The sequence below is a fragment of the Gorilla gorilla genome, chromosome 20 (genome assembly GCF_029281585.2).
Source record: "Gorilla gorilla gorilla isolate KB3781 chromosome 20, NHGRI_mGorGor1-v2.1_pri, whole genome shotgun sequence".
In the NCBI taxonomy this organism is placed as follows: domain Eukaryota; kingdom Metazoa; phylum Chordata; class Mammalia; order Primates; family Hominidae; genus Gorilla; species Gorilla gorilla.
The window spans coordinates 51,937,905-52,181,697 of NC_073244.2; the positions used below are offsets into that span (position 1 = coordinate 51,937,905).

A 243,793-nucleotide genomic window follows, 5' to 3' on the forward strand; every position below is an offset into this window, starting at 1 on the left:
GCCTTTGTTGTCATATGGCATTCTGTGTGTGTGTGTGTGTGTGTGTGTGTGTGTGTGTGTGTGTGTGTGTGTGTGTGTGTGTCCTCACATGGCTATCTTCTTTTTATTTATTTATTTATAGAGATGGGGTCTCACTGTGTTGCCCAGGCCGATCTTGAACTCCTGGGCTCAAGTGATTCTCCCACCTTGGCCTCCCAGAGTGCTGGGATTATAGGTTTGAGCCACGGCGCCCAACCAGGCTGTCTTCTTATAAGGACAACAGTGATACGGCATTAGCAGCCCACCCTACTCTAGTATGACCTCATCTTAACTAATTACATCTGCAACGACCTTGTTTTAAATACAGTCACATTCTGAGGTACTGGGAGTAGGAATTCAACATATCCTTTTGGAAGAACACAATTCAACCCATAACAGCTGCTAGAAAAATGTAGAATATTGTTATGGCTTTGGAGTGAGCAAAGATTCTTCAACCTAGAAAGCACATATGGTGAAAATGTGACGGGTTTGACTACATGAATTTTAAAGATTTCTTCCAAACAAGGACATCAGAACATCATTGAAAAAGTTAACACAGCTGGGCGAGGTGGCTTATGCCTGTAATCCTAGCACTTTGGGAGGCCAAGGAGGGCGGATTACTTGAGGTCAGAAATGGCTCATGCCTTTAATTTCAGCACCAGCCTGGTCAACATGGCGAAACTCAGTCTATACTGAAAATACAAAAATTAGCTGGGTGGGCGTGGTAGCTTATGCTTGTAATCCCAGCTACTAGGGAGGCTGAGGCAGGAGAATCACTTGAACCCAGGAGGCGGAGGTTGCAGTGAGCCAAGATTGTGCCACTGCACTCCAGCCTGGGCGACAGAGCGAGACTCCATCTTAAAAAAAGATTAAAAAATAAAAAGTTAACTTGATATTAGTCAAGGGATACAAAATATCAGTTATGCAAGATGAATAAGTTCTAGAGATCTAATGTACAATGACATGACTATCGTTAATAAGATTTTATTGTATACTTGAAATTTGTTATAAGGGTAGGTCGTAAGTGTTCTCACCACAAAAAAAAAAAAAAAAAAAAAAGCTCCCCAACTCATTGAATAGGGCTAGCATTCCACCAATGTCAAAACTAGGCAAGAATAACACCAGAAAATTCCATTTATGAAAACAAATGCAGGCCAGGCACGGTGGCTCATGCCTGTAATCCCAGCACCTTGGGAGGCCAAGGCAGGTGGATTCCTTGAGGCCAGGAGTTGGAGACCACTCCGGCCAACATGGCAAAACCCCATGTCTACTAAAAATGTAACAATTAGCTGGGCACAGTGGCATGCGCCTATAGTCTCAGCTCTGGAGGCTGAGGTGGAAGAATCGCTTGAACCCAGGAGGTGGGTGAGCTGAGATATCACCACTGCACTATAGCCTGGATGACACAGCAAGGCTGTCTCAAAAAAAAAAAAAAGAAAAGAAAAGAAATGCAAAACAACCCTAAATAAAGTATTATTAAATCGAATCCAGCAATGGTGAAAGCAAGAAAGAGGAGATAATCAACATTAATGGATTAAAGGCAGAAAAACCATCTGATCGCATAAATAAATGCATAAAAAGCATTTGATAAAATGTAACACCTGCATTTAAAAAGAAAGAAAGAAAGAAAGAAAAATCTCTAGCAAGTTAGGAATAGAACCTGATAAAGGACTTCTACTAGAAATCTACTGAAAGCATCATACTTAATGATGAAACCTTAGGATCATTCCCTTAAATGTCTAGGACAAGACAAGAATTGTCCATTAATACCACTGCCATTCAACATTGTATTGGAACTCCTAGCCAAAGAGGAGAGGATTAAGAAAAAAAGCATAGACATCAGATTTTTTAAAGCTGTAATTTTTTTCTTTTCTCTGGACAACAGGATCATCTAGCTAGAAAATCGAAGAGAATTATCTGTCAAGCTATTCTAGAACAAGCAAGAGTGAGTTCAACAAGGCAGCCAAATCCAAGATAATTTTTCTTTTTTTTTTTGAGATGGAGTCTCACTCTGTCACCAGGCTGGAGTGCAGTGGCGCAATCTCGGCTCACTGCAACCTCTGCCACCCGGTTCAAGCGATTCCCCTGCCTCAGCCTCCCGAGCAGCTGGGATTACAGGTGACTGCCACCGTGCCCTGATTAAATTTGTATTTTTAGTAGAGACAGGGTTTCACCATGTTGGCCAGGCTGGTCTTGAACTCCTGACCTTGTGATCCACCTGCCTTGGCCTCCCAAAGTGCTGGGATTACAGGCGTGAGCCACCGCACCGGGCCCAGAGACAACCTGTTCTGCAGCCCATTTGCTTCTTCCAGAGTCTCCCTCTGTCGTCCAGGCTAGAGTACACTGGCTCGATCTCGGCTCACTGCAACCTCCGCCTCCCAGTTTCAAGCGATTCTCTTGCCTCAGCCTCCTGAGTAGCTGAGATTACAGGCACCTGCCACCACGCCTAGCTAATTTTTGTATTTTTAGTAGAGACGAGGTTTCACCATGTTGTCCAGGCTGGTCTCAAACTCCTGACCTCAGGTGATTTGCCTGCCTCAGCCTCCCAAAGTGCTGCGATTACAGGTGTGTGAGCCACCGCCCCCACCCTCTATTTGCTTCTTTGAGATGAATCACCCCATAAATGATTGGTAAATGGAGTAATGATGTCAGCATAACACAAGCATGTTGGTTAACATGCAATTTTCTCCAGGAAGTTAACATTTTGAAGCAATCAGGGCCAAGCTTTCTCACAGTTAAAGGGGAAGCCTTAGTACTAAAAGAAGATCTTCAGAGGAAAAAGCTGCAAATCTACAGAAGTGTCTTCCTTTGGATCCACGGTGGCTGGTTTAGTGACTTCAGAGACTACCACATTTGTCACAGTGTTATGCCTATGGCAAAGCCATGAATGCAGATGAAGAAATTGCAAATATATTTCTCCCATATTAAAATAACAGATTAATGAAAAAGATCACACCTTGGATCACATTTCGAGTTTTGATGAAAACGATCCCCATCAATAGTTAATATCTCCAACCAGCATCCCCAAAGAGGAAGCATAAGCCCCACCTTCAAGGCTGCAAAGTGCTGCTGAAAGCAAATGCTCATGGAAATTTACCTAATCTAGTGTTTCTATTAGCATCATTATTGGTTTTGTAGCACTCTGAATATAAAGTTGTATACAAGAGGCTGGGCACCGTGCCTCACACCTGTAATTCCAGCACTTTGAGAGGCTGAGGCGGGCGGATCACGAGGTCAGGAGATCGAGACTATCCTGGCCAACATGGTGAAACCCTGTCTCTACTAAAAATACAAAAATTAGCTGGGCACAGTGGTGCCCACCTGTAATTCCAACTACTCGGGAGGCTGAAGCAGCAGAATCACTTGAACCAGGGAGTCGGAGGTTGTGGTGTGCCAAGATCGTGCCACTGCACTCCAGCCTGGCAACAGAGTGAGACTCCATCTCAAAAAAAAAAAAAAAAAAGTTGTATACAGGTTTTTATTTTTACTTTTTTTTTTTTTTTGAGTCAGGGTCTTGCTCTGTCTCTCAGGCTGGAGTGCAGTCAGTGCCACAATCACAGCTCACAGTAGCCTCGACCTCCTGGGCTCAGGTAATACCCCTATACCTCAGTCTCCCGAGTAGCTGGGAACACAGGTGCACACCACCACACCCGGCTAATTTTTTATTTTTTTGTAGAGACGGAGTCTCCCTATGTTGCCCAGGCTAGTCTGAAACTCCTGGACTCCAGTAATTCTCCCTCCTCGGCCTCTGAAAGTGCTGGGATTACAGGCATGAGCCACCATGCCCAGCTAGTTGCATGTATTTTGAGCAATCTGTCTCTAACTCTATTTTTTCCATGAAGTGTTGTTAATTTTAGTGCACCGTTTTGAAGAACTGAAGGTTTTTTAAGAATGCATATAGCAGGTTATAGCAGAAACACTTATACTCAGAATGAACCTGGGGCTCTCTCTTCCAACAAGCATTTTTGATATGTTCCGAGTGTCCCTGCTAGGTAGCCAGGAGACCAGGTAACCCACTTCCCTCTGACAGTGGAGCAATTCCCCAAGGAGCCCGAGGGGCAGTTCTCTGGAGTTTGGGCACTAGAGTCCCTCTTATTTCCTCTTCTTCTCTCCTCCCTCTAGACCCCATACCACTCAGGAGAGGCCAAGTAAAAAGACCCAGAATTTTGCCTCTTACAAGCTTAGAGATCTTGAGGAAGTCACTGAACCTCTGCGGGACCTACTTTCCTCATTCTTTAAATAGAAAGGCAGTGGGTTTTTTGTTTGTTTTTTGTTGTCGTTGTTGTTGTTTTTGTTAATCGTGGCGATGGTTATTTATTTATTTTTTTTTTTTTTGAGACGGAGTCTTGCCCTGTCGTCCAGGCTGGAGTGCTGTGGCGTGATCTTGGCTCACTGCAACCTCCACCTCCCAGGTTCAAGCGATTCTCCTGCCTCAGCCTCCCGAGTAGCTGGGATGGATTACAGGCGCACACCACCACGCCCGGCTAATTTTTTTTTTTTTTTTTTTAAATAGTAGAGACGGGGTTTCACCATGCTGGCCAGGCTGGTCACGAACTCCTGGCCTCGTGATCCGCCCGCCTTGGCCTCCCATAGCGCTGAGATTACAGGCGTGAGCCACCGCGCCCGGCCTGGTTGTTAATTTTTAAAACTGCCTTTCATTTTTGCTTTGCCTTTTATAGCTCTGTAGCCTTGCACAAATGACTTCACTTCTCTATGAGTCATCTGTAAAATGGGGCTCTTTGTGAAGACTTAACGATACCACGTGTACAAAGCACTGAACAGAACATGCACATTAAGCTCCCCGAAATTGAAACTCCTATAAAATAGGAATCGGGGATTCTCAAGAGCAGGAGTTCTGACTTCAGCAGAGGAACCCAGAGCTGGTGGGGAAAGCAGACGTGGCTGTGACATCCCCAGGGACACTAAACACATCCTCCCAGCCCCATCTTCCCCGCAGAGTCCCGCCACCGGCCCGACCCCTAACTTGCTCCAACCACCCGCCGACGCCCGCAGCCCGCTGTTTGGGGGCCGCCCCCTGCAGCGCCAGGTCCCCGCGCGGACTACAGTTCCCAGCGTACATCTCGGTCGGGGGGTCCGAGGGGCCGTCCTGCCTCAGGGACAGGGTCCAGGCTGCGTTCGCGGCTCCGGGCAGTCACAGTCATGCACGCAGCTCCTATTTTTCGCGTTGCTAATCGCGTCCGTTGCAGTCCACCCCATCCTGGGCCGCGGCCCCCGCGGGGTCTGTGAGGAGCGCTTCCCCCCGCCCCGGGCGCCCGCTACGCCGCGTCCGAAGGAGGGGCCGAGGCCGGGCTCATCTCCCCGGGAGGACTCCTTCGGCTTCGTGGGGTGTCATGTCCACTGCGGCCCGAGGCTGGCCGCGGGGCTCTGCTGGAGGGCGCTGAGAGCCGGGCCCCGAGGCCGCACGGCCGGAGACTACAACTCCCAGGCGGCACCGCGGCGGCGGCGCCCACACGTCACTCGGGCCCCGCCGGCGGCCCGGGGAAGCAGCACGGGCGGGGGGCAGGGGCTGGGGCCGACCGGGAGGCCGGTGCCAAGGATGGGGGCCGCCCGGCTGCCCCGCGCGTGAGGAGGCCGAGGGGCGCGCCACCCCGGCCCGGGGCGGCCGCCCCAGGGGCCCCGCCACCCCCGCCCGGCCCGGCAGTCGTGGCCCGGGATGCGGAGCCGGGGGCCGCCGGTGGAGCTGCGCGGGGTGAGCGGCGCGGGGAACGGGGACTGCCTGCCGCCCTCGCCCTCGTCCCCCACCGGCGGACCCCGGCGGGCATTCGAGAGCCGCGCGGCCAGGCCCTCTTAGCCCTCTGCCGTTTGGGGGGCACGGGTGAACCTGCCGCCCCACTCCCACCCCGCCCCGCCCCGCCCGTACAGCCAAATCGGAAGGGACGAGCCTGCCCTTTGAAAGGGTTTTTTTTCTTGCTCCTGCGGAGGGCGCCCCAGCCATGGCCCTCAGGAGCTCCCTAGACCCCGCAGGGACTGCCCTCCATCCCGGCCGCCGGGGCCCGCCCTCTGCATCCCGCGGGCAGCCTGTGTGAAGCGGCCTCCCGCAGCCCCCGGCCCCTCCCCCATGGAGGAGGAGGAGGGGGCGGTGGCCAAGGAGTGGGGCACGACCCCCGCGGGGCCCGTCTGGACCGCGGTGTTCGACTACGAGGCGGCGGGCGACGAGGAGCTGACCCTGCGGAGGGGCGATCGCGTCCAGGTGCTTTCCCAAGACTGTGCGGTGTCCGGCGACGAGGGCTGGTGGACCGGGCAGCTCCCCAGCGGCCGCGTGGGCGTCTTCCCCAGCAACTACGTGGCCCCCGGCGCCCCCGCTGCACCCGCGGGCCTCCAGCTGCCCCAGGAGATCCCCTTCCACGAGCTGCAGCTAGAGGAGATCATCGGTGTGGGGGGCTTTGGCAAGGTCTATCGGGCCCTGTGGCGTGGCGAGGAGGTGGCAGTCAAGGCCGCCCGGCTGGACCCTGAGAAGGACCCGGCAGTGACAGCGGAGCAGGTGTGCCAGGAAGCCCGGCTCTTTGGAGCCCTGCAGCACCCCAACATAATTGCCCTTAGGGGCGCCTGCCTCAACCCCCCACACCTCTGCCTAGTGATGGAGTATGCCCGGGGTGGCGCACTGAGCAGGGTGCTGGCAGGTCGCCGGGTGCCACCTCACGTGCTGGTCAACTGGGCTGTGCAGGTGGCCCGGGGCATGAACTACCTACACAATGATGCCCCTGTGCCCATCATCCACCGGGACCTCAAGTCCATCAACAGTAAGTGGTGTCCTCTCCCCAAAATTCCTTCCACAGAACCTCTCAAGGCCAGGCCTAGGTGGCGGGAAACAGGGTGAGGGACACCAGATGACACTGTGCCTGGAGTGAGAAGGGGCAGCAGTATGATATCTTCAGGGTGAAGGTGAGGTAGGCCTTGCCTGCCTTAAGGGAGAAAAAGGAGGCTCAGAAAGGTTGAAGGACTTACCTGCCTCCCAGGCTGCAGAGTCACAATCGCTCAATAAACATGTATCCATGAACACCTGCGTTCCCTGCATGAACAGGACAGATGCAGTGCCTGCCTTCAAGGTGCTCGCCATCCAGCCATGCTGCCAGAGTCCACCAGGCAGAGACAAAAAGAGCCTACCCCGTCTGGAGTCAGTGTCTCTCAACCCCAGTACTATTGGCACTTGAGGCCGGATCATTGTTGTAGGGGCTGTCCTGTAAATTGTGAGTTGCTTAGCGGCATCTTTAGCCTCTTCCCGCTAGATGTCATTAGCATTCCCTGCCCCCTATCCCCAGCTATGACAACCAAAAGTGTCTCCAGGCATTGCAAATGTCCCCTGGGGGGCAGAATCACCCCCAGTTGAGAACCATTTCCTGGAGTCTTCATAGGCCGAGCTGGCCAAGGCAAACTGGAAAAGATGAGGGAGGAATTAAATGGATGCGGCTTATATAAAAGCTTCCAGGCTGCCTGATAGGTTCTCCAAAGTTGATTGGTTGGTTGAATAAATAATGGAGCCAGGTAGAAGGGAACATTCTGCAAGACTCATTTCTAGATGGAAGAGCTTCATGTGGTGTCAACAAGTATTAACTGAGCACCTATTAAGCAGGAGCCCAACTGGGACTAAGACAGCCATGGTTTCTGCCCTGACAGTACTGACAGGCTAGCAATTTCATTCATTCATTCCACAGATATTTCCAGAGTGCTGTGTGCCAGACCCTGTCCTAGGGATACAGCAAGAAAAAAAAATCTTACATTCCTGGCTCTCCCATTCGTGCTGTGCCCCATCTCACTCCCTTTCATTTCTTCATTCATTTGTTCATTCTTCCATTTGGTATTTACCAGGCCAGATCATGTGCTAAGCAAAGGCATCAGCAGTGGAGAAGGCCAGCATGTCCCCGGCCCTCACGTCACTCACAGTTAAGCCCCAAAATGTGAAGGTGCCCCCTTTGCTCTCAACACCCACATCTCATCTACTCCTGATTTCTGTCACTTCTACATCTTGAAATTTATTTTAATCCATCCCACTATTTTTAGGAATATATTGCTATTCCCCACCCATAGCAATTGTAAGCCCCTAGAATAGAGGGACTGCATCTTCCTTGCCTCCCAAGCCTGACATTTGTATATCAACAGAGAGCTTGGCTGGGCGCGGTGGCTCACGCCTGTAATCCCAGCACTTTGGGAGGCCGAGGTGGGTGCATCACCCAAGGTCAGGAGTTCGAGACCAGCCTGACCAATATGGTGAAACCCCTTCTCTACTAAAAATACAAAAATTAGCTGGGCATGGTGGCATGCACCTGTAATCCCAGCTACTCAGGCTGAGGCAGAAGAATCGCTTGAAACCAGGAGGTGGAGGTTGCAGTGAGCCGAGATTGCACCACTGCACTCCAGCCTGGGTGACAGAGCAAGACTCCATCGCAAAAAAAAAAAGCTAACATGTGACCACGATGTGCCAGGGCTGGTGCTATGTCTGGGGAACTGATGCTTATGCCCCAGCACCTCTGAAATGTTGGGTAAATGGAGGCAGGGCCACCCAGCATGCTCCTGTTGAAGGCTGAGACTCCTCAGCCCTTCCTCACCCCTGCTGATTGACAGCACGCCCCACACCCCCAGGTTTTTTGTAGCCAATGCTATCTGGCCAAAGGGTCAGTGGGCCTCTTATGGCCAGGGCTTCCTCCCGGGGTGATGGGTCTGCTCTGTGCCAGAAACAGAGGACACAGTGCCTCCACAGCACTGCTTCCCCACTCATCCTACCCTAAGGAGCGCCTCATCTGCCATCATTCATTCATTGGTTCATTCCACCAGTAATTCTTAAGTGCCTACTCTGTACTAGGCACTGTCCTCAGCTCTGGGATTACAGAAGTGAACAAGGCAAGATTTCTCCCTCCCCCAGCTATGGAATTTATATTCCGGTGAACAGGAATAAATGATGGATAGATGGATACCAAAATTTCAGAGAGTATCAGGGGCTCTCAGTGGACTAAGGCAAAGGCTGGAGCAGAGGGTTCTCTTTATTTAGATCGGGTGGTCGGGGAAGGCAACATTTGAGCAGAGACCTGAACAAAGGGGACCCAGCCTTACAAAGATCTGGGGAAGGGGAACAGTGGGGCACATGTCCTGAGGTGGGAGTGAGTGTGTCTCATTGGAGAACAGCAAGACCAGAACAGCAGGCATTGAGGCAGAGATGGGAGGAAGTAGGATCAGAAAGGCTGGCAGGAGCCAGATCACATAGGACCTTGGGGGCCATGGTGAGGACTTGGGGTATTTTATTTGATGTAGTGGAAGCCATTAGAGGATTTGAAGCAGGGAGTGACATGATTACATAAAGATTTTGAAGGGGGACTGACTTAGGCCCAGCCTGGGAAATACAGAAATAAAGCATAAAACCATGAGATGTTCCCTCTGTCACAGGGTTTCGATACAAACAGGAGAGGTGGGGACCTAAGAAGGGAAAACTTCTGCAGAGGTGGAGTTACAGACTAGGAATTTACAGTGGGGGCTTCCAGGAGGAGGTAACACTGAAGCCCGCCCGGCCTTTTTTTTTTTTTTTTTGAGACAGAGTCATCTCATTCTATGACCCAGGCTGGAGTGCAGTAGTGTGATCACAGCTCACTGAACCTTCCGCCTCCCGGGTTCAAGTGATTCTTCCACCTCAACTTTCCAAGTAGCCAGGGCTACAGGCGTGCGCCACCACGCCTGGCTAATTTTTGTATTTCTAGTAGAGACGGTGGTCTCGCCATGTTGGCCAGGCTGGTCTTGAACTCCTGACCTCAGGTGATCCGCCTGCCTTAGCCTCCCAAAGTGCTAGGATTACAGGCATGAGCCACCGCGTCCAATCTGAAGCTGGGCTTTAAAGGATGGGCAGGATTATCAATTGTGTGACCCTGGGTGATTTGCCAATCTCTGCCACCTTCAGTTCCTTCATCTGCCAAATGGGCATGATAGTAGAACTACCTTACTATTATTATTATGACTGGGAAGTAGCCAGGAATGGCAAAAGAGAAAAGTGGAGAAATTCGGAACAATTATGGCAATATCACACACTAATAATAACAGCTAACACTTTTAAAGGCCCTATTGCTTCAGGCAATAAATTTTTACTGTAACGCTAGAAGGTAAATTCTGTTATGAGCCCCATTTCACAGAGGAGAAGTCTCGGTGTGAAGATTAAAGTAAACTGTACAAGGTTATGCAGCCAGGAAGAAGCAGGGCTGAGATTCAAACCCAGGCAGTACACTGTGTACTTAGGGGCCTCTGTGTGATAGAAGGTAGTAAAATATCCCAGCAGTTAAGAGATTGAGCTCTGATGACAAAACTAATTCAAGCCTTTGTCCTGCCATTTTCTAACCATGTGACCTCTTGGCCAAGTGACTTCTGAGCCTCTGTTAGCTAGTCAAGAAAAATGGGTTGTGGCTGGGTGCAGTGGTTTACTCTTGTAGTCCCAGCACTTTGGGAGTCCAAGGCTGGAGGACTGTTTAAGCCCAGAAGTTTGAGGCTACAGCAAGCCATAATCACACCACTGCACTCCAGTCTGAGTGACAGAAAAAGACCCTGTCTCGTTATTTATTTATTTTTTTCATTGAGATGGAGTCTCGCTCTGTCATCCAGGTTGGAGTGCAGTGGCACGATCTCGGCTCACTGCAACCTCTGCCTCCTGGGTTCAAGTGATCCTCTCGCCAAAGCCTCTCAAGTAGCTGGGACTACAGGCACCCGCCACCACACCCAGCTAATTTTTGTATTTTTAGTAGAGACAGGGTTTCACTATGTTGGCCAGGCTGGTCTCGGACTCCTGACCTCAAGTGATCCACCTGCCTTGGCCTCCCAAAGTGCTGGGATTACAGGCGTGAGCCACTGCTCCTGGCCAACCCTGTCTCTTTAAAAAAAAAAAAAGGGCTGGGGGGCGTCATTCATGAGTCAATTCATATAGAGAGCTTAGCACAGTACAAACACTAGCCATGATCCTCATGGCTGTTAGTGACAACCCAGGTAGAAAGTAAGCTAGAACCATCCAGTATGTTTAGGGAATACTTCAGTCAGATTTTGTCACAATCATGCTGTGTAATAAGCTACCCCCAAAACTCGGCATCTTAAAACAACCATTGTGTATTACTGCTCCTGCATTTGCGGACCAGCTAGAGGGTAAACTGATGGAGGCTGGGCTCAGCTGGAGAGGCTTTGCTCCAAGTAGCTCTCATCTTCTTGGACAAGCAGGCTAGCTGAGGCATGTTGTCATGGTGATGACACAAGTGCAAGAGGGCCAGCAGACATGCGAGGCCTGGGCTTGGAATTGGCACCCTGTCATTCTTAGCCAAAGCAAGTCATACGGCTGAGCCAGAGTCAGGGTGCACTCTGCCTTTGGTTTTGTTTTTGTTTTTTCGGAGACAGAGTCTTGCTCTGTCACCCAGGCTGGAGTCCAATGGCGCAATCTCAGCTCACTGCAGCCTCCACCTCCCAGGTTCAAGTGATTCTCATGCCTCAGCCTTCCAAGTAGCTGGGATTACAGGTGAGCACCATGATGCCTGGCTAATTTTTGTATTTTTAGTAGAGATGGGGTTTCACCATGTTGGCCAGGCTGGTCTCGAACTCCTGACCTCAAGTGATCCGCCCGCCTTAGCCTCCCAAAGTGCTGGGATTACAGGTGTGAGCCACCATGCCTGGCTATACTCTGCCTCTTTAGCAGAAAGAATGGCAAAGTCTCATGGCAGAGTGTGGACACAGGAAGGGGTAGAATTGGGACCCTGACTGCAGTGTGCCACGGAGGTGATAGACACGAGGGGGAAGCCATGTTCCTCCCTTCTGCCCCAGGTTTGCAGTTCCTGCTTCCAGGGTAGCTGGGAACTCAAGGCCTGGAGGACCAAGGCCTTGGCTGTTGTTTCTTTTTTTTGAGACAAGGTCTCACTCTGTTGCCCAGGCTGGAGTGCAATGGCAAGACCATGGCCCACTGCAGCCTCAACCTCCCAGGCTCAAGTGATCCTCCCAACTTAGCCTCCCAAGTAGCTGGGACTGTAGGCACGCACCACCACACCCAGGTATTTTTTAAAATTTTTTGTAGAGATGAGGTCTTGCCATGTTGCACAGGCTGGTCTCGAACTCCTGGGCTCAAGTGACCTGCTTCAGCCTTGGCTGTTGGTTCTTGACCATTCGTGGAGCTCCCCAAAGCCCAGGACAGAATCAGGAGGGCAGAGGACACAGGAGGAGCTCCCTACTCCCTCGTGGGAGCCTGGGACAGGGATTAGACCTGGGTGGAGGGGCTCATGGATGTTCCAGGCCAGGAAAGGACCTGCCACAGAGTGGGGAAGCCTGAAGCAGTGAGAGGAGAGACATGTTTCTAGCTGAGGCAGCGGGCCAGAACACTTGGGTCTGCAGCACGGCAGGTCTGGGGTGACCCACCTTTCTTCCCACCCCACAGTCCTGATCCTGGAGGCCATCGAGAACCACAACCTCGCAGACACGGTGCTCAAGATCACGGACTTTGGCCTTGCCCGCGAGTGGCACAAGACCACCAAGATGAGCGCTGCGGGGACCTACGCCTGGATGGCGCCGGAGGTTATCCGTCTCTCCCTCTTCTCCAAAAGCAGTGATGTCTGGAGGTGCTGAAAGGCGCGGCCGGGATGGCCTCTGCGGAGTGAGGGAGGGAGGAAGGGGTGAGGGCAGAGTGGGAGGGAGGGTCTCCTGCTGAAGCCAGGATCTCAGTCTGACAAAGGGACCTGCTGGCAAGGTCAGGCCACCAGACAAGTGCCAGTTACCTGTTCAGCTAGCACAAATGGCAACTAGGGGGCACACTGGATTAGAATAAAAAACTCATAAGATCTAGAGACAAGGCCAGGCGCGGTGGCTCACACCTGTAATCCCAGCACTTTGGGAGGCCAAGGTGGGTGGATCACTTGAGGTCAGGAGTTCGAGACCAGTCTGACCAACATGGTGAAACCCCATCTCTACTAAAAATACTAAAATTACCTGGGCGTGGTGGCAGTTGCCTGTTGTCCCAGCTACTCGGGAGACTGAGGCAGGAGAATCACTTGAGGCCGGGAGGCAGAGATTGCAGTGAGCTGGGATTGGCCACTGCACTCCAGCCTGGGTGACAGAGCGAGACTGTCTCCAAAAAAAGAAAAAATTTAAAAAAGCATAGAGACAGCATGTGGATGCTAGCACTGAAAGCCCCCTCAGACACTAGTCCATGCACCGTCCCATCTGTCAGATGGGAAAATGATGAATTCACTCATTCATTCCTTCATCTAACTGCACCGGGTTCTAGGGATATAGCAGAGAAGAAAAATAGATGCAATCCCTGCCCTCAGGAATAGTAAGTCAGTCAACATACAAGAAGCTCTTTTTTATAAAGCCGTTTTTTAAGAAAATTGTAATTTTTAAAGACAAGTACACCAGAAAAAAGTGTTAGTACAAAGTGCGAGGAGGCTGAGAGGAAGGGCTGGAAGACTACTTTTGGGAACGCTTCTCTGAGCAATCTGAGAAATGATACTTCATCTGAGTTCCAAGTGGCAAAAAGGAACCAGTCATGAAAAGTTTGGAGGAAGAAGGAGGTGCTGAGGTGAGCATGGTGTGTCTCAGAAACAGCAAAGAGGCCCATGTGGCTGCCACTGTGCAGGCAAGGAAGAGAGAGCTGGAAGGCCCTGTGGGTGAGGGAGTGGCCTTCAGGTTTTATTCTAATGAAGTAGGAAGCCATGAGGAGCCATGTCTGAATAGAGTGGTAGCTCACACCTATAATCCCAGTACTTTGGGAGGCCAAGGTGGGAGGATCACTTGAGGCCAGGAATTTGAGACCAGCCTGGTCAATGTAGTGAGACCCCATCTATATGAAAAAGAAATTTTTAAATTAATTTTTATAAAAGGAAGTAAATAAAAACTCCTTTGGAGGCCAGGTGCGGTGGCTCACGCCTGTAATCCCAGCACTTTGGGAGGCCCAGCTGGGTGAATCCCTTGACACCAGGAGTTTGAGACCAGCCTGGCCAACATGGTGAAATCCCACCTCTACTAAAAATACAAAAATTCGGCCAGGCGCGGTGGCTCACGCCTGTAATCCTGGCACTTTGGGAGGCCGAGGTGAGTGGTTCACTTGAGGCCAGGAGTTCAGGACTAGCCTGGCCAACATGGTGAAACCCCATCTCTACTAAAAATACAAAAATTAGCCAGGCATGGTGGTGGGTGCCTGTAGTCCCAGCTACTCGGGAGGCTGAGGCAGGGGAATTGCTTGACTGCAGGAGGCGGAGGTTGAGATGGCGCCATTGCACTCCAGCGTGGGTGACAGAGCAAGACTCCATCTGAAAAAAAATACTTAAAAGCTCCTTTGACTGTTAGGTAGAGATAGCCAATGATGGGTCTGTTGCTGTCACCAGTGAGAGTTGATGGTGGCCATGGAGACTTTCAACCCAGGACCTTCTGCTTGGTTGGAGCCAAACCTGGGTCTCCCCATTTACTGTTCCCGTCAATTCCCAGCTGAGGCTCCGGATTGTCCAAGCAGCAAATTAATGGGTATGGGACCGAGACAGATCAGACAGGAAGTCTCCAGCTCAGCCTAGAGCAGAGCAGCTCTTTGGGAGAATTTCCAGCTGGCTGTACATCAGGCGTTCATTTGTGCTACCTTTTGTTTTGTTTTGTTTTGTTTTTGGGACAGAGTCTCACTCTGCCGCCCAGGCTGGAGTGCAATGGCACAATCTCGGCTCACTGCAACCTCCTCCTCCCAGATTCAAGCGATTCTAGTGCCTCAGCCTCCCGAGTAGCTGAGATTATAGGCATGCACTGGCTAATTTTTATATTTTTAGTGGAGACAGGGTTTCACCATGTTGGCTAGGCTGGTCTTGAACGCCTGACCTCAGGTGATCCGCCCCCCTCAGCCTCCCAGAGTGCTGGGATTACAGGCATGAGTCACTGCGCCCGGCCGGACAGGCTAATTCTTTCTGATGTGGTCCTGTCCTGTACTTACCAGGATGCAGGATATCCACACCTCCCTGCCACAAACTTCAGTAACATTCCCAGTCATTATTACAATCACAATACCCCCATAGGTTTCCAAGGACATGGGAGAGAGGGGTGGATCATGCTACCCTCCAGTTATAAACCACTGTTTTTCCCCCACCTTGTGTGGTCTCCATTCTCAAGTTTACTTCATGATCCAAAATGACTGCTTGAGCTCCAGCGTTTTTTTTTTTTTTTTTTGAGATGGAGTCTTGCTCTGTCGCCCAGGCCGGAGTACAGTGGCGCAATCTTGGCTCACTGAAACCTCTGCCTCCTGGGTTCAAGCAATTATCCTGCCTCAGCCTCCCAAGTAGCTGGGACTACAGGCACATGCCACCAGGCCCAGCTAATTTTTGTATTTATTTATTTTTATTTTTTTAAATTTTTCAGTAGAGACGGGGTTTCACCATATTGGCCAGGACAGCCTTGATCTCTTGACCTCATGATCTGCCCACCTGGGCCTCCTAAAGTGCTGGGATTACAGGCGTCAGCCACCGCACCCAGCCTTTTTTTTTTATTTTAACAGGGTCTTGCTCTGTCACCCAGGCTGGAGTGCAGTGATGCCATCACAAATCATTGCAGCCTCAACCTCCTGGGCTCAAGTGATCCTCCCACCTCAGCCTCTCTAGTAGCTGGGACTACAGGCATGCCACCACACCAGGCTAATTTTTTGTAGAGACGAGGTCTCACTTTGTTTCCTACACTGGTCTCGATATCTTGGACTCAAGAGGTCCTCTTGTCTTGGCCTCCCAAAGTGCTGAGATTACAGGCGTGAGCCACTGTGCCTAGCTCCACACTCCAGCTTTTTTTTTTTCTTTTTTTTAATTTTAAGTTCTGGGATACATGTGCAGAACGTGCAGGGTTTGTTACATAGGTATATGTGTGCCATGGTAGTTTGCTGCACCCATCAACCCATCATCTAGGTTTCAAGCCCCGCGTGTGTTAGGTATTTGCCTAATGCTCTCCCTCCCCTTGCCCCCCACCACCCAGGCTCCAGGTTTTATGTCTACATTCCAACCACAAGAAGGGGAAAAGAGGAAAGGGGCACCCCTTCTTTTTATTTTTTGAGACATAGTCTCACTCTGTCGTCCAGGCTGGAGTTCAGTGGCACGATCTCAGCTCACTGCAAGCTCCGCCTCCTGGGTTCACGCCATTCTCCTGCCTCAGCCTCCCGAGTAGCTGGGACTACAGGCGCCCACCACCACGCCCGACTAATTTTTTGTATTTTTAGTAGAGACGGGGTTTCACCGTGTTAGCCAGGATGGTCTCAATCTCCTGACCTCGTGATCCGCCTGCGTCGGCCTCCCAAAGTGCTGGGATTACAGGCGTGAGCCACCGCGCCCGGCCTCATTTTCTTACCCATGTTGTGTTTTTGTTCCTGCGCTCCTGTGCCTGTCTGCTGTGCTGAGCTGCAGATGTGTCCTGCCGCGGCTTCGCAGGACAGGGATAAGTTGAGACAGGAAGCAAGAAGCCTTGCCTGTCAGGCTGCCCTTGGCATGACTAGAGTGTATGTGGGGATTTTCACCTCTTATTTTGGGGTCCATTCTGTTCCTTCTTTGAACAATAGTCTTTACAGGATAGGGTGTTTGGGGACAGATTTCATCTTATTTAAGATATAAATAATATAAAATTAACCCACTATAAATTTATTTTTCATTTAAAAAATTTTTCAAAAGACAGGCTCTCACTCTCCCACACAGGCTAGAGTGCGGTGGTATAGTCATAGCTCACTGCAGCCTTGAACTCTTGGGCTGAAGCCATCATCCCACCTCACACTCTTTCCCAGCCGGGCACCCCTTCTTTTTGAGGATACTTCCTGGAAGCTAGTTGCCTACTACACCCCCTCCTACATCCCATGTACCAGAACTGTGGTCATGTGGCATGCTTAGCTGCAAAGGAGAATGGAAAATTCATGCAGGCAGCATGTGGCCAGCTCAATTCACCAGCACTGTCACTGAAGAATGGGAGGCTGTCAGCTGCATGGGGGCAGTGATTGTGTCTATCTCTTCCCAATGTCTAAAATGGTGCTTGGCACACAGTAGGCACTTAATAAGTGTACGTTGAATGGGCCGGGCGCAGTGGCTCATGCCTATAATCCCAGCACTTTGGGAGGCTGAGGCAGGCAGAACCTGAGGTCAGGAGTTGGAGACCAGCCTGGCCAACATGGTGAAACCCCATCTCTACTAAAAATACACAAATTAGCTGGGATGGTGGTGCACACCTGTAATCCCAGCTACTTGGGAGGCTGAGGCACAAGAATCACTTGAACCCAAGAGGCGGAGGTTGCAGGGAGCCGAGATCATGCCACTGCACTCTAGCCTGGGTGACAGAGACTTTGTCTCAAAAAAAAAAAAGGATATGTTGAATGAATGCATGAGTGGATAGTGGGGGAGACCAGGGATCTACTCCAGGATAAACACCACACAGAATGGCCATCAGGATCTGGGGGGATGTAGAGTTTGCAGAGGAAGATAGCCTTGCAGGGACCACAGCACAGTGACGCACGCTCTGGTACCATGGAGCCACTGAGAGCACTGTCGTGGGTAGCAGGCAGACCTGAGTCCAAGTGTGGCTCCACCACTCACTAGCTGTGTGACCTTGGGCAAGCCCCTTACCTCTCTGAGCCTGTACCTGCTCATCAGCTAAAGCAGGGGTCATACCAAATCCTTCTGCCTTACAGGGCTGTTGTGAGGATTACCGAGTGCCTAGCACAGTGCCTGGCCTGCAGTAAGTGCTTTATAAATGTTAAATAATGTTACCTGGTTTTTAGAGGTAAGTGCTGAGTGTTTTGGGGAAACATAGAGGAGGGGCCTCTAACCGAGCTTTGAAGGCCGTGGAATCAAGGAAGGCTTCCTGACAGAGGGGGCAACCTGTGTTGAGACTTGAGGGACAAATAGTTACACAAGGGAAGAGTGTTCCCCACAAAGGGAACAGCATGTGTGAAGGCCAGAGGTTAGAAAGCACAGGGCCTGCTCAGTATTCAGTGTGGCTGCAAGATGAAGTTGGGGTTAGAATGGGCTGAGAGTGTTTGGAAGTGAGGCTGCAGGGGTCATCAAAGGCCAGGGCCAAGAAGGATGGATTTAGGCGGGGTGCAGTGGCTCATGCCTGTAATCCCAGCACTTTGGGAAGCCGAGGCAGGAGGATCACTTGAGCCCAGGAGTTTGAGACCAGCCTGGGCAACATAGTGAGACCTCCATCTCTACAAAAATAAAAATAAGAAAGATGGATTTGGCCAGTAGGAACACGGGACCTGAAGATTTTCAGGCAGGGGAGAGGGAAGAGAAGCCGAGCAAAGGAGAGACATCAGAGAGCCAAACCCACCCCATCTATTGGAGAACAAGGCCATGGAGGTCAAAGCAAGTTCTTGTGACCTCATTGGCCGGGGGTGGGTGTTGGGGTGAGGGCAGCCCTGCATGGGACCAAGGGCAGGGCTGGGTATAGGTGAGGATTGGGGTGGGCTGCGACATCACCCCTCCCTCTCCCCTGCCTGCAGCTTCGGGGTGCTGCTGTGGGAGCTGCTGACGGGGGAGGTCCCCTACCGTGAGATCGACGCCTTGGCCGTGGCGTATGGCGTGGCTATGAATAAGCTGACGCTGCCCATTCCCTCCACGTGCCCCGAGCCCTTTGCCCGCCTCCTGGAGGGTGAGCCGGGGCCCCGTGACGAGGGTAGGCTCAGCTTGGAGTGGCAGGGACCTGTGGGCCCAGACCTTCCCCCTTCACACCTATCCATACCAGTGGGCCCGGGAGTGAGGAAGAAGGGGCTGGAACCCACTGGACTCTAAACAGCCTCCCCATGATTGGCTCCATCCCCCACATCCCAACCCTTGTTTGGGCCAGGCCCAGAGCTCTCAGGACAACCTGTTAGGATTCCTTGGCCCTGGGATTCCACCTTGATCCTGATTCCACCACCAGCCCCTCCTCGGGGTGCAGGTCCTGGGGTTTCTCTCCCAGCATTTCACTGAGTGGAATTGGCCAGGAGCTTGGCTTTGAATCCCTTCCCCTCAGCTCCATAGCAGCTGTTTGTCTGCCATCCCCAGAAATTCTGCCTTCCTCTGAGCAGGCTGAGTCCCCAGAGCATGACCACTGACACCTCCACGCCCCACCACTGTCCTTCCTCCTCCCACCCCAGAATGCTGGGACCCAGACCCCCACGGGCGGCCAGATTTCGGTAGCATCTTGAAGCGGCTTGAAGTCATCGAACAGTCAGCCCTGTTCCAGATGCCACTGGAGTCCTTCCACTCGCTGCAGGAAGACTGGAAGCTGGAGATTCAGCACATGTTTGATGACCTTCGGACCAAGGAGAAGGTGAAGGCAGGGGGCAAGGTGGGAAAGATGGAGCAAGACCCCTGAGTTCTGATGCCTTGGGCTGCTCAGAGACTCCTCCCCTGAACCCCAGCCTTTGGGTCCATGCAGGGTCAAGGGAGCCTTTTTTGTGTATTAAGAAAAGACAGCCTCCTGTTGGTGGATTAATAAGAAAAAGGCACCCTGTACTGAAGTACTTACAGGTGACACTGCATGATGTCTGGGGTTGGCTTTAAAATACTACAGCAGAAACGAAGAGAGGGCAAGAGGAGAGAAGGACGGGGATACAAGATTCGCAAAGCATAGGTAATTGTTGAAATTGGATGATGGGTACAGGGGGGTGCGCTGTTCTCTGCTTTTGTGGATGTTTGAAGTTTTCTAAATTGAAGAGTTAAGAAAGAAAAAGAAAGAAAAGGCACCCCTTTCTTTGAGCTAACATTTCCCTGCCCTGGCACCCAGCTTGGCTAGCAAAGCATGAGTCGGGTGGTGAAACCAGTGTACCCCACAGCAAGGTACCCTTGTGTGAGGCACCAACCAGACGCAGCAGCCCTGGGTCCCTCCCCAGGAAGCAGAGCAGCTAAGCCCCTCCCCCCAGCCACCGCCTCTCCTTCCCAGGAGCTTCGGAGCCGTGAGGAGGAGCTGCTGCGGGCGGCACAGGAGCAGCGCTTCCAGGAGGAGCAGCTGCGGCGGCGGGAGCAGGAGCTGGCAGAACGCGAGATGGACATCGTGGAACGGGAGCTGCACCTGCTCATGTGCCAGCTGAGCCAGGAGAAGCCCCGGGTCCGCAAGCGCAAGGGCAACTTCAAGCGCAGCCGCCTACTCAAGCTGCGGGAAGGCGGCAGCCACATCAGCCTGCCCTCTGGTACCCACCCGTGTCCCCAGAGCGCCCCCTAGAGGCTGCTGGGAGCAGCCCCGACCTAGGATTTATCTCTTCCTTTTCTTTTTCAACTTGTTTTTATTGCTAAATATATCGCACATAGTCAGTGATCAGCCCAGTGCAGTGGTGAGCACTTGTAGTCCCAGCCTACTCAGGAGGCCAAGGTGGGAGGATCACTTGAGGCCAGAAGTTTGAGACCAGCCTGGGCAACATAGACCCCATATTTACCAAAAAAAAAAAAAATTTTTTTTTTAATTAGCTGGGCACGTTGGCATGCACTTATAGTCCAAGCTACTGGGGAGGCTGAGGTGGGAGGATCACTTGAGTCCAGGAGTTCGAGGCCGCAGTGAGCTGTAATTGCACCACTGCACTCCAGTCTGGGCAGCAGAGCAAGACCCTATCTCTAAAGGGAAGAAAAAGAAAAAAAGAAAATGACCAAAAACCTGTACAGCCAAATGAGTTACTCTAGTCACCCCCATGAAAGCAGAGAGAACCTCACAGCCATCCCAAGTGCTTCCCACCTGCCCCTCCAGACAACCTCACACCATCCCCTGAGAGGAACATCTGTCTTGACACTTAGGACAGTCACTTCTGAACTTTCTTTTTCATGTTATCTCTCTTTAAAAATATCTTTTAATCTGGCCAGGTGCAGTGGCTCACGCCTGTAATCCCAGCACTTTGGGAGGCCAAAGTGGGTGGATCACTTGAGGCCAGGAGTTCTAGAGCAGCCTGGCTCTAGAACATGGTGAAATCCCACCTCTACTAAAAATACAAAATTAGCTGGGTGTGGTGGTGCACACGCCTGTAATCCCAGTTACTTGGGAGGCTGAGGCACAAGCATCGCTTGAACCCAGAAAGCAGAGGTTGCAGTGAGCCGAGATTGCGCCACTGCACTCCAGCCTGGGTGACAGAGTGAGACTCTGTCACAAAATATATAATTAAGATATACATATATATGCTGATATTTGACCATTTTTTTACCTACAAAAACAGAAGTTTCACATGGATCAACCTAATAGTTGGATCTCAAGACTTAATCAGATTCAGATTCAGGTTTGATTTTTTTTTTCCCCACACTGCTTCCCAGGTAATGCATTCAGGAGGGAGGCACGTAGTGTCTACTTGTCTCTTTCTGTGATGTTACAAGCCAGAAAGCAGTGCCTTAAGCAGCAGTGGCCAGTGGAAATATAATACAAGCCACGTGTATAATTTTAAATTTTCTAGTAAGCCACACATAAAAGCAAAAAGAAATAAGAGATGTCAATTTTAATATTTTTTATTAGGCCAGGTGCGGTTGCTCACGTCTGTAATCCCAGCACTTTGGGGGGCCAAGGCGGGCAGATCACCTGAGGTCAGGAGTTTGAGACCAGCCTGACCAACATGGAGAAACCCCATCTCTACTAAAACTACAAAATTAGCCGGGTGTGGTGGTGCATGCCTGTAATCCCAGCTACTCAGGAGGCTGAGGCAGGAGAATCGCTTGAACCTGGGAGGCCGAGGTTGCAGTGAGCCAAGATCGCGCCATTGCACTCCAGCCTGGGCGACGAGCAAAACTCCATCTCAAAAAATGTTTTTTTTAATTTAGCCCAATATATCCATGCAATCAATATGAAATAATTGTGAGATATTTTACCTTCTTTTTTCACACTAAATCTTTGAAATCCAGATGTATTTTATATTTATGGCACATCTAAATTTGGACAGTAAATTTTCATTTAAAAAATTTTTTTTTCTGAGGTGGGGTCTTGCTATATTGCCCAGGGTGGTCTTGAACTCCTGCGCTCAGGCAGCGCTCCCACTTTGGCCTCCCGAAGTGCTGGGATTACAGGTGTGAGCTACTGTACCTGACCCATCAAAAATATTGGATCTGTATTTAGATTTCATAAAAGTTAGAGTTGAAAAAGTACATATACATACCCAAGTTGTTCCAAACATGCTTAAGTGTTTCTAATAACCAAATGGAGTACCTGTTTTTTTGTTTTTTTGTTTTTTTTTTTTTTGAGATGGAGCCTCACTCTGTCACCCAGGCTGGAGTGCAGTGGCGTGATCTCGGCTCACTGCAAGCTCTGCCTCCCAGGTTCATGCCATTCTCCTTCCTCAGCCTCCTGAATAGCTGGGACTACAGGCACCCGCCACCACGCCTGGCTCATTTTTTTTTTTTTTTTTTTTTTTTTTTGTATTTTTAGTAGAGACAGGGTTTCACCGTGTTAGCCAGGATGGTCTCAATCTCCTGACCTCGTGATCCGCCCGCCTCGGCCTCCCAAAGTGCTGGGATTACAGACATGAGCCACCGCGCCCAGCCCCCATACCTGTTTTTAAAATTTAAACTTAAATTACGGTAATTACAATAAAAAAGAGTTGGCTGGGCATGGTGGCTCACACCTGTAATCCCAGCACTTTGGGAGGCGGATGCTGGAGGATTGCTCGAGGCCAAGAGTTCAAGACCAGCCTGGTCACCACAGTGAGAACTCATCCTTTATATATATATATACAGTTTAAAAATTAGATAAATAAAGGTTAAACTCCAATTCCCCCATTGCACAAGCCACATTTCAAGGTGCTCAGTTGCTACCCGTAGCTACTGGCGGCCATATTGGACACTGAGGCCTAGGTCCTTGATCCACAAGAGCTCTTGTGCTTGTGCTTATTAAACCACAGTTCCATTGCTGAGCCTCACCTCGACTTGCTGATTCAGGGAGGGCCCAAGAATTTGCATTGCCAAGAAATTTTCAGCTGATGGTGATGCTGCTGTTCTGGGGCCCACACTCTGAGAACCACTGCATTAAGGAATGAAAAATGGCGGTGTTCCCATTCCAGAATTCCTTCTCTACTTCTACAGAAGAAAATTCCCTTTGGTAATCCCGGGAACCATTTGCTTAGGAAAGCTCTTTCTTTCTGCAGGCTTTGAGCATAAGATCACAGTCCAGGCCTCTCCAACTCTGGATAAGCGGAAAGGATCCGATGGGGCCAGCCCCCCTGCAAGCCCCAGCATCATACCCCGGCTGAGGGCCATTCGCCGTGAGTATCTCCCAAGGCCCTGACCAGTCAGTGAACAAACATTTTTGAGCATGATGTTTATACCTGGCACCAAGCCAGAGTAACAGCAAGAAAGAAGACAGACAAGGCCCTTTTCCTCATTCTTATCACAGGAAACAGATAGTAAACAAATAAGTCAGTAAGCAGGATAATTTCTTTTTTTTTTTTTCTTTTTTTTTGGAGGCAGACAGAGTCTCGCTCTATCTCCCAGGCTGGAGTGCAGTGGTGCGATCTTAGCTCACTGCAACCTCCGCCTTCTGGGTTCCAGCGATTCTCCTGCCTCAGCCTCCCGAGTAGCTGTGGTTACAGTCACACATGACCACGCCTGCCTAATTTTTTGTATTTTTAATAGAGATGGGGGTTTCACCACGTTGGCCAGGCTGGTATCGAACTCCTGACCTCAAGTGATCCACCCACCTCAGCCTCACAAAGTGCTGGGATTACAGGCATGAGCCACCGCGCCCGGGTGCAGGATAATTTCTAGTAGTGATAAGTTCTTTAAAGGAGCTCAGGGAAGGGAATAAAAGAGGAGACGTATTAATCAGAGTTCTTCAGAGAAACAGAATCAACAGCATATGTTTAGATATATAGAAAGAGATGTATTGGCTGGGCACGATGACTCATACCTGTAATCCCAGCACTTTGGGAGGATGAAGTGGGAGGATTGCTGGAGCCTAGGAGTTCGACACCAGCCTGGGCAACAACGCGAGACCCCATCTCTACTTAAAAGCAAAAACAAAGGCCAGGCGCGGTGGCTCACGCCTGTAATCCCAGCACTTTGGGAGGCCGAGGCAGGCGGATCACGAGGTCAGGAGATCGAGACCATCCTGGCTAATACGGTGAAACCCCGTCTCTACTAGAAATACAAAAAATCAGCCAGGTGCTGTGGCGGGCACCTGTAGTCCCAGCTACTCGGGAGGCTGAGGCAGGAGAATGGCATGAGCCCGGGAGGCGGAGCATGCAGTGAGCCGAGATAGCGTCACTGCACTCCGGCCTGGGCGAAAGAGCGAGACTCCGTCTCAAAAAAAACAAAAACAAAAGAAATAGATGTATTATGAGGGATTGGCACATACGATTATGGAGGCTGGGAAGTCCTGCAATCTGCCTTCTGCAAGCCAGAGGCGTGGGAAAGCCGGTGATGTAGTTCCAAATCAAGTCCAAAGACCTGGCCCAGCACGGCGGCTCACGCCTGTAATCCCAACACTTTGGGAGACTGAGGCAGGTGGATCACCTGAGGTCAAGAGTTCAAGACCAGCCTGGCCAACATGGTGAAACCCAGTCTCTACTAAAAATGCAAAAATTAGCTAGGCGTGGTGGCGCATGCCTGTAATCCCAGCTACTCGGGAGACTGAGGCAGGAGAATCACTTGAACCTGAGAGGCGGAGGTTGCAGTGAGCCGAGATCGTGCCACCACACTCCAGCCTGGGCGACAGAGTGAGACTCAGTCTCAAAAAAAAAAAAAAATTGTCCAAAGACCTGAGAACCTGAGCACCAATGTCCAGTGTCTCAGGGCAGGAGAAGATGGATATCCACGCTCATGCAGAGAGCAAACTCACCCTTCCTCTGCCTTCCTAGACAAAAAGAGCTAACTCTCTTTTTGTTCTATCTGGGCCCTCAGTGGATTGGATGGTGCCCACCCACATTGGCGAGGACGATCTCTCTTTACTCGGTCCACTGATTGAAATGCTAATCATCCAGCAACACCCTCACAGAAATCATGTTTAACCAGCTACCTAGGCGTCTTTTGGCCCAGTCAAGTTGACGCATAAAATTACCCATCACAGAAGGGTTGCGATTTTCCATCTGGAAGCCCTATGGGAGGAGGTGAGGTTTGAGCAGGGACCTTCCTGCTAAGGAGTGAGACAGGCTGAGACCTCAGGGAAGCATGCCCCTGGCGGAGGGAGCAGCAAAGGCAAAAGCTGGAGGTGGGAACAGCATGGGCTGCTTGTTAGCCCGCTTGGCTGGAGCAGAGTGAATGGGAGGAGGACATAGGTTTTGTGATCCGGGAGTTCTCAGGGGTCAGATCAGGCAGGGCCCTGAGAGCAGGATAAGAGTCTGGATTTTCCTTTCTTTTTTTTTTTTTTTTTTTTTTAATTTTCATTTGACACCTTTGGTGTGGATTTTTTTGTTTTTAATTTTTGTTTTTAGTTCTGGGGTACGTGTGCAGGATGTGCAGGTTTGTTACATAGGTAGACATGTACCATGGTGATTTGCTGCACCTATCAACCCATCACCTAGGTAGTAAGCCCATGCATTAGCTATTTTTCCTAACATTCTCCCTCCCCCCACCCTACCCCCCAACAGGTCCCAGTGTCCGTTGTTCCCCTCCCTGTGTCCATGTGATCTATTTGCTCAGCTCTCACTTATAAGTGAGAACATGCAGTGTTTGGCTTTCTGTTCCTGCATTAGTTTGCTGAGGATAATGGCTTCCAGCTCCATCCATGTCCCTGCAAAGGACATGATCTTGTTCCTTTTTATGGCTGCATAGTATTCCATGGTGAGACAGATGCTCGCTCTGTCTCCCAGGCTGGAGTGCAATGGTGCGATCTCAACTCACTGCAACCTCTGCCTCCCAGGTTCAAGCGATTCTCCTGCCTCAGCCTCCCAAGTAGCTGGGACTACAGGCCTGCACCACCATGCCTGGCTAATTTTTGTATTTTTAGTAGAGATGGGGTTTTCACCATGTTGGCCAGGCTGGTCTCCAACTCCTGACCTCAAGTGATTCTTCTGCCTGGGCCTCCCAAAGTGCTGGGATTCCAGGCAAGAGCCACCGCACCTGGCCTGGTATGGATTTTCTTCTAACTGCCCTGGGGCAGTCCCCAGAGCCATGCGAGCAAGGCACTGAGGGAATCAAATTGACCTTTTTCCCTCTGGCTGCTGTAAGAAATAAAGGTGGAGAAAGCAGTGAGATGATGGAGGCCAGGCCAGGGTGGGGGACTTGGAAGGGACAGATGTCCACAGTCGGGGCTATATGGCAGAGACACGGTCATCGGAGTTTCCTGGTGGGTTGAAGGGTGAAAGGCTAGCTCCCAAGTTCCAACCCCTCATTCACTCCAGCACTGTCCCCACCCACAGACCCCCTGCCCTCTGTCTGGGCACCTGCTTTGTACCAGGCCCAGGAGGTCAGTCCTGCAGGGGACACAGAGACAAATACCCATACCATGGCAGCAAACACTGGCACCAGATAGGTCCAGAGCATTGCAGGTACAGAGATGAAGGCAGCTGACCCCCAGGGAACTAACTACCCAGAGCTGGAGACCAGAAGCGCAGGCAGCCCGCCAGAATGAATGGTGAAGGGTTAAGCTGTGAAGAGGAGGGGAGGCTGGAGGAGTTGGCAGGGAACCGCTCATGGCCTTCAGTGCTAGGTGGAGGAGCTGGAACCTTATCCTGACAGCAGTAGGGGGCTATGGGGGGATTTATAGCAGGGAGGGTCATGACTGGAGTTCAAAAGAGCCCTTGGACTCCCAGGCGGAGGGTGGGCCTGAGCTGGGGGCACTGGAGGCTGGGAGCCCAGTGGGGACAGACCCTCCACCCAGTAACCACGTGGCTTCTCTGGACCCAGTGACTCCCGTGGACTGTGGTGGCAGCAGCAGTGGCAGCAGCAGTGGAGGAAGTGGGACATGGAGCCGTGGTGGGCCCCCAAAGAAGGAAGAACTGGTCGGGGGCAAGAAGAAGGGACGAACGTGGGGGCCCAGCTCCACCCTGCAGAAGGAGCGGGTGGGAGGAGAGGAGAGGTGAGGTGTGGTGTGGTCATGCCCACCCTGTGCCCAAGCCCCAGCTCCCAGGCTCCAGGCCACAGGACTGAGGTCTCCATCTCTCCCTGGACCCCGCAGGCTGAAGGGGCTGGGGGAAGGAAGCAAACAGTGGTCATCAAGTGCCCCCAACCTGGGCAAGTCCCCCAAACACACACCCATCGCCCCTGGCTTCGCCAGCCTCAATGAGATGGGTAAGAGCCTGGGTTCTTGTAAGGGGGTGGGGGTTCCCTGGCCAAAGGGGTGAGCCTCCTGGGGCTGAGCTAAGAGACCAGGTTTCACTGGGCCAGTGAGTGGAAGGCCTTCCTGGGAAGGGAGATGGTGGCCCCTGGGGCGTGGGGGGTCATTTCCAGGGGCAGGGACCACCCTTCTCTGAGGCTTCTCCCGGAGACAGATTCAAGAACAATGCTCGTGGGTCTTGGTCTTGCTGTTGGAGGGGTCATCGGGGGCTGTCCCTTGGCACAAGTCCCCGTGGGGCCCTGGCCAGCCCTGCAGCGGAGTGATGGCCCTCTCCGGTTGCAGAGGAGTTCGCGGAGGCAGAGGATGGAGGCAGCAGCGTGCCCCCTTCCCCCTACTCGACCCCGTCCTACCTCTCAGTGCCACTGCCTGCCGAGCCCTCCCCGGGGGCGCGGGCGCCGTGGGAGCCGACGCCGTCCGCGCCCCCCGCTCGGTGGGGACACGGCGCCCGGCGGCGCTGCGACCTGGCGCTGCTAGGCTGCGCCACGCTGCTGGGGGCTGTGGGCCTGGGCGCCGACGTGGCCGAGGCGCGCGCGGCCGACGGCGAGGAGCAGCGGCGCTGGCTCGACGGCCTCTTTTTTCCCCGCGCCGGCCGCTTCCCGCGGGGCCTCAGCCCGCCCGCGCGTCCCCACGGCCGCCGCGACGACGTGGGCCCCGGCCTGGGCCTGGCGCCCTCGGCCACCCTCGTGTCGCTGTCGTCCGTGTCCGACTGCAACTCCACGCGTTCACTGCTGCGCTCTGACAGTGACGAGGCCGCACCGGCCGCGCCCTCCCCACCACCCTCCCCGCCCGCGCCCACGCCCACGCCCACGCCCTCGCCCAGCACCAACCCCCTGGTGGACCTGGAGCTGGAGAGCTTCAAGAAGGACCCCCGCCAGTCGCTCACGCCCACCCATGTCACGGCTGCATGCGCTGTGAGCCGCGGGCACCGGCGGACGCCATCGGACGGGGCGCTGGGGCAGCGGGGGCCGCCCGAGCCCGCGGGCCATGGCCCTGGTGAGTGAGGCGCCCTGCACCCAGGTCACAGAAAACCCCTTCTTTCCTCCTCTGCCAGGGTCGCAAGTCCAGCCCAGCCACGACCCCTCAGGCAGCCACCTCCTGCTTCTTGTGGAGGAGGGAGGGTCTGTGTCCCTTCACCGCTCACTCCTGGAGGCATCGGGGGTCTCCAGGGGACTGAGACACAGGCGGCAAACTGATGCCTATAAGGCCAGGCAGGTGCCTATAGCGGTGGTGACCAGCATGACCATCGCCAATTCTTACACAGCCTAGACACTGTTCTTCTCCATCTGTTAACTGGGTGGGAGATGCGGCCATAGCAGTGTTATTAAGTACCCACGTCAGGCACTGTGCTGCTTGTTTTAAGTTATGGTTATTCTATTTGCTCCTCACCTACGTAGTGAGACACCATTTTTATCCCCCTTCAGAGCTAAGCCATGCCTGAGGTCTGTGCCTGAGCTTAGCCCAATGCAGGAGAGTCGGGAAGACCAGGGCTTTGGCCCCAGGGGCTGCTGCTAAGCAGCAGCTCCAGAAGGTTGAGGAACATGCCAGGGTCCACCCAGAGGAGCAAGCAGCTGGGAGTGGTCCCAGTCTAGGTCAAGGTCCCAGCACTGCCACACTACAGATGGAAACTGGATGCAGCAAGATCCACGGATTTCTCGAGAGAAACCAGAACTTGTGCTTTTCATGTAAAAGCTCTGGGCTTTTTAATGCCACCCTCTGCCCCACCCCACTCACCTCCTCTGAACCTCTCTTACCAGGCCCTCGTGACCTTCTGGACTTCCCCCGCCTGCCCGACCCCCAGGCCCTGTTCCCAGCCCGTCGCCGGCCCCCTGAGTTCCCAGGCCGCCCCACCACCCTGACCTTTGCCCCGAGACCTCGGCCGGCTGCCAGTCGCCCCCGCTTGGACCCCTGGAAACTGGTCTCCTTCGGCCGGACACTCACCATCTCGCCTCCCAGCAGGCCAGACACTCCGGAGAGCCCTGGGCCCCCCAGCATGCAGCCCACACTGCTGGACATGGACATGGAGGGGCAGAACCAAGACAGCACAGTGCCCCTGTGCGGGGCCCACGGCTCCCACTAAGGCCTGCCCACCACTGCCCCGCCTGGGCAGCCATGAATGTAGCGCCCCAGGCCCCGCCCCAGCCCGCCATGCCACAAGGCAGGGGAGGCCCTGGGCAGGATGTTCACTCTATTTATTGGGGAAGGGGGGGGGGGAGACACTTAACTTATTCCTTTGTACCCCAGGGGGTGGAGCCCTGTGCCCGCCCTGCACTGGGGGGAGGGTGGGCAGGGATACTCAGGGACAGGGCATCATGGGGGATTTGGCACAAAATGGAGCATTAAAGGTAACCCCTGCCCCCTACCGCACTTGATTGTGTTCCTTTTTCCTTTTTTTTTTTTTTTTTGGAGACAGAGTCTTGCTGTGTTGCCCAGGCTGGAGTGCAGTGGCACCATCTCAGCTCACTGCAACCTCCGCCTCCTGGGTTCAAGTGATTCTTCTGCCTCAGCCTCATGAGTAGCTGGGACTACAGGCTCCCGCCACCACTCCCAGATAATTTTTGGTAGAGACAGGGTTTCACCATGTCGACCAGGCTGCTCTCAAACTCCTGACCTCAAGTGATCCACCCATCTCGGCCTCCCAAAATGCTGGGATTACAGGTGTGAGCCACTGTGCCCAGCCTAGACTGTTTCTTTACCTGGCCCAGACTGTTTCTTTCCCTGGCCCAGGCCCTAATGCTGGGTCATCCCAGTGGAACATTCCCCCCCCACCCCACACACCCTCCCTGGGCTTCTCTGGGTTTCTAAGGTCCAAGGGATGAGGCCCTCCCTGGTCCCCCCAAGAACACCACACAAAGAAGTTATGATCACCAGTAGCAAGTGTTTTACCAAGGAACACATGAGTCAGGGGGAAGTTACATGGTGAGGTGGGAGGGCTAGGGATAGAGAGGTCCCCCTGGATTGTCCTCAGCCAATTACATCCCGAGTCTGGGACCCAGCCCCACTGTCTTCCCGCTGGAGGCTGCAACGGTTCATCTTCAGCTGAGTCAGCTGGATGTAGCGGAGCACATTGGTGTCTGCAGGGGAGGTGGGCAGGGCATCATCTGGGTGTCCCGGGGCAGCAGGTGACTTCCACACCTCCCTGGCTCACACCCCATTCTCCGAAGTATCCAGCAGCTCGCTCACACAGCCAGTAGAGCCAGAGCCCTTCCCCAAAGCCCCAGTCACAGTCGGCAAAGCGGAGCCATCGCACACCTCTATGCGCCTGTATTTGCGGCACCCTCTGCCAGGAATGCCTCTTCGCAGAGGCTCCCGTCACACTTCTCATCCTCCAGTGACATCTGCAAGAAGTCTGTTCTCTCCGAGCCACTTAACAGGAAAACTAATCTACTCGTCTCGGCTCCTACAACCCTGCACCTGTTGTAATCCCTCTCCCTTCTTCATTGGCTCTTAATACAAAACTGAGTGTTGTGTCTGCCCTCCTGCACTCACGTGTGTAAGTGCACACATGCAAGCACACACACACCCCAATTTCCTGGCATCGCCCACCCGAGTGGATGAGTGGATGGTGCAGGAAGTGAATGAATAGGTGTGTGTGAATGGGTGAGTGGAGGAATGAGTGTGTGCGGTAGGCAGGGGTGGGACGGGGTAATGGAGATGACAGTGGGTGGATAGGGAAGTGACTGAGCAGGTGAATAGGAGATATCAGATGTGGCAATGACGGTAGATGAGAAATGGCCGGGGAGATGTCAGAGGAGCGATAGGTGGACGGATGTTTGAATGGCGGGTGAAGGGCGGGGTGGATGAATGGATGAGTGGGCGTGTAGGGAGTAGGTGGGTGGCGCAGCCCTACCTAGAAGCAGCTCCGCGGGAGGAGGGCTCTGCTGTTCTGCCCTGATCTTCCTGCCTGTTCCCTCCGCTGCAGCCCCTTTCCCCGCCCTGGGCCCAGCCCTCACCTCTGCCCCGCCCCGCCACTCACCTGTGGGTTCCCGGCTGCGGGCCTCCTGCAGGTAGCGCAGCGCGCGTGCGTAGTCGCCCAGGTGGTAGAAGGCAATGCCGGCACGGTAGGTGGCCTTGAAGTTGCCCTGCTGCTTCTCCAGTACCTTGAGACAGTACTCGCGCACGCGCTCGTAGTTTACCAGCTCCGACTGCAGCAGGCAAGCTGCGAGGGCGCCGCGGCCGGCACTCTCAGAGCCTGCTGGCACCCCCAGAACCCACCTGACTGCGAGGAGCCGAGGCTCCAGGCTGCAGGGAACCCGGCCTAAGGGATTGCTCCGGCAACCGGGGGCGCCAATCCGCTAGCCTATCGAAACAGGCGCAACTGCGCCGCCGCTAGGGGGCGCCAAAACACGGACAGGCGCCACTGGGCGATCCACCCAGAGCTGTCGGTGGGCAAGAGCACTAACGCCCCGCGCGGGGGCGAGGGCCGGGACCTCGAGAGCCTGGCTCAGGGCAGACTTCTTCACCTTGGGTCCACGTGCGGCCAGGGGGTGGAAAGAATGACTCAGGGGAAGCGGGGCCCTGAAGACCCGGCCCAAAGACCATTTCCTGCATCCCAGCTCCCTCCAGCCACAGACCCCTGTCATCCCCTACCCCTAATCCCTTTCCTTGATCAAGCTCTGAAGGCTCCCCCAGAAGCCCACAGCCCTGGACCCTTCAGCCCCAGGGCCCCTGCCCCCTAAGTCGCCAAGCTGTCCCGATTGCCCCCTCCCCTCGTGCCCCATCCCCCCACCCCCCGACGGCGTACCCGTGAGGGAGTCGTAACACTCCACCTCCGTGCTCTCCACCAGGCGCCGCTGCTCCTCGCTGAGGCGCGCCGGCCCGGGGCTGCTGGTGGGCCCGGGGGCGGGGGCGGGCAGGCCGCTAGGGCGGGCCCCCTGCGCCGCCTTCAGCTGCAGCAGCGCTCGGTGGTACTTGCCGATGGCCTCCCGGAACTTCTTCTCTCGATAGCAGCGCTGGCCCTCTGCCTTGAACGCCACGGCGGCACGCAGGCTGCTGTCGAGCGCCGCGCCCAGGCTCCCCGACGGCTCTGGGGTAGGACCGGGACGAGCCGAGCCATGGCGGGAGCCCGAGCCTGGGCCCGAGCCCGGTGGGGAGAGGGCGGGAGGCGGGCGCGGCGGAGGCTCCGGGGCAGCGCTGAGCATCAGCACCGGGGACAGCGCGCCGCGCTGCATTGTGGGAAACTCCTGCCGCCGCCGCTGCAGCTACCGCATCGCCCCCCGCGGGGCTGGTCCCCACCCTTTCTCCGCCCCCTCACCTCCGGCAGCCTTCTCCGGCTGCCCCCTATGGGTCTAGGGAAACCCCTCGAGACTTCCCCCATGCTCACTCTCAAATTAACCAAGTCCTAGTTCTCCAGCCCGCCCCCCGAATTGTTCCCATTCCCCTTACCCTCCCCAACCTCCTGCCTGCTCTCCTCCCCCGTGCCCAAAGCTCCCGAAGATTTCTAGAAGGAAAGGACGAGCCTGGGGGAAAGAGCAGGAAGACATCAGCCTCACGGAAAGCTGGCTCTCAGCCCACTGGCCATTTGGCATATCGAATGAGAACACAGGATTTGGACCCAAGCTTCCCAAATTCAAATCCCTTACTTTCTCACTAGTGGTATGACTTAGACAGCTCGCTTAAACTACCTGGAACTCTGTATCCTCATCAGTAACATGGGACAATAATATCACCTTTAGGGCCAGTCGAGGTGGCTCACGCCTGTAATCCCAGCACTTTGGGAGGTCGAGGCGGATGGATCGAGGCGGATGGTCAGAAGTTTGAGACCAGCCTGGCCAATATGGCAAAACTCCGTCTCTACTAATATACAATATATACAAAATTTTTGTATATATACACAAAAATTAGCCTGGTGTGGTGGCGTGCACCTGTAGTCCCAGCTACTCGGGAGACTGAGGCAGGAGAATCGCTTGAACCTGGGAGGCAGAGGTTGCAGTGAGCCGAGATTGTGCCACTGCACTCCAGCCTGGGTGACAGAGGGAGATGCCGTCTCAAAAAAGGAAAGGAAAGGAAAGGAAAGGAAAGGAAAGGGGAAAGGGGAAAGGGGAAAGAGGAAAGAGAAAAAAGGAAAGGAAAGGAATTAAAAATAATACCACCTTTGGGATTCATCTGTTAATTTATGAAACAAATATTCACTGACGTCCTTTCTGTGCCCAGCTCTGTGCTGGATGATGCTGGGACATAGCAGACACTGCGTGAGCTTCAGACCCTACTCTCACTGGGCCCCAGTTCAGTGGGAAGACAGACCAGTGACCAGACAGTGACAGCCCTGAGCAGGCTAGCCTGGGAAGCACAGGCAGAGGGATCGGGGCCGAGGTGGAAGAGGCACAGGAAGAGGGGTCGGGGCTGGGATGTGGGAGGTACCTGCCCTGGGCTGAGATGGTGATAAAGTCTTCCTGGAGGAGGGAATAACTCTATAAACAAGAGAGATCTCCTTGCCCTCATCTAGCTCGGCTGTCTATGGGGGAAAACCAGTGAGAGGGCAAACAAGTCCCCAGGAAAGGAAGCATGCAGGAGGCTTTCAAGAAAAAAATCGAGGATGAATGAGTCAATTGCCCTTCAGTCCTCCTTTGCCGCCTCCTTAGCTGTGGGACCTGGGCCAAGTTCCTCGATCCTCCTCCTTCGACTTCGTCTGTGCGACATGAGGATAAAAGGCAAGTTAACCTCAGAGCGGTTGCAGAGACTGAATTATCTTATGCAGGTAAGGCACTTAGCACAGGGCTTCATACATTAATGGGCAATTAACAACTGGTGTTTCTTATCGTCCATTAGACTCTGAGTCATGTGATCATCAGTGCCTGGCTCTGAGTCAGCATCCATATATAGTTGTTGAATGAATGAGTGTGTGAGTGAATGGCATTATGCATTACTACTCCTTCCCCCTCCTCTGAGACTCTAGCTTGGGTCTCAGCCCCAGGCCTCCCCACTCTCCCCAACTCCACCCCCAAGGCACATCCTCCAGCTGGAGGTCCCATGGCAGGTCACATGTGACAGACAGAAACCAGAACTCAGCACCTTCCATCTCAACCAGAGCATCTGCCTCTATCTCTTATTGTACTTTGCTGTAAAACGCTTTTGCTGAATGAGTTTCTCACTTATCCCTGGGGTCCAGCCTCGAACACCTCAGGGGTGCAAACATTTTCCTCTCTGCATCTCCAAACCCAGGCTCAGTTAGGAGTGTAAAACTCATGAGTTTGAGTTCTTGAGCAGTGCACACACCTTTCCCTACCTCCGGTGTGTCTGTTTTGTAATGAAAAACGCAGAGATCTGGCTGGGCGCAGTGGCTCACACCTGTAATCCCAGGACTTTGGAAGGCCGGGGCAAGTGGATCACCTGAATTCAGGAGTTCAAGACCAGCCTGGGCAACATGGCAAAACCTTGTCTCTACCAAAAATACAAAAAATTAGCCAGGGCTGGTGGCGTGCACCTCTTGGAAGGCTGAGGCAGGAGGATTGCTTGAACCCAAGAGGTGGAAGCTGCAGTGAGCTGAGATCACACCACTGCACTCCAACCTGAATGATGACAGAGTGAGACCCTGTCTCAAAAAAAAAAAAAAAAAATGGAGATCCATTGATTCATAACCATGTTTTCTGACCAAGTAAATGCCTAGGTACCCAGGCACAGCAGCACAGGACAACTGTACCTAAAATCACAGTCCTGCTGGGATGCAATGCTAACCCTTTTACAACACCTCCTAGGTGTCAGACATTGTCATAAAGCTTTCCCTTTTATTTATTTTTTATTATTTATTTTGAGATGGAGTCTTGCACTGTCGCCGGGGCTGGAGTGCAATGATGTGACCTCGGCTCACGGCAACATCCACCTTCCGGGTTCAAGCGATTCTCTTGCATCAGCCTCCTGAGTAGCTCGGATTACAGAAGCCCACCACCACACCCAGCTAATTTGTTGCATTTTTAGTAGAGACGGGGTTTCACTATGTTGACCAGGCTGGTCTCAAACTCCTGACCTCGTGATCTGCCCGCCTCGGTCTCCCAAAGTGCTGGGATTATAGACTTGAGCCTCCGCACCTGGCTGCTTTACGTATATTTTAACTCACATCCTCACCACAGTGTCAGGAGGTTGGTACCATAATTATCCCCACTGACACCTGGGCACTTCCCAGGTTAAGTATATCAGACCCCATTGATCAAACTCTTACTATCCAGGACTTACTACTACAAACTGATGACCTTCGCAGAGCATCTTCCAGGCTTGGGAGAACCTATCTTCATAGCCCAGTATATGTGTAATGTTGGGCTTGTACAACCATTAAGAAATATTGAATTAGACCGGGTACGGTGGCTCAAGCCTGTAATCCCAGCACTTTGGGAGGCCGAGGCGGGAGGATCACCTGAGGTTAGGAGTTCGAGACCAGCCTGGCCAACATGGTGAAACATGTCTCTACTAAAAATACAAAAATTAGCCGGGCATGGTGGCAGGAGCCTGTAAACCCAGCTATTTGGGAAGCTGAGGCAAGAGAATCATTTGAACCCGGGAGGCGGAGTTTGCAGCGAGCCGAGACCGCGCCATTGCACTCCAGCAGCCTGGGCAACAAGAACGAAACTCCATCTAAAACAACAACAACAACAAAAAAAAAAAAAAAAAAAAAAAACAGAAAGACTGAATTAGTTGACATCTAAACGCAGATATGGAATTGCAGAATCTCAGGTTTACTTGAATAAGATCTGAAAATCCGGCAACATCGAGGTAGCATTTCTTCTGACCGGGATGGGCATTCTCAATTCCCCCACAGTCCCCATCTCTTGTGATTTTTTGCCAGTCCTTAAGGGATCCCAGTTTTATCCCGCTGAATGACTCTTGGGGAAGCCCGCCATTGCCCCCTGGTGGAGGAGTTCAGAATTTGCATTTTATCTCCCAGCAACCATTAAAAGAAGTGGTGAGCACATCCAATCAGAGGGATGCGAGGCCTAGAAAGCGACCAATTAAAAGCGAGAGGGGACTGGAATTCGACCAATGAGGGCAGAGAGCGCTCAGAATAAAATAAATTCTTTTATTGAGATGAGAGACGGACACACACTGGGAGGGTTTTGTTTTTTGTTGTTGATTTTTTTGTGACTGAGTCTCAGTACTCAGGGAGGCTCAGACTGGAGGCGGCGGAGCAGGCAGGCGGCGGCAAGGCTGGTCCCCTGGCGCTGGGGCCGCGCATACTTGAGGAAGACTGCGGCGCGACCCGGCGCGGGACCTCGGAGTGCAGCGCGGGCCATGCACGGCTCGAGGGTGCCCAGTTCCTCGGGGCTGCAGCAGGGAGATGGAGAAACTGAGGCAGGGCAAGGGGTCGGAGATGACCCATCCTTGGAACTGGAGACTGGAGGCTGAGAAGAAGCGTCAATGTGGGTCCCCAAGGACGGGTCGGGGGCTCTCTTGAGATCGGGCACGCTTCCTGTCTTCAACTGGAGTGACTAGGCGAGCACCGGGGAGAGGTGGACACCCGATTCTTCCTACAGGGCACGGCTAGTGCGGAGTCAGAAGACGCGAGGAAGCAAGGAGGGGAGCTGAGGATGGGCAGCCATCCTCTCTATCCTGGGCGCACAGGCTGAGGGAAACCATGGTTCGCCCTGCCACCTGGTAGCATGGTTAGCGGCCCTATTAGCTAAAGGAACACCCCATCCACCACCAGATACAGAGATGGAGGACTCGAGGCCTGGGAGATCCTTCGTTCTCAGCCCTGGAAGGCAATAGGAGCATCTTCTGGGCCTGGGAGACTATCTTCCACCCTGGGGCAAGGTTAAGAGCCCCCAGATCTGGACTAATGGGGTCCTCCCACCCCATTCTCTCCCACACCCAGAAAAATCAAGTCTAGGTGCCACTTCCTCCTCAATAATTGTCTCTCATTCTCTGAGACCGTAAAAATGACCAGGAAGGTAAGTCCCTGAAGCTGCGGTGACCCCATACAGGCCCTCCGCCAAGACTACACCTGTAAAGTTCTGGCTGGAGCCTGGAGCCCGCCCCGTCGAGCAAGCGGTGCGCCAGGCTCAGAGCCGCAGCCGCACGACGACCCGGCTCCCATCCCGCCGCCTCGGCCTCCAGCAAAGACAGCTCCAGGAAGTAGGTGGCAAGTAGCATCACCTGCAAGTGAGGCGGGGCGACTGTCAGGCCACGCCCCACCTCGCGCCGGCCACGCCCCCACCCCGCGTATTCACAAGGGCTCACCTGGGGGCTGCTCCCTGCCAGCGCGGCCAGCAGCCCGAGGCACAGCAGCGGGCCCGGGTGGTGCAGCCGGAAATCCAGGCGGCTCAGGATGCGGCGCTCGGCGCGCAGCAGCTCCGCCCGTGAGAAGGAGTCCGCGCTCAGGAAGCAGAGGAAGGCGGGCTGCAGATGGGGGATGCGGGGGGAGGTGAAGGAGTCTTGGATCCGGGTTCTTTACTCCCTGCCCTGGAAAGGCCCCAAGTTCCGGACCTCAGTTTCCTGGTGTGTAAAATGGGGCCATTGACTTGTGTCTGGAAGTCGTAGAGAGCACGGGCTTGAGGGTCCTGGGTTCAAGACCTAGGTTCGAGTTCAAACCCCATCATCTGCTCACTGTGTGACATAGGACATTCACTTAAGCTCTCTGCCTCAGCTACCCCCCGCCCCCCATAAAACAGATACTACTCCCTGCTTCACCAGGCAGTTCTGATAAGGCACTGAATTCATGCATGTTGACGGTAACTATTCAAGATGGACCAGTTTATATTATTTTTATTTACTTTTCTAAATTAGAGACGAGGTTACCTTGGCTCCGCAAAGTGATTTGTTTTGTTTTGTTTTGTTGTTGTTGTTTGTTTTTTTGGAGTGCAGTGGCACAATCTCACATCACTGCAACCTCCGCCTCCTGGGTTCAAGCAATTATCCTACTTCAGCCTCCTGAGTAGCTGGGCCTACAGGCGTGCATCACCACACCGGGCTAATTTTTATATTTTTAGTAGAGACAGGGTTTCACCATGTTGGTCAGGCTGGTCTCAAACTCCTGATCTCAAGTGATCTGCCGGTTTCAGCCTTCCAAGGTGCTGAGATTACAGGCGTGAGCCACCACCCCCAGCCTTAAGACAGACTATTCTAGACTGAGTCCAAGTTCCAACTGCTTGATTTGGGGCAAATGTCTTCCTCTCTCTGAGCCTCGGTCTCCTCTTCTGTTTAAGGGACACATTGACAGCCCCTCCCTCATACATGTTGGGAATCCCAGACTCAGCACGGTGCTTGGCACACAGTAGTCACTGAATCAGTTACTCCCCAAAGGACTCCATCCATCCTCCCAAACCCCACCCCGGAAGTACCTCGGGAAGCACGCACTCTTCCATTTTGCACGCCACAAACAGGCAAGCCACGCCCAGCAGCTGCAGGCGATGTAGGCGCACGCGGCCAGCGCTCAGGTAGGAATCAAGCAGGTGAACCGCCAGATAAAGTGTGTCACCAGCCAGACCCAGGTACTCCTGAGGAGGGGCAAGGGTGACCACGGGGGTCCCAGGCGGCGACGCAAACTCAGCCCCCCACACCCTTCCAGATACCTACGTGCACCTGGACCAGCCAGTCTACCACCAGGGCGCGCATCTCCGGGGTCACAGCGCGGGGCAGGGCTCTCAGGGGCAGCACGCGGCACACCTGGGGTTGGGGCAGGGACGCTTCACTCTCCACACCTGTGCCTCTGCCTTTCTCCTGAGCTCCAGCCCTGGGTGCAGCAGCCTCCTCCAGTCAGTTGGACATCTTAGGCGTGCCGCACCCAAACTGGCCTCCAAATGAGCTCCTCTTACGTGTCCTCACCTAGAACTCTGGGCTTCGTTCCAGATGCCTCCATACCCACCTCTCCAGTCTGTAGCCCCCAGAGCCACGTGGACTCCTGGGCGTCTCCCCCTAGGTTCCCAGACTTCACTTTTTTTTTTTTTTTTTTTTTTTTTTTTGAGACAAAGTCACTCTGTTGCCCAGGCTGGAGTGCAATGGCGCAATCTTGGCTCACTGCAACATCCGCCTCCTGGGTTCAAGCAATTCTCCCGCCTCAGCCTCCCGAGTAGCTGGGATTACAGGCATGTGGCACCATGCCCGGCTATTTTTTATATTTTTGTAGAGACGGGGTTTCACCATGTTGACCAGACTGGTCTCGAACTCCTGACCTCAGGTGATCCACCCACCTCAGCCTCCCAAATTGCTGGGATTACAGGTATGAGCCACTGCACCCGGCCTCAGACTTCAACTCTTGACCACCCATCCTCAACCCCTCTGCCTCAGAGCACCCAGAAGCGTCTTCCCAAAGAAAGATCTGACCAAGGAACTCCCCAGCTTAAAACCCTTACATGGCTCCCAGTACCCTTGGAGAAAACTCTGATTTCTTTCAGGCTCTGCTCCAACATCACCTCTTCCCTCTCTCTCCCCACAACCCACGCGTCAGCCACAGCTGCCTTCTTTTTGGCTTCTAGACTATACCCAGCCCATTCCTACCCCAGGCCCTTTGCACTTCCTGTTTCCTCTACAGAGAGGGTCCTCCCCCAGCCCCTTGCTCGACCTTTCCGTCATTCAACTAACATCTCCATGACTTTGTCCATACTCCTACCACCCGATCACTATCTCTTTGTCTCAGCATTTTCACTGTGAAGATGTCTCCCTGTGTGCTTTGTCTATTTGGCCGCTAGGCTGCCAGTCCCACGAGGGCAGGGACTTCTGCCCACAACACAGGTGTCTCTCAGGTCCTAACAGAGATCCTGGCCCAGGAGAGTCGCAGGCAAGACGTTCAACAAACTCCTCCCTTCAGTCTTCCTTCCGCAGCAACCCTCTCATAGGGATATCTGAAGGCTGGCGAGGCCAATGTTTTGGTTTGCGTGGCCTTTCCCTAGTTGTTCTATGTGTTTGCTCATCTCCCCAGAACGAGGCCAGCATTGCAGCATCTCCAGCATCTAAAACATTTGCTACTAAACCATTAAATATTTGTTAAACAAATACATGTGGAGGACAAGTACAGGGGACCATAAACACCCCAGGAGGGGCTGCAAAGAGCCCGGGGACGGTGGGAAAGGGCATTCCCAGCGGTAGAAACGGCGCTGTGTGAAAACAAAACAAAAGCCTGGACGTTGCAGGGAAGGAACGCCGGCTGCCAGTGATAGGGAGGAGAGGCTGGAGCGGTGGGAGTTCAGAGTGGTGTTGAGTGGGTGCCGGGCGGTGGGCCGGCGTCGCCCTCACCAGGGCAGGCGGCGGGTAGGCTCACCATGACTTCGGCGAAGATGTCCCCGGCGTACTCGCGTTCTCCCTGCAGCCCCAGCGCGCTCAGCGCCTCCTCCAGCCCCGGCGGCCTCGCCAGGCGTCTTGGGGAGACACTGGGGCCCGCGAGGAAGCCGTCGGGGACTGCGGCGCTTGAAGGCTCTGCGTCGAGGGAGGCAGCGGGACTCTGCAAAGGAGAGGGCCTGGGGGCCCAGCGCTTAACGATAGGCCCGAGCCGGGAGCCGGACCCCTGGTCCCTGCCTCTCACCAGCATCCTCCAGGAGGGTGTTGCGGGCGAGGCCAAGCACCGATCCTTGCAGCTAGGGGAAGAGATGCGCGGCGGGCGCTTTAAAGGCCCCTGGGCGCGTGCGCACTGAGCCCGCCTCGCCTGGGCAGGTGCACAAAGGTGAGTGCCTCGCAGGCTGGCTCTGTCCTCTCGAAGCCCTCTAAGGTCGGACAGCTGGAGACAGATCCTCATCCTGCTGCCCGGAAGCAGCCCCTCTGGGCCTCGCTTTCCTGACCATAAAGTCGGGATGATTTCAAAATGTAGAATCAGGGTTTGCACCGTCAGAGGATGGATGTACAAACATAGATCGGAGGTTAGAATGACCCTTGTGGTGTCGGTGTCGCAATGGAATTGGAGATAAAATTGTGTGAACACATGGTTGTTTACATAGAAGTTAAGCGTTGTGTGGCCGGGTGTGGTGGCTCACTCGTGTAATCCCAGCACTTTGGGAGGCCGAGGCGGGCGGATCACGAGGTCAGGAGATGGAGACCGTCCTGGCTAACACGGTGAAACCCCATCTCCACTAAAAATACAAAAAGTTAGCCGGGCGTGGTGCCGGCAGCCTCTAGTCCCAGCTGCTCAGGAGGCTGAGGCAGGAGAATGGCATGAACCCTGGAGGCGGAACTTGCAGTGAGCCGAGATTGAGCCACTGTACTCCAGCTTGGGCGACAGAGGGAGACTCCATCTCCAAAAAAAAAAAATTTTTTTTAAAAAGTGGTGTGTATGCAAACATGTATTTCCTAGCTTAATCCACTGGGAGAGCTTAAGAGCAGCGACACCCCAATAGTGAGAAGCACCCCTAACATCCAAACCCTGGCCGCCGCATCCCATTCTCCACTAAAAGGAACCAGGGCTACTTGGAGAAATGGCTGATCCCAGGGTCATACAAGAGAAGGTACAAGATCTGGAATATTTTTGTGTGGCAGAAAGTGTCCCAATGGCAGGGCAAGTCACATAGATGCAGAAGTCACTAGCTAAATCTAGAAAATGTGAGCATCAAGATGATAGTCATAGATCACAAACCACTGAATAAAATTAAAATACAAGTTTATTCTGATATAACTCAGGCAGTGGGAAAGAAAAGCTCTTCTAATCTTTAGAACGTGAACTAATAAATGTGTTTTGTTTTCAGAGAGGGTCTCGCTCTGTCACCCAGGCTGGAGTGCAGTGGTGTGAACATGGCTCACTGCAGCCTCCACCTCCTAGGCTCAAGTGATCCTCCCATCTCAGCCTCCCAAGTAGCTAGGACTACAGGTGTGCGCCATCATGCTTGGCTAATTTTTAAATTTTTCTGTAGAGACTGGGGTATCACTTTGTTGCCTAGGCTGGTTTTGAACTCCTGGGCTCCAGCAATCCGCCCACCTTGGCTTCCCAAAGTGCTAGGATTACAGGTGTGAGCCACCATGACTGGCCGAACTAATAATGTAGAAGGATGGAAAATCCTATTTGGCAACCACCACAGCATCGTTTCATGCAAGAAATATCAATAGATGTTCAAACTAGTGGGTGAACATCTGATAGGAATTGGGATATCTATAAAATGTCTCTACACAAGATGCTTATAAACTATGTAAACCAAAAGGTATCTGAGATGGGTGTCAATCAATTTAGAAAGCTTATTTTGCCAAAGTTAAGGGTGTGCGTGTGACACAGCCTCAGGAGGTATTCGGGGCACAGCTTGGTTTCATACGTTTTATGGAGACATGAGACGTCATCAATATGTGTAAGCTGTACATTGGTTCGGTCCGGAAAGGCAAGACAACTCGAAGCAGGGGAGGGGGCTTCCAGGTCATAGACAGGAGACAAATGGCTGCATTCTTTTGAGTTTGATTAGCCTTTTACTGAATGCACAATTTACAGGAAGAGCCATCCATGCCTAGTCTGGGTCAAACAATAGGGCAGAGGAAGCCATCAGATATGCATTGGTCTCATGTGAGCACAGGGATGACTTTGAACTCTGCCTGTCTTCTGTCCACAAGGAATCTCCTTGCGGGCAAATGGAGAGACGTAAGTAGCTTAAAAAAAAAAAAAAACAAAAAACATATATATATATATATATATCTTTTAGGCCAGGCGCAGTGGCTCACGCCTGTAATCCCAGCACTTTGGGAAGGTGAGGCAGGCAGATCACTTGAGGTAAGTTTGAGACCAGCCTGGCCAACATAGTGAAACCCTGTCTCTACTAAAAATACAAAAATTAGCTGGGTGTGGTGGTGGGTGCCTGTAATCTCAGCTACTGGTGAGGCTGAGACAGGAGAATCACTTGAACCCTGGAGGCAGAGGTTGCAGAGAGCCAATATCGCACCATGGCACTCCAGCCTGGGCGATAGAGCGAGACTCCGTCTTAAAAAAAAGAGAGAGAAAAAAAAAAGTGAGGCAACCAACCCTGGTTGAGGGAAAATAACTGCAAAATAACTGCCCTGTGAGTTTCACACCTGCCAACTGAATGCAACATGTGAGCCTGGTCATTAGCTAGGAATTTTTAACATACAAGGACATTAAGCGTGACCATTAGCGAACACTATAAAATCTGTAGAGAAGAGCAGTTTCAATGTTAGCTTCCTGACCTTGATAACTGGAGCGCAGTTATGTAGCAGAATGTTCTTTACGACAGGTATACAATGTGGAGCGGGAGGTGGAGGGGTGAATGTAACATTCCGATCCCATTTTTGTCCGTTTTAAGTAAAATGCTATGACGAACCTGGCGAAGGGTATATTTTGTAATTCTTCTACATAACTTTTATTTTTGAATAGATTGACAGTTCCCACCTACCCCACACCCAATTTCCCCAATGAACATCTCATATTAGTGTGCCCCATTTGTCACAATCCGTTAGACCAATATTCATCTATTAAGTCCATGCTTTATTCAAGCCTTCCTTTTTCCCTACGTTCTTTTTCTATTTCAGGAGACATTTAGTCACCACGACTCTTTTGGTTGATCTTGGATGTGTCACTTTCTCAGACTTTTCTGATTAACCACCTTGGCAGACAAATCCCTCAACTGAGATCTGTCTGATGTCTGCTTCCTCTCAGTGAGGTGGTGTGTGTCTGCAGGAGGAGGATCAGAGGGAAAGTGCCATTCTGTCACATTAAAGGGACACTGTGAAGGTGATTCATCGGCAATGTTGGCCTCGATTGGCTGGATGATGTAGTGTTTGCCAGGGACCTTCACTGAAAAGTTACTTTTCCCCCTCTCCACACTGCACTCTTTGGAGGAGTCACTGCAGCCCACGCCTAAGAAGTGGGGGTTCCACAGCCCTCCTTGAAGGCTGTCTACAGAAATTACTTATGATTTCGTGTAGATTTGCATATTCTCCCCATTTTGCCACTTAGCAATAGACTTATTTCACATTTTAGGTGAAAACCCAATATTATGCTATTTATTTTGTTGTTCAAATTCTTTTCAGCTTTGGCCACTGGAAGCTTTCTGTTGGCTCCTGTGTCCCTGTGACTTAAGCATACCAGTGTATGCTTTCAGGAACTGCAAGATGCCCCAGGCTCATCTTGTACATTTCCTGCCCCAGGCCTGGAATAATCTTAGTACAGCACTATTTTTGAAAGTTTTCTGCAAGTCTGCAATTATTTGAAAATTTAAAGTATGTGAATGGCTAAACTTTTTTGGAAAGGTACTGGACATTAAAATCCTGGGATGTAGACAAACAAAAGCACCAGCACAGTACAGATGGATAGCTAGTTTATTACAGGACTGCTGGTAGCACCAAACGAAACCAAGTCAAGTCCCGTTAACGGGGCAGCTGAAGCGGTTGAGGGGTCTACCCCATGGAACCCCAGGAAGCAGCGGGAAAGGCTGAGTTCCCACATGCAGCAGCTAAAAGGGAATCGCACTGCTACCCCCGACTCAACACAGCCATCAATGCACGAGGGCAGCCCCCAGAGGCTTCACATTAACTGGAAAAGATTACACAAAAAGAGCAGGAAACTACCAATTTATGATGCCGTGTCCATTTGCACAGAGGTAATCAGCACCAAAATGAGTACTCAAGGCCCTGCGACCTCGGGTGAATTTCCTTTCTTATACTCCTGCTTTGCTGTCTTTTTTAATGGCATGTATCATGTTTTTTTTTTTAGAGACACAGTCTCACTGTCCCAGGCTGCAGTGCAGTGCCGCAATCATAGCTCACTGCAGCCTCAAACTCCTGGGCTCGTGATCTTCCCACCTCACCTCAGCCTTCCAAGTTAGCTGGGATTGCAGGCATGCACCACCATGCCCAGCTAATTTTTGTATTTTTTGTAGAGATGAAGGTCTCCCTATGATGCCCAGGCTGGTCTCGAACCCCTGGCCTCAAGAGACCCGCCCGCCTTGGCCTCCCAAATTGCTGGTATTACAGGCATGAGCCACTGTGCCCAGTCACTGTTCTTTATATACAAAAAAGAACGTGTGAAATTTCTTAAATGTACATTGCAAAAGACGATTATTCTACTCAAAATTTATTTGGTAAGATTTTATTAAGACTCTAAGTTCAAACACCCTTCTTGGGAAAAGCTCTACAGGATAACCACACATGCTCAACTACGGGGCCAGCTGCTGCAGCTATGGGACCCCATCCTGTGGAAGAGGAGAGAGGCACTAAAAAGATGAGGTAGCCAGGCCTGTGCCCACACTACGAGACCTGCGTCACCATGGTGTGAGGAGCAGCAACGTGGGTCAATTCGGGGCTGGGACGAGATGGAAGAGTAAAAGGCCTTTCTTCATAGGCCTGCCTATTTTATGACCACCAGGGTAGACTTTTGTAATTAAATTAAGGTCCACATGACTTTAGAAAGACAAACTAAAAAACCCCAACCAAACGAGTCTTAGCTGTAGCTAACTCTGATTTCTGTAAATTGGATCTGACTTTTTCTGCTTACATTCACTTAAAATCTCAAAGACTCAATGGGTGTGAAGTGCTAACACCTTGCAGCAAAATCTCAAATTCATCTGTGCCAGGCCCTCTGCACAGCAGGGCTCAGCAGGGCAGGCCAGGGCTCTAGTCCCTGGTCCCTTGCTGGGGGAGGTGTTCCATCCGGCCAGTGCCTGGCCGTGCAGCCACGTGACTCAAGCACGGGAAGTGCAGGGGCCCAGACACATCCAGGCTAAAGGGCAGTGCCTAGGGGAGGGCTGACCCCAAGCTGAACGGGGTTCTAACCAAACGCTCAGGAGCTCCCAGGTGACAGCAACCACGCCACCATGAACACACCACTGGGTCTGTACTGGAATATGGGGGCCTCAAGGCTTCCAGGTGGCAGCATAAACAGGGAGGTGGGGCAGGATAGGAATGCCCCCCTCTAAGGCTCGGCAGCCGGGTGGAATGAATCACTCCCTCTCATTCGGTGACAGCACAGGCACCCTCCTCATTCTGGGCTACCCAGATCTTCCAGCCCTGTCCCTCCACCCCACCTCTCTTAGCCTAAGCAGCACTGAGGGCAGGGAGTGGTCTCTGTCCACCCCACCCCCACATGCGGGGAGCCTTCCCATACCCCTCAGCCCCACAGCACCAGCTCCACCCACCCTCTCCAGCCTGAGCTCCTGCACACACCCCAGCTGCCCTCACCCTGAGCTCATTCTCACCTCCACGCCCCAGCTCAGTGCCCTCCTTGCTGAAGGGAGCAGCTAGTACAGGAGGAGCTGGGGCCCAGGGGTCTGACTCCATCACCAAGGCAAAGCCCAGAGTGGTTGGGCCGGCGTGAGTGCAGGCTGGGCCCTGGTCTGAAATGAGTGTCTTTATTGCTTGTACCGTACAAATATGAAGACAAGGAGAAAGGCCAGTAGGGACGGAGAACTGTCAGATAACGACATTGCACACAGAGGAAAAAGACCCTCACCCACCCGAACCAACCCCACCCCTCCCCACCCTGCCATGAACTGTGTAGTACAGGAGATGGGGTAGGGAGAGCAAACCCACAAAAGCTAAACTCCAAACACCCAGAGGTGTTGCTACAGGGAGCGGAGGCGTGGGCAGGGCAGCTCATGGATCACGGTGGGGCTCCTCCCACTAGGTCAGCACCCCTCCCCCACAGGATGAAATGCTCGGGCCAGGGATGGGGCCCAAGCCCACACACCATGCACACTGGAGGACACGCTGCCCTCACACACACACACATGCACACACACCCACGTGTGCCTGCGTCCCGCCGACACACGCAGTCCGAGGCACGCACAGGAGTCCCACAGCACTGACATGGACGTGCACTCATGTTCAATCTTAAGGCTGCAGAACGTGGGGCCCTGGGGAGAAGGAGGGGTGAGGGGGGCCTAGGAGCCTCCCTTCTCAGAGGCCCCCCACCCCAATAGGTACCAGAGATGCCCACCCCCACCCCTCCCTGACCAAGTCCATGGGGCCCAATACTGTCCGGTGTAAGATTGTAACAGCCGAGGCTGGTGCCCCTCCACCCCCGCAGAGGAGAGGGTGAGCCCAGCCCATAGCCCCCCAGTGGGGCCAGGCCAGGCCCAGGGTCCAGCAGGAGGTAAGGCCAGCTGGAAGGAAGCCCTAGTAAGGCACGGGGCTGGGAGGCAGGCAGGTTTGCCTCCAAATGTTCCTCCTGCCTCATCCATAGGGTGAGGACAGTTTGGTGGGGAGGAGGCCGGACCAGGAGGCGGCACCCAGCCCGGCCACTCCTGGTTCCCCATGGTACAGATCCTAGGATCTGACTCCATTCACCAGGGAGCAGCCCTAACCCCCAGCCCTGCAGCTCCCAAGGGCCCCTGCCTGCCCCTGGACATTATTGCTTTTCTGCCCCCACAGGGGGACAGCGGGTGGGGGATTGGACCGCCCCATGCCTGGCCACTCCAAGCCTAGGCCACGGGGCCTGGAAGGCAGCACCACTGTCTGCCGGGTGTCGCGTCCCACCAGAAGGCAGCCTTCGTCCAGAAGCAGCAGCGCGGAGGCAGACACCAGCACGACACCCAGGCCAGAAACTCAGGCAGGCCCCGGGCACCATGCTTCACCCCTCACTGGGGCTTGTGTGGATTAAAACCTGAATCTCCAACCGCCCAACAGCCCAGGCCTGGGCGGGAGGTGGAGTCTTCCAAATGCAAGTCTGGGCACAAAGGTGAGGCTGGAGGCAGGGGCTGCAGGGGCTGCTGGGGTGCATCTGGGAGGGGCCTGAAGAAGAACTGGAAAGGGGGTGAGGAGGTGGGGGTGGGGACACAAACCAAAAAGGCAAAGTAAAAAGTTAGGGGGAAAAAACCACCCAGCGGTGATGGCAGCGAGCGTGCGTCCTCTGCGTGGGCAGACTGCTCACTCGCGGATGCTGGCCGAGTAGGAGAACTGGGGGAAGTGGGTCCGCTGGTCCAGCTCCAGTAAGCCCAGGCTGTCATCTGTGGGCGGCAGAGGTGGATGGGGAGGACCAGTCAGGAGAGGGCCTGGGACACCTGCCCAGACTCCCTGGGGAAACGGCCCCAGCTGGTGGGGGCTGCCCACAGGACAGGACAGGAAAGGCCCATCCCTCCGCAATGGAGGCCCTCAGCCACGGACCCACTCCCCAAACCTGAGCCCCGGGCGGCCTCCTCTGGGAGTTTCCTGCGCCCTTGCCCATGTGCCCCACAGCTGGCAGGGCCTTCTGAGCCTCCCACCTTCTCTCTGCCCCACACACCACCATGCCAGAGTCCAGCCCAGAGCCCTGTCCTGGCCTGCCTCTCGCACCCTCCCATCCATTCTCCACAGGCAGCCAGGGGGGCTTTCTAAAGGCCTGCTTTAACCCTGTCCCTCTCTGTATGAAACCCTTCCATGGCTGGCTCCCCCCATGCAAGCAGTCCCCACCCCTCCCAGTGGCCCCCAGACCCTTGCACTCCAGCCCCATGCCCCCTCTTCTCACCACCATCTCCCTGGCTGCTGCCTGTCCTTAGCTATGCCATGCTTCTCCCATTGCTGGCATCCCACACGTCATTCCTCCGGCCAGCTGACATGTTTGCTTCCTCCTCTAGAAAGCCCTCCCTAACTGCAGGCCAGGTCAGATATTTCCTCTGGGATTCCCCAGTCCCTGGCCTCCCACGCCCTAGCCCTGACCACTCCAGGCCGCCCACCCTACCTGGGCTGGGAGCTTTCCAGGGCAGGGCCCAGGGCTGGCTCAATCAGCGCTGTGTCCCAGCATAGCCCAGCCCTGGGCTGAGTTCAGAGTAAGAACCCAAACAGCTGTAAAGCAGTGAACCCAGCCAGGCTCAGGGACCGGGCTGCCTCGTGCCCTGAGCCCCCCGACTGAGCTCCAGAACGTGCTGCAGTCAATGGCTCCTGGTGGCCTCACCAGATCCAAAGAGGACCAACAGCAAAAGGGCCTGAGAGCAGACCTTGGGGAAATCTCCCAGACATGAAGCGGGGGCCTTCGAGGGCCCTCCTGAGAAGTGAGTTAAGAGCAGACCCCATCCCTCCACCACTGGGGCAGGCATACCAGCGCGGGGGCCCCAGGCACTCACAGCGGTCAGGGGGTGTGATTGTGATGGACTGGGCGGTAAATTCATCATCGAAGTACCTTGTGTCGACCTCAGATGTGACCTGAGGTTTGAAGGGTGGCAGGAGCTACGGAGGAGAGGAGCTCAGGCTCAGGGACCCTGAGGCCAGGAGGCCTCAACCAAGGTCACCACGAGTGGGCCAGGTCCCTGAGGGTCCTGCTGGGGCAAGCAGTGGGGCTCACCTTCTTCTGGACCACGTCCTGCCAGTTGATGCTGAGGAAGAACCTGTGCTCCATGACCTCCTTGGCATCGCTGGGCCCCCCACCAAGCCTGTGCAGAGACGGCCGTCAGCACCTGCCTCCCGGAGCAGCTGGGTTCGGGCAGACGGGCTTTCGGCGCAGGCAGGCCCTGTATGGCCCTTAATGATTCTGTCTTGACCACAAACCACTTCACAGAGGAGGAAACCGAGGCTCAGGGAGGGAGCTCACGTGCCCAGGGTCAGAGCCAGGGAGTCAGCAACCCAGACCCACGTGTCCTCACTGCCTGGCCTTACCCTGAGTCCAGAAAGGGAGTTAGTAGGGCAGGCTCCGTTCCTATCCTGGCTCTGCCACATATGGTTTGGTAGCCCCAGCCAGGCCCAGGGGATGCCCTGTTCCTCAGTGTCCCCATAAAATAAGGCAGTGTCAAGGATGGGCCTGCCCTGGGGGGAGCACTCCCTAAGTGCCACTGTGGACATTTTCAGGGGCTGTGTGGGGACGACACACTGCGACCCTACAAGCGAGCACCCTTGTGGACGCTGCCCCCTCCAGGCCGCAGGGACAGTGGCAGCAGCTGGCGCTGGGCTGGGCGGAGCCGACGCCAGCCCTCACCTCTGCTTGGGGTCCTTCTTAAGCAGCCCAGCAAGCAGGGACTTGGCCTCAGGGCTGAGCGTGCGCGGGAAGCGGATCTCTTCCATGAGGATGAGCTCGAAGAGGCGCTCGTGGTCCTGGTTGTAGAAGGGCAGGCGGCCGCACATCATCTCGTACATGACCACACCCAGCCCCCACCAGTCCACGGCCCGGCCATAGTCATTGTCCTCCAGCACCTGAGGATGGAGGAGAAATGAGGGCTGGGCCCGTGGCCCTGAGGCTGGCATCACAGTCCTGCCCTCAGGGCATCTGGGCTGGAAACACACAGGTCTGGGGGATCCCCCTACCCTTGGCCTCACACGTTCCTACCCCCGCCAACCCCAGACACCTCAGGCGCCAGGTACTCCGGGGTCCCACAGAAGGTTTTCATGGTGGCCCCGTCACTGATGCCCTCTTTGCAGAGGCCAAAGTCAGTGATCTTGATGTGGCCATCTTTGTCCAGCATGAGGTTTTCCAGCTGTTGGAAAAGTCAACGGATCTCAGGCGCATGCTCCCAAGGCTTCCTGCCACCTCAGCCTTTCCTTCCAGGGAAAGATGCCCGGGGCTCCTGGACATCAACCTTCCCATGCCAGGCTGGGCCCAGCACACACAGCCTCACCCTCTGAGGCTCAGAGAGAGGCCAGATCCAACCCTCCCCACCCCCTGGCCCACCCCCAGGGTACCTGGGAACAGCTGGGCAGGGAGAGCCGAGAGCCAGGCCCTGTCCACCCACCGTCCCCATTGTGAACTGTGGTTCTTAAGTTCGAACGTGGGGGCACTAGCTTTCTTCTATTCTTTTTTTCTAGACTTTTTGTCCTTTAATTATGAAATATGCAGCCAGGCAAAGTGGCTCACACCTGTAATCCCAGCAATTTGGGGGACTTAGGTGGCAGGATTGCTTGAACCCACGAGTTTGAGACCAGCCTGGGCAACACAGCGAGACCCCATCTCCATATTTCTTAATATGAAAAAAAAAATTAGCCAGGCATGGTGGCACACACCTATAGTCCCAGCTACTTGCGAGGCTGAGGTGGCATCTCCCCGTGGAAGGCCCTGTGTGCCCCTCCCGGTTACTGACCATCCCCCACAAGAATTAACCTCTACTTCCCATCTGTACCACTGCACACAGACACACCTGTGAACTGTGGACTCACCTCCTCTGTGCGGCTTTCCCTCGACATTAGCCTATGAGACGCGTCCACACTGTCGTGTGTAGCTGTAGCTCATTCCTAACTGCTGTGTGGCGCCCCACTGTGAGAACACTCCACAGTGGATCTGACTGTTCCTCTCACAGTGGATACTTGGGTTGTTCCAGTTGGGGCTAGAGTGAGTCCTGCTGCTGAGTGAGGGGGACACTTTCTAAGGTGAGTGTGTGTCCCCACTTCTCCTGTGCACACAGCTAGGGCAGATGGCTGGTGCTCAGCTTTGGTGGACACTGCCAAACTATCTTCTAAACTTGGCCGGGCGCGGGGGCTCATGCCTGTAATCCAAGCACTTTGGGAGGCTGAGGTGGGTGGATCACGAGGTCAGGAGTTTGAGACCAGCCTGGCCAATATGATGAAACCCCGTCTCTACTAAAAATACAAAAATTAGCTGGGCATGGTGGCGGGCACCTGTAATCCCAACTACTCGGGAGGCTGAGGCAGGACAATCGCTTGAACCCGGGAGGCAGAGGTTGCAGCGAGCTGAGATCATACCACTGCAATCAACAGAGTAAGACTCCTCAAAAATAAATAAATAAATAAATAAATAAATAAAAATACAGTAGGTATTGTGCCAGTTCACACTCACTAGCGGCCTAGGAGTGCTCATGGGAGGCTTGGAAAGGTCCCTACTTGGGGCAACTTGCTACAGAACCACCACCCTGGACCTTGGTGGGGAGCCTGGCGAACGAGGGCAGAAGCTCAGCCCAACCTCCCCAGTGTGAGTCCCATGTGGTATGCATGCCACGGGTCAGCCTGGTGCACACCCTGCCACTAACCTTGATGTCGCGGTATACCACGTCCCGCGAGTGCAAGTACTCAAGAGCCGAGACAATCTCTGCACCATAAAACCGGGCCCGCTCCTCTGTGAAGACACGCTCCCGGGACAGGTGGAAGAACAGCTGCAGGAGGAAGGGGTGGGGAGAGGAGGTCAGGCCCCAGCCCACCCACCTGCCTTCACCTTCCCAACCCCCTGCCCCAGCGCAGTGATGTGGTGACACCTGTATCATGAACCAGCAAGTGACAGCTAGAGGGACCAATCAAGGCAGAGCGCAGAAGCTCACAAGTGACACAGAGCTGGGGGGGAAGGGCGAGGGTCCGCCAGGAGGCACCCATGAGAGGGTATGGGAGAGACATCCGAGACAGGAGGGAGGATGGCATGGAGGCAAAAAGAAGCACACGTCATGACCAAGTAACAACAGGCCATGGGCAAGCCCAGACCGGACAGATGAGCAAACCACGCATCCCAATGCAGGTGTGCCAACCACTGCACAGAGAAGGCGCGAGGCAAGGAGTGGGTGACAAAAGTGAGGCGACTCTGTAAGGGGAAGCTGAGCGACTGCAGGAATCCACTTCGGGAGGACACGGGAACGGAGGGCTGCTAGGTTTTAACCCTTGGGGGCTTTCTCTGGGGCCTTTAAGACTATCCTTCCCAGTGCTATCGCCCCACAGCCCTCTCCACACCTCTCTGGACTGGTTTGGACCTGACCCACCCACTCACTAGCTGTGTAAACTTGGGCAAGCCACTTAACCTCTCTGAGCCTCAGTGACTGCCCCCCCAAAATGGAGACGAAGCCGCCCGCCTCAAGGGAGAGGGGCACAAGATGACATTGAAATTTCCCTCCACCCTTCCATCTCACCCACAGCTCCTCTCCATCCCGCCCCACCCTAAAGAAGGAGGCCCCAGAGGGCAAAGTCAAGGCAGCCGCGGCTCACCTCACCCCCGTTGGCATACTCCATCACGAAGCACAGGCGGTCGTGGGTCTGGAAGGCGTACTTCAGCGCCTGGGGGATGAAGGCAGCAGGGTGGGAGGTGGGAGGGAGGAGGGCTCTGCTGAGCCATGCCAGGGCGGGGCCCTGGCCCTGCTTATTCTGCACACACACACCCTGCCCTGGCTGGGGCCCCCAGGAGTCAGCCAGATGGGGTTCACATACCGGCTGCACCTTTTGGGGCATTAAGTGAAGGCATGGCTCTGCGGTAGGAAAGGGTTACATGCTGAACCATCTTGTCCTCTGCCTCCATCAGGCACAGCCAGGGGAGAACTAGAGCTGTTCTGAGCAACCAGGGCTCTTGTTTTTACAGTAAAATGTGTTCAACTTACACACACAAGTGATGTCTGCTGTGGCTGGGAGTGGCAAAGGCTTGGGAGCCAACTTCAATGACAGGATGGACAGGCTGTCAGTCAACAAACAGTAGTTCTCCACTGCACTAAGGAGATCTACAGAGAGTTCCTCAGAGACTCCCACCAGGGGGTCCTTCAGCTCATGACAACTCAACTATTCTGTTTTCTGCACTGAGGTACCTCATAAGATTTTATTTGAAAAAGTACTGTGGCTTAATAGGATACCTGGACAGCAACTGAGATAAAGAAATGATACATAAGCCATCCTCAATCTAGTCCATTTAACTGGTGGCCACTGGCCTTGATGGAGACTGCAGCCCAAACTGGCATCTACTCAGTCCAGGCTGACAGACAACACAATGCTAACACATCTGCTTCTATGAGCATATCTGAAAACAAAAACAAAAAAAATAATGTTTCCACTTCAACCAGCTGGGCTAAGTGCTCCTAACTCATAGAGACAGCAGCCATCAAATAATGTGATATCTTCAGTTAGTTCAAATGCTTACATGAAGCCACCATCTATGAAGAAGCTGTCACCCTCCCACTCCCCGAGCCTGCTCACCCCCACCACATGTCTTGGTTCGGATGACTTGGCAGGGCGCAGCAACACCTTGTCCTGCCCGCCTGGCCTACCCCAAGACTGTGCTTTGTAGCAGAAGATTAGGGCTCTCTCTCTGAGCTCTGTCCAAAGGCTGGCCTCACACTGTCTGGGAAGGGGAGGGCAACTCACAGTGAGGAACGGGTGCCTGGTGTTCTGGAGGACCCGGCTCTCGGTGACTGTGTGAGCGACTTCATCCTGCAGACAGACTGCGGGTGAGGGGCTGGTGGGCAACACCACGCCTGCCCACCCCGCCCCGACGAAGGGGAGCAAGGCCTTGTGAAATGCAATTCCATTCCCAGCCATAAATGCAGAAAATCACAGGGGTGAAAAGTGAAAGCCTGCAAACCCTCAGCAAATAGCAGACCCAGACGAGGATCATCAGTGGCTCTCAAAGCCACAGGTGAAAAGTCAGCAAGAATGTCACAATGTAAGGACCAGGCTGCTAGGGGCAAGATACCTGTGACGTCCCTCCAAGGGAGACAAACAGACATCACGAGAGCCCTGAGGTGCCACCACAGGCTGTGGGAAGTCCCACCTAGAAAGCGTTCTTGCCCAAAGAAGGAACCGGACCTAACAAAGCTCTAGACAGCAGAACAGTGCTTCTTGGTGTGGTCCCCACACAGCACCTCAGCACTGCCTGGGAACTGGCAGCAATGCAAGTTCCTGGGACCTACCCCCAGGCCCACTGAGTCAGAAACTTGGGGTGGGCCCAGCACTGTCTCACAAGCCCTTTGGGTGACTCTAATTCAGGTTCTAATTTGGTACCTGACTGTACAGCAGAACCACCAGGAGTGGTTCCAAAAATCTGGAGCCACCTGCAGCAACCTGAACACAGGCTCTCCCTGGGGCAAGTTTATCCCCAGGGGACACCTGAGAATGTCTGAAGTCTTTTTTTTTTTTTTTTTCCTTTTTCTTTTTAGCTGGAGGTCTGGCTCTGTCACCCAGGCTGGGTGCAGTGGTGTGAACATGGGTCACTACAGCCTCAACCTCTGAGGCTCAATTGATCCTCCCACTTCAGCCTCCTGAGCAGCTGGGACTACAGGTGCACGCCACTATGCCCAGCTAATTTATTTTTATTTTTATAGAGACGGTCTTGCTTTGTTGCCCAGGCTGGTCTCGAACTCCTGGGCTCAAGCGATCCTCCCACCTCAGCCTTCTAAAGTGCTGGAATTACAGGCGTGAGCTGCGGTGCCCAACCCAAAAGTCATTTTTGATCGTCACAACTTGGGGAGCTACTATTGGCTTTAGTGGGTAGAAGCCAGGGGTGCTGCTAAAACCCTACAATGCACAGGGCTGCCCCTACAGCACAGAATGATCTGTCCCAAAATGTTAACAGTGCTGAGGCTGAGGAAGGCTGCCTTAGGCCCAATCGTCACATCAGGAATGAACAGCTAATTTGGTTGGCTCTGATGGCAGCACCACATGATTATATTCTTTACAGTCTTCATCTGTCAGGACACGTGTTCAAGCATGGATGAGTGAAGTGATGTGTTGTCTAGGACAGGCCTTAAAGTATTCCAGAACAAGAGGGACAGGCAGAGCTAAGGAAACAAGGCTGGCTAAACGCTGATAACTGGTTAAACTGGACAATGGCTACATGGGGGTCCGTAATATTTATTTTCTTTTTAAATTTTTGAATGTCTTTGGAATCTTCCACTACAAAAAATTCAAATAAGGGAAAAAGTAGAATTCCATTCCTGGCCCAGCCTCCACCTGGGATACCCTGAGCAAAGCCCGGGCCTCCCCAACAGCGACGTCCTCCCCAACAGGCCCCAGCCTCCCTTGAGAGTACCTGCTGGGTGGGGCCCCGAGGCTCTCTCTCTCCACAGGCACCCCCAGCCCCTACCAGAGGGTGGAGGTGGGGACTCAGCAGCAAGGCCTGCTGCTCCTCTCTGGGCCTCAGGCTCCCCCTTTTCTGACTAGGGGGAATTTGTGGGGGAAATAAGCCCTCAGCAGCAGAAAGCGCGGGTAAGCGTCTAGGCCTCAGGGTCAGGCTCCAGACCGCAGCCCCCACAGAGGCCCGCGAGCGCAATTCCCGGGGCACGCACCTTGGCAATGATGACTTCCTTCCGCAGGATCTTCATGGCGTAGTAGCGGCCAGTGGCCTTCTCCCGCACCAGGATGACTTTGCCAAAGGTTCCCTTGCCAAGGAGTTTGAGATAGTCGAAGTCATTCATGGTCTGCCAGGGACAGGGAGAGTGGGGGCAGTCAGCGCCTGGCTCATGGCCCGTGGGAGGAAATTTTAACAAAAGAAAGAGGAAAACCAAAAGACACTGTTGCCAAACGGCTTAGGCTGGAGCAGGAAGGGAGGCTCTGGGCAGCAACTGTGTGTTCTGAAGCGGCCTTCAGACCAGGCTCTGCAGGCACAGGGCCTTGGGAGGGCTGGGCTCTGACGTGGGGGTAGCCAGGTCTTCACCAACTCCCAGGACGAACCTGCAGTGGGTCCACCCAAGGTTGCTCCCTCCCCTACGGGCATGGAGCACACCCTAGGGCACCTGCCACCTGAAATCACCCCACCCTGCAGGGCAGCCTTGTCTCTCAGCTGAGCCCCCTGAACTGTGTTATGGAAACCAAGGAGAGCAGGCCAGCACTGGGGGTGGGGGCACCGCAGGCTGGCAGCCCCACCCCTACTCCCAGCACTTACCACTTTAGCCCGTGCCTTGCTGACCGCCACTTCCATCTCCTCAGCCGTGGAGGAGTCACTGGGGGAGCCACACTTGTAGTCCATGGGGTCCTCGCCTGGGGCCCGCTGCTTGAGGCTGTTGGCGACCATCTGGATGGCCCGCATCCACTCCTCCCTGTGCAGGGACACACGTGAGTCCCAGGAGCCAGGAGTCCTGGGCCTCAGAGTCGAACAGCTGAGTGCCACCTCCCAGCCACCCCCAGCAACAGGCAAGCAAATGACCACATAAGCATGGGAATTTGGGCAAGATCTGTCAGAACCAGAGAGAGCTGAAGGGACCTGAGTGAAATTCCACGCCAGGCATGGCGGCTCATGCCTATAATCCCAGCACTTTGGGAGGCTGAGGCGGATGGATCACAAGGTCAGGAGTTCGAGACCAGCCTGGCCAACATGGTGAAACCCCGTCTCTACTAAAAATATAAAAATTAGTCAGGGGTGGCATTCGCCTATAATCCCAGCTACTCAGGAGGCTGAGGCAGGAGAATTGCTTGAACCCGGGAGGCGGAGGGTGCAGTGAGCAGAGATCGCACCACTGCACTCCAGCCTGGTGACAGAGCGAGACTCTGTCTCAAAAAAAAAAAAAAAAGTGGAATACCAAGAGCAATCACCAATTTCCCTAAAGTGACCTGGCCTGAGGGCCATTTGAAGCCAGGCAGCGGGGAAATGATCAAAAAGGAGTGACCCTCTCTTTTCACAGCCCCTTGAAAATGAGCCACCACCCTAAGCCTTGAATGAGGGAGAGACAGTGCTCCTGTGAATTCTTCGGAACAAATGACAAGCTCAAGTTTATAAAGTTACCAATGTTTTGTAAAGTTAAACCAAGAGTAAGAAGCAGCATTCATTAGCCAAAGGAGCTGAAGACATTGCAAGGCAAGAGCTGGCCCGCAGGACTCCCTGGAGGGGACAGTCCACTGGGAGCAGGGAGTCTGCATGGCAGGGACAGAGGTCCTGGCAGCCCAGGGATGTAGAGGAGAGAAGCTGGTGGACAAGAAGTAGGTCCCAGCAGAAGGGAGCCTGGTTTAAGAACAGTTAACTAGAGGCTAAGCACTGTGGCTCACACCTGTAATCCCAGCATTTTGGGAGGCCGAGGTGCACCAAGTGCTTGAGCCGAAGCGTTCAAGACCAGCCTAGGCAACAAAGCAAGACCCATCTCTTAAAAAGTTTTTAAAAAACAAAAATAAAAAATAAAAACAGGCCAGGTGCGACGGCTCACGCCTGTAATCCCAGCACTTTGGGAGGCCGAGGTGGAGGATCACTTGAGGTCAGGAGTTCGAGACCAGCCTGGCCAACATAGTAAAACCCAGTCTCTACTAAAAATACAAAAAATTAGCCGGGCATGGTGACGGGCGCCTGTAATCCCAGCTACTCGGGAGGCTGAGGCAAGAGGATCATTTGAACCCGGGAGGCGGAGGTTGCAGTGAGCTGAGATCGCGCCACTGCACTCTAGCCTGGACTACAGTGCGAGACTCCATCCCAAAATAACAATAAAATAATAATAATAATAATAAAATAAAGAACAATAAACTAGTTCTCTCACTCATGGTTTAGAACTTGCTGAGAAAGAACTGTCTTTGGGCTGGGCTCAGTGGCTCACACCTGCAATCCCGGCACTTTGGGAGACTGAGACGGGACGATGGCTTGCATCCGGAAGTTTGAGACCAGCCTAGGCAACATGGATACCCATTTTGTAGAGACCAAAGATAAAAAATTAGCCAGGTGTGGGGGCACATGCCTGTGGTCTCAGCTACTCAGGGGGCTAAGATGGGAGAACTGCTTGAGCCCAGGAGGTGGAGGCTGCAGTAAGCCATGATCATACCACTGCAATCAGCAAAAAAAAAAAAGAAAATAATTTTCTTTGGATACTTACAAACTGTTCTGCCTAATAAGTGAAAATGACCAGAGACCAAAATGAAAAATATATTAGGCTGAATTACACCAAATTGTCCACATCCCCCATTTTTGACCACACTGCAATTAGGTGTTTCAACCCAACGCATTTTGAACCCCGTGTATTTTGCTTGTATCTAGAAAATACCCATATGACCAACAAGAAAAATAAAATGTTCACTAAGAATGAGAAAATTCAGAGAGTGTAATCACGCAACCTCTCAAATCCCAGTGATTTAAATAAGCCACAGGGAGTGCAGCCAGCCCTTCACAGCATCTTCCAGGATGGCCCCCGCCCCAGGGCAAGTGACACTGCTCCTGTGTTCCTGAGGCACTGGGGCCCCTACCCAAGGTCAGGCAGGGAACAAGTGTGGCTGGGACTGGGCTTCAAAATCCAAGCCGGGACACCCTGCTGGGCTGTATTCCTCCCCAGTCTCGTTTCCTGGTGTACCACGCGAAACTACTTCTATTTCCATCCATCCCACAGCGCACCCTCTTCCACATTTTGACACTGCTGGAATGCAGATTAATCTCACAGTTGGGGTCTGTCTTGATTTAACTGGGCACGCCTTTTTCTTGGCACTATATGAAACAGGGTGCCTCCCCAATGACAGCGCCTTCGATTTGATGAAATATCACAGCAGTGTTCAATACACAGGCTGTCGTGAGGTAGAATGCCTGTGAGGCATCTGTGCAATGAGACATTCTGCAGCTGGGGGAAAGATTGAGGCAGGTCTGTATGCTGACTTGGGATGATCTGAGACTTCTTAAGAGAAAAAGGAAGGTGCAGGGCTGGGCAAGGTAGCTCACTCATATAATCCCTGCAATTTGGGAGGCAGAGGCTGGAGGACTGCTTGAGCCCAGGAATTCCAGACCAGCCTGGACAACATAAGAAGACCACGCCTTTATACAAAATTTCAAAATTAAGGAAGGTGAAGAACAGTATACAGTTCTGTGCTCCTAAGTTAGAAAATAATGAACTTCTGCAGAAACATGCTCACATAGGCAAAAACATCTCCAGAAGAGAAGTCATGATCCTGGAGCCCTGCCTGCCTCCAAGGGAGGGGAACTGGGAGTCGAAGGAAAGGAACAGCCTCTAATAACAAATGGGAAGCACTTGCTATCATCAACTATCCCTACTCCCACCCATTATGAAGGAGGAACTGGGGCACAGATTAAAAAAACAGATTCCAGAAAAACAGCAGTTGCTCCAGGCTCGGTAGCTGGAATCACAAAAGGCACGCTGCCCTCCCCACCCACTCAGAGACTGGAGTCCCCATAACCCATCTATGTCCACCCCACGGAGGCAGAGATTTCCACCTGCTTTGAACACAGTTCTGCCCCCAGAACTCATGGTGGATACTCAGTAGATACTTGGGTAATGAAAGAGTGAGGCAGCCAAAGTCCAAGTGGCCCCAGGGCCAGGGCGCAGCAGGGCCCAGTGCAGACCCGGGCAGAGCACGCACTGAGCCCTGGTGCACACCCGGGCAGAGCGGTGTTGGCTTCTGCACTCCCTGGCCCAACATCTCAAGCCAGTATTTCTCAACTTGCTTTAACCCATGCCCCCTTAGGAACAAATTACAGCCTAATTCCCAAACCCTACACTAATATTCCTGTTTTTCAAAAAAAAAAAAAAAAGCGGGGGGCGGGGACGGGGCAGGAGCCCATTCCACAACAGGCTTTTTTCTTTTTTGTTTCTTTTTGTTTTTGGAGACAGAGTCTCGCTTTGTTGCCAGGCTGGAGTGCAGTGGCTCCCAGGTTTAAGCGATTCTCCTGCCTCAGCCTCCAGAGTAGCTGGAACTACAGGCACCTGCCACCATGCCCAGCTAATTTTTGTATTTTTAGTAGAGACAGGGTTTCAACATGTTGGCCAGGATGGTCTCAATCTCTTGACCTCATGATCTGCCTGCCTCGGTCTCCCCAAGTGCTGGGATTACAGGTGTGAGCTGCTATGCCCAGCCTTCCACGACATGCTTTATCAGACATAGTTGTCCTCTCACAAATTTTAAATTTTTTTAATGCTGACTCTGAGTAAATGATGGCGGATTGGGGAAAAAAAAATCACAGATCTCCTAAGAGATACAGTGAAGATATTAAAAAGGAAAATATGTCTCTCATATATAAAGATCTTGAGAGACTGTCACGTGAAGATGGCAGATTGCAGACTAAGATGTACAGCGTGGTATCATCTTTGTTTTCAAAGACAGGGGTGGAGAGAGCACAGATGGTCCCTCTGTGGAGAGAACCCAAATACATGAAGGATGGCACTGCCACACCACCAGCCTGGAAGCAGCTCTGGGAGGCTACTCCGGATGGGAATCAGGAGCACAGGCCCTGGACCCACCCCAGCTGGGGCTCCAAGAGTGGCTCTGCCACCTGGACGAGCTCAGCCCTCCCAGCTCTCCCCTCCACCAGGGCCTGGGGCTAAGAGGTTGGTGGGCTGTGGGCGCAGAGCACCGCGCACAGGGCTGGGTGGAAGGGAGGGTGCCGAAGACACTCGCAGGGGCGGGCCTACCCCACCTACCCTGGCTCCCACTGCCCACCCTACAGAAAGCTCCAGAAACCACAGCGATGCAAGAGGTTATCTGGGAGTAACTGGGGCTCGCCTGCTGCCTGACTAGCTTCCGATCCAATTCTAACTGGACCAAAGTTGCAAGGTTGCAGCACTCGGAATTCCAGACGAAAAGCAAGGGCCACTGTCCAGGATCCTTCTCAAGGGTTTGCAACATGGCGTCTGGGGCAAAGGGGAGCTCCCCATGAAGCTGGGCCTCAAGTATCTTCTAGCCCCCAGAGGAGAGCCCCTGGGTAAACCACGACTGTAAAAATAACAGCACTGAGTGGCTAGCTCCAGACACCACCTCGCTTGATTCTCAAGAGCACTGCAATTCTCAAGAGCCAGCATTTCTGCTGTGGGGACTGAGGCACATGGAGGTGGAGTCACCTGTGAAGGTCACACAGCAGGGATGTGGCAGAGCTGGCACTCACCTGTGCACAGCCTACTCCTCCTTAGCACCACCCGCCTGTCCCTGAGCCTCAGTGAAGCGCTGAAAGCTACACGAGACTCAGGATGGTAAAGCAGGGACCCTCTCTAGGGAAGGCTCATGGGACGCCCAGCCAGGGAGCCCATGGGCAAAGCGAAGGAAGAACTCTCCTCGGAAGCCATGATCTGCACCCGCCTTTCAGAGAGAGGCCCCCACCCCTGCCACTCAACAGCAGTCCCACGAACACCTTCCACTTGCAGAGGCTGGTACCACCGTGCGTTATGGTGGAGGACTCCTGTCGCCCTCCCAGCAACCCTGTGTAGCAGGTACTGCCATTCACTTCATGCTAAAATGACAAGACCGAAGCACAGAGAGGCTCATCTGCCCACCGACAGAGGCCAGGGACACAAGAAGTGCCCAGGCACTTCTACCTCCAAGAGCACTTCCCCCATCGGTATTTTCTGGAACCTTCTCATCCTCATTTGGGCTCAGGGCCAGGGGAGGGACATGGGGGAGCCACGTTCGCCATACCAACACTGGGAAGGGCACAGTACAGGGCAAGCACAGGCTCTGGGCCAGGAGCTGTGGGGTCATTGCCACCCAATGCGCTGCCTGCCTTCCGTACCAGCTGGGGACCTCACAGTGGGTGAGAGGACAGGCTCTGGGGGATGGCCTGGACGTGGATCCCAGCTCTGCCCCTTCCTGCAGGCAACACTGGGCAGGTTGTATGCCCGTCCTGTGCCTCGGTGGGTGAGGCACTAGAGGGTCCTATCAGGGTGAAATGAGACACTAGACATAAAGTGCTGAGAGCGGTGCCCAGCACAGTGAGGTCTCAGAAGGCTGTCATGAGAGTTCACCCAGCCGGCCTGCAAATGTGGAACATTTCTGTGCACCAGGCTTGTTCAGGGCACTGCGGATGCAGCAGGGGACAAGCCCATCAGGGCTCCTGACCTCAAGGGGAGGACAAGTGTGTAGAAGCTCCAAGGCGGGGGCCAAACAGGGAGACTCCTTCTCAGAGGGCAGCCAGGGGAGGCCTGAGGAGATGACGTTTAAACCAGGACCTGAACAATGGCCATCCCCAGTGCCTAGAACAGGCCCTTGGCACACAGCTATGAAATAAATGAAATGGAGGGAAGGAGGCAGGGGATTGGGAGGGAAAGGAACCCAGGCAGAGGGAACGGCGTGGCAAAGACCCCAGGGCAGGAGCAAGCTGGGGTGTCTGTGGAAGGCACACAGGTGCCAGAATGGCTGGAGCCAACAGAGAGGAGTGGAAGAGATGAGGACAGAGAGGAGTGCAGGAGATGAGGACAGGGAGGAGTGGAGGAGATGAGGACAGGGAGGAGTGGAGGAGATGAGGACAGGGAGGAGTGGAGGAGATGAGGACAGGGAGGAGTGGAGGAGATGAGGACAGGGAGGAGTGGAGGAGATGAGGACAGGCAGGAGAGCATGCCCAGACCGCTCCGGCCTCTACGTGCCACCATGTTAGAGATCTGGGTCTTATCCTCAGCACCACAGGAAGTCGCTGAAGGGTTTTAGTCAGGGGGGAGCAGGCTCCAAATTTCTGTTTTAAGTCAGTAGCTGCTGTGTGGGCTATGGACTGGGGGCAGTGAGAGGATACCCCGGCATCCTCCAGGAAAGAGATGCTGGTGGCAGAGGAGACAGAGGTAAGAAAGGTACCAGTGCTGCGTGTGCCAAAGCTGCCATGGGCAGGTCCTGCGCCAGTGCCTTCACGTTTACTTCCTCCTCTGCACCTCATGACAGCCAGGGAACTGAGCCCCACTGAGGGAGAGACATGGCAGCTGGCCTGAATCCAGGGCCTGGACCCCAGCCCTGGGCCATCCTGCGGGGCACCCCAGAGAGAAGCTCGGCGAAGCAGAGGTGGCAGGGCTGTCCTTCATGCACAAGCCCGTCCTCACTTCAGGAGTGACGGCTGACTGTAGGGACTCTCCCCTAACCATCACCTCCCCGACCTAGAGGGGCATTTACAGCTGGAGGTCATCTGGGGCCCTCCCTGTGCACAGATAGTCTGCCTTGTGAGGAGAAAATAAATTAATATATGAAAAGTCCTCGGAACAGGATCTAGCTCAGAGAATTTATTTTTTATTTATCCAACAAACATTTACTGAACACCCATTTGTGTGCCAGATACATACATAAATATAAATGTCCCACTTGGTGGACAGGTGCTATGAAGAAAAGCACAGCTGGGGAAGGGCAAGACAGCGAAGGGAGGCAGGGCAGGACGCACTGGGGCGGCAACACTGGGGCAGAGACCTCGTGGAGTCGGGGAGAGCTGTGATGGCATCTCAGGGAAGAAGGCCTTAGACAAACGCGACAGCAAGCGCTGAGGCCCTCGGGCAAGAGATGTGCTAGGCATGTTTAAGGAACAGCAAGGAGACACGTGGCTAAGTGAGGGTGCTTGTGGTAGGAAATGCTTCTGGAGAGGTCGCTGGATCATACAGGACTCTGCAGGACACAGCACGGACCTTGGAGTTTACTCTGAGTGGGAGTGAAAGCCATTCAGAGTTCTAAGCAGAGAAAATACATGATAAGATTTACATCAAGGCCAGGCACGGTGGCTCACGCTTGTAATCCCAGCATTTTGGGAGGCCGAGGCGGGCAGATCACCTGAGGTCAGGAGTTCGAGACCAGCCTGACCAACATGAGAGAAACCCCATCTCTACTAAAAATACAAAATGAGCTAGGCATGGTGGCGCGTGCCTGTAATCCCAGCTACTCAGGAGGCTGAGGCGTGAGAATCACTTGAACCCAGGAGGAAGATGTTGCAGTGAGCCAAGATTGCGCCACTGTACTCCAGCCTGGGCCACAAGAGTGAAACTCTGTCTAAAAAAAAAGAAAGAAAGATTTACGTCAAAAAGATCACACATGGCCAGGCACAGTGGCTCATGGCTGTAATCTTAGCACTCTGGGAGGTTAAGATGGGCAGATCACTTGAGCCCAGGAGTTCAAGACCAGCCTGGGCAACATGGTGAAACCCCATCTCTACAAAAAATACAAAAATTAGCCTGGTGTGGTGGCAGGCGCCTGTAGTTCTAGCTACTACGGAGGCTGGGGTGGGAGGATCACCTAAATCCGGGAGATTGAAGCTGCAGTAAGTCGTGATTCTGCCACTGCACTGCAGCCTGGGCAACAGAGACCCCATCAAAACAACAACAAAAAGATCATACTCACCTGATGCACTATTAAGTATTCTTGCCTGCCAAGACGAGGGGTCTGCAAACTTTTTCCATCAAGGACCAGAAAGCTGGGTGTGGTGGTTTGTGCCTATAATCCCAGCACTTTGGGAGGTCGAGGAGGGAGGACTGCTTGAGACCAGGAGTTCCAGACCGGCCTGGACAACATAGCAAGACTCTGTCTCCACAAAAAAATTTAAAAATTCGCCAGGCATGGTGGTGCACACCTTTAGTCCCAGCTACTCGGGATCCTGAGGCATAAGGATGGATTAAGCTCAGGAGTTTGAGACTGCAGTGAGCTATGATTGCACCGCTGCACTCCAGCCTGGGCAAGAGAGCAAGAACTTGTCTCTAAAAAAAAAGTTTTAAATTTAAAAAATTTTAATTAAAATTTTAAAAGGGCCAATTATTAAATTTTTTAGGCTTTGCAAGACAGTCTTTGTCACAACTACTTAACCCAGCCACAGTAAGCCAAAAGCAGCCAGACTATTCATGAACAAATGGACATGGTCATGTTCCAATAAAACTTTATTTACAAAAATGGAAGGCAGGGCCATAGTTTGCCAACCCTGCTCCAGGCCTAATTCTAGTTTACAAGAAATACAAACATGGGGAACAAAAGTAAACAACACCAAAAGGCAATAATATGACACACCCAGAAGGTGTGACATTCTACAAAACTAGCCTGGCTTGTCAAAAAAATAAATAAATAAATAAATAATCAATGTCTTGGGGAGGAAAAAAAAGACAAAGGGCTGAACTAGATTAAATAAAACAAGTCAAAGACACATGTACCTTGAATGAATACTGGTTTTAAAACAATGTTCTAAAGGTTGCATATCCTTCAAAAGGTAACTAAAGAAATTCAAGTACGGCATGGATAAGGAGAAGTTACTAGTAAACAAAGATTATAATCATCTCAGGTGTGACAGCATCATGATTCTGTAGGAGAAAGTCCTTATTCCTAGGAGATGCCTGCTGAAACACTAAGAATGTCACTAAGTATGAACACAAGTTCAAGTTCCGCATAAAACACAACCAGATGAAGCAGACACGGTGAATGCGGGACTGCAGAGTCTAGGAGTGGGGCGCGTGGACGTCCATTCATTATACTATTCTTTCAACTTTTCTCCATGTGAAACACGTCTGCAGTGAAGTGGGGGACAGGGAGGAGGGTCTCTCCAGCTGGAGAGGCAACCAGGAGCCCAGTGAGGAGGCGCTGCAGCACCTAGCCAACAAGCAGTCACCGACTGGCACCCACCTGCCCTGCAACCCCTGCCTCCCTCCCCAGGCTTAAGAGAGGCCAGCTGACATCAGCCTGTGTGGGCCAGGGCTGTGAGGACAGCATCAGTCAGCCAGGAGCAGAGTGGAGGGGGCCTCCCTCTTGCTGGGTTTCTGGTTCACCCCCTCCACCCACCCATAGTTAAGGTCAGAAATCTGGGACCTGGTCTCTTAGTCGTTCCAGCAGTTTTCTCTTTGGCAACAGCAGCAGGTACCAAGAAGAAAAGGCAGGTGGGGCTCTCCAGCCTACAGAATCTTGGTAAAGGAAAGGGCATGTTGTCTTGTGAAAATGGAAACGAGACCATCTCTCCTGCCTACTAGAACACCTTGTCAGCTCCACCTTGTCAGTACCTGATGTGCCAGGTACTGCTGCATCAGCCGCTCCTATTTATCATTCCCCTGCATCGTGTAACTACCCTGGGACAAGCCCCAATTTACTAAGCACCTGCCAAGCCCTGTGGGGATCTCCACCTGGAGTCCAAGGCCTTGGCTGAGCTCTCCAGCTTCGAGCGCCTCCACTTCCTCTCTTCCAACACTCCTGGCCCCTTGGTTCTCTGGTGACACAGAACCCCCTGTAGTCCCTGGAATGCATGAGCTATTTCACCTCCAGGCCTTTGCATATGCTGTCCCTTCTGAACTTTCTCCTTGCTATCTCCGTGGCCAACTCCTATCCAGTCTTCAAAACCCAGCTCAACACCCAGGACCTATACACCCACTGGTCTTGATCTGTTTTTACTGGCCATTCATGTTTTGGTCCATAGTTTTCAACTGAGTAGCACCTCAGCTGGCTTGAGATGGTAATTTTGTTCCCCTCAGTGGGGCAAGTATATTTTTTACCTTGGGAGGATGTGCAACAATAATTATAGTACAGATTATAGTAACAAGTCTCATGATATTGTGGGTTCCTGAGCTGTACTGTCCAAGAAGGTAGCCACTAGCCATATGTGGCTCTTTAGATCAATTAAAATAAACTAGAAAAAATCCATTCCTTGGTGGCTGTATTTCAAATGCTCAATCGGCACAAGCAGTCAGCACAGGCAATCGGCACAGGCAATTGGCACAGGTGCCTACTGGACAGTGCAGATAAAGGGCATTTCCACAATGGCCGGAAGTTTTCTTGGACGGCATGATTTTAGGGCTCTCTAGAGGGTCGGCTGAAACCTTACCCCATAGATAAGCTAGAAGACTGTTTCTCAAAGTGAGGCCCAAAAGGACAAAGTGGGAAAAAGAAACATTTCCCACTGATTACAAAGGGCAAAGCTCCTTAATCTATAAAGAGCTAATACATAAATAAGAAAAAGACCAACTACCCAACAGAAAAATAGACAGACAATATAGACAGTTCAGAATAGGAATTCACACGGCCCTTGAGGGTCAAACTCATCCACAGAGAAAGAAAGGAAAGTTAAACACCCCGAGGTGCTGAATTTTTCCACTGCTCAGACCGGTACAAATCCAAATGTTTGAAAACACAAGGCCATGGGGGCACTCTCAGACATCGCCTAATGGAAACATCGCAAAACCACAAACTTATTTTCCCTGTGCCTCGGCAATCCTGCACCTAAGCACTCGTCACACAGGTCTACCTGTGCACACATCAAACGAGACAGACACGGCTATTTCACTGCAGCATTCCTTATAATGAGCCAAAGGCTGGAAACAACCCCAGTCATCACAATAAAGAACGGCTAAATAAACACACTTGGGACACGCATGTCCAACTGTCCAAAAAAAAAAAAAAAAAAAAAAGAAAGCAAAACATGAAACAAAGCAGCTGCATCTCTCCATATATCAAGGCAAATTCCCCAAGGTACACTAAGGGAAAAAGCAAGTCCAGAAGCATGTACAATGCTACCTTTTGTATTTAAAAAAAAAAAAAAAGGCAGCCAGGCACAAAGGTCTCCCTCTGCTCTTCGAGGGCACCTAAGAACAGTGATTAACTGGGGGGCAGGGAGGTGGACGGAAAGGGCAGGGTAGGGGAAGCTCCCACTAGACACCTCCTTATACTGTTTCAATTTTGAAATAGATGAGTCTTTATCATCTCTTCTGATTACTAAATTGATCTTTTTAAAATGACTCTCTGGACCACCTGCCTCAAAATCAATAGAGATGCTCATTAAGAATGTAGGTCCTGCCGGGCAGGGTGGCTCACGCCTGTAATCCCAGCACTTTGGAGGCCGAGGGAGATCACCTAAGGCCAAAAGTTCCAGACCAGTGTGGCCAACATGGCGAAACCCTGTCTCTACTAAAAATACAAAAATTAGCCAGATGTGGTGGCACGTGCCTGTAATCCCAGCTACTTGGGAGGCTGAGGCAGGAGAATCACTTGAACCTGGGAGGCGGAGGTTGCAGTAAACTGAGATGGCGCCACTACACTCCAGCCTGGGCAACAGAGCAAGACTCTGTCTCAAAAAAAAAAAAAAAAAAAAAAGGGTCAGGTGTGGTGGCTTGCACCTGTAATCCCAGCACTTTGGGAGGCCGAGGCAGGCGGATCACCTGAGGTCAGGAGTTTGAGACCAGCCTGGCTAATATGGAGAAGCCCCTTTTCTACTAAAAATACAAAAACTAAGCCGGGCATGGTGGCACACGCCTGTAATCCCAGCTACTCGGGAGGCTGAGGCAGGAAAATCGCTTGAACCCAGGAGATGGAGGTTGCAGTGAGCCAAGATCATGCCACTGCATTCCAACTTGGGCAACAAGAGCGAAACTCCATTTCAGAAAAAAAAAAAAAAGAATGTAGCTCCCTGACCCTGGGCAGATCTCCAGGTAGTCACAGGTCTTGAGGCGAGGCCCAGCGGTCTAGACATTTCACGAGCTCTGCCTGTGATTCCGATGCACCCGCAAGTCAAAGGGCAGAGTAGGGTCTTCAGACTAAGAACCCCAGCTCTTCTCAGCCCCAGCTGGGGAGACCCCCAACCAGAAGCGCAGATAGGAAACCCCTATGTAGGGTCCCAGGGAAAATCTCTCCAGCTGTACCTTTTCTCCTCACACCAGGCTTGCTCCCTCTCAAGGGCAGCCACACAGAGGCCCAGACTGACCTCTCGTCTGGAGAATCCACGTGGAAGGTCCTCTCGATGACTGTGGTCCACTGCAGGCAACGTATGACAAAGGTGTTGGGTCGCGGCCTCTCGGTCTTCATCAGCTGGCATTCTGCAGGTAGAGGGAACAGACAGCAGGGGGCTGAGGGGATAGCCCTGCTAGCCTGCAGCCCAAAGTGCCCGAGCCACCTCCCACAGGCCTAGCCCCATGCTAGATGGTGCTGGGGACACTCTAGGGACTGAGACAGCCCTGGTCCTGTTCTCACAGGGCTCAGGGTCTAGTGTGTGTGTGTGTGTGTGTGTGTGTGGAAGGAGAGAAGCCCACCAGAGAGTGATGGCTCCATGGGGACAAGCCTAGAGGTGTGCAGAAGCTCAGAGGTAGCATCCAACCCAGCCTGGGGGGTGGGGGGGCTTCCCAGAGGAAGCAGCTTCTCTGAACTAAGCCCTGAAGGAAAAGGGAACTTAGAGGGTACACAGAGAACAGACGCTCAGAGGTGAGAGGAGGTTCAACATCCTCAGGGGGTGGCCAATTCTGCTCCAAGGGTGAGGAGGAGTAAGTGAGAGACAGCCCTGGAGAGGTGGGCTGGGGCCAGCCAGGCAGGGCTTTGGAGGCCATGGGAAAGAATCTGGACTTTGTCCTCAGGGCAGCAGGGAGCCACAGAAGGCTTTAGATAGGGAAGAGACACAAACAGACTGAGACTGATCCCTCTGGCTGCCATGTAGAGGGTGAGGCTGGAGGTTGGAAGGCCAGGGAGGTGGGGAGCCAGCTAGGGAGGATGGGGCCACACCAGAGTGGAGCCCTGCAGACAGGCCATGGGGAGAGGGCACTGAGGACCAGGCCCAGGCCTCTCGGCCTGCTGTCCCTGAGACGGAGACAGGAATAGAGCTGGGAGAGGCCTGAAGGTCAGGTTGGGATGTGGCACATATGAGGGACCTTGAAGACACTTGGGGAGATGTGTCCAAGGAGCAGCCTGGGACAGGCTGGGAGTTCTAGTGAGACACTGAGGTTGGGAACAGATGTGTCAGGGTCACCAGCACACGTGGAGAGCAATCAGGAAAAGGCTTCATGCAGAGCAGCGTGGGACGGGGACTGGGTTCCAGAGCATGGCAGGAGAGGATAGTGGTCTGAGCTAAGGCACTGGCGGTGGAGATGGGGGTGCCTCTGTAATGTTCTTAGCAGGCAGAACAACAGGACATGGTGACCCATCAGGTCAGCAAGGAAGGAAGGCGGCGGAAAGGGGCAGCGATGTGGACAGCACCATATTCTCCAAGGCTCAGTCAAGAGCTTGGGGCTTGTGAAACTTCACTGCCAGGGTCTGGCTGGAAGACATCCCTTTGGGTATCACAGAGGGACAGAGGACGCGAGGCCAGCCCTGTGACCAGCTGAGTGGGAAGCTGTGACCCCTCTATGTCCGAGGGACAGAGGATGGAGGCTGTTACCAAAGCACAGGATGGGAGGCACCTGCCACCAGCTGGGGACTCCAAGGCCTGGCTGACAGAAGCTGGAACCACAAGGAGGCAATGCATGGGGCTGGGTGTGGGCAAATGCCCTGGCTTCTCCCTCCCTCCCACTCTGCATCTCCCCGCAGGACAGCCCCGCCTGGCCAGCTAACAAGGAGGGAGAGCAGGGGAAGGGTGAAAACAGATCCAAGGGCAAGCAGGCCCAGGACAGGCCCATGGCTCAATGACCAAGTCCCACAAGCCCCTAAGACCTGCCAGCCATCCTGTGAGCACCAGAACACTGACCCACTCATCCCAAGACACACCTGCTACGGAGAAGTTGTTTAAGGGGGGTAGAGTCTGATCAGGGGCCTCGGGCCTCTCCTTGTACCCAATGAAGGAGCCGTCGCTCTTCAGCAGGAAGTATCGTGGCCTCCAGGTCTTGATGTATTCACCTGAAATGAGGCAGGAAGGGAGGGAGAGAGGTTAGGACAAGGTTGAGTGATGTCCCAGGTAGGCGGCAGGAGGCCCAGTGTGATGGTGACTCACAAGGGGTACCAAGCGGCGGGGAGGTGCGGGGGACACACGAGAATGCCTCTCCCGGAGGAGCCCTCCAGGTGGCCCCTGCTGACGCAGACTGGGGCACTGGGCTGAGCCCGGGTGATCCACAGGTCATGCCTGGCAGGAAGGTGCCAGCAGCAGTGCCCTGGGGCACCAGTTGCCTCAGCGTGTGGCCAGGAGCAAGCTGTCTGTGCCAGCTCCTGGCCTAGTCCCAGGGGAGGCCCAGGCTTCCAAACACACATGCCCTGTGGCCCTGTAAGGCCAAATCCCATGGGCTGGGATTCACCAATACAGCTGTGCAGGTAGCTCCAATGCCAAAACACTTCTGTGCCAGGCAGGGTGGCACTGCTGCCACACCCTCCCAACGCCCCTTGACTCTTTCCAACTGTTCTTCACCATGAATATCCAAGCACCCTACACGTGCACAGACACACACACACACACACACACACACACACGAACCCACTCCTCAGAGACCTGCTAAGGATTAAAAGGAGATGGTGAAACACATCCACACAAAAACTTACACACAAATGTCCTCAACAGCACTATTCATAACAGCCATCAAGTGGAAACAACCCGAATGGCCATCAACAACAAATGGATAAACAAAATGTAGCAGATTCATACAACGGAAAACTATTCAGTCATAAAAAGAAACGAAGTACTGAGACATGCTGCCATGTGGAGGAACCGTAACTTATGCTAAGTGAAAGAAGCCAGTCACAAAGGACCACGTATCATTATGACTCCATTTATATAGAAGGCCCAGAACAGGCAAATCTACAGAGATGAAAAGTAGGGCCCGGCACGGTGGCGCACACCTGTAATCCCAGCACTTTGGGAGGCCGAGGCGAGCAGATCACCTGAGGTCAGGAGTTGGAGACCAGCCTGACCAACATGGAGAAACCCCATCTCTGCTAAAAATACAAAATTAGCCAGGCATGGTGGTGCATGCCTATAATCCCACTACTTGGGAGGCTGAGGCAGGAGACTCCTTGAACCTGGGAGGCAGAGGTTGCCGTGAGCCGAGATCACACCATTGCACTCCAGCCTGGGCAACAAGAGCGAAACTCCGTCTCAAAAAAAAAAAAAAAAAAAAAAAAAAAAAAAACCTGAGTATGGTGATGGATGCACAACTCTGAATATACTAAAACCAACTGAACTGTATGCTTTAAATGGATGAATCATGTAGTACATCAATTTCATCTCAACATGGCTATTATCTTTTTTTTTTCTTTTATTATACTTTAAGTTTTAGGGTACATGTGCACATTGTGCAGGTTAGTTACATATGTATACATGTGCCATTCTGGTGTGCTGCACCCACTAACTCGTCATCTAGCATTAGGTGTATCTCCCAATGCTATCCCTCCCCGCTCCCCCCACCCCACAACAGTCCCCAGAGTGTGATATTCCCCTTCCTGTGTCCATGTGATCTCATTGTTCAATTCCCACCTATGAGTGAGAATATGCGGTGTTTGGTTTTTTGTTCTTGCGATAGTTTACTGAGAATGATGGTTTCCAGTTTCATCCATGTCCCTACAAAGGACATGAACTCATCATTTTTTATGGCTGCATAGTATTCCATGGTGTATATGTGCCACATTTTCTTAATCCAGTCTATCATTGTTGGACATTTGGGTTGGTTCCAAGTCTTTGCTATTGTGAATAATGCCGCAATAAACATACGTGTGCATGTGTCTTTATAGCAGCATGATTTATAGTCCTTTGGGTATATACCCAGTAATGGGATGGCTGGGTCAAATGGTATTTCTAGTTCTAGATCCCTGAGGAATCGCCACACTGACTTCCACAATGGTTGAACTAGTTTACAGTCCCACCAACAGTGTAAAAGTGTTCCTATTTCTCCACATCCTCTCCAGCACCTGTTGTTTCCTGACTTTTTAATGATTGCCATTCTAACTGGTGTGAGATGATATCTCATAGTGGTTTTGATTTGCATTTCTCTGATGGCCAGTGATGATGAGCATTTTTTCATGTGTTTTTTGGCTGCATAAATGTCTTCTTTTGTGAAGTGTCTGTTCATGTCCTTCGCCCACTTTTTGATGGGGTTGTTTGTTTTTTTCTTGTAAATTTGTTTGAGTTCATTGTAGATTCTGGATATTAGCCCTTTGTCAGATGAGTAGGTTGCGAAAATTTTCTCCCATGTTGTAGGTTGCCTGTTCACTCTGATGGTAGTTTCTTTTGCTGTGCAGAAGCTCTTTAGTTTAATTAGATCCCATTTGTCAATTTTGTCTTTTGTTGCCATTGCTTTTGGTGTTTTGGACATCAACATGGCTATTAAACACCAGCACAGTGGCTCCCACCTGTAAAATCCTAGCACTTTGGGAGGCTGAGGCGGGCTTAAGTCTGGAGTTTGAGACCAGCCTGGGCAACACAGTGAGATCCGGTCTCCACAAAAAATGTTTTTTAATTAGCCAGGAGTGGTTGCGTGTGCCTGAAGTCCCAGCTACTCAGGAGGCCGAAATGGGAGAATCACCTGAGCTTAAGAAATTGAAGCTATGATGGTGCCACTGCAATCCAGCCCAGTGACAGAGCAAGACCCTAGCTCTTAAAAAAAAAAAAAAAAAAAAAAAAAAAAGCATTTACAAAAGCCTCCAAAAAAATACTTAACCAAGGGGGTGAAGGGCTTGTATACTACAAAACATTGTTTAAAGAAATTAGAGATCTACATAAATGCAAAGATATCCTGTGTTCATGGATTAGAAGACAATATTGTTAAGATGGCAATACTACCCAAAGCAATATACAGATTCAATGCAATCCCTATCAAAATTCCAAAAGGCTTTTTCTTTTTTCAGAAATAGAAAAGCCAATCCTCACATTCACATGGAATTTCAAAGGGCCCCAAAGAGCCAAAATAATATTGAAAAAGAAGAATAAAGTTAAATACTTTCCAATTTCAAACTTTACTATACAAAGCTATAGTAATCAAAACAGTACAGTTTATACAGGACAGACATACAGACCAATGGAAGAGAATTCAGAGCCAAAAAATAAACCCAAATATCTACATTCAACTGATTTTCAACACAGGTGCCAATATCATTCAATGGGGAAAGAACAGTTTCTTCAACAAAGAGACCATATTTTTTCAAAACGAAAGAAAAGAAACCTACAAGAAAAAATATCCTTATAATTTTTTTTGTTAATTTAAATACTGTTCCTTGCAGAGCAGGGAACAGTGACCCATAGGCAATGTGCCCAGAGTAGCCTATCCTCACAATCTTATCCCTATTTTGCAGATGAAGAAACTGAGGCAACTGGATATCCACATTCAAAAGAATGGATATCACATTCTTTTGTGATATCCTACTTCACACTATAAACCATATACAAAAATAAACTCAAAATGAATTGACCTGAATATAAGAGCTAAAACTACAAAAAAAGTCTAAGAATACATGAGTAAATCTCATTACTTTGAATTTGGCAATGAATTCTTAGATGACACCAAATGCACAAGCAACAAAAAGAAAAACTTCAAGGGAACTCATCAAAATTAAAAACCTTTGTGCATGAAAGGACACTGTCAAGAAAGTAAAAAGATAACCTACAGAATGGGTGGAAATACTTGGAAATCTAATAAGGGTCTATTAACCAGAACACATAAAGAACTCTTACAATGCAACAACAAAAAGACAAACTGCCTGATTTTAAAATGAGCAAAGGACTCAAAGAGATATTCCTCCAAAGATACACGAATGGTCAACAGAAAGATGAAAAGATGTTCAGCATCATTAGTCATCTGGCAAACATAAATCAAAATCACGATGAAGGCCAGGCGCGGTAGCTCACACCTGTAATCCCGGCACTTTGGGAAGTCGAGGCAGGCGGATCACTTGAGGTCAGGAGTTCAAAACCAGCCTGGCCAACATGATCAAACCCCATCTCTACTAAAAATACAAAAATTAGCCAGGCGTGGTGGCACATGCCTATAGTCCCAGTGCTTGGGAGGCTGAGGCCTGAGAATCATGTGAACCCAGGAGGTGGAGGTTACAGTGAGCTGAGATCGTGCCACTGCACTCCAGCCTGGGAGACAGAGCAAGACTCTGTCTCAAAAAAACAAAACAAAACAAAACAAAACAAAAACAAAAAAACCCCCACACACAATGAGGTACAACTTTACATGCCCAAGGATGGCTGTAATGAAAAAAAAACAAGTGTTGGCAAGCATATAAACTGACACCCTCATGCACTGCTGGTGGGAATGTAAAATGGTGCAGCTGCTTCTTCAGAAAGTTAAATATAGAATATATCACCCCGAGGCCGGGCACGGTGGCTCACGCCTGTAATCCCAGCACTTTGGGAGGCCGAGGTGGGCGGATCACAAGGTCAAGAGATAAAGACCATCCTGGCCAATATGGTGAAACCCCATCTCTACTAAAAATAGAAAAATTAGCCAGGTGTGGTGGCGCACACCTGTAGTCCCAGCTACTCAGGAGGCTGAGGCAGGAGAATCACTTGAACCCAGGAGGCGGAGGCTGCAGTGAGCCGAGATCACGCCACTGCACTCCAGCCTGGTGACAGAGTGAGACTCCATCTCAGAAAAAAAAAAAAAAAAAAAAAAAAAAGAATATATCACCCCAATGTCCATCAACAAATTAACAGATAACAAAATGTGATACATCTACAACATAGAGATTATTCATCCATAAGAAGGAATCACATATTGATATACGCTACTACATAGAGGAACCTCAAAAACATTAAGCTTAGCCAAGTGTGGTGGCACCTGCCTGTAGTCCCAGCTACTCTGGAGGCTGAGGCAGGAGGATCACTTGAGACCAGGAGGTTGAGGCTGCAGTGAGCCATGAGCCAAGGTCCCACCACTGCACTGCAGCCTGGGCGATAGCCCAAGACCCTGATTCAAAACAAAAAACCATCTTGCTAAGTTAAAGAAGCCAGTCACAAAAGGCCACATGATTCCATTTACATGAAATGTCCAGAGTAGGTAAATTCATAGAGACAGAAAGTAAACTGGTGGTTAGCAGACACCAGGAGACAGGGGGTGCTATGAATTGAATTGTCCCCCAAAGTTCGTGTGTTGGAAACTTGATCCCCAATGCAGCCTCATGGGAGGTATTTGGGTCAAGGGAGCACCACCCTCATGAATGGATTAATGACATTATCACAGAGTGGGTTCTTTATAAAAGGACGAGTTCGGCCGGGCGCAATGGCTCACGCCTGTAATCCCAGCACTTTGGGAGGCCAAGGCAGGTGGATCACCTGAGGTCAGGAGTTCAAGACCAGCCTGGCAGACATGGTGAAACCCCGTCTCTACCAATAATACAAAAATTAGCCAAGCATGGTGGCACACGCCTGTAATCCCAGCTACTCAGGAGGCTGAAGCAGGAGAATTCCTTGAACCAAGGAGGCAGAGGTTGCAGTGAGCCGAGATCGTGCCACTGCACTCCAGCCTGGGCGACAGAGCAAGACTCCATCTCAAAAAAAAAAAAAACAAGACAAGTTCAGCCCTGTCTTGTTCTCTCTCACCCTTCCCCTTTCACCACGGGACATGCGACAAGAAGATGCCAACCCTGAATCTCGGACTTCCCTACCTCCAGAACAGTAAGAAATAAGTTTCTGTTCATTATAAATTACCCAGTCTCGGGTAATGTGTTATAGCAGCACAGAATGAACTAAGACATAGGATACAAAAACTGCTTAATGGGTACAAAGTTTTATTTTGGGGTAATGAAAAGGTTTTGAAACTAGATAGAGGTAGTGGTTACACAACATTGTGATATACTAAAGGTCAATGAATCATACACTTCAAAATGGTTAATCTCACGTTATGTAAATTTCATCCCCGTTTTTTTTTTTTAAAGGATAAAAACTAAAAAAAACCTCATCTGCGTTACTGGAGGTTAGGAGAGTGGTAACTGCTTGGGAGGAGCACAAGAGCTTCCGGGGACCGTCTTATTCTATTTCTTGAACTGTACACTGGGATTGGGGCGAGTTTATTATCCAGGCATTTATCTGTGGCCTTTCATACTTTGATAACAAGCTAAGAAAAGAAACCTAAAAGCTGAACGCAGTGGCTCACAACTGTAATCCCAGCACTTTGGGAGGCCAAGACAGGAGACTCACTTGAGGCTAGGAGTTCAAGACCCACCTGGGCAATATAGCAAGACCATATATCTATGAAAAAAAAAAAAGGACAAAAAAACAGGTAGAAAGAAAAATATCCTCACAATTGTATTCCTATTTTGCGAATGGGGAAACTGAGTCACAGAGCGGTCCTATTACTTTGCCCAAGCTTCCCAGCCGTTACCTGGGAGAGCCAGAATTGGAAAGCACAGCCCACATCTTGACTACTATACCGTCTGCCTCTCAACCGGCAGATGGAGCCCAGCATGGGGCGTGGCAGAGGGCAGGTGCTCTGCTAATGGTGGTGTGCTGCCGCTGTGTCAGAAGTGGGACCAGCACATGGCATGAGTGACTCTGATTAGATGTACTATTACTACACCCTTGGCCTTAAGCACAGCTTGCTGGGTGAGAGGCAGCACGTGGGCCAGGCCTTGAGAGCACTAGTTCAGGAGTCAGAGGGCCTGAGTCCAACCTCAGCTCTACCCACTCCTTGCTGAAACCTCAAGCAAGTCACTCTTCCTACTGAACCTCAGCTTTCCAGTCTGTAAGGTGGCATGTGCTCCACAGGGCATCTATAAAAATTCAACAAAATCAGGCTTGCCTAGAGCAGAGACAGGTGTTTGGCACACAGTAAGTGCTCAGTAAACCAGCACTGCCATTATTTTAACCACCAAGGGGGTCGGTGGGGTGGTACAGGTCCCAAAACAGCCGTAGTCAGCAGGGCCCACCTCACCTTGCCCACCTCTGCCAGCTGCTACTCAGAAAGATGGGCACTGGGAAGGCCCAAGAGTGCAGGTGTGCACAAGCGTGTGTGTAGGGTGCAAACCTGAGACAGGTGTGTCAGAGCTAGGCCATCCCAGATGACAGAGGCAGGCCTGTGGCTGGGTCATCTGGCCCCTTGTAACATGAATGCGGACACTGAAGGCCCAAGAGGGGCCAAGACTCATTTAATGCCATCAGTAATCCTAGACCAGAGAGAAACTCTTGCCCCTCCAACAGTTCCACACCCATCCCAAGGCTCTCACAGTCCAGCCTAATGAGCCATGGCCTCTGCACGTGCAGGCCACGGGACAGGAGCCCATGACCCTGTGTACCCCAGCACACCACCCACACACCACGCCAACCATTCATTCAACAACCATTTACTGAGTGCCTACTGTATGCCCACCACTTTTAGACGTGCTGGGGATACCACTGTGAAGAAGCCTCATGAAAATGCCTACCCTTGTAGAGCTGACAACATCAGAGATCTGGCTTGTTAACCCACTTTATAGATGTGAAACCAAGGCTCAGTGAGGTGACATGGCTTGCTCACAGTTGCACTAAGAGGAAGCAGCAGAACCAGGGTTAGAACCTTGATAGCTGCCAAGACTCAGGAAGCTCCATCAACAAACCCAGACTCCAGGCTCAGGCTGGGGGACTGGGCCAAGGGACCTTAAAAGCCATCTCTGTCCAGAAAGAGCAGCAGGACACGAATCTCCTCTGCTCAGTCAGGTGGGGAGGCTGCTCCCAGGGAGGGGCATCCATCCCTCATCGCTGCTCCCTGTCTGCGTCTGCAGGCTGGTACAGTGCAGGATGCGTGGCTCTTCCCGATGCCCGCAGCGCTAGCTTCCTGCCCCCTCTTTGAACAAGCCCACTTACCCCCTCAGGACTCACTGGCTGTCGCCTCTGGCATAACTGTGAGGCTCAATCCCCGATTTCCTTCAGGCCTTTATTCAGATGCCCCCTTCTCAGCAAAGCCCCCTCTGGCCGCCCTGCCTGCCTCATGCCCTCCCATCCTCACGTTGCTTGTTTTTTCTCCATGGCTCGCGCCACCGTGAGACATGCATGTCTGCCTGGGAGCTGTCTGCCTCCCTATCAGCGCCCAAGATACTAACACGAGGATGGGATGTTTGCCTGTCGGGCTCACTGCTGGACCCCAGAACCCAGAACAGCGCCTGGCCCACAGGCGCTGCTCAGCACGTGTTTGCTGAATGAATGCAAGTGCACACAGGGCAGCCAACCGCCACACCTGGGGACCTTCTTTCCAGGGGGAGGCCCACAGAAGCTGGCCTGGGACAAAGCCATCTCTCAGCAGGTGGCGCTTCTCCCCATCTGCCTCTCAGTCTTGCTTGGCAGCCACTTGGGGACAAACAGCCCTGGGGTCAAAAAGGGTCTCTTCCCTGTCCTAATAACTTCACTAAAAGGGGACCTCAGCTTCCCACTAGTACAAATGGATCAGGCCACGCATCGGCTCACGACATCACAGGGCTGCTCTCGTCTGGAGTGCCAAAGCCAAGGTCCTTTTCCATGGCCTGCAGTCGCGACACGGCTGGACCCCGCGTTGCTCCTCTGCTTGCCTCCCCCAGCTCGCCCTAGCTTACACTGCTCCAGCCACGCTGTTACCAGAAAACACCAGGCACATCCCCACCTGGGAGCCTCTGTCCTTGCTGTCCCTCTCCCCGGGACACCCTTGCCCAGCCAGCGCCTCACCTCCTCCAGGCTCCAGGCCTCTGACCACTGCCGTCTCCTCAGGGCAGCCTCTTGATGCCCCCCCGCCCCCAGCCCATTGTCCCTCACTCACAGTTCCCACTTTTCACCCCAGCACTTGCCACCCCGACATTCCATGTCTACTTATTTACTGCCTGCCCCACCCCCACTGGAATGTAAGCTCCATCAGGGGACCACTGTGTCTCGGAGCCCGGGGCTATCCGGCACAGCACACAGTCAATGAATACTTGCTAACTGAATGAATGCTGAATACTGCCTCACTGTGTTAGTTCAGTGACGTGACTTCCCCTCTCTGGGCCTCAGTTTCTTCATCTATAAAATGGGGCTATGAATGAGATCACTCATGCACAGTCAGATCCCTGCTCTCCTGCCCAGATGACCACTGAAGGAGTCCACGAAATGGGGGCATAAGCAGCTGTGGGCCTGGGGCTGCGGAATGCTGGCTCCTCAGGCTGGTAAGACCCTCCGCCTCTGCCTCTCAGGGCACAGCTTCCAGGAGGAGCCAGCGTGGGAGAAAGAATCTGGCGGGCAAAAGCGGCCTCTTACCACGCTTGTGGAGCCAGCCTTCTTTGATGACAGACACCTCGTTCATGGTGGCAGCGTGGTACGCTGTCACCTAGCTCGGGACAGCTCAGGGCAGCAGGACATGCAGGAGGCACCGTGGACAGGGCACAGTCTGCAAGACAAGAGAGGAGCTGGTCAGGGCGGGAGGGGATTCCACACCAGCCCCTTCCCTGAGGACGCCGGGCTCTGAGGCCCTCTGGCTGTTCTGCCCACTCAGCAAAGGGTAAGGCCAGCAAGGGTGGCGTGGAGCCCGCTCTCAAGGACCCATTCTGAGCAGAGATGTGGCAATGTCCCCAGCGACCCCAATGTGGGGGAAGCAGAGCTCCCCGGCCTAAGCGCAGGCCAGACCCCAAACTCAGGACACCCATGCTGGGGGGAGGTGGCCCCTCCACCCACAGTCACTCCTGACTGAGCAAGCATCAAGGTAGCCGTGCCCTGCCCGCCCCGTGTCACTCCCATGGCCCAACACTGAGGTAACCCAGTATGAATGAGGCAGCCCAGGGTACCTGAGGGAGTGCACAGAGCCACCAGCATCTGCCTGTCCCTCCACCATCTTACACACACACACTCTTTTCTCTCTCTCCCCCCTCTTCTTTCCAAACCAGGAAGCCACCAACCTGCCACCTTCAACAAACTAAGCACACTCCCGTCCCCCCATGCCATCCCATGCCATTCCCTGAGCCTCAGTGGCCTCCCTCCCCCCATCAGATGACAGAGAAAAGACAGGTCTCAGACAATCCGGGATCTTGAACAAGAAAGCAACCTACTGCGTATGCACGGCCTGGGGCCTAGAAGCCAGTCCTGGGGGCTTGACCAAGGCCCTGATCCCTACCCCAAGACCTTCACTTCTGTCCTCAGGGACCAGCAACCAACAGACTGAGGGACGCCAAGGCCACTGCTTCGTCTCAGGTTCCCAGAACGGAGGGGAGGAGGGCGCGAGGCAGCGCCAGCTGGGCCCCTACCTGGAGCCTGGGGCCTGGCCAGGGTCCACAGAGACCAAGGCGCCTTTGCCTTTCCCAGCCTGGGGTTATTTGCGGACAGCAGGTCGGGAGCTACGGTGGCCCCCAGAGAAGTGGCAGCTGGCTCTAGGGACACCATGGGCATCAGCTTTCTCTCGTGCCCCAGGGGAGCTGGTGGGCCGGACACGCTACTGCCTGGCATGTGACAGTGGCAGGCTGCCCAGGTCCCGGCAGAAGGAAGGGAGGTAAGTGGGAGGAAGCGGGAGGAAAGACAAGATGGACAATGACAGGGAAGTAAACAGGAGGGTGAGAAATCACATTCTGGGCTCCAAGCTGCAAAGGCAATGATGCGAGGCTGGGAGCAGCAATAAGGGGCTCCCCTTGCCAGCAACATGCCCGGCACCCCACAACCCAAACACACAGGACTGCCAGACTCTCAATCCTCAACATCCCCACATCTCAGCCGGGCACAGTGGCTCATGTCTGTAATCCCAACACTTTGGGAGGTCAAGGCAGGAGAATCCCTTGAGCCTAGGAGTTTGAGACCTGCCTGGGCAACGTAGTGAGAACTTGTCTCACTACCCAATTTTTTTCTACAAAAAAATTAAAAATTAAAAAATTAGCCAGGCATGGTGCTGTGCACCTGTAATGTCAGCTATTCGAGACAGGAGGATCACTCGAGCCTGGGAGGTCGAGGCTGCAGTGAGCCTTGATTGCACCACTGCACTCCAGCTTAGGTGACAGAATGAGACCCTGTCTCAAAAAATATATAAATATGTATGTATTTCTGTATCTCCCACTGTTCTGTGTGTCAACCTCTAACGTGACCATCTCTCCCCATCCTGCCCGCGGCCTGGCTCTAGTCAGGTCTGCCCCATCTGCCCCCACCTCTTCCCCGAGTTCCTACGCTCCACTCTTGCTCCCTCCCACTCACCCCACATTCAGCAGCTAGAGGGATCCCCAACGCTGAACCTGTCTTTCTCCTGCTCAGAACCTTTGTGGCTCCCTGGTGTTCCCAGCAAAAAAGCCAAACTCCTCAGCTGAGGATCCAAGGCCCTTCAGGACCTGGCCTCTGCTGCCCTGCGTTCCAGGTGCATGAGCTGAGACGTGCACCCAGAAAGCCCTCGGGAAAGGCTAAGGACCATGACGTTGACTATTGCACCTCTCCAGCCTCTCCGCCCTACCTGACTCTCCACGTTACGCTTCTGTCACTCAAGCCCTTCCCTCTGGCCTCCATCAGGGACAGCACCTCCTTCTGGGCGTTCTTCTCTCTCTTCCTTGAGGTCTCAGCTAAACCAGTGCCTCCTCCAGGAAGCCTTCCCCACCTCAGAGGCTGCACTGTGTGCTCTTTGTGCACCCTTGGAGCAACCCTCCCAACACCTATTAACGCTAATGCAGTAGACCAGCAAAGCGTCTTATCTAATGAGCACATGAAGAAAGAGGCCAAGTGTCCCCAACTGACCCCCACCCCAGGACCACACACAGCCAGGGACACACTACCAGACTCTCTTCATGACACCAATCTTTTTTGGGGTGCATCCTAGACCCCGGATGGTACCAGCAACAGAATGTCACTAAGACACAGCCCTGCCTTCATGAGGCTCACAGTCTGGTGTGAGGGGCAGAAAAATACACGGATATACAAATAATCAGGTGGTGGGGAGGCTGGAGAGTGGAAGAACAGGATGTTAGCTTGGTGTGGGGGACTTGCGAGCAGACACCCGAGTTAACTGAGGGAGTGAGCTGTGTAGACACATGAGGAAATGTATTTCAGCAGGGGAACAGAAAATGCAAGGACCTGAGGCAGAAAGGGGCCTGGTGAGGAGAAAACAAGAGAGAGGTGGACAGGGGAGAACACCAAGGGCCTTCTGGGCTATGGCTGGGACTGAGAGAAGCCCGTCCCCTACACGGACCTACACCATGCCTTCCCTGATGCAAGCTCAGTTCAAAATACTTCCCAAATGGCTGGGAGGGAGAACTCGGAGTCCAAAGGAAGGGCTGATGTGCAGGGAATAGAACAGGGGCTCCATGTCTCATCTCCCCTCTCGCTGGCCCACAGCGGCCCAGGGACATCACCTCTCAGGGCCCTTGTAATGCAGCAGCACTAAAGCACCCACTGTGGGCCCAGGGCTCGGCCTACTGCCTGGCGCCCAGTGAACAGCCAAACACACGGCTGCCATTATTCCAGAGAGAAGCAAAGGCAGCCAGGTATGGCCAAGAGTGGTCTGGGTTCCAGAGTCCAAGAGCCACCGCCAGCTGGGTGGCCTTGGGCAGGGTGCCAGCGCTCCCATGGAGTCTCTCCTGAATGCTCCCAACACCCCACCAGACAGTCAGTGACCATGCCCAGGTGAGGACAGAAGCTGAGAGAAGGGAAGCTGTTTACCTTGGGTCTCCCAGCCGAGAAGCAGCGGAGGCCCTGGCCGCTGCTGGGATCAACAGAGCTGCTTTTTACAATCTCATCTCAGCAACTAAGGAGTCAGCACAGCTGGAGGGAGAGCAGGGGGAGGAGTTGGAAGATCCCCTGCGTCCCGCCTGGATCCTGCCCTGTCCTCCCACTGAGGGTGGCGCCTCAGCTGAGGTGTCCGTGACGCAGTCCTGTGGTGATGAAATACCAGCCACTGCAGCCAAGAAGATGGCTGGCTTAGGCTGGGCACGGTGGCTCACGCCTGTAATCCCAGCACTTTGGGAGGCTGAGGTGGGCGGATCACCTGAGGTCGGGAGTTCGAGACCAGCCTGACCAATATGGAGAAACCTTGTCTCTACTGAAAACAGAAAATTAGCTGGGTGTGGTGGCACATGCTACTTGGGAGGCTGAGGCAGGAGAACCGCTTGAACCCGGGAGGTGGAGGTTGTGGAGAGCCAAGATCACGCCATTGCACTCCAGCCTGGGCAACAAGAGCGAAACTACATCTCAAAAAAAAAAGATGGCCTGCTCACTCGGGGGGCTGCCAACGGAGGACACTCAGGCAGGGGGACAGAGACTCGCCTATGGAACCCCCACAGCACGCCCTGCGGAGGGGAGTCCCTGCACGGCCCCACCACACTCATTACTTCCTAAGGTTCCTGGGCATGAGTCTTCTGAGTGCCTGGGCCAGAGCTGCAGCTGTTGACTCAAGACAAGGTAAAAAGAGCAAGAGCACCTCACAGGAGAGGACACCCACACAACCAAGAAACATACATAATCTCATTAGTTACAGGCAAATGCAAATCATAACCACCTACCTGGGATGGCTCGAATACTAAAAACTGACAAGGCCAACTGCTGGCACGAATGTAGAGGAACCAGAACCCTTACTCATTATTGGTGGGAGGTGCAAAATGGTTCAACTACTGTGGAAAACTGTTAAGCAGTCAAAATTAAAGCTCAATATATGCCTATCCCATGACCTAGCAATTCCTCTCAAGGAAATTAGTGTATGTACAAAAGACTTGTACTACAATGTTGACAGCAGCAATATTCACAGTAACCCCAAACTGGTAACAGACCAGGAGTCTACCCACAAGAGAATGAATAAACAAACACATAGATCCACAGTAGAACACTACTCAGCAACGAAAAGGTCTAAACTGCTGCTGAATACAGCAGGGAAGGAGTGAGAGAATGTTATAGAGTGAAAGAAGTCAGCACTCTGCCCACGCCCCTCCTGCAGCCTGGAGCCCCGTGACCACCTGAGTCAGCTCCCACCCCTTCTCCGCTCGAACCCTCCTATGCAACATAAAAGCCAAAATCCCCAAAGCAGCCACAGGACCCTACGCGGCCTGCAACATCCCCCTTTGCTTCTCTGAGGGCACTTCACTTCAGCAGTGCCTGGCTCCCTCAGCTGCCAGGATACACAGGGACGCCCCACCTCAGGGTCTTGCAGGCACTGCACCCTCAGGTGGAAACTCAGGCCCCTCTCCACTCTCTTCAGCCTCTGCTCACGTCCCTTTCTTGAGAAGCCTTCCTAACCTCCCTAGGCAAAGCATGCCCACCCTACCTCCCCTTACCCTTACCCTTCATTTTCCCCTAAGCACCCATCACCACCGATGTTACTGTATGTGTTTGCTTACGCTGACAGCCCACCACCCACACTGGAATGTCAGCACGACAAAGGCAGGACTCTTGGCTGCCTTGGCCACAGCTGGATCCCCAGAGCTTTGTAGGGTGTTGGGCACAGAGTGGAGTGGGTACTTAATAAGTATCTGTGGAATGAACATGTACAGAGTGAAGCCCTGTGCCCAGAACAGGCTCAAAATAAGCTCAATTCCTTTCCTTGCCACTTACTAAGTCCTTTTTCTCTCGCCCCCTCTCACTGACCTGGTTTTGATGCCAGACAGCACAGATGGGCTAGGGAGGCAGGTGGGGAAGCAGAGATCTGCGTCTCTTGGAGCTGGAGCTGGTGGGTGGGGCTCCTTCCTGGTGTTGCGGAGGCTCATTGGGGAGGTGGCAGCGACCCCCTCAGGAGCCTCTGTCGCCTGCACTCAGATCTGTGCCTTTCCACAGCGCCCAGAGGAAGACTTGCTCAGGAAATAAATTCAAAGACAACAGGAAGCTGGACGTGGTGGCTCACGCGTGTAATCCCAGCACTTTGGAAGGCTGAGGCAAGAGGATCTCTTAAGACCAGTTCAAGACCAGCCTTGGTAACACAGCAAGACCTTATCTCTACAAAAAATATAAAAATTAGCCAGGTGTGGTGGCGCACACCTGTAGTCCCAGCTACTTGGGAGGCTGAGCCAGGAGGATTGCTTGAGCCCAGGAGGTTGAGGCTGCAGTGAGCTATGACTACACCACCACACTCCAGCCTGGGAGACAGAGCAAAACTGTATCTCAAAAAACAGACAAACAAACAAACAAACAAACAAAAAAAGCTGGCCGGGCACGGTGGCTCACACCTGTAATCTCAGCACTTTGGGAAGCCAGGGCAAGAGGATCCTCTGAGCCCAGGAGTTTGAGACCAGCCTGAGCAACATGGTGAAACCCTGTGTCTGCCAAAAAAAAAAAAAAAAAAAAAAAAATACATACATATATACATACATATATATATATAGTAGTCAGGTGTGGTGGTGTGCACCTGTAGTTTCAGGTACCTGGGAGGCTGAGGTGGGAGGATGACCTGAGCCTGGGAGGTAGAGGTTGCAGTGGGCTGAGATTGTGCCACTGCACTCCAGCCTGGGTGACAAAGCCAGACCCTGTCTCAAAAAAGAAAAAAAATATACCAAAAAAGCCAAAGACAACAGGAACTAGTGGTGTAACAGGCAGCATCTGCTCATGGGAACTCAGGAGAAAGGCACCTGGGGCAAGACGGGAGGGAACCAACTCCCTCATCTGCCACAAGCTATTCACCACTCTATAAACTGGTCCCAGCGTCTTGTGAGAACATTCTGGTAAAACTCATAAAGTGGAAAATGTACATGTGCTTGGAGGAATTTCTCCTGCAGAAAATGCTAGTGCCAGGGCACAGAGGTTCTAGGGTGGGAATTCTCAGCCTCAACACTAGTGACATTTGGGGATAGAGAATCCCTGATGTGGGGACTCTTCTGCACCCTGAAGAGGTTTGGCAGCATCCTGGGTCTCTACTCACTAAAGCCAACAGAACACCCTCCCCTGGTTACGACAATCAAACATGTCTTCAGTCATCACCAAATGTCTCCTGGGGTACAAAACCACCACCAGCTGACAACCGCTGTCCTAAGTATGTACTGCTGAAATAGGGAAACCTGGCAACAATCTAAAAGCTCACAACAGGGGTCTGGTGCTATATATTGGTTAATATCATGACTCTACTAAAAAGAGCAAGGCTCACATAGCCCATACCACGTGCCAGGCCCATAAGAGTGCTTCGCACATACCAATATAACCCTCACAGCAACGCTTTGAGGCAGACACTCCTACTGTTTCTATGACAATGAGGAAACTGAGGCACAGAAGTGAAATGACTTGCCCTATGACTTCACCTCAGGAAGTACAGGCGGCCCGGCTCCCCCACAACACCATGCCACACAGCCTTGAGAGTTAGGCAGATCTGGACTGGGGTCCTTGCTTGCCCACTTTCTAGACTCCCAAGCCTCCGTTTCCTCCTGTCCTTGCAAGGACAGACAGCAGCGCTTTCATCACAGGCTAATGCAGGGAAGGGCTCAGCACAGCACCCAACGCGTGGAGATGGTCTGGCCACACAACACAACAAGCCATCCTGAGCACAGAAACACAGAAACCAGCCCTGCTGTGCTGACACTGAGACCATCAGCATTCGCTAACGAAGGCTCGCGGCATGACAGAATGCAGGCGGGATGCCTTTTCTGAAACACACACACACAAGCCCTATCACCTCAATTCTACAATATGCATATTGTTTCACATGCTGATGTCATTGAGATTGGCATGTACCTTGCAATCCATGGATAAAACTCACCTATCGCATTCTTTTCAGAAAAGCAGTTATATGATCAATAATGGACCTTATAGGGCATACCATCTTAGACTTCAGGGCACGGGGAGGTATGTGTTTAAATGTCACACACACAGAAAAAAGAAATCCGAAGGAAATACGCCACACTAACAGAGGCAGGAGAGCGGGTGCGGGAGGCAAGGCAGCCTCAGGAACCAAATGCCAGCTTTTCAGCCCTGGCTGTGTCACCTGCTGTGAGACCCTGGGCAAGTCACCAAGTCATGTTCCCTTTCTTCACCCCTGTTTCCTCATCTGTATATTAGAGATAATAACTGCACATACCTACCTCTAAGGCTATTGGAGGGTTCAGTGAGTTAATCCACATGAAGTCCTCCCAAAAGAGCCTGTAAGAGCAACTGCTCAACACGTATCAAATATTATCATCACTGGCCAGGCGCGGTGGCTCATGACTGTAATCCCAGCACTTTGGGAGGCCGAGGCGGGCAAATCACAAGGTCAGGAGGTCAAGACCAGCCTGGCCAATATGGTGAAACTCTGTCTCTACTAAAAATTCAAAAATTAGCCCGGCTGGTGGCAGGCACCTGTAATTCCAGCTACTCAGGAGGCTGAGGCAGGAGAATTGCTTGGACCCGGGAGGCAGAGGTTGGAGTAAGCAGAGATTGTGCCACTGCACTCCAGCCTGAGGGACAGAGCAAGACTCCGTCTCAAAAAAAAAAAAAAAAAAATTATTATTTCCTCTGATGGGTGGAGACATGGGAAACTTCACTTTCTATACTGTATGTTTCTAAACAGGTGAATTTTTACCTATTCTACCTCCTTGGTGAGAAGGTGGCACTGAAGAAACTTTTTTTTTTTCCTGAAAAGGTCTGGGTACTTCAAAAAAAAAAAAAAGAGAGACTTTTTGTTTCTTTTTTCTTTTAAATACGCTCCCTACACTCGCCCCATCTGTCTGCTTGGAGCAGGTGGGGCTGGAGGCAGGTTGAAGCCGTGGGCAGGCTGCAAAAGAAACGGGGACAAGAATAAGCACAGAGCAGATTCCTTCTCCTCCCTGCCACCCCACACACACACCTTCCCCCTCACGCCACCCAGGGCCTTACAGCACCCACAGAAATCATGTCAAATATTCTAGTCTGCTTGGCCACGGGCTCCATACACTCTGAGGGCTCCATGCTGCAACCAGCGGGATCCTCCACGCAGTTCTGACCCTGTCCCTCCCCTGCTCAGGACCTCTCCCTAGTGCCCATGGATCACATCCAAGGCCCCTATGGAGGCTGCCAGGGGCCATCTGCCTTGGCCCCGCCTGCTCTCCAGCCTCACTGGTCTGCTCGCTCCAACACACAATCTCCCCTTCTCCTGGCCCCATGAAGACTCCCTGCTCTCACACCCCAAGACCTTTGCACATGCTGTACCCCTTGCCTGGCACTCTGTTCACCCATCTTCTTCACGGAGGCCTTCCCTGACCACCCCCCTCCCACGAGCAGCGGACTCTCAGAGCTCAGCCTTCCCTTCCCCTCACAGCACTTGCCTCTGTCACCTGCATGACTATGTGGGTAATGTCGCCTCTCCCACTGGACTGTGGGTTCCACAAGGCAGGGATACAGTCTGTCCTAGCCCCCACTGTGTCCCCAGCTCCACTCAGCACAGGGATGGGCCCATAGCTTTCATTAATTCGGGGGGAGTGGTGAACAGAACCACAGCATTTGTGCCAAGTGAAGGTAAAACAAAAAATCCTGCATTCATTCATTCCACAAATATCACAACAACTCTGCATCATCACTGCTTGGGTCACCAGCGATTCAGCAGTGACCAAAACAGAACTCCCTGCCATTGGGGAGTTGGGGGAATGAGGGAACAGGCAGCAAAATAAAAAATAAATACATAAGCAAATTAGACAGGATAGCCAAAGCTGACAAATGCCATGGAGAAAAGGAGCACACGGAAGATTCAGTGCAGGGAAAGGGAGCAGGGGTTTCCGACTATACACAGGATGGTGACAGAAGGGCGCACTGAGGCAGCGCGGTCTGAGCAAAACCGGAAGCAGGTGAGAGAGCCAGGGGGAGACCTGGGGAGGAACGCTGCAGGCAGGGGAGGAGCAGGGCTGAGGCGCGTTCGAGGCGCCTACAGGAGTGGGTGAAGGGGAGGGCCGGGATATGTAGCTAGAGGAAGCTGGGGACCGCTGGGCAGGGCCTTGGGGGCCACTGTCAGCATTGTGGCTCTTATTTGGAGTGAGAGGGGAACTATCCGCCTGAGGCGAGCTGGGGAGTGGGGGAGGGGCAGCAGGTGGAACCCCTTGCACCCAGGGCAGGGCAGGAGTCCTTAGGGAGGCAGCCCTTCCTCTCCAGGAGCTGTCCCCAGAATAAGCCCTGGGCACTGGCCTGATGGGCTCACCACCTGCCTCACTTGAGAACCATGAGGACCTGCATGCAGCAGATGTGAAAACCGAGGATGGGAGAGATTCGGTGAATACCCACAGTGAGAGACAGCAGGGACACAGCCAAGGAGCCCGGACCCCTGTCCTCCGAGCCCTGAGCTGCCTCCACCTCCTTCTGCCTTTGCTCCCAAGAGACAGGGCCACCTCCCATCTTGTGTCGCCTCCTCCCACACACCGGCCAGCCCTTCCTTACCGCCCCTGATGTGCACGCATGCACGGGAGCCCTCCAGTTGGACTACATGGGGAATCCCTGACCCACGTCGCTCTGCATCGCCACCACCTCCCTGGGAGCTCCAGGGCAGGGCCCAGTGGCAAAAGGAGAAACCGGTGGGTCTGCATCAAGGCTAATACTCAGTGAGCACTCACAAAGCACCAGGCATGGATTAATGTTCATCTTCACAGCCAGCCTGTGTTACTATCCCCGTTCCTCACATGGGAAAACTGAGGCCCAGGGAGAGAGTCACATGCACACAGTCACAGCGAGTAGGTGCAGGAGAGGGACCGCAACCAGAGCAGAACTAGCCCACAGACCTTTCCATAACGACAGAAATGTGGTTACTAAATGTTTGAATGATAACTAGTGCAACTAAAGAACTGACTTTTTACTTTTCTTTAATTGTAATTAATTAAAACTTAAAAAGCCATATGTGAGGCCGGGCACGATGACTCACGCCCGTAATCCCAGCACTTTGGGAGGCCGGGGGCGGGGGGCGCGGGGGGCGATCACGAGGTCAGGAGTTCAAGACCAGCCTGGCCAAGATGGTGAAACCCTGTCTCTACTAAAAATACAAAAATTAGCCAGGCATGGTGGTAGCCGCCTGTAATCCCAGCTACTCGGGAGGCTGAGGCAGAGAATCGCTTGAACCCGGGAGGCGGCGGTTGTAGTGAGACAAGATCACACCACTGCACTCCAGCCTGGGTGACAGAGCAAGACTCCGTCTCAAAAAAAAAAAAAAAAGTCCATACGTGGCTAGTAGCTACCATTCTGGAGTGCAACTCTATAGAATTCCTGCTAATTAAGCACCGGGAGCCTAAAGGCAGGAGGCAGGGATGTGACTTTCACAGGCCAGATCATCCCAGCGCGGCTGGAAGCTCCCATGCTATACCCCATCTCTCCCGCATCCCAGCGCAGCTTACCTGGGGAATTGGAGCAGGACTCAGGCCCAAACTCACACCTCTAGTCAACTCAAATCCTGACTCTACCACTTCCAGGCTACACAGGTCACTTCTCTGAAACTCAGCTTCCGCATCTGTAAAATGGAATCTTTTTTTTTTTTTTTTTTTGAGACAGTCTCACTCTGTCGCCAGGCTGGAGTGCAGTAGTGCGATCTTGGCTCACTGCAACCTCTGCTTCCCAGGTTCAAGCAATTCTCCTGTCTCAACCTCCCGAGTAGCTAGGATTATAGGCACCCACCACCACACCTGGCTAATTTTTGTATTTTTAGTACAGACAGGGTTTCACCATCTTGGCCAGGCTGGTACTGAACTCCTGACCTTGTGATCCACCCCCCTCGGCCTCCCAAAGTGCTGGGATTACAGGTGTGAACCACCGTGCCCAGCCTGTAGAATGGAATCTTAACACCAATCTGCCCAAGCACATGTTTATGTTATCTCAAAAGATAATTTTTGCAGGCCAGGTGCAGTGATTCACGCCTGTAATCCCAGCACTTTGGGAGGCTGAGGGATGTGGATCACTTGAGCCCAAAAGTTCAAGATCAGCCTGAGCAAAATAGGGAGACTCCCATCTCTACTGAAAATTGTTTTAAAAAAATTAGCCAGGTATGATGGTGCATGCCTGTAATCCCAGCTACTCAGAAGGCTGAGGTGGGAGGATCACTTGAGCCAGTGAGGTCAAGGCTGCAATCAGCCATGATGGTGCCACTGCATTCCAGCCTGGGTGACAGAGCCAGACCCTGTCTCAAAAAAATAATGAAAAATTTAAAAAGATGATTTTTCTGATAACCATGGGTTGTCCTGGGGACCCAATGAGATGGCTTCACACACAGCTGGGGACAGGGCCAGTGCTTGAAAAATAGGTGGCAATTACATAAAGGACTCTGACATCAGGGGCTGTCCTGAGCCTGTCAGAGCCATGCAGTGGCAGCTAATGTTACTGCTGTCACTACTTGGTTCTAAAGGAATCATCCCAATAATTTCCAACATGCCCCTACTAACTTTTTGAAAATATCATCTAAATGAAAACACACAGCTAAAAAGAGTCAACGCCCTGCAGACACCTCCTCCCACCCCCCAAGGCCTTCGGACACCAGTTTGAGAAGCTGGGCTCTAGGGGACCCTGTCTCCAAAGCAGAATATGGTCTGCTTTCTCCATCCCTGGCTGCCACCTGAATCCAGCCAGCTCTCTCCCACACAGGTCCCTCCCCACCCACCTGTGTCCCTTCTCTTTGGGGATAAAGCCCTGGATCCCCATCATAGCCCAGGCCCTGAGCCCTGCCACCCTGCTCTCTCCCCCTCACCCACTCCCCCGGCTCCAGCCACATGGGCCTGCTGTTCCACCAGCACATCCAGATATCGCCTTCCTTGCGGCCTTTACCTGGCTGCATCCCATCCAGCCCAGTTCCTCGGGCTCTCACATCACAGGGGCTCCTCAGCAGCCTTCCCAAGCCCCTCTCCCACCCAGTCCAGCTAGATCTCTGTTCCCTCCTTCAGCCACACCAAGCACTCACAGGCCAACGCAACCTCTCTGCCACCTCCAATCACATCCAGAACTACACGTGGCACATAGAAGTGATTCAATCAATATTTGGAGACAGATGGAACACACAAATGACCAAGAACAGCCAAAGGCTGGCTCCTGAGGCTGTTCAGCAATCAGACCCCTAGGGCAGTGGGGAGGGGGTGCCTCCCATCCTCATCTCTTCCCCCTGGGCTCTGGGAAAAGGAGGGGCCAAGGTCATGGTATTGGGGGTGGAGAGAAGCAGCCACACCCCACATCCCAAGCAGGCATGGAATGGAGTCATTTCTGGATTACTGAGGCCTACTTTGTGCCAGCTCTGTCTAGGAGAAGAGAAAGCAGAAAAGAAATCATGATGACAATAGTGACAACTCCAGTCATAGCAGGCAGGGCAAGAAGACGAGGCAGTCTTCAAAAGGCAGCTTCGCCAACAGAGCAGGGTTCAACCACCATGCCTATTACTGACTTCCAGCAAATCCAATAACCTCTCTGTGCCCGTTTCCTCCCCTGTACAACAGGGACGATCGGGACAGCGAGCTGCCAGGCTGTGGTGAGGATGAGTGAGAGCGGACACCTTAAGCTCTGCAGCAGTGTCCAGCACTGAGAGGCGAACTACTCACGAGAATGACCCCAATATTCTATGTGGCTTCCTGGGCCTCAGTTTCCTATCTACAAGATGGGAGTGCTAACACTGCCCACCTCCCAGGCTGCTGTGCAGGTTTGTAGAGCTAATATGCAGCATCTGGTTGGGCAGGAGTACAGTGGTGGGAGTGATTCACATTCCTGTCTGGAGCCCTCCCATCAGCTAACAGGCCCTACCACTCTCTCCCAAGGACCAACAACGAGCCTGTGCCCACTGCCCTGCAGAGCCCCTTCTGTGCTCTCAGGTGCCCTCAGTCCTGTCTGGCAATCACCAGGAGTAGCATCAGCCCAAATTCATCCCGCGCCTCCTCAGGAGGCCTGTGCTTTCCAACGCAGCAGCTCCGTGCATCCTCCCCACCGCCCCACTCAGCAGGAAGGTTCCCGTTTACAGCTGAGCAAAATGCACCTTAGGGAGAAGAAATAAGGCCCCAGAGCTCCACAGCCACCGAGAGGGGTGCCAAGAGCAGGGTTCTCACCCACGTCAGCTACCCCCGGGACCAGGTCACTCAGCAGCCCCAGCTGGGTAAGTGTACACCAATAACCCACCAGACCATGAAGAACTTGAAGCCAGGCTGGAGAAGAGAACCGGGGAGCGGCAACTGCCCCAGCCCATTCAGAAAGGGCCCACAAAGTGGCAAACCGAGGAAGACTTGGGTTTCTGGCCTCACCCTTAGAAACAACATCTGCGAACGAGCTTCTCCAGCAGGACGGCTGGGCTGAACAAACTCCTGCTGGGACCTCTGACATGCAGTCTCCTCTTGGCCGACCCGGCTTGCTGTCCCTTGCTCGGCACAGTCAGAGCACCTGGGCCCTGCTGTGGGTGCCGAGTTGGCAGTAGGTCCTGCCCCAAGGGGGCCAGGCTGAGCTCCCACCCAGCACCCCTCCCACACTCACTCCCTCCCTCCTGGTCCTGCTCCCAGGCTGTCTCCCCCAGCTGGGCCTCTCGCTGCTTGGCTGGCTGTCCAGAAGAGCCTGCCATGGAACCACCCCACCGTGCGGCCCGGAGGCCTGTGGTTGAGGGCCTTCTGCTGAGAGCTCTGGGAAGCTAAAGAGAGGCCCAGGGAGGGGTGACCCTGGGTCCTCCAGGGGCTTGGAGCTCAAGTCTGAAAGACACTCCTTTCCATCCCAACCCATCCCGGGGGCCTTCTGGAGACCCTAGAGGTTTGTTCTGAGGGGTTCTACTCCTTCTAGGAAGATACCCTGGAACACACCTCAAAAAAAAAAAAAAAAAAAGCCAGAGTGCCGGCTCCCGCACTAAGCCTTAGGGGTGAGCCCATGGGTGGGATCAGAAGTCACACTCACCAGGGGCTACTGAGCTGTGGTGGGGGAATCTCTGGAAGCCCAGATTCATAGCCTGTCCCCAACATTTCCTGGTTGGGGGACTCAGCACAAGCTACAGAGGCTCTCCAGGCTTCAGTTCTCACCACTGTAAAGCGGGAATCAGAGAAGATTCCTCCTGGGTCTAATGGGTCTTCACCCAGATCCTCCCATGGCTCCCTCACAGCACTCCAGTCCCTACCCACACGTCACCTCCTCAGGGAGGTCCTCCCTGATCACCCAGCTATAGTGGAGAAACATGCCCACACTCTCAACCTGGCCCTCATTTATTTTGCCTTCGTAATATCAACCACACCTGAGACCAACCAGAGACCTGGGTGCTGGGCGCCAGTCACAAGCCCTGGTCTTTCCAATTCCAGAGGAGCACCGGGAATGGCGCAGGCCTGCAGGCCCACGGCAGTGTGGACGCAGGGTCAGCGGGTGCTGTCTGTATCAGGTGAGACTGCTGCCCTGCGTTGCTATTCAGTATTAGTCCGGCTGGTTGGGTTGGGGAGGAATGGGCAGAGAAATCAGCCCAATGAGCCTCCCCTCCTCTTTCCCTAAAAGTAACAGCCACGGGCTCTGGGGAACACGGTGTGAAAACCACAGGAGGGAGGCAACCCTCAGGCCTTTGCTGGCTGTAAGGCAGTGATGCTACTGGAGGGGAAGTGGGAGGCCTGTGAAACGCCCTGCTCTGCTCAGTCAAATCTACCCACGCCCCCAGGCAGGAGCCTGTGACCGGCTCCTGTGTCACCTGCTAACACCCTAAATCTGACCAGGCTGTTTCTGCTGAAATTCCAAACTCCTTCACAGACAGTCCACAAGGCTCCCAGGGAAAGGGCCCTGCCTGCCCCGCAGCCCCCGGACTCATCTCCTCCCTGCTCCCTCGCTCTGCCAAGCCACACAGGCCTCCGTCAGGCTTGTCCCTGCACCTCACCAAGCTCTGTCCTCCCTTCAGACCTTTGCACTGTGGTTCCCTCCACCTGGAGGGCTGTTCCTTCTCCTCCCATCCCACATGACTGCCTCACCTTGCCAAACTGGGATCAGCTCAGAGGCCCTCCCCACAGCCGCATGCATCTAAAGAAGTGCCCAGTCTGTCACCTGATTTGAATTCGCTGCCTAGCTCCTCCCCCTCTAACCGGCTCCTTGCTTATTCACCTGTTTCGGGTTGGTCTTGCTTAGCCCCACAAGGATAGGGACTTTGGCAAGTACACTGCTGTATTCCCAGTACTGATGCAATGCTGGCACATACGAGGTGTTCAGTAAATGGTGGCGGATGAGTGAAACCTTTTCCTCGGCTCCACAATACCCTTAGGATCCATCCTCACCTCTCACCCAGGCCCACAGGCCAGTGCAGCACAGCCCCTGCCAACCCCTGCAGGCACTTCTGCTGCTCCCCCTGCCCAGGCCCAGCCTTCCTGCCACTCCCAGAGCTGTGAGCTGTGGTGGGCTGGGAACCAGGGGCAGTGGCATGCACCTACAGTCCCAGCTACTCAGGAGACTGAGGCAGGAGGATCACTTGAGCCCAGGAGTTCAAGACTAGCCTGAGCAGCATAGCGAGACTCCCGTTTCCACAAAAAATTTAAAAATTAACTAGGCATGGTGGCATGCACCTGTAGTCCCAGCTACTCAAGAGGATGAGGTGGAAGGATCACTAAAGCCTAGGAGGTCAAGCCTGCAGTGAGCTGTGATCACACCACTGCACTCCAGCCTGGGTGACAGAGGGAGGCCCTGTCTCAAAAGAAAAAAAAAACAAGCACAGAGCCTGACCTCTGAAAAGACTCCAATGTGTCTACCTTGGAGGCGCTCAGGGCTGCAAAGCCACTGCGTGGAAGAGGAGTGGGCCCGGGAGCTGCCCTTGTCAGTTCTGACTTGATTGCATGTCTCCCCCGACCTCTGTTTCTGCATCTGTAAAACTGAGATGCAAATTTCAGCCCTGATCTCCTCCTAGTGCTCTCTGACACGGTTCTGTGAACTGGCAAAGGCCTTCAAAGTCCCGGCAGAAACACTAAGAATTACAATTGCTAAGACAGACCAACAGCTCACCATGTGTTGGGCACTGTTCTTAGCGAGGAGACGTTTCCGGTAGGCTTATTGTATGCCAGAACAGTTATGAATGCTTCCCACAAATTAATCCACTCAGCCTTCACAATAATCCTATCAGGTGGGAATTATCATCATCCCCATGGCACCGATGATGAAATGAGCTCAGAAGGGTTGGGGAGCCTGCTCAAGGTCACACAGCCATGGAGTGGCAGGGCTGGATTTGAACCCTGTGCTCTCACTCGCTTCCATACACCTCTTTACAGAGGCTGGAAACCAGAACATTGAAGTTCTGGATCCTAGCTGGGCCAGGCTGGGGAGCTGGATCCCGGAACGCTCGAGGGGACCAAAAGTAGGGGGTGGGGGAGGCTGGATGCCTCCGTTCCATAACATAATCATGACTGCCAACCAAGACTTACACAGTACCGGGCACCACTCTAGGAGCTTCTCGTGGATTAATTCATTTAATCCTCACAACAGCCCAAGGTGGACGTCCTTCTGAGACCACTGTATGGGAGTGAACAGTGTGGTCCAAGGTCGCAGAGCTAGAACCGACTTCACCATCCTGCTGCTAGCTAACGCAGGTCCCTGGTAGCTGTGTCACCCCCTGCATGGCTCTCTTGCTGTCTTCTTCTCCCAGCATACACCTGCCCAGGGTTAAAGGATGCCTTGGCTCCACTCTGAGGAGGGACCAAGAAATGCTGGACTGGCTGTAGGCAGAGATGCTCAGGGCAGCCTGAGGCTCAGGGGTAAGAGGAAGGAAAGACATAGGACAGTCACCTCTATAGGTGAAGGACAGAGGACAGAGGTGACTCTATCCTATGTCTTTCCTTCCTTTCACCCAGCCTGGAACCTGGTGAGCAAGGAATGCATGGTACTAGGGGCTCAGTGACCTGGGTTCAAATCCTACCCTGGCACCCATAGGGTCTGATAAGACCTGGGGGAAGGCAATTCTTCCTCTGAACTTCAATTTCGGACTCTGCAAAAAAGGACACAAATACCATATAAAGCCCGAAGCACAGGGCTGGGCAGAGTATATGCTCACAGACAAAAGCCACTCCTCCAGTTTCTCCTTGACAAGAGGATCTGAGGCCAAGGTGGGCCAAGGGCTCACATCACACCTCTACCACTTCAGCTATGAGACCTCTGGGAAATCTTTGCACTTCACAGTAAGTGAAATGATTCCTCATCTGTAAAATGGTATCACAATTCTAACTAGCTCATAGCTCTCCATAAAATAGGCCTAACCACAGGTATGTTTTGAGACTTAAGTGAGATCACATGTACAAAAGCCCTGTCACACGCCTGGCATGGGGTGAATGCTATAAACACTGGGCATCCACTAGCTCTGGAAATGATCTGCCTCTCTGAGATGCTGTTTTCTCATCTAAAAGGGAGAGCATAACAACAGCGCCTACCGCTCTAGAATTCAAGTATTCAGCAAGTTTATCTATATGAAGCATTCCAAACAGTGTGTGGCCCACAGAATGCACTCAGTTACTATCAGCCATCAATTTCATGATTACTGTTTTCACTGCCACTGTTAGCCCCATCAGGCAAACCCTCTAAAAGCTGGCAGGAGAGGACCAGAGGAACAAACCCCTAGTAGAGAAAGATTCTACAGAGCCGCCGCTGCCTCACAGACTGTGGGACCTTTCTCTCCAGGAACCACGAGGCACGGAAGCCAGTCAGCTTGGAAGTCACTGCTGCGGACTAGGGGCAACCATCTGCCCCCTCTGACCACATCACCAGCCCAGGTCTGCTGGGTCAATCAGGGACTGCAGCCAGTCCTCCGGGAACTCCAGACCTAGAGCAAAGGCTACAGGGCAAGCCAAGGTCATGATCTGGCCTAGGGAGCAGGGACACTGGCCACAGACCTCTGGGGCTGGCTGCTCCCAGCACCAGCCCACAGACCACAATAAGACACCAGATCCATGGGGGATCTGACTGTCCCAAGCCCTTCAGAGCAGCCTTCCTCCCTGGGCCAGGCTGGGCCAGGGGCACCCCCACTCCAAGTCCCCTTGGCCTATGCAAAGAGGAACAGCTGGGAAAACAGCTCCCGGCCTCACTGCAAGGCCAACTGTTACTGCCTTGGTGGGGAGTGTAAACATGATGTGTGACAGAGCTGGTAACTGGGAGACACAAACAGCTTCGTGGCCAGCGACAGAGGAGCATGTAGTGGTCTGCGTTGGTTCCTGGACCCTTCACATCCACTGCCAACCAAGTTCAGCCCACGAGTGAACTCCTGCTGCTTCTCTGGGAAGGTAGGAGTGGATGAAGTTGAAAAGCAGCCCATTGGAGGCTCTAGTTACTCCAGCCCAGGCGTCTTGCTGAGCCCCAAGAGGTCTCCAAATGAGAGGAAGAGGTCCTCACAATCCCAAGATCAAGATGCCCCCAGAAAGCTTCCCTGGGGGGAAGAGGTGTTCCCCCAAACACTCCTTCCTCCCAAGTTTTAACAAGCGGGTGCAGGGGCACGGCTCCTCAAATCCAAGCCCAATCCCTCTTCCTCTTCAGAATGTTAAGGCTCAGACAACTTCAGTGACTTCTAACACAGCTTTCCTCCCTCCCCTATGGAAGGAAAGAACTGTTACTGCCTGGTAAATAATCTGAGAGGGTAATGGAATCCAGAGCAGCACCTCCATGGTCCAAAGCACCCCAGTAACCATGACGTTCCCTCCAGAGTCGTTAAGAAGTTCAATAAAGGCTGAGATCAGTGTAAACCCCCAACGCCACACACGTCAAATACAGGAAACAGAAACCCCTCCTCACCAATCGGCATCACAGTCCTCCCAAAATACGCCCCTAAAACCCACTAGGGCCTGTCCCGCCCCGTCCCAGTCCCTTAAAGATCACAAACATCACAGTCCTTCTCTGATTTGGGCTCCCCTATGTTCTAAGCAGGGCTCCCCCAACGCCGTGGTGATATAACCCAGCCAAACTTGGGGAAGCATCCTCCCCAGAAGCCCCCATCCCTGTAAATACAGCACAGCAACGGCTTCCACAGCGCCAAAAAGGTACAGCCCTCTACACTTGATGCGGCGCGCCCCCTCGATAGCTTAGCCCGCGCACGCCAAGCTCGATCTGCCCGCCGCGCCCGAAGGGTCCAGCCCCCGGCCCGCGCACGCTGGGGCCTGCGCTCCCCGTCCCGCAAACTTGCAGCGCTCCCCCCACCGCCTCAGTGGTATGGCCCGCCGCCACCGCCCCGGCCCCCCGAGGCTGGTCCCACCGCCCCCGCTCGGCCACCCCCACTCAGCTCCTGAAGGAGGGGCTCGAGGGCCGTGGTCCCCCCGCCGGGCACGGGTGGTACAGCCCATCGCGGCACCGCGGGGGGCCCGGACGCGACCATCGCGGGGGGGGCGTTCGGGGACACGCGCTGGCGCACTCACCTGTCACCGGCAGCCGCCCAGCCTCTCCGGCGGGGCTCTACCCCCGCCCATCGCCACGCTGCGCTGGTTCCCTTTCCTTGTGTTTCCCGGGAGCGGCAACGGCGCCGGCAGCGGCGGCGGCGGCGGCGACGCCTCCTCCGAGGCAGGCCCAACGGCTCGCGCGGCGCGGTCCCCCCCCGCCCCCTCCCCCCAGCCCCCGCTTACCGCCCCCTCCCACCCTCTGGACGGAAATACCGCCCTCTCGCGCCACAAACAGGAAGTGACGTACAAAGAGCCAGAGACGAACTCTGAGAGAGCGAGAGCGCAAAAGCAGGGCAGAGAAGGAGGCGGGCTCACAGCAGGGCGCCTGCGCACATTAGACAACTTTGAGCGTGTGTGGGTTAGAGATGGGCCTCGCTAGGGCGTGGGGCGGAAAGGCGAGATGGGGCTACGCAGGCGCACTAGGACTCCGACGTCTGCTTTCCCTAGGGCCTAGCCGCAGCGATTATTTCCCGGCAGCCCCTAGTCCGTATTTACATACGCTTTGATCTTGTTTTACTCAGTTCTGGGTTCTGACGCTCTTAAAGGACCCCGGAGCGGGAGTGAGTTAGGAGGGGTTTCCTTTTCAGTGTGCTCATGGTTGAGCTCAGGCTCTGAAGCCACACAACCCCAGACTTGAATTTCCTCCTTTCTGGTGACTGTGGGCAGAAGGCTTGACCGTTTTCTGTGCCTCAGTATCCACATCTGCTAAATGGAAACAATCATCGCTGTGTCGCTGCCTTTTGAACCATTTTAATGTAAACAAAACGGTTTTTACCAATTAATTCATTACTGCAAGATATTAATGCCACCTGCTCTCGTACATATTCCAGTGAATCTGGGATATAACATTTTATAATGCAACTTGGGCCCATAAAGGCCTTAAAATCACCCTGCGGCCGGGCGCGGTGGCTCACTCCTGTAATCCTAGCACTTGGAGAGGCCAAGGCAGACGGATCATGAGGTCAGGAGTTCGAGACAGCCTGGCCAACATAGTGAAACCCCGTCTCTACTCAAAATACAAAAAAAAAAAAAAAAAAAGCCGGGCATGTCGGTGTGTGCCTGTAATTCCAACTACTTGGGAGGCTTGAGGCAGGAGAATCGCGTGAACCCGGGAGGCAGAGGTTTCAGTGAGCCGAGATCATGCCATTGCACTCCGGCCCGGGCGACAGTGCAAGACTCCGTCTCAAAAAAAAAAAAAAAGAAAGAAAAAAGAAAAAAAATGACCCTGCAAGAAAAGAACTTTGCACAGATCCTAATCCATATATTAGCTAGTATACTGGACAGCTGTGAGACATCTGGCTCCCAGCCCCTCCTCTCTCATAGGGATTGTGCTTCCTCCTGAATTTGGGTTCCAGTATGCCATATAACTTGGCAATTGTATGCACTGGTAAGTGAGAAAAATGCCTGACTGAGAGTTGAATCCTGGGTCCACCTCAGTCTGTGAGAGTGTTTCAGGCAAATCCTGCTGAAGGTTCGGCTTTCGTTTTCTGAGAGGTAAACCTAATGCTGGAACTAGCCCTTTCTTAATTGGTTTCTAGCTTGGAACTTGCTGCTCGGTATTCCTAATTCCCGGTCTTCCCCATCAGTCGGTGTTAATAACTCCGACCAATGCCTCCCCCTTCACAGCCCTAACCATTTTCATCTGTTACTGTCTGGTGACAGGTCTGTTTCCCCCACTGCACAGGAAACCCAGTAAAGGAAGAGACCAAGACTGTCTCAGAGATAAGTGTGTATCCAACATTGCCCAGAGTGGGCTCTTGCAGAATGTTTGTTTCAAGCATTAGCCCTTCTGCCCTAATCTAGACTCAAGGTTACTGTGACCAACCCTCTTCACTCCTGTCCACACTGAACAGCTCACAGGCCATTCCCCTACGTCTAAGTCTCCCCTGGGCCAACTTGAATCCTAGCCCCTCCTAGGGCACTTAATTATGACACACGGAGATCTCACTGAAACCACCCATGTGCTTGTGTATAAACTCCTTGCAGCACTGGTAGTCAAGGGCAGTGGCTTTCTCTCCCTTTTTCTTTTTTCTTTTTTTTTTTTTTTTTGAGACTCACTGCATCGCCAGGCTGGAGTGCAGTGGCGAGATCTTGGCTCACTGCAACCTCTGCCCTCCGCCTCCCAGGTTCAAGCGATTCTCCTGCCTCGGCCTCCTGAGTAGCTGGGATTACAGGCACGCGCCAACACGCCCAGCTAATTTTTTTGTATTTTTAGTAGAGACGGGGTTTCACCATGTTGGCCAGGATAGTCTCCATCTCTTGACCTCGTGATCCACCTGCCTTGGCCTCCCAAAGTGCCGGGATAACAGGTGTGAGCCACTGCGCCCGGCTCTTTCTGGTTTTGGTTTTTTATTGTTTTTTTGAGACAGGGTTTCACCCCCTCTGTCACCGAGGTTGAAATGCAGTGGCACGATCTCAGTTCACTGCAACCGACACCTCCCATGCTCAAGCGATCCTCCCACTTCGGCCTCCCAAGTACTGGGACCACAGATGTGCACCACTATGCCCAGCTAATTTTTTTGTATTTTTGGTAGAGACGGAGTTTCGCCATGTTGCCCAGACTGGTCTCAGACTCCTGAGCTGAGGCGATCCACCCACCTTAGCCTCCCAAAGAACTGGGATTAGAGATGTGAGCCACCGCGCTTGGCCTAATATTTTTTTTTTTTTTTTCTTTTAACACAGTCTCACTCTGTCTCCCAGGCTGGAGTGCAGTGGTGCCATCCGCCATCTCGGCTCACTGAAACCTCCGCCTCCTAGGTTCAAGTGATTCTCCTGCCTCAGCCTCCTGAGTAGAGGGATTACAGGCGTGCACCACCACAGCTGGCTAATTTTTGTATTTTTATTTATTTATTTATTTTTGAGTCTGAGTTTCGTTCTTGTTGCCCAGGCTGGAGTATAGCATGATCTCGGCTCACCACAACCTCTGCCTCCTGGGTTCAAGCGATTCTCCTGCCTCAGCCTCCCAAGTAGCTGGTATTACAGGCATGCACCACCACGCCTGGCTAATTTTGTATTTTTAGTAGAGATGGTGTTTCTCCATGTTGGTCAGGCTGGTCTCGAACTCGTGACCTCAGGTGATCTGCCCACCTTGGCCTCTCAAAGTGCTGGGATTACAGACATGAGCCACCACGCCCAGCCCTTAATATTCTGTTTATTTCAATTCTGCAACCCTGCTGAACTGATTTTCTGGTTGTGCCTTGTAGTTTGTAAAACATTAGTCTAGGAGGTAAACAACACTTTTTAGCATTGGAGATGAGTAGGCCCAGGTTCTAATCGTATCTTTTCTGTGTCCTTGTCAAAGTCACTTCACTTCTCTGAGCTTGCCTTTCTTTATTCTATTAAGACAGTAATAATATAATTTATTTAGCAATTGTTACAGGCCAAGTTCTGTGTAAACACACTCCCACTGATGCTATCCTGTTGCTATCTACACAGTAACCGTGGAGGTTAAATGTAACAGCACATTAAGGGCCTTGCTTGAGTTCCCAGGACAAGTTAAGGACAAAGACAGTATTTGAACCCAGACAGTTTGATACCAGAGCCTGTGCTCTTAACTCATCTCATGCTAGAAAATGGAAAAGTATTGGCCCTACTTTTGTGCCCTATGTTACTTCTGCAAATGGCTTAGTTATCTTTGGGGGGCCTCAAAGGCCATCCTGGGCAACATAGCGAGACTCTTTCTCTATTTTCAGCATCAAGGGTGAAACTTGAGGGCCACTTTGAATCTTGTGGCAGGGCAACACAGCGAGACCCTTTCCATTTCAGCATCAAGGGTGATCGATCGAGGCGACTGGGCATGGTGGCTCACACCTGTAATCCCAGCACTTTGGGAGGCAGAGGCAGGTGGATCACCTGAGGTCAGGAGTTCAAGACCAGCCTGGCCAACATGGTGAGACCCCATTTCTACTAAAAATACACAAATTTAGCCGGGCGTGGTGGCAGGCGCCTGTAATCCCAGCCACTTGGGAGACTGAGGCAGGAGAATTCCTTGAACCTGGGAGGTGGAGGTTGCAGTGAGCGGAGGTGGCACCATTGCACTCCAGCCTTGTCAACAAGAGCAAAACTCTATCTCAAAAAAAAAAGAAAAAGAAAAAAGTGTGAACCAGAAGAAAATTCCCTACAACCTCACCCCATTTTCTTCCATCTTAATCTAGTCTATAAACTCTCTCCCCATAACTATAAGTATGGACTGCACATGCACTTTGCTGGGTAGAGGGGGCCGGTAACTTATTAAAAGCTGTTCAAAGGTCTCTTGATTCAGAAAAAAGAAAACGATGAGGGATCTTGCCCCAAGGGTTGGAGAGGACATCTCCTCAAAGCCCCCTTCTGTGCCCAGGGAGTAGAAATCAGGCCCAGGAGTCCATTCCAAGGCTTCTCACAGAGGAGTCTCCTTATCGATGGCAACTGGACAAGCTGTGGGGACTAGTCACAAAATAATTTTTTTTTTTTGAGATGGAGTCTCTCTCTGTCACCAGGCTGGAGTGCAGTGGTGCGATCTCGGCTCACTGCAACCTCCACCTCCTGGGTTCAAGTGATTCTTCTGCCTCAGCCTCCCGAGTAGCTGGGATTACAGGCACCCACAACCATGCCCGGCTGATTTTTGTATTTTTAGTAGAGACAAGGTTTCACCATGTTAGCCAGGATGGTCTCAATCTTCTGACCTCGTGATCCGCCCACCTCAGCCTCCCAAAGTGCTGGGATTACAGGCGTGAGCCACCGTACCCGGCCCCATTTTTATTTTTTATTTAAAATATTAGGCTGGACACAGTGGCTCACACCTGTAATCCCAGTACTTTGGGAGGCCGAGGCAGGAGGATCACTTGAGGCCAGGAGTTAGAGACCAGCCTGGCCAACATGGCGAAACCCCGTCTCTACTAAAAATACAAAAATTAGCCCGGGAGGTGGCAGGCACCTGTAATCCCAGCTACTGGGAGGCTGAGGCATGAGAATCACTTGAACCCAGGAGGCAGAGGTTGCAGTGAGCCGAGACTGTGCCACTGCACTCCAGCCTGGGTGACAGAGCGAGACTCTAGCTCAAAAAATAAATAAACAAATAAATAAATAAATAAATAAATAAATAAGTAAAATATTTAAAAGAGTTTCCCACATTATAAAGAAATGCCAAAATCATGTATTTGATTCCCGAGCCAGAATCTACAAAGCCCACTCCCCACTGCCTCCCCCAGATACTACTGTGTTGGGAAGATCCTTTCAGAGTAATGTTATTAATATATTTGGCAGAAGTACATATAAGCATCAGGGATTCCGCAAATGTTGGTTCCAATTTCCTTTTTTAAAATTTGTTTCTTTTTCAAAAATTGTAATGGAAGACACAGTGCACATTCAATTTTCTAATATATCGGAGATTCTCGAAATGTTTAAGTCCAGGTGCAGCGTCTCAAGCCTGTAATCCCAGCACTTTGGGAGGCCGAGACAAGGAGATCGCTCGAACTTAAAACTTCAAGACCAGCCTGGATAACATGACAAAACCCCTTCTCTACCAAAAAATACAAAAAAAAAAAAAAAAAAATTAGTCGGGTGCAGTCGCACACACCCATGGTCCCAACTACTCAAACAAAACAACAAATATTTAAGTGGTCATGCTAGGCTAGTATACTTTGTGTAGACCTTGGGATGAAGCTTTCTCTGCTCTTTTTTCTTTCTTTTCTTTTTCTTTTTCTTTTTTTTTTTTTTTTTTTTTTGAGATGGAGTCTCACTCCCGTCGCGCAGGCTGGACTGCAGTGGTGCGATCTCGGCTCACTGCAACCTCCACCTCCAGGGTTCAAGTGATTCTCCTTCCTCAGCCTCCCAAGTGGCTGTGATTACAGGCGCCCACCACCACCCCCAAGCTAATTTTTGTATTTTTAGTAGAGGTGGGGTTTTGCCATGTTGTCCAGGCTGGTTTTGAACTCCTGGTCTCAGGTGATCCACCTGCTTCGGCCTCCCAAAGTACTAGAATTACAGACATGAGCCACCAAGCCCAGCCTCTTTTTTATTTATTATTTTATTACTATTTTGAGACAGAGTCTCACTCTGTCTTCCAGGCTGGAATGCGGTGGTGTGAACACACTCACTGCAGCCTTGACCTCCTGGGCTCAAGCAATCCTCCCACCTCAGACTCCAGAGTAGTTGGGACCACAAGCGCACACCACTACGCCCAGCTAATTTTTTTTTTTTTTTTTGAGATGGAGTTTCGCTTTTGTTGCCCAGGCTGGAGTGCAATGGTATGATCTCGGCTCACTGCATCCTCCACCTCCACCACCTGAGTTCAAGCGATTCTCTTGCCTCAGCCTCCTGAGTAGCTGGGATTACAGGCATGTGCCACCATGCCCGGCTAATTTTGTATTTTTAGTGGAGATGGGGTTTCTCCATGTTGGTCAGGCTGGTCTCGAACTCCTGAACTCAGGTGATCCACCCGCCTCGGCTTCCCAAAGTCCTGGGATTACAGGTGTGGGCCACTGCACCCGGCCTGCCCAGCTAATTTTTAAATTTTTTAGAGATTGGGGGGGGGGGGTCTCACCATGTTGCCCAAGCTGGTCTCGAACTCCTGGCCTCAAGCAGTCCTCCTGCCTCAGCCTCCCAAAGTGCTGGAATTACAGGCATGAGCCACCACACCCAGCCTTTTCTCCTCTCAATAAGATCAAACACCTTTATCAATCTGCTTCCAACACATAGATGGCTTCCAATCCCATGTGGAATATAAACCAAAGGCCTCACCGTGGCCTTCATGGCTGTATATGATCTGTCCCTGCCTGTTTCTCTAACTTCATCACAAACTACTCTTGTCCCTGGCCCATGTTCCAGACACACATACCTCCTCTCTGCCCCTCCAAAAAGACAAGCCTCAGGGCATTTGGGAACTTGCTGTCTCCTCTGGCTGGACTCTTCATGTCCTTGATCCTGATCTTGGCATGACTGGCTCCTTCTTTCTTTTCTTTCACAACTCTGTTCAAATCTCACCTCCGGGTGCAGTGGCTCATGCCCATAATCCCAGCACTTCGGGAGGCCGAGGCAGCTGGGTCACCTGAGGTCAGGAGTTCCAGACCAGCCCGGCCAACATGGTGAAATCCTGTCTCTACAAAAAAAAATACGAAAATTAGCTAGGCATAATGGTGGCTGCCTGTAATCCCAGCTACTTGGGAGGCTGAAGTGGGAGAATCGCTTCAACCCGGGAGGCAGAGGTTGCACTGAGCTGAAATGGTGCCACTGCATTCTAGCCTGGGCAACAGAGCAAGACTCCGTCTCAAAAAAGAAAGAAACAAACAAAAAACCCAAATCTCACCTCCTTAGTGCTTTCCTTGGCCACTCCGAGTCTAAAAGGGCCATGCTGTCACTATGTTTGTAAGCATATTTGAATCCTCTACCTAGGACTTAACACTAAAATATTTTTGTTGTTTATTTTGTGCCCTCCCCCAAGCCAGAATATACATTTGCTCATGAGGACAAGGACTATTGAGTACCGCTGTATTCCCAGCCCATGGAAGAATGCCTGTGAAAGAGTTCAGGAAACACCACCCCAATATATGCCCATTTGATACGCTGATTACTTCAAACAGAGGGAACTCAGGGGAACAGTAAGTGCAGGGACTTTCTATGACCTTCCCTTACCTGTCTGCACACGGATCCTCCAAAAGGAACTCCATTGTCATGAATCCCCTCCCCAGGAATCTTCTCAATCAGAGAAGATGAGCTCAGATCACAGGAGAGGAGACTGGAGGTTGACGTGATGCCCAGACTGTCACCTATTCTTCCGGGAAAACTTTTCTTAACTAATAGACAATCTGAATAACAACTTTTATTCACCATACACCTCCTCCCTGCACCCTCCCATAACTTATGTCACCACCACCTCCCAGAAGCCCCAAGCCCCTCTTCTTTTCTGCAGGTCAGGATGCTATATGATAAGCTTCAATCCTCTGACACTTCTTTGAATCTCATATTTTGTGGGACTCTCACGTCTAAGTATGTAATTTTTTTTTTTTCTCGAGATGGAGTCTCACTCTGTTGCCCAGGCTGGAGTGCAGTGGTGCGATCTCGGCTCACTGCAACCTCTGCCTCCCAGGTTCAAGCAATTCTCCTGCCTCAGCCTTCCAAGTAGCTGGGATTACAGGCGCCCACCATGCCACCACGCCTGGCCAATTTTTATATTTTTAGTAGAGATGGGGTTTCACTATTTTGCCCAGGCTAGTCTCGAACTCCTGACCTCAAGTGGTCTGCCTGCCTCAGCCTCCCAAAGTGCTGGGATTACAGGCATGAGCCACCGTGCCCAGCAATTTTTTGCTACTTTTTGTTTGTTTTTGTTTTGTTTCTGAGACAAAGTCTTGCTCTGTTGCCCAGGCTGAAATGCAATGATGCGATCTTGGCTCACTGCAACCTCCGCTTCCCGGGTTCAAGCGATTCTCCTGCCTCAGCCTCCTGAGTAGCTGGGATTACAGGCAAGTGCCACCACGCCAGGCTAATTTTTCTATTTTTAGTAGAGACGGGGTTTCACCATGTTGGTGAGGCTGGTCTCAAGCTCCTGACCTCATGATACGCCTGCCTCGGCCTCCCAAAGTGCTGGGATTACAGGTGTGAGTCACCATGTTCGGCCTTTTGCTACTGTTAATCTGCCTTATATTGGTTTAATGTGTAAGCCAGCCAAAGAACTTAGAAGCATAGCAGGAGAGGCCGGGTGCAGCGGCTCATGCCTATAATCCTAGCATTTTGGGAGGCCGAGGAGGGCAGATCACGAGGTCAGGAGTTAGTAGACCAGCCTGATTAACATGGTAAAACCCCGTCTCTATTAAAAATACAAAAATTAGCAAAGCATGGTGGCGCATGCCTGTAATTCCAGCTACTTAAGAGGCTGAGGCAGGAGAATCGCTTGAACCTGTGAGGCAGAGGTTGTGGTGTACTGAGATGTCGCCACTGCATTCCAGCCTGGGCGACAGAGCAATAATCCGTCTCCAAAAAAAACGGGTAGCGGGAAGCCATTTTTCACTCCCTTCCAGTTTCTGGTGCCCAACGTGGGGCATCTTTCACTTTTTACTCTAGGACTGCTTCAGCAGCAGGCTCCTGACATGCCTGACCAAACACTGGCCACAGATAAGATTTCCTACCACATTAGCCCCCCAGATCTCTGCCTGTAGAGTCCAGCGGAAGCAAGATAGGTAAGGGTCTCTTTGTCTTTTTCCCTTTTCTAAGTTTGGATTAGCAGGAGAAAATGTGTGCGAACTAGTTCTTGTATAATAACTCTGGTTTTTTTGTTTGGTTATTTTTTTTTTTTTTTTTTGGTGGTGAGGGGAGGTATTATTGTTTTCTGATTCCTCCCCTCCCAGAGATGGTCATTATTTTCCCATGTCTGTGTCTTTTGTGTTGTGTCATACAGAAGAGAATCATAGGGCAAGAACACAGGCCTCAAAGACTGGTGAGTTCACAGTTCTCTGCAAACCAATGTCTGTTCAGACTAATTTTGCTGTGGGTCCCCAAGACAAAAACCAGATGAGGTACTCCTTGGGTCTTGTTTTATGTCCTCAGAGCTTGGCTTTTCCATCAGTGAGAACACTCTGGCCTCTGCCAGCTGAGGGTGCAAGTGTCAGCTTGTGTCAGCCAGCCAGTCAAATAGGCTGGAAGCCCACGATGCAGTGACAAGCGGCATTCTCTTTGTCCACTCGTGCCAGCTCTCAGGAGAGTTTGGTCCCAATAACTGTCCCAGTCCGTAAGGGCTTTGTTGTCTCAACCTTCAATTGGACAGTGCTAGGAAAGTCCAATCCCAGTAGTGCTTGCCCGGTGTCACAGATTAGCAGGTCAGTGAGTGTCATGAGACACCATTTACACAAACACTATCCTTAATGCCTGTGGCAACAAAGGTCTTTGCTTTCTTTTTTTCTTTTTTGAGACGGAGTCTCGCCCTGTCGCCCAGGCTGGAGTGCAGTGGCTTAATCTCGCCTCACTGCAACCTCCGCCTCCTGGGTTCAAATGATTCTCCTGCCTCAGCCTCCCAAGTAGCTGGGATTACAGGTGCCTGCTACCACGCCCAGCTAATTTTTGTATTTTTAGTAGAGACAGGGTTCTACCATGTTGGCCAGGCTGGTCTTGAACTCCTGACCTCGTGATCCGCCTGCCTCAGCCTCCCAAAGTGCTGGGATGACAGGCATGAGTCACCGTGCCCGGCCTAAACAGCTGTCTTATTGGTACCTATGGAAAGATCAAGAAGAAAAGAGGACAGAAAGGGATATAACAGCTAGTCTTAGAGACTCCTCTAACAAGATTAAAAAGCAGAAATCAGATTACTTTTTTTGTTTGTTTGAGACTGAGTCTCACTCTGTCGCCCAGGCTGGAGTGCAATAACGTGATCTCAGCTCACTGCAACCTCCGCCTCCCAGGTTCAAGCGATTCTCCCTGCCTCAGCCTCCTGAGTAGCTGACATTACAGGCGCCCGCCACCATACCTGGATAATTTTTGTATTTTTAGTAGAGATGAGGTTTCACCATGTTGGTCAGGCTGGTCTCAAACTCCTGACCTCAGGTGATCCGCCCGCTTCAGCCTCCCAAAGTGCTGGGATTACATGCATGAGCCACCGTGCCTGGCCTAGATTATTTATTTACGTATTTATTTATTGAGACAGGGTCTCGCTCTGTCACCCAGGCTGGAGCGCAGCGTCGCAATCACCACTCACTGCAGCCTCTGCCTCCTGGACTCAAGTGATCCTCCCACCTCAACCTCCCGAGTAGGTGGAACTACAGGCATGTGCCACCACTCCTGGCTAATATTTTTAGTTTTGTAGAGACAGGGTCTTGCCATGTTGCCCAGGCTGCTCTTAAACTCCTGGTCTCAAGTGATCCTCCTGCCCTGGCCTCCCAAAGTGCTTGGATTACAGGCATGAACCAACATGCCTGGCCCACTCATGTAAATTAAATACAGTCACGTGTCACTTAATGATGAGAATATGTTCTGAGAAATTCCTTCATTAGGCAATTTTGTCATTGTGTGAACATCAGAGAGTGTATTTACGCAAAGCTAGATCATATAGCCTACTATATACCTAGGCTATAAGTTATAGTCTATTGCTATAAACTTGTACTGCATGTTATTGTACTGAATACTGAAGGCAATTGTAACACAATGCTGTTTGTTTGTTTTTATTTTTTTGAGACCAAGTTTTGCTCTGTCGCCCAGGCTGGAGTGAGTGGCACCATCTTGGCTCACTGCAACCTCTGCCTCCTGGATTCAATCAATTCTCCTGCCTCAGCCTCCCGAGTAGCTGGGATTACAGGTGCCCACCACCATGCCTGGCTAATTTTTTGTATTTTTAGTAGAGATGGGGTTTCGCCACATTGACCAGGCTGGTCTCGAACTCCTGACCTCAAGCAATCTGCCTGCCTCGGCCTCCCAAAATGCTAGGATCACAGGCATGAGCCATTGTGCCTGGCCAAGTGTTCGTATATCTAAACATAGAAAAGGTACAATAAAAGATAAAAGTGGGCCAGGCGCAGTGGCTCACACCTGTAATCCCAGCACTTCGGGAGGCTGAGACAGGTGAATCACCTGAGGTCAGGAGTTCAAGACCAGCCTGGCCAACATGGTGAAACCCCATCTCTACTAAAAATACAAAAATTAGCTGGGCGTGGTGGCGGGCATCTGTAATCCCAGCTACTTGGGAGGCTAAGGCAAGAGAATTGCTTGAACCCAGGAGGCAGAGGTTGCAGTGAGCTGAGATCGCACCATTGTACATGGGCAACAGAGTGAGACACTGTCTCAAAAAAAAAAAAAGATAAAAGTGGTGCACTTGTAGAGGGCATCTCCATTATAACCTTATGGGACCACCATTATCTATGTGGTGCATTGCCCATTAAACATCATTATGCAGGAGATGACTGTATGCCTAAAACTGCTAGAAATATAGGAAGTAATCCAAATGCTTTTCAAGTTCACATGACTTGGGTACATCTTTGGTAAATAAAACTAGTTTAATATTGTTGGTTTAATGAAAAACAGCTCTATCTTCTGACTTACAAAAAAAAATTAAACAAAAACAAAACCCAGAAAACCTTATACATGTATTTCACTTATGGTCCTTGCGTAGATGATGGCTGCCTGACATGCATTTGATGTAAAAATGGTGAATAGTGGGGACAGGCACAGTGGCTCATGCCTGTAATCCCAGCACTTTGGGAGGCCACTTTGGGAGGGCAGATTACTTGAAGTCAGGAGTACAGGACCAGCCTGGCCAACATAGAGAAACCCAGTCTCTACTAAAAATACAAAAAAATTAGCCAGGCGCGGTGGCTCACGCCTGTAATCCCAACAACTTGGGAGGCCGAGGTGAGTGGATCACAAGGTCAGGAGTTCAAGATCAGCCTGGCCAAGATGGTAAAAACCTGTCTTTACTAAAAATACAAAAATTAGCTGGGCGTGGTGGCGAGCATCTGTAATCCCAGCTACTCTGGAGGCTGAGGCAGAGAATTGCTTGAACCCAGGAGGCGGAGGTTGTAGTGAGGCGAGATTGCACCACTGCACTCCAGCCTGGGCAACAGAGCGAGACTCCGTCTCAGAAAAAAAAACAAACAAAAAAAAAATTAGCTGGGCGTGGTGGCGGGCACCTGTACTCCCAGCTACTCAGAAGGCTGAGGCAGGAGAATCGCTTGAACCTGAGAGGCGGAGGTTGCAGTGAGCTGAGATCGTGCCACTGCATTCCAGGCCGAGCGACAGAGGTGACTCTGTCTCAAAAAAAAAAAAAAAAAAAAATAGCTGGGTTTGGTGGTGCACACCTGTAATCCCAGCTACTCGGGAGGCTGAGGCAGGAGAAAGAATGGCTTGAACCCAGAGGCAGAGGCTGCAGTGAGCTGAGATAGAGTCACTACACTCCAGCTTGGGTGACAGAGTGAGACTCTGTCTCAAAAAAAAAAAAAAGAATGGTGACTAGGGAAATGACTTGGGAGAGCTGACTTTGTCTAATGTTTCATGAAACTTCCATGACTAATCTAAGCATAATTGTTAAGAACATGTGAAATAAATAAATGTAAGTAGGATCAAAGTTTATAAATGAACTTTTCAACAACAATCGTGCTTTACACTTTAACCCGGGAGGCAGAGGTTGCAGTGAGCTGAGATCATGCCATTGCTCTCCAGCCTGGGCTATAAGAGTGAAACATTATTTCAAAAAAAAAAAGAAAAAGAAAAAAGAAAAAATAATTGTGGTTTATAAATAGCTCTTTAAAATGGTTTCCCAACCTCACTGATAACTACACCCTTGGATGGCAGATATTCATTAAATATCCAGGTCATTTCCAAATAAAACAAAATACTAAAGCATTCATTGCTCAACACAGGCACAAGTTTATTTACCTTTGGCTTCTTAAAATTTATAGAAAGAAATAATATATTTGGGTCCATAGGTAAACATGTCCTGTTTCATACTGAAAAACTATTCTGCGAGAAAACACGTTTCTAGAAATTATGTGTCTTCACAAAATGTTAGCTCATGACAGTTCAAAATCGCTTAATTCCTAGGTTTCGCTGTAGAGTTGCTAAGACTTAAAATTCTAATATATAATTATGTAACTACTATAAGTGACTCTGTATGCAAAGTGTACAAGGAAAGTAAGATGTTAGTGAGGTATGAAGATGTGGGGGGGTTTTGTTGAGGAAAAATAACTTAGTCTAGTTTATAAGTTGTTGCAGAATAAAGGAAGGAAGAAAAGATACAGGTAAAACTGAATGCATATAAAAGTCGGAAAGAGAGAATCTTTTGTGGTCAAACTGACCAAAATTGAGTGAATTTATTATGTCTTAAAAATGAGCCTTAATATCAAGGGTACATTGATGCAAAACTAGAATTTGGCATTATCTTTTAAAATGCAAGATTTTCTTGTAGTATTGATAAAAAAGAGTGAAAGATTTTCTTTTTCACCTTTTAAGTAATCTGCCTTAAAAAAATTATGTCTTATCAAAATAATTTTCTCTTTCATATTACCTTTTATCAGGCCTTCAATTACTTTCCAAGAAAATAAAATCCTCTCTATTAAGAGAGCTAATATATATATTTTTACAACTATATAACTTTATTTGCCTTCAAAGCCTTTTAATAATTACCCTGGTGATTATGAAATGAATATTAATAAATATTAAATGCTCATTAAATGCTTAAATCATAAAATATTAAATGATTATAAAATGAACAGTTGATTAAATAGGATCCCAGATCACTATATAATTCAATAATCACTCTGGTAACCAGACTATTAGTGACCTAAATTAATAGTTACCTGAGATCCTATTAATCAAATTTTTCCTTTTTTCTTTTCTTAATTTCAAAAAATATGGAAGGCCTCCTGAATTTGTGAGTTATCCTTGCACAGGGGCCATGCTAATCTTCTCTGCATCATTCCAACTTTAGTATATGTGCTGCCAAAGCAAGCACTCATCAAGTGTTTTAAATCTTTTTTTACATTTTTGACAAACTTCCTAAAATCAAATTCTAAATTCAGTCTTTTGACCTTGAATTAACTTTGGAATTTGCCAGTTGAGCCCCTGGGAAAGCTCAAAAGATGTGTTTCTCACCTTGAAAAAGAGAGACATTAGCCAGGCACGGTGGCTCACGTCTGTAATCCCAGTACTTTGGGAGGCCGAGGCAGGTGGATCACCTGAAGTCAGGAGTTTAAGACCAGCCTGGCCGACATGGCGAAACCCTGTCTCTACTAAAAATATAAAAAAAAGTAGCCAGGCATGGTGACGGGCACCTATAATCCCAGCTACTCGGGAGGCTGAGGCAGGAGAATTGCTTGAACCCGGGGGGCGGAGGTTGCAGAGAGCCGAGATCGCACCATTGCACTCCAGCCTGGGTAACAGAGCGAAACTCCATCTGAAAAAAGAGAGACATTAGACTAATTAGGCTTATTTGAAATGTTAAATTAAATGGGAAACATTGTCAAATAATAAATGATGCTAAACGTTAAGTTATATTTATGAACCCAGGGTAGGAGGTGATGAGGGTGATAAAAAACATTTTTTTAAATAAGTTATATGGCCGGGTGCAATGGCTCGTGCTTGTAATCCCAGCACTTTGGGAGGCCAGGGCAGGTGGATCACGAGGTCAGGAGTTCGAGACCAGCCTAGCCAACACAATGAAACCCCGTCTCTACTAAAAATACAAAAATTAGCTGGGTGTGGTGGCAGGCACCTGTAATCCCAGCTACTTGGGAGGGTGAGGCAGGAGAATTGCTTGAACCCAGGAGGAGGAGGTTGCAGTGAGCCAAGATCGCACCACTGCATTCCAGCCTGGGCGACACAGCTAGACACCATCTCAAAAAAAAAAAAAAGTTATATTTCTGGATATGTTACTGATATGAATGTTCTAAAAATTATGAGATTCCTAGAAATCTAATGTTATAAGTCATAATTTTGTTACTATGTTAACATGATATATGCCACAGAAATAACCAGGTTTCCTTGTCAATTGCTGGTTATAATGAACTCTCATCAGATTTTTTAACCATGGCCATTCTGTCTTGCTCATCAATAGTGTTTTGGTTCTTCTCTAAAAGCATTTGCAATCAGCTATTGCCCCAAATTGCTTCTTCAAGATTCATGGAAATGACTCTGACAAGTAGTCTGGAATAGAAGGTCCTAATAAACTTATGATTATAACATTGGACTGGGTAAGAATTTCCAAAACTCTAGTGGAAAAACTGGACTCAGAAAACTGCTGACTCGGCTAGGTGTGGTGGCTCATGCCTGTAATACTAGCACTTTGAGAGGCCCAGGCAGGCGGTTCATTTAAGGCCAGAAGCTCGAGACCAGCCTGGCCAACATAGAGAATCCCGGTCTCTACTAAAAATACAAACAAAACAAAAAAATTAGTTGAGTGTGGTGGTGCACACCTGTAATCCCAGCTACTCCAGAGGCTGAGGCACGAGAATCGCTTGAGCCCGGGAGGTGGAGGTTACACTGAACCGAGGCACTCCAGCCTGGGTAACAGAGCGAGACTCTGTCTCAGAAAAAAAAAAAAGAAAAAGAAACCCTGCTAACAACATCAGGAAGAATAAGAATTACATGGGACTAAGCTGACGGATTGTAATTTTTTTTTAATACCTACAGTATTATAGTGTCATAGGCATAGTTTGATGGCAAGTCCCTGGCTTCATAACCTTGAGAGGCTTTTATTTATTTATTTATTTATTTATTTATTTATTCATTCTTGAGACAGAGTCTCAAGTGGCGCGATCTCGGCTCACTGCAACCTCCGCCTCCCAGGTTCAAGAGATTCTCCCTGCCTCAGCCTCCCGAGTAGCTGGGATTACAGGAACCCACCATCATGCCCAGCTAATTTTTGTATTTTTGGTAGAGACGAGGTTTCGCCATGTTGGTCAGGCTGGTCTCGAACTCCTGACCTCGTGATCCACCTGCCTCGGCCTCCCAAAGTGCTGGGATTGCAGGTGCGAGCCACCGCGCTTGGCCTGAGAGGCTTTGCCTGGCCAACACAGAGAAACCCATCTTTACTAAAAATACAAAAATTTTCTGGGCATGGTGGCGCACGCCTGCAGTCCCAGCTACTTGGGAGGCTGAGGCAGGAGAATCACTCGAACCTGGGAGGTGGAGGTTGCAGTGAGCCAAGATCACTCCACTGCACTCCAGCCTGGGTGACAGAGCGAGACTCTGTCTAGGAAAAAAATTTTTAAAAAAAAGGTCCAATCTGGGCCAGGCACAGTGGCTCATGCCTGTAATCCCAGCACTTTGGAAGGCCGAGGCAGGTGGATCACTTGAGGTCAGGAGTTCGAAAACAGCCTGGTCAACATGGAGAAACCCCATCTCTACTAAAAATACAAAACATTAGCCAGGCATGGTCGTGGGCCCCTGTAATCCCAGCTACTCAGGAGGCTGAGGCAGGAGAATCACTTGAACCCGGGAGGCAGAGGTTGCAGTGAGCCAAGAACGTGCCACTGCACTCCAGCCTAGGCGACAGAGCAAGACTCCATCTCCAAAAAGCAAAAAAAAGAGTCTTTACAATCAATCATTATTCTTACTGCTCTTACATAAATAATCAGGCCAAGTTTAATAAGAGACCAACCTTATTTTGCAACAAATTGATATTTTTTTCCTTGAAACAGGGTCTTGCTCTATTACCCAGGCTGGAGTACAGTGGTAGGATCACGGCTCACTGCAGCCTCCACCTCCCAGGCTCAGATGATCCTTCTGAGGTCAGCCTCCTGAGTAGTCGGGACTACAGGCATGCACGAACATGTCTAATTTTTTTGTATTTCGTGTGCCCCACGTCTGATTTTTTTGTATTTTTTATAGAGATGGGGTTTTGCCATGTTGCCCAGGCTGGTCTCTTAGACTAAAGCAATCTGCTCCTGCCTCGACTCCCAAAGTGCTGGGATTACAGGCATGAGCCACCACTCCTGGCAACAAATTGATCTCATTGTGATTGTGTCTGGCAGAAATGGGGGTGACTGTACAAAGAAAAATTATGTTTCAGAAGAAAACTATAGTGTATCCATTATTAGATTCTAGTTCATTGTTGTGGAGGGTTTGTTATTTACCTGGAAACTTGAGTGGATCCTGAATTCTTCCAGTTTCCTCAAATGTCTGGCTATGACTCTCCAAACTAACATTTCCAGTTTTTCTCCCTTCTGACTTAGAGTTACTGAAAGTAAGACTTCCTTTCCTGAAGCCCTGCAAGCTAAAACTAGAAGACTTGATAGAGACTTCAGATAAATCACCACAAACACTTAGGTATACACCACCTTCATGCCTACCGATATACAAACTAATCAGAAAGTTCACTGCGATCACACCTATAATCCCAGCATTTTGGGAGACCGGGGTGGGAAGAACACCTGAGGTCAGGAGTTCAAGACCAGCCTGGGCAACATGGCGAAACCCCATACAAAAATTAGCCGGGCGGGGTGGCGGGTGCCTGTAATCCCAGCTACTTGGGAGGCTGAGGCAGGAGAATCGCTTGAACCTGGGAGGCGGAGGCTGCAGTGAGCCAAGATTGTGCCATTGCACTCCAGCCTGGGCAACAAGAGCAAAACTCCATCTAAAAAAAAAAACAGGCCAGGCGCAGTAGCTCACACCTGTAATCCCAGCACTTTGGGAGGCCAAGGTGGAGGGATCACGAGGTCAGAAGATCGAGACCATCCTGGCTAACACGGTGAAACTCCGTCTCTACTAAAAATACAAAAAATTAGCTGGGCGTGGTGGTGGGCACCTGTAGTCCCAGCTACTTGGGAGGCTGAGGCAGGAGAATGGCGTGAACCCAGGAGGCAGAGCTTGCAGTGAGCGGAGATCATACCACTGACTCCAGCCTGGGCAACAGAGCGAGACTCTGTCTCAAAAAAAAAAAGGCCGGCACAGTGGCTCATGCCTGTAATCCCAGCACTTTGGGAAGCCGAGGCAGGTGGATCACAAGGTCATCGAGACCATCCTGGCTAACACGGTAAAACCCCGTCTCTACTAAAAATACAAAAAATTAGCCGGGCGTGGTGGCATGCACCTGTAGTCCCAGCTACTCAGGAGGTTGAGGCAGGAGAATCGCTTGAACCTGGCAGACAGAGGTTGCAATGAGCCGAGATCGCATCACTGCACTTCAGCCTGGGCGACAGAACGAGACTTTGTCTGGAAAAAAAAAAAAAAAGTTCACTGGAACCCCTAATGCAAATTGCAACCAGGAAAATCTGTGTCAAATTATCACTGCCTGCCCCTACTCCAACTGAAAATGCTTTGATCCAGCATCTAGAAATCATGTCAATTGGCGGCCCTCCAGGCTCAGAAACTAGTTTACAGATTGCTGCAAACATTAACCTTATTCTTTTGTTTCCTCTTATTAAATACCTGTTTGCTTGTGCCATACAGAGGCCTGACCGTGATGGCAGCCCACCTGCCACACCACCTCCTGGAATGAGACGGAACTGATTAATTGGACTGACCTAGTCCCAGGTCTCATACTATTCAAACACTAATCTGATTTTTCTGTCATCCACCACCAAATCAACTTTTAGCATGTGGAACTTGTAGAGAAGTTTCAGATAGGAGAAATGAAGAAGTTCGAGAAATGCTATCCCAAAATATGCCCCTTTGATAGACTGATTACTTCAAATGGAGGGAACCTGGGGAACAGCAAGGGCAGGGAGGACTTTCTTTGACCTTCCCTTATCTACCTAAACACGGATCCTCCAAAAGGAACTCCAGTGTCATGAATCCCCTCCCCAGGAATCTTCTCAATCAGGAAAGATGAGCTCAGATCACAGGAGATGAGACTGGAGGTTGGCACCACGCCCAGATCTATTCTTCTGGGACAACTTTTCTTAACTAAGAAACTTATAATCTGCATAACAAGACAACTTTTATTCACCATACACTTCCTCCCTGCACCCTCCCATAATTTAGGTCACCACCACCTCCTAGAAGCCGCAAGCCCCTGTTTTTTCTGTAGCTCAGGATGCTATATAAGCTTCAATCATCTGGCCCTTCTTTGAATCTCATATATGGTGGGGCTCCTGTGCATACTTACTTAATTAAAATGAGTTTTTTTCTACTGTTAATCTGCCTTATGTCAATTTAATATGTAGCCCAGTCAAAGAACCTAGAAGGGTAGAGGGAAGCCATGTTTTGCTCCCCTACACCAGGCACACAGTTGGGACTTGGGGATCAAAAAATATTTGTTTACCAAATGCAGTTTTGATTAGGAAGGTTAAAGCTCTGTACTAGGCTGATTTTTATTCCAGGTATGAACTTGTCTGTTTACCGAGTTGGCCAGGCATGGTGGCTCATGCCTGTCATCCCAGCACTTTGGAAAGCTGAGGTGGGCGGATCACTTGAGGCCAGGAGTTCCAGACCAGCCTGCTACTAAAAATACAAAAAATTAGGCCAGGCGCAGTGGCTCACACCTGTAATCCCAGCACTTTGGGAGGCAAAGGAGAGCAGATCACCTGAGATCAGGAGTTCGACACCAGCCTGGCCAACACAGCGAAATCCCATTTCTACCAAAAATACAAAAATTAGCCAGGCGTTGTGGTGGGCACCTGTAATCCCAGCTAATCAGGAGGCTGAGGGAGGAGAATCGCTTGAACCTGGGAGGCAGAGGTTTCAGTGAGCCAAGATCGTGCCACTGTACTCCAGCCTGGGCGACACAGTCAGACTCTGTCTCAAAAAAAAAAAAAAAGGTAGATTTGAAATAGAAAAATTCTTACAACACAGCCTCCCACATTACTAAGAAAAACTGAAATAATATAAACACCACCTGATCTTTTTTTAGGTCATCAAGAAGAGAAAAATTTCACAGCTGCCCAGTGGATTCATAAACTCTATTCACACTTGCCACAAGATGGCGCCACATGAGCTGGTCATCCCTGCAGAAACCCAGCTATGTCTTGCAGGCATCAAGTCTTCCTAGAGCAATTTGCGGGACCATTATATTTGAACATTCACTGTCTAAAAGGAAGCTCTTACACGACACCTAAATGCAACATGTTAAGTCACCAGGGTGTCTCGGAAAAGATAAATAAATAAATGTAACGTGTGATCCTGAATTGGATTCCAAGCCAGGAGAAAAAACAGCAATAAGGAACGTTATTGGGACAATTGATGAAATTGGAACATGAATTTTGCATTAGATAAAAGTATCATCTCCATGTTAAATTTCTTGTTTTGATAGTTGTACTGTGCTTATGAAAGAGAATGTTCGGCCAGACATGGTGACCCACACCTGGAATCCCAGCACTTTGGGAGGCTGAGGCAGGTGGATCACCTGAGGTCAGGAGTTCAAAGACCAGCCAGCCCAACATGGTGAAACCCCATCTCTACTAAAGAATACAAAAATTAGCCGGACGTGGTGGTGGGCGCCTGTAATCCCAGCTACTGGGGAAGCTGAGGCAGGAGAATTGCTTGAACCCAGATGAAGGAGGTTGCAGTGAGCCAAGATCGCGCCATTGCACTCCAGCCTGGGCGACAAGAGCAAAACTCTGTCTCAAAAAAAAAAAAAAAAAGGAAAGAGAATGTTCTTGATCTTAGGAACTACACACAAGTGTCCTGAGGTAAAGAAAGACACATGATGTTCTCCAACCTAATTCTCAAAGGGCTCATAACACAATAGATATAGATGATGCATGTATCCTTATGGAGGGGAGAAGAGGGAACAGTAAGACAAATGGAACAAATTGTAAACAATTGGCAAATCTGGGTAAAGAGTATACAGAAATCCTTTGTACTCTTGTTACTTTTTTTTTTCTGAGACCAAGTCTCACTCTGCTGCCCAGGCTGGAGCGCAGTGGCGAGATCTCGGCTTACTGCAACCTCCGCCTCCCGGGTTCAAGCGATTCTCCTGCCTCAGCCTCCTGAGTAGCTGGGACTACAGGCACCCACCATCACGCCCAGCTGATTTTTGTATTTTTTTGTTTGTTTGTTTTGTTTTTTTTTCACGGAAATCTTTAATTTCAAGATGATTCCAATCTCTCTCTGTTGTTTTACAGAAATGTTATCAGACAGTATATTACTATTTTCACTTAGCAATATGTAGACATCATGTTTCCATGCTTATAATCTCCCTTAAAATGATTTTTTTGTTGTTGTTGTTTTGTTTTGTTTTATTGATCATTCTTGGGTGCTTCTCACAGAGGGGGATTTGGCAGGGTCATAGGACAATAGTGGAGGGAAGGTCAGCAGATAAACAAGTGAACAAAGGTCTCTGGTTTTCCTAGGCAGAGTGTTTGTGTCCCTGGGTACTTGAGATTAGGGAGTGGTGATGACTCTTAACGAGCATGCTGCCTTCAAGCATCTGTTTAACAAAGCACATCTTGCACCGCCCTTAATCCATTTAACCCTGAGTGGACACAACACATGTTTCAGAGAGCACAGGGTTAGGGGTAAGGTCATAGATCAACAGGATCCCAAGGCAGAAGAATTTTTCTTAGTACAGAACAAAATGAAAAGTCTCCCATGTCTACTTCTTTCCACACAGACAGGGCAACCATCCGATTTCTCAATCTTTTCCCCACCTTTCCCCCCTTTCTATTCCACAAAACCGCCATTGTCATCATGGCCCGTTCTCAATGAGCTGTTGGGTACACCTCCCAGACGGGGTGGTGGCCGGGCAGAGGGGCTCCTCACTTCCCAGTAGGGGCGGCCAGGCAGAGGCGCCCCTCACCTCCCAGATGGGGCGGCTGGCCGGGCGGGGGGCTGACCCCCCCACCTCCCTCCCGGACGGGGCGGCTGGCCGGGCAGAGGGGCTCCTCACTTCCCAGTAGGGGCGGCCGGGCAGAGGTGCCCCTCACCTCCCGGATGGGGCGGCTGGCCTGGCGGGGGCTGACCCCCACCTCCCTCCCGGACGGGGTGGCTGCCGGGCGGAGACGCTCCTCACTTCCCAGACGGGGTGGCTGCTGGGCGGAGGGGCTCCTCACTTCTCAGACGGGGCGGCTGCCGGGCGGAGGGGCTCCTCACTTCTCAGACGGGGCGGCTGGGCAGAGACGCTCCTCACCTCCCAGACGGGGTCGCGGCCGGGCAGAGGCGCTCCTCACATCCCAGACGGGGCGGCGGGGCAAAGGCGCTCCCCACATCTCAGACGATGGGTGGCCGGGCAGAGACGCTCCTCACTTCCTAGATGGGATGGCGGCCAGGAAGAGGCGCTCCTCACTTCCTAGATGGGATGGCGGCCGGGCAGAGACGCTCCTCACTTTCCAGACTGGGCAGCCAGGCAGAGGGGCTCCTCACGTCCCAGACAATAGGCGGCCAGGTAGAGACGCTCCTCACTTCCCAGATGGGGTGACGGCCGGGCAGAGGCTGCACTCTCGGCACTTTGGGAGGCCAAGGCAGGCGGCTGGGAGGTGGGGGTTGTAGCGAGCCGAGATCATGCCACTGCACCCCAGCCTGGGCACCACTGAGCACTGAGTGAACCAGACGCTGTCTGCAATCCCGGCACCTCCGGAGGCCGAGGCTGGCAGATCACTCGCGGTTAGGAGCTGGAGACCAGCCCAGCCAACACAGCGAAACCTCGGATTTTTGTATTTTTAATAGAGACGGGATTTCACCATGTTGGTCAGGCTGGTCTTGAACTCCTGACCTCAGGTGATCTGCCAGCCTCGGCCTCCCAAAGTGCTGGGATTACAGGTGTGAGCCACTGCATCAGGCTTCTTGTTACTTTTCTAAAAGTTTACAATTATACTAAAATAAAGCATTACCAAAAAAGTTATTTTATAGCCTGTAAGAATGTCATTAAATTTTTTTTTTTTTTTTTTTTGAGACAGAGTCTTGCTGTCGCCCAGGCTGGAGTGCAGTGGTGCGATCTCGGCTCACTGCAGGCTCCGCCCCCCGGGGTTCACGCCATTCTCCTGCCTCAGCCTCCTGAGTAGCTGGGACTACAGGCGCCCGCCACCTAGCCCGGCTAATTTTTTGTATTTTTATTAGAGACGGGGTTTCACCATGTTAGCCAGGATGGTCTTGATCTCCTGACCTCGTGATCCGCCCGCCTGGGCCTCCCAAAGTGTTGGGATTACAGGCGTGAGCCACCGCACCCGGCCCTTTTTTTTTTTTTTTTTTTTTTTTTTGAGACGAAGTCATGCTCTGTCACAGGCTACAGCACAGTGGTGCAATCCTGGCTCACTGCAACCTCTGCCTCCCCGGTTCAAGTGATTCTTGTGCCTCAGCCTCCTGAGTAGCTGGGATTACAGGCGCATGCCACCATGCCCAGCTAACTTTTGTATTTAAGTAGACTCCGTGTTTCGCCATGTTGGCCAGACTGGTCTCGAACTCTTGTTTTGAAGTGATCCACCCACCTCTGCCTCCCAAAGTGCTGGGATTACAAGCATGAGCCACCGTACCCGAGCAGGTGTGTTTGTTTGTTTGGAGACAGGGTCTCGTTCTGTCACCCAGACTGGAATGCAGTGGCATGAGCTCGGCTCACTGCAACCTCTGCCTCCTGGGCTCAAGGGATCCTCTTGCCTTAACCTCCCTAGTAGCCGCCATACCTGGCTAATTTTTGTATTTTTTGTAGAGACAGGGTTTTGCCATGTTGCCCAGGCTGGTATTGAACTCCTGAGCTCAAGCAATCCACCTGCCTCTGCCTCCCACAGTACTGGGATTACAGGAAATTTCAGAGATAAAATTAGGTATCAACACTGTATGCCAGGTACTGTTTTAAGCCTTTCACACTAATTGACTCATTTAATCCCCAAAACCATTCCATGGGATAGGTGCTATTATTACTCTCATCTTGGTTTTTTTGTTTTTGTGGCTTTTTTTTTTTGAGACAGTGTCTTGCTCTATCACCCAGGCTGGAGTGCAGTGATGCAATTTTGGCTCACTGCAACTCCACCTCCCGGGTTCAAGCAATTCTCCTGCCTCAGCCTCCCAAGTAGCTGGGATTACAGTCACCCGCCACCACGCCCGGCTAATTATTACTCTCATCTTAGTGAAGAGGAAACTGAAGAGAGGTTGAGTAACTTGTGGATCACACAGCTGTAGGATCAAGCTCTTCATAATAACACACAATCAAGAAGGTTTAAGGATGGCCAGAATATGCTCTGCTGATAATTTAGGATCAAGTACTCTGTAAAATGTCTGGAGGGAGGAAAGGCAACTTTATTTATTTATTTATTTAGAAACGAAGTCTCACTCTGTCGCCAGGCTGGAGTGCAGTGGCACAATCTCAGCTCACAGCAACCTCTGCCTCCCAGGTTCAAGCAATTCTCCTGCCTCAGCCTCCAGAGTAGCTGAGATTACAGGCGCGTGTCACCACGCCCGGCTAATTTTTTGTATTTTTAGTAGAGATGGGGTTTCACCATGTTAGCCAGGATGGTCTCGCTCTCCTGACCTCGTGATCTGCCCGCCTCAGCCTCCCAAAGCGCTGGGATTACAGGTGTGAGCCACCACGCCCAGCCAGAAAGTCAACTTTTTTTTTTTTTTGAGACAGAGTCTTGCTCTGTCACCCAGGCTGGAGTGCAGTGGCGCAATCTTGGCTCACTGCAACCTCCACCTCCCAGGTTCAAGCAATTCTCCTGCCTCAGCCTCCCAAGTAGCTGGGATTACAGGTGCCCGCCACCACGCCAGGCTAATTTCTGTATTTTTAGTGGAGACAGGGTTTCACCATATTGGCCAGGCTGGTCTCAAACTCCTGACCTTGCGATCCGCCCGCCTCGGCCTCCCAAAGTGTTGGGATTAGAGGCGTGAGCCACGGCGCCCAGCCCCGGAAAGGCAACATTAAAGGACAACTTTGCTGTGATGAATTTAGGTGTTTTTGTTTTTGTTTTGAGATGGAGTCTCGCTCTGTCACCCAGGCTGAAGTGTAGTGGCGCGATCTCAGCTCACTGCAATCTCTGCCTCCCAGGTTCAAGTGATTCTCCTGCCTCGGCCTCCCTAATAGCTGGGATTACGGGCGTGCACCACCACACCCGGCTAATTTTTGTATTTTTAGTAGAGACGGGGTCTCGCCATGTTGGCCAGGCTGGTCTTGAACTCCTGACCTCAGGTGATCCACCTGCCTCAGCCTCCCAAAGTGCTAGGATTATAGGCATAAGCCACCACATCTGGCCGAATTTAAGTGCTCTGAGTCCCCTGCCTCAACCTGACACTGAAACTGATGCAAAACTCAGTCCTGAATTATGCGGTTTATCCAAAATAAAAAAGAGACATAAAGTGGCTGCTGATTATGTAGCTGAACCTACCAGCCATTATCACTGGAGGAGAAATCAGAATGTTCTTTCAACAAACCTGATTATTCTCAATACCCACTTTTATTTATTTGTTATTTGTTTGAAACAAGCAAATAAATAAAACAGGGTCTCACTCTGTCTCCCAGGCTGAAGTTCAGTAGCACGATCAGGGTTCACTGCAGCTTCAAACTCCTGGGCTCAGTCAATCCTCCCACCTCAACTTCCCGAGTAGCTGGGACTACAGGTGTGCACTACCATGCCTGGCTAATTTCTTGTATCTTTTGTAGAGAAGGGTTTCACCATGTTGCCCTGGCTGGTTTCAAACTCCTGGGCTCAAGGGATCCGCCCACCTCAGCTTCCCAGAGGGCTGGGATTACAGGCATGAGCCACTGTGGCTGGCCTCAATATCCGCTTTTAAATACACAAATGTTATAAACTCAAACTTATAAAACATAGAGACATTCCCTATAACCCTGCAATTTCACTCCTAGGTATTTACCCTATGGATATGTTCACAGATGAGCAAAATATGGTATATACAAGAGGGACCATTTGTGATAGAAAAGGTCTTGGAAAACACCTAAGTGTCCATAATTATAGGACTGGTTAAATACATCATGATATAGCCACATAGGAATAGAACAGATTTTTTTTTTTTTTTTTTTTGAGACAGAATCTCACTCTGTCACCCAGGTTGGAGTGCAGTGGCACGACCTTGGCTCACTGCAACCTCCGCCTCCCAGGTTCAAGCAATTCTCATGCCTCAGCCTCCCAAATAGCTGGGATTACAGGCGTATGCCACTACACCTGACAAATTTTTGTGTTTTTAGTACAGACAAGTTTTCGCCATGTTGGCCAGGCTGGTCTCAAACTCCTCACCTCAAGTGATCCGCCCGCCTCAGCCTCCCAAAGTGTTGGGATTACAGGCGTGAGCCACCACGCCCAGAATAGAACATTTTATAAGAATACACAACAAAAGCACAGTGGCTCAAGCCTGTAATCCCAGCACTTTGGGAGGCCAAAGCAGGCAGATCACTTGGGCCCAAGAGTTTGAGACTAGCCTGGGCAACATGGCCAGACCCTGTCTCTACAAAAAATTAAAAAATTGGCCGGGCATGTGCCTGTAGTCCCAGCTACTTGGGAGGTTGAAGCAAGAAGATCACCTGAGCCCAGGAGGTCAAGGCTGCAGTAAACTGTGATCATGCCACTGCACTCCAGCCTAGGCAGCACAGTGAGACCATGTTTCAAATAAACAAATAAATAAAAGTGGATATTGAAAATGATCAGGTTTGTTTGAAGAAAATTCTGATTTCTCCTCCAGTGATAATGGCTAGTAGGTTCAGCTACATAATCAGCAGCCACTTTATTTCTCTTTTTTTTTTTTTTTTTTTTTTTTGAGACAGAGTCTCACTCTGTCACCCAGGCTGGTGTACAGTGGCTCGGTCTCAGCTCACTACAACCTCCAACTCCCAGGTTCAAGCGATTCTCCTGCCTCAGCCTGAGTAGCTGGGATTACAGGCATGCGCCACCACGCCTGGCTAATTTTTGTATTTTTAGTAGAGACGGGGTTTCTCCATGTTGGTCAGGCTGGTTTTGAACTTCTGACCTCAGGTGATCTGCCGGCCTCAGCCTCCCAAAGTGCTGGGATTACAGGCGTGAGCCACCGTGCCTCGCCTATTTCTCTCTTTTATTTTGGCTAAACCTTGCATAATTCAGGACTGATTTTTGCATCATTTGAGTGTCAAATTGAGGCAGGGGCTCAGAGCACTTAAACCTAAATTCATCATAGGAAAGTTGTCCCTTGAAGTTGCCTTTCCTCCCCGCGAACATTTTACAGAGTACTTGCTCCTGGGTGGCAGAGCGACCTTATCTCAAAAAAAAAAAAAAAAAAAAAAGAATATGCAACAAAAGATGCAGTTACTTTAAAAGGAGCTTTTTCCAATAAGGACACTAAATAAAATATGCTTAACTTCATTAGCTATCAGGAAATGCAAATCAACACCACAATAAGATGCCATTTAACACCCACTAGGACAACTATAATCAAAAAGTCAGATACTAGTAAGTGTTGGTGAGGATGTGGAGAAAATGGGACCCTCATATACTGCTGGTGGAAATGTAAGATCATACAGCTGATGGAAAACAGTCTGGCAGTTCTTCAGATGGTTAAAAATAGAATTATCATATGACCCAACAATTCTACTCCTAGGGTATACACCCAAGAGAATTGAAAACATATGTCTACACAGAATACTTGTACCTGAATATTGATAGCAGCATTATTCACAATAGCCCAAAAGTATAAACAACCCAAATGTCCATCAACTCATAGATAAACAAATGTAATACATCCATACAATGGAATATTATTTAGCCGATAAAGGAATGAAACTCTGATACATGCCTGGTGACAGAGTGAGACTCCATCTCAAAAAAAAAAAGGAATACAGGCCAGGCACGGTGGCTCACGTGTATAATCCCAGCGCTTTCAGAGGCTGAGGCAGGAGGATCACTTGAGCACAGGAGTTCAAGACCAGCCTGGGCTGGAGTGCAGTGGCATGATCTCAGGTTCAAGTGATTCTCGTGCCTCAGCCTCCCAAGTACCTGGGATCACAGGCGTGTGCCACCACACCCCGCTAATTTTTGTATTTTTAGTAGAGATGGAGTTTCACCATGTTGGCCAGGGTGGTCTCGAACTCCTGACCTGAGGTGATCCGCCCACCTCGGCCTTCCAAAAGTGCTGGGATTAAACATGTGAGCCACTGCACCCAGCCGAATTGTTCACTTTAAATGAGTGAATTGTCTGATACATGAATTTATATCTCAGTAGAGCTGTTTTTCTAAAAGCTCTTTATGTACTAATATAAAACAATCTCCAAGGTATATTAAGTGAAAAAAGCAAAGTGTAAAACTATTAGATATGTAACCATCTGAGTAAGAAAATATAATTATGTTTGTAAATATACAGATATTTCTGGGGGAACTCATAAAACTCCAGTAACACTGACTGCCTCTGGAGAGGGGAACTGGATGACTGACGGACCCAGAGTAGAAGCAGAATTGTTATTTTTAAAATAAGAGATGCCCAAAAATACATAAAAATTAACACAATGAATACCATGTGCCTACCGCCCAGCTTTAAAAACCATTACACCAGGCGCAGTGGCTCACACCTATAATCCCAGCACTTTGGAAGGCCGAGGTGAGCGGATTGCTTGAGTCCAGGACTTCAAGACCAGCCTGGGCAACATAGCAAGCCCCCTTCTCTACAAAAAAACCTGCAAAAATTGGGCCGGGCACAGTGGCTCACGACTGTAATCCCAGCACTTTGGGAGGCCGAGGCGGGCGGATCACCTGAGGTTGGGAGTTTGAGACCAGCCTGACCAACACGGAGAAACCCCGTCTCTACTAAAAATACAAAAAAACTAGCCGCGCATGGTGGCGCATGCCTGTAATCTCAGCTACTTGGGAGGCTGAGGCAGGAGAATCGCTTGAACCCGGGAGGCAGAGGTTGTGGTGAGCCAAAATCGCGCCATTGCACTCTAGCCTGGGCAACAAGAGCAAAACTCGGTCTCAAAAAAAAAAAAAAAAAAATTAGCCAAACATGGTGGCACGCACCTGTAGTCCCAGATACTCAGGAGGCTGAGGTGGGAGGATCACTTGACCCTGAGAGGCAGAGAGTGCAGTGAGTTGAGATAGCACCACTGCAGTCTAGCCTGGGTGACAGAGCAAGACCCTGTCTCAAAAAATAATAATAATAAATAAAAATAAAAAATAAACACAAGGAGCCCCACTGTCTTACCCCACACCTTGCGCTTTCACAGGCTCACACTGCCTTCAGGTGGCGGAGTCCCTCACATGATGCAGTGAAGGGAGATGTGGAGTCTTGCTGGGTCGCCCAGGCTGGAGTGCAGTGGCACAATCTCGGCTCACTGCAATATCTGCCTCCTGGGTTCAAGCAACTCTCCTGCCTCAGCCTCCTGAGCAGCTGGGACTACAGGCCTATACCATCACGCCTGGCTACATTTTTGTATTTTTAGTAGAGACAGGGTTTCACCATGTTGGCCAGGCTGGTCTGGAACTCCTGACCTCAAGTGATCCACCCGCTTTGGCCTCCCAAAGTGCAGGGATTACAGGCGTGAGCCACCATGCCCGGCCCAATTTGCTTTTTTCACTCAGTGTTTTAGTTTATTCATATTGATATGTGCAACATTAGTTCATTTTCATTGATGTACACTATCCCACATCCAATATGTAAAACATAATGCATCCAACATTGGTGTCTTATTTTCCAACATGACCACAATGCGAGTTCTCATCCCACATGCTCTTCTTACAAGGAGATGTTGACTTCCTCTTACTGAGAAGTGGGATCTACCATGCCTCCTCCTGAATCTGATGGGCCAGTGACTGTGGCAGAAGTGAAGCCCTGTGGCTTCCAATGCTAGGTTAGAAAAGGCCATACAGGGCTGGGCGTGGTGGCTCACGCCTGTAATCCCAGCACTTTGGGAGGCCGAGGCGGTTGGATCACGAGGTCAGGAGATCGAGACTATCCTGGCCAATATGGTAAAACCCCATCTCTACTAAAAATACAAAAAATTAGCCGGGCATGGTGGCGGGCGCCTGTAGTCCCAGCTACTTGGGAGGCTGAGGCAGGAGAATGGCGTGAACCCGGGAGGCAGAGCTTGCAGTGAGCCGAGATCGCGCCACTGCACTCCAGCCTGGGCGACAGAGCGAGACTCCATCTCAAAAAAAAAAAAAAAGAAAAGGCCATACAGTTTCCTCTGGCTCTCAAGAAGCTCCTTCTTGAAACCCAGCTGCCATGCTGTAAGGAAGCACAGGCCACAGGAAGAAGTCATGTGTAGGCATTCTGGCTGGCAGCCCAAGCTGGGCCCCAGATAAGTGCCAGTACTGGTTAACCACCAGGTATCTGAGGAAGTTTTAAGATGACACCAACCTCAGCCAACATCTTACTAAAATCACATGAGCACCCCCAAGTGATAACAGCCTAATTAAGTCCAGTCAACCCCTGGGACTATAAGAGATAATAAAATGATTGTTAATTTAAGCCACTAAGTTTTGGGGTGATTAGTGATGCATTAGGTAACTGGAACAACTATGCCACAATCTGTCCATTCTCCAGTTGCTGGATATTTGTTTCCACATTTATGCTGTTACAAACAGCACTGCTGTGAACATTCTCATACATGTCTTTTGCATGTACGTGGAAGTTTCTCCAGGGTATGTATTTGCTAGGAGAGTAACTGCTGGGTTGGAAAGTGTGTCACCTTCAACTTTACCACAACCTACCAAACTATTTTCCAAGATGGTTGGTACCAGCTTACATTCCATCAGCAAAGTATATCCTCCCATTACTCCAAATCTTCCCTAACACTTGAGACTTAAGGTTTCTGCCAGTCTACTGGGTGCACAATGGTCTTATTTCATATCCTTTTAAGGACTGGAATTTTGTACTGTTCCTATGAATTAATCCAAAATAAGTGCTTAAACCTACAGTAATAAGTTGCTTTTTTTAATTTTTTATTTTTTCTTTTTATTTTTTCGAGACAGGGGCTCACTCTGTTGCCCAGGCTAGAGTGCAGTGTCGTGATCACAGCTCACTGCAGCTTCTACCTGTTGCGCTCAAGTGATCCTCCTGCCTCAGCCACCCAAGCAGCTGGACTACAGCCATGCGCCACCACGCCGAGCTAATTTTTAAATTTTTTGTAGAGATGGAGTTTCGCCATGTTGCCCAGTCTGGTCTGGAACTCCTGGGCTGAAGAGATCTGCCTGCCTTGGCCTCCCCAAGTGTTGGGATTACAGGCATGAGCCACCATGCCCAGCCCGCTTTTCCTTTTTAAGAATGATTTACACATTGGGGTTCCATATAAGGCTTCATTTTCTAAAATGGAGTTGTCACTGGGTATGATGGCTCATGCCTGTAATTCCTACAATTATAGACAAGAGGCAGGAGGATCATCTGAGTCCAGGAGTTCAAGGCTGCAGTAAGCTACGATTGTGCCTCTGCAGTCTGGCCTGGGTGACAGAGCAAGATCCTGTCTCCATAATCCCAGCTACTCTGGAGGCAGAGGCTGCAGTGAGATTACACCACTGCACTCTGGCCTGGGCAACAGAGGGAGACTCTGTCTCAAAAAAAAAAAAAAAAAAAGGTATAGAAAAAAAGAAGGGAGGCTCCAGTAGTAGCCAAGCACATCTCATGCCTAGATCTTGGTTTCCACCACTGTTCTGCAATTAAAAGGACCAGGCTCCTTGGAAAAATGGTTGGCTCCAGGACTGGGGCAGGAAATATACAAGATGAGCCTGCAGCATCTCTAGAGCCTGAAAGTAAGGACACAGTAAAAACAAAAACAAGGCTGGGTGCGGTGGTTCACGCCTATAATCCCAGCACTTTGGGAAGCTGAGGCAGGCGGATCAACTGAGGTCAGAAGTTCAAGACCAGCCTGAACAATATGATGAAACCCCATCTCTATTAAAAATACAAAAATTAGCCAGGCATCGTGGCATGTGCCTGTAATCCCAGCTACTCAGGAGGCTAAGGCAGGAGAATCGCTTGAACCCAGGAGGCGGAGGTTGTGGTGAGCTGAGATTGCAGCATTGCACTCCAGCCTGGGGAACAAGAACGAAACTCCGTCTCAAAAACAAAAACAATGGGGGTATAACAAGTCAAAGGGATTCTGGAACCAACTGAAAGAGCTCCCCATGGCCAAAGTCAGACTAATGTGAGTGACAAAATAAAGAAAGTAACGTTGGATGATAACCTCAAATACAAAGTAAATATCCCTGAGTCCAAACTCATAAAAATAAATGACTAAGTTACTAAATGAGGAGAAGAGACACATTTCCTTTGCAGAAGAATTCCAAATAATTTATGTAAATCCCTTGCCCCCAAGGAGATGGAGCATAAACCCCCCAACTCCTTACATGCGGGCTGTGCAGTGAATTCCTTCCAAAGAGGACAAGGTGTAAAGGGAGAAAGAAGAGTAGCTTTACAAAGTGGAGAAACTTGACAAACAGGTGATCAGGATGAACAAAAACAGTGGTGAATCATGTGGTCAGTGTGTACCTTTGATATGTGATGAAATGACACTTCCCCTTTGAGGTCTTCCTCCAAAAAACATGTAACTCCAGTGTAATCATGAGAAAAATATCAGACAAATCCCAGCTGAGGGGCATCCCATAATATGTCTGACCAGAACTCTTCAAAACTATCAAAGTAGGCATCAAAACCAAAGAAAGTCTGAGCAACTGCCCTAGCCAAGAGGAACCTAAGGAGACATGACAACTCCTTACTTGTCGATATAAATGTCTGGAGCCAGAATGTTATCAAATTTGATAACATAATGTCACATGAGATCCTGGAACAGTAAAATACATTAGGCAAAACTAAGGCAATCTGAATAAACTATAGACTTTAATTGTGACAAACGTACCACCCCAATGTCAGATGTCATTAATATTAGGAGTAACTGAGCGTAGGGTATACGGCAGCTCTCTGCACTATCTTCTCAATTTTTTCTGCGACTCTAAAACTATTCTAAGGCCAGGTGTGGTGGCTCATGCCTGTAATCCCAACATTTTGGGAGGCTGAGGTGAGTACATCGCTTGAGCTCACGAATTTGAGACCAGCTAGGGCAATATAGTGAGACCTCATCTCTACAAGAAAAAAAACAACTGGCCGGGCATGGTGGCTCACGCCTGTAATCCCAGCACTTTGGGAGGCCGAAGTGAGCAAATCACCTGAGGTCAGGAATTCGAGACCAGCCTGGTTAACACGGTGAAACCCCATATCTACTAAAAATAAAAAAATTAGCCAGGCGTGGTGGCACATGCCTGTAATCCCAGCTACTCAGGAGGCTGAGGCAGGAGAATTGCTTGAACCCGGTAGACGGAGGCTACAGTGAGCCGAGATCGCCCCACTGCACTCCAGCCTGGGCAAGAGAGTGACACTCCATCTCAAAAAAAAAAAAAATTTAAATTAAAAAATTAGCTGAGCATGGTGGCAGGTGCCTGTAGCCCCAGGTACTCAGGAGGCTGAGGCAAGAGGATCACTTGAGCCTGGTAGGTGGAGGCTACAGTGAGCTGGGATCATACCAATGCACTCCAGTCTGGGTGACAGAGCAAGCCCCTATCTATAAATGAATAAATAAAGCTGTTCTAAAAATAAAGTCTATTACAAAAAAAGAGAGAGAGAGAGAGATTTAGCCCTGATTTTGCAAAGGGAAATGTCTCCTCTGCTCCAGGACCCCGACAGGCCTTCAAAGTTGGGTCTATAGTTGCAGCACTTGCCAAACTAACTCAGGTCAGATGCCCAAAGGAGGGGTGGAGGTGGCTGCAGCTCAACTCTTGGCTCATCTCAGCAGCAGGGGGCTTGGGCACTGGGGAAAGGGGGGCTGAGGCTGGCCCAGGCCTTGGCCACTTGCCACAGATATTGCTAGTTTGTATCTGGCTTTAGTATCCACTGATGTGGGCTACCAGAGGAAGGGATGTGTCCAGAGGTGGCCTTGTCTCAGGGTGACCATCCACACAGAATCACTCTGCTGGGCTGCTGTAGGTCTGGTTCTGCAATTCAGCATGAGCCCTGGGCTCGCTGCACCACCATTTCCTCATCCGTTTATGGGATGAGAATAGGAAGACCCTGCCTTTTATGATGTTGCCCTCAGGATTCGACAAGTCCAACAACTTAGCCAAGTGTTGATTTAGTACTTCCTGGCACACAGGTGGTAGTCAACGTTAGCTCTCAGCATCCCCTGACCCAACTCCTCCAGTGGTCTCCAACTGGAAGAGTCCAACTGCTCTTCATTCCTTTATGAAATGGGGTGGTCACTGTGTAAATAAATCACCTGAAGGATGCCAATCATCTTGGAGGAGAGGCTAGTTCAGATCTGCAACGGACTCATCACCAGTATTTGCACTTAAATAATGTAATGTAATAATGTGTTCTTTGAAGTCACCCCTGAATTGATCCCATGTGTAAGGAAAATTGTTCATTCTAGGACTACTTGTAATAGCACGAGGTAGGAAACAACCTGAATTTCCTTCAAAAAGGAACTGGTTAAATAAATTAGACTACTAAGACACGTGTATGCTTGTACATGGATCCTATATGCTCCTCTGCTGTGTGTGTGTGTGTGTGTGTGTGTGTGTGTGTGTGTGTGTACATCTCACTGGAAAGATTACACAAGAAATTGGTTAACATTTGTAGTCTCTGAGGAAGGGACTAGGGGGCTAGGAGACATGGGAAGATACTTTTCACTGTAGAGACTTTTGTATCTTTTGCATTTTGAACCATGTGAATGTATTCTTAATTTTTTTTTTTTTTTTTTCGAGACAGAGTCTTGTTCTGTTGCCCAAGTGGAGTGCAGTGGTGCGATCACAGCTCACTACAGCCTCAACCTCCTGGGCTCAAGGGATCCTCCCACCTCAGCCTTACAAGTAGCTGGGAATACAGGCATGAGCCACCAAACGTGGCTGTGAATGTATTATTTATGCTCAAAAATGCCTAACAGACAGGGCATGGTGGCTCATGCCTGTAATCCCAACACTTTGGAAAGCTGAGATGCGAGGATCGCTTGAGACTAGGAGTTTGAGACCAGCCTGGGCAACATAGAAAGACCCTGTCTCTAAAAAACTAAAAGTAAAAAGTGCTTAATAGAATCAGTGAAAAAAAAAAATCTACCCCTGTGGGTCACAGCTGTTGGGGCGGGCTCGGGAGAACTGCCAAGTCAAATGTATAACGGGTGGGCCACTGTGACTCTGGAGCAGCTGGGAGGTGGAGGCGGCATCGGCTCAGGTCACAAGGATGTGGCTCTCAAGGCGAGCAGCATCCTAGCTGCAAATGCTTCCTAGGACAAGCCAATAAGGTTGGTGCGGACATCTACACAAGGATGACTCTAGAGAGTCCAAATCCACTGTTTTTTTTGTTTTTATTTGAGACAGTCTCACTCTGTCGCCCAGGCTGGAGTGTAGTGGTATGATCTCTGCTCACTGCAACCTCCGCCTCCTGGGTTCAAGTGATTCTCGTGTCTCAGCCTCCCAAGTAGCTGTGATTACAGGCGTGTACCAACACACCAGCCAATTTTTGTATTTTTAGTAGAGATGGGGTTTTGCCATGTTGGCCAGGCTGGTCCCGAACTCCTGACTTCCAAGTGATCCACCTGCCTCAGCCTCCCAAAGTGCTGGGATTACAGGCGTGAGCCACCATGCCAGGTCCAAAATCACTGTCTTAAGACCTCCGCCTTGACCCTTCTCCAAAAGGGCTATGTTTCAAATCTGCAATCAAGGCAGCCCAGGTGGCTGGGTGCAGTGGCTCATGTCTGTAATCCCAGCACTTTGGGAGGCCGGTGAGAGAGCATCACTTGAGCCCAAGAGTTCGAGCCCAGCATAGGGTACATAGTGAGACCTCGTCTCCATAAAATATAAAATAAAATAAAAATTTTTAAAAGGCACCACAGGGTAGGGATTAAGGGGCAAGGATCCTGAAGTCTGCTCCCTGGGGTCAAACTCAGTCCTGCCACCCGCCAGCTGGGTGAGGCCTTCAGCAGTTAACTCCCCTCTCTGTGCCTCTGTAAAGCGCAACAATAAGAGAATCTCCCTGGCACAGCTAAACCCTGTGTGGTAAATTACCTATATATGTTTTTATATCACTGCAGTTCCTATTACACATTGAGAAATTACCATGGCTCTTAAATTTAGCAACTGGAACTCTTCCAGTTCACCCCAGCAGTTGTTAAAATTACTTATGAAGTGGAATCAGAGGTAATTATTAGGAAACAAAGAAGGCTGAAGCTCAGCAGCGAAAGTGCGCATGTGTGAGCTCTTCCTGGTGGCAAAGACCTGAAGGGGCGGCCCCTGGAATCTGAGGGCCAGCATTTGCTGTCCTTTGAGGTCAGGCCTCAGCCAGTCTCAGGAGGGTCTAGCCTGGGCCTCCACAGAGAAAGGCATCTATTACTGCTCTCTACAGCTGTCCCTCATCCTGAAGTCCGGCCCTTCACACCCCATCCCCAGTGCCTGGGACACTGCATGACACACAGTCGGCCCCCAATATGACATAACTGAAAAACTGAAAATAATGGATTTAGGAAGATGAAAGAAGTTCTGGAGATGGATGATGATGAAGGGTACACAACAGTGTGAAAGTACTTAATGCCACTGAATGGTACAGTTTAAAATAGTTAAAATGGGCCAGGCGCGGTGGCTCACACCTGTAATCCCAGCACTTTGGGAGGCTGAGGCGGGCGGATCACCTAAGGTCAGAAGTTCGAGACCAGCCTGGCCAACGTGGTGAAACCCCATCTACTAAAAATATGAAAATTAGCTGCGAGTGGTGGCAGGTGCCTGTAATCCCAGCTACCAGGGAGGCTGAGGCAGGAGAATAGCTGGAACCCAGGAGGTGGAGGTTTCAGTGAGCCAAGATCATGACATTGTCCTCCAGCCTGGGCAACAAGAGCAAAACTCTAACTCAAAAAAAAAATAAACAATAAAAATAAAATAAAATGGTTAAAATTGTAAATTTCACATGAGGTATATTTTCCCACAATGAAAATAAATAAATAAACGGATGAGATCTAGTCTCATCTTTACCTGCTCTCTCATTAATTCTCCTCCAACCCCCTGACCTCTCCTAGGCTGTCTCTTTTTGTCAGTTCCTGTTCTCTAAACAGGGAAAGGGCCTCAGATTCCCTCCTGGGTTCCCTCCAATCTCTATGCTCCCTTTCTAGCTGGTATTACCAGGCCCTTGGCTTTTTTTTTTTTTTTTTTTTTTTTGAGATGGAGTCTCGCTCTTGTTGCCTAGGCTGGAGTGCAGTGGCACGATCTCAGCTCACTGCAACCTCCACCTCCCGGGTTCAAGCGATCCTCCTGCCTCAGCCTCCTAAGTAGCTGGGATTACAGGCACCTGTCACCACACCCGGCTAATTTTTGTATTTTTAGTAGAGACGGGGTTTCACCATCTTGGCCAGGCTGGTCTCGAACTCCTGACCTTGTGATCCACCCGCCTTGGCCTCCCAAACTGCTGGGATTACAAGCGTAAGCCACCACGCCCAGCCAAGGCCCTTGGCTTTGATTCCAGCTGTACCCTGCGCACTGTCAGCAGCCATGAACCCCCAGCCCAGGTGTCCGCCTGAGCCCCAGCGGGGACCCGAACAGGCGCAATGCAGTCAGAACACAGCTCCCTCGTCCTTGACCTTCCTCCCGTCTCCCCTTCTCTGTTAACAGCCGTTCCCCCAGATGCTCCGGTCTAACATCTAGGCAGGCCCTATGATTCTCATCTTCTCTGGCCCCAACTTCCAACCCATCAGCACATCCCACAGCTCTTCCTCCAAAGCACACCCTAAGCAGCCCAAGCGGCCCTCTTCCCTGCTCCCCACTGCCATGCCCTCGCAGCCATCCTGGCTTCCCGCCTGGACTGCTGCAGTGGCATCCACCCCAGCCCTCCCAGCCATTCCTTCTCCTCACAGAAGCCAGAGCGACGATCCTAAATGAAACTCAGCTCAGCACATCCCAGCTCCAAATCCTCCCGATCCAGCACTCCCGGGTCACTGTGCACATTCCTCCTCCTTGATCACAACACCCCCAGCCACCTAGCCCCTGCCCACCCACCTCTGCCTCATGCTGGAAGCAGGGCCCGCCCTCACTCACAGCCACCAACCTTCTTCCTGTTCCTTGTCCCACCTCAGCACCTCTGCCCCTGGCTGTCCCTCTGCCTGAAAGCTCTCCTCCTGAACTTCATGAAGCCACATTCCCAGCTTGGCCTCCATGTCACCCCTTCTGCAAGGCCTTCCAATCCACAACCCCTGAAGCGGCCCTGGCCACTTTCTCCCACTCCTCGGATTCCTTGGCCAGCACCACCGCTTTACCTACACCCCATCCCTGGAGAGGCCCTGCTCACTACCTGCTACCAGCTCCTAGGACAGGCCTGGCTCAGGGGCGCTGTGCAGCAGGGAGGGGTGGGCGACCAAACCAGTGGAAACTCATGGTCTCACAAGCGGAGCCCATCATTTGGAAAGGTGCCAACAGGCAGGTGAAATCCATGGGGGGAGGGGATAGAGTGACAAAACCACTACGGCTTATTGGAGGCAGGGGGCGGCCTAACTGAATGGTGACTGTGGCCATTACTCCCCTTGACTCAGGGCTTGCAGCAGGGACATGGACCATGTGTGTGCAGGAAGCCTGACCTTCAGAGACACAGCCCAGTCCTCTGCCACCATCCCCAGCCCGCGCTGTGCATAGTGTGAACCAGTCCTGCAACTCACCCTGAAGGAGGGGGGGAAATGATTTGAAAGTCACAAAAATATATTAAAACAGCAGCTGTCTTCACTCTAGGCACTGGCCTCCCTTCCCAGTGCCCCTTGCCCACCACCCGCCATAGACTTTCAGAGACAGATGCCCAGGGCAGGAAAACGGATGCGCCTCAGCCGCAGCCCAGAGTCTGGAGAGGTCCCTCCAGCCTGGGAGTAGAGGGCGGCTAACAGTCTCAACAGGCTCGACGCCACCGCCGACGAGGGGGCCGCTGGGAGGCCGGAGGTACAGGAGGGTCGGGCAGGACGCAGCGGACAGTCGGGCCTTGCCACGGGGACAGAAAACAGAAGAGAAATGAACAAAGTGAAGACAGGGAGAGAGAGAAGTCACAGCAGTGGGGGGAGGCGCAGAGGAGTGAGGGAGGTCAGTGGGGAGTGGGGGAAAGGAGGCCCACCAGGTGACACCCACTCAGTTGAGGGGGACAGGGAGGCTGATGAGCTGGGGTCTGAGGCAGCAGACCCTGCTCAGGGGAAGAAGGGTAATGTAGGAGAGGAAGAGGCCCCCTGGCACTTGGGAGAGGTAGAAAAGTGGGTTCTGCCAAGGCCACAGCCAGAGAAGAAAGCACAGAGGACATGAGAGAAGGGGAGTCCTGGAGCGGGCCAGGCCAGCTGCGACGACCATCCCAGGCTAGGAGAAATGGGGTGATCCCCCGAATGCTCGGGCCTAGCTCTAGAGCCCGAGGGAGACAAGCTGTGTCATCCAGGAGCTGGTGGGAGGCGTGATGAAGCCAGGAGCCTGGGGCGGCCAGGGCAGATGCCCGCAGGCTCTGCTGCCTGCACCCCGCCCACAGGTGGGCTAGAAGGTCCTGCGGCCCAGTCTTTTGAACACGCTCACAGTGCCCGTGTGGTCCATCTGGGCACCAAGGCCCTCGCTGGAGCTGCTTCCCCGGGGCCCCACCAGAGTCCTCTTAATGGTGACCTTGACCTCGGCTGAGGACTTACTCTTGGTGCTGGTGACCTGGCTGTCCTGGGCCTCGGGCACAAGGGCAGCTGCGCCCAGTCTCTTGATGATGCTGACTTTAGACAAGGACTCCGGCTTCCTCTCAAGCCCAGACCATGAGGAAACCGCCAGGCGCCGCAGCGTCGGGGCAGCGGCCGTTGTCGCTGAGCTTGTGGCCTTGGCTTTGACAGTCAGTGCTGGCTGGGGACTGGCCTTGGCTGGGCCCCGTCCTAGCTTCTTCAGGACCCCAGCATACTGCAAGACAGAGCTGCTGCTGTCATTGTCGCTGTCCCAAGCCAGATCCTCGTCCGTTTCTGGGGTGGCCCCCAGGCGGCTGAAGACTCCTGTGGGCTGTGGAGGTCAGAGACAGGATGAATGAGTCACTGAGTCACTCAACACACATTCACGGAGAGCTGCTTCCTCTGTGCCTGGCCTCCTGGGACTCACAGTTGGGAGAAACACCCATCACTGACACCCCAGATAGTGGCGAGAGCCATGATGGGGGAGTCCAGGGGACTGGAGGAGCCCAGAGGAAGTACCTGACCTTCCTAGAAGTTCAGGGATGGCGCCCTGAGAGAGGGGACATCTGAGCTGGAAGTAGGTCTAAGAAAGAGGGAAGAGGACAGGAGTGCCGCACAAAGGGAATGTCATTTGCAAGGTCAATAGGTGGGCATGAGTGGAGTGGAGAGATTAATCTGGTCATTCACTCCACGAATATTTTGAGTCCCAACTCTATATTGTACCTGGTCCTAGGCCGGCAGTGCTAGGGACACAGTGATGACCAAGACAGTCTCAGCTCTGCCCTCATGGGGCTCACAGTCCAGTGGGGAAGACAGGCTTGGCATCAGAAATGACACAAATAATTCTGCAAGAATGACAGTAACACGTTCTAGATGGAGAAGGACAGCTGGAGGGCAGAAGACAGGGGTGGCTCCTCATCAGTCCAGAGGAACCTTCCCTGAGGCACCAACTTTGAAGCCAGGCCCTCCAAGATGAATTAGCAAAGAAAAGAGCATGTGCTATGCCCTGAAGGCAGGAAGCATAATCCTATGTATTGAGCACTCGCTATGTGCCCAACTCTTCATAGGGCTGGAACTTCCAGCCACATGATCCTGAGTGTTCCCATCCTCCTCATGGTAAGATTCTTGGAAATGAGCAAGCCCGAGTTGCTGCACCCTGCAGAGCAGGACACTGGCAGGCAGGAAACGCAGCTGGGGGGCTCTGCAATAGTTCACCAACAGGCGCCGCACACCCCAGCACCATGCGGGGATGATCTTAACCCTACAGCCATCCTTGGAGGTGGGTCTATACAGATGAGGAGGCTGAAGTACAAAGGACTTAAGTGACATGGCCAAAGCCACGCAGTCAGGCCCCTGTGGGCTTCAGGGTGTACTATGAACTACACACCAGGCCTGGGGCCTGTGGGACTGCGGGCCGTGGCAGGAAGTACAGGCTGCGTCATGGGCACAGTGAAGAGCCTCTGCAGGGCTTCCAGTGAGGGGACGGGCCCTGTCCTGTGGGCCGCACACACTGCTGCTGTGGGGATAGGGGCTGGGGTCCATGGTAGCTGTGCGAGACCATTCAGGAGGCTATCATCCTATCCTGACAGGGAGAGGTGGCAGAGGAGGGAGAGACAATAGAGTCATCAGACCCACTGACAGACTGCAATGGGGAGGGCAGGCAGCCCCCAGATGGGGGCCCAGGAGAGGGCTGACATGGGGAAAGACACTAAGACCAGTTGGGGACATGGTGGGTGGGAGGCATCAAGGAGTACTGGACCCCCAGGGCTGGAAACTGGGAAAGAAGCCACGGCAGAAGACAGATGGGAAAGCCGCCAGTGCAAAGCCAGGAACTGAGGCTGGAAAGGCAGGTTAGACGGCCCTGGGCCGAGTGAGGTTGAGATGTGTTAAAGAGTCAGGAGCACCGCTCAGGGAGGACAACAGCTTGCACGCCCAGAATCGCTCCCCCATCCCCACTCACTTTACTCCCTGTCGTGGTGTCTGCCTTGGTCTCGGCGCCGAGGCGGTCAAACACAGACGTCCTATGGAGACCTGGGAGGGAAGTGAAGCCATCAGGGAGAGGCCCCGGTGGGCCAGGCCTAGGCTGAGCTCTGTACAGACACCAAGGCAGCTCAGACACCAGTAGCTCTGGGACAGGCAGGGCCAGACTGTGCTGAGTTGGGTGTTATGTCTACACTGTTGGCTCACACTGACCCTAACCCACCCCTATCTGGCTAGAGCCAAATGTGGGAAAGACCAGCTACAACTGGCAGATTCCCTACACCTCAGCACTAGCTCATGAACTGTGTGCACGGGAAGAGTTCTTAGTGCCTGCATGTTCCTTTCACTTCTCGGGGTTAGGGACCTCTGAGAGAATCTGATGAGTGGTAGTGCATCCTCCCCTAAATTATAACCTAATAGCCATCAATAGAATGGTTACTAAATTATGGTATATGAATACTCTGGAAATAATAAACAACCATTAAAAAAAGAATGAAGAAGATCTACCTGCATTAATATGAGAAGATCTCAACAAAAAATTTATAGAACATGGGCCAGGCATGGCAGGGTGTACCTCTAATCCCTTTGGGAGGCTGAGGCAGGTGGATCACCTGAGCCCAGGAGTTTGGGAACAACCTGGGTAATATAGTGAGACCCCACCTCTAAATATATATATATGAACAAAAAAGTTATAGAACATGCCAAGAGTGGTGGCTCATGTCTGTAATCCCAACATGGTGGGAGGCGGTGGTGGGCAGATAGCATGAGCCTAGGAGTTAGAAACCAGAATTTAAAAATTAGCTGGGCGTGGTGGCCCACATCTATAGTCCCTGCTACTGGGGAGGTAAGGTAGGAACCCAGGAGGTCGAGGCTGCAGTGAGCCATGTTCATACCACAGCACTCCAGTCCAGGCAACAGAGCAAGACTCTGTCTCAAAAAAAAAAAAAGAAAAGAAAAGAAAAGTTAGGTCCAGGCGTGGTGGCTCACGCCTGTAATCCCAGCACTTTGGGAGGCCGAGGCAGGTGGATCACCCGAGGTCAGGAGTTTGAGACCAGGCTGGCCAACATGATGAAACCCCGTCTCTACTAAAAATATAAAAATTAGCCGGGCACGGTGGCGTGCACCTGTAATCCCAGATGCTTGGGAGACTGAGGCAGGAGAATCACTTGAACTCAGGAAGCAGAAGTTGCAGTGAGCCAAGATTGTGCCACTGCACTCCAGCCTGGGTAACAGAGCAAGACTCCGTTTCAAAAAAAAAAAAAAAAGTTATAGAACAATACTTACATTTTAAACACAAATACTATTTGTGTTTAAAAAAGAAAAACTAGGCTGAGTGTGGTGGCTCATACCCGTAATCCTAGCAATTTGGAAAGGTGAAGCAGGCAGATCACTTGAGCTCAGGAGTTTGAGACCAGCCTGGGCAACATGGCAAAACCCCCTCTCTACAAAAAATACAAAAATTAGGTGGGCATGGTGGCATGAGCCTGTAGTCCCAGCTACTCGGGAGGCTGAGGCAGGACTGCTTGAACCTGGGAGGTCGAGGAGACTCCAGTGAGTTGACAAGGTGCCACTGACTGAACCCCAGCCTGGGTGATGAAGTGAGACCCTATCACAAAAAAATAAAAATTAAAACTAAAAAACAAAAAACTGCCTATATATGTGTTATATATGTACATAGATGCTGGTCTGGAAAGGTTAACAAGAGACGGGGATATGGGAGTGAGGGAAAAGAGTTTGTTTTTACTGAATATGTTTCTGTACCATCTGAAAGTGCTGGAGTTACAGGCATGGGCCACCGCGCCCAGCCTTTTTAATAGAGATAGGGGCTCACTATGTTGCACGCTTGAACTCCTAGGCTCAAGCAATCTTCCCACCTCAGACTCCCAAAGTGCTGGAATTACAGGTGTGCGTCACCACACCCGACCAAGAGATCATCTCTGTACTCCAAGTCAGAAGGCCTAGCTTTGGACTATATCTCCACTCGTCTCCTCTGGTTCATATTAACGATGCCACTTTGGGGTATTTGCCCTTGGCTAAGCACAGCCACTCATTTCACAGCAGGCCATCACTCTATCGTTGCTCCTGCCCCTTGGGGAAGAGGTGCCAAGGAGCCCAGCTACACTAACTGCAGGATCAGAGGGCAGAGGTGATGTATTTCCCTCCTCTGCAGCCACCATCACTGTCCCCTTGGCCTACGGCTCCTGCATCCCCGTTAGAACCTGCTTCTCAGCCACCGTCTGTAGGATATGACGGGCCCTGTGTGATGCAGAGGGAGGGACATGGACCCCACAGGGAAGCATGCCCCTGATGGGCCAGTACCTTTTGCAGCCTGCTGCTGCTCCAGGATCTTGCGGGTGCGGGGTGTGGTGCCTTTGGGCATGTTGATGACGTACTTCCCCTCCATCTCAGCAGTGACCCGGCGCCGCTTGGCAGGAACAGCCAGGCTCTCCTCCTCCCGGCGGGCCAGGGCTGCTGGGGGAAGAAAGCAGGGGTATCAGCACTCTCTGAGACAGAACGTTCTCCCAGGATGGAAGCTGGACACTAGGTGTCCTTTATCTCCACACATTCACGACTGGAATCCCTTACCTTCCCAACCACCCACATCACCACTGACCGAACCACAGAGAAACTCAGGTCTCTGTAACACGAGGTCACAGAAGCTGCTCAGAATCCCCAGGCTGTGGCAGGCCTCCCAGGCTTTCTGTGGCTCTGTCCCTATTCCAAGCAGGTTTCTGGCCCAGCCCAGCCCACATCCCCTCGGATGGGGAACCTGCTGGGTGGTGGAAAGGTTCTAGAGCTCCAAGCAGGCAGTGCTTTATGGCTGCACTCACTTGTCAACAAGCACTTGAGCTGTGTACACTTATGAGTGGTGGATTGTGCATAAGTTACACCTCAATTTAAAAAATGAATCCCCTCAAACGTGTTAAGGGTTAAAAGAGCCAATTGCTCCCAGGCTTGCCATCTTCGCAATACTTTGTTACACTGATTTTTTTTTTTTTTTTTTGAGACTGAGTTTTTGTTCTTGTTGCCCAGTCTGGAGTGCAATGGCACGATCTCAGCTCACTACAACCTCTGCCTCCTAGGTTCAATCGATTCTCCTGCCTCAGCCTCCCAAGTAGCTGGGATTACAGGCATGTGCCACCATGCCCAGCTAATTTTTGTATTTTTGGTAGACATGGGGTTTCACCATGTTGGTCAGGCTGCTCTTGAACTCCTGACCTCAGGTGATCCACCCGCCTCGGCCTCCCAAAGTTCTGGGATTACAGGTGTGAGCCACCCCGCCCAGCCTACTTTTTTTTTTTTTTTTTTAAATGTAGAGACAGGGTTTCATCATCTTGTGCAGGTTGGTCTTGAGCTCCTGGGCTCAAGTGATCCTCCTGCCTCAGCCTCCCAAAGTGCTGGGATTATAGGCATGAGCCACCATGCCCAGCCTGATTTTAACTTTTTTGCTCGTGGCACACAAATCAAAGGCCAGAAGAGGGTTAGGCACTTCCAAACCTGCAGGACAAAGGGGAGACTTTGTGATGGAGGTGGACGGGGCGTGATAGGAGTGGGTGTCAGAAACATGAAGCACCCTGGGCCTCAGTTTCCACATTTGCCTTATGACACCATGAGGTCATTGCTGTGGGGATGGGTCCAGCAAAGGTTTAAGAGCATGGTGGATGGGAAGGCCTGGGAGCCCAGTGACTGCAGGCCCATTCCCAGCTCTCAAGCTGAGACCTGGAGGAGGACAGAGGCCAACATGGAGCACTCTGGGAAGGAAGAGTGCTCAGGCCAAGGGGTCACCAGGAGCAAAGGCCCCATGATGGGAAGGAGGCTGGAGGGGAGCAAGCGAGCATGCAAAGTGGGGCGATGCAAGAGATGAATTTACATGAGGCAGGGCCCTACAGACCACGCGGGGAAGATGCCCTTTATTACTGGAATAATGGGGAGCCCCGGAGAGTTACAGCCCAGGGGGTTACAGGATCAGACTGAAGGTTTTCAAGGATGGATCCCTTGGCTGCTAAGAGGAGGCAAGAGTTTCTTAACCTATGACCCCAGGCATCAAGCACAGAGCTGGGCACAAGTAGGGGGCTCGGTGAACACCTGTTCACAAAGCCTGAACCCGAGTGAGAAGGCAATGCACACATGCCTCAACATACCAACTCAGGTGCTTCTGTCCATCCTCCTGGGTGGGGTATCGCCACCCCCCATGCTACAGATGAAGAAAGTGAGGCCCACAGACGTATGGCACCTTGACCAAGTTTACAGAGGTGATTCAGGTTCAAATGTTTTGTATACCTTGTGGCCTTCAAAGCACCTTACAAGATTGGAAGCATGACCCCCAACACCTCCTACCAACCCACGTTCCCCTCCAGCTCCTCCTACCACCTGCCCATGTTCCCTCACCAGTGGCCTTGGCACTCTTTGCTGCCATCTTGTTGGACACAGTGACCGAGATCTTGGAGGTGCTGGTGTCCGGGCGCCTGGGGGGTGTGCTGGGTGGAGAGTCATGGTTCAGGCTGTTGGTGATCATTCGGGAGGCAGCTGTGGGGAGAAAAGGAGAGTCCGGTCGGGTGGGGTCCTGGAAGACAGGCCTCAATCCAGCAGTCTCAGGGTCAGGATGGAGAAGGTGAGGCTTGAGACTGAATGAGAAGGTCAGTGGGTGTCACCCTGTAACTGCACGGTACTCGTGATGGGGATGCTTGGGGGCAGGGTGGGCTGCATCTCCCCAGGAACTAGCCCATCCCTCCCTATCCTGGGAGCCTTTCCTGAGGCTCTAGACCACACTAGTTCTGATCACACCTCACCCATCAGTCACCCAGCCTCGTGCTGAGTTCGCTTCGCCCCTCCCGGAGCTGCTTCAGCCATGCTGGTCTCCAGGATCTTCCTCACCCAGCAAGTAGGCGCTTCTTCAGGGTCCCTGCTGTTCCTTCTGCCTGGCATGCAGTTCCCCAAGCACAGCGGAATTGCTGCGTCTCATCATTCAGGCCTCCTCTCTGATGGCAACTCCTCAGAGAAAACTTCCCTGACCACCCCATCAAAAACAGCACCTCCTCAACCTCTATCACCCTTACCCACTTTCATTTTCTTCACAGCCCTTACAACTGCTTGACATTAAACTCTATTTGTTTACTGGTAAACTCACTCACAAAAACATAAGCTCCACGAGGAGGCTGTGTCTGTTTACTGCTGTATCCAGTGCCTAAAGTGGTTTCTGAGGACAGGCACAAGGGCGCATGTCTGTAATCCCTGCACTTTGGGAGGCCTAGGGGGATGGATCACTTGAACCCAGTTCAAGACCAGCCTGGGCAACATGGCAAAATCCCATCTCTACCAAAAATACAAAAAATCAGCCAGGCATGGTGGCACGTGCCTGTAGTCCCAGATACTCAGGAGGCTGAGGCAAGAGGATCACTTGAGCCCAGGAGGTCAAGGCTGCAGTGAGCTGTGATCGCACTACTGCACTCCAGCCTGGGCAACAGAGTGAAACCCAGTCTCAAAAACGGGGGGAAAAAAAAAGAAAACTACATTAAACCATCACAGACCATTTAATAAAACGTGACCCCCAAGTACCCATCACCCAGGTCAGGCATCAGGACATTATTGGTACCCAGATGTCCCAGGACAGATCCTTCCCTATCGGACCTCCTCCCTCTCTGCAGGAAGAAATTCTTGGTTTTCAGGCCTGCTCTCTCTCCTCTGTTAATAATATACCCCAGCACTTCTTCAGACATTTTTCAGGTTGGATGGGTGGCTTTATGTCTAATGGCTGCAAACTCTCTGGCTATGCAGAATCTGTCCTGTGAGAGCCTCCATTCACAATACTCTTTACCTAGCTGAGTGCAATAGGATCAGGATTTTCTGCTATAAAAGGCAAGCTGTTAAGAGGGCCCTACCTCTCCTGCTGTACCCAGAGGGAAATATGCAGCTGAAAAGATGTCAGGAATGTGATGCTTTATCATCATGACAGGCAAGCCCCATTTGGGTGGCGGTTAAGCAACCAACTCTGTCTTTACTCTGTCTCGCATTTGCGTTGCAGTCAGGATATCAGAATACAAAGAACTGTTCTCTTTCCCCCTCCTGACAGACACATCATTCAATGTTCTAAAGTGTGTAAAAGTGATCATCTCAGGAATGTTGTTTTTAGAGCATTTTCCCACCCCTTTCTTTGCCTGTTTCCCCTTCTCTTTTTATTTATTTATTTTCATTTATTTTCTCTTTCTTTTTTTTCTTTTTTTTTTGAGACAGAGTCTTGCTCTGTCGCCCAGGCTGGAGTGCAGTGGCGCGATCTTGACTCACTGCAAGCTCTGCCTCCCAGGTTCACACCATTCTCGTGCCTCAGCCTCCCGAGTAGCTGGGACTACAGGCGCCCACCACCATGCCCGGCTAATTTTTTTGTGTATTTTTAGTAGAGACGGGGTTTCACCATGTTAGCCAGGATGGTCTCGATCTCTCGAGGTCTGACCTCGTGATCCGCCCACCTTGGCCTCCCAAAATGCTGGGATTACAGGTGTGAGCCACCACACCCGGCCCTCTTTTTTTTTTGAGACAGGGTCTCACTCTGTTGCCCATGATGATGGAGTACAGTGGTGCCATCATAACTCACTGCAGCCTCAAAGTCCTGGGCTTGAGCAATCCTCCCACCTCAGCCTCCCAAGCCTCCCACAGCTAATTTACTAATTTTTGTAGGGACAGGGTCTCACTATGTTGCCCAGGCTGGTCTCAAATGCCTAGCATCAAGTGATCTTCCCACCTGGGCCTCCCAAAGTGCTGGGATTAAAGGCATGGGCCACCATACCCAGCTGGACATTTCATTTATAAAGATTTGAAAGACTGGTAAAACTAATGTGTGCTGTTAGCAATCAGGGTAGTGGGTACCCTGGAGACAATGTGGTGGCTGGGAGGGGGCACGGGGGATTCTGGCAGGCTGCTCATGTTTCCATTGCTGGATTTGGGTGCTGGCTACATGGGTGTCCCATCTGTGAATGGCATCCCGCTGTAATATTATGAGTGAATGCTTTCCTGAATGTATGTTATGGAGGAGTGTTGCAGAAACAAACCCTAATTTGCTCAGCTTCTTTGCATCCACATCTTTGGGTAGGCCCTGCCCACAATGACTCTGGACTTAGCCATGTAACTTGCTTTGGCCAACAGGACAAGAGCAAATGTTGTGTAAGCAGTGGCTTAAGAGGTGCTTTGCACACTGGGGCCGGCCCTCTTCTGCTGCTTTTAGGAACCCTGCAACCACCACTGTGAACAAGCCCAGGCTAGCCAGCTAGATAATTATGAACACGTAGCCAAGTCACCCTGTGGGCCCAGATAACATCAGGACAACCATCAGATATGTGAATGCGGCCGTCAACCTGGCTTCAACCTAGCTGCCAGGTGACCACCAAAATCAGCTGAGCTGGCCTAGAGCAGAACTGACCAGCCAACCCACAAAATCATGAGAAATAAACACCCATGTTTTAGCAAGACATGGTGGCTTGTGCTTGTAATCCCAGCTATTCAGGAGGCTGAGGCAGGAGGATCACTTGAGCCCAGGACTTTGAGGCTACAGTGAGCTATGACTGCACCACTACACTCCAGCCTGGGCAACAGAGTGAGACTCCCATCTCAAAAAATAAAAATACATGTCTGTGTTTTAAAGCACAGTTTTGGGCGGCTTAGTTATCAGCAAAGGGAAGCTAATGTGTATATTAAAATTTTAAAGTTTATTTTTAAAAAAGGTGTCTGTCGGGTGTGGTGGCTAATGGCTGTAATCCCAACACTTTGGGGGGCCAAGGTGGGTGGATCACCTACAGTCAGGAGTTCGAGACCAGCCTGGCCAACATGGTAAAACCTCGTCTCTACTAAAAATAACAAAAATTGGCTGGGCATGGTGGCAGGCACCTGTAATGCCAGCAACTCAGGAGGCTGAGGCAGGAGAATCGCTTGAACCCAGGAGGTGGAGGTTGCAGTGAGCCGAGATCTTGCCATTGCACTCCAGCCTGAGCCACAAAAGCGAAACTCCATCTCAAAAAAAAAAAAAAAAAGGTTATCATACTGCTTTTAAAAACCAAAAATAGCCAGGTACAGTGGCTCATGCCTGCACTTTGGGAGGCTGAGATGGGTGGATCGTTTGAAGTCAAGAGTTTAAGACTAGCCTGGCAAATGTGGCAAAACTCTGTCTCTACTAAAAATACAAAAATTGGCTGGGCATGGTGGCACACACATGTAATCCCAGATACTTGGGTGACTGAGGCACAAGAATCACTTAACCTGGGAGGCAGAGTTTGCAGTTAGCTAAGCGTGCCATCGCACTCCAACATAGGCAACACAGCGAGACTCTATCTCAAGGAAAAAAAAAAAAAGGTCAGGTGCAGTGGTGGCTCACGCCTATAATCCCAGCACTTTGGGAGGCTGAGGCGGGTGGATCACCTGAGGTGTTCAAAACCAGCCTGGCCAACAGGGTGAAATTCTGTCTACTAAAAATACAAAAATTAGCCGGGCGTGGTGGCAGGCACCTGTAATCCCAGCTACTCGGGAGGCTGAGGCAGGAGAATTGCTTGAACCCGGGAGGCGGAGGTTGCACTGAACCAAGATCGCGCCACTGTACTCCAGCCTGGGCAACAGAGGGAGACTCCATCTCAAAAAAAAAAAGAAAAAGAAAAAATATAAATACAGTCAATACTCATCATTCATAGATTCCATATTTGCAAACTTGCCTACTCATTCAAATGTATTTGTAACCCCAAAATCAATACAGGCAGTGCTTTCACTGTCATTCACAGACACACACAGAGAACATTTTGGGTTGCTCCAGACACGTTCCCAAATGAGGACAAAGAAGGCATTCTCACCCTCTTGTTTCAGGTCCCGCTCTGTAAACAAGCGTCCTTTGCCCAGTCTACTTGATGTCATGAATGTGAACATTTTTCACATTTTGTTGGTGATTTTGCTGTTTAAAATAGACCCTGGACGGGAGCGGTGGCTCACGCCTATAATCCCAGCACTTTGGGAGGCCGAAGCAGGCAGATCACTTGAAGTCAGGAGTTCAAGACCAGCCTGGCCAACATGGTGAAACCACGTCTCTACTCAAAATAAAAAAATTAGCTGGATGTGGTGGCAGGTGCCTGTAATCCCAGTTACTACGGAGACTAAGGCAAGAGAACTGCTTGAACCCGGGAAGCGGAAGTTGCAGTGAGCCGAGATCGTGCCACTGTACTCCAGCCTGGGCAACAGAAACTCCATCTCAAAAAAAATAAATAAATAAGAAAATAAATAAATAAATAAATAAAATGGCCCTCAAAGCACAGTGTTGAAGTGCTGTCTGGCTTCCTAAATGTAAGAAGTGTATGATGTACCTGATCAAAAAAATGTGTGTGTGAGATAAGCATTGTGCAGGAATGAGTTACAGTGTTGTTGGCTATGAGTTCCCGGTTAATGAAATCAACATTATGTATTAACTACAGTGCCTTTAAAAGGAGACACGCATAAAATAAAGCTATATATTTGATGACAGGCTTGCAGGAACCTAACCTAGTATTTCCCACAGGAGCAACGGATTCTCCATTGCTCTGTATTTCTTCTAGGAGCTAAGAATTCACTAAGTGTACATATTAACTTTACAGAACTTAATGACCACAGATGACAATTGACTGTGTGTACAGCCATTCACTACCCAGTTTATTTTTTCCCCTAAAAGAAGAGTAAGAATGCCTCCAATGGCTTTGTTTCTACCTTTGCAAATTACAGGCGGGGATGGGATGGCCAGACGTGTTCCCTTCACTGACAGGGTATAAAAATCAAGGAAAAGAGGCCTGAATAGTTAGGACTCACCACTAGTGCCACGGCGAATTTCGCCTGCAAGGGGGCTAGGGCTGCAGGGTACTGACTCAGTGGCAGCTTTGCACATGTCCTGTGAAAAAAGAACAGGCACCTGGGTCACCACAAAAGAATCATGCATGAACCTAGAGATCTAAGCAACACCACAAGGATCAACACCTGACTGCTAGAGAAGATTCTAACACATTTCACTCCTAACCATAAGAAAGCATCAGATACCTCCAAACTGAGGGACACTCTATAAAATATCTGACCAGTATATTCAGATATATATATCTGAAGTTCAGCCTCCTCACCTATTGAAAAAATAGGCCAGGTGCGGTGGTTCACGCCTGTAATCCCAGCACTTCGGGAGGCCGAAGCGGGTGGATCACCTGAGGTCAGGAGTTTGAGACCAGCCTGGCCAACACAGTGGGAAGCTTATCTCTAGAAAAAATTAAAAAACTAGCCAAGCATGGTGTCACACACCTGTACTCCCAATTATTCAGGGGCTGAGGTGGTAGGATTGCTTGAGCCCAGGAGTTTGAGGCTGCAGTAAGCTGTGATTGTACCACTGCATTCTAGCCTGGGCGACAGAGTGAGACCCTGTCTCAAAAATAGGTGAAAGATGGCCAGGTACGGTGGCTCACACCTGTAATCCCAGCCCTTTGAGAGGCCGGGGCAGGTGGATCACCTGAGGCCAGGAGTTCAAGACCACCCTGGGCAACATGGCAAAACCCCATCTCTACTAAAATTATAAAAACTAGCTGGGCATGGTGGCGCACGCCTGTAATCCCAATCACTCAGGTGGCTGAGGTACAAGAATCTCTTGAACTTGGGAGGTGGAGACTGCAGTGAGCCAAGACAGCATCACTACACTCCAGCCTGGGCAACAGCGCAGGATTCTGTCTCAATTAAATAAAATAAAGAGGCCAGGCACAGGGGCACATGCCTGTAATCCCAGCTACTCAGGAGAATCACTTGAACCCGGGAGGCAGAGGTTGCAGTGAGCCGAGATAGTGCTACTGCACTCCAGCCTGGACGATGGAGTGAGACCCTGTCTCAAAAATAAATAATAAACAAGTGAAGAAAGGAAGGAAGGAATGGGGGGTAGGGAGGGAGGGAGGAAGGAAGGAAGGGAGAAAGGGAAGGAGGGAGGGAGGGAAGGAGGAAGGGAAGGAGGGAGGGAGGAAGGGAGGGAAGGAGACAGTGCCTGGCAGGCCACAGCAAGTGCTTGGTAAGTGTTAGCTATTATATTAATCACTTAATGAGTACAACACTCCAGGTCTGGTGCTCAAGGCCACATATACTATCTGGTAGGTGGCCACAGCCACACTAGCATCAGGGCTGTGTGAGAAGCCCATTTCAAAGAGATCCAGGAAGGTGGGTCACTATAAGTGGAGGGGTCAAGACTGGAATGTCCAGGTTGTGAGCCAGGTTGCCATCTGGGTCCCACATAGGAAGCTGCTGTCCTGGAGATAATAATTATCACAAAAATGTGAAGCAGCAATAATAGTTATTACAGAGGGACCCGAATACAGGCAGTTTCCACTGTGCTAGTGCTTCACATAGCTTAATACTCACAACCAGGGCTGGGAGCAGCAGCTCATGCCTGAAATCCCAGTATTTTGGGAGACCGAGGCAGGAGGATGGCCTGAGCCCAGGAGTTCGACACCAGCTTGGGCAACATGGCGAGACACCGTCTCAAAAAACTATATACAACTACCCTTCAAGATTTTTTTTTTTTTTTTTTTCCTTGAGAGAGTCTCGCTCTGTCGCCCAGGCTGGAGTGCAGTGGTGCGATCTCGGCTCACTGCAAGCTCTGCCTCCCAGGTTCATGCCATTCTCCTGCCTCAGCCTCCCAAGTAGCTGGGACTACAGGCGCCCGCCACCACGCCCGGCTAATTTTTTGTATTTTTAGTACAGACGGGGTTTCACCGTGTTAGCCAGGATGGTCTCGATCTCCTGACCTCGTGATCCGACCGCCTCAGCCTCCCAAAGTGCTGAGATTACAGGCGTGAGCCACCGCACCCAGCCAGGTTTGCCTCTCTTTCACAGACGCAGAAAATACAGCTCAGAGAGGTTGGGCAATGTGCCCAGCGTCACACAGCAAATGGCTGAACCAGCCCTGGAACCCGGGTCGGCCTGCCTCTGCTGCCAGGCCTCCCATTGGCTCTGCAACTGACCCTCCACCTCCATGTCAAACCCAGAGACAGAGAGGGTGGGCACAGCACCCACCTGACGGTGCACCACTTTGGCATGCTTGAGAATGGCGATGATGTCACCCACCACGGTCACGCCCAGCTCATTCATTATCTCCTTATTGAGATCCAGCAGCATGCTCTTCTGAATCCTGCAGGGAAAGGTCAGTGGTGAGGCCCCAGGTGGGCCAGAGTGGGTGGGCCAGCCAGCTCCCCACCACCCCATCCCCAAGTTCAGCCTCCTCACCTATTATCCACAAACATCACGGCATAATTGACGGCAGGTCCTGGAGGAATGCCGGCTTCCTTAAAGAACTGGATCCACTCGGAAGTGGCTGTGGGGTTGGACAGGGCTCATTACTCACACTGTCCTCTTTAGAGAATAGCATTAGCAAAACCACAATCACAGCAGCTCCCACAAATTAAATGCTCATCATATGCCAGGCCCTGCATGGAGTGCTCCACACACACATGATGGAACTGAGCCTTCCTGACCCTGTGAGTTAAGCAGTATTAAGACTCGCCTGAGTTGCCGATGAGGAAAATGAGGCAGGGAAAGGTTGGGCAACCCACCCCAAGCCACAATGCTAAACAAGGGGCAGAGCTCCCAAACCTTTACCACAGCCTTTCTCCTTACAGCTCCACCCCGCCCCAGTGCTGGCTCTCTGCATCACTACACATGCTGGGCCCATGACTGAGTTAGGGTAACTGGGACTCTGGGTTCTCTGCCCTAGTCCCCATCAGCCAGCCTAGGCCCAGAGGATGATAGGATCCTCAGGTGGCTGGAAAGAAGCATCACAGAGCCAGCCCATGAGCCTTGGCAAGCCCCTACCCGCCACAATAGCAAACCTCCCTCAGAGAGAGGCATGGAAGTTACTAACATGGGCTTCGGAGCTTGGGTTCGAATCCTAACCCTGCGATTTCCCTATGGAGGGACTTTGGGTAAGTTAACTCTTGGTGCCTTGGTTTCCTCATCTGTAAACCTGGGATAACAGATCTGATAGGTGTTTACCCAGCATTTGGCAAAGGACAGGTCCTGTCCTACACACGGGGGATACCACAAGGCACAAGATGAAGTCCCAGCCCTTGTGGAGCTGAGATTTTAGTGATAACAGCCCCAATGTCCTTGGGTCACTGTGCAGACTCAATGAGAACCTCCATATAAAAGGCTTTAAATGATGCTTGACCCAGAGGACATCCTCAAACCATGACAGCAATTATTATTATTATTATTATTATTATTATTATTACTATTACTCCCATCACCACTAAACATAGAGCCACGGCCAAGACCAGGCAGACCCCACCTATGAAACTTTATTCTTTCTAAATTTTCTTGGCTTCTTGGTGGGTGTGACCCTCAAACTGACCCCAACCTGCCAGGCCAGGTGATAGCTAAGATCACTGATTCGAAGTAGAACTTTTTTTCACATTTTGACATCTCTGAAACTAGGATCTACTTCATGACTGACGGTGTGCCATAGTTTAATTAGCAAACTGTTTTTCTTTCTCAGTACATCCAACAATCCATGCTATTTTAGATTAGAAGAAATCTGTTATTACCTCACCCATTTTTCTTTTAAGACAATAGAGACTCAGAGCAGGGAAGCAGACACACAGGTGTTACACGAGTGGCAGTGTGGGGCTCAGGTGAAACCCCATGGGCCACATCTCCAAGAAGGCCCCTGCCCAGCCAGCCACAGGCCGGTTACCCAGGGTGCTGACTGGCCCTCGGGGACTGAGGCTGGCGAGGAGCTCATGTCCTTAGGATTTCCTCCGCCAGGCCAGAGGAAAGGGGTACCATTTCCCTATGTTGTGCAGGCACCATCCACCTGCTAAGCCATAGGGCCCTGGGTCCCACTGACCAGAAGCAGGCACCTCTAACTATCAACAAGCACCACATAATGATTCCATGTATATGAAATGTCTAGAACAGGCAAATCTAAAGAGAAAGTAGATTAGTGGTTGCTAGGGGGACAGGGGAAGTGACTGCTAATGGGCATGGGGTTTTAATTTTTTTGAGACAGGGTCTCCCTCTGTCGCCTAGGCCAGAGTGCAGTGGCGCAATCATAGCTCACTGCCGTCTCAACCTCCTGGGCTCAAGCGATCTTCCCACCTCAGCTTCTCAAGTAGTTAAACTACAGGCGCATGCCACCAGGCCAGGCTGATTTTTTGTATATATATACATATATATACACACACACACACACACACACACAAATATATATATATATATACACACATATATATACACAAATATATATATATACACACACACACACAAATACATATATATATACACATATATATATATTTCTTTTTAGATGGAGTCTCATTCTGTCACCCAGACTGGAGTGCAGTGGCACAATCTCGGCTGACTGCAACCTCCACCTCCGGGTTCAAGCAATTCTCCTGCCTCAGCCTCCTGAGTAGCTAGGATTACAGCCACGTGCCACCATGAACAGCTAATTTTTGTATTTTTAGTAGAGACAGGGTTTCACTATGTTGGTCAGGCTGGTCTCAAACTCCTGACCTTGTGATCCACATGCCCTGGCCTCCCAAAGTGATGAGATTACAGGCGTGAGCCACCACCCCCGGCATTTTTTTGTATTTTTTATAGAGACAGAGTTTCGCCATGTTGCCTAGGCTGGTCTCAAACTCCTGGACTCAAGCGATCCACCTGCCTCGGCCTCCCAAAGTGCTGGGATTACAGGCATGCACCATAACACCCTGCTAAGGTATGGGGTTTCAAGAGAGAGTGATAAAGATGTTTTAAAATTAATTATGGTGATGGCTGCACAGCTCTGTGAACAGATAATATAAAAACCATCGAATTATACACCTTAACTAGGTAAAATGTATGATAAATGCATTATACCTAAACTAAGCTGTTATTAAGGGGAGAAAAAAGTATCATGTAGGTTGGGGGTAGCTCTGAGCCAAAGCCTATGATTGATTAATTGACTGATTGACTTTAAGGCTAGTCAAGTGAAGCAGTGGGAAGGGAGAAGGAACAAAGAAATCTGTAACTGGTTGTGATCAATTAGTTGTAAAGACCAATCAGTTCATAGGGACCAGCCAAAGCCTGTGAATTTAACCAAGAGATTACTGAAACCCAGTGTCTGAGGAATTGAAAGAGTCCCCACATTAAGCACACACCATCATTTCATGTATTGCTAAGGAAGGAAAATATGCAGCCAATTAAACTGTCATAAGGCACTGGCTGTAAGATATACCCCTACTTCAGAAATATTAAGTTGTGCAATGATGTGAGTCTTGGAATCGATGAGATGTGGCTTGTTGCACACACCAGGAGACACGTACAAGAATATTCATAGCAGTTTGTCTGTGATAGCTCCAACCCAGTAATAATGCAATATCCATTGACAGCAGCATTGATAAACACACGGTGGTCACTCTCAAGGTGACATACTATACAGCAGTGAAAAGAAAGTCAACATAGATGACCCTTAGACATTATGTTGAGCAAAAGAAGCCAGATACAAAAGAACACAAGGTATGATTTCATTCATGTAAATTCAAAACCAAAGTCTACAGAATAGGAATGTCCCACTGGTAATACAACTATAAAGAAAGGCAAGGAAGGCCAGGAGTGGTGGCTTACACCTGTAATCCCAGCACTTTGGGAGGCCGAGACAGACGGATCACCTGAGGTCAGGAGTTCAAGACCAGCCTGACCAACATAGAAAAACCCCATCTCTACTAAAAATACAAAATTAGCCAGGCATGGTGGCGCATGCCTGTAATCCCAGCTACTCAATCTGGAGGCTGAGGCAGGAGAATTGCTTGAACCCAGGAGGCAGAGGTTGTGGTGAGCCGAGATCGCACCATTGCATTCCAGCTTAGGCAACAAAAGCGAAACTCCATCTCAAAACAAAAAAAAAAAAAAAAAAAGAAAGGTAAGGCAAGAAAAGATGTTCACAAAATGATTTATTCCATATGGAGAATGGAGAAGAGAGGGGAGTGTGATTGGGGTAGGACTCTCAGGGGGCTGACAATATTCTCTTTTTTTGACCTGGACGGGTAATAGGGTTTGGATTTTTCAATCTTTTTATGGAACTATAATGTACATGCAAAAAAGTGCACAAGTCAATAGATCTTCCTAAACCAGACACACCTATGTAATCAGCACCCAAATCAAGAAATCAGGTATTTCTAATACCTCGGAACCCTTTATATTACCTTTAGAGTCTCTACTCACTCCTTCCCAGAGGCAACCACCACCTTCTAACAAAATAGATTGATTTTGCCTGCTTCTATGATTTATATAAATGGAATTATAAAGAATACAGGCAGCCAGGCGTGGTGGCTCACGTCTGTAATCCCAGCACTTTGGGAGGCCAAGGCAGGTGGATCACGAGGTCAAGAGATCGAGACCATCCTGGCCAACATGGTGAAACCCCATCTCTACTAAAAATACAAAAATTAGCTGGGCGTGGTGGCACGTGCCTGTAGTCCCAGCTACTCGGGAAGCTGAGGCAGGAGAATGGCGTGAACCCGGGAGGCAGAGCTTGCAGTGAGCAGAGATCATGCCACTGCACTCCAGCCTGGCGACAGAGCAAGACTCTGTCTCAAATAAAAAGGAATACAGGCCAGGCGCAGTGGCTCACATGTGTAATCCCAGCACTTTGGGAGGCTGACGCAGGAGGATCTCTTGAGCACAGGAGTTCAAGACCAGCCCGGGCAACATGGCGAAACCCCATCTCTACAAAAAATACAAAAATTAGCCGGGCGTGATGGTGTGTGACTATAGTCCCAGCTACTCGGAGGCTGAGATGGGAGGATCACCTGAGCCTGGGAGGCAGAGGGTGCAGTGAGCTGAGATTGCACCACAGCACTCCAGCCTGGGCAACAGTGTGAGCCTGTCTCAAAAAAAAAAAAAAAAAGATATACTCAGACTTTGCTTTTTAATCACTCTTAAAACTATACAAATATATTTTATGGGCCAGGCGCGGTGGCTCACGCCTGTAATCCCAGCACTTAGGGAGGCCGAAGAGGGAAGATCACCTGAGGTCAGGAGTTCGAGACCAGCCTGGCCAACATGGTGAAACCCTGTCTCTACTAAAAATACAAAAATTAGCTGGGCGTGGTGGCACACGCCTGTAATCCCAGCTACTTGGGAGGCTAAGACAGGAGAATCGCTTGAACTCGGGAGGTGGAGGCTGCAGTGAGCCGAGATCGTGCCATTGCACTCCAGCCTGGGCAACGAGAGCGAAACTCTATCTCAACAAACATATATATGTAATATATATAACATACTTTTCTATATTATAATAAATGTCAAAATTTTTCAAAGCCACCAACTAACCTCTGTGCCTTAGCAATCCCCAAATACAGAGCTTAAGGCTTGTGATAATAACAACACCTAAGGTTTGTTTAGAACTATGCCCAAGCTTTTACATGCTATAATCTCCTTAATCCCAGGATGTGTGAATATCATTTCCATTTCACAGGTGAGAAAACCAAGGCGCTGTGAGGCCACGTGGGAGACCTGCTGGACTTCGTAACCCACGTTCTTCACAGCTAAACTATACAGTCAGGAGAGAGATCCAGTGAGGAGGCGGGCAGGCCTCAAGCAGTTCCAGCCCCACCCTGCCACGGTCCTCAGAGTACAGCTGTTCCTGCCAGTGATCCAGTCCTCCCTCCCCCATCCCATCGTCCCCCACCAAGGCCATACCTCAAAAAGGGCAGTGGGGAGAGGGGGCCCTGGAGAGAAGGCCACAGACTCACCCATAGTCACGGAGACCATCGTCTCCCTGGCCCTGACACTGCTCCCTGGAGCCTGAAAGAGAAGAGAGGAGAGAGCCCATAAGTTGCTGCCGGCTGTGAGTGTTTGTCCCTCTCCTGTGCCTGTCTGTCTGCATGCCAGAGGAATGTTCCTGGGCTAGGGGCTCACCGCCCAGGAATAGCCTGGAGCAGCTGGCAGGAAGTCAGCCTGGGACAGAGCTGCCACCACCATCATCGCTTGTGCCTGAGACAAGGCCCAGGGACAGCAAATGTCCACAGCTCCATTCACACACACCCCAAAAGGTTGGCTGGAAAAGGAGTGCAACAGAAATAAGACACTTCTGGCCAAGACTTTAACAATAAATACCAGCCAAGCATGCTGGCTCATGCCTGTAATCCCAGCACTTTGGGAGGCCAAGGTGGGAGGATCACTTGAAGCTAGGAGTTCAAGACCAGCCTGGACAACATAGCAAGACCCTGTCTCAAAAAAAAAGTCTGGTCCAAAGGTAGTGAATTATCTCAATTGACTGTTCATAGTCCTTTACAGATGGAACTCCTTATTCTACTCTTTCTCCTTTTCTCACTACTGCAGTTGACTAGTCTTCAAACAAACAAACAAACCCAAAACCCTATTCACTGAGAACCTACTATGTGTAAGGCACTTAGGGATACCAAGTTGAACAAAGCCATGGAACTTAGCAGCTAGCTGGGTACAGGGGACAGGGGAGACAGAGAGTAAACAAGCCAAACAGTTAATATAGTACGTTAGGAAGCCTTTAGTGCCACAGAGAAGACATGGAGGACCTGGGAAGGGAGGGGTTGTAATTTTCAACAGAGTGATCAGGGAAGACCTAAAGCAACATTTAGAGACCTAAAGGGAGGGAAGCAATGAGCCATGTGGTTTTACAGAGAAAAAGTGTTCCAGAAGAAGGTACAGCAAGTCCAGCGCCCTGAGCCAGTGGCTCATCTGGCATGCTGGAGGGAAAGCAAGGAGCCAGTGTGGCTGCAGTGGAGCAAGCTGGGAGGACACTGGGAGGAGACAGGTCACAGAAGTGGCGACCTGATCATGAGACGTCCCAGAGAAGACATGGAAAACCAATTTTCCCTTACATTAGCAGATGGTAGAAAGGTGGTGTTAAGGACATATTAGCACCAATGGAGACTGTCTCCGTTAAAAGCAGTGTTGAATGGGAACTAAAGGAAATAACTTTTTCATGTGCTGATTCAACGCTATGCGACTCCAGGATCACGGGGCCCACACTGCCCTGGCCCAAACTTCCTTCCTACTTAGCCCTCTGCCTCTTCCCTGACCCGGCTCCTCTGCCCTCTTCCCTCACTCTGCTCCCTTCTATCTATCGCAGCCCCCAATACTGATCCTCCCTCACCCCTGCATGGGGTGCAGAAGCCCTCTGTCCAAGAACCTTCCTGTTTACCACCCCGTACGACCTGTCCCATCCCCTAACAGATTTTGATGGTATAATGGAGTGGTCAAGAGTAACAACTCTGCAACCAGACTGTACAGTTCAAATCCAGCTCTACCACTTATTAGCTGTGTGATCTCGGCAAGTGACTTCAACAGTCAGGCCGCGGTGTCCCCATTTGTGAATTGGGAGGGTGCAAACATGACTTACCTTAGAGGACTGCTATAAGGGTTGGATGAGTTTCTATGAATAAAAGCACTTGAGACAGTGCTTGGTGCCTACTAAGCACCCTGGAGGTGTTGTGCCTGGTCTCATCCTCCAGGCCTCCTTCCCCACACAGGTGCTTTGCCGGCCTCCCAGTTTTTAGAGGATGTCACCTGTGCCTGGAATGCCTGTCTCCTCCTGGCAACCTATCCTTCCTTCTGCTCCACTGCCATCTACTTTGTGACACTTTCCCTAAGTCACCACATATGAGACTCTCTTCTCTATCCTCACTAGGGTTAATCTTGCCCTTCTCTGGCTTCTGCTCAATTTTTTTTTTTTTTTTTTTTTTTTTTTTTTTGAGACAAAGTCTTGCTCTGTCGCCCAGGCTGGAGTGCAGTGGCGCGATCTCGGCTCACTGCAACCTTCGCCTCCTGGGTTCAAGCGGTTCTCCTGCCTCAGCCTCCCGAGCAGCTGGGACCACAGGCACTCGCCACCACACCCAGCTAATTTTTGTATTTTTAGTACAGATGGGGTTTCACCATGTTGGCCAGGCTAGTCTCGAACTCCTGACCTCAAGTGATCTGCCCACATCAGTTTCCCAAAGTGCTGGGATTACAGGCACCTGGCCTTCTGCTCAATCTCTTATTGATGAGTATGACCACAGACATCACTCTCTCCTGTACTCAACACTCTTAGATCCAATTTCCCTCCTGAATTTTACCACTGGCCAAAGACAATACAGGCCAGGAGCAGTGGCTCATGCCTGTAATCCCAGCACTTTGGGAGGTCGAGGCGGGTGGATCACCTGAGGTCAGGAGTTTGACACCAGCCTGACCAACATGGTGAAACCCCATCTCTACTAAAAATACAAAAATTAGTCGGGCGTGGTCGTGGGCGCCTGTAATCCCTGCTACTCGGCAGGCTGAGGCAGGAGAATCGCTTGAACCCGGGAGGCAGAGGTTGCAGTGAGCCGAGATCACACCACTGCACTCTAGCCTGAGTGACAGAGCGAGACTCTGTCTCAAAAAATAATAATAAAATAAAAATACAGTACAACATGCATCTCTCAAAGAACAGCACGGAGAGGTCTCAGTAAGTCAGACAGAACATCTCACAAACCAAGCACTAACTATGCATCAGGACCAGGGCCAAGCATCATGCAGATGCATCCCAACAGCTCAGCGAGTGAGGACTATTATTAGCCCTGTTTTTATCGATGAAAAATCCCGACTCATTGAGGTGCAGTCGTTTGTCAAATGGCACATCTAGCAACTGACCTTATTGGGATTCAAAAACAAGTTCTTCCTGATTCTGATGTCCAGGGAATAGGTCCCATTGAGTGTTTACTATGTACCAGGAACTGAGCATGTACACATCTCAGTCACTCCTCACAACCACCCTCGGAAAGTTACAGATGAGAATGGCAGGTCCAAGATCACACAGCAAAAGGCTGGGCACAGTGGCTCAGGCCTGTCATCCCAGCACTTTAGGGGCAGGAGGATCCCTTGAGCCTAGGAGTTCAAGATCATACAGCAAGTAAAGGAAGCAGCAGGACTTGGACCCCAGGCAGTCCAATGGCTACGGTTCATGCTGATTGAGGGATTACTACCAGCCAGGTACTATGGTCTGTTTTTCAATGTCTCAGTTAATGCTAACCAGAACCCTTTAAGTACTGGTATTCCCCCCAAGTGCTACAGACCCTACCGGATTCAGTTTCCTCTCTCCACAATCTTAAAAGCCCATCTCCAGCACTGACTTTCCGAATAGTGAAAATTATAATAGTGATTTTAAAGACAGCAGCTCCCAAAACTCAAGGGATTACCACATACCAGACTCCATGTGCTAAGCCCTTAGAAGGTAAAATCCCAATTTTACCACGTCCTAATCCTGACTCTGGACAAGTAGCTTAACCTTTCTGACCTCACTTCCCTCAACTGCACAATAAGAATGGTAAGGCCGGGTACAGTAACTCACACCTGTAATCCCAGCACTTTGGGAGGCCGAAGCAGGAGGATCTCTGGAGCCCAGGATTTTGAGGCCAGCCTGGGCAATATAGCGAGACCCTGTCACTGTTAAAAAAAAAAAAAAAAAAACTGGGCGTGGTGGCTCACGCCTGTAATCACAGCACTTTGGGAGGCTGAGGCAGGTGGATCACCTGAGGTCAGGAGTTCGAGACCAGCCTGGCCAATATGGTGAAACCCCATCTCTACTAAAAATACAAAAATTAGCCAGGCATGGTGGTGTATGCCTGTAATCCAAGCTACTCAGTAGGCTAAGGTGGGAGAATCGCTTCAACCCGGGGCGGTGGGGGAGAGGTTGCAGTGAGCCAAGATTACGCCACTTCACTCCAGCCTGGGCAACAGAGCAAGACTCTGTCTCAAAAAAAAAAAAAAAAAAAAAGGAAAGGTGGCTGGGCGCAGTGGCTCATGCCTGTAATCCCAACGCTTTGGGAGGCCAAGGCGGTGGATCACAAGGTCAGGAGTTTGAGACCAGCCTGGCCAACATGGTGAAACTCCACCTCTACTAAAAATACAAAAAATTAGCTGGGCATGGTGGCAGGCACCTGTAATCCCAGCTACTCGGCAGGCTGAGGCAGGAGAATCACTTGAACCCAGGAGGCAGAGGTTGCAGTGAGCCGAAACTGTACCACTACACTCCAGCCTGGGCAACAGAGTGAGACTCCATCTCAAAAAAAAAAAAAAAAAAAGTAAGATTACCAATTCTCGGCCAGCACTTTGGGAGGCTGAGGCAGGTGGATAACCTGAGGTCAGGAATTCAAGACCAGCCTGGCCAACATAGTGAAACCCCATCTCTACTAAAAATACAAAAATTAGCCTGGTGTGGTGGTGGGCACCTGTAATCCTAGCTACTCAGGAGGCTGAGGCAGGAGAATTGCTTAAGCCCGGGAGGCAGAGGTTGCAGTGATCCAAGATTGCACCACTGCACTCCAGCCTGGGCAACAGAGCGAGACCTTGTCTCAAATAAATAAATAAATAATAAAAATTAAAAAAACACCATCTTAAAAAAAAAAAAAAAGAGGACCCTTTTTTTTTTTTTTGAGATGGAGTCCCACTCTGTCGCCCAGGCTGGAGTGCAGTGGCGTGATCTCGGCTCACTGCAACCTCTGCCTCCCAGGTTCAAGCAATTCTCCTGCCTCAGCCTCCCAAATAGCTGGGATTACAGGCCCCCACCACCACGCCCGGCTAATTTTCTGTAGTTTTAGTAGAGACGGGGTTTCACCGTGTTAGCCAGGATGGTCTCCATCTCCTGACCTCGTGATCCGCCCGCCTCGGCCTCCCAAAGTGCTAGGATTAGAGGCGTGAGCCAACACGCCCAGCCAAGGACCCATTCTTAAAGGTGTTACTCGGATTAAACGAGTTAATAAACAGAGTCCTTAGAACAAAGATGCACGGCAGGTGGTTAAGTGTGATGTTAAGTGTGCATCAAATAAAACAAATCTTCAGTAAGCTAGGGAAACAGTGGGACAGTCACTGACTTAATGCTAGTTGTATACAAAGCGTGAGCTGGGAACAAGTATAAGGACAACTTAATGGGGGTCCACGGGATCTGACAACAGGGAATCACACAGTACAGGTTCTGAACAGTATCCCTATTCAAAGGGAATACGTAGTATTCCTTTTTCAATTATCTTTCCATTTCAGTGTACAATGTAATGGGCTGTTCAGTTTCCATTTTACCTGAACTCTTCCTTCCTCTCATGGCCAGCAATGCTAGTTTTCCATTGAAGACAGCGATGCGCCGGGCACGGTGGCTCACACCTGTAATCCCAGCACTTTGGGATGCCGAGGCGGGCAGATCACCTGAAGTCAGAAGTTCGAGACCAGCCTGACCAACATGCAGAAACCCCGTCTCTACTAAGATACAAAAAAATTAGCCGGGCGTGGTGGCGCATGCCTGTAATCCCAGCTACTCGGGAGGTTGAGGCAGGAGAATCACTTGAACCCGGGAAGCGGAAGTTGCGGTTAGACGAAGTCGCACCATTGCACTCCAGCCTGGGCAACAAGAGCGAAACTCTGTCTCAAAGAAAAAAAAAAAAAGAAGAAGAAAGACAGCAATGCAAATTTGCCTTCTCAAATTAATTTACTGGGGAAAAAAATGCACTAGTCATTATCAAGAAAAAGAAAAAAACTAGTACTTCAGAACTCAGCAAAATTGGTCAAATAGTAAGTGGCAGGATGTCGATTTCCCCGGCTCCAATTCTAAGTTTTTCCTATTGCTGTCTCTGAGCTTTCTCCCCCAGCTTCCCTGGAATTCCCAGCTACACCAATGACTCTCAGAATCATTATCATTATAGTCCCAATCCACGAACTCTCACTGTGCCAGCCCCTCTGCTTAAAATCTTTACACACACACATTTCATCAGAATCCTCAAGACGACCCTATGATATTGGGACTATCTGCTCTCATTGTACAGATGAGAAAAAACGGGGTTCAAGGAAGCGAAGACACAAGCCCCACTGCCGCACAGTGGAGCGGGACTTGAACCAAAATCCGACGGCTTCCAAACCCAACAATTTTTCATACTAAGCGCGCAAACATCAATACTACTAATAATAGTATAGTAACGAAGTGAGCGTTATGCGGAGGCGCTGAACTAAGGGATCCAACGTACACGACCTGACTTCTCACTCCCATTTATAAAGCCGGTGATACAGTCGGATTCTAACCCCCATTCCACAGGGGAGGAAACTGAGGCTCAAAGAAACAAATCGTACGTCCGAAGCCGTACAGCGGAGCCCGAACTGAGTCCAGACCCCCGGACGCCACCCGTCCCTACCGCAACCGGCCCAGTCCCACCACCCCCGGCCCGCGCCTCACCTGGCCCACCGGGCCCGCGCCCACTCGCGCCGCCCGCCCTCCCTACCGGCGGCGCCAACTGTCAGACACTCCTCCCCCGGCCCGGGCTGCCCGCCCCGGAAGCACCCTCTCACCGCCGGAAGCTGAACTGACCCGCCCGCGGCCGCTCTACCCCAACAGGCCGCCACCAGCGAGAGTGCGGCCATAACCATCACGTGACCGCCCACCGTCACCAGCGAGAGTGCAGTCGTAGCCGTCACGTGACCGCCCACCATCGGCCGGGCTCTCCCCACCGTCGGCCCGGCGCTCCCCTCCGCCCGAAGCTAGCGAGCGGCGCGGCCAATGAGAAAGGCGCATGCCTGGCCCCCGCCGGCCTGCAGTCTAGCCGTAGTGCGCCTGCGCGCGGCTAGGAGGTGCCGTCAGGCGGGGATACAGCCTGGAAGGTGCGTGTGGGGCTGGGTCTCGGAGTGGGAGACGTGGAGTGCAGGTACTGTGCGATCTGGGGGCGCGGCGCCTCGGCTACCCTCCTCGTGTTGTCTTCCACGCTATAATGCATGGAATATAATATATATATTATATGGAATATAATATATGGAATATAATATATATAATTATAGCGTTGTCTTCCACGCTATAATTTATGTCGTCCTCGGTCTCTTTATGTCAACATTCCTCTCCTTCTGTCTCATCCCACTTAAATCCTCACAACTCCTTATGTCGCCATCACCCTCTTTAAATCCTCACAACTCTCTTGTCGCCATCAACGCCCTTAACTCGCTTTCGTTCCCCTTAAGCCCTCTTTGCCACCATAGGTCGTAATCGCTCCCTTTAAATTCGTCATCGCCATATGTTACCTGCATCCTGCTTTTGTTGCCATTTCTCCTTTATAAAATCCTCATTTCTCTTAAACCCTCATCATACCCCCAAGTCACCTTCGCATGGCTACTGTCCCCATCCCTCTTCTTAAATCGCGCTAATGCAACTCTTATGTCATCATTACCCCTTATGTCTTTGTCCCTCCCTTGGCATCACTGTTCCTCTGACCAGTCACCATCCACTCCTCATGTTTCCAGTTTTCCCCATAAGGAGCCACCCAGCCTTACAGTTATTTTTCTTCCCTCCGTGTCTTCGTGATTTCCCCGTGTCACATCTCACATAACATACGGAGTACTGCAGCCCATTACCTAGGGTGTGTCAGAATCCCAGCCCCCCCACTACACCTCTGGATACCTTGACTGCCTTATGGCACCTTTCCAATCCCAGCTTCATCTGCAAAATGCACGCGGGGACATCCACATCAGGGCTGAGTGTGACGATTCTGTGAGTTTATTCTTGTGGTAGGCTCAGCTTGACATGGTGTTTTTGGCTAATATTGTTATTAACCATGTCACCCTCGGCCGGGTGCGGTGGCTCATGCCTGTAATCCCAGCACTTTGGGAGGCCAAGGTGGGCGGATCACCTGATGTCGGGAGTTCGAGACCAGCCTGATCAACATGGAGAAACCCCGTCTCTACTAAAAATACAAAATTAGCCGGGCGTGGTGGCGCATGCCTATAATCCCAGCTACTCGGGAGGCTGAGGCAGGAGAATGGCTTGAACCGGGGAGGTGGAGGTTGCAGTGAGCCGAGATCGCGCCATTGCACTCCAGCCTGGGCAACAAGAGCGAGACTCCGTCTCAAAAAAAAATAATAATAATAGGCCAGGCGCGGTGGCTCACGCCTGTAATCCCAGCACTTTGGGAGGCCGAGGCGGGCGGATCACCTCAGGTCGGAAGTTCGAGACCAGCCTGACCAACATGGAGAAACCCCATCTCTATTAAAAATACAAAATTAGCCAGGCATGGTGGCACATGCCTGTAATCCCAGCTACTCGGGAGGCTGAGACAGGAGAATCGTTCGAATCCGAGAGGCGGAGGTTTCAGTGAGCCGAGATCGCGCCATTGCACTGTAGCCTGGGCAACAAGAGCGAGACTCCGTCTCAAAAAAAAAAAAAAAAAAAAAAAAACACTGCATGATCTTGGGCAACTAGCTTAACCTCCCAGCGCCTCAGTTACTGCATCTGCAATGTGGGAATGAAAACACAAATTAATCATTCTGCGCATAATTCTTAGGCATGTACTATATATGTGCCCAACACTGCCAGACACTGGGGATACCTCAGTGAACAATACAGACAAAAATATCTCGGCCTGGCGCAACGGCTCGCGCCTGTAATCCAAGCACTTTGGGAGGTGAAGTGGGTGGATCACCTGAGACCAGGAGTTTGAGACCAGCCTGGACAACATGGTGAAGCCCCATCTCTACTAAAAATGCAAAAATTAGCCAGGCATGGTGGCGCGCCCCTATAATCTGAGCAACTCGGGAGGCTGAGGTGAGAGGATTGCTTGAACCCGGGAGGCGGAGGCTGCAGTGAGTTGAGATCGCACCACTGCACTCCAGCCTGGGTGACAGAGTGAGACCCCGTCTCAAAAAAAAAAAAAAAAAATCTGGCCTTATGGACTGTGTACTACACTCTAGTGGGGGTAAGAGGCAATGGGTAAATAGGTAAGTAGATTATTGGATGTATTAGAAGGGGCATGGGGAATGTGGGGTCAAGGTTATAGTTTTAAATAGGGTGGTCAGGGAAAGCTTTCTGAGAAGGTGACATTTGAAACAAAGACTTGAAGGAGAAGAGACAGTAGGGCTGGGCACGGTGGCTCACGCTTGTGATCACAGCACTTTGGGAGGCTGAGGAAGGTGGATTGCTGGAGCTCAGGAGTTTGAGATCAGCCTGGGCAACATAGCGAAATCCCATCTCTACAAAAATTAGCCAGGTATGGTGGTGTGCACCTGTGTCCCAGCTACTTGGGAGGCTGAGAGTTGGGGGGATCGCTTGAACCTGGGAGTTCGAGGCTTCAGTGAGCCATGATTTTGCCGATACACTCCAGCCTGGGCAACAGAGGGAGACCCTGTCTCAAAAAAAAAAAAAAAAAACGGCCAGGCGTGGTGGCTCATGCCTATAATCCCAGCACTTTGGGAGGCCAAGGCTGGCAGATCACCTGAGGTCAGGAGTTCGAGACCAGCCTGACTAAAATGGTGAAACCTCGTCTCTACTAAAATTACAAAAAATTAGGCAGGCATAGTGGCAGACACCTGTAATCGCAGCTATTCAGGAGGCTGAGGCAGGAGAATCGCTTGAACCCGGGAGGCGGAGGTTGCAGTGAACCGAGATTGTGCCATTGCACTCCAGCCTGGGCGACAGCGAGATTCTGTCTCAAAAAAAAAGAGAGAGAAAGAAAGAAAGAGTGACATGACCCTCTGGGAGAACAGCATGCTGGGCAAAGAGAACAGCAAAAGCAAAAGTCTTGTGGTAGGAGCAAGCTTGGAATATTTAAGGAATAGCAAGGAGGTCAGTGAGAGAGGAGAGGGGCAAGAGACGACGTTGGAGGGGTGATGGGGCACATCGTGGAAGGCCTTGTGAGCCATTCAGAAGGCTGGCTTTTACTCCAAGTGAAGTGGGAGCCACAGGAGGATGTGGAGCCGAGGAGGGATGCGGTCCAGTGTGACATGAAGCCATCACCCTGAGCTGTGGCAGCTCCAGAACTTCTACCCAGGATCGACTAGTGAGAGGCAGCCTTATTGGAAAGAGAGCCAGAATCTTCTTCAGTCCGCACTCACATATCCTTTATGTTGGGAGAAAGTTTCAAATATCCCTGTCAAAGATCGAGACCGGGCGTGGTGGTTCACGCCTATAATCCCAGCACTTTGGGAGGCTGAGGCGGGCGGATCACTTGAGGTCAGGAGTTCGAAACCACCCTGACCAACATGGTGAAACCTCATCTCTACCAAAATTATATAAAATTAGCTGGGCGTTGTGGCGGGTGCCTGTAATCCCAGCTACTCAGGAGGCTGAGGCAGGAAAATCGCTTGAACCCGGGAGGCAGAGATTGCAGTGAGCCGAGATCACACCACTTCACTCCAGCCTGGGCAACAGAGCAAGACTCCATCTCAAATAAATAAATAAATAAATAGTCATAAAATTTGAGGGCAGGCTAGGGAAATGCTAATGGAGTTTTTGAGAGGCTGGCACCACCACGGGGTTCAGCTGCTGTCCCAGACGGTGGGGGGCAGGCAGCAGGGGATCTACAGATGATGAACAACAGGAGAGGCAGCTATCATGTGGCATCTGTCCCTGGAAGCTTGAGGCAGCTTGGGTTCAAATCCTTGCTACATTTCCTCTCTCTTTTTTTTTAACCAAAGTCCAGTTCCAGGCTTACCCCATATCCTATTTCTCTTTATACCTGTGACTTCACCTCTCTGGATCCTTAATTCCCTAAGTGGGATTTTTAAGAGGACTGTTGTGAAAATTAAATATATTAAGTCCAATTTAAAAAAATAAAACAAATATATTAAGTGCTTTGAGGCCAGGCACAGTGGCTTATGCCTGTAATCCCAGCACTTTGAGAGGTTGAGGTAGGCAGATCACTTGAGCCCAGCAGTTCAATAGCAGCCTGGGCAATGTGGTGAGATCCCGACTCTACAAAAAAATAAAAAACTAGCTGGGCATGGTGGCACACACCTGTGGTCCCAGCTACTCAGGAGCCTGAGGCGAGAGGACCACTTGAGCCCAGGAGTTCCAGGCTGCAGTGAGATGTGTTCCCACCACTGCATTCCAGCCTGGGCAACAAAGCGAGGAGACCCTGTCTCAAAAAAAATCAAAAATGAATGCAAGAAGCCCCACTGTCTCACTCCACACCCTGCACTTTTGCAGGCTCACGCCTCCCTCAAGCCACAGGGTCCCTCGCCTGATGTGATGAACAGAGATTTGCATTGTTTGTTCATGAATTAGTTCAACCATGTACTGCCCTGGAATACAACTGAGCTCTGAGTTCAAATTCCCAGCTGATCCCTATAATCCCAGCACTTTGGGAGGCTGAGGTGGGCAGATCACTTGAGGTCAGGAGTTCGAGACCAGCCTGGCCAATATGGTGAAACACTGTCTTTACAAAAAATACAAAAATTAGCCAGGTGTGGTGGCGGGCACCTGTCATCCCACCTACTCAGGAGGTTGAGACATGAGAATCACTTGAACCTGGAAGATGGAGGTTGCTTTGAGCTGAGATCCTGCCACTGCACTCCAGTCTTGGTGACAGAGTGAGACACCATCTCAAAAAACAAACAAATTTCCAACTGACAAACCAATGCTGTGCAACCTAAGCAGGTAATTTCCCTGAGCCCTGCCACCTCATCTGAAAAACAGAGATGGTAACACTGCTTTGCCCTAAACTTACCATGTTATTATTTTTCTTTTCTTTTCTTTTCTTTTTTTTTTATTTGAGATGGAGTCTTGCTCTGTCACCCAGGCTGGAGTGCAGTGGTGTGAGCTCAGCTCACTTCAAGCTCTGCCTCCCAGGTTCACACCATCCTCCTGCCTCAGCCTCCCGAGCAACTGGGACTACAGGTGCCCGCCACCACGCCTGGCTAATTTTTTGTATTTTCAGTAGAGATGGGGTTTCACTGTGTTAACCAGGATGGTCTCAATCTCCTGACCTCATGATGCGCCCGCCTTGGCCTCCCAAAGTGCTGGGATTACAGGCGTGAGCCACCACACCCGGCCCTACCATGTTATTATTTTTCTTTCTTTATTTTTTTGAGACAGGGTCTTGCTCTCTCACCCAGGCTGGAGTGCAGTGGTGCAGTCATGGCTAACTGCAGACCAAGCTCCCAGGCTCAAGCCATCCTCTTGCTTCAGCCTCCCATGTAGCTAGGGCTACAGGAGCATACCACCATCCCCAGCTATTTTTTAGCCTTTTTTTTTTTTTTTTTTTTTTTTTTTTTTTGAGACAGAGTCTCGCTCTGTTGCCCAGGCTGGAGTGCAGTGGCGCGATCTCGGCTCACTGCAACCTCCACCTTCTGGGGTCAAGTGCTTCCCCTGCCTCAGCCTCCTGAGTAGCTAGGATTACAGGCGCATGCCACCAGGCCCGGCTAATTTTTGTATTTTTAGTAGAGACGGGGTTTCACCATGTTGGTCAGGCTGGTCTCAAACTCCTGACCTCGTGATCTGACTGCCTTGGCCTCCCAAAGTGCTGGGATTACAGGCGTGAGCCACCACGCCTGGCCTAGGCTTTTTATTTTTCTGTAGAGACAAGATCTCACTTTGTTGCCCAGGCTGCCCAGGTCTCAAACTCCTGGGCTTAAGTAATCTTCCTGCTTTGGCCTCCTAAAGTGCTGGAATGACAGGTGTGAGTGAGCCACTGTGCCCAGCCATGTTATTATTATTATTTTATTTTTCATTGAGACACTGTCTTGTGTCACCCAGGCTGGCGTGCAGTGGTGCAAGCTCAGTTCACTACAACCTCTGCCTCCCGGGTTCCAGTAGTTCTCCTGCCTCAGCCTCCCAAGTACCTGGAATTACAAGTGCGTACCACCACGCCCTGCTAATTTTTGTATTTTTAACAGAGACAGGGTTTCGCCATGTTGGCCAGGCTGGTCTCGAGCTCCTGACCTCAAGTGATCCACCTGCCTCAGCCTCCCAAAGTGCTGGGATTACAGGTGTGAGCCACCGTGCCCGACTGTGTTATTTTTGTTTTTGTGTTGTTGTTTTGAGGCTGAGTCTCACTCTGTCACCCAGGCTACAGTGCAGTGGCATGATCTCAGCTCACTGCAACCTCCGCCTCCCAGGTTCAAGCGATTCTCATGCCTCAGCCCCCTCAAGTAGCTGGGACTATAGATGCACACCACCACGCCCTGCTAATTTTTGTATTTTTAGTACAGATGGGGTTTCACCATGTTGGCCAGGCTGGTCTCGAACTCCTTACCTCAAGTGATGCACCCACCTCGGCCTCCCAAAGTGCTGGGATTACAAGCATGAGCCACCATGCCCGACCCTGTTGTTATTTTTGGACTGGGACATAAGCCTTTGGCAGTTGTGATGCCACTGTCTCCCTCCCCTGCTTTATTTTTTTCCAAGGCACATTCCATGTATTTCACTCATTTATTTTCACTCCCTCACTCCCTTAGTAGAATAACATCTTTAAGAAGATTTTTTTTCCTTTTTTTTTTGTTTTTTGTTTTTTTGAGACAGAGTTTCGCTCTTGTTGCCCAGGCTGAAGTGCAGTGGTGTGATCTCAGCTCACCGCAACCTCTGCCTCCCAGGTTCAAGCGATTCTCCTGCCTCAGCCTCCCAAGTAGCTGGGACTACAGGCATGCGCTACCAGGGCCTGGCTGATTTTGTATTTTTAGTAGAGACGGGTTTCTCCATGTTGGCCAGGCTGGTCTCGAACTGCCAACCTCAGATGATCCGCCCGCCTCAGCCTCCCACAGTGCTTGGATTACAGGTGTGAGCCACCGTGCCGGCTCCTTTTTTTTTTTTTTTTTTTTTTCCTGCAATCTCAGTTTCTGGAGCAGGGCTTGTCAGCAAGTCATTATTGATTAAATATTAGTTAAATTAATAGATTAATTAACTGGCCACTGAGCACCTGCTATGCACTTTCCTATGCTCCATGGTACTGGGGACATGGCAGTGAGTTAGATAGCCTGGCTCTGCCGTCATAGGTCTCCCAGTCAAATAGGAGAGACGAACCCATCATTAGGCACTGCCAGCAGCAAGCACTGCCAGCTAATCACAGCACTGATTTTGAGCAGGAGTGGGACAGCTTAGATTTCTCTAGTTCCAATTTAGAAGTGTTCACCATTCATGATGCTTTCTTGGACCTATTTAATTGTTTTTCAGACTGACCGTCTTCTCTCCCTAGGAGGCATAGGCAGAGGGATCAGGGCTGGGAAAGGGAGGCCCAGGGGACTGTGTGAGCCCAGAGGGCTTCATGGAGGAGGTGGTATGTGAGCGGACAGAAATGAGCAAGGAGTGCTCGGCAGGGAAAGCAGCTGTGGGAGGGTCTGGTGATGAAAGTGTGGTTTTGGTTCAAGGAACTGAAAGATCATAAATATGGCTGGGGTGGGAAGAACGGTGAGAGAGTAGGCCAAAGAGGTCATTCAGGGAAGATCATTCAAGGCCCTGTCATCCACAGTGAGGAGCTGAGACTGTGTACTGAGGACACCGGGGAGCCACAGAGTTTTTGAGCAGGAGAGGGATGTGTCAAATTCATGTGGAGGTGGGATTGCAAGGATTGAGTGGAGTCTGGAAGCCAAGGGAGGTGGCTGGAGTGGGGACCCAGGTGGGAGAGACTAAGTCAGAGCTTGTGGGGGAGGGTGAATTGGAGAGACCCTCACAGGACCAAGTCGACAAATTGTTGGGGTCCAGGACAAGGCCCAGGGCTGGGGGTAGTCAAGGAGAGCTTTGTGGAGGAGGAGGCACCAAGGCTGAGACCTGAAGGATGGGTTCAACAGCTCTTCTTGAAATGGGGACCTGGGGCAGGAAGATGGTAAGGACAGTTGGGGACATAGTATGTGTGGGAGTCCGGGGACACCTTGAAGGAGGTATCTGGGGGGGCCCTGGGACCTCTAGAGCTGGAGTCAGGGGAAAGGAAGAAACAAGACAGAGCTTTGGGTTGAGAAAGAGGGAGTTGAAGCTGTAATGATGGGGGAAGGTCCACAGGGGCCTGTCCATGTAGGGCTCTGTAGGACATGGTAAGAAGTTTGTACTTTGTCCTGGGGGCAATGGGGAGCCACAGAAGGATTTTGAGCAGGAGTGAGACAGCTTAGGGTTTTTAAGTTCCAGTTCAGAAGTGTTTATCATTCATGATGCTTTTTGGACCTATTTAATTGTTTTTCAGACTGACTGACTTCTCTCCCTAGGAGGGGCACTTATTTTAAAGGGTCTGTTGAAATAAAAGATCTAACTGCTGAAAATGAAAAATCAGTTTGCAAAACCAGTGTTCTGTTCTGTTTTCTGTAGACAATTGATGGTTCAGTCCAAAGAGGTCAGAAACAATTGATGGTTTAGTCCAAAGAGGTCTGTACCATCTAGTGAAAATCAGCACCATTAAACATGAGAACATTTCTGTTTTAAACCATTTGGAAGCCCCGTGAATTTTATTTTATTTTGTTATTTTTAAAATTAGAGACAGGGGTCTCGCTCTGTTGCCCAGGCTAGTCTCAAACTGCTGGGCTCAAGCGATCCTCCCACTTCAGCCTACCAAAGTGCTGGAATTACAGATGTGAGCTACTGCTCCTGGCCAGCCTGTGGATTTGTAAATGTCTCCTGTGGTGTGATCTGCCTCATGTTTCCTGTATGTAGGCTTCAGAAGCACACTCTGCATTCTCAGATGGCTTGAATCAGCCTTGACTTTTTCCCCACCCTGTCAGCCTGAATTTCAGGTTGAGATGCCATTGTCTGCACCCACCCTATATGCTCTGGGCTTAGAACTGATACCAGCTGGTTATCATTGTGTATAAAAGTGTCACTAGGTATAGAGAGACATCTAAAATAATCTCTCAAATTTTTCTATTCTGCTGCTCCATTTCTTCTGCTTTCAATATTTTTTGAGCAATTACAATGGTCTGGGCCCTAGAGCTAGAGGAATAAATCAGACACGGACATAGCAAGGGACACATATGTTGATTATGTGTGATTAAAGTGTATACAAGATACGAGGGCATACACAGATCTCACCAACTAGCATGTTTCAAGGGCTTACTGTGCTTCCTGCCTTCCATGGATGATCTCATTGACTTCTCAACAAATGTGAGGTTGGTATTATTAATCTCCACATTGTTCAGAGAATGAAGATGTGGCTTAGAGAAGGGAACCTCTTTTCCCAGTTCCACAGAGCTGAGATCTGAAGTCTGAGCTGTGGGACTCTGAGACCCCCCCCCTTAACCATTCAGAGATCCCCCAGCCACCACCCTCCAGTGCATATAAGATGATACCCATTTCATTTGTTGTTTTGAGACCGTGTCTTGCTCTGTCGCCCAGTCGAGTGCAGTGGCACAATCACGGCTCACTGCAGCCTCGACCTCCTGGACTCAAGCAGTGGTCCCACTTCAGCCTCCCAAGTGGCTGGGACCACAGGCGTAGGCATGGGCTACCACACCTAGCCAATTATCTTTTTGTTTGTTTGTTTTTGAGATGGAGTTTCGCTCTTGTTGCCCAGACTGGCATGCAATGACGCAATCTCGGCTCACTGCAACCTCTGCCTCCCAGGTTCAAGCGATTCTTGGACCTCAGCCTCCTGAGTAGCCTGCCACCATGCCCGGCTAATTTTTGTATTTTTGGTAGAGATGAGGTTTCACCATGTTGGCCAGGCTGGTCTCGAACTCCTGACCTCAGGTGATCCGCCCATCTTGGCCTCCCAAAGTGCTAGGATTACAGGCATGAGCCACCGTGCCCAGCCGCCTAGCCAATTTTTTAAGTTTTTGTAGAGATGGGGTCACACCTTGTTGCCCCAACTGGTCTCAAACTCCTGAGCTCAAGCCATCCTCCCGCCTTGGCCTCCCAAAGTGCTGGGATTATAGGCATAAGCCACTGCGCCCTGCCAATATGGCTAATACTGGTTTATAGATGAGGCCAGCAGGGCTCAGAAGTAAAGCCCCATGCTCAGCATCACTCAGCAAGAAAGTGGCAGAGGTGTGATCTGAACCATGAGCTCTCCAATTTAAAGGGCTGCTGTAGAGGAGGAATCAAATCTCCCACTGCCACCCTCCCCTGGGGGTGGGATGTTCAGGGATCTGTGACCCAGTGGGTTTTACTTCCTCCTTTTTGTGGGCTGTGGTGTCATACTCCAAGGGGGGCAGGACCACAAGGCAAGGGGACTAGGGGGTATTCTGCGGGCTAGGAGAGAGCACGCTTCCTGGCAGTGCCCTCTCCCAGATGAGACCTGATCTCTTTTTTGTTTTGTTTTTTTTTTTTTTGAGACAGAGTTTTGCTCTTGTTGCCCAGGCTGGAGTACAATGGCACAATCTTGGCTCACTGCAACCTCTGCCTCCCAGGTTCAAGCGATTCTCCTGCCTCAGCCTCCTGAGGAGCTGGGATTACAGGCATGCGCCACCACGCCCAGCTAATTTTGTATTTTTAGTAGAGACGGGGTTTCACCATGTTGGTCAGGCTGGTCTCGAACTCCCGACCTCAGGTGATTTGCCCACCTCAGCCTCCCAAAGTGCTGGATTACAGGTGTGAGCCACTGCGCCCGACCGAGACCTGATTTCATCTCATGTCATACCAGCAAGGAGGCAGAGCATAAGTACCAACCTGGATGGGGCGCGCTGGGAGCCCCATGGAGGTTCTAGGGTCCTGAGAATACAGGCATTGAGACGGGCTGAGGAGGAACTCCAGCATCCGGCTGCCCGTGCCCACCTTCAGTTTCACCCTGCCCTGCTCCCACAAGGATCTGAGCAGGGAGGGGGCCTGATTTCCTTCTCCAGCTGAGACCACAGTCCTCTGGAGGCTAGGATCTGGTGATGGGGCACCCTAGCTAGGAGCCTGAGCCTCTTTATAATTTAGTTTCCATAGAAGTTATATGTGCATTTAAAAAAATTCAATGTAAGTAAAGACCTACAATGAAAAGCAACCATCTTGTCTCTGGGGGTGGGATGGGGGATGCCTTTGCATGTGGAGCTGTTAGGAGCCTTGACAGTCACCTTTGCTGAGAGCCTCCTGCATGTCAGGGGCTCTTCTATGCACATTATATGTGTGCTAATTCCTTTTTTAAAACTTTACTTTTTGTAGAGATGAGTCCTGCTGTGTTGTGTAGACTGGTCTTGAACTCCTGGCCTCACGCAATCCACCCCCAACCTTAGCCTCCCGGAGTGCAGGGATTACAGGTGTGAGCCACCTTTCCCAGCCTGTTGACTCCTTTAGTTCAGAGGAGTCAGTCAGATTTTAGACATCTCAAATGTTGTATGTTCAAAACCAAACTCCTGGTCTTTTCCCCAAACTTGTGCCTCCCTGTCTGGCCCAATCAGCTATTGATACCTCCAATCCTTGCAGTTGCTGCGGCCAAAACTCAGTCATCCCTCACTCCTTTACTGCTCTCAAACCCACATCCAGCCTAGAAATGCCATCCCCTCCACCTTCAGAATGCATCCAGACCCCGCCCTTTCTTCCACACTTGGCTGACCACACCCTGGTCCTGTCCACCCTTGGCTCCTGTCTGGATGCTCCCAGCAGCCTCCTCCCTGGGCTCCCTTGCCCTGCCCCAGTCTGTTCCCCACACACAGCCGCCAGGGGATCCTGTAACACCTGTGTTTGTTTCTTCGGGCTGCTGTAACAAATTGCCACCAAGTTGGTGGCTTAACACAACAATGTATGGCCAGGCGCAGTGGCTCCTGCCTGTAATCCCAGCACTTTGGGAGGCCAAGACAGTGGATCACTTGAGGTTGCACCACTGCACTCCAGCCTGGATAACAGAGCGAGACTCCGTCTTAAAAAAAAAAAGACAACAAATTCATTCTCTCAGTTTTGGAGCCGAAGTCCAAACTCAAGGTGTAGCAGGGCCATGCGCCTCCAGAAGCTGGAGGGGAGATTCCATTCCTCACCTCTCCCAGCTTCTGGTGGCTCCAGGCATTGCTGGGTTTATGGCCACATCACCCTAATGTCAGCCTCCCTGTTCACATGACCTTCTGCCTGTTCTATCTCTGAGGACAGTTGTGATTGGATTTAGGGCCCATCCAGATAGTCCAGGATGATCTCATCTCAAGATCCTAAATCTGATTACAATTGCAAAGATCCTTTTTCCAAATAAGGTCACATGCACATAAGTTCCGGGGATTATGCTTGCGTGGGACATATCTTTTTTGAGGCCACCATTCAACCCACTACAAAATCCAACTGAAGCCCAGCGAAGTGGCTCATGCCTGAAATCCCCGCACTGTGCGAGGCCAAGGCAGGAGGGTCGCCTGAGGCCAGGAGTTCAAGAGCAGCCTGGGCAGCGTAGGGAGATCCTCATCTCTTTTATTTTTCGAGACAGAGTTTCATTCTTGTTACTCAGGCTGGAGTGCAATGGCGCAATCTTGGCTCACTATAACTTCCTCCTCCTGGGTTCAAGCGATTCTCCTGCCTCAGCAATCCCGAGTAGCTGGGATTACAGGCATGTGCCACCACGCCCGGCTAATTTTGTATTTTTAGTAGAGACAGGGTTTCTCCATGTTGGTCAGGCTAGTCTCGAACTCCCAACCTCAGGTGATCCGCCCACCTTGGCCTCCCAAAGTGCTGGGATTACAGGCGTGAGCCATCACGCCCAGTGGAGATCCCCATCTCTTAAAAAAAATCTGAAGCAGATCACATCGTCCTTCCCTGCTGGGAACCCACACGTGACCCTGTTCTCATCACAGTCCAGGCAGCCCTGCAGGATCTGGCCCTATCACCTCTGTGACATCTCCTCTCCCACTCCCCCCAGCCCACTTCACTGCAGACACACTGGCATCCTCACTCTTCTCCATCCACACCAGGCACATTCCTCCCTCGGGGCCTTTGTACTGATCACTTTTCCCACAGATGTCCATCTCACCCCACCTTGAAGTTTTTCTTCAGGTATCCCCTTCTCAGTGGGGCCTTTTCTGACCTCCTTATTAAATATCACAAACGATTCCACCCCCACCCCCTTCCCTGATCCTCTATGGCACTTACTACCTTCTAACATTATATCATTTATTTATTATCTTGTTTATTATCCCCTTTTTTTTTATTTTTTGAGACGGAGTTTCCTTTGTCGCCCACGCTGGAGTGCAGTGGCGCCAACTCACTGCAACTTCCACCTCCCTGGTTCAAGCAATTCGCCCACCTCAGCCTCCTGAGTAGCTGAGATTACAGGCGTCCTCCACCACACCCGGCTAATTTTTGTATTTTTAGTAGAGATGGGATTTCGCCATGTTGGCCAGGCTGGTCTCGAATGCCAGACTTCAGGTGATCCACCCACATCGGCCTCCCAAAGTACTGGCATTACAGGCGTGAGCCACCGCGCCTGGCCTCTGTTTTTCCCTCGTGTCTATTTTGTTCACAGCTCTATCCCCAGTGCTTAAAACAATATCTGATGCACACAAGGCAACCAGTAAATGTGTGTAAAATTAACGAACAGCAAATACTATTGTTACCATGCCCATTTTGCAGATGGAGAAACCAGGAGCACAGAGGTGTTGTCACTTCTCCAAGGTCAAACAGTCACTAAGTGCAGAAGCTCAGATTCAAACACAGGTATCTGGCTCTAGCACTTACTGTATTGTCTTGCCAGTCTCATCCAATCTAAATCGCTTCTCCCGTACTAGTTTTTATTTGTTTGTTTTTTATGAGACAGGCTCTCACTCTGTCAGCTGGGCTGGAGTGAGGTGGTGGGATCACTGCTCACTGCAGCCTCCACCTCCCAGATTCAAGCAATTCTCCTGCCTTAGCCTTCCACATAGTTGGAACTACACATCCACACCATCATACCAGGCTAATTTTCTTTCATTTGTTGTAGAGATTAGGTCTCACTATGTTGCCCAGGCTGGTCTCAAACTCCTGGGCTCAAGCAATCCTCCCACCTTGGCCTCCCAAAGTGCTGGGATTACACGTGTAAACCACCGTGCCTGGCCCTCCAATATTCGTTTACTTTTTAATCAAAAGTTAACACAATAAGAAAAATAATACAATTAAAACATCAAAAGTTAAAATTAAACTAATCATTACAGACCTGTAATCACTGTACAATTTGGAAGCCAAAACATCACTGACAATTTGAACGAAGTCCATCTATTTTCTTCCTATTTTTATTTTGTTTTTGTTTTTATTTTTTATTTTCTTGTAGAGACTGGGCCTTGCTATGTTGCCGAGGCTAGTCTGGAACTCCTGGGCTCAAGCAGTCCTCTCACCTCAGCCTCCCAAAGTGCTGAGATTACAGGTGTGAGCCACGGTGCCAGGCCTTTCTCCTTATTTTTGGTTTATTAGTGACCATCACAGTTCTCCAGCCCTGACGCTGCCAGTCCTGTTACTTCAGATCTCCATGCCCCACCTTGCCTTTGGTTTTGTTTTTCTTCATCTTGGCTTCCCTAATTTCACATTGCCTGCTGTTCCAACTCCATATTCTTCAATAAAAATATGTCTCACCAAGGCCTTCAAAGAAAACTGAAGACAAGCATTTCCTGCACTCCCTCCTGCCTCCTCCACCCACAATGCTGTGGTCAACCACCTCTAAGACTGATGTTATCTTCTGCTTCTCCTAGTGACCTCTGGAGTTTCAAATAACCTTAGTCTGTTGCTGTTTCTTGCTTGATTTTTTTGTTTGTTTGTTTGTTTTAGACGGAGTCTCACTCTGTTTTAACCCAGGCTGGAGTGCAGTGGCGCAATCTCAGCTCACTGCAACCTCTGCCTCCCAGGTTCAAGCAATTCTCCTGCCTCAGTCTCCCGAGTAGCTGGGATTACAAGCGCCCGCCACCACGCCCAGCTAATTTTTACATTTTTGGTAGAGACAGGGTTTCACCACATTGGCCAGGCTGGTCTCGAACTCCTAACCTCAGGTGATCCACCCACCTCGGCCTCCCAAAGTGCTGGGATTACAGGCGTGAGCCACCACACCCCACCTGCTAGATCCTTTTTAGGCATCCCCATTTGTCTTCCTGCCGTGAAAAGAGGGGATCTAGCATGTTCTACCCTCGCCAATCTGGGATCTGACATTGGTAGGGAGGAGTTTGCAAGTTATCCCTACAAATCTAGGTTGGATCTTGGAGTAAGGGGAGCACCTAGCTCTGAGAGTTTTCTTTTTCTTCTTTTTCAAAAAAGAGTAATGCGCGCCCCTGATTTTTTAAAAGGTAATGAAACTGGTGATGCCTGTGTTTGCTTTATAATTATTTCTCAACCTACACCGAGATATTTTCTATACTTCTCTGAAAATAGCTTATGTTTCACAATTTTAAAAAAGAAAATAGGCCGGGCACAGTGGCTCATGCCTGTAATCCCAGCACTTTGGGAGGCTAAGGCAGGCGGATCACGAGGTCAGGAGTTCGAGACCAGCCTGGCCAACATGGTGAAACCCTCTCTCTACTAAAAATACAAAAATTAGCTGGTCGTGGTGGCAGGCGCCTGTAATCCCAGCTACTCGGGAGGCTGAGGCAGGAGAATCGCTTGAAACCGCAAGGTGGAGGTTGCAGTGAACCAAGATTGTGCCACTGCACTCCAGCCTGGCAAGAGAGCGAAACTCCGTCTCAGAAAAAAGAAAATAGGGGCCAGATGTGGTGGCTCATGCCTGTAATCTCAGAACTTTGGGAGGCCAAGGTAGGAGGATCACTTGAGTCCAGGAGTCCAGCCTGGGCAATAAGCAAGACCCCGTCTATACAAAATTAAAAAAAAAAAAAAATTAGCTGCGGCCGGGCACGGTGGCTCATGCCTGTAATCCCAGCACTTTTGGGGGCCGAGACGGGCGGATCACGAGGTCAGGAGATCGAGACCATCCTGGCTAACACGGTGAAACCCCGTCTCTACTAAAAAATACAAAAAAAAAAAAAAAAATTAGCCGGGCATGGTGGCGGGCGCCTGTAGTCCCAGCTACTCGGGAAGCTGAGGTGGGCGAATTGCTCGAACCAGGGAGGTGGAGGTTGCAGTGAGCCAAGATGGCGCCACTGCACTCCAGCGTGGGAGAGACAGAGCGAGACTGCGTCTCCAAAAAAAAAAAAAAATCAGCTGGGCATGGTGGCACGTGCCTGTAGTCCCAGCTGCTTGGGAGGCTGAGGCAGGAGGATTGCTTGAGCCTGGGAAGTTGAGGCCGCAGTGAGCTATGATCGTGCTGCTGCACTCCAGCCTAGGGAACAGAACTCTGGCACTAAAAAAAAAAAGAAAAGAAAAGAAAATAGGCTTACAATAAAAAGCAATCTTGACCTACCCCAAAATCTCACTCCCTTGAAGACAACCACTTCTGCCCTGTTGCTTCTCTCAGTAATAGTCCTTTTCTGCAGTTATCTCTTGACTTTCTAACATGTGTGTTTGGGGGAGCTTGAGGGAAGAGGGTGTCCCTGTCTCATTGAGAGAGGTGCCACCCTGCCGTGAAAAGAGGTGCCACCCTCTCTCAATTAGGAGAGGAGGGATGAGAGAGGAAAGGGGTCTCCAGTGTATTTCTCCAGCCGGGGCCTTAAATCCCTCTTGGGAGATATGGGATGGGGTGGATCGGAAAATAAATTTTTTTAAATCCCTACCAAAATATCAGCTGGCTTTTTTTAAAAAATCAAATACCGAAATCCAAATAGACTCCAACAGAAAATTCACCATCTCCTCTGACCTTTTCTTCCCATCTCATGCTGTGAACTGTCTTCTGTTGACTTTATCGCTACATTTCTTCATTCTATTATTCAACCTTGATCTCTCCGTTTCATTTTATAAGCGTTTTATTAATTTCATTTATGTATTTATTTTTGACTAGGTAATGCATGTCCATGGTACACAAATTCACAAGGTTTGTAAATGAGAAAAGATGTGAGGTTCCTTTTGTTCTTTACCTGTGGCCTCCCTGCCCTACACGGGGACTCTAGGGTGGAACGTAGCAAAGCCCATCCACCAGCCATGTACTACCCCCCAACCCGGCCAGGCTGGAGCGACCGTGTCTGGGGAGCCGAGCCCCCCTTCTCGCTGCGGTGAGCCCGGACTGGGGCGCGCATTGCGCAGACTCCCCGCTGCAGTGGGCGGAGCTCCCACAGGCCCCGCCCCCTCCTCCCACCCTCGTTCAGCCTGTCCAGACAGAAGCTGGGGCCCAGCGGAGGTAGCAGCAGACGCCTGAGAGCGAGGCCGAGGCCCCTCAGGGGTAGGTGGGGGGAGGCTGGCTGGGGGGATGGGCAGCGGGGTGGCAGGGAGGCCCTGATGATCCCTGGCTGAGCTGTGTGGTGTGGGGGCACCTGAGGGCGGAGGAGCCACCTAGAATATACCCCCTGTCCCAGGGCTGAGAAAAGCCAGGCACAAAGACCTGGGGCTCCGCTGACCTCATCCAGCGCTGCCTTTCTGGGGGTGTCTACAGGTTGGAGGAGGGAGAAGGGGGCTGCTAGAGGGGAGCTGCGTGGGTGCTGATGGGGGCAGGGTGGGCACTGCAGAGTGATGAGCAGGCAGCAGAGCGTTGGATTTTGAGGGATTTTGAAATCCTGCTGACCAGTGACCAGCTTCCTCTTTTTGGGGTGGTGGGCAGTGTGCCAGTGGCCCCCATGATTATGAATAGCCCCAAGACTAATCACTCTTCTGTGATGTCTGTCCCTCTAAAGCGTAGAACACCCCACACAGTGCCCACTTTTGTTCTGCCAGTTTGGAGACCCTGACACACCCACCTTCTCACCTGGGCTCTGCGTATCCCCCAGCCTTGAGGGAAGATGAAGCCTAAACTGATGTACCAGGAGGTAGGTGGATTGGGGGGCTCAGCAGGGTGGAACTGGGTACAGTGGGGGTGGGGGTTCCCAAGAGCCACCTGTCACCCCCGTTGTTGTCCCCATCCCCAGCTGAAGGTGCCTGCAGAGGAGCCCGCCAATGAGCTGCCTATGAATGAGATTGAGGCGTGGAAGGCTGCGGAAAAGGTAGGAGCCCTCCGCCACCTTCGCTCTGTCTCAGAGATAGGCTGGGCTGCCCCCCTCGGGCTGGCTGACCACCTCCTCCTCCCCACAGAAAGCCCGCTGGGTCCTGCTGGTCCTCATTCTGGCGGTTGTGGGCTTCGGAGCCCTGATGACTCAGCTGTTTCTATGGGAATACGGCGACTTGCATCTCTTTGGGCCCAACCAGCGCCCAGCCCCCTGCTATGACCCTTGCGAGTAAGTGGGGGGTGCTGCAGGTGGTGGGGGAGGGGCCTGCCAGACCAGGTACACTTAAGCACACACTAAACCTGCACTCAGCCCTACCCAGCGCTTGAGACAAGTGAGGAGGTTGCAGGCTCCCAAGTGCTCGCCCGCCCCCTCCTCCTCCACACACATAGTTTCTATGGCAGCCACAGCGTCATCTTCTATCCGGCCTGTGAACAGACACAGCATCTTCCACCCACATCTGTGGACCCACACACACATCTCAATACACGACCTTCCTTCCACACCTCTAGACAGACACGCAGAGGATCATGAGTCCAGGCACGCATTCAAATACACACAGTTTTAAAAAATTTTTTTAAAAGAAAAGAAAAACTCAAATACAGTTTAGCTGGGCTTGGTGGCTCACGCCTGTAATTGCAACACTTTGCGGGGCTGAGGCAGGAGTATTGCTTGAGCCCAGGAGTTCCAGACCAGCCTGGGCAACGTAGTGCGGCTCCATCTCTACTAAAAGTAAAAAAAGTAGCCAGGCATACTGGTGCACACCTGTAGTCCCAGCTACTCAAGAGGTTGAGGCGGGAGGATCGCTTGAGCCCAGGGGGTCGAGGCTGCAGTGAGCCGAGATGGCGCCACTGCGCTTCCAGCCTGGGGGACAGGGCAAGACTCTGTCTCTAAAAAAAAAAAAATACAGTCTATCCAACACACCCATGGACGGACAGCTGAGCACTCACCTCCCAGCCCTTGCTCTCCGGCACCGTATGGCTGATAGCATCCCCCACCCCCCAGAGCAGTGCTGGTGGAAAGCATTCCTGAGGGCCTGGACTTCCCCAATGCCTCCACGGGGAACCCTTCCACCAGCCAGGCCTGGCTGGGCCTGCTCGCCGGTGCGCACAGCAGCCTGGACATCGCCTCCTTCTACTGGACCCTCACCAACAATGACACCCACACGCAGGAGCCCTCTGCCCAGCAGGTACCTGCAACCTTGGCCCTGGCCGGCAGCAGGGGCAGGGGGTGGGAGGCAGCGGGGGCTGTGGGGAATGAAGGGGTTTCTCCTGCAGCCCAGGAGACAGAGGGGTGTGTCTCACACAGCGGATTGGACACAGGTGTTTGCAAGCAGCTGTCGTCACATGGCTCTCTGGACTGGGGGCGTTTGTCACGGTCATCTGTAGGCCTCTGAATGTCAGGGTGCGGGTTTGGTTACAAGGGATTATTAGGCTGGCAGATGTCACTCACCCACAAGCTGTCCTGACCCAGTCACACAAAGAAAGGGAAGAGTGGAGTAATTAACAGCCCAGCCTCAAGACAGGGGCCACCTCCCAGCTGCGTGACCCCAGGCAGGTCACCTCTTCTCTCCAGCTTCAGTTTCTTTATCTGTAAAATGGGGCCAATTTATAGCACCTGCTTCTTAGGGCTCTTGTGAGGATGAAATGGACTAATCCATGCAGATTTTAGCACAGTGCCTGGCACAGAGTCAGCCTTTGTGAGTCTGCTGTTACTATATCCCGGTATGGTCTACAGACAAAGAACATAAAAGCTTCACAATTTGAAAAGGAACAGCCTACATGGATAACCTCTTCCACTGAAAAACCATGAATTTGTTCCTTCTGTTTTCTTCTCCCTACTGGCTCTTTTTGTGAGAAGTTGTCTTAAAACTTAACTAAAATTACAAGGCTCCTTAAGAACTGCCTGAAAAAAATAATTATGGCCAGGTGTGGTGATTCACACCTGTAATCCCAGCACTTTGGGAGGCCTAGACAGGAGGATCACTGGAGCCCAAGAGTTCGAGACTAGCCTGAGCAACATAGTGAGACCCCCCCCACCTCCCCTCAACCGTCTCTACTAAAAATAAAAAAAAATTAGCAGGGTGTTGTGGTGCATGCCTGCAGTCTCAGATACTCAGGAGATGGAAGGAGGAGGATGGCTTGAGCCCAGGAGTTGGAGGCTGCAGCGAGCCATGATCATGCCACTACACTCCAGCCCAGGCAACATAGCAAGACCTTGTCTCAAAAAAAAGAAAAAGAAAAAGTAATAATAATAATTACAAAAGTTAAAAACCAAAGCCAGGCATAGTGGTACACACCTGTGGTCCCAGCTACTTGGGAGGCTGAAGCAGGAGGATGACTTGAGCCTAGGAATTGGAGGCTGCAGTGAGCCGTGATCATGCCACTGCACTCTAGCCTGGGCAACATAGTGAAACCCTGTCTCTAAAAAAAAATTTTTTTATGTTAAAAAACCGTATCAGCTCCCACTCCCTGCTGGCTCCCTCTAAAGTGGTTTAAAACACAGATGTAGGAGGCAGATGGTCTGGGTTCAAATCCTGCTCCATAGCTGGATGTGGTGGTGCACTCCTGAGGTACTAGCTACTTGGGAGACTGAGGCAGGCGGAATGCTTGAGCCCAGGGATTGAAGATCAGCCTGGGCAACATAGCAAGACCCTGTCTCAACAAACAAACAAACAAAAACAAAATCCCACTCCACTACTGAGTTCTCTGTGGGGATTATAATTAAACCAGCCTCACTGGGTTGTGAGAATTCAGTGAGTTCGCTGAGAAGGGGCCTAGAACAGGGCCTGGCACACAGTAGGTTCCAGGGCGTCCTTGACTGTTGCTGTTGTTGGCATCATCGTGCCTCACCCTATACCTTCCAGGACCCCCTGCCTGAGCCTCGCCCCCACCATCCTGGGAGATGCCTGGAGGCCCTGCCTTGATGCTGAATTTTGAGAAAGTCCCTGGAGGGGCAGGAGGGGTCAGGAGGCCTTGGAGGGGGATCACAGGGCAACTAATTATTAAAGCAGATAAAGATGTTTAAAACAGATAAGGAAGTCTTTTAATATTTTAATCTGTAAAGTCTTTAATCTATGCAGGCTAATGTAAAGTCTGTTTACTCCTAATCATGTCTCAAAATAACTCCACCGGGCATTACCTTGTGGGGTTGGAGAGCTGGCTGGTCCAGCCCCTCAGAAGCTCTCCCCTCCCCGCAGGGTGAGGAGGTCCTCCGGCAGCTGCAGACCCTGGCACCAAAGGGCGTGAACGTCCGCATCGCCGTGAGCAAGCCCAACGGGCCCCAGCCACAGGCGGACCTGCAGGCTCTGCTGCAGAGTGGTGAGCTGGGGCCCAACTGGGGCTGGTCTGGGCCTGGGGGTACCCAGCCTGGCCCCTGATCTCTGCCCCTGCTGGTCACAGGTGCCCAGGTCCGCATGGTGGACATGCAGAAGCTGACCCATGGCGTCCTGCATACCAAGTTCTGGGTGGTGGACCAGACCCACTTCTACCTGGGCAGTGCCAACATGGACTGGCGTTCACTGACCCAGGTCTGTCTGCACCCTGTCTACCTTCCTTCCAGGCCACTCCCTGCCCCACAGGGCACCCAGCCTCCGACTGCATCCCTCACTCAGTCCAGAGTCCTCTCCACCCATTCTCTGTAATGGCTTCCTTCTTGCCTCCTACCAGGCCTCCCTAATCCAAGCCATGCACGGTGGCTCACACCTATAATCTCAACACTTTGGGAGGCCAAGGTGGGAGGATCACTTGAGCTCAGGAGTTGGAGACCAGCCTGGGCAACATAGTGAGACCCCATCTCTACCAAAAAAAAAAAAAAAAGCCCGGTGTGGTGGCACACACCTCTGGTCCCAGCTCCTTGGGAGACTGAGGTGGGAGGATCACTTGAGCCCAGGAGTTTGAGGCTACAGTGGGTTGTATTCATGCCACTGCACTCCAGCCTGAGCGACAGAGTGAGACCCTGTTAAAAAAACAAAGAATCCCTAAATGGAGCCCTCTACTGCCCTCCCCCTGCTCCTGGAAGCCTGGGGCTCCCTCTGATCCCCAGTTGCAGCTACCAGCCCCTCTACAGGGCATTCAAGGACCTGCGCACCCATTTGATCTTCATTGTACATCTCTGTGTGCCTGCTCTAAGTCCAGCCCTATCCTGGGTAATGTTGGGAACATGGTGGTAACAGATGGACCTCATGGAATTCCCAGTCCAATGCAGACTGGCCTGTCACCTGACAGTGATAGCCCAGAGGGGTCAGGGCCGGGGTTGGGGAGACACAGGCAGAGGGTCAGGGCCAGCATGGAGGGAACAGAGGGCTGTGGAAGCTCAGAGACCCCAACATGGGGCATTGGAGGGTTTCCCAAAGGAGGTATAACTAATCTGATCCCTGAAGGATAGGGAGGAATTAGCCCAAGATGGAACAGGAAACAGCTTGGGCAATGAGGTGAAGATAAGACAGGACAATAACTCATGAATTCATTTCCTCAACAGATAGTTCCCCTAACCTTTAATCTTAGCAATTATGCAGGGAGATGCTGTAGATATAGCTGTGACTGAGACATCCCTGGTGCCTGTCCTCCCAGCCCAATGGGAAGACCAGTTTGTCACCAGAAAGAATGAGGAGGGAATCCCAAGGGACTATGAGAGCCCAGAGGAATGCCTGGTGCAGGCTGGGTAGTCACGGGAGGCTTCCTGAAGGAGGCAACATGTCAGCCTAGACCTAAGAATGAGTAGAAGCTAGCTCAGTGGAGGGTAGAAGCAACAGCAGATTGCAAACGTCCAGGAAACCTGGAGCTTTGGAATAACTGATTTTCATCAAAACTTAAGTTGATAATCATTCTAGGACTTTAGCTGTTGGAGCTGGGGTGGAGGGGGTACTGTGGGACAGGGGGATAGACAGAGACCAGACTGGGGAGTGTCCCTGTCATCTGTGAGCACTAGGCCGCTATCCCTGAGCTCAGCACTGCCCTCCTACAGGTCAAGGAGCTGGGCGTGGTCATGTACAACTGCAGCTGCCTGGCTCGAGACCTGACCAAGATCTTTGAGGCCTACTGGTTCCTGGGCCAGGCAGGCAGCTCCATCCCATCAACTTGGCCCCGGTTCTATGACACCCGCTACAACCAAGAGACACCAATGGAGATCTGCCTCAATGGAACCCCTGCTCTGGCCTACCTGGCGGTGAGTCTGGGGCAAGTGGGGCCTGTCACGTCCCAGCCCCATGCCGTCACTCACAGCCTCCATCTGTCCCTGTTTGGTGATGACAGGGAGGGCGTATCCTGACCATCAGTTCTCACCCCAGCTCATTCTGCTTGGTCGGGGCCTGGAGTAGTTCCCAACATCCCTCGGCCTCTATTTCAGTTAGAAAATGGGTATTGTTTCCAACCTGTTAGGGCTGCTGGGAGAGGTACCCTGGGTTCATGCACACCAAACCTTTGGTGCTCTATATCATCCAGTATAGCCACAGGTGGCTCTTTCAGTTTAAGTTAATTAAATGCAATTAACAATTCAGGCCAAGTGGGGTGGCTTATGCCTGTAATCCCAATACTTTGGGAGGTTGAGGTGACAGGATCACTTGAGGCCAGGAGGTTGAGACCAGCCTGGACAACATAGCAAGACTCCATCTTTACAAACAAACAAACAAACAAAACTAGCTGGGTTGGGTTGTGCATGCATGTAGTCCCAGCTACTCGGGAGGCTGAGGCAGGGGGATCACTTGAGCCCAGGAAATCTAGGCTGCAGTGAGCCATGATCACACCACTGTACTCCAGCCTGAGTGACAGCCTGTTTCAAAAAAAATTTTTTTCAAGCCAGGCATGGTTTCTCATCCCTGTAATCCCAGCACTTTGGGAGGCCAAGGCCAAGATGGGAGGATCACTTGAGGCCAGGAGTTCAAGACCAGCCTGGGCAACATAGGAAGACATCATTTCTTTCTATTTTTATTATTTATTGTTCTAGATAGGATACCCAAGAACTAGGGAGACACCATTTCTACAAAAACATAATATTAATTAAAATTAGCCGGGTGTGGTTGCGTGCACCTGTAGTCCCTGGGGAGGCTAAGACAGGGGGATCACTTGAGCCCAGGAGTTCGAGGCTGCGTGAGCTGATTGTACCACTGCACTCCAGCCTGGGCAAGAGGCTGTTGCCCTGTCTCTAAAAAAAGACAAAATTCAGTTCCTCATGCAGTAGCCACGTTTCATATGCTCAGTAGCACCTGTAGCAAGTGACCACCATATTGGACATTTCCATCACTGTGACAGGCTCTATTGGACAACACTGGCTCTCGCCCATGGCAGATACTGATCACTCTGGACAAGGCACTGATGTTTCTAGCTCTTGATAGTTTCACTAGTTGAGGCAGGCAACCCAGGTCTCCCTAGGTCCCCCTGAGCAAGTTACCTGTCCAAGCCCAGAGTCATCGTGGAAGGCACGACCCTAAGGCGTGGAGGCAGGGAAGTGTGACTCATTGGGGTCTTTCACTACAAGGGCCTCCCACAGGGGATCAAGGCTCTCCTCATTACCACTTCCCCTTTTAGAGCCTCAGTTTCCTTGTCTGTTGAGCATTAAGGAAGATGGGGGGCCAGGCACAGTGGCTCATGCCTGTAATCCTAGCATTTTGGGAGTCCAGGATGGGCGGATCACTTGAGCTCAGGGGTTGGAGACCAGCCTGGGAAACGTGATGAAACCCCATCTCTACCAAAAATAACAAAAATTAGCCTGGAGGGGTGGCGGGCACCTGTAATCCCAGCTACTCGGGAGGCTGAGGCAGGAGAATCACTTGAACCCAGGAGGTGGAGGTTGCAGGGAGCCGAGATTGCACCATTGCACTCCAGGCTGGGCGACAGAGTGAGACTCCACTTCCAAAAAAAAAAGGTGGGGGGGAGCAGGGGAGCTGGGAAGAGGGCCTGGTGAGGCACTGGGCACCCGAGGGGTTCCCAGTCAAGGCAGGCTGTGAGCAAATCAGGGAAGAAAGTGACTCGAGGCTGGGCACAGTGGCTCACGCCTGTAATCCCAGCACTTTGGGAGGCCTAGGCAGGTGGATTGCCTGAGGTCAGGAGTTCGAGACCTGCCTGGCCAACATGGTGAAATCCCATCTCCACTAAAAATACAAAAAAATTAGCTGGCTGTGGACCCAGCTACTCGGGAGGCTGAGGCAGGAGAATCGCTTGAACCCAAGAGGCAGAGGTTGCAATGAGCTGAGATCATGCCACTGCACTCCAGCCTAGGAGACAGAGCAAGACTCCATCTCAAAAAAAAAAAAAAAGACTTGAGCAGAGGTCCTCAAACTGAGCATGCCCCAGAATCAGCTGGGCGGGCTTGTTAAAACCCAGATTCCTGGACCCCACCCCAGCACTCTGATTCAGTAGGCCATGTGCAGTGAGGCCCAGTAATTTGCATTTCTAACAAGTTCCCAGGTGATGCTGTTGCCGCTGGATCAGGGACCTTAGGTTGAGAAGCACTGGGTTAGAGCATAAATTCCAGAACCAGACAGCCTGGGTTCGAATCCTGGCTCCATTTATCTGCTGTGTGACTTTAAGTAAGTCACTTACCCTCTCTGAGCCTCAGTTTCCTCACATGTGAAATGGATGTGGTGATTGACCCTCTTCTTCATGGAGGCTGAGGATTTGGTGAGATCCACAGTACCTGGCTTGTGGTGAGCTGTCCGTATGTGGGGTCCATTGTGACGATGACCCTGGCAGGGCACATGTCTTAACTGTCCCCTCGCCCTCAGAGTGCGCCCCCACCCCTGTGTCCAAGTGGCCGCACTCCAGACCTGAAGGCTCTACTCAACGTGGTGGACAATGCCCGGAGTTTCATCTACGTCGCTGTCATGAACTACCTGCCCACTCTGGAGTTCTCCCACCCTCACAGGTACTGCTGGGTGTGGAGATAGGGAGCCGCTGCAGTTGGCCAGGAGATGGGAGAGGGAATCATGGAGACCAGAAAGCTGGTGGGGGCTCCAGGCAAGGGCACAGATGGAAGAGAAGCTGCAGGGAGAGACAGTCACCAGGAGGTGACCAGAAGAAGGTATCTAGGCACTTGAGACAGGAGAAAGAGAGATTACAGAGGAGACAGGGATGAGGTTTCAGGACAAGGTTTGAGGGAACACAGAAAAGGATGAGAGGGCCGGGCGTGGTGGCTCACGCCTGTAATCCCAACATTTTGCGGGGCTCAGGTGGGTGGATCACTTGAGGTCAGGAGTTCAAGACCAGCCTGGCTAACATGGTGAAATCCCATCTCTCCTAAAAATACAAAAATTAGCCGGGCGTGGTGGCAGGCGCCTGTAGTCCCAGCTACTTGGGAGGCTGAGGCAGGAGAATCGCTTGAACCCGGGAGTCAGAGGTTGCAGTGAGCCGAGATCATGCCACTGCACTCCAGCCTGGGCGACGGAGCGAGACACCTTCTCAAAAAAAAAAAGAAAAGAAAAAAAAAAAAGAAGGATAACAACCATACCCACTGCAACATCCAGGTGGATGATGGCACTTGTGGGGCTCAAAGAAGGTATTCTAGGGGCAGTAGATAAGACAGTGGGTCCAGGCATGGTGGCTCACGCCTGTAATCCCAACACTTTGGGAGGCCGAGGCGGAAGGATCCCCAGGAGTTTGAGACCAGCCTGGGCAACATAATGAGACCTCGTCTCTATAGAAAATTTGTAAGATTAGCCCAGTGCGGTGGCACTCACCTGCAGTCCCAGCTACTCAGGAGACTGAGGCAGGAGGATCACTTGAGCCCAGGAGTTGGAGGCTGCATTGAGCTATGGTCGTGCCACTGCACTCCAGCCTGGGTGATAGAGCAAGAACCTGTCTCAAAAAGAAAAAAAAGAGGATGGACCGGGCACAGTGGCTCACGCCTGTAATCCCAGCACTTTGGGAGGCCAAGGCGGGCAGATCACCTGAAGTCGGGAGTTCGAGACCAGCCTGACAAACATGGAGAAACCCCGTCTCTACTAAAAATACAAAATTAGCCAGGCGTGGTAGCGCATGCCTGTAATCCTAGCTACCCGGGAGGCTGAGGCAGGAGAATCGCTTGAACCCAGGAGGCAGAGGTTGCAGTGAGCCGAGATTGTGCCATTGCACTCCAGCCTGGGCAACAAGAGCGAAATTCCACCTCAAAAAAAAAAGAAAGAAAAAAAGAGGATGACAACACTGGGTTTTGGGGAGCAGGAATGGGAGCCACAGCCAGGAAGAGGAAATAGGGATGTGGGATTTGTGGAGACAGGAACAGGGTCTGGGAGCCAGCGATGAGGAAGTCCTCTCAATGGCTAAAGCAGGGCCCAGGCTTGGTTCCCCAAAGCTGAGGGCAAAGCCTGTGGACACAGCCGCCCTCTGCATCCTGCCACACCTCCTATACACCCGTCCTCAGGTTCTGGCCTGCCATTGACGATGGGCTGCGGCGGGCCGCCTACGAGCGTGGCGTCAAGGTGCGCCTGCTCATCAGCTGCTGGGGACACTCGGAGCCATCCATGCGGGCCTTCCTGCTCTCTCTGGCTGCCCTGCGTGACAACCATACCCACTCTGACATCCAGGTGGTAAGTACCGCCCCAAGCCACCCCTTGGCCCCTGTGTGGGGCAGTCCTAGGGACACAGCCCTCATGGGACTCGTCTGTCAACGACAAGGGCAGCCCAGAGTGAGCCCTGTCACTGTGGGGAAACCATGGGTCAGGGCCAGGGTCATGGGGCACAGGGAGAGGGGCCAGGACCGGGATGAGAGGGCACAGGCAGAGGGGTTGGGACCGGGATGGGGGTGCAGAGAGAGAGGTGTTGGGACCAGGAATGGGGACATGGGCAGGTAGAGGGGTCAGGGCTGGGATTGGGAGCACAAGCAGAGGGGTCAGGGCTGGGATGGGGAGGCACAGGCAGAAGGGTCGGGGCCGGGTTGGAGGGCACAGAGAGAGGGGTTAGGGCCAGGGTGGGGGGCACAGGCAGAGGGGTCGGGGCCAGGATGGAGGAGGCCCAGGCAGAGGGGTGAGGGCTGGGGTGGGGGGCACAGAGAGAGGGTTTGGGACCAGGACGGGGGGAGTGGGCAGGTAGAGGGGTCGGGGCTGGGGTTGGGGACACAGGCAGAGGGGTCAGGGCTGGGATGGAGGAGGCCCAGGCAGAGGGGTCAGGGCTGGGATGGAGGAGGCCCAGGCAGAGGGGTCAGGGCTGGGATGGAGGAGGCCCAGGCAGAGGGGTCAGGGCCAGGGTGGGGGGGCACAGGCAGAGGGGTCAGGGCTGGGGTGGGGATGCCCAGAGGAAGCCTCTGCCCTAGCGGGAAGGGCCAAGGAAGATGTTCTGGAAATGGGGGCATCTGAGATGAGACCTCAGGAATGAACAGGAGCCATTCTGCAGGGAACAGTGTTTTGCAAATGAGACCACCGGGGCCTCCCTTTCAGCTTTCGTTCTCAGAGGGCCCCTCCACCTGGCCCGAGGATTCTGTGGGAAGCAGTGGAGTCCCACAGATCTCGCTTCACACTCTGCTCCCTGATCCCGGGGCTCCTCCGACTCCCCCTGCCTCTCAGACTCCTTCCCATCCTCCCCTCCCACTCAGAAACTCTTTGTGGTCCCCGCGGATGAGGCCCAGGCTCGAATCCCATATGCCCGTGTCAACCACAACAAGTACATGGTGACTGAACGCGCCACCTACATCGGTGAGTGTCTTGAGCACCACGGGGCACTGAAGAAGAGGGGGTTCAGACACCAGGGGCGGCCCCCCGAGGGTGCCCTTATGCTCCACCCATTCCTCTCTAGGAACCTCCAACTGGTCTGGCAACTACTTCACGGAGACGGCGGGCACCTCGCTGCTGGTGACGCAGAATGGGAGGGGCGGCCTGCGGAGCCAGCTGGAGGCCATTTTCCTGAGGGACTGGGACTCCCCTTACAGCCATGACCTTGACACCTCAGCTGACAGCGTGGGCAACGCCTGCCGCCTGCTCTGAGGCCCGATCCAGTGGACAGGCCAAGGCCTGCTAGGCCCCCGCGGACCCAGATGCTCTGGGTCACGGTCCCTGTCCCCGTGCCCCCGCTTCTGTCTGCCCCATTGTGGCTCCTCAGGCTCTCTCCCCTGCTCTCCCACCTCTACCTCTGCCCCCACCGGCCTGACGCTGTGGCCCCGGGACCCAGCAGAGCTGGGGGAGGGATCAGCCCCCAAAGAAATGGGGGTGCATGCTGGGCCTGGCCCCCTGGCCCACCCCCACTTTCCAGGGCAAAAAGGGCCCAGGGTTATAATAAGTAAATAACTTGTCTGTACAGCCTGTGCCTGACTGAGTGGTGTGAGATGGGGTGCAGGGGTAGGGGACAGCTGGCATGGGCCTCTGGTGGGGACATCTTTTTGTGCTGAGCCCTCAACATGTCACTGGCATGTGCTGAGCCCTCAGTGTGTGACTAGTGTGGGTTAGCATGTACTGAGCCCTCAGCATGTGCTGGCATGGGTTGGCATGTGCCGAGCCCTTAACATGTAGTGTCCATGGGCTGACCTGTGCTGAGCATGCAGCGTGCCACCCTGTGGCCTGGCATGGACTTAGCACTCATGTAGCCAGCATGGGGTATGTGCTGCACAGAAGCATGTTCCCAGATTGGTCAGCAGGGACCAAACCACTGCCACATCCCAAGGGTGAACAAGCATGGCTGAGCACCAGAGTGTGCACCAAGTGTGAATTTCGGCCTGCCAAGTGCATTTCCACCCAGCACGTCCCAAGTGTGGGTGAGTGCATGCCAACCCTGTAAACACGCAGGAAGGACAGGTCAACAGACAAGGATACCCCAGCATCCGGCAAACTTGATTAACACACACTGAACACAGCACGTTCTGAGGGTGGATTCCCAACACGCCAAGCACATAGCGTATTTAGGACAAGGGTTAGTCAACCAAGCACAGCTTTTCCCTCCTAGTGTGACAGCAGCTCAGGCTCCCGCCTAAGCCAGTGGTCAACTGGGCCCAGCATCGCAGAGCAAGTCGCTGGGTGCCAGCCTGGAGCCCCCATTCCCCCCAGGGGCAGTCCAAGCCCCAGGCAGTGAGAGCAGGCTTGAAGCAGGACTGCTGAACAGTTCTATATTGAAATAGACAGAGGCAGCAGGGCCAAGGGCGAGCGCAGGGCCAGCGGGGTGCAGCCCCCTTTCCTGCTGTCCTTCTGGCCAAGGAGCATGGGCCAGACTCCAGAGCCCTGCTGTGTTTAGGAGAGGTGTGCAGGCACGCACCGCACCGCAGACGGGGAATGAGAATTTCTGGATAACTATCTTTCTGTAAGAATAATTTGTGGGTTCGGGAGATGGCTCTGAGGAGCAATTCAGGTTGGGAGGGAATGCCAGCCCAGCTAGCGCAGCCCCCAGTGATGGGCAGGGGTGGAATCACCATCAGTGGTGCCCGGTGACATGCTGGAGGAAGCTGGTGGCTCCCCGGGGTGGACCATGCTGGTGGGAGCGACGGGGTGGGAGCCCCTGAGCCCGTGGGCCCCTGACGCTCTCCAGGGTGCAGTCTGGCTCACTCAGCCATTCTCCAGGACAGCTGCTGGGGTCGAAGAGCTCAGGGTCTGGCCTCTGTGGGGGAAGAGAGAGGGGCATCAGCCAAGCAGTGTTAGTGTATTAGTGTCTGCTGAGCCTCTGTCACCTCCTCCTGATGAGGGTGAGCGTGTGCTAGGGTCTTACCAGTGCTGGGCCTTTATTGCCCCTTTGTAGTGATGTGATGACAGCTCACTGCAGCCTCGACCTCCCTGACTCAAGTGATCCTCCCACCTCAGCCTCTGAGTAGCTGGGACTACAGGTGCATGCCACCAAAACCAGCTAATATTTCTAATTTTTTGGTGCAGACGGGATCTCACTATGTTGCCCAGGCTCTTTATCAAGCTTCTTGTAAGTAGATTACTGTGCCCTGAGTTTTTGTCACAGCCTGGAAGTAGCTGAGTAAAAGTGCTTAGCCTTATCATATCTTGATGGTATTAGGTGTGTGCTGAGCCTCCTCAGTCCCTAATTGTATCCTGAACATGGGTGAGTGTGTGCTGAGCCTCCTCACACCCTAATCGTATCCTGAACGCACCCGGCTCACCTCAGCTTCCATGGTCTTATTGTCAATGTTGGGCCCATCCTCATCTCGCTGCAGGATGGCCAGTGGCTCAGCAGAGGCCCTGAGATGCTCTCCTTCCTCCCAGCTGCTGCCCCGGCAGGGCCTGTCATCCTCAGGCGAGACCTGGCTCAGCCGGATGAGGTTGCTGAAGTTGGAGTCGGACTTGGAACCCGCAGGTGGCTTGCGGGCCTTGTGGTGGCCTGCCAGGCGGCTGCTATAGAAGGCCAGGATGGGCTCAGGGCCCGAGTCGGGCATTTGGTGGCCAGTGATGGCTGCCTTGAGGGGGGCCATCATGTCGGAGACCACATCGGTGCAGGTCTCACCCCACAGCCCATGCCCAGCCTCCTGCAGACTCAGGTCATCCAGCTGGTCGATGGCTCTTTGCATACCTGGTGCCTTCTCCTCTCGGAAGAAGGGGCTGCTGCCGGCCACACTGCCCATACCCGCGGCCTCCTTCTCCTCAGCCAGACGGTAGTAGGGGGTCCCATCTTCTGCGGCCACGACGGGCGTGGGGGGCTTGCCCTCCACTTGCAGCGAGAGGCGGTAGCTGCGCAGCGAGAGCTGGTAGTAGTGGGTGGCCTCGTGGGCACTGCGCAGCTGCTGCATGGACACGAAGGGGTGGCGCAGGGCAGCGCTGGGGCTGATGCGTTCGTGTGACTCCCAGGTCAGCATGCGCTTGATCAGCTCCACCATGCTCTTGAGGTCGGCGTGCTCCGCCAGTGCCTCCCAGTCAGGGAAGGTTAGCCGACTGGTCACACTGCCACCATTCACTGTCTCAATCTGGTCCAAGGACTTGAGCATATACTTGCGGCGCTCCAGTGGGCGCACCTGGCGGGGCATGGAGAAGGGGGCAGGGTTGACCATTGTGCAGGGCTAGGGCCCTGGGCACTCCTGCTGTGGCACCCAAATGTAGCCCCGACTTCCAGGTCTGCCCATGATCTGCCTTGGAGCTCTCTGGCTGCTAGGAGGGCCACCCTGGATCCGTCACACCCAAGCCCCTCTAATCTAACCCAAATCACTGGCCCAAGTTCCACCCCTTGCCCCAGACCTCCAGTCCCCCTCAGCACCATGGGTGCAGCCCCTACCAGCAGCTAGCAGAAGGGCTGCCCGGAAACTCTAGTCCTCCCTGGAATCAAATCCAGGTCCCTCTAACTGCCACAGCTCCACACTTGATCCCAGGCCTCCTGGTGGTCAAACCCAGACCCTTCTTGCTATAGTAGTTTGTCACACCCTGCTATTAAACTGCCATTGACTTTTAGTCTCACCTGTGGTCCCATCCAGACCCTTCTTGCTGTGAAATCAAGACCTATGACCTCAAACTCCTAGTTCCCTCTGCTGTCTAACCCAGGCTCTTGCTGCACAGATTGGAGGGGCAAAGCCATAGACGTAGCAGACTGGCTGCTGCCCCAAACCTCTAGACTCACCTGAGGTCTCACTCAGATCCTTTTTTTTTTTTTTTTTTTTTTTTTGTATGTGTGTGAGACAGAGTTTCACTCTTGTTGCCCAGGCTGGAGTGCAATGGTGCAATCTCGGCTCACTGCAACCTCCACCTCCCAGGTTCAAGCGATTCTCCTGCCTCAGCCTCGTGAGCAACTGGAATTACAGGTGTCCACCACCATGCCCAGCTAATTTTTATATTTTTAGTAGAGACGGGGTTTCACCATGTTGGCCAGGCTGGTTTCGAACTCCTGACCTCAGGTGATCCACCCACCTCGGCCTCCCAAAGTGCTGGGATTACAGGTGTGAGCCACTGTGCCTGGCCTTAGATCCTTTTTTTTTTTTTTTTTTTTTTTAAACAGGGTCTTGCTGTGTCGCCCAGACTGGGTTGTAGTGGTGCAATCACAGCTCACTGCAACTGCCAACTCCTGGGTTCAAGTGATCTTCCCACCTCAGCCTCCCAAGTAGCTTGGAACTACAGGTGTGTGCCACCATGCCTGGCTAAATTTTAAAAAAATTTTTTCTAGAGACACAGTCTTGCTATGTCGCCCACGATGACTTCAAGTGATCCTCCTGCCTTGGCCCCCACCAAAGTGCGTGGACTACAGGCATAAGTCACTGCACCTGGCCTCTCTCACAATTCTCATAGCCAATCTCAGACCTCATATATTCTCTGTGGTCTAATCCCTCTTGCCACACAAGTTGCTGACCCCAGAGCTGAAGCTGGCAGAGAAGCTGCCCCAATCGTCCTGTCACGCTTGTAGTATGACCCAGATCCCTCTTGCTAGAGCAGCCCCCACATCTGACTTCCAAACATCTAATTCTCCCTGCAGTTTCTCCCCCAGATCTATCTTGCTGTAGTTGCTGACCAGTCCCACATTTGATCTCATGCAGCTCTTTCTTGCTGTGAAAATGCCCTAGGCTGACCCCCAAGTTCCAGTCCTCACTGAGGTTTAGCCCAGAAATTTTTTTTTTCAATTATTAAAAAAATGTTTTTTCGGCCGAGCGCGGTGGCTCACGCCTGTAATCTCACTGCTTTGGGAGGTTGAGGTGGGTGGATCACGAGGTCAGGTGTCTGAGACCAGCCTGGCCAACATGGTAAAACCCCATCTCTAGTAAAAATACAAAAAAAATGCCAGGTGTGATGGCGGGTGCCTGTAATCCCAGCTACTCAGGAGGCTGAGGCAGGAGAATCTCTTGAACCTGGGAGGCAGAGGTTGCAGTGAGCTGAGACCGCACCACTGCACTCCAGCCTGAGCAACAGATCAAGACTCCGTCTTAAAAAAAAAAAAAGAAAAAAATTTTTCTTTTCTTTTTTTTATTTTTTATTTTTTGAGACAGAGTCTCACTCTGTTGCCCAGGCTGTAGTGCAGTGGTGCGGTCTCAGCTCACTGCAACCTCCGCCCTCTGGGTTCAAGCAATTCTCCTGCCTCAGCCCCCCGAGTAGCTGGGATTACAGGCGTCTGCCACTGCGCCCAGCTAATTTTTTGTGTTTTTAGTAGAGACTGGGTTTCATCATCTTGGCCAGGATGGTCTTGAACTCCTGACCTCGTGATCCACCCACCTCGGACTCCCAAAGTGCTGGGATTACAGGCGTAAGCCACCGCACCCAGCCTCTGTTTTTTGTTCTTTTCACTCCATTCTTCTGGTCTGATAGATTTTTCTTTTTGAAACAGAGTCTTGCTCTGTCACCCAGGCTCAAATGTAGTGGCATGATCATAGTTCACTGTAGCCTGGACCTCCCAGGCTCAAGGAATTCTCCTGCCTCAGCCTCCCATGTATCTGGGACAATAGGCCCATACCACCGTGCCCAGCTAATTTTTTTTTCCATGTTTTATAAAGAGGAGGTCTCACTATGTTCCCCAGGCTGGTCTCAAACCCCTAGGCTCAAGGGATCCTCCCACCACAGCCTCCCAAAGTGCTGGAATTACAGGTGTGAGCCACGTCGCCCACCCTAGAATTTTTTTTCATGTAACAGCCCCCACACTGACTGCCCTCACCCAACTTTTCCCTTACCTTCGTCTCGGCCAGGTAGTCAGCCGAGGACTTGAGCTGCCAGGGGTTGGCAGCGTCAGGGTGGGGGTTGCGCTTGAAGAAGTGGTGGGCCTTGTGGGCGGCGTGCAACAGGTGTGGCTTGGGCAGGCCCTGGGTTTCGCAGATGTAGCGCACCTGGTCGTACTCGTTGTTGCCGGGGTAGAGAGGCCAGCCCAGGTGCAGCTCAGCCATGACGCAGCCCAGGGACCACATGTCCACCTTCTCGCAGAAGGGCAGCCCCAGCAGGATCTCAGGGGCCCGGTAGAAGCGCGACTGGATGTATGGCTCCTTCACGTAGCGCACCTCGCTGAAAATGCTGGCGGATCCGAAGTCAATCACCTGTCGGGGGTGGGGAAGAGGGCGAGTGGGCAGGTCAAGCAGCAGGGACAGCCGAACTGGGCCATCCCGGCATCTTTCACCTGGCATCTTCCTGCATCTGCTACTTGACTCTGGCCATCTCTGGGTCTGTGATTCTTTAGTTGCTTTGTTGGTTTTTGTTTGCTTGTTTGTTTGAGACAGAGTCTCACTCTTGTTGCCCAGTCTGGAGTGCAATGGCACGATCTCAGCACACTGCAACCTCCACCTCCCCGGTTCAAGCGATTCTCCTGCCTTAGCCTCCTGAGTAGCTGGGATTGCAGGCGCCCACCACCACACCCAGCTAATTTTTTGTATTTTTAGTAGAGACGGGGTTTCACTATGTTGGCCAGGCTGGTCTCGAACCCCTGACCTCATGTGACCCACCCACCTCGGCCTCCCAAAGTGCTGGGATTACAGGCGTGAGCCACCGCACCCAGCCTTTGTTGGTTTTTTTTTTTTTTTTTTTTTTTTTTGAGACTGAGTCTCACTCTGTCGCCCAGGCTGGAGTGCAGTGGCGCAATCTTGGCTCATTGCAACCTCTGCCTCCTGGGTTCAAGTGATTCTCCGGCCTCAGTCTGCTGAATAGCTGGGTCTACAGGTGCACACCACCATGCCCTGCTAATTTTTGTATTTTTAGTAGAGACGGGGTTTCACCATGTTGGCCACTCTGGTCTTAAACTCCTGACCTCAGATGATCTGCCCTCCTCAGCCTCCCTAAGTGCTGGAATTACAGGCATGAGCCACCGCACCCAGCTGTGCCCGTAGTTGTTAAGTCCCTATCTCTGTCTCTTCCAGCCTTTGTGTCTGATTCGAGTGACTGACTCTGTCTCTGTTTCTCTCCACTAGGACTATGCAAAGGAGGGTTAGGACCCTACTCTTCCTCTTGCACCCCACACCTTGTCCATCAGCCAACAGATCTAGAATCTGCTCCCTCTGCATGCCATCCACAGCCCCCACCCTGGTCCTATCCCGCATCCTCTCCAACCTAGACCAACGCAGGGGTCTCCTCGCTGGTCTCCCTGCTCCTCTCCTCTGCCCCCTAGTCTGTCTGTCACAAGCATCCAGGGGGATCCTGTGGCCGCCCAGGATAGATTGGGTCCTCTCCTGCTCACAGCCACATCCTGTGACAAAAGCCAAAGTCCTCACCGTGGCCCACAGGTCTCCAACGTCTGCTCTGTCACCTCTCTGCCACATCTCCCACTCTCCCCATCACTCACCGTCCTCCAGCCACAGGGGTCTCCTCACTATTCCTTGAACAAGTCGGACATTCCCAGCTCAGGGCTTTTGCACTCGCTGTTCCCTCTGCCTGGAATGCTCTTCCCTGCATGAGCACAGGGCTCCCTGCCTCACCTCCTTCAGGTCTTTACTCAAATGTCACCTTTCTATCAAAAGGTGAAAGGCAGGACAAAAAAAAATGATCACCTTCTCAGTGAGACCTTCCCTAATCATTCTGTGAAAGCATCAGCCATCAGCCCCCACCCTTTCTATCCCCCGCCAGGCCCCTGTTTTTCTTTTTCTTTTCTTTTCTTTTTTTTTTTTTGAGTCGGAGGTTTTTGAGACAGAGTTTTGCTCTTGTCACCCAGGCTGGAGGGCAATGGTGCAATCTTGGCTCACTGCAACCTCCTCCTCCCAGGTTCCAGTGATTCTCCTGCTTCAGCCTCCCAAGTAGCTGGGATTACAGGCGCACACCACCATGCGCAGCTAATTTTTATATTTTTAGTAGAGACGGGGTTTCACGATGATGGCCAGGCTGGTCTCGAACTCCTGACCGCAGGTGATCCACTTGCCTCGGCCTCCCAAAGTGCTAGGACAGGCGTGAACCACTGCACCCAGGTCCACCATTGCTCTTAATGCCATTTCACACACTATATCTCTTAATTTTTTATTTTAATTTTATTTTTTAATTATTTATTTTTTTGTGACGGAGTCTCGCTCTGTTGGCCAGGCTGGAGAGCAGTGGTGTGATCTTGGCTCACTGCAACCTCCACCTACTGGATTCAAGTGATTCTCCTGCCTCAGCCTCCTGAGTAGCTGGGATTACAAGCGCTAATCTTTTGCATTTTTGGTAGAGACAGGCGGGGTTTCACCATGTTAGCCAGGCTGGTCTCAAACTCCTGACTCAGATGATCTGCCCGCCTCAGCCTCCCAAAGTGTTGGGATTACAGGCGTGAGCCACGGCGCCCAGCCCTTTTTTCCTTTTTAGAGACAGGGTCTTGCTCTATCACCCAGGCTGGAGTATAGTGGCACCATCGTAGCTCACTGCAGCCGCGAACTCCAGGGCTCACAAGATCCTCCCGCCTCAGCCTCCTGAGTAGCTGGGACCACAGGCATGCACCTCCATACCCAGCTAATTTTTTAACTTTTTGTAGAGATAGAGATGGGTCTCACTATGTTGCCCAGGATGGCTCCTGGGCTCAAGTGATCCTCCTGCCTCAGCCTCCCAACATGCTGGGATTATAGACCTGAGGCCCTGCACCTGGCCCTAGTCTACTTCCTTATCAAGTTCAGCATTTCTCTTCCCAGCTAGGATGTCAGTCCCACGAGGGCAAAGAATTTATCCATTTTGTTCAATACTGTATCCCTAGATGCCTAGAACAGGGCTTGGCACACAGCAGGGGCTCAGTAAATAATGAGTGAATGAATGAATGTATGTATGGGCTTTGAGTTCCTTCATTCTCTTTCCATCTCTTGCTTGTATCTCTCTCTCTCTCTGTCTCTCATTTGAGACAGTGGCTCACCCTGTCACCCAGGCTGGAATGCAGTGGTGCAATCTCGGCTCAAGGCAACCTCCACCTTCCAGGTTCAAGCGATTCTCCTGCCTCAGCCTCCCAAGTAGCTGGGACTACAGTCACATGCCACCATGCCCGGCTAATTTTTGTATTTTTAGTAGAGATGGGTTTTTACCATGTTACCCAGGCTGGTCTTGAACTCCTGGGCTCTAGTAATCCTCCCACCTCGGCCTCCCAAAGTCCTGAGATTCTAGGCATGAGCCACTGTGCCTGGCCATTTGTACCTCTCGTTCTTTCTTTGCAACTGCCTCTCCATCACTTGCCTGTCTCTTGTCTCTCAGTGTCTCTCTCTCTCTTTCCATCTCTGTCTCTGTGTCATCCACTAGGAAGACACCTCCCTGAAGTCCCGGTCCTCTTCTGTCTTCCTCTTCAGGCACTGTTCACACCCGTCACAGGCCTTTGACACATGACAGGTGCTTGGCCAACAGCTGCGGAACCAACATTGCGAACGGCCGAAAGCCTTTTTCTCTCCCCATGCCTCTGGTGGAGCTGTCTGCCATTTTCACTCTGAATCTCCGTGACTCTCTCTTGGCCTGTTTCTTTTTCTTTTTCTTTTTCAGGTGGCTTCACTCTTTTGTCCAAGCTGGAGTGCAGCGGCATGATCTCGGCTCACTGCAACCTCCGCCCCCATCTGGGTTCAAGCGATTCTCCTGCATCAGCCTCCCAAGTAGCTGGGATTACAGGTGCAGCCCACCACATCTGGCTAAGTTTTGTATTTTTAGTAGAGACGGGATTTCACCATGTTGGCCAGGCTGGTCTTGAACTTCTGACCTCAGGTGATCCACCTGCCTCAGCCTCCCAAAGTGCTGGGATTACGGGCTTGGGCCACCACACCTGGCCAGCCTGTTTCCTTCTCTGAGTTTTTCTGCTTTTCATTCAGCCAATTCTCAGTTTTTTGTTTTTGTTTTTGTTTTTGTTTTGTGTTGAGACAGAGTCGAGCTCTGTCGCCCAGGCTGGAGTGCAGTGGCGTGATCTCAGCTCACTGCAAAACCTCTGCCTCCCAAGTTCAAGTGAGTCTCCTGCCTCTGCCCCCCAACTAACTGGGATTCCAGGTATGTGCCATCACGCCTGGCTAATTTTAGTTTAGTTTTTTTTTTTTTTTTTTTTTTTCTGAGACAGAGGGACTTCCTCTGTCGCCCAGGCTGGAGTGCAGTGGCGTAATCTCAGCTCACTGCAACCTCTGCCTCCCGGGTTCTAAGCAATTCTCCTGCTTCAGCCTCTGGAGTAGCTAGGATTACAGGTGCCCGCCACCACACCCGGCTAATTTTTATACTTTTAGCAGAGACGAGGTTTCACCATATTGGTCAGGCTGGTCTTGAACTCCTGACCTCGGTGATCCACCCGCCTCGGCCTCCCAAAGTGCTGGGATTACAGGCGTGAGCCACCGCACCTGGCCATCCCTCACCTTTCACTTGCAGAAAGCAGTATCATGAAATGGTTATTAATTGCGATTCTGATCCCAGAGTGCCAGGGCTTCAGTACCCAAGAGGCTGAGTGACCCTGGGCACTTAGTCTATGTTTGTGGAATTCATTCATTCATTCATTCATTCATTCCACAGAGACGGTGGGGGTGATAATGCCGGCCAGGTGCTGTGGATCCGTCCTGTCTGTCCCCTGCTGTTTGTGGAAGTCCCTGCTTCCCTGGGTCTCTGTCGTTCCATCTCTTGGGGCAGAATAATCCAACTTTTTCTGTCTCTGTGTCTCTGGCAAGCATTCATTTAGCACTGGCTCCATGACTGCAGTGCTGGGAGATGTCAGGGACACAGCGATGATTAAGTCAGCCCCAGCCTTGCCCTCAGGGTGCCCCTGGTTCAGAAGCATCCAGACAGTATCAAACTCAAAAGCAGACAGAGGACTGGGCATGGTGGCTCACACTTGTAATTCCAGCACTTTGTTGAGGCCAAGGTGGGCAGATTGCTTGAACTCAGGACTTTGAGACCAGCCTGGGCAACATGATGAAATCCTGTTTCTACCAAAAAACACAAAAATTGGCTGGGCGTGGTGGCTCACGCCTGTAATCCCAGCACTTTGGGAGGCTGAGGCAGGTGGATCACAAGGTCAGGAGTTTGAGACCAGCCTGGCCAACATGGCGAAACCCCATCTCTACTAAAAATACAAAAATTAGCCGGGCGTGGGTGGCGGGCACCTGTATTCCCAGCTACTCAGGAGGCTGAGGCAGGAGAATCGCTTGAACCCGGGAGGTGGAGGCAGTGAACCAAGATCATGCCATCATCACCCCGTCTCTGATAAGTACAAAAATATTAGCTGGGCGTGGTGGCGCATCCCTGTAATCCCAGCAACTCGGGAGGCTGAGGCAGGATAATCACTTGAACCCAGGAGGCGGAGGTTGCAGTGAGCTGAGATTGCGCCACTGCACTCAAGCCTGGGTAACAGAATGAAACTCCGTCTCAAAAATAATAATAATAATAATTTTAAAAAGTTAAAAAGAAAATCTAGGGCTGGAAGAAGCTGGGAAAAAGACAAGAAACTAGGGACGCAGCCACCCTAGACGACCCCTACTCACTTTGACCCTGAAGGGGCAGCGGGTCTGGTCCACCAGCATGATGTTCTCAGGCTTGAGATCAGCGTGGATGATAGCCAGCTCCTTGAGCCGGGCCAGGGCTCTGAGCACCTGCAGGGTGACTGTACGGATGTGGCGGGCAGGGAGGGGCGCGAAGTTGTTCTCCTTCTGGAACTCGAAAAGGTTTTGCTCCAGCAGCTCGAAGACCAGGTAGAACTTGAGGGCGTCGTGGAAGAACTCAAGGAAGCGGATGACGTGGGCCTCCTCAGGGTCTAGGCCTCGCATGCAGTGCAGCAGCTTCAGCTCGTTCTTGATGATGTGGTTGCGGTAGGCGTCGTTCTTGAGGATCTTGATGGCCACCATCTCGCCCGTGCTCCGCCGCCAGCCCTTGGCTACCTCCCCGAAGGTCCCCTTGCCCAAGACCTCGATGATGTCGTAGCAGTCGGTCTCCGACTGGATGGTGGCCATGGTGCCGCTGCTGCCAGACACCGCCCTGCCCAGGCCCCTGTACCACTGGCTCTGCCGCCCAGGCCTCCCGCCTGGCTGCTGACACAGCAGGCCCCCCAGTGGGGGAAAGAGAACCGCACTCGTGTCTCCTCCTATGAGGTTGGCCCCTGCTTCCCTGGCACCCCCAGGCCACACTGTCAGTCTGCCAGGGGCTGCACCCCTCCCCAGAAACCCTCCTGGCTTGGGATGAGGGGCCCCAGGCCCCACCAAATGGGTTCCAGCGCTGTTGAGTGGCTCTGGTTCTGTTGTTGGAGACCTGAGCCCTGGCTGGAGTGGGGGTGGGGTGCCAGGCTGGGCCCCCTCCCCCGCCCAGTGGCGGAATCTTGCAAAGACCAAACAGGTGAAGTGTTGACAGAGGGGAGTCTAATCGTGGGCCTTGGGCATACAGGAATGGGGATAAGGCAGGAGTGAGGAAAGGTGGGCTTCTTGAGCTTGGGAGATGTGATGTGTGTGTGTCTGTGTTCAGAAAACTCCTGTCCCAGCCTGTGGCTACTGTAGGGTGAGGTTGTAAAAGGCCCTGAATGCCAGGCTAAGGAGTTTGGACTCTGTTCTGAGGGCACTGGGGAGCCACAGAAGGGCTTTGAGCAGGGGAGGGCAGGGTCAGATATGAGTGTCAGAAAGTTACTGTATGAAAAGGGATAGGTTGGAGCGGGTAAGAGTGGAAGCCCCAAGCCAGGGAAAGAGTCCAGGACAGGGCACAGATGGGAGAGGTTGGGGAGGAGAGGGCGAGGCCAATGGATGAGACACTCAAAAGGCCAGGAGAAGCAGCCGTGAGACCGATGGTTTGGGGGAAAGGCGGGAGCTGTCTAAGACCGGGCCTAGGGCTCTGGCATGAAGGGGCAGTCCCCGAGAAATGGACATGGATAAGAAGCAGCTTGGGGGAGATGTTGAGGCCAAATTAGAAAATGTATTTATTTTTGGCAGGGTGCGGTGGGTCACGCCTGTAATCCCAGCACTTTGGGAGGCCAAGGAGGGCAGATCATAAGGTCAGGAGATCGAGACCATCCTGGCTAACACGGTGAAACTCTGTCTCTACTAAAAATACTAAAAATTAGCCAGGCATACTGGAGGGCGCCTGTAGTCCCAGCTACTCGGGAGGCTAAGGCAGAAGAATAGCTTGAACCCAGGAGGTGGAGGTTGCAGTGAGCCGAGATTGCACCACTGCACTCCAGCCTGGGTGACAGAGTGAGACTCCGTCTCAAAAAAAAAAAAGTGTTCATTTTTATTTATCTTTTTAATTTTTTGTAGAAATGGGGTCTCAATATGTTGTCCAGGCTGGCCTCAAGTGATCCTCCTGCCTCAACCTTCCAAAGTTCTGGGATTGTAGACATGAGCCACCACTCCAGCCGGATTAGAATATTTAACATCGGGCCGGGCTCGGTGGCTCATGCCTGTAATCCCAGCACTTTGGGAGGCTGAGGCAGGTGGATCACCTGAGGTCGGGAGTTCGAGACCAGCCTGACCAACATGGAGAAACCCCGTCTCTACTAAAAATACAAAATTAGCCGGGTGTGTTGGCATATGCCTGTAGTCCCAGCTACTCAAGAGGCTGAGGTCGGGAGGCTGAGGTATGAGAATTGCTTGAACGCGGGAGGCGGGGGTTGCAGTGAGCCAAGATCGCGCCATTGCACTCCAGCCTGGGCAACAAGAGTGAAACTCCGTCTCAAAAAAAAAAAAAAAAAAAGTAAAAGAAAATGTAACATCAAAACATTTAAACAAGGATGAAGTGCTTTAGAAGTCTTATCTGATCCTTACAACATACAAAGTAGGGATTTTACGGAAGACAGAATCAAGGCACAAAGAAGTTTTTAAAGTGCCTGGCCAGGAGCGGTGGCTCACGCCTGTAATCCCAGCACTTTGAGAGGCCAAGGTGGGCGGATCACCTGAGGTCAGGAGTTTGAGACCAGCCTTGCCAACATGACAAAACCCCAACTCCACTAAAAATACAAAAATTAGCTGGGCTTGGTGGTATACACCTGTAGTTCCAGCTACTTGGGAGGCTGAGGTCGGGAGGCTGAGGTATGAGAATCGCTTGAACCTGGAAGGCAGAGGTTGCTGTGAGCCAAGATTGCACCACTGCACTCCAGCATGGGCGACAGAGTGAGACTCTGTCTCAAAAAATAAAAATAAATAAATAATAAATAATAAAATAAAATGCCTAAGGTCACTCAAGTGACTGCCAGAGACAGCCTCTGACCCTAAGAAGCCTGGACCCAGCGCCAAACTCTGAACCACCACCTACACAACCTCCTAAAAACCAGGAGACCTCTGGAGAAGGGGTGCAGAAGCTGCTGGGTCCCCAAGGGGATGCAGGAGAGAGTTTGGGAGTTGTCAGCACAGAGAGGAGGCGTGGAAGCCATGGGGGAGGGTGATGCACCCTAGGGAGGGTGTGGGGGTGGACGAGGGCCCGGGAGGAAACTCCAGTGCCCAAGGAGCACGGGGAGAGAGAGGTGTGGGGAAGAGGAGCAAGTGTCAGGAAGATCGAAGGGGCCTTGAAGAGTCAGGACAAGAGAGACAAAGGAAACCCTCAGGCGTGGCCACGGGGAGGTCACTCCCCCGTGGTAGGAGGAAAACCCCAAATGCTGGGGTCTTGGAAATGGGGGTGCACCATGAGTGTAGATAACTCCTGCCATGTTTTGTGGGGGCAAAGAAAAAGTGTGTAGTGAGACAGTGACCCGAGGAGGGCTGGCTCGAAGGGACAAGGTACTCAAGTGAGTGAGGGATTCTGCCAGGCCCCTCATCCACTGAGACAGGATAGGGAGATGTGAGGAGAGTGGGGGGCGAGACTTGGGACTGGATATTGAGTCTCCTTAGTCCAGTGTGGGACATCACAGAGAGGCATGGAGGAGGCTGGAGGCCCTGCTGGGAGCCTCAGGACTTAGATCCTGAATAGGGATGGCAGGGATGGATGGCCCATGACCCCTGGGAGCTGAGACCAGCACTGACAGGTGCTGAGAACCCTGGGACCTAGTTCCAAGAGGCGGCTGTGTTTCTGGGGTAGACGCTTTGAGGGGACCAGGAGCAGCCTTCCTGGGTGGGGCCAGAGTGGACAGGGCAGTCAAACCAGCCAGACAGGAAAGAGAAGGCCAGGATGTGCAGAAGTGCCCTCACCGGCAGAGGGCAGGTGGGGAGCAACCAGCCTGGTAGGAGTGGGTCCCCCAGGACAGGCAGGCTTCCTGGCAGAGGGGTCCTGAAGCTGTACTCTGCCAGGGAACATCCCAGAGTCCTCTTTAACAACCCCTGGGAGTTCTCAAGGGCTAGGGACGTCTCCCTTCCCACCACGGCCTGTCCCAAGGCCATCCTGAGTCTTTGTTTTTGTTTTTGTTGAAACAGTCTGGCTCTGTTGCCCAGGCTGGAGTGCAGGGGCGCCATCAAGGCTCACTGCAGCCTCGACCTCCCGGGCTCAAGTGATCCTCCCACCTCAGCCTCCCGAGTAGCTGGGATTACAGGCACGGGCCACCATGCCTGGATATTTTTTGTATTTTTTGTAGGGATGAGGTTTCCCTTTGTTTCCCAGGCTGGTCTTAAACTCCCGGGCTCAAGCAATCCTCCTGCTTTGGCCTCCCAAGTGCTGGGTTTACAGGCATGAGCCACTGCGCCCAACCCGCCCTGACTCTTCTCAGACCAGGTATGACCTGTTTCTCCCCTCACACCAGAGGTTCCCCTCAGGCCAGGCTCAGGCGACCCCTAGAACCTCCTCTTTGGAGAATGCCTTCTCTGCATCTCCCCTATACCCACTCCTGCCCCTCCCTGCCCCCTATGCACACAGAGGAGACAAATACATGGCTACTTCCAGAGTATTTTATTCACATGGCTTGGTGGGGTACAGGCACTCCTGCCAGAGAGACAGGAGCAGGCCTCCCTGCCAGCCCTGGTCAGTCACCCACCTCCCGGCCCTCTTAGGGTTAGTGCTAGTTATCACACACACGACAGCGAGGGGGTAGAGAAAGGAAGGCAAGAAGGGATCCCCATCTGACTAGGGGCTTCAGACAGCCGCCGCCTGAGCCCCCTCCATCCTGGCCGGGCCTGGAGCCCCTGTCTCTGAAAACCCCACGCTGGGCAGCTGCACCCGGAATCCACCCTCTTCCTGGTCCCCACTCCCACTCCGGGCCTTGGGGCTTAGGGACACCCTGGGGAAGCGGAACTTGGGTGACTTCTCTCTGACGGGGGACTTGGGGGCTGCATCGCCCTCCTGCCCCCGAGAGGCTTTAGAAGGGGCCGCCAGGCCTACACGTGGCAAGCGGACCCGGACCCGGCCCCGGCGACCCGAGGCCCCTTCCCCACTGCCCTCTTCCTCCTCCTCCTCCTCGGGGCTGGGGGAGCCTTCCCCAGTGACCATCTCACTTTGGCTGAAGCCCACTCGGGGCAGCCTGAGTTTGGGGCTCTTGGCCTTCTCACCCTCCTCGGCCCCCTCCTTGGCCCGCGCCAGGCCAAACCGGGGCAGCCGTACCTTAAGCTTGTGTCCGGCCTCTCCCTCCCCCTCTGCCACCTGGTACTCGGCATGGTTGCCCCCGGGTGGCGAGAGCTCCACGTCGGGCAGTGAGAGGCAGAAGGTACGCTCGGCCCCTGGGGGCTGCTCCTCAGCACCCTCGCCCCCCACCCTAGCTCTGGCCCCCAGTGTGGGCAACTTCAGCCTCAGCCCACCCTCACCTGTGGCCGCCTCGCCCGCCTGTGCCTCTCGGCTTAGCCCCACGTCCAGCTCAAGCTGGGGCACTGTCACGGTGGGCATCTTGAAGACACCCTCACCCACCAGCAGCTCCCCACCTGCAACCTGGGCTCCAGGCAGAGACAGGGTCACCTGGGGCACCTGAACCCTGTAGCCTGCTGTGCCCTCTGCTGAAGGGACTGTACTCTCAGCCTGCTGCCTTGGGGTACCTGCCTCCCCAAAGCCGGTCAGCTCCACCTGTGGCAGGGAGATGCCCAGCGGAGGCATCCTCAGCCCCGCCTCATGGCCCTCAGTGAACACCTGCCTGGCTGTGGACACCTTCAGGCCTGACAGCTGCATTCCACTGACAGCCACAGCCCCCTCTGCCCTCCCTTCCTCCTGGGCGCCCAGCGTGACTAGCTCCACCTCGGGGATCTTAAGCTGCACAGCGGTGGACTCAGCCTTTTCCCCCGGGCTGGCACGATCACCTTGAACTTCTGCTTCCTTCCCTCGAGCCAGCCCAAAGGAGGGCATCTTCAGCTTGGGCATCTTCACCCTCCCATCCCAGCCCCAGCCCTTGCCCTCCAACTCAGCCACCCCTGGCACTAGTTCTGCTGCCTCAGTGTCCCGGCCTCTGACCCCAAACTTGGGCAGAGCAAACCTGGGCCCCTTGAACTTCAGGTCGGCCCCTGCCACCTCTACCTTGCCTGAGGGCAGGTGGGCATCCAGGCTGAGCTGTGGGATGGACAGATCGAGGGCAGGCAGCAGGCCTGCCTCCCCAGCCCCTTTGGCCTCAGCCTCAGCCCCCACCCGAGCCTTGGGGAGTGAGATGGCAAATTTGGATACCTTCAGCTTGGTAGCTCGCCCAGCCCCCTCAGCCTCTGCCTTAGCCACCTTTGGCCCCGAGAGTCCAAACTTAGGTAAGGAGAACTTGGAAGAGGGCTTGACTTTTGTCTCCATCATCTCCAGCCGCCTTTCCTCAACTTCCACGGCGGGCAGCTGTGGGGTGACAATTTCAACAGAGGGCACTCGGAAGCCCACTTCCCTGACCCCTGCTGCCACCTCGGGGCCCTCCGCCGGCTCTACCTTGCCCATTTTAGCAGCTGGTACCTGCCCCTGCAGGCCAAGTGCTCCTGGCAGGTCTAGCTCCACTGAAGGCAGAGTGAGAGAGGGAACACCCACATGAGCCTCACCATCCACCTCTGGCTGCAGACAGGGAAGTGTTACCAGCTTCCCTGAGACCTCAGCACCCGCCTCGCCTGGCTTGCCACGTGATGGGGACTCTGCCCTCCCTAGCTTGGGCATGGTCATCTTGGGCATCTTGAAGCCAAATTCCATCCCTTCTGCCTGTTCTGCCTTGGCGGCCTTTAGCTGCACCTCTGGAGCCCTGGGCAGCTTCACCTCTGGTGCCTTCGGAAGATGCACGTCGGGAACCTTCGGCACTTGGATTTCCGGCAGCCGAATCTCTGACACTTTCGGCAGCTGCACCTCGGGGAGGTGCACATCGGGCACAGCCATCTCAGGCACCTTGGGGAGTTTTATCTCTGGGAGCTTCATGTCAGGGACTTTCATTTCGCAGACTTTGGGCAGCTGCACCTCTGGGAGGTGTACATCGGGCACGGCCATTTCAGGCACCTTGGGGAGTTTCATCTCTGAGACTTTTGGCAGCTGCACCTCGGGGAGTCGAACCTCTGGCACAGCCATCTCAGGCATTTTAGGGAGTTTCATCTCTGGGACTTTCGGGAGCTGTACTTCCGGGAGGTGCACATCGGGCACAGCCATCTCGGGCACCTTCGGGAGTTTCACCTCAGGGAGTTTCATCTCAGGGAGCTTCATCTCTGGGACTTTTGGAAGCTGCACTTCTGGGAGGTGCACATCGGGCACGGCCATCTCGGGCACCTTCGGGAGTTGCACTTCAGGGAGTTTCATCTCAGGAAGTTTCATCTCAGGCACCTTTGGAAGCTTCATCTCAGGGACTTTCATCTCTGGCACTTTCGGCAGCTGCACCTCTGGAAGCCGCACCTCTGGCACAGCCACCTCTGACACCTCTGGGAGTTTCATCTCTGACACTTTCGGCAGCTGTACCTCTGGAAGCCGCACCTCCGGCACAGCCGTCTCTGGCACCTTTGGGAGTTTCATCTCCGACACTTTCAGCAGCTGTACCTCTGGAAGCCGCACCTCCGGCACAGCCATCTCTGGCACCTTTGGGAGTTTCATCTCTGACACTTTGGGCAGCTCTACCTCTGGAAGCCGCACCTCCGGCACAGCCATCTCTGGCACCTTTGGGAGTTTCATCTCTGACACCTTGGGGAGCTCCACCTCTGGGAGTCGAACCTCTGGAAGGGCTGCCTCGGGCACTTTTGGAAGCTTGACCTCAGGAGCCTTGGGGAGCTTCACTTCAGGTCCCTTGGGCACCTTGACCTCGGGCCCTGACACTCCGATGCCAAGGGAGGGCATCTTGATGGTGGGCAGCTTCAGCTTGCTCTCTACAACTTCAGGAGCAGCGGGCCGGGGCTCCAAGAGGGAAAGCCCAAAGGTGGGCATTCGAAGTCTGGGACCTTTCACCCTGGCCTCAGGGCTGACCTTGGCTACCTTGGCCTCAGCAACTTCCTTTGCTCGAGCCCCAAATCGGGGAAAACTAAGGCGGGGCATCTTCAGGGCCACCTCAGGTGCCTCTCCCCGGGCCTCCACCTCTGCACCCGGCAAGGCCAGGTCCACCCCCACAGTCGGTGCTGCCACATCCAGGGTGGGCACCACTACCGACACAGCCCCTTCCCGGGTCTCTAGGCAGGGAAGTGTGGGCAGAGTGGGCAGTGAGGGCAAGGCAGGCAGCTCCACCTGGGGGACCTGGATCCCCACGGCTGGGGCCTCCACAGCAGGCGGAGCCGGGGCTCCGAGCCCAAGGGTTGGCAGGTGGAGGGCAAAGCCACCAGCTGCCTCTGCTGAGGGGGCAGCCTTGGGGGCTGAGACCTGGGGGACACCCACCTCGGCCCCTGGCAGCCGCGGCCCAACCAGCTCCACCTGAGGGGCTGTGAAACGAGCTCCTGCGGCCACCTCAGCCTCCACCTTGGCTTTCCTGGGGGGAGGAGCGGCGGCGGCCAGCCGGGCTGCCTGAGCCTCTTCGGCCACTTCTCGTACACGCAGCCGAGGCAGCTGGAGGCGCCGGCGGGCAGGGGCAGCTGGGACAGGACCCTTGACAGCCTCGGCTTTGAGGCCCCGACGCAGGCGGGAGAACTTGGGAAAGGAGAACTCGACGTCAACAGGGGCCAGGTCAGCGGGGACCCCCAGAGCCCCAGGCACCATCTTCTTCTTCTTCACAGGGGACAGACTCTGGATGTTCTGGGGAGAGAGGAGAGAGGCAGGAGGCGGTGGGACAGTGGGAGGCTGGGAGTGGACAGGAAGAGCCCCACCTGGTATTGGACCAGGCGGGGGATGTGCTGGGTCAAGTATCTTGTTCCCCAAACATCATCCCCACTTCTTGCCTGTCATTTCACCATGAGTGCCCAGGAAAGCAGGCAGCCATCTAGAATCTCCAAATGAGTCAACAGGAGTGTAGGGACTGGGACCCAAGACTTCTAGATCCTGATCCGGGATTTTCCCCAACATCCTCATTCTAGAGATGGGGAAACTGAGGCCCAGGGAGAGAAACAACTCTGTCCAGGGCCACTCAGCAGTAATTGGGCCGGCACTCAGGCTGGAATCTGGCTTTCCTGGTTCGAAGTAGCCTGGTTCAGGACCCCTAGCAAGCCTGGATCCGATGGTGGGGACGCCTCTCCGAGGTGGGTGAGGGCCCTGGGCTGGGGTGGGTCTGTCCCCCTTCCCGGGGAAGAGTTTGGGGCAGAGAGGAAGGGGCAGAGGGTGGAATTAGCTTGGGTTAGTGACAAGACAGAGGGCAAGGCTGGCCCACGATGGCGGGGAATGGGGCTCACGGCGCAGAGACCGGATCGCTGGGGCAGTCCAGGGCCGGGGCCGGGCTAAGCACGCGTACCAGCTTGGCCACCTTGGCCCGCGGGCCCTTGATCTCGTAGCCAGACACGGTCCCTGGCCGCAGCGCCAGGTCCCCGGTGGGCACAGTGCGCTTCAGGCAGAAGGAGACTTTGTAAGGCTCGGCGCATTGCAGCAGGCGTAGTGCGTCCTCGTACTTGAAGTTCTCGAAGAACACTCGGGCACTCAGCAGCTGGTCCCCTGCGGGCGAGGTGGAGGTGCGCAGCACGTGGGCATCTCCCGGCTCCGCCCGGGCCTAGTTCTGCCCACTTGCACGGAGCCCTCGCGGTGAGGACCCGCCCCAAATTTTAGTTTCTCCAATCCCCAGCGCAGGATTAAGTCGCAGTTACGCTAGTCCCCGCCCCATGACCTTATCCCCGCCCCCTGCAATGAACAAAGCCGCGCCCACTCAGGTCACGCCCGCACCTTGTCGCTCCCCTACCCATCCTTACGTTTCAGATACTGACTTTGCTTCTTTTACCGAGAGAACAGAATCAGAAGGGAACTTCCAGAATCTCCCACACTGTGTGTTCACCCCCTTTCTCCTGCGGCGACTTACTCCACTCGCCTTCCTGTTCCTGGGGATGAACTAACCCCACTCCTAGCTCAGGGCAATCTCTCCACTGCCTTCTCAGGGACATCCTCCAGCAATTCTCTCCTCTTCCCAGGTCATCAGTTGTCCTTCTCGTCTACATTATTCCCATCAGCATACAAACATATTATTATTTCTCGCATAAGAAAGGTTGCCATGGCCTCACTCCCCCGAAGCTCCTGCCCCATTTATCTGTTCACCTTAATAGGCAAAAGGTATTGAGTTCTCCAGTGGCATTGTTACCAGTTCTCCAGTCACACCTCTGACCCTGCTTTCCAACACGCACATCTGAACTGCTCCTCTCAAGGTCCCAGGCAGTGACCTCTGTATAGTAAGTCCAAGGGTCAAGTCCCAGGCCTCATCTGCTTAAACCACTCAGCATCTGATCTAACCTCACTCTCTGTCATACCCTTGCTTCCCTTGGCTTCCAAGGTGCCACACCCTCTGGAGCGTCTCTGGGAGTTCCTTGTCAGTCTCCATAGATGTTTGCTTTCCCTCTCCCTGATTTCTTTCTTTCTTTTCTAAACAGTCTCACTATGTTGCCCAGTCCAATCTCAAATTTCTAGGCTCAACTGATCCTCCCACCCCAGCCTCCCAAAATGCTGATATTACAGGCGTGAGCCACTACACCCAGCTTTCTTTCCTTTCTTTCTTTCTTTCTGTCTGTCTTTCTTTCTTTTCTTTTCTTTTTTTTTTAGATGGAGTTTTGCTCTTGTTGCCCAGGCTGGAGTGCAATGGCGCGATCTTGGCTCACCGCAACCTCTGCCTCCCGGGTTCAAGCGACCCTCCTGCCTCAGCCTCCTGAGTAGCTGGGACCACAGGCATGCACCACCACACCCCGCTAATTTTGTATTTTTAGTAGAGACGGGGTTTCTCCATGTTGGTCAGGCTGGTCTCGAACTCCCGACGTCAGGTGATCTGCCCGCCTTGGCCTCCTAAAGTGCTGGCATTACAGGCGTGAGCCACCGTGCCCAGCCCCTCCTCTTTTTTTTTAAGACAAGATCTCGCCAGGTGCAGTGGCTCATGCCTGTAATCCCAGCACTTTGGGAGGCCAAGGCAGGCGGATCACCTGAGGTCGGGAGTTCGAGACCAGCCTGACCAATATGGAGAAACCCTGTCTCTACTAAAAATACAAAATTGGCCAGGCATGTTGGCACATTTCTGTAATCCCAGCTACTAGGGAGGCCGAGGCAGGAGAATCACTTGAACCCGGGAGGCGGAGGTTGCGGTGAGCTGAGATCGCGCCATTGCACTCCAGCCTGGGCAACAAGAGCAAAATTCCATCTCAAAAAAAAAAAAAAAAAAAAAGACAAGATCTCACTCTTCACCCAGGCTGTGGTACACTGGTGCAATGACAAATCACTGCAGCCTTGAACTTCCAGGCTCCAGCGATCCTCCTGCGAATGCAGGCCCGTGCCACCACACCCAGCCTCTCTGGCCTCTTAAAGACACACTACCCCAGACCTCAGGACTTGGACCTCCTCTCTGTCTACATGCTCAAGTCACCCCTTGGGAATTCTTGGGAAGTTCATCCAGATTGAGAAGTTAAAAGATCATAAATCTGCTAACAATTCCCAAGTATATCTCTCCAGTCCAGCACTCTCCCCTCCACCCTAGACTCACATCCAACATCTCCATCATATCTCCACCTGGGTGTCCCACACCACACCTCTCCTTTAACAGATCCAAACTGCACTCCTGGTCTTTCTTAGTACTAGCCTCAGTGTGCTCCTTTTGAGGGACCAGCAACTCCATCCTCAGGTCAAAAATCCCCAGATCCATCCTGGACAACTCTCTTTCCATCATACCCAATATCCAGTCCTCAAAGCTCCTCCTTCGAAATATATCCAGAATCCAAATATATATATACCTCCAAAACCCTTTGGTCCTGAGCATCCTCATCTCTTACCTGGGTAATCACAGTAGCCAGTTTGTTGATCTCCCTGCTCCTAAACCTGCCTTCATATATTCTACTGTTTGTTGTTGTTGGCCTTGTTTTTGAAACAGAATCTTGCTCTGTTGCCCAAGCTGGAGTGCAGTGGTGTGATCATGGCTCATTGCAGCTTCAGTCTCCTGGGCTCAAGCGATCCTCCCGCCTTGGCTTCCCCGAGTGCTGGGATTACAGGTGTGAGCCACCCAATGCTTGGCCATACTCTACTGTTAATGCAGCAGTTCAGCACAGTCAATTCACGTTTCTCCCTGCTCACAGCCCTCACAGAATAAAAGCCAAAGTCTTATAAAGCCCTCTAAAAAATGTCCTCCCCTTACCTCTCTGGCCTTCTCTCTTACTCTCCTATTCACTAACTCAATTGCGTAGACACTGGCTTCCTCACTGTTTCTCCCACAAGCTAGGCATGGTCCCACCTTGGGGCATTTTTGCTGTCTGTTCCCTCTTCCAGATGGCCTCATAGCTTGTTCCCTTACCTCCTTTAGCCTTTTCACCCTTTCCAGCCCACCCCATTTTTTTTTTTTTTTTAAGGCGGAGTTTTGCTCTTTCGCCCAGGCTGGAGTGAAGTGGCGCGAACTCGGCTTACTGCAACCTTAAGCAATTCTCCTGCCTCGGTCTCCTGAGTAGCTGGGATTATAGGCGCCTACCACCACACCCGGCTAATTTTTGAATTTTTAGTAGAGACAGAGTTTCGCCATGTTGGCCAGGCTGGCCTCGAACTCCTGACCTCAGGTGATCAGCCCACCTCAGCCTCCCAAAGTGCTAGGATTATGCACCCAGCCAAGCCCACCCCCATTTAAAAATGCAGCTGTAGGCCGGCCTCGGTGGCTCACGCCTGTAATCCCAGCACTTTGGGAGGCCGAGGAGGGCGGATCACGAGGTCAGAAGATGGAGACCATCCTGGCTAACACGGTGAAACCCCGTCTCTACTAAAAATACAAAAAAAAATTAGCCGGGTGTGGTGGCGGGTGCCTGTAGTCCCAGTTACTAGGGAGGCTGAGGCAGGAGAATGGCGTGAACACGGGAGGCGGAGCTTGCAGTGAGCCGAGATCGTGCCACTGCACTCCAGCCTGGGAGACAGAGCGAGACTCCATCTCAAAAAAAATAAATAAATAAAATAAATAAAATAAAATAAAATAATAAAAATGCAGCTGTAGCACATTGTCCTCCTGGCAACTGTGGCACTTACTGCTTTCTAATTTACTAGGTATTTTACTTAATTTGCTTAAATATGTCTCTCCCGGCTGGGCGCGGTGGCTCACGCCTGTAATCCCAGCACTTTGGGAGGTCAAGGTGGGCAGATCACGAGGTCAGGAGATCGAGACCATCCTGGCTAACACGGTGAAACCTCGTCTCTACTAAAAATACAAAAAATTAGCCGGGCGTGGTTGTGGGCGCCTGTCGTCCCTCCCAGCTACTAGGGAGGCTGAGGCAGGAGAATGGTGTGAACCCAGGAGGCGGAGCTTGCAGTGAGCCGAGATTGCGCCACTGCACTCCAGCCTGGGCAACAGAGTGAGACTCCGTCTCAAAAAAAAAAAAAAAAAATCTCTCCCCACTGGAATGTAAGCTCCATAAGTGCAGGGACTGTTGTTCACTGTTTTGTTCACGGCTGAAGCCCAAGCAGCTAAGATAATGTCTGACATAGGGTGGGGCACGGTGGCTCACGGCTGTAATCCCAGCACTTTGGGAGACTGAGGCGGATGGATCACCTGAGGTCAGAAGTTCGATACCAGCCTGGCCAACATGGTGAAACCCCGTCTCTACTAAAAATACAAAAATTAGCCGGGCGTGGTGGAGGGGACCTGTAATCCCAGCTACTCAGGAGGCTGAGGCAGGAGAATCGCTTGAACCAGGGAGGCGGAGGTGGCAGTGAGCCGAGATCGTCCCATTGCACTCCAGCCTGGGCAACAAGAGAGAAACTCCGTATCAAAATAAATAAATAAATAAAGTCTGAAATAGAAGGCACTAATAAATAGTTGTTGCATGAATAAATCACGTCAGCTTCATCCATATCCTAAAACATCCTTTACTCTTCCCAACCCCTCTAAGTGGCTCACTCCACCCTTTTCTCCTGCCCCAACAACAAAAACATTTACTAGCACTCACGTAGTTAAGCACTATGTGCCACTTAGCTATGTGCTAAGTGTTTTCACATACTGACTCGTTAAATCCTCAATACATAATAACCCCATACTAGAATAAGTCCCATTTCAGAGATGAGAAAACTGAGGCACAGAAAGATCACAAGCTAGTAAATGGGGGACGTGAAATTCGCACCCAGACAGTGAACCTCCGGAATTTGCTGTGAACAGTCAGCAAAGCCCCGCCCCAACCCCTTAACCCCGCCTCCTGGTCGCCGGTCACGCCCCCATCCCCCGGTCAGTTTCAGCCTCTCTTTGGATCCAAGGCAGATTCCTAACCCCGCCCCCGCAGTTCGACCCCGCCCCACACCCCGGGCCCGCCCACCTTCCTGCAGGCTGAGGCTCCTGGCGGCGGGCGAGTCCTCGCGCAGCTCCCGAACGAAGATTCCCTCTTTGCCGCCGCCCGCTACGTTGATGCCGCTGACCCCGGTCTGCGCCTCCGTCTCCACGATAATTTCCACCAACTCCGCCCGCCTCAGCTCCTGCAGAGGGCGGCGAGGTGTCGCGTTGGGGCTCTAGGGCCGGACCTCGCCCAGAGCCCGCCATTGCGCTCAACAGTGGCTCATATACGTATATATGCATATACATATTTATATATATTTAGAGACGGGGGTGGGGGACGGTCTCGCCACACTGCCCAGGCTGGTCTCGAACTCCTCCTGGGCCCAAGGGATCCTCCCGCTTCGGCCTCCCAAAGTGCTGGGATTACAGGCGTGAGCCACCGCGCCCGGCCAAAAGCGGCTGTTCAGCGGGCCTTAAGGGCACACGCCCCTCGGCGCTGCCCTCGCAGGATGTCGGGGCACACCCACTCCGGCGTCTCCCCTTTAAGCAAGACTGCGGGCGGCTGGCTTTCTAGGACCCGCGGAACGGTTAAACAGCTCCGCGGGCCGGCTGGCCTCTCCGAGGCCCTAGAGCGGCAGCCGAAAGGGGTTAGAGGAGTAGACGGGGTTGTAAGGGGAGGGACTGCGTCGGAGTGGGCTGGAGAGAACTTGAGTTGTGATTGAGAGGCGGGACCAGGATCGTGGGGGCGTGGTCAGGTTGGGAGGGCGGGGCTGGGGGTGTTGGTGCGGGTAGGAGGGGTAAGACAACACAGGCCTGAGAGGAAGAGCCAAATGGGGTATAGAAGGGTGCAAAAGATAGGAGAGGAATGTGGCCAGAGTTTATGGGAGGTTATTTGGAGCTGGGGTGGAGACCCTTATTATTTTTTTGTTGGGGGAGACAGGGTCTCTCACTCTGTCCCCAGGCTTGAGTGCAGTGGTGTGATCATGGCTCACTGCAGCCTCCGCCTCCTTAAACTCAAGCAGACCTTCCGCTCCGGTCTCCCAAGTAGTTGGGAACACAGGCACGCGCCACCACGCCCAGCTAATTTTTAATTTCTTTTTTTTTAAGAGACAGGGGTATCACTGTGTTGCCCAGGCTGGTCTCAAACTCCTGGCCTCAAGAGATCCTCCTGTCTCAGCCTCCCAAAGCGCTGGGATTACAGGCATGAGCCACTGCATCTGGCCCCGAGACCCATATTCTACAAGCTGAATTTAACTATGGGGGAGGGGCTTTAATTACAGCAGAACAAGAGAATAGTTGAGGATGGGATTCTGAGGAAGGGGCTGGCTGGACCTTCAAGCCCTCTGGGATTGGGGGGACAGGGAGTGGGATTTGCCTCCCTGCAGGCTTGAATGTGTGTGAGAATGTGCTCTATTGTAAATTCAATGACCCGAAGACCTGTGAAACGCCCACAGGAGAGGGAATCCAGTGAAGGGGGTCTGCGTGGGTAATGAATGGGACTGGGAGACATGGCATTCCCGGTATTTACTGTAAATGATGCAGATTGGACCTGGCCCAGAAGCCACTATGGGATTCACAATAGGGCTTCCCACAAGAGGCAGTGACAAACCTGGATCCTGTCTAGGAATCCAATCTGCTGTGTGTCTTAGGAAGAATCTTGCCCTCTCTGGACCCACTTCCCTGCTGCAAAATAGGGTAACATAGGCATACTGGAAGGAGGTTGCAGTAGGGATCTGAGAGGACGCTGTCATGGCCAACGCATTGGGGCCAGCACGGACTGGAATTGAGCCCAGGACTTGGAGGGAGAGCAGGTCTAGGCCAGATGCCCCACAGCAGTGGCCCCAAGGGACTAGGGGGCTGAGCAGGGCAGTCTGGGTAAGGAGAGTTGTGGCTGGGACTGTAGGGAACAGCATGACCACCAGTACCACCCTTTGGCTCAGCAGGCCCTGGGCTCAGCATTTTATGTGCAGAATCTCTTTTTTTTTTTTTTTGAGGCGGAGTCTCGCTCTGTCACCCAGGCTGGGAGTGCAGTGGCGCAATCTTGGCTCACTGCAACCTCCACCTCCCGGGTCAAGCGATTCTCCTGCCTCAGCCTCCCGAGTAGCTGGGATTACAGGTGCACGCCACCACGCCCCGCTAATTTTTGTATTTTTAGTAGAGATGGAGTTTCACCATGTTGGCCAGGATGGTCTCGATCTCTTGACTTCATGATCCACCCGCCTCAGCCTCCCAGAGTGCTGAGATGACAGGCATGAGCCACCGCGCCCGGCCTCTTTTTTTTTTTTAAGAGTCGGAGTCAGGCCAGGCGCGGTAGCTCACACCTATAATCCCAGCACTTTGGGAGGTCGAGGCGGGAGGATCACTTGAGGTCAGGAGTTCAAGACCAGCCTGGCCAACATGGCGAAACCCCATCTCTACTAAAAGTCCTAAAATTAGCCAGGCGTGGTGGTGGGCGCCTGTAATCCCAGCTACTCGGGAGACTGAGGCAGAAGAATTGCTTGAACCTGGGAGGCGGAGGTTGCAGTGAGCTGAGATCGCACCACTGCACTCCAGCCTGGGTGACAAGACCAAGACTCCATCTCAAAAAAAAAAAAAAAGAGTCGGAGTCTTGTTTTGCCCAGGCTGGTCTCCAGCTCCTGGGCTCAAGGGATCCTCTGGCCTCAGCCTCCCAGAGTGTTGGGATTACAGGTGTGAGCCATCGAATGCAGTCTGCAGGATCTCATTTCATCCTCTCCCCATAGCCTTGGGCAGTCACAGAGGAGGACACTAAGGCCCAGAGAGGTAAAGTGACTTGCCTAATGCCCTGTAGCAAGTTGAGCGGCTGGGCCTCAACCTTAGGTCTGTGACCCCAGAACTCATAGGCCATCCTGTGGGCAGAGAACTCCTGGCGCTCTACCCACTGCCTCTCGCCCCCAGTAGCAGGTTGGCCCCTGTAACAGTAGACCCGCTCTGTGCCTGGTATACAGTAAGACATGGTCGATGCCAATCCACCATCTCAGTAACAGTGACAGCAGCTGTCATTCAAAGAGGCTTCCTCAGCACCAGACTCTGTGCAAATGGCTCAAGCGGGAGTTCTCAGAGGTGGAGATCATTACCTCCATTTCTTTTTTTTTTTTTTTGAGACAGAGTCTCGCTGCGACCCTCAGGCTGGCGTGCAATGGTGTGATCTCGGCTCACTGCCACCTCCGCTTCCTGGGTTCAAGCGATTCTTCTGCCTCAGCCTCCCGAGTAGCTGGGACCACAGGTGTGCACCATCATGCCCGGCTAATTTTTGTATTTTTAGCAGAGATGGGGTTTCACCGTATTGGCCAGGCTGGTCCCGAACTCCTAACCTCAAGTGATCCGCCCGCCTTGGCCTCCCGAAGTGCTGGGATTATAGGTGTGAGCCACTGCGCCCAGCCCCATTACCTCCATTTCAGTGGGAAACTGAGGCTGAAAGAGGTGAGATCATCTGCCCAGGGCCACACAGCTGAAGTGGTAGGGTTGGGATTTGAGCCATGGGTCCAAGCCCGTGTCCTTAACTCCTACATTATATGCCCTTGTTTGTGTGTGTGTGTGTGTGTGTGTGTGTGTGTTTAGACAGGGTCTTTTTTTTTTTTTTTTACTTTGTTTTTCTTATTTATTCTTTCCACACAGGAGACTTAATGAGACAGGATCTTGCTCTTTCACCCAGGCTGGCGTGCAGTGGTTCAATCATATCTCACTGCAACCTCAACCTCCTGGGTTCAGGTGATCCTCCCACCTCAGCCTCCTGAGTAGCTGGGACCACAGGAATGACCATCAAACCCGGCTAATTTTTTTTTTCCGGTAGAGACAGGGTCTTCCTATGTTGCCCAGGCTTGTCTCAAACTCCTAGGCTTTAGCGATCCTCCTGCCTCGGCCTCCCAAAGTGCTGGAATTCCAGGCCTGCGCCACTGCACCTGGCATATACTGCCTCTTCTGATGAAGGGTTTCTGCCGGATTTTCTTCAGCTCCTTATTAATTTAGCTCCTTTGTGTGCCAATGAATTCACTGCTTTGAGTCTTAGCCTGTGCCAGACACTGCACTAAGGACATTACATATGTTAATTTTCTTTTCCTCACAGTGACCCATAAAATAGACGCTGTTATTATTTCCATTTCACAGATGGAGAGAATGAGGCACAGAGAGGCCAGAAAGTGTCTCCTTGCTGCCCTAGTCTGTGCCTCCCCATTGCCCTCAAGTGTGCCTTGCAGGACACGTGGGCACTCACCTCGGCACTCCGGCTCCTGGCCTCCATGGCGTTGCTGGGAGGCACCTGCACCCCAGGCTCCTGTGTCCTCTCCCCTTTCTGCTGCAGAACCAGCTTCAGTTCTGCATGGAGCAGCTGCCTCTGAGCCTGCAGGAGGACAGCAGTGGAGGCTTGAGGCCAGTAGGGGATGAGAGGTGGAGGCCATGCTTACAGGGAGAAAGCAGGGTGGGTATTGGAAGGGGAGAAGGGCCCCCACCCCAGCTGTCCTCTCACCGCTGCCTGGGTGCAGGCACTTCCTCCTAACAGGAGCCCAGCCCGAGGTGCCGCACAGCTGTCTGCAGGGCTCACGCCCTTCTGTGGGGTTCTTGCTGCCTGCCAGGGAAAGGCCAGGATGTGAAGCTCCAGGCAGGAGAGGAAGGGGTGGGGAGGGGCATATGGCACCAGCCTGCGCTCACCTGAGGGTCACCTCCAGCTCCTTGGGCCTCCTGGGTCCGGGGCTCTAAGAAGAATAATGTGAGCAGTGTTATTGGCTAACACCCACCGATGACTTCCTGAGTGCCTGACCCTGCTGCGTTCTGCTGATACCCTATCCCCGTCGTGCAGGTGGGAAACTGAGCCTCAGAAGACCTTTACCCAGGATGACTCAGCTGGACAACACACGGTAAAGCCAAAACTGACTCCGAGGCCTGTCTGGCAGCAGAGCCCCCGTGCCAAAGATCTTGGCCAACTGAGGGGGCCAAATTCACTAAAAAATAATTGCTATTTGAGACAGGGTCTAGCTCTATTGCCCAGGCTGGAGTGTAGTGGTGCAATCACAGCACACTGCTGCCTCGGTCTCTGGGCTCAGGCGATCCTCCCACCTTGGCCTCCCGAGTAGCTGGGACCACAGGTGCATGCCACAACACCCGGCTACGTTTTTTTGTTGTTGTTGTTTTGTGTGTGTGTGTGTGTGTGTGTGTGTGTGTGTGTGTGTGTGAGAGAGAGAGAGAGAGAGTTTTGCTCTGTCACCTAGGCTGGAGTGCAATGGCGCAATCTTGGCTCACTGCAGCCTCCAACTCCTGGGTTCAAGTGATTCTCCGGCCTCAGCCTCCTGAGTAGTTGGGACTACAGGCACGCACCTTGGGACTACATGTTCGCACCGCCATACCCGGCTATTTCTTGTATTTTTAGTAGAGACGGAGTTTCACCATGCTGGCCAGGCTGGTCTTGAACTCCTGACTGCAAGTGATCAGCCCACCTTGGCCTCCCAAAGTGCTGGAATTACAGGCATGAGCCACCGCACCTGGCAACACCAGGTTAATTTTTTAAATTAATTTGTAGAGATGGGGTCTCCCTAGGTTGCCCAAACTGAGCTCCAACTCCTGGGCTCATGCTATCCTCCTGCCTCAGCCTCTTGACACTATAAAATAATTATAGCCACTCCCATGTACTCCCAGTGAGCAAATCACAGCGCCTCTCTGTGCTTCAGTTATGTTGTCTATAAAATGTGGAGAATAAGAGCTTTTACCTCGCAGGGCTGTTCCGAGGCTCAAATGAGTTAATAAGTGTAAAGTGCCAGGCACCTGGCAGGTGCTTTATAAATACTTGCTATTATTATTATTATTATTATTATTATTTTGAGACAGAGTCTCGCTCTGTTGTCCAAGCTGGAGTGAAGTGGTGTGAATTCGGTTTACTACAACCTCTGCCTCCTGGGTCAAGTGATTCTCCTGCCTCAGCCTCCCAAGTAGCTGGGATTACAGGTGCCCGCCACCACGCCTGGCTACTTTTTGTATTTTTAGTAGAGATGGGGTTTCACCATGTTGGCCAGGCTGGTCTGGAACTCCTGACCTCAGGTGATCCACCCGCCTCAGCCTCCCAAAGTGCTGGGATTACAGGCATGAGCCACTGCACCTGTCAGGCCATTATTATTACTAAGAACTTCCTATGGCCCTGACCTTGTGTCGAGCGCCCCACATGCTCCACTGCACATGGCCCTCAGCACTGCCTTGTGCAATCAGCTACTACTGAGCCCGTTACAGAGGAGACACCTGAGGCGGGGGGAAGGGATGTCACTAGCCCAGGTCACAAATGGTCGAGCCAGGACTTGAATTTGTCTGAAGGCTCCAGCCCTTTATCTGGGTAGTAATAATACCTGATGAGTACTGAGTGTTAGTATTTGCTGGCCCCCGTGCTAAGACCTTCCCCTTCTACTTCACCTTGGAAAACCACATTTCCTGAGAGGCCAAAAGAACTTGCTCAAGGCCTCATAGCACAGCCAGAAGGAGGCAAAGCTGAAATTCACATGCAGCCACCCGCCAGGCCCATCTGGGGAAATGGAGATGAATACTCTCTCCCCCAACCCCCGACTCTGGGCTTGTCCTCACAGCCCCCACCTGGCATGCCAACCCGCCAACCCCTATTGCACAGGGAAAGGTCAGGCCTCACGCGGCACATTCCCTCACACAATGGCCCATCTGCTGTGCTCAGTTGCATTCCGCCCCTGCCCACCCACCCTGGCCACACAATGGCCTTTCATAGCCCATCAGTGGCCAGGAGAGAGGACACGGGGACCCCTTAACACTCCCACAGCACCCACGCCCCCCACAGTGTAAGAGGGCTTCTCTCTGCATCTCCTAGGGGGTCCTGGTCTCTGTGGCGTTCCCTGGGATCCCCTGTGAGCCCCCTGCACCTTCCAGGCTATGCCAGGACTTGAACTTGTCTAAAAACTCCAGCACGGGCTGGGCGCGTGGCTTAGGCCTGTAATCCCAACACTTTAGGAGGCCGAGGTGGGTGGATCACGAGGTCAGGGGTTCGAGACCAGCCTGGCCAATATGGTGAAACCCCGTTTCTACTAAAAATACAAAAATTAGCCAGGCGTGGCAGCGCGCGCCTGTAATCCCAGCTACTCGGGAGGCTGAGGCAGGAGAATCGCTTCAGCCCGGGAAGCGGAGGTTGTGGTGAGCTAAGAATGCACCACTGCACTCCAGCCTGTGCGACAGAGCGAGACTCCATCTCAAAAAAATAAAAATAAAAATAAAAAAAGTTCCAGTGCTTTAGCTGGACAATCATAATAACAACTGATGGGTATTGCGTGGTTAGTATTAATGTTAGCTGGTCGCTGCACTAAGACCTTGTCTGCCGTGTCTGGGGCATTTGCTCTGAATTGGACCCTGTGCTAGCACCCACAGGCCTCAAAATCACCCTAGATGTTGTGGCTGTTACGGGGCGGAAACTGAGGCTCACAGAGGGGTCACCCAGCCAGAAAGGGGCAGAGCTAGGACCCGTGCCTGCCCTTCACCCCTGCTTCACCTTAATTTGCATTGGTGGCTCTGCGCACTGGGGCAGGAGCTGGGTTGGGCAGGAGGGGGCCAACGGTGCTAGAAACACACCCAGGCCAGGTGCCGGGCCTGGACCGGGCAGGCGCTTTACATACTTGACCTTGTGGGACCCCATTTAACTGATGAGTCAATGAGAGTTAAGAGACCGGTGATCACAGTGACGGAGTCGAGACTTGAGCCCAGGTGTGAAAGCGAACTCAGTTCCCTTACCCAGGACTGATACACAGCACAGAGTCCTGAGCTGGGGACACCAGAAGCCTGAACCTTGTAGGTGGTAGTAGAGGGGGTCTCCTGGGTCATCAGCTCTCTGTCCCAGGCCCGTGGCTGTGAGGGTCATGCCTGGAGCCTGGCACAGGAAGTTCAGGCAGGGCAGGGACAAGAGAGAGTGCCCTCCTTCTTCGTCCCTGCCTGGACAGGCACCCAGCCCAGGTTATATTTAGCCCAACTGTGCTCTTCCTGAGCCACGTACCCAGCCCCTGGGGTAAGGTGGGGGCAGCTTCGGAAGGAAACCCACAGAGAGGACTCTGTTCCCAGCTCTGCCTATCCCACTAGGCAGGGGAAAGGGGTGGGGAGGCTCCTGGGGAGGGTCCCTGCCTTGTGTTAGAGGCATATCCACTGGGACCAGGCAGACACTCCAGATGCCAGCAGCCTATTTCTTGGGTAGTTACTGTGGCATGACCCTGGCATATGCCAGAACTTTCAGAATCCCCAGGGTCCCCATTTCTTGAGCACCTACTGTGTGCTAAGATCCTTCCTGTCTTGGCTCCTTAAATCTTTGTAACATCTCCCTGGAGTGGGTACAACTGAGATATCCATTTCAGATGCGACTCATGCCCTTCAGAGCAGCTGGGAGCGAGGGGTTGTCATTTGGAGGCTGCTGAGGGATCGGCTGAGGGCATTGCCCTTCTGGCCCTCTTTCCCTGGTGACTGCCACCAACTTCACTTGGGAACCCTGCCTGCTCAGAGCCTCAGCTTTCCCCCGCCACCAGCGTGATCTCTCATAGCAATGGGGGTCAGGGGTTGAGCTGACTCATCCAGACCTCTAAACATTATCTGAGGCCACCTAGGGGGTCAGGGGGAGTTAAGGCAGTGGCCTCTGGCTGCCTCGGTTAGTCCCTGCTCCAGCACTTCCCAGGTGTGAGGACTTGGGCAAGATCCTTCATCTCTGGGGCCTCAGTTTCTCCATCTGTAAAATGGAGCCAATAAGAAAGGCTTTGAAGATTTGTGAGAGAACAGCAGGTGCTTAGAATATCCCTCATGTATAGTAAATGCTTAATTAATATAAACTCGTCTCTGACAGCAACAGGGAGAGTATGGAGGGAGGGAGCTGTTCCTCTCACAGTGTTGCACATCCAAGCTTTGCTCCTCAGTGGCCCCCACTTTCTCTGCTACTAAAGGGGAGCTCTGGCTGAGAGACAAAACCCAGCTCAGGCACCAGCCTCCCACCAACAGGATCCATGCTGCCTCCCTAGCACCCTACTCCAGGGACCCACCCCAGGCATCCTGCCCCAGCTTTGGTGTTTGTTAGTTTGTTTTTTGGAGACAGGGTCTCCCTCTGTCACTGAGACTGGAGTGCAGAGGTGTGATCACGGCTCACTGCAGCCCCGACCTCCTGGGCCCAACCCAATCTCCCATCTCAGCCTCCAGAGTAGCTGGGACCACAGGCATGCACCACCATGCCCAGCTAATTAAAAAAATTTTTTTTGTTTTGTAGAGCTGGGGCCTCTCTATGTGGCCCAGGCTGGTCTCGAACTCCTGGGCTTAAGCAGTCCTGCCGCCTCAGCCTCCCAAAGTGCTGGGATTATAGGCATGAGCCACCATGCCTGGCTGCCCTAGCTCTTTAAAAGCAGCAACTCATTTACTCGGCGCCAGCCCTGTGAGGTGGCCTCCAGACATCAGCCCATTTTAGAGATGGGGAAACAGAGGCACAAAGGATGAAGTATCTTGCCCAAGGCTGCACAGCCAGAAAGGAGAGGAAAGGGGATTTGAACCACCAGCTCCAAAGTCTGTACCTTTAACACCTACACCACACGGCTTCCTAGCCCCCAGGCCCCCTCCCAGCACCTCCCGGGACCCTGAACCTCATTCCCACAGTGTCTCAGCCTGGCCAGGGAAGGGACCGGCCGGCTGATCTCTTACCGCTGAGCCTCCAGACACCTCGAGAGCTCCTGGTCCCGTCTGTCAGCCCTAGCCCTAGGCTGGGGGGGAAAAGGAATGGGGAGGGGGGAGGAGAGAGAGACCCCAGCCATTGGCTGCAGGGGTGTGACATCACCAGAGGGTGGGTGGTGGAGAAACAAACATCCCCCTCCTCCAGCTACATCTATCCCCAAGGGGTGGGGGCCACGAGACAGCCACCAGCCGCCTCTCTCTTGCCTGGGCCAAGATCTCTGCCATGAGCTCAGCTTCAAGGATTTGCACGTTGGCTTCCTCGACTTGGAGAATCAGGACCCCACCCCAGCCCCACTGTTTCCTGGCTCCAGGACCCGGGCCTGGCCAACTGCCTCTACTGTAAACTCCTTTCACTCCCTCTCCCTGTCAACTTGGGTTCAAATCACAGCGCGACCACTTCCTGGCTGGGTGACCTGCTGCCAGTCACAGCTTCTCTTTGCAGATAGTAAGAGTACCCACCTTATGGGGTTGTGGTGAAGATTAAACGAGTTAAAAGAGACTGAAAATGTAAGACAATGCCGGGCACATAATGAGGGTTACTAATAAGTATTTGGTATTATTTTTCACACAAATTAGGTGGCTGGCTCATCTTGCTGGGGGGTTTTGGCCCCTTTTCAGTAAGGCTGGGCACAGGGGATCCCCAGTTCTCTGTCTAATGGAGTTACTGTTTAGGGGGACTCCTATCACCTACTAAGTACCATGCTCAGTGCTGAAGCCCTGCTTTTGAATCAAGGGTGTAAAATGGGCTCCTTATGCTCCCCACCCTTTTTTTTGAGACAAGGTCTCACTCTGTTGCCCAGGCTGGAGTGCAGTGGTGTGATCATGGCTCACTGCAGCCTCAACCTCCTGGGCTCAAGCAATCCTCCCAACTGAGCCCCCTCAAATAGCTGGGACCACAGGTATGCATCATCATGCCCAGCTAATTTTTGTATTTTTTGTAGTGGCGAAGTTTCACCATGTTGCCCAGGCTGGTCTCGAACTCCTGGGCTCAAGTGATCTTCCCACTTCGGCCTCCCAAAGTTCTGGGATTACAGGCGTGAGCCGCCACATCCAGCTATGCCCAATTTATAGCTATGTGGCCAGGAGGTGGTGGAGCTGAGGTCCAACCCCTGTTCTCCTGGACCACAAAAACCCTTCTACACTCTTCTGTCCCTTCCACTTTGCAGACAAGAAGGCTCAGAGAAGGTAAGTGACTCTCCCAATATCACCATAGCAGGTCATTGGCAGGGGTCCAGATTTGAACCCAGACCTGCCCGACTCCCAAGCCAAAGCTACCAGGCCTCACCCCCAACCCCTGGACCCTGGTCCAGCCCCCAGCTTGCCCTGACTCACCAGACCCCGGGGGGCGGCACAGGGAGCACAGGTACCCCCACATGCCACTTGAACCCACCCGGCTGCTGCCTCGGAAGCTCGTCGCTCTCTAAACCCAGGCCCCAGGCCTGGGCTGGGCTGAGGCTGGGGGATTACCCCCAAAGCGCATGTCAGCAGCTTCTGCCCCATTGTCCAGCCAGGCACAGACACCAAGCCCTGGCCTCCGTCGGCACCCTCGCCCCTCACACCAGCCTGGGTGGCCCCTCTGCAGACCTGTCCCCCATCTCACACCAGAGGGTTGGGGCCTACTTCAGAGGGCATGGGGGACCAGGCCAGGATGGCAGGATCCCGGAATGCTGGGGGCCTCCCTCCCTTCTCTCTGAAATGCCCCCTGCCCACTCTCAGCCACCGAGGAAGGCAGGAATGTGCTGAGCTCTGGGAAATGCCTTCCAGGCCTGGCAGCAACCAAGCATTGGGGTGTGGCCAGAAGCCAGCCAGAGCCCTCCTCCCGGGAGGAGTAGAAGGGATGATATGGTCGGGGCTCCCGATGGGCCTGAGGAGACCCTCACTTCATTGCAGTCTCTCTCCTTCATTGATTCACGCAAACGTTCTTTCGTTCCTGTATTCATTCAACAAACACTCACAAGCCCTGTTTAGTGGTAGGTCTTTTGCTGGGCACAGGGGACATCAGCAGATCTAACTCCACCCCAGGGAGGAGGCGGCAAACTCAGGAAAGGATCCTGCAGGAGGTGATATCGGCAGTCAAACTGAATTAGCCAGGCGTGGTGGCGGGCACCTGTGATCCCAGCTACTTGGGAGGCTGAGCAGGAGAATTGCTTAAACCCGGGAGGCAGAGGTTACAGTGAGGCAAGATTGCGCCATTGCACTCCAGCCTGGGTGACAGAGCGAGACTCTGTCTCAAAAAAATAATAATAATAAATAATAAAAGGAAGTCAAACTGGAAGATTGAGGAGGAGGGAGCTAAGGAAAAAAGGAGGGAAGGGGGTTCCAGGCAGAGGGACAAATGTGGGCAAAGGACCAGAGGTGAGAAATGGAGCGGTTCTTCATTCACCATCAGCAAACATTCAGTGAGCACCTGGTCTTCTGTCCAGTCCCAGGCTGGATGGTGCTGGGGACACAGTGTGACTGGGACAGCTCAGGCCTGCGTCCACACCATTCACAGTCCAGCAGGGAATAAACCCAGAAAGAGGAGGGTTGTGATGGGGCAGTCATAGGCAGAGAGGTCAAAGCCTTGATGGGGAAGTCCAGAAAAGGTGCCTGCCCCAGCCTAGGAAGAGAAATCAAGGAGGGCTTCCTGGAGGAAGTGGCATTTGAGCTTGCACCTGGAGGATATATAGGAGTTAACCCAAAGCCATGGGTGGTGAAGGAATGACAGTGTGTTTCAGGTAGTGGGAACACCCTGTGCAAAGGCCGTTTGAGAAAATGGTTAAGGTGAGAGTGTGAGGGAAAGGTAAGAGGAGGTCCAGGGGTCAGCAGGGCCATGAGGAGGGCCTCAGACTTTGTCCTGTGGGCCCTGAAGAGCTATCAGAGGGACAAAGTATGAATAGCACTGAGCTTTTAGGTACCTGAAGGCAGAAAGAGGCTGAGCTATCAGCCAGGCTAGCGTAGGGAAGAAAATCCCCCTCTCTCTGCTCAGGGTCAAACAGAAAAGGGAGGCTGGTACACAACATCCCCTCTCTTCCCTTGTCTCAGAGAGCAGAGATCTTTGCTTGTTCTCAGTCTTAGGGGAAAGCATTTAACCTTTTGCCATAAAGTAGGAAGTTAGCGGTCCGTGTTTTGTAGATACGCTTTATCAGGTTAAGGAAGCTTCTTTCCCTACTTTGCTGTGAGTTTTTTGTTTTCTTGTTTTTGAGAGATGCGGGTCTCACTATGTTGCCCAGGCTGGCCTCAAACTCCTGGCCTCAAGCGATCCTCCTGTCTTGGCCTCCCAAAGTGCTGACATTACAGGCATGAGCCACTGTGCCTGGCCTGCTGTGAGTTATTTTCTTTCTTTTTTTTTTCTTTTTCTTTTGTTTTTTTTTTGAGGCAGAGTTTTCGCTCTTTCGCCCAGGCTGGAGCAAAGTGGCGCAATCTTGGCTCACTGCAACCTTCGCCCCCTGGGTTCAAGAGATTCTCCTGCCTCAGCCTCCCGAGTAGCTGGGATTACAGGCGCCTACCACCACACCCAGCTAATTTTTGTATTTTACACTTGATCTTAGCCAAAAGGCCAAGAAGCGATAATTTTGTATTTTTAGCAGAGATGGGGGTTTCGCCATGTTGGCCAGGCTGGTCTTGAACTCCTGACCTCAGGTAATCCACCCGCCTTGGCCTCTCAAACTGTTGGGGTTACAGGCATGAGTCACCACACCTGGACTGTTGTGAGTTCTTATCACGAATGGTGTGTCTCTCTGTGTGTCTCTATCTTTGTGTCTCTCTGTTCTTCTGTTTCTCTCTGTCCTTATTCTTTGTCTCTCTTTCCTAGTTTCTTTCTGTCTCATTCTGTCTGTGCGTTTCTCTCTCCCTCTCTCTCTCTCTCTGTCGTGCTTTCCCTCACCCAAGGGGGTGTGGCCATGGGAAGCTAAGTTGGGGGTGGCCCCAGTGTCCTGGTTCCGGCTGTGGCCACCGCAGTAAACACAGGACATCCTGTGAGGCTAGGGAAGGAGGTGGACGCTTCTTCTCAGGGACCACCCTCTCCAGACCCAGTCTGAGCCAAGCAGGAGTCTTGGCCTGCCCTGCGTGGCCTAGCCACTCCACCCCACCCAGTCCAGCCAAGGGACACTCGTGTCTCCCTCGAGCCCACCCTTCACGCCCACCCCCACACCCCAGTCCTCTCTCCTGAGCTCCCGGCCCGGGGCCCCGGCAGCTCCATGCCTTCCCCTGGTGTCTCCCCAGCCTCTTGCACCCCCTGGGTCCCTCCTTGGCCTCAGCCCCAACCCCAGACTTGCTTCTCTCCCCAGTTGCCGTCTCAGGGATGGGCCCAGTGTCTCCAGGTCCCCTGATTAGAGCCCTGAGCCTGGTCTGAGACCCCTCCTCCAGACCTCGTCAGTCCCACAGCCTGTCTGCTGGGCCTCCTGAGTGCCTCTTCCCTCCCAACAGCTGCTCCGTCCCTCCCCAGATTCTCCACCCCTGGGATCCTGGGCTCCTGGCCTCCAGTGTCACCTCCCCGACGATGCCACCCACCTAGTGAAGGGATCCTTTTACTTCATGACTCCCCAGCGTCTTCAGAGTTCAGTTCCCCATCCAGGGTCCTGTATGCCCTGGCCCCTGTGGACCCTTCCAGTCTTGTCATTTACCTTACTGCTTTCCTCCTCCTTCCAGCCAAACCCAGCAGCTTAGAGATCCCTGAAAATGTTGTAGGGTCTCTCTCTCAGTGACCCTTGCTGTTTCCTTGCCCACCAGAACAATAGTTCTTTGGGGCAGATACTGTTACTGTTCCAGTTTACAGGTGAGGACCCCGAGGCTCAGAGAAGTTAAGTACCTTGCCTAGAGTCACACAGCCACAGAGCGGTAACTCTTTTTTCTTTTCTTTTCTTTTCTTTCTTTCTTTTCTTTCTTCCTTTCTTTATTTCTTTCCCTTCCTTCCTTTCTTTCTTTCCCTTCCTTCCTTTTTTCTTCTCTCTCTTTCCTTTCTTTCTTCCTTCCTTCCTCTCTCTCCCTTCCTTCCTTCCCTCCTGCCTTCCTTCCTTCCTTCCTTCCTTCTTTCTTTCTGACAGGGTCTTGTTCTGTCACCCAGGCTGGAGTGCAGTGGTGCAATCATGGCTCATTGCAGCCTCAAACTCTTGGCCTCAAGTGATCTTCTCATCTCAATCTCCTGAGTAGCTGGGACTACAGGCGTGAGCCGTCGCATCTGGCCAAAGCTGGGGTTCAAACCCAGGCAGTCTGGCTTTCAGGAACAGTCTCTTCTCTCCAGCTTACTGCTTCAATAATATCTCTGTTAGATTTCTAAAGTGTGCCGGGACTATATACCATAGGTGCTCAATAAGTGTTTTTAAATTTTGTTTGGTTTGGTTTTTTGAGATGGAGTCTCGCTCTGTCGCCAGGCTGGAGTGCAGCGGCACAATCTTGGCTCACTGCAACCTCCGCCTCCCGGGTTCAAGTGATTCTCCTGCCTCAGCCTTCTGAGTAGCTGGGATTACAGGCCCGCCACCATGCCCGGCTAATTTTTGTATTTTTTAGTAGAGACGGGGTTTCACCATGTTGGCCAGGATGGTCTCAATCTCTTGACCTTGTGATCCACCCGCCTCGGCCTCCCAAAATGCTGAGATTACAGGCGTGAACCACCATGCCTGGCCACTCAATAAGTGTCTAATGAATAGGGGCAGAGGTAGAAGGTGAGCCTTGGAAAGTACAGAATTCAGACCCCAGAGAAGTGGGGTAATAAGGGCCCAGGGGCAGGGGAGAGATGTGGTCAGATTTACCCTTTACATAGGGATAGGCACACAGTAGGTGTGTGCTCATAAATTTTTGCTGAATGAAGGACAGGAAGAAGGGAGGGAGGAAAAGGAGACAAGATAGCTGGTCACAGCCCTTCCAGGTGTGTGTGAGAGAGAGAGAGAATGTGTGTGTGTGTGTGTGTGTGTGTGTGTGTGTGTGTGTGTGTGTTTGGGGGGTGGTCCTGTGAATGCCATGGAGGAAAGCTGGCCTAGGGCATGTCATGGCGAGCATACACAGAGGCTCTGTGAAAGGTGGCAGTTGTGCCAGGGCTGGCGGCTCAGCTAGGAATGGTGTGGGCCCTGGAGTCTGCTGGCCAAGGTGGTGTGGCCTCCTGGGGTTGAGCCTGAGGGTGGAGCAGCACACCAGAGCCAGGGAGCCTGCACAACCCATCTGGGGGTGACACATGGGGAGAGAGGGGCAGGTCCTCACACATGAGCCATTCATAAACCTGAGGGTACCAGGCGGATGGGACCAGGGCTGATGTAGCCCATATGGTGCTTTTGTGTAAAAGACATGCCCCTTCCTGGAGGTACTTGACCTCCATCTGCTGGGAAACTTGTAATAAATATGTAAATGCAGGGTACCTGGAACACGAGTGGCAGCCCCTTACATATGGAGCCTGTATGCAGTGCACAACCTATGCAACTGTACCTAGAGGCTCTGGGGAGAGGGGCCATCACTGGCAAAGCAGGCACAGGGGCAGATGGAAGGATCAGCTCACCCCATATTGGGCCTTGGAGACATCAGAAACAGGTCCTTAGCTGGGCACAGTGGTTTGTGCCTATAGTCCCAGCTACTCCGAGGGCTGAAGCCAGAGGATCCTTTGAGCCTAGGAGTTCAAGGCTGTACAGCACTATGATCACTCCTCTGTACAGACACTGCTCTCCAGCCTGGGCAACACAGTGAGACCCAATCTCTTTGAAAAAGTGGGGAAAGGAAAGAATAAGAAACAGGCCCACAGGAATCCCAGCACTTTGGGAGGCTGAGGTGGAAGGATTGCTTGAGCCTGGGGGTTCGAGACCAGCCTGGACAACATAGGGCAACACTGTCTCTACAAAAAATTTAAAAAATCGGCCGGGCGTGGTGGCTCACGCCTGTAATCCCAGCACTTTGGGAGGCCGAGGCAGGGCAGATCACTTGATATCAGGAGTTCAAGACTAGCCTGGCGAACATGGTGAAACTCTGTCTCTACTAAAAATACAAAAAATTAGCCGGGCATGGTGGCAGGCGCCTGTAATCCCAGCTACTCGGGAGGCTGAGGCAGAATTGCTTGAACCCAGGAGGCAGGGGCTGCAGTGAGCCGAGAATGCACCATTGCACTCCAGCCTGGGCGACAGAGCGAGAATCCATCTCAAAAAATAAAAAATAAATAAATAAATAAATAAAAATAAGAATAAAAATAAAATCAGCTGGGCGTGGTGGCGTGCACCTGTAACCCCAGCTAATCGGGAGGCTGAGGCGGGAGGATTGCTGAAGCCCAGGAATTCGAGGCTATAGTGAGCTATGATCGCGCCACTGCACTCTCCAGCTTGGGCGACAAAGTGAGACCCCGTCTCTAAAAAAAAAGAAAAAGAAAAGAAAGAAAAAGAAAAGAAAGAAACAGGCCCGCAGAGTGTTGTAAACAGAGGGCGTTCATGATCCCTCGACCACTGGACAGATGTCCGGGGAACCCAAGACGGCGGCACCGCAGAGCCCGACTGGGCACCAGGGGGCGGTGCTGAGCTCAGCCCAGGCGCCCAAGTTTTGAGTCTGCGGCAAAGCAGTCCGAGTCCCATTTGCCCAGGGGGCTGGAGTCACTCGGGGTTGGAGTCAGGCGCCTGGAAGACCCTTAGCCTGGACGACAACTCCCCGCAGGCCATTTTCACCCGCTTCCGCGGCCCGCCTCATCCACTTCCAGAAATGGGCACAACTTCCTCTGCTCCTCCAGGAAGCGCCACTCTGCCCGCCCCTTCCCGGCCCCTGGGGCCGACCCAGGCTCCCCATCTGGCCCAGCTCCACTCCTGCCTCTGCCTCCCCGAGGCTTCTGGCCAGAAGCGAGGCTCTGGGACCCCACGATGGCGGCGTTTCCCTCACTCAAGGCCCCGCTGGCCCCTCGGGTCACCGTCCAGCCCCCTGCGCCTCTCTCCATGCTCACCCGCAGTTTTCACGGTGACACTCCCTCCCCTCCGTGCACCCCCCCTCAGGCTCCGCCCTGTCCCTGCGTCCGTCAGGAAGGACGCAGCCTGGGTCCCGTGCCAGGCCGCTGAGTGTGCCGCCCCTCCCAGCCAGGCCTGGAATGCGGCTGGACCGCGGGGGCGGCCGCTGACACCCGGCGCTCCAGCCAGGCCTAGCACACGGGCAGGTGGCCCCAGCTCATCCGGATCTGGGTTTCTTCTAGAAGGAAGGCACAGCTGCCTGCCCTGAGCTCCCTCTTTGCAGTCCAGCTACCAAGCCTAGTGGCTTTATTTCAGACATAGCTCCAAGTGTCCCTATCCTTTGCCCAGAGATTTAAGACCAGGAGTGAATTTTATTTTTAAAAATGGGCCGTTGTCCCCCTTTCCTCCCCCCATTTTCCTGGAGAGCCGACTCTCAGGGCTCCTTGGAGAGGATCTGTCCAGGGTCCAGGTTTTGTGTTTTTATTTCGGGACCATTCTGAAAGCAATCTCCCCTTCTCTCCTCAATAAATACAGGTAGACTCCAGGCGAGGACTTGCTTTCATTTTTAAAAAGTTGCCTTGACTTCCTGCTAGCAAGGAAAAGAAATAAAATTTAAGAAAAAAAAAAAAAAAGGCCAGGCACAGTGGCTCACGTCTGTAATCCCAGCACTTTGGGAGGCTGAGGCAGGCAGATCACGAGGTCAGAAGATGAAGACCATCCTGGCTAACACGGTGAAACCCTGTCTCTACAAAAAATATAAAAAATTAGTCGGTCCCAGCTAATTGGGAGGCCGAGGCAGGAGAATCGTTTGAACCCGGGAGGTGGAGGCTGCAGTGAGCTGAAGTCACGCCACTGCACTCCAGCCTGGGCGACAGAGTAAGAATCTGTCTTAAAAAAAAAAGAAAGAAAAGAAAAAAGTGGCCTGGTAGGAGGATCGCTTGAGCCCAGGAGTTTGAGGCTGTAGTGAGCCATGATCAGACCACTGTACTTCAACCTGGGTGACAGAGTGAGGCCCTATCTCAAAAAAAAAAAAAAAAAAAAAAAGTTCATAATTTAAAACCCACCTCAAGTGATAATCTTGGAGCCTTGGTTTTCTCACCTGTAAAATGGGGTGATAATACTACCGATCTTGTAGGGCTGTTATAGGATTAAATGAGTTAACACAGTGACGTGCTTAGAAACTGTGCCTCGTACACAGTCTACGCCCAATAAAATGTTTGATGTTTTTATCTCGCCTTCACATTTGCCCAGAGACAAAGCAGCACACGGATTTGAGATTTCCCAGGACTGGCTTTAATTTGAAAAATCTGATTGGGGTCTCTTCCCATATCAGAGAAGGAACAGCCCAAGCTATGACCCCAGGGCCAGGGAATTCAGTCCCCACCAGACCCTGTCATGCCATCACTAGGGGGTAATTCCAGGCTCCCCCTGCCAGCCCTGAGACAGGAGGACGGATGTGAAGTTGCCCAGGACTGGATTCTGTCTCTCCAAAGTGGCCCAAGCCCTGTTCTCTGTACTAGGGAAGCCAGCTGTGTCTTTTCGAGGACAGTTGGTCCAGCCAGCCGGCTCGGTTCCGATACCAGACAACCATCCCAGCACGAGGGCTCAGCGCCCTGGCCCCGGCGGCCGCTCCAGTGCCTGTGTGCCCACCAGCACATCCATGAGGTAGTCCAATTCGGCCTCGTCCAGCTCCGGAGCTTCCTCCTTGCCCGGCCCATCCTCAGGGCCTGGTTTGAGGCCCTCAGAGGCTGGTGCCCAAAGTTCATTGTCATACATAGAGGTGTCAATATCCTCAAACAGGCCCTCGAGCCCATCGTCCAGTAGACAGCCAGTGGCTGGGCCCAGCAGGTCCAAGGCACCCAAGCTGGGCGCTGCTCCCCCAATGCTACGGCCTGGTGGCCCTTCGTCTGCCAAGGGTTGGGGAGCCTGACTCAGGCCCTCAATGTGGCTGAGGTCCTCCAGGAGGCTGGCCATGGAGGCTGAAAGGGCAGCGTCTGAGCTTGCCAGTAAGTTGTCAGCCACACTGGGGGCTGCAGGTGGGCTGGGCACAGGTGGCAGGGCAGCCGCGGGTGCCATGGACGCCTGGATGCGCCGCAGAGTGTTCACGACCAGCACCAGGTGCCGCAGGTCCGGCTCACTCTGCTGCAGGCTGTGGTGGAGCTTGAGCACTGAGAGGTCAAAGAGGGAGCTAGAGGCCACGGCCTGGGGTGCCTGTGCCACCGCTGCGTGGCCAGGATCTAGCCACCAGGCGTCGACTGCCAGAGGTTCCTTCTCCTCCTCCTCCTCCCGTTTCCGCTTCAGACCCTTGCTCAGCATCTGCAGAGGGCAGGGAGTGATGGAGTTATAGTCAGTTATAGAAAACAAATGTTAAGTTCAAAGCCTGGATCTGACAGTTGCTGCAGGTAGGATCTTGGGCAAGTCACTTAACCTCTCTGTGCCTAGCTTTTCTTAGGGAACTTTAAAGATATAGACAATTTTTATTTAACTGTATATGTATATTTATAGATTTTTTTTTGAGATGGAGTCTCGCTCTGTTGCCCAGGCTGGAGTGTAATGCCGTGATCTCAGCTCATTGCAACCTCTGCCTCACGGGTTCAAATGATTCTCGTGCCTCAGCCTCCCCAAAAGCTAGGATTACAGGCGCACGCCACCACACCCGGCTAATTTTTGTATTTTTAGAAGAAGCACGGTTTCACCATGTTGGCCAGGCTGGTCTCGACCTCCTGGACCTCAAGTGATCCGCCCACCTCTGCCTCATAAAGTGCTGGGATTACATGCGTGAGCCACCGTGCCTGGCCTATAGACTTCTTAAATTTTAAATTTTATATTTAAGTATATTTATAGACTTTTTTTATCTGAAAAAATAAAGATGGGGTCTCACTATATTGCCCAGGCTGGTCTCAAACTCCTGGCCTGAAGCAATCCTCCCCCCTCAGTCAATAAGTACTTTTTCTTTTTCCCTTTTATTTTTTGTAGAGACAAGGTCTCACTATGTTGCCCAGGGTGGTCTCAAACTCCTTGCCTCAAGCCATCCTCCTGCCTCAGCCTCCCAAAGTACTGAGATTACAAGTGTGAGCTGCCTCACCCTGCCAATAAGTACACTTAATGATAACATTATTATTTCTTCAGTGAACCATGTGGAATGGCCAATATTCAACTTTTTCCCCTACAAAAGCAGCTGTTTCACATATTTTATTATAATAACATAATTATATCTAAATAAGTTATAATATTATAAATACTAAACTAGTTTCACGTAGTTTAATATTTATTGTCTACTATGACTATGTTTCAAACAGTAAATAAATAAGGAAACACAGGAAATATACAGAGAATTACAGGAAGACACTAAAAGTTCCTAGAGACCTTTTAGATGATCAGAGAAGGCTCCTGTAAGGAGGTGACATTTGAATGGAGCCCTCAGGTCAGAGAAGTCAGCCATGGGAGACCCTGGGAAAAGCATTCCGGGAGGAGGGAACAACAAAAAAAGGCAGAGAAAAGCCCAGAGGCTGGATGGGCTTGAACTGGAAAGAGACCAGCATGGGTGGCACACAGAGAGTGACATGGTAGGAGACCAGATTGGGGAGCAGCTAGGGGAACGGGCACAAGCCAGGTCACAGAAAGCCACATATGCAGAAGTAGGGAGTTTGGATTTTATCCTGAGTGTGGTGGGCAGTCATTAAAGGAATTTGAGCAGGGAGGGAATGGTGTTGTGAGCTGATTAGGTTTCCGGAAGATCCCCCCCCATGGCTGCTTCGAGGAAGACTGTGGGGGGCAAAAAGAGGGGGGATCTGAGACCCACTGGTAGGCCGTACTCGTTTGGGACGGACGATGGTGATGGCCTGGAGTAGGAGCTGGTAGTGGCATGGAAGGAAGTCGGTCGAGTCAGGACTTATTTGGGAGGCAGAATAGACAGGGCTTGTCGGGAAATCGTGATCGGCACCGGGGTCAGTCACTGAGATAAGTTTGAGGGTCCACTGTTCTTGGAGTGGCGGGGGTAGGGCTGGAGTTTTGGACCCCTGGCGCTACCTACTTTTTTGGGCCAGGAAGACTGTAGAGTCCAGTTTCGGGACCCTGCCTAGCAAGGTTTTAAGAGTGGCCCACCACACTACTCAAAACAGGGTCTTCGTCCCCTTCCCCGCAGTCCGGGGAGTCCGGAACCGCAGGAATTCCGCCCCCACCCCCGACTCCGCCCCCGGGTCCCGGCGCCCCCTAGCGGTGCCCAGGCCGGCTTTCCCCCGGGGATTCTGGCCCCTCTGACCCCAGGACCCCTTCTACTGCCCCGATTCCCGGCTGTGATTCCTGCCGGCCTCCCGGCGCCGTGCGAGCCGGGACCCCTGGCGGGCTGTTCTCTGCGCCCGGCCTCCGCTCGCTTCCGGCAGTGGAGGCGGCTCCTCCCGAAGCGGCGGCGGCGGGGGCGGGTGAGTCACGCAGCCGGAGCCAAGAAGCCGGCGCCTCCGCCCCCTTCTCGGACTGCGGCGTGATTCACCCGGCCCGGCCGGGGCAGACAGCACGTAGAGTTCCGTGCGTCTCGATCCCGGGCAGCCCCGGCGGGCACCTGTCGGACCCAGGGATCGAACTCAGTGAAGGACCCGGCCGCTGGTAGCCCTTCTGTTCCCAGGCCCCTTCATTTACATACCTTGCTCACTAGCGGCCAATCAGAACGAAGAGGTAGCCACCCACAACCAATCAGGAAACGGCAGCGGCAGCATCGCTTGCTAGCTCTCCTCCGGAAACCGGCGCCTGGGTCGCGAGACGCAGTTCTGACTCCGGCTCACGACTCCAGACTCCTAACTACCCTTAGCGACCGCCCACTCTCGTGGCTGCCCCGCCCTCCGCCCCAGGGATTGGCCCTGCATGGTGATGGGCGGAGCCTGTAGGGGGGCGGATTCTGAAGGAGGGGTTTCAGGGCGCATGCCCGGGCGGCTGCGCGAGTGAGGGGTGGAAAGAGGTGGCTTTTTACTCCGGGGAGCGGTGGCGAGTGGGGGCTTTTGCCTCTCAAAATACGAGCCCCTCACAACTACCCATGCACCTGCCAAACCCGGCAATTAAGCTTCTTACACATCCAGCCCCGACAGGGGTCTACACTACAAATAATGCCCGGGTTCAAATTCCGACTCCAGATTCCCCACTCACTGGATGCGTGACCTTGGAAAAATGATCAACCTCTTCAAGCTACACAAAGTTAAATGGGGATCGTCTTGCCTACCTCTTGACGGGATACTTTAAATAGGATCATATCTATAAGAACACAATACCACACTCAAGCAATGCTGGACAGTTGGACTTAATTGTGGTTAAAGGCGGGAGTGAGGTGGAAGTGCGATACCAACGGAATCACATCCCGGGCTCCATTCCCTAAGCAGCTGTGTGACCTGGGGCAAGTGTTTTAATCCCTTCTGGTCTGTTTCTCCTTTAAAATGAGAGAAAATAGCGCCTAGTTTACAGGATTGTTTTTAAGGATTAAATTAATTCATGAAAAATCTTCAGAGTGGGGTGCAACGTGTTTTGTGTTTTTTTTTTCATTTTATTTATTTATT

The 243,793-nt window shown here is 52.0% G+C and overlaps 9 protein-coding genes and 2 non-coding genes across 68 annotated transcripts; 2 read left to right on the top strand and 9 right to left on the bottom strand.

The window, feature by feature from the left end:
* Nucleotides 1–5,490: 5,490 nt before the first annotated feature.
* On the top strand, nt 5,491–30,655 carry MAP3K10 (mitogen-activated protein kinase kinase kinase 10). Of its 2 annotated transcripts, none has more exons than XM_019014626.4 (10): nt 5,491–6,779; nt 12,413–12,593; nt 18,470–18,618; nt 19,106–19,281; nt 19,894–20,140; nt 23,057–23,173; nt 26,754–26,925; nt 27,025–27,137; nt 27,466–28,176; nt 28,938–30,655. In XM_019014626.4, exons 1-10 carry the CDS (start codon nt 6,098–6,100, stop codon nt 29,258–29,260), a joined length of 2,871 nt encoding a protein of 956 aa, XP_018870171.2. In that variant the 5' UTR covers nt 5,491–6,097; the 3' UTR covers nt 29,261–30,655. The 2 variants fall into 2 exon arrangements, with proteins under 2 accessions (XP_018870171.2, XP_030860353.1); XM_031004493.3 differs by having other exon boundaries at nt 5,517–6,779; nt 18,470–18,642.
* On the bottom strand, nt 30,045–32,556 carry TTC9B (tetratricopeptide repeat domain 9B). Its single transcript, XM_004060736.4, has 3 exons — nt 31,925–32,556; nt 31,157–31,339; nt 30,045–30,254 (listed from the first exon to the last, which is right to left on the bottom strand). The coding sequence occupies exons 1-3, from the start codon at nt 32,349–32,351 to the stop codon at nt 30,145–30,147; spliced, it is 720 nt and encodes a 239-aa protein (XP_004060784.1). The 5' UTR covers nt 32,352–32,556; the 3' UTR covers nt 30,045–30,144.
* A 3,611-nt stretch (nt 32,557–36,167) lies between these two features.
* On the bottom strand, nt 36,168–43,369 carry CCNP (cyclin P). 2 transcript variants are annotated; one of them, XM_055369409.2, is made up of 7 exons: nt 43,210–43,369; nt 40,364–42,985; nt 38,683–38,772; nt 38,448–38,603; nt 37,348–37,506; nt 37,112–37,263; nt 36,168–36,432 (listed from the first exon to the last, which is right to left on the bottom strand). In XM_055369409.2, the coding sequence occupies exons 2-7, from the start codon at nt 40,832–40,834 to the stop codon at nt 36,267–36,269; spliced, it is 1,194 nt and encodes a 397-aa protein (XP_055225384.1). In that variant the 5' UTR covers nt 40,835–42,985; nt 43,210–43,369; the 3' UTR covers nt 36,168–36,266. The 2 variants fall into 2 exon arrangements, with proteins under 2 accessions (XP_055225384.1, XP_055225383.1); XM_055369408.2 differs by lacking the exon at nt 38,683–38,772 and having other exon boundaries at nt 36,174–36,432.
* A 2,982-nt stretch (nt 43,370–46,351) lies between these two features.
* On the bottom strand, nt 46,352–100,140 carry AKT2 (AKT serine/threonine kinase 2). 11 transcript variants are annotated; one of them, XM_019015703.4, is made up of 15 exons: nt 84,265–85,301; nt 83,426–83,527; nt 80,066–80,195; nt 70,678–70,806; nt 68,912–69,023; nt 56,492–56,645; nt 55,896–56,027; nt 53,977–54,042; nt 52,837–52,905; nt 51,900–52,022; nt 50,268–50,396; nt 49,901–50,115; nt 49,274–49,361; nt 49,056–49,158; nt 46,352–47,963 (listed from the first exon to the last, which is right to left on the bottom strand). In XM_019015703.4, the coding sequence occupies exons 3-15, from the start codon at nt 80,109–80,111 to the stop codon at nt 47,884–47,886; spliced, it is 1,446 nt and encodes a 481-aa protein (XP_018871248.1). In that variant the 5' UTR covers nt 80,112–80,195; nt 83,426–83,527; nt 84,265–85,301; the 3' UTR covers nt 46,352–47,883. The 11 variants fall into 11 exon arrangements, with proteins under 11 accessions (XP_018871248.1, XP_004060786.2, XP_063557401.1 ...); XM_004060738.5 differs by lacking the exons at nt 83,426–83,527; nt 84,265–85,301 and adding an exon at nt 99,943–100,140; XM_063701331.1 differs by lacking the exons at nt 83,426–83,527; nt 84,265–85,301 and adding an exon at nt 96,976–99,698.
* Nucleotides 97,294–97,405, bottom strand: MIR641 (microRNA mir-641). Its single transcript, NR_106475.1, has one exon. It is a non-coding gene; the product is annotated as a microRNA mir-641 (primary transcript).
* A 13,116-nt stretch (nt 100,141–113,256) lies between the features above and the next one.
* C20H19orf47 (chromosome 20 C19orf47 homolog) lies at nt 113,257–166,300 on the bottom strand. Of its 9 annotated transcripts, none has more exons than XM_055369432.1 (10): nt 166,160–166,252; nt 159,586–159,637; nt 154,082–154,169; nt 153,872–153,986; nt 151,649–151,727; nt 146,234–146,371; nt 144,164–144,316; nt 141,825–141,895; nt 139,847–140,195; nt 113,257–114,805 (listed from the first exon to the last, which is right to left on the bottom strand). In XM_055369432.1, exons 1-10 carry the CDS (start codon nt 166,235–166,237, stop codon nt 114,696–114,698), a joined length of 1,233 nt encoding a protein of 410 aa, XP_055225407.1. In that variant the 5' UTR covers nt 166,238–166,252; the 3' UTR covers nt 113,257–114,695. The 9 variants fall into 9 exon arrangements, with proteins under 9 accessions (XP_055225407.1, XP_055225408.1, XP_018871310.3 ...); XM_055369433.1 differs by lacking the exon at nt 113,257–114,805 and adding an exon at nt 138,882–139,169; XM_019015765.3 differs by lacking the exons at nt 113,257–114,805; nt 166,160–166,252 and adding exons at nt 164,906–165,028; nt 166,047–166,136 and having other exon boundaries at nt 138,882–140,195.
* Nucleotides 114,258–114,364, bottom strand: LOC115931671 (U6 spliceosomal RNA). The gene has a single exon (XR_004068119.1). It is a non-coding gene; the product is annotated as a U6 spliceosomal RNA (small nuclear RNA).
* On the top strand, nt 166,161–195,627 carry PLD3 (phospholipase D family member 3). Of its 35 annotated transcripts, none has more exons than XM_055369410.2 (14): nt 166,344–166,468; nt 183,280–183,312; nt 183,445–183,657; nt 184,106–184,237; nt 184,337–184,411; nt 184,500–184,642; nt 185,417–185,600; nt 187,611–187,731; nt 187,813–187,940; nt 189,377–189,577; nt 192,132–192,271; nt 193,763–193,928; nt 194,930–195,029; nt 195,130–195,627. In XM_055369410.2, exons 4-14 carry the CDS (start codon nt 184,211–184,213, stop codon nt 195,315–195,317), a joined length of 1,473 nt encoding a protein of 490 aa, XP_055225385.1. In that variant the 5' UTR covers nt 166,344–166,468; nt 183,280–183,312; nt 183,445–183,657; nt 184,106–184,210; the 3' UTR covers nt 195,318–195,627. The 35 variants fall into 35 exon arrangements, with proteins under 35 accessions (XP_018871309.1, XP_018871305.1, XP_063557408.1 ...); XM_019015755.3 differs by having other exon boundaries at nt 184,146–184,237; XM_055369414.2 differs by having other exon boundaries at nt 166,418–166,512.
* Nucleotides 195,628–195,926: 299 nt separating this feature from the next.
* On the bottom strand, nt 195,927–207,417 carry HIPK4 (homeodomain interacting protein kinase 4). Of its 2 annotated transcripts, none has more exons than XM_019015751.4 (4): nt 206,579–207,417; nt 200,891–201,247; nt 197,411–198,265; nt 195,927–196,914 (listed from the first exon to the last, which is right to left on the bottom strand). In XM_019015751.4, exons 1-4 carry the CDS (start codon nt 207,041–207,043, stop codon nt 196,732–196,734), a joined length of 1,860 nt encoding a protein of 619 aa, XP_018871296.1. In that variant the 5' UTR covers nt 207,044–207,417; the 3' UTR covers nt 195,927–196,731. The 2 variants fall into 2 exon arrangements, with proteins under 2 accessions (XP_018871296.1, XP_004060796.1); XM_004060748.5 differs by having other exon boundaries at nt 197,420–198,265; nt 206,579–207,414.
* A 3,448-nt stretch (nt 207,418–210,865) lies between these two features.
* On the bottom strand, nt 210,866–238,271 carry PRX (periaxin). 3 transcript variants are annotated; one of them, XM_063701342.1, is made up of 7 exons: nt 238,253–238,271; nt 225,340–225,383; nt 225,158–225,256; nt 224,906–225,031; nt 220,718–220,874; nt 215,716–215,912; nt 210,866–215,066 (listed from the first exon to the last, which is right to left on the bottom strand). In XM_063701342.1, the coding sequence occupies exons 4-7, from the start codon at nt 224,930–224,932 to the stop codon at nt 211,068–211,070; spliced, it is 4,380 nt and encodes a 1,459-aa protein (XP_063557412.1). In that variant the 5' UTR covers nt 224,933–225,031; nt 225,158–225,256; nt 225,340–225,383; nt 238,253–238,271; the 3' UTR covers nt 210,866–211,067. The 3 variants fall into 3 exon arrangements, with proteins under 3 accessions (XP_063557412.1, XP_004060797.4, XP_063557413.1); XM_004060749.5 differs by lacking the exon at nt 238,253–238,271 and adding an exon at nt 230,344–230,396; XM_063701343.1 differs by lacking the exons at nt 225,158–225,256; nt 238,253–238,271 and adding an exon at nt 230,344–230,378.
* Nucleotides 238,272–239,523: 1,252 nt separating this feature from the next.
* On the bottom strand, nt 239,524–243,053 carry SERTAD1 (SERTA domain containing 1). Its single transcript, XM_004060750.4, has 2 exons — nt 242,893–243,053; nt 239,524–240,569 (listed from the first exon to the last, which is right to left on the bottom strand). Exon 2 carries the CDS (start codon nt 240,567–240,569, stop codon nt 239,859–239,861), a length of 711 nt encoding a protein of 236 aa, XP_004060798.1. The 5' UTR covers nt 242,893–243,053; the 3' UTR covers nt 239,524–239,858.
* Between the last annotated feature and the right edge of the window lie 740 nt (nt 243,054–243,793).

Coding starts and splice junctions, on each gene's coding strand:
- MAP3K10 (XM_031004493.3), top strand. CDS start 6,098: ATGGAGGAGGAGGAGGGGGCGGTGGCCAAGGAGTGGGGCACGACCCCC. Junction 19,282..19,893: donor ACCTTCGGACCAAGGAGAAG/GTGAAGGCAGGG, acceptor TCTCCTTCCCAG/GAGCTTCGGAGCCGTGAGGA. Junction 27,138..27,465: donor CGCCAGCCTCAATGAGATGG/GTAAGAGCCTGG, acceptor CTCCGGTTGCAG/AGGAGTTCGCGGAGGCAGAG.
- TTC9B (XM_004060736.4), bottom strand. CDS start 32,351: ATGCAGCGCGGCGCGCTGTCCCCGGTGCTGATGCTCAGCGCTGCCCCG. Junction 31,340..31,924: donor GTGTTACGACTCCCTCACGG/GTACGCCGTCGG, acceptor GCGCCCTCGCAG/CTTGCCTGCTGCAGTCGGAG. Junction 30,255..31,156: donor CCGCAGCCGGGAACCCACAG/GTGAGTGGCGGG, acceptor CCTCCCCTGCAG/ACACCAATGTGCTCCGCTAC.
- CCNP (XM_055369409.2), bottom strand. CDS start 40,834: ATGAGGATCTGTCTCCAGCTGTCCGACCTTAGAGGGCTTCGAGAGGAC. Junction 38,604..38,682: donor ACTGGCTGGTCCAGGTGCAC/GTAGGTATCTGG, acceptor GCCCCTCCTCAG/GAGTACCTGGGTCTGGCTGG. Junction 36,433..37,111: donor CTCCAGCCAGAACTTTACAG/GTGTAGTCTTGG, acceptor TCCCTGCTGCAG/CCCCGAGGAACTGGGCACCC.
- AKT2 (XM_004060738.5), bottom strand. CDS start 80,111: ATGAACGAGGTGTCTGTCATCAAAGAAGGCTGGCTCCACAAGCGTG. Junction 70,807..80,065: donor AGGCTGGCTCCACAAGCGTG/GTAAGAGGCCGC, acceptor GCCTCATTTCAG/GTGAATACATCAAGACCTGG. Junction 50,397..51,899: donor TGGTATACCGCGACATCAAG/GTTAGTGGCAGG, acceptor CTTTTCCAACAG/CTGGAAAACCTCATGCTGGA.
- C20H19orf47 (XM_055369430.2), bottom strand. CDS start 166,300: ATGGTGGGCGGTCACGTGACGGCTACGACTGCACTCTCGCTGGTGACG. Junction 153,987..154,081: donor GTGATGTTTGTGGATAATAG/GTGAGGAGGCTG, acceptor CTTTCCCTGCAG/GATTCAGAAGAGCATGCTGC. Junction 140,196..141,824: donor ACACCACGACAGGGAGTAAA/GTGAGTGGGGAT, acceptor TGACCTCCACAG/CCCACAGGAGTCTTCAGCCG.
- PLD3 (XM_019015764.3), top strand. CDS start 184,211: ATGAAGCCTAAACTGATGTACCAGGAG. Junction 187,941..189,376: donor ACTGGCGTTCACTGACCCAG/GTCTGTCTGCAC, acceptor GCCCTCCTACAG/GTCAAGGAGCTGGGCGTGGT. Junction 192,272..193,762: donor GAGTTCTCCCACCCTCACAG/GTACTGCTGGGT, acceptor ACCCGTCCTCAG/GTTCTGGCCTGCCATTGACG.
- HIPK4 (XM_019015751.4), bottom strand. CDS start 207,043: ATGGCCACCATCCAGTCGGAGACCGACTGCTACGACATCATCGAGGTC. Junction 201,248..206,578: donor GCTGCCCCTTCAGGGTCAAA/GTGAGTAGGGGT, acceptor CACCCCCGACAG/GTGATTGACTTCGGATCCGC. Junction 196,915..197,410: donor TGGAAGCTGAGGTGAGCCGG/GTGCGTTCAGGA, acceptor CTTCCCCCACAG/AGGCCAGACCCTGAGCTCTT.
- PRX (XM_063701342.1), bottom strand. CDS start 224,932: ATGGAGGCCAGGAGCCGGAGTGCCGAG. Junction 220,875..224,905: donor CCAGGAGCCGGAGTGCCGAG/GTGAGTGCCCAC, acceptor CGCCCTCTGCAG/GAGCTGAGGCGGGCGGAGTT. Junction 215,913..220,717: donor GAGCCTCAGCCTGCAGGAAG/GTGGGCGGGCCC, acceptor CCTCGCCCGCAG/GGGACCAGCTGCTGAGTGCC.
- SERTAD1 (XM_004060750.4), bottom strand. CDS start 240,569: ATGCTGAGCAAGGGTCTGAAGCGGAAACGGGAGGAGGAGGAGGAGAAG.